The sequence below is a fragment of the Trichosurus vulpecula genome, chromosome 1 (genome assembly GCF_011100635.1).
Source record: "Trichosurus vulpecula isolate mTriVul1 chromosome 1, mTriVul1.pri, whole genome shotgun sequence".
Lineage (NCBI taxonomy): Eukaryota > Metazoa > Chordata > Mammalia > Diprotodontia > Phalangeridae > Trichosurus > Trichosurus vulpecula.
This window is the reverse complement of record NC_050573.1, coordinates 38088938-38377295: the sequence shown is the minus strand read 5'-3', so window position 1 is coordinate 38377295 and position 288358 is coordinate 38088938. Positions and strand designations below refer to the sequence as shown.

Genomic DNA, 288358 nt, shown 5'->3' with positions numbered 1-288358 from the left:
AGACATCATGCCTTTGGCCGTCTTCCAGTTGAGCTCCTTGTACCCCTTCATAATCAGAATACACTCACAGACAGTTTGCACTTGTTTAGGAGGCTTAGCAAAAGACCTAGAGGAGAAAAAGACCAAGGAAATCAAAATCACAAAATATAAATCAAGATGGGCTTGAGTGGGATAGGGGTGGGAAGTAGCATGTTGAGTTCAGTGGCAGTGGAGCTTTGAAGTTGGAGGGGGCGGTCAAGAGACTGATAGGTTTGAGTTATAGCTTTGGTGCTTTCCAGATGTGTGACCATGACCTAATTATGTAACCTGTCTGAGCCTCACTGGACTGAAAACGGAGATAGTAATGCTGTAGGAACTCTGCCAGGCCTGCCCTACCCCATAGAGTTCAACCTCCTCATTTTCAGGTGAGCAGAGTGAGGCCCAAGGCACTTAACTGAGAGTAAGTGACTTGCCCAAGGTCACTGTGGGTTGTAAAGTATCAGAGGCAAGATTTGAACTTGAGCCCCCCAATTCAGGAGTCATTGCTTTTTTTTACTTTTCCATAGACCATGTAAGGCCATGTAAGGAGGCTCCCTTTCATGTGCTCTGTGTATGAGAAATGTGTAAGGTTTGCTCTCTCATCCAAATATGACTCCCAAAGACCCCAAAGCATAAATCCAGAAATGAAGACAAGAAAGAGCACTCTTTTCTCCTTCCCAGAAAGTCCAGAGATGGAGAGGCAGGAATCAGAGATAGTGACCCCAAAAAGCAATTCCCTCAAAATATGAAGGCACAAAGACTGAGCCATTGTATTGGCTGCTCCATGCACTGGCATCCAAGTCTTTGCATGGACAGACAACACAGGGCCACCAAAAGAACTCCAAGGGACACTGGACATAAACCTGAACTGGAGAGTGGAAATCAGGACCATTCCAGAACCAACGGCTGTGAGAAAGGACATCTGGCATACTACTGAATTAAACCAAGGACATGGAAATGAGATAAAGGGGACAGCGTGGTTTGTTTTAGGGTTTTTTTTTTTCACTTAGGCACAGAATTTGGAGATGGGAAGGGACTTAACTCGGCAAAGGTGGAGGACAGTATGTGCACATTTCTGTGGAGCGTCCCAGCCTCTTACCAACCCCCAAACCCATGTACCTGGGCTTATCCAAAAGCAAAGCAAATCTTTTCTACCAAGAAACAACACAGACAGGCTGCATTCCTAACTTTGACTTCTCAGCCCAGGAAAGAGGACAACTTCATTTGGCACAGGTAATTAGCAAAGGGATAGTTAATCCTTATTCCTGGAAAAAGACAACTTCTTGCTACCAACAGCAACATCTCCAGATTAAGTGCTTTGGTTTCTGGACACAGAAACTGTGCAATCCTAAATCAAATACTTCATTAATAAAAAAAGGTTATTTGTCTTCAAAGAAATGAGCACACAGAAAGGAAAAATGACAGTGGTGGGTACAGCACGAGCTTTAGAATCAGGCTGGACAAAGCCAGCTTGGGTAATGAGTACATGAAGGGAGGCAGTGAGGTTCAGTGGAAAGAACATGGTCCTGGATTCAAAGGACCTGGGTTCAAATCCTACCCGTGATGCTCACTACCTGGGTGATACTGGTTGAGTCACTTACATAGATCTCAGCTTTCTCATCTGAAAGATGCAGGGATTGAATGAGAAGGCCCTTCCAGCTCTGTGATTGTATGACACATTTATACTACCTTTGCCCAGGCCGCCCCCATTGCAACATGCCTGAAATGCCCCCCTTCCTCACTGCCACCTCTTTGACTCCCAGCTTCCTTTGAGGCGCTGCTCGGGCACCATCTTGAATTGGAGGCTTTTCCTGACCTCACTCCCGCCTGAAATTACTTTGTACTATTTCACCTGTGCTCTGTATTTCTTTATCTGTGTACCTGTTCTATACCACCCTCACCCTCTACCAGTAGAAGAACACAAGCTTCTTGAGGTCAGGGACCGTTTTGCTTTTGGCATTGTATACCTAGCACTTTCTACAGTGCCTCAGATTATGCGTTCAGTCATTTCAGTCACATCTGACTCTCTCTGACCCCATTTGGGGTTTTCTTGGCAGAGATAGTGGAGTGGTTTGCCATTCCCTTCTCCAGATCATTTGACAGATGAGGAAACTGAGGCAAACAGGGTGAAGTCGCTTGCCCAGGGTCACACAGCTAGTAAGTATCTGAGGCTAGATTTGAACTCAGGAAGATGATTCTTCCTGACTTCAGGCCCAGGGCTCTATCCACTGCACCACTCAGCTGCCCCAAATGCCTGTTGAACTTAATTGAATTGCTACGATTAAAGATGCAAAGTCATACAATGGATAACACCTTGGAAAGACTCCTGGGCGGATGAGTCAAAAGGGAGAAAGGCTTCGGCAATAAGTAAGAGCAGAGGGAACTTCTTCAAAGACACCAGGGCAATATTCTTTGTTTGAATTTCATTAATGGTGTGAGATGCAGCTTCCAGAGTCCACTAAAGAACAATCTAGGGGTGGTGCAGACAATGCAGAGAAAGGCTCTTTAGGCCACCCTTCTGCCAAGGGGACGAACTGCCTGGATGAACTCCTTTTACCCACTGATTTTTGAAAGGCTAGCCACGAGCTTTGTCTGATAACTACAACTGGGAATTACGAACAGGGCAGCCACTGGTTTAATCTTTCACATGTTGGTCTGTTCAAAGAGGAAGAAAAGCATATGTGGATCCCATTCAACCTAATAGTGTATAATGTTTATTATTGTTGTTCTGGACCTAGGTGTAGAATCCATTAACCAATCAATCAACAGCCTTTATTAGGCACCCAGTGTTTGCCCTGCAACTACACCTGCTGTTCTCTATTTGTATCCCCAGCACTTGGCACATGATAAGCCTTTCTGGGGTGCTGGGCCTAGAGTCAGGGAGACCCAAGTTGAAATCCGGCCTCAGAGATTTACCAGTTGAGTGACCCTGAGAAAGCCACTTAACCAATGATTGCCTCAGTTTCCTCAACTGTAAAAGAGGGATAATGATGGCACCTACCTCTCAGGATTGTTGTGGGATCAAATGAGATACTCGTAAAGCACTTAGCACGCAGGGCTTGGTATGTAGATGGTACCTAATAAATGCCTGTTTCCTTTTCATCAAGGGGAGACAATACATGTATACAAGATGGGAACAAGATGATTTGAAGAGGAGGACACGAGCAGCCGGGGAGGGGATCAGGAAAGGCCCCATGGAGAAGTCAGGGATTCTCACAACAGGAAACCTCCCTCTACCAACCCAGACCAGCACCTTCTCTGTAAGCGGGGGAGTCTCTGGGAAGTCCCCTGGAGGGCTCAGTGTCTAGGGTCTACACAGCCAGCGGGGCCAGAGACAGCTCTCGCACCTCGGCCTCCCCGAGGCAGCGCCTCCATGTCCCTGGGCATGAGGAAGTTACCTGATCTCTGTGACGTCAGACTTGTCCAGCTTCTGCAGCTCCAGCTTGGCCGCCTCCAAGATGGGCATGGCTTCCTCCAGGGCCGTCTCGGCCTCCGCTTTCTCTACGGCAATGATCTTGTTCTGTTCCTCTATCTCCATGGCCTTCTCTTCAGCGAGCTTCTTCTTCTCCTCCGCTGCAGGACAAGGTGGGGAAGTATAATGTCTCAACTGATGCGAACACACAGGAATGACTCGGCTGTATTGGACTAATGCCCTTCTTTGGACATGCTCTCTGGGCTCACCGTGGACAGCCTCGCCAGGAGGAGCGCTGAGCTCTCGGACCCCGGCGTCCGCAGGCCTCCCCGGCTTCTCTCCTCTTTTCTCCCTTCTGGCCCCCTGCCCTCTCTACACCTCTCTCTCATTTGGATGCTTGGCTCTCTGGAGCAGCTCCTTCCATGCTGAGGCTATCCCAGGGAAACAGTCCCTTCTACTCGCCAGTTTATTTACATTCCCCGCTCTCTCACTGGCCTCCTTTTCCTATGCCCATCTTTTTTCCTACTACTACTTTCCCAACAGATTTAGGTTTATCGTCATTATCAAGTATCTAGTACTGGACTTGGAGTCGGGAAGATCTGAATTCGAATCCCACCTCAGACACCTCCCAGCTCTGTGATCCTGGGCAAGTCTGGGCCTCAGTCTCTTCATGTGTAAAATAAGAGGGGAGGGCTTGTGGCCTGCCCCTATGACCGTAAGGGACAAGGCTGGCTGAGAACACGAGGGTAGAGATCAGAGGAGGAAACAAAGCATGTTGTCCTTTGGGCAGGTGAACCACGCGCTGTTGGGGCATAAAGAGGAAAGGGACACGGACTTCAGTGTTTCATGGCACGGGGCCGTGACACGGCTGTGAGGGGGACTTCCGTTGTCCGGACACCTGCCAGGAGAGCAGCTCATCATCTCTCCACTGGGAGAGGGAAGGGCCTTGTGTTCGTGCCATCTGGGGAACGTCTGAAGGAACTGGAGAACAGAACAATGGGGGGTGTGAAGGGACATCATGGGGAAGGTGGATGAGACACTTCCTCGGAGGACAGCATCAGGAACAATGGGTGAAAGCAGCAAAAAGGCACATTTTTGGCTCCATGTCATCTAGCAATGAGAGCCTTTCAGAAGCAGGACGGAGCCTTGGGTGGAGGAGGTGCTGAGGGTGCATTACCACTCATCACGACAAGCTACAGAAGGATTATTTTCCAGGAGTGGGGGAAGTAGATGGCCTATGAAGCCCCTCCAGCCCTGAAATCCTGTTACCCCATGAGGTGGGTAGTACCAGTGTGGTTACAGATAGAGAAACCAAGGCTCAGAAAGGTGATTTGCCTAAATCTGCTGACCAAAAGGTCAGCAACAAAACAACAAAACTCTCAACAGCAAAACTGGCCTTCTTTCCACTACACCACATGCCCTAACAAGCAAAGGAAGGAAGAAGGTAATAAATGTCTGAGGCATGTTCAGGAGACAGTGTGTTGACCAGTTTGGTGAAGGCTGAACAACTGTAAAAAGATCTGGTAAGAAAGAAGGATGAGAGATTGGCTCCAGAGAGGCCAAGGAGGGATTGGGCAGCCAGAGAAAGGGCTGCTACAGTTAATGTTGTCGTTAACACTGAGGGGGTTCACAAGGGGAGTGGGGATGATGAGCACAAGCTACAGCTTTAGGAGGATCAGTCTGGAATCCAGGAGCCAGTGATGAGTTCAAGTATGAAGCTAAGTGACCAGAATCCAGAAGGTGTTGTCCATGGGGGCTAAAAAGAAGGGATGGAACTCAAAAGCATCTCAGAGGAAGAGTTGGTCAAAAAGCATTGATTAAGCACCTACTATGTGTCCACCTGGCTGCTCACCTGGACTTCATCATGGTCTCTGGAGACTTCTCATCCCATGAGATCACATCGACTCTGAAACTCACAACCTCCTCAGTACTTGCTGGCCCTGGGGACCCTCCCTGCCTCTGATTGGAGAGGATAGGGGATGAACACGAGACCTCTGATGTCCTCCACTTAAGGAAGGCGCCCAGGGTAGTCACCTCATCATTCTTCAGCCAACTTTAGGACTTCTTCATGTCCCTTAACCAGAGCCCTTCTCTCTCCTCTCCTCCCCACCTTTTCTGCTTCTTTTAATGTGTTATCTCCCCCATTAGACTAGGAGCTCCTTGAAAACAGGGACTGTCTTTTGCCTTTCTTTGTATCCCCAGCAAATAGCACAGTGAATGGAACATAGGATATGCTTCATAAATATTTATTAAACAAGCTACATGTGGGAAGAGGAAAAGCACTGGGATTAAGAAGGATCAGGAAAGGAAGAAGGTGGGATTTTAGCTGGGGCTCGAAGGAAGCCAGGGAAGTCCAGAGATGAGGATGAGGAAGGACAGAATTCCAAGCATGGAGGACAGTCAATGAAAATGCCTGGGAGTTGGGAGCTATCTTATGTGAGGGACATTAAGGAAGTCAGTGTCACTAGATCACAGAACACAGAGATGAGTAAGACACAAGAAGACTGGGAAGTTGGCAAGAGACAAGCGTAAGAACGGCTTTGAAAGACAAACAGAATTTTTTATTTGATCCTGGAAGTAACAGGGAGCTGCCAGAATTTATTTAATAGTGGAGTGACAGAGTCAGACCTGTGCTTTTTGTTGTTGTTCAATCATGTCTGACTTTTTGTGACTCCATGGACCATGGTATTCCAGGCCCTTCTATCCTCTACTCTCTGTCCAAGTCTGTCCAAGCTCATGTTCGTTGCTTCCATGACACCATTCATCCATCTCATCCTCTCCCATTCCCTTTTCCTTTTGCCTCCAATCTTTCCCAACATCAGTGCCTTTTCCGATGGGTCCCATCTTCTCATTACGTGACCAAAGTACTTAAGCTTCAGTTTCAGTATTTAACCTTCCAAGTGAATAGTCTGAGTTAATTTCTCTAACCATTGACCGGTCTGATCTCCTTGCTGAACAAAGGACTCTTCTTCAGTACAATTTGAAAATGTCAGTTCTGCAGTGCTCAGCTTTCCTTATAGTCCAACTCTCAGAACCACACTTTGCTACTGAAAAAAAAAACTATAACTTTGACTATACAGACTCTTGTCAGCAAGGTGGTATCTCTGCTTTTTAGTATGCTGTCCAGATTTACCACAGCTTTCCTTCTAAGGAGCAAGCATCTTTTAATTTCATGGCTGCAGTCACCATCTGCAGTGATCTTTGAGCCCAAGAATATGAAATCCAACACTGCTTCCATTTTTTCTGCCTCTATTTGCCAGCAAGTGATGGGCCCAGTTGCCAAGATCTTAGCATTTTTGATGTTAAGCTGCAAGCCAGCTTTTACTCTCTCCTCCTTCACCCTCATCAAGAGGTTTCTTCACTCTTCTTCATTTTCTGCCATCAGAGTGGTATCATCTGCATCTCTGAGACTTTATTTTTCTTCCAGCAACCTCAATTCCAGCTTTTGACTCATCCAGCCTGGCATTTTGCATGAAGTACTCCACATAATAAGTTAAATAAGGTGACAATATACAGACCTACCATACTCCTTTTGCAAACTTAAACCAATCAATTTTTCCATATTCACTTCTTGCTGTTGTTTCTTGGCCTACATACAAGTTCCTCCAGAGACAAGTAAGATGATCTACTACTCCCATCTCTTTCAGGACTTACCACATCTGGTTGTGATCCACAAAGTTCAAGGCTTTACTGCAGTCAATGAAGCAGAATCAGACGTTTTTCTGGAACTCCCTTGCTTTCTCCATAATTCAGTGAATGTTGGCGATTTGGTCTCTAGTTCTGTTCTTTTGGTAATTCTCAGTTCACATATTGCTGAAGAATGAAGAACTGCTTGTAGAGTGGGCAGCTAGATGGCCCAGTGGATAGAGTGCCAAGCCCAGAGTAAAGAGGACCTGAATGCAAATCTGGCCTCAGACACTTACTAGCTATGTGACCCTGGGTAAGTCACTTCACCCTACTTGCCTCAGTTTTCTCATCTTTAAAATGAGCTGGAGAAGGAAATGGCAAGCCACTCCAGTATCTTTGCCAAGAAAACCCCAAATGGGGTCATGAAGAGTCAGACACGACTGAAAAGGACTCAGCAACAACAGGTTGCAGAATCTCAAGTATATCCTTGCTGGCATGTGAAATGAGCGCAATTGTTCCATAATTTGAACATTCCTTGGCATTGCCCTTCTTTGGGATTGGGATGTAAACTGAGCTTTTCCAGTCCAGGGCCCACTGTTGTGTTTCCCAAATTTGCTGGTATATTGAGCACCTTAACAGCATCTTTTAGAATTTTAAACAGCTCAGCCAGAATTCCATCACCTCCACTAACTTTATTGTTAGCAATGCTTCCTAAGGCCCACTTGACTTCATCCTTCAGGACGTCTGGCTAACCATCGTGTGGTTAATATGCTGATGATGTAAAGATCTTTCTTGTATAGTTCTTCTGTGTCTTCTTGCCACCTCTTCTTAATCTCTTCTGCTTCTGTTAAGTCCCTACCCTTTTTGTCTTTTATCATGCTCGTTTTTGCATGACACATTTCCTTGATATCTCTTAACTTTCTTGAAGAGATCTCTTGTCTTGCCAATTTTATTGTTTTCTTCTATTTCTCTGCATTGCTCATTTAAGAAAATCTTCTTGCTATTCTCCGGAATTCTGCATTCAGTTGGATCTGCCATTCCCTTTCTCATTTTCCTTTTGCCTTCCTTCTTTTTTGTAAAGTTCCATCAGACAGCCATTTTGCTTCCTCGTTCTTCTTTTCTTTTGTAATGTTTTTGTTGCTGCCTCCTGCACAATATTGCAAACCTCTGTCCATAGTTCTTCAGGCACACGATCTATCAGATTTAATCCCTTAAATCTGTTCATCACCTCCACTTCATATTCATAAGGGATGTTGTTTAGTTCATACATGATGGTCTCCCCTAGTTTCTTCAGTTTAAGTATGAATTTTTCAATAAGAAGCTCATGACCTGAGCCACAGTCAATTCAAGTCTTGTTTTAAATGACTGTATAGAGCTTCTCAACCTCTGGCTGCAAAGTATATAATCAATTTTATTTAGATATTGAGCATCTGGTGATGTCCATATATACAGTTGCCTTTTCAGTTGTCGAAAAAGAGTGTTTGCTATGACCAGAAAATTATCTTGACAAAACTATTAGGCTCTGCCCTGCTTCATTATGCATTCCAGGGCCAAATTTGTCTGTTATTCCAATTATCTTTTGAATTCCTACTGAATGTGACATCTTTTTTGGTGTTCTTTCTCAAAGATGTTGTAGGTCTTCATACGACTGATCAACTTTGGCACCTTTGGCATCAGTGTTTGGAACACAGACTTGTATTACTGTGATGTTGAGTGGTTTACCTTGGATTCAAACAGATCTCACCCTGTCATTTTTAAGATTATACCCTAGTACTGCTTTTTGCACCCTTTTATTGAATATAGGCCTACTCCATTTCTTCTAAGGGATTCTTGCCCACAGTAGTCTATGTGATATAGTGACCCCCTGAATTAAATTCACCTATTCCCACCCATTTAAGTTCAGACACCCAAGATGTCAATGCAAGCCTTTCCACCTCCTGTTTGACCACGTCCAGCTTGCCTTGGTTCAAAGATCTTCCATTCCAGGTTCCTATGCAATATGGATCTTTACAGCATCTGACTTTCCTCTTGTCACCACATCTGGGCTTCCTTTCAGCCCTGGCCCAGACGCTTCATTCTTTATGGAGACACTTGCAGTGGTTGTCCTCCACTCTTCCCCACTAGCATGTTGGATACCTTCAGATCTGAGGGGCTCATTTTCCAGTGTCATCTTTTATCATTTTAATATTATTTGTGTAATTTTCTTGATAAAGATGCAGGAGTGGTTTGCAATTCCTTCTCCAGCATATCACCCTTTGTCAGAGCTCTCCACTGTAACTGGTCCATCTTGGAGAACCCTGCACAGTATAGCTCATGTTACTTTAGGAAGATCAATTTTACAGCTGATGGGAGGATGGGCTCAAGTGCCTTGGTGACTTGACTTGACTATCAGAGGAAGGGTACTGAAAGACACATGCAAAGACAAAAAGGAAAAGGATAGTTGCCAATGTGCCCAAGCTGATAAACAGATTCCTCTGACTAGAGAGAGGAAACACTAACCAGAAATCAAGCTGGTAAGATCACGGAATGGGTGGGAGTGGGAGGGGGAGGTAGCCAATAACGGCAGAATCTGAAGTTAATATGTTGATCAACGAGGAGCTTCTATGAGATAGTAACATCATAAGAGCAGCATCTGAGAACAATAATTTCAGAAAGAGTATAGTCTATAAAAGACAGGAGAGAGGAGAAATTGAGGTCAGGAAGAGCATTGGGTGAGGTCACTGTTACAATAAGCAAAGCCAGAGGAGGCCGTGATGATCTGGACTGAAGCTGTGAACAAGAAATTTGCGGGTGATAGAAAGACCAGGTAGGAGGTCAGGACCAAAGACAGAGATCTGGAGGTCAATGGCATATAGATGCAAACCAAGAGTTGACAGCTGGTCAACCTATGACTCCCTGCAAAGGAGGAGGGTGAGGGGAGAGTGTAGAGAAGATTTAGTGAAGGAGACAGACTAAGTGCTTAAACAAGAAAGAAGGAACAGTAATCCCAGAATCAATAGGTGAAAAGAGTTCTTCGGGAACAGGTCCACTGAGGGCAGGAACTTGAGCTGAGGTCAAATCCTCATGGCTTGTTCTGCTCCTAGTAGAGTCTCCAATATTGACTTCTCCAACCGTGGCCCAAGGGAAATACTCATTCAAGTTCTGCCTCTTTTTATTAAGCTATGTAACCTCTTGAGCAAGACTCAAGGGCCTTGGACCAGATGGCCTCTCTGATCTCATTTTTCCCTAGATTAATGATTTCATTTGACAACAGTGACCCAACATTCATTCATTCACTCAGAAAGACAGCAGAGGACCCACCAAAGATATCCTTGCATGACGGTGCCATGGATGGCTACCCATTTGCTCTGCCTGCCTGCCTGGGACACCTTGGCCTGTTACTTGCCTATTGCCGTGTTCGTTGAGATCTCCTCCAGCAAAGCCTCACAGGCAGCTGACTTCTCAGCAAGGACGATCTTCTGCTCTGCAAGCTTCACATTCAGCTCATCTAGCTGAATGGTGGCTTCTTTCAGCTTATCTAGTCCTCCTTCCAGACGTTTGCACTGTGCTGAGTGGAAAACAATTCAAATGTTCACTGAGAGGAAAACTGAAAACAAAGTTCAAAGGACTTCATTTAAATAACCTCACTCTGATTTTCCTAATCACAGCAGGGGAGTCGTTGTCTACCAGTGGATGATTCTAGGCTTTGTGGAAGCGTGAAATATGCTATGCCACTCACATCAGCATCCTGGGATCCCAATGCTATCGGCCAATCTAACTGTTCTGATTCTGGACTTTAAAAAGTCAAGGTCCAACATGAACTATTTACAAAGCAAAATACCAGCTGTGACTGGCAATATTTTTAACACCATAATTTCTAAGGCATAATATAAACATGAAGCTACAGAGTACCCCAACAGCTCTATCCAGGAACCAAAAATGAAAATAAAAGGCTGAAAGTATTCTTGCCTAGCAGAAGAGGAGAAATTCTTCTGAAAACAGACCTTTGGTGGAGTCTGTCTGCTCTGGAAAGCTGTACCATTTTTTAAAAAACCTCTATTTAAAGTAGAACAAGCTTTTCAGTAACTTTTTCAAAAAGTTGATTGGTTACCGTTTTGCTCATCATGGGCATGGGGCAAGGGGTGAAGTGATTATGCCGCCAAGACAAAGGAAGGACATCAGTAAAGTGTCTTTCTTAAGTACGTTCAGCCTCAGATAGAACCTCCTTCCCAGTGATGGGATTCAGCCCCTTCCCACCAGTGTGGTGGAACCTAATTTTAGGTTGAGTTCAGCAAACCAGTTGTTAGTGGAGGTGGGGCCTGCACCCACCATGTCAGCAGCCGCGGCGGCACTTGTTAATTTATTTGAATCCCACCACTGCTCCTTCCGTATATAAATCTTACCTATGTTGAATTGAGTTTTTTCATCTAGTAACTTGGAATAGGTATTGATAAAATCAAGGTAGTTCTTAGGAGTAACATAGTTGCTTCGCCTCAGTTTTTGGAGGAATTTTTGGCTGTACTCATTAACAGACTCATGGACCATAACGATGTGTCCCACCACGTCTTCTGTGTAATCAGATGGGATCATTGAGTTCTCCCCTAAAGCAAAAGAGCAGAAATGTGAGAGGAATCTCCTGTGAGAAGCTATGGACGGTGTTCTCTTTCTGGTGAAGCGAGGCTACAATGTTGAGAGAAGCTGAGTGGCGCAGTGGATAGAGTGCCTGGAGTCAGGAAGACCTAAGTTCAAATCTGGCCTCAGACACTTAACTAGTTGTGTGACCCTGGGCAAGTCACTTAACCCTCTTGGTCTCAGTTTCCTCCTCTGTCAAATGAGCTGGAGAAGGACTCCACTCCAGTACCTTTGACAAGAAAACCCAAATGGGGTCACAAACAGTCAGACACAACTGAAAACAAGGATTCTTAGGCTAGAGTGTAGAGAGTGGCAATTGTGTCTCCCTACAGTGAAGGAGATCTGTCTTCCCAGAGGCAAAACTTTCTTTGACACTATACAGTTTGAATACTATTAAGTACAATTCAGACTTTATGTATAAAGGCACTGGAGACCTAAAATGTCACTCCCTAATTAAATAAGTAAAACATTAAAGGGCCTCTGGTGGTTTCCTGACATAAGGATGGTTCTTCCTTCAGTGTTAAGCCTTAGACCTAAAAAGAAACTTTCTAATAGTGAAGGTTCTCCCAACACGTAACAGGATGCCTAAGAAGATACAGCAGGTCCACTCTCACAGGGATAAAAAAGATATCAATAAAATTATTTTTAAAAATAATACATTTGCCTAGTATCTCATAAACCTAATTGGCTTTAAAATAAAAAGATGCCTATTATTTATTAAACTCATCAATAAAAATATAGAGAGACAAACACAAACATTAATAAATAAACGTACTCGAAAATGTACACCTGTCATTTGCAGTTTGTGTAATATACATCAGTAGATTTGGGCACTCTTGAAATGGCCACTCCCCTCCAGTGATGCCAATCGCCACCCAACCATGCCCACTCATGTGACGCCATTCTTTTGTCATGACTTCTCACGAGTCCTCCCTACAGGGTCTAGCCCATGTGCAAGGTTCAGGCAGCCCCCTTTCCTGTTCATTTCCAATTTCAATGTCTCAAAGACCGTGTTGTTCCACAGCTGTAAATAACAGGAGTACAATCTGAAGTATAAGCCTCCATCAAAGTTCTGTGTGTTTTTATTGATAATCAGTTTAACAAATAAAATGAATTTACAAAAAATAAACTGAAATAAAGTTAGACTACATGATCTTTCAAGGTATCTCAGCTCTAAGCCCCATGATTTCCTTACCAATGAAGAGTTATTGCCAAACGCAAAGTCCAACTTGGGTCTGGTGGCACTGAGTCCCCCTGTAATTCCTTTGGGCGACATCGAAGCACTTGGTATCCCTGATTTTTGTCCTATTCTGCAGTATGTTTTACTTATGAATTAAACTGTTTCAAATCACTCTGGAAGAGGGCTGGAGGCAGCACAGCAGAGAAGGCAAAGGACTGGACATGGGGCCAGAAAGCCTTGGGCTCAGATGCCAGTGTTGACTCTACTCAACCATGTGACCATGGACAAGTCACGTAACCACTATGATCTTCCTGATATGTCTAATACAGATGACAGTAACAAAAGGGTAGCTATTGGTTGTAAGACACTTTGTGAAGTTTAAACATCTGTCAGCCAATAAACATTTATTAAGCTCCTATTTTGTGCCAGGCACTGGGCTAAGTACTATATAAAATACTATATAAATGTTAGTTATAATTATTATCATCATTAAATAAATCTTCATTGTCATTCAGTCATTTTCAGTCGTGTCTGACTCTTCGTGACTCCATTTTGGGGTTTTTTTGTCAGAGATACAGCAGTGGTTTGTCATTTCCCTTTCCAGTTCATTTTACAGATGAGGAAACTGAGACAAACAGGGTGAAGTGACTTGCCCAGGGTGATACAGCTAGTAAATGTCTGAGGCCAGATTTGATCTCAGGAAGTTGAGTCTTCCTGGCTACAGGCCCAGCACTCTATGCACTGTGCCACTACCTGCTATAAATTAATAAATCTTAGCTCCTTATTATATTAAAAAAATCACTGGCTAGGAATTCAAAATCAGGAAGAATAAATAACACATTATCTTACACTATGCTAAAACTTTAATTTCATTATAACACTTACCTAAAAATGACTGGGCAACAGCAAATAAGGCTTGAGGTGGCCATGGCAAGTACCAGTCAATACCTGTATTATTTACCAGACCTGAAATAAAAAGTAGATATTGTAAAGACCATTATGCTTTGATAGCATTACTATCTCCTCCACCTTTAGTGACCAGTGAGTTAGTAATCAACTGAAACGCACCAGGGGAAAATTCCATTATTCAAAGGAGTTGTAGTTTCCACCACACTGTTAGAAGAAGCATAAGCAAGCCAACCAAACTACTGGCATCATCTCCTCCTCAGAATCTGGTGGAACAGAGAACTGGAGGCCAATAGCTCCAGGAAGAGCAGGACTAGCCACTGACCCTGCTTCCAGCCAATCCACCCACCCCCACCCCAACCCGTGCCCAGCTACCAACCAAAGAAGCAATTGTGGGCATGCAACCAGGCAACTGACTCTGTGGGCACCTCCTCAACAACCATAGCTACTTAGGACTCAGAAAAGAATGTTCTCACCACCCAAGTCCTCAGTGCCATACAACAACTCGATATCAAAAATGAATATAGTTTTATCAACTGAAATGACACTGAAGATGTGTTTGTATGTCAGCCTTCTCTCTCCTCTACACCAGCCTTACCATCTGCCCTGTAGCTGAGCCTGCAGATAAATATATGCACATACATACATACATATATTAGTACTCATGTATGCATGTATGTATGTATGTATATACATGTATGTATATGCATAAAATATATGCATATGTGTGTATAGATGGATAGATAGATAGATAGATAGTCTCCCCCTACTAGAATGTGTAGGTGGCCCAAATCTGGCCTCAGACACTCACTAGCTGTGTGACCCTAGGCCAATCCCTTAGCCTCTGTTTGCTTTAATCCACTAGAGAAGAAGATGGCAAAGCACTCCAGTATCTCTGCCAAGAAAACCTCAAGGACAGTATAGTCCCCAGGGTCATGAAGAGTCAGACACGACTGAGTGACTGAACAACAACAAATCAGAATATGAGCTCCTTGAGGTCAGTGACTATATGGTCATTCTGGTTGTATTCCCAGCACATAGTGCATTACTTTGCACTAAGAATTAATGCTCAATCAAGGTTTTTTCATTCATCCAATCAATTAATCTACTCAAACAGAACAGCGAAATTAGGATCCATTAACTAATTTTTTACTTTGAACAGGAGCATACAAGGTAGTAATATACATTCTCACAAGTCAAAGCAGCAGCAAATAAGCATGAATAAAACCAAACTTCAATCTGCAGAAAAAAAAACAGAATTCTGGGATAGTCCTATTATTCAGGAGAAAAGTTGGTATTGAGGGCTTACATTATGTGAATGATTTCCTGAATTTTTCTGATTTGCTTTGCAAATGGTAATCTGGCATCAGACCAAGAAAGTAGGAACCATGCTCATGCCCTGGCAACAAGGAAACTTAATTTGTTCGACCAAGTGAATTGTACCTGGAAAATTTCGACACCGTGTCCTCAGTGTATCACCAACTGGAGACATGCCAAGGACAATGTGAAGGTTATTTGCACTCTTGTTGACAAAATATTGCCAGACACTTTCTTTAGCCAATCCTGCGCCAGCTTTAGCAGCTTCTTGTCCAATCTGACTTAAAATAGAGTCTTTTTCATCATCTGGAAAAAGTGCTGGTACGATCCCTAGAGAACAATGAAACACACATTATTTTTGGGAAAAGTCTATAGTATAAAGTTGTATAAAATATACTGTAGTCCTTTAAAATTTTAAATAAAAGATTAAATACAGAGTAGATAGAAGGTAAACTTTCAAGGGATATACCAACAACACTGTTAAAATTAAAATGGATTAGTATTTGGAAAAATATAGAATACCTAGATTAGCAGAATAAGAAAAAAACAATTTAAATAATTCAATTTCAGAAAGAGAGATTTAACAAGAAATAAAGGAATTCCCAAGTAAGGGTGGTTCATTGAACTCCTATGGGCTTCAGTATACCTATCTCTAATACAAGGAGGTTGGGCCAGAGAGTTTTTAAGGACCTTTCTAGATCTATGATACTGTGATCCTAGCATGGACCATACAAAAAATGCTACCTTTTATAAAAAGGGAATCACAGAATCGATCTTCTGTTTGCTAAAACTTATGATGCTTCCTGCCTCTGTGGCCACCAGCAATTCACCTCGTTGCCCTGGGACTCAGACTTCTCCTCTGCAAAATGAGGGATTTGTACTTAATGGTCTCCCAAGCCCTATCCAGGTCTACAGCCATGATCTTAGAGTCACCAGGATGCCACACCCACCAGAGGCTGAGAAGGTGAAACAGTGAAATCTCACTCCACAGAGACCTGCCTCAAGGGGGTTTTATCCAGAGACTGTTGGGGCCTCAGAGGACAGAATCCATTCTTGACCTTTCCATGACCCACATCCCAAAAGGCTTCTCTCAATCATTGTAGAAATGATACCACAAAGATAGGTCAAATTTGCTTCTGCACATCCACAAGCGTCCTTCCCTCAGCAGGGAAAGTTTCACAGTCAGGATGTTTCAATCAATGCAATCCAACAAACACTTGTGTGAAGTGGCTAGTGCAGTGAAATGCACAGAAGGACAAGAAAAAAACTGTCCCTGCCCTCGAGGAGGGATGGAGGAGACAGGCCAAATGTATATAAGTAAGAAAATAGGAACTGAACAGAAGAGAAACATAAGAGTTGTGTGTCACTGGAACTTCACAGGTAAACTTACAAACTAGACCACCGAGATTAATTTCTTCTCTAATAATATTAATTCATACTTGTGTGGCACAGATAGATTGGTCTGGGGAGTCCTTAGAGAATGCATAAATATTCCCCCTTGGTTCCAGTCCAAGCAACCGCTTGGACTTCCACAAGGAGAAGCTTTGGGGATCCAGTTTCTGACCATCCAAGACAGAGAGGATTATAGTGTGATGATGTCTTCTAATTGGGTGTCAAACCAGAAGTCAGGACTCTTCAACTGGTGAACCAGAACTCAGTGCGTAAAAAAGGGGGGCTTCTTGTCTCTCTCTGTCTCTCCTTCTCTCTCTGTCTCTCTCTGACTGTTGTAATAGTAATTAAGTTGGGAATTTTTTACTTTAGAATGCTAAATTAATTAAGTGTCTTCGATTAAGCCTTACTAGGTGCAAAGCCCCAGGCCCAAACCCCTGTCTACTAGCTGCTAAGCAGATGTGGGCATGAAACCTTTGGAGCCCTAAGGGGAGTTGCTAAGACCAGAGCCAATAGTGTGCCCCTAAGTTCTGGCTGGATGACATTCGATGACACCCAAAGACTGTATAAAAAGAGAGAACAGAGCTATTTGCTTGAGGCTCTCACTCCTATAGGAGTGTTGGCATGGGACTCTGGGCAGCTGCTCTAAGAGCCTTCCGGCTCACCCAGATGTTGGTTTCTTGGTAACTATGAATTGTATTTGGTCTGTTTATAATAATTTGTATTTGCTCTGAAGTTCAGGGTGCTGGCTTTTTCTGCTGAACTAAGTGAATGATATTTGTATGTTGGATTGAAATAAGATTGTTAGGGGGGCGGAGCCAAGATGGCGGCTGGTAAGCACGGACTAGAGTGAGCTCCATACCCGAGTCCCTCCAAAAACCTATAAAAATGGCTCTGAACCAATTCTAGAACGGCAGAACCCACAGAACAGCAGAGGGAAGCAGAGCTCCAGCCCAGGACAGCCTGGATGGTCTCTGGGTGAGGTCTATTCCACACGGAGCTGGGAGCTGGGAACGGAGTGGAGCAGAGCCCAGCCTGAGCGGCGTGGACGATCCAGACCAGAAGCCGGGCGGAGGGGGCCCTAGCGCCCTAAATATGTGAGCTGCGGCAGTTACCAGACCCCTCGACCCACAAACACCAAAGACTGCGGAGAAGGTTAGTGGGAAAAGCTGCGGGAGTGGAAGGAGTTCGCAGTTCGGCTTCCAGCCCCGGGGGCAGCAGAGGTGGGGCAGCTACAGCTGTTGTTACTTCCGGCCCCAGGCCCACCTGGTGGGAGGAATTAAGTGGCGGATCAGAGCAGGAGTGCAACAGCCTGCTGAAGATCTAAGCCCAGCCCGGGCTGGGGGTCCTTGGGGAAGAAGGAGTGCGGCTCTGACAGAGCTGGCACCTCCCCCCCAAACGTAGAACATAGAACTCGTTAGTCTACAAGCAGTCATACCCCACTGAAAAACTCAAGGGTCAAGTTAGTTGGTTGGGAATATGGCCAGGCAGCGAAAATGCGCCCAGATTCAGTCTCAGACTTTGGATTCTTTCTTTGGTGACAAAGAAGACCAAAACATACAGCCTAAAGAAGACAACAAAGTCATAGAGCCTACAACCAAAGCCTCCAAGAAAAACATGAACTGGTCCCAGGCCATAGAAGAACTCAAAAAGGATTTGGAAAAGCAAGTTAGAGAAGTAGAGGAAAAATTGGGAAGAGAAATGAGAAGGATGCGAGAAAACCATGAAAAACAAGTCAATGACTGGCTAAAGGAGACCCAAAAAAATACTGAAAAATACACTGAAGAAAACAACACCTTAAAAAACAGACTAACTCAAATGCTAAAAGAGCTCCAAAAAGCCAATGAGGAGAAGAATGCCTTGAAAGGCAGAATTAGCCAAATGGAAAAGGAGGTCCAAAAGACCACTGAAGAAAATACTACTTTAAAAATTAGATTGGAGCAAGTGGAAGCTAGTGACTTTATGAGAAATCAGGATATTATAAAACAGAACCAGAGGAATGAAAAAACGGAAGACAATGTGAAATATCTCATTGGAAAAACCACTGACCTGGAAAATAGATCCAGGAGAGATAATTTAAAAATTATTGGACTACCTGAAAGCCATGATCAAAAAAAGAGCCTAGATACCATCTTTCAGGAAATTATCAAGGAGAACTGCCCTGATATTCTAGAGCCACAGGGCAAAATAGAAATTGAAAGAATCCATCGATCGCCTCCTCAAATAGATCCCAAAAAGAAATCTCCTAGGAATATTGTTGCCAAATTCCAGAGCTCCCAGATCAAGGAGAAAATACTGGAAGCAGCCAGAAAGAAACAATTTGAGTACTGTGGAAACCCAATCAGAATAACCCAAGATCTGGCAGCTTCTACATTAAGTGATCGAAGGGCTTGGAATGCGATATTCCGGAGGTCAATGGAGCTAGGATTAAAACCTAGAATCACCTACCCAGCAAAACTGAGTATCATGTTCCAAGGCAAAATATGGAGTTTCAATAAAATAGAGGACTTTCAAACTTTCTCAGTGAAAAGACCAGAACTGAATAGAAAATTTGACTTTCAAACACAAGAATCAAGAGAAGCATGAAAAGGTAATCAAGAAACAGAAATTGCAAGGGACTTACTAAAGTTGAACTGTTTTGTTTACATTCCTACATGGAAAGATGATGAGTATGATTCATGAGACCACAGTATTAGGGTAGTTGAAGGGAATATGCATATATATATATATATATATATATATATATATATATATACACATATATATATATATACACATATATATGTGTGTGTGTGTGTGTATATATATGTTTATGTATATATATATAAGTGAATGGGTATGTATGTATATATCTATGTGTATATGTATGTATGTGTATGTATATGTATATATATATGTGTTTATATATATATATGTAAAAGAGAGAGAGCAGACACAGGGTGAGTTGAGGATGAAGGGAAGATAGCTAAAAGAAATAAAATGAAATTAAGGGATGAGAGAGTAACATACTGAGAGAGGGAGATAAGGAGAGATAGAATGGGGTGGATTATCTCGCATAAAGGTGGCAAGAGGAAGCAGTTCTATGGGAGGAGGGGAGAGGGCAGGTGAGGGGGGAATGAGTGAACCTTGCTCTCATCAGATTTGGCCTGAGGGGGAATACCATACATACTCAGTTGGGTATGTTACCCCACAGGAAAGAAGAGGGAGGAAGATAAAAAAAATAAAAGGGGGGGGGATGATGGAGGGGAAGGCAGATGGGGGTGGAGGTAATCAAAACAAACACTTTGGAAAGGGGACAGGGTCAAGGGAGAAAATTCAATAAAGCGGGATGGTTGGGAAGGAGCAAAATGTAGTTAGCCTTTCACAACATGAGTATTGTGGAAGGGTTATACATAATAATACATGTGTGGCCTAGGTTGAATTGCTCAACTTCTTAGGGAGGGTGGGTGGGAAGGGAAGAGGGAAGGGAATTTGGAACTCAAAGTTTTAAAATTAGATGTTCAAAAACAAAAAAAAGTTTTTGTATGCAACTAAAAACTAAGATACACAGGCAATGGGGCATAGAAATTTATCTTGCCCTACAAGAAAGGAAGGGAAAAGGGGATGAGAGGGGAGGGGGGTGATAGAGGGGAGGGCTGACTGGGGAACAGGGTAACCAGAATATAAGCCATCTTGGAGTGGGGGGGAGGGTAGAAATGGGGAGAAAATTTGCAACTCAAAATCTTGTGGAAATCAATGCTGAAAACCAAATATGTTAAATAAATAAATTGCATTAAAAAAAAAAGAAATAAGATTGTTAACCCTTTAATGTCACTTTCCTTAGTAAAGCAGATCAAAAGAACCTGTGCTGGCAGCATCCTTGTTGTTGGGCTTGTCTTTCACCCCCACAACAGCTGCTAGCCAAATTGTTGAAACACCTGTCTGTCTCTCTCTCCACACACACACCCACACACACACACACACACACACACACACACGATCATAGGATTTTATGTGCCTGATAGAGTTGTAGATATGGGGGGAGGTAGGGAAGAGAAGCCAGAATGCCACTAGGGACTCCAGCCTGTGCATACAAGGGCTACTAGAGGGAGTGAGACCAGAGCAAGTGCTAGAACTTGCACAGAGCTCCACAGTTTACAAAGTCCTTTCCTCAGAAAAAGTTATGCAGGCAGAGCAAGCATTAATGGTTCTCATTTTCAGATGAAGAAACCAAGGCTATGAGACATGAAGAGACTTGTTCACAGCCACGTAGTTAGGTAACAGTAGAGTTGGGATTCTAACTCATGTCTTCTGACTCCAACATCAAACTCCAAAGATTCCTTAATTGAAAGCTCTACATAGGCAACCACAGAAATGTTTGCCATTAGAAAAAAAAGGCTTCTCAGAGTCTAATTCATATCGAAGGAACCACGGACTGCTAGCATGGTTGCTAGATGGGGCAGTAAATCAATGCGTCCCTCAGAAAGCTGCCTAACAGCACAAGTGGGTCAGGATTTGGGATCAATCATCCAATCAGCTAACAAGCATTTAATAAAAACTCACTATGTGCTAGGCACCATATCTGGTGCTGGGGAAACGAAAACAGAAGTGAAAATTGTATTTGAATGGGGAAGAGATAACATCTCTCTGCATCACCTGATGTTAACATGTTGTTTATGAGCTCCAAGAAACCTTCCTCTGCCACGTGGGCATCTGTGAATAAGAAAATCATCAGCTTGTTCTCAATTCCAAGTTTTATATAGAGGCTCTTGAGATCTTCTCGGAAATTACTTTCGGAATAACCTCGACTCAAAACAATTTCAAACACCTGATAACATAAAAACACAATGCATTAAACACTAGAAAAATTGAGGTTAATGTGACAATTGCCTATGAAATATGTCCGAATATAAACATGTAAATAAAGGTAAAATGCATTGCTTATGTTCATTATTTCCTTTGGTTCTTTGGGGCAGAGCAAACCATAACTCATTTGATTCAGTTAAATTCAACAAGCAGACATTGCAGGTACAAAAACACACATGAAAATAGTCCCTGCCCTCCAGGGACCCACTTGAACATCTCATATGCTGAGAAAGGATGAAAAAATAAAAAGCAGCTTGTGTCAATGACTATTAAAGTTTCCAAAGAATCAAAGTAAGAGGCCTATAATTCTCCATTCCGAATAAAAGACAAGATCTTAAGATATTCACATAGATGCTGTTAAAGTGTCAGTTGTCAAATTTTTAAAAGAAGCACAAATTCAGTTTCACAATCCATGGAAACCTCGGCTCCAACGCTGGAAACCATTGAAGTGAACCCATCAGTGCCAGACGAACCTCACAGCCTGCGGTGAATGCGGCCAACCTCGCCAGGGACTGCTTTCCAGAGCCCCCCACCCCAACCAGCAGCGCATGGCCCCCGTCCATTCGAATGATTCGATGGACTCGAATCAGATGTTCCAGAGCATCATCAAAGAGAACCAAGTTCATCCTGGTGTTGCTTTCATTATACTCTTCAAGAATCTCCTGGAAAAAAAAAGAAGACAAGTATGAACAGCACAGATGCTTTTACTTAATGGAGGTAATAAAGACAACTCAAAGAATTTAGCCATTTATATGACAAATATGCAAAATCACTTCATTATCCTGGACTGTAAACCTAATATTTGTGGGACAAAAAATTTTCCATACCTGCAATTTCATCATTTTAGGGAATTTCCAAGTGAGAAAACTCTTGCTACCACTGCAGATCAGTACCTGATCTGCAAGTTATAGTCTTAAAGCAGGGATTCTTCACTCGTTTTGAGCCACCATGGAACCCTTTGGCAGTCTGGAAAAGTCTAAGGACTCTCATCTCAGCATAATGTTTTTAAATGCGTAAAATAAAATGCATAGGATTATGAAATAAATAAATTATATTGAGATATATGTCAGAATGTAAAAAACAAAAACAAAACTATTCATGACCCCACATGTCTTAGAGAGTTGCCTGGGGTAAGTGGCTTGCCCAGGGTAACACATCAGAGTTAAAGACTTGAACCCAGGCCTTCTGATTTGAAGGCCAGTCTTATATCTACCACACTTCATTTGGTTTTATTGAATCAAATTATTGGTGCAGAATGAGAAATAAGCCACATTTCACGTCAGAACAGGACCTTTGGAAGCAATGCCCCATTTGGCGTGTAGAGGGCCCCAGCTGGAAGTTTTCTATGGTAACTCTCTTTCTCACATACTATTAGTACAAAATTCCCCTCTAAAGCCCCTTTCCCTGGAGCTGAGCTCATGAAAGGAAAATGATGACAAGATGGTGGAAGGGCCAGGACCCAAACTCGTACACCACTGTCCACCATCTTCAGACTGTCAGTTCGGTGCCATGGAGAAAAGGCCACCTTAAAGATGACCAATTGTGCCATACCTGGAAAAGAGCTTTTGCAGCTTCATAGTCCTGGATGTCTTCATAAATCCGAGGCTCTCCTTCTTGCAAGGCCATCCTAAAATCTCCAAAGAGTATAGGATCTCTCATGACAAATTCCAAGTGGTCAGCGAAATGTTCCTGAACCAAGGTCTGGATATGGTCTTGTACCTTACAAAAGAAGACGGAGTAAGAAACAAAGCAACACCGGTTCAAAAAGGAATGTTTGCTAGTAGATTAACTAAAATGATTCAAGTGGTATCTCCATGTAATTAACAGTAACCACAACTAGAATTTCTATAGTGCTTACTTTAAGGTTTGCAAAGCAATTCGCATATGCTCATTCATTTGGTCCTCATGACAACTCTGGAAGGGGAAGTGCTATTACTATCTCCACTTTACAGATGAGGAAACTGAGGCTGAGAGAGATTAAGTGACTTGCCAAGGGTTATACAGCTATTAAGTGTCTTCAGACAAGATTGAAGATCAGACCTTGACTCCAACTCCTGCGCTCTCAACACTATGGCCATCTGGTTATCACTTCAAGCAGAATTTGGATGAATGTTTTGCCTGAGGCTTCAAATTTTTTTCCACTAGAAAAAGGTAATGTAGCCTTCCTGTACAGGCTTGTTTATCTTTATCACATGATTCTGAGTTGGTTGGTTGGTTTTTCAGTAATCCACATAATATCAAAAAAAAATCTTTCTTAAGTCCAGGTTTTTTGGCCTTTTACACTAATGCCTCAATACTGTGAATAAACTAGCACAGCTACAGTCTTATATTCATAACTGCATTTAGAGATACTAACCAAAATCTTGTCGTATTCGTTAATTAATCTGTCATGGAAAACTCTCAAACATTCATTTCTCCAGACTCTCACCATCTGTGCTACTGTCTGAAACCTGAATGATTAAAAGAACAGAAACAGCTTGGATATAGACTTGAGGAACAGAGCTCAAAAACATTCACTTTTACTAAAATGAGAAAATTTGAAATTTCAAAAAAACAGTTGGGAAGGGAGTTAATGATGAATTTCCTGTCTTTCATCTAGTTTAGCCTTTTCTGCACCATAGATCTTTTTGACAGTCCAGCAAAGCCTACAGACACCTCAGAAATACGGTTTTAAATGCATAAAATAAAATATGTAGGATTCCAAAGGTAACCAATTACATTGGAATATAGCTATCACAAAATTAAAAAGTTCCCAGACCCCAGATTAAGAATCTCTGCTCTAAGATTTAACATAAAGAGAACAATACTCAGAAACACTTTAATATTTTTCTGGGACAAAGAGTGATAAAATTCTTCCATTTCCCTTTATGGTCTAACAAATGAAATCTAACTCAACACATTTAGAAAATCTAGAATATTAACAATGAAACCCAAGCCTCAAGACCCATTGGTATGGGGCTCTCTCCTCACTGGTAGATACTGATTAATCAATGTCCCCACTCCTGTGTTATAGGCAGGCCAGAGTTGGCAAGAGCAAGAGAGAAGCATTCTTCTCCCTTCCCACTTCTTGACCTTCAAGATTCTTCTGGCTTCCAGCTATAAGAAAGAAAATCTGTGATGCCAACCTCTCTTTAGGTTGCTAAAGGGAGAGAAAGACTCTGGAAGAAGTTGACATAAGAGCAGCCGGAAATCATCATGTCGCTAACTACAGCTTGCTACACTAGAGGCTTTGGAGAATTTCCCCTTTGGGTAAGATCTAGGACTATCTCTCTCTTGGTTGAGCTGAGTTACCTCATTCCCAATGGGAGAGCTCTTTCAATCTTTATTTTTACTTTGGTATCAACCTAGATAAATTTCTTTGATATTTGTTATGTGTATTCATTGTGAAACTGGTACTTAGTTGGGACGGCTGTCAAGCCCTAGATTCCTTTCCTCCATTTATGAATAGAGATCAGGAGTTTAGTGTGAACCTTAAAAATTATATCCTCTAGATCAACAATATTTAATAAAACAAATATCATTCTAACCTGGTAACTGCTCCCTCTGAGGAGAGCAGGATGGTTGGCCTCTGACCCTGCCCCTAATGACAGAAATCAAAGTCTCCCTTGAATAAGGGTCAGAGAAGAAGACACTAGAGACCTATCTATCTATTCCAACCTGCCTGAGACACATCAAGATAGCCCTTCATAGAACACAAAAATCATAATAAAAATTATCTGCCATAAACCACCCTGCTTTAATTTAAAACATGTCCAAGTTTCCCCCGCCATGGTGTGAAAGTGACCCTGGATTCTTAGAAGACATGCCAGTAGAATGCAATATGCCCCACCAGTAGACAAGGACTGGCCTAGAATAGCCTACAATTTGAGGATCAGCCTATCTACCTCAAGTGAAAACAGTTCATTATCTGCCTAATGGCTGCAATGAAATGAGTTATTAGGTTACAAAGACCATACATTCACCAAGATGCAGTGACTCAGGTTGATGGAGGAGTCACACTGATGAAATCACAGTCCTTGAGGTGTTGAAATGGATTAAGAAGCATCATAGAGCTAGTCAAGCTAATCAACATCTCCATTTTCCAGGAATGGTGCTTTCCCATCTGCACCTTCGTTCTGATGCCTTCTCCTTCTCCCTCCCTCCCCCCCCCACCTCTCTCTCTCTCTCTCTCTCTCTCTCTCTCTCTCTCTCTCTCTCTCTCTCTCTCTGTCTCTCTCTCTCTCTATCTCTCTCTCTCTCTTTCTCTCTCTCTCTCTCTCTGTCTCTGTCTCCTCAAAAAGGACCATGACATTGAGGATATGCTGACATGAATTGCAGTTGACTGATTTGAGTGAGGGAGGGCTGCGCAGGGTCACTAGCCTCACTTTCTCCTCCAGAGCCATCTGGGTCTAGTGGCCAGATATTCACCAGGACGACTGAAGAGGGCCCAGGATGCAATGGGAGACCCTGGCCCTTTTAGGCCAAGGTCTTTTCAGGTTCTCCCTATGAGCTCCAGAGTGAAATGAGTTTAAGGTCTGGAAAGAGGAGGCTGGGGGGAGTGGTTTCAGCGAAGGCCTGAGTCAATAGCTTGGCGGTGAAGGATGAACAACAGCAGCAAGTGATGAGCTTAACCTGGGGTGGGGGGCAGGTCTTGTGGTGTGGGGTTGAAGCTAGGCATGGTAGCAGATGCAAAGCGTCTTCCAGAATACACGGAATATAGGTTAATAAGAATTTATTCACCTGGGGTCTTGCAAATCTAATAACCAAAGGGGCATGAGAGAGAGAGAAAATTGCCAACATACATCCACCAAGCTAGATACCATAGAAAATAATGACAATTTAGAAAGAATGGCAGTTAAGACACCGAGAAGTTCATAGGAGACAAAATCCAAGAAAAGAGCTAGCAGCAAAAGCTATGGTCCCAAGTGTCTATATTCAAATGGCCAAAGTTTAGGCAACCAGCAAGGAAAACTAGAGCTCCGAATATAAGGAGGCAAATTTCCTGGTCTGAATGATATGCATTATTCAAAAGAAACAGAGTAAGTGAAAAAGGAGAAGAGGGGTTATTAGAAAGGTACATCACGCAAGAACATCTAGGAGCCAGAGGTAAGAAGTATTCGGATGAAGCTCAGTGGAGGTCAAAACAGTAGTGATATTGTCATCGGGACACATTACAGAGCACCTGGACAGAAGGAGGAAATGGATGACTTCAGGAAACAGATTACAAGCCCATCACAGAGGCAGGATGATGGAGATTTTGATTATGTGAACACCTGATAGAGCACTTTTTCTCTGGAAGGTGTGTTCTCTGTCTCCCTCTCCCTATCTGTCTCTCCTTTTTCTCTTCTCTCTCTCTCTCTCTCTCTTTCTCTCTCGATCTCTCAATCTCTCTCTCTCTCTCTCTCTCTCTCCTCTCACTCCTTTCTCTCTTCTCTCTTCTTTTTTTTTTGCAGGGGGGAAGGCAGGGCAATTGGGGTTAAGTGACTTGCCCAAGGTCACACAACTAGTAAGTGTGTAAAGTGTATGAGGTCACATTTGAACTCAGGTCCTCCTGACTCCAGGGCCGATGCTCTACTCACTGTGCCATCTAACTGCCCCTCTTCTTTCTTCTCTATCTCTTCTCTCCCTCTCATCATTCTCTCTCTTCTCTCTCCTTTCTCTCTTCTCTTCCTATCCTTTCTCTTTCCTTTGTCTCCTCTTATTCTTCTCTCTTCTCTCTTCTCTCTTCTCTCTCTCTCTCTCTCTCTCTCTCTCTCTCTCTCTCTCTCTCTCTCTCTCTCCCTCTCTCTCTCTCTCTCCTCAATTCTTAGGTTGCCTCTTTCTCTGCCAAAAAGAATGGCCTTTGGACTAAAAGAGAAAACAAAAATGCTAATAGGGAGTCACTTGGTTAACTAGCATTTATTAGGCACCTACTGTGTGCCATAAGACACTGTGCTAAGAGCTGGGGATACACAGAAACATTTTTAAAAACTCCAAAAACCCAACCCCTATTCTCATAGTCATATAAGGATGAGAATATGCTAAAAATTATGCACAGACAAGATGTGGACTGGATAAAAAAGGTGATCAACAGAGGGCCTGCATTAAGATAAATGAGAACTGGGAAAGACTTCTTAGCTGGGACTTGAAGGAAGCCAGGGAAGCTAGGAGGAAGAGGAAGAGGAGGAAGAGGAGGAGGAGGAGGAGGAGGAGGAAGAGGAGGAAGAAGGGGAGGAAGGGGAGGAAGTGGTGTGGTGGTGGTGGTGAGGAAGGAGAGAATTTCAAGCACAGGAAACAACAGCCAGTAAAAATGATCAGAGTCAGGAGATGGAATACAGAGGAAGAACAAGGAGGCCACTGTCGCTGTATGGAAGGGTGTGTGGAGAGGAGCAAGGCATAAGAAGATTGGAAAGGTAGGAAGGGGTCAGGTTAAGAAAGGCTTTAAACACCAAATAGAAGATGGAATACATTTGATCCTGGAGGTAATAGGAAGCCACTGGAGTTTGTTGAATGCAGGGAGGGGAAGGGATATGGTGACTCCCCTCCTCAAGGGGAGCTGGTCAAACCACAAAAGAGCCCCAGGTGCAAGTGACACCACATAAGCTTACCGTTCTGGGTTGGTGAGGACGAGGCCATTGAATACTCGAGAGAGATCTCGGAGGTTAAAGATGTAATGAAACTTGGAGGGTGTGGGAGGAAGGTCCTGGACAATCATTTGGTAAAGCTGTAGCGTGCAGGAGGTCATCAAGTCACTTACAGCTGGGATGCCCTCTGCAAACACCTACAAAGTGAAACCACCAGAAGTAACTGGACAAGGAGGAGGATACAGTGAAAAAGGAAAGGGTGCCAGGCATTTGGGTTGTAGGAGAGGGACTCTCATCAAAGAGCCCTTTGAAGGTTATAATTTAACTCATCGCAAGTTACTGTCAAATAACACTTTAGCTTGAGTTTCTAATTTACATTCAAATTACCTGGGTATGGCCTTTCAAGATGGAGGCATAAATTAAACTCAAAGACTCTTCCGAAGGAAATGGCACGTTGAAAACATTGAAGAGAGAAATAAATCTTGGGTCAACTTCATTCCGACCTCCTCCAGCCTTTCCCATTGCAGCAATGAATCCGAGGTCTCGAAGGACTTTACAATTCATCTCCTTCCCACGGTCATACAGGAAACCCTTCTCCAAAAGGAGCTTCAGCAAAGCAATAGGCTGCTGTGTGCCATACTCATCAACCTTGTTTTTTAGAAGAAAATAATCCATCACCTGATCGATCAATAAGCATTTATTAAGTGCTTACTGTGCGCCAGACACTGCGCTGGCCCTTGGGGACGGAAACTCAAAAATGAAACAGTCCCTGCCCTCAAGAAGCTTACATTCTATCTTGGAAAATATATTGTCATAGATCTCGGCTGTGTGCTTACCCTATCAGGGAAATAGAATTTTTCCAAAGTGGGTTCCCAGCATCTGTGTAATTTTAAATGCTAGACAGGGCAGGGATGTACCGATAACAGATCTCTCAGAAAAAAAATAACGTACACACAACATATTTTTAAGTTTAATTTGTATTATTAATATTTTCTCAATAATTTTCTTAAGTCTATGAAGTCAACAAAGCAAGCCCTGATTTGAAGCATCTGCTGATTTCCAAGATGTAAATGATCACTTCAAAAATGTAACAATTAGCATTCCTGAGTTGGTTTGAGCTGGCTCCAGCACACTCCTACACAAACTTTGCCAAAGAGCCCAAAACCAGTAATATCCTTATTGTGTATAGTAAAGGTCCCCCTCCCTAGACAGGGCAATTAGGACCTTGTAGGTCTAAGTGGGTAGGAACTGTGCCTATATTCAGGAAGCAAGCAAGGATGGAAGGAAAGGCAATGAATTATTATTTCAAGTTGCAGAAGAGTTTGAATTCACTTATTGACACATCGTTATTCAATTTGACCACTATTCTTCTTTAAGAAAGTAAACAGAGTATGCAGAGAAATTAAAAAAATAAAAACAACCCAGTAACCATCCTGGAACTTCCAAATAAGAGTATACACTTCATGAAGGCTATTGGCATGTTCTCAATGAAATCCTTAAGTTACCTTGGGCATATTCATATCATCCATGAACACCAGGAGACGTTTCCCCATGGGTGGTCCATAAGTGTCTTTAGTTCTCTTCTCAACATTTGCCTCCAAATTCCTTTGAATATCCATGGATGTGGTACGGGAAGAGAAATTAACGATGAGCACAATCTGAATTGGAGATAGTGTCAGAGATAGGAAGCTATTGTGATTAGTGTAATGAGTCAACCACAAAAATGCAAATAAGTTTCAATCTATTTTATTAATTTAACAATTTTCAAACTTAAACCTTTTTCAACTCACTGAAAATGTTTATTGAATCAACTTCACTGTGCTTTAAGGCGTGAGTCATGCCTTTTCCCTGAAAGGCAGGTCTTGTCTGCCAATCTTCAAAGTCAGCCGGTTTCTACATATGGGCCTTGGAAGCAGCACAGTCAATTCAATACAATTCAAAAAAAATCATTTATTAAGTACCTACCATGCAAAATGTACAGTGGTAGCCACTAAGGAGACAAAGATAAAAACAAAACAGTCCCTTCCCTCAAGGAGCTTACATTCTACTTTAATGAAAAGAGAATTGAAAGAGTCAAGATAACTTCTCAGCCTATGCATATTTTTACAAGATTACCGCTATCCATGAAAACTAAACATGGCAGACTCTGCCATTCCTGCATATGGCCATAACCTCCTCGCATTCTACCTCTCTCTATGCTTCACTCTGGCTAAACCTATTTTTGTCCTCTTCATGACCTCCAATCCCTCCAACTCTAAGTACTTTCTCAGGTCCTGCCCATTCTCCACCTTTTCTGCTCCTATTCACATGATGCTGAACGGAACTGAAAGAAGTCTTACAACCATGCTTACTGGGTACACTAAATTTTGTTGCTGTCGGGAAGAAGTGAGTAGAAACTGCCAAATGGGAAGAAAAAAGATGTGGCTGAACCTGGGCAGCAACCCCTGCATTCCAAAGGTAGGAGCCTGGGAGAAAGGAATACTTTTTCCCCTTTTAGGCTTTACTTCCTACCTTAGACCTACTCCCAGAAAAGGCTGCATCAATAAAGAATGAGGTGAAGTCCTCTGCTAAGAGGCAAGGGGGAGAAGGCATGGGTGTCTTGAGAAGGAAAGAGAAGGCTTGGAACAATTTCTGTGGGGAGTGTGACATACAGTCAGTCAGAGAGGAGTAAGTGAAAAATCAAACAGCAGTGACATTTAGATAATATAAATTTGTATTTGATTTAGTCAGCACAGTTCTGTGACTTCTCCCAGGGAATTCAGTAGTATGCAAAAAAGCAGCAGAGAAGACACATATAGAAGGGTGGAGAGGCAAAGACTTACAAAAGGGTTAGTCTGAGTACTTTATAAGGAAGGAAAAGGCAAAATGTATAAAAGAATTAGAAATAACAGATTAACGAGCTAATATGTGATCAAATGAGTTAAATAAGTTAAAAAGCCTTTTCTATAAATATTTAAGAGCTAGAGAAATATTGACTGTTATTAATTAAACACAAGGACTTACATTGAGGTCTTGGTTCAGATTCTTTAGGAAGTTCAGAGTAGTGGCTGTCTTAGAGGTACCAGATTCACCCACAAAAATAACAGGGTGCTTAATTTTAACCATCTGTTCCAGCAACCAGGTTGTACGGGTGGTATCCACTGTGTGAACTATGAAACATTTAAGAATTCATTTAAAATGCAATGGATTGAACATATAGCAACCTAGAGTTGATTTACTGGGGAACAAAAGACCTTGACAACCTCCTCTAATTCAGATACATAACTCAGGCTCTGGGCTCCACTAAGTTCTAGAAATGTTTGTTTTCAATTGCATTGGTCACTCAGATTTTAACCCTGGTTGATCACTGAGAATACAGATGTACTTTCAAAATACACAACATGCTGAAATCCAAATGTATAAAACAGAACAATTTGAGGAATGATTATTTACCCCATAGAAGTATTCATCACCTACTTTTCCTCCAAATAAATAGCAATAGTGCCCTGATCCTGCAGTCCAAATTCCCAAATGGATATGGCCTCATCGACATTAGTATTCTCCTCCAATGATGCAGATCACAGCCAATCCACACCTGCCCATTTTGTTGAACTCCTGTCCATGTTCTCCTATTCGTTCAAACCCAACATGCTGGAGGACTTTTTCAACTTCTCCAGACATCCTGAAGATGCCAGCATGGCATTCTGGCTGTCCACAAGCCATTCTTCACCCTTGTTGTGTGGCCAACCCGTTTCCTCTTCCTCTTCTCCATCTCCCTGTCCCATCCTTTCTTCTCGTTCTTCCACAGCCTGCCCTCACAGCCTCCGTGGTGTGCTTCTCCATTGCTCTCAGGGTCACATTTCATTTTAGTGCTTTGAAGACCCTGGTATTCCATACCTTGCTGCCACCTGTTTAATGCTGGCTAGTTCAATTTTAAAATTTGAGTTGCACAATTCTTAGGGAAACAATTATTCCATAAAGAAAGTTACACTGGGCATCATTAAAGAAACCAATTCTAGAGGCTTCTGGTCTGTAGTTCCAACTTACTTCATTTGTTTCCATTAGCACTGGACAGCACAGTGGAACCACAGCTCCTACACTTGTCAAAGATGGCAGGAACCAAGGGATATACATGAGGCTGGCCAGGGAGGTTCACTGGGAACCCCACCACCATCATCTTTGTCTGTTCTGTGCCCCCTCCTATGATACTGAGAATGATGGTACCTGGCTGATAAATATAGGGCAAGAAGACACCACTGCCTCAAAGAGTTTGTCCTTTATTAAAACATAATAACCAGGGGCAGCTGGGTAGCACCAAGGATATAGCACTGTCCCTGGCAGGAGGACCTGAGTTCAAATCCAGTCTCAGATACTTACTAGCTGTGTGGCCCAGGACAAGTCACTTAACCCCAATTGCCTCCAAAACAAAATGATAACCATTTGGGAGTCAATACTAAACCATGCTCACCACAATTTCTGTTGGCCAAACCTCTGAAAGGAATTCAAAAGGATGCCTTTCTCTCCCATATTAAACAGGATAATCAAATATTCTCATGCTTATTCTATTCTCACTTACCCAGGATGTCAATAAATTTCTGCGCTGGGTTATGAATGTACTCTGGAACTAATTTATTCCATGGGATCCACATCTTCCGTTTGCCATCAAAATGAAAGTCATACAGTGTTGGAAGCTGACCTAAAACAAACGGCATATGGTTCAGCTACAGAACACTGAAATTCAAGTGAGTTCCAGCATTTGTTGGAGATGGAGTCAAGTACAGTTGGCCAAAATTATCCATTGTCATGAACCACCTTAAGATCATCTTAAAATCACTTTAGATTTCAAAAGTGTCAGACAAGTGGCGAATCTTCATCAGTCAAAGGAGTTTCTACCACAAGAGATCCCGAACAAGGAAATCATAGGTGTTTGAATGAAGACCGAGAGGTGCCAAGACCCCATTCTAAGTAGATATGCAAGCTCAAATCTTTCAGAAAAACAATTACACCTCAATGAATAGCAGCCCTCACATGAGACATCTGCTTTCACGGGTGGAATGAAAAGTCTTGACACAATGGTTACAATGGTTTCCTGCAGGTTTTTCCATCAAAGCTCTACTTTGCATTTTTCCATGAAAATTCTATGCAAAGAGGAAATCTTGGTGGTGTAAAAACAAAAGATTATGAATAAAAATTGACTTATAAAAAAGAAGAAAAACCAAGCCTAGCTATGTAGTTGGGCAAAAGGAAGTTACCATGGAACTCAAAGACACAGCTAGGAAAGGATGAAGGAGAAACGATCCAAAGTCGGCAGGAATATGAAAAGTTCAAATAGCTGCTGAAGACTAAAGTACCACCTTAGCTAAATCAACGGATCGATCAATCTACAAGCACTTATTAAGCAGCCTGCTGTGAGTTAGACACTGTGCAAGACAAAAGGGGATGTTCTCTGCCCAAGTCTTCAGGTTGGGGAAAGGGAGAAAGAGAGGAGGACAACATGAAGCTTGGAATCTCCAAGACCCGTAAAATGAAGGGATTTGATTTCACCAGGAACGTACTACAATTACACAGTCCACAACCAAACTCCTTTTTCTTTTGGTCCAGATCTGTGATTTCATCAGTGCGAGGAACTTACATACTCCCTGACTCAGATCGCCAACCGTTCTGTGACTCACAGTCTTTGAGCAGAGCCTCAGGCACTGAAAGGTTAAGTGATAAGTGCCCTGGGTCCCCCAGCTAATGTGTGTTAGTAGCCAGGGTCCCCGGACTCCAAGGCTGCCGATCTCTATCCACCATGCCACAAATAATATCAAGGCCACATATAGGAGAATGGGTCAAACCGGCCAACACCAACCTGGCAGTTCACCAGGTCTGGCCCAGACGTTCTCATCGGTTACTGTTGACATGGAGGAAACCCGTTTAACGCATTCATCAAATTTCAGTCTGCCATCATCCAGGAGAGAGGCCCCCAAGGAGCAGTAGAGAGCCTCCAAGAAGTAGCATTCCAAGAGTTCTGATTCTTCTATTTCTGTCTCAAGCAAGGCATCCAACATCTTGGTTAACTGAGTCACCTAGTGCGCAGAATAAGGGAAAGCCCATGTTTATCATTATCATCATCCTCCTTGACTTCTATTTACTCGTATGTGACCCACATATCCAATCTGTTGTCAAATGCCATAATTTTTACTTTGACACCATCCTATACATGTCCCCTTCTCTCCACTCATGCAGCCACGAGTGTCTTATATGTGCCCTTATCACCTCTTGCCTAAACTACTACAATAGCCTCAAACCTAGTTTCCCTGCCTCAGGTTTCCTCCCACTCTAGTTCATCCTCCATTCAGCTATCAAAGTGATTTTCCTGAAATGCAAATGTGATCATGTCACCTTCCCTACTCAATAAACTTCAATTATCACCAGGATCAAATAAAGTCCCCATTTGGACCCTTCCTACCCTTCCAGTCTTCTTGTACTCTACCTCCCTTGATGTACTCTATGGTCCAGCCACACTAGTCTACTCGCTATTCCTCATTTAGGACAACCCATAACATCTATCCCCATGGATTAGCACTGGCTGTTCCTCATGCCCAGAATGCTCTCCCTCTTCACCTCCACATTCCTTCAAGTCTCCCATCAAACTTCACCTTCTGCAGAAGACTTTTGCAGTTCCTCCCCAATCCCAGCTACTAGAGCCTTCTCTCTGAGATTTGTAGTTGAGTCATTTTTAGTACATGTCTGATGCTTCATGAACCCATTTAGAGTTTTCTTGGCAAAGACATTGGAGTGGTTTGCCATTTCTGTCTTCAGCTTATTTTATAGATGAGAAAATCAAGGCAAAAAAGGTGAAGTGACTTGCCCAGGGTCACACAGCTAGTATGTATCTGAGGCTGGATTTGAACTCAGGAAGATTCTCCTGACTTCAGACCTGGCACTCTATCCACTGCACCACCTAGCTGCCCATTTGGCTCCTCCCCATCCTTTAAAGACCAAGAAAAAGTCTAAATCCCCTAGGGAAACTTCCCTGATCCCTCTGGTTGGTGATGAGCTCACTAATTGCATGGATCCTTTCATAGTTAGTGTCTTCTCCCCCTCCTAGACTGTAAGCCCCTAGAGGGTGTTCATTGTACCTTAGCCCCATTCCTTATTTCTACCAGGACCTAGGACAGATCCCTCCCTACACACAGGAGGCTGACACTAGGTGTTGATGGGGAGGATAAGGAATAGCATGACACTCTCCTACCATATTTAGGTCTGTCTGAGGCACTATGGTCTTGAGTTTCTCTCCTTGCCTGCCATCGAGCATTCCCTCCACAATCATGTCAATGAGGTAGGGGACGTACTTCTTGAAGAACTGCTGCAGATCTTTCTGCTCTTGCTGGAAGAAAACACCATTCCCATATGTCATCAAGGGCTGCTGCCTCACCAGACCACCAGGTAATAGAGATTTTATTATAATTTTTTAAATGATCAAAAGACAGGTAGAAGCTGCTTCTCCTGGATCTGGTGAAATCTGAGCAGTGGGTAAATTGTAAGGCTTTGGGGAAAGGGCAGGGCCACTGCAGAAAGGACCTTCTTCTCACAAGGGCACTATTACACACCACTGAGGCATGTATTCAAAGGCACTCCTATTCTGGGTAAGCCAGTTACGGTAGGAATCAAATCCTGATTCCAACTGATGATTGCAAATATTTGAAAATATTTTCTTTGGCAATGCTTTTGTATATAAAAAAGCCTGTCAACCAAGAGCTTTTAGCCTCAGATCCATGAGCTTTTTTAAATATGATAACTCTATCTCAATATAATTGGTTGCCTTTGTAAGTCTATGTATTTTATGTTATGCATTTAAATCCATTGTTCTGGGGAGCATGGGCCTCACCAGACTGCCCAAGGGGTCTAAGACACAAAAAAGGCTAAGAACTCATGCTCTATTATAACAAGGAAGCAAGATAATTTCATTGAAGAGAATACAAAATGTGGGACAGAACACTCCATTCAAGCCCTACTTTTGAGATCCAGGACCATTCTCATTGTCAGCTTCTTCATCAATAAAACGGGGATAAGAAGACCTGCCCTACTTACCAAACGAGTTGTAAGAATTTAATGAGACATCAGAGATGAAACTAACTTATTAAAATGTAAATCACTACATAAACATAAGATGTCATTATCATACATCAAATAATGGCCCTATATTATGCCTAATAAATATAGAAATATGTTTACTTAATAGGGAATAGGGATGGGTTCTGGACCCATGATTTTACTGGTATAGTCAGTCAGTCAACACACGTTTATTTAAGGCCTCCCATTGTATCTGGCGCCATCTCCAGTCATCCTGATCTGGACCCAGATGGCTCCAGAAGAGAAAGTGAGGCTGGTAACTTTGCACAGCCCTCCCTCACTTAAATCCGGTTCACTTGCATGTCATGGCATCACCTCCCTGATGTCATGGTCCTCTTTGAGAACAAGGGACAAAGAACAACTACATGCCAAGCACAGGGAATTTAAAGAAAGGCCAAAGATAGTCCCTGCCCTCCATGGGCTCATACTCTGATAAGGGGAGTCAACATGTAAATAAATAGATATGGACAAGATACACATAGTCAATGGAAGGTCATCTGAAAGGGGAAGACATTAGTAGCTAGAAGAGCCAAGAAATGCCTCCTGAAGAACATGGCATTTGAACTGAATCTCAAAAGAGGCCAGGAAAACTAAGAAGCAGAAATAAGGGGGCAGCCAGTTCAAAGGCATGGAAGTGGGAGAGTTTCATGTATATGAGTTTCCCAGGTGAGGAAACTCCCTCTCCCAGTGTGGATCTGTGTCTCCTCTGAAATGTATCTTAGGCAGAGAGATGACCAAAAAACTGAGAGATTAAGGGACTTATCTAAGGTCACACAACTAGGATGGGTCAGAGGTAGGACTCAAATCCAGGTCTTATTGGCTTCAAGGCCAACTTTCTGTCTATTATGATGCCTCTACGTCTGCCTGCTTAATAATCACAGTGGTAAACTGTCCTCACCCAAGTCATTGGTAAAACCATCAGATAATATGGGGTCTAAGACACAGTCCTGAGGCATTCCACAAAATGTCCACCCTTTACCAGCACTTTTGGAATACCAAAGCTCAACACAGTTGTGAGTTCGGCTCAGTTGTTTGGCTCTCATTTAGCAATAATGTTTACCTTGTTGTGGATCTGGTTAACCCACATCATCCAGAAAGGTTCGTATTTCAGGTTTTTAGGATCAACATAAACCATCCCACATCGGGAGACAGTGGCAGGGGAAGCATACTGTAAGTCCCCAACCTGAAGAAAAAGAAAGAGAGAGAGAGAGAGAGAGAGAGAGAGGAAGGAAGAAAAAAAAAGCTGTTACACAGTGTTCATGCAACAATTGAGGTTAGTGCCTGTGGAATGTCTAGCAACCCAGAAATCTGACTACTGTCACCTCATGTGCAAACACTTTTCAGTTTCAAATGAACTCATTTACTACTCAATGCAATTCAATAGACATTGATTCAGCATGGATGCCAAGCCATAGGATGGACCTTCCCTCTATGATCTGATACCGGCTAACTCCCAGGACCGGGGGACTTTCTTTGACGGCCACATGACTTTCATTTCAGCAGGCCTCAAAGACAGGCAAAGGGTCATGACCCAGTATTGAAGACTCCAAACCAATGGAGCCCAGACCAGCAAGCACCAATGGAGCAAGCGTTTACTGTGGCTGGGGCCTCATGGTGAAGGTACAAAGATAAAGTGAAAAAACACCCCGGCCTTCAACAATCTTGCATTCTCTTGGACTGACATATCCTTGAAGAAGGTAAACAAATGATTATTTCTCTCATGTTAATAATGAATTACTATTGGGGAGATCCAGAATTTTTATGCTTCCTATTTCCTCATTTGGATGTTAAGTCAAAGCTTAGTTCTCCGAAGAGCAGGGCTGATGAGATGAAATCTTGGGCAAGACTCACCCAACTGGGAAAGTTTAGGTCTGTTAAAAAGGTAGAGAGATTTTAGTTTAGTCTAGGTTCTAGTCAAACAGGTCAGAGTGGAGGCAGATCTACTTTGTCTAGATTGCTCTAGGCAGGGATGGTCTGGGTAGAGATAAATATCTTTGTCTAAGACTGAATGATCAAAGTCATGGTCCCCCTCCCTGCCTCTCATTAGAATAAGCCCAACTCTTATAATAATATTCATTCTCTCATTAGTTGTTAACCAATCAGAGTTTACAACTGCTGATCAGGAACACTCACCCTTCCAAGGGCATGTAAGCATCAAGAAGCCCCCATGAGGGGTCTTTGGTTTATAAGAAACAACCAAATAACTATCCTTTTATTAATTATTCATTAGCCATAATTAATAAAATGATTCATTACCCAGAAATTATGTCTCTCAAACATTTCATGCATCACAAAGGCCTTAGATTTGTGGTCAAAGGGCCAAGAGCTTTTGACTTTGATAGGAAAATATTCCTAAAAATTGAACTGCATCAATAAAATTAACATACAAGCTTCTGGTGTGAGAGGCAGTATGGTGTAGTGGATAGAGAACTGGCCTTGGAGTCAGAGGACTTGGGTTCCAGTGCTGCCTCTATCACATACTGACTTTATGGCAAGTCACTTTAAACTCTTAAGTTGCAAAGAAGGCTGACCTGCCTTGGTGGAGGGAGCTTTCTCACCTGGGAGTTCCCTATACTAGGGGTTCTTACCCTGAACTTGGGTTTTTTAACTCATTTTGGGTAAAATGCAGATTCCTCTGTATTTTATTTTAGGAATTTAATAATATCATTCCAAGATGAGTCAGGCTTCACCACACTGCCAAAGGGATTCATGACACAAAAAAAGGGTTAAGAATTCCTGTCCTAGAGCAATAAAACCACACAGTCCCCCAAAAAAAAATTATTTATAGCATGCAAGCATCAAAAAGTACCTTTGACAAACCCTTAATGTGAACAAAGGATGGATGTCCCAATTAGCCACATCATTAAAATTTAGCTCGGAATGACTTCGCTGCCACTTACCTCAAACAGCAGGGAACAATGAGCCTGAAGGCGGATGCGCTCTCCATTGGCCAAGGTCAATAGCTTGTTGTCGTCCATCACTGAATTCATGTTTTCGACCCAGAGTGCATCCACATCACCATCGAATAAAATGTATCTGTACAAAGGTGGTAAAGGAGGAATAGCTGGCCATAACAGAGTGGCTCGCTTTCCCAGCTAGTGAATTAGAGTCACCTGCCTCTAGATGGCAAGCCCCAATGAGGAGCTCGAACCCTGGTCTTGGAAGTGGCTGGAGAGACAAGAGAAAGGAGCACCCAAGCTTCCTAAGGATGAGAGCTATCCCAAAGTGGAATGGACCCCCTCAGAAGGGACAGAGAATCAGGTGGTGATGGGTTCCCCCTCAATGGGGGAAGGGGGACCCTTCAAGCAGACACTGGATGACCATTTGTCAAATATGTCGTAGAGAAGGATTTGTGTTAAGTTCCAGATTGAAGCAGACCTCTGAGGTCTCTTCCAACCCTGAAATTCTAGGATCCTGTCCTGACTCCATGTCACAGGATCATAGGATTTGGAGGTGTATCTCTCATTAGGGTCCATCTTGTCCAATCCTCTCATTGCACAGAGAGGACCTGAGGCCCAGAGGGGATTGGTGCCTTGCCAAGGTCACACAACAAATAAGTCGGAAGGGCAGGATTCAAACCAAGCTCCTGGATTCTAAAGCCAGCACTCTCTCTTAGTACATTAAGTAACTTTGGGCATTATCTTGTAATGCCATTTCAACAAATAAGGCAGAGTCACATCCAGGTTATATCCTACGGAGAGCAAGCCACAGAGGCTGTCCCAATTACTCTGTTGTACTGGAACTTTGGTCTATCAACTATCACTTGAAATAATAATGAAATAGCCAGCCTTTGGAGTGAGGGACCTGACACGCCTTTTGTGATGCAGCTTTGGGATTATTCGGGTGATTTGTCATAACAGATTTTGAGCTAAAATATCGGAATCTTTCGTGGCCTCGTTTTGCCGCAAAGTAATTCTTAATCATATTTTTGCCCTGTAGATCCTGATAGGATTTTCAATAGCTTCCTGTTAACTGACTAAACAATTCATGATTTCTGAAAACACTTACTTTCTCTCTTTCTTGTCAGTTGGCTTATTGGTCTCCCTGAAGATGTTTGACAACACGCCATCTGTCCAGTCTCGGGTAGTAGGATCCAAAATGCCATATAATTCTATCACACTCATTGCCTTGGGGTTTAATATGTAGATCTTCGTCACTAAGCCAAGCCTAATTTAAAAACACCTGATGTGTTAAGCCATCTAAAGCAAAGAGGAAAACCAGAGAGCTGTACCTGAACAGGGTGTTCAGATTGAGATCAGCAGCCCAAGGTTGAAAACGCGACACCAACTAAGGAGAAACTAACTTCAGAATTCTATATTCCTGACCCTTCATGAGGCTCTCACATCATAAACAAATTAGGGAATCAAGGCAGAAATTATCTGTCAGATTTATGGACAGGGAATGAGTTCATGACCAAGAGAAAGGACCAAAGAAGGTAAAATGTACAGTTTTGATTACATAAAATTAAAAATGTTTTGCACAAAACCAATGCAGGTAAAATTAAGAGAGAAACAAGAACATATTGGAAAAATCTTTGCAGCAGGCTTCTCCGATAAAGATCGCATTCTAAAATATATAGAGAACAGATTCAGATTTACACAAAAAGAGCCATTCTCTCAGTTAATAAATGGTCAAAATATACGAATAGTCAATTTCATAGGGAAGAAATCTAAGCTATCAATAGCCACGAGGGGAAAAATGCTCTAAATCACTAATATTCAGAAAAATTGTACATTAAAACCACTCTGAGTTTTCATCTCATACCCAGAAGATTGGAAAGTTGACAGAAAGGAGAATTACAAATGCTTGGAGGGGCTGTGGTAAAATAAGTACATTAACACATTACTGGTGCTCATTTGAGACATTTTTGGGGGGACGTGGCCAGTGTGGGAATTTATTTTGCTTGACTACATTTGAGTTTTATTTTTCTTGATTTTTCAGCGAGTTGGGGAAAGTGGTAAAGAAAGAATGCAAATCTAAAACAATTGGATTTAAAAATAAAAATTTTAAAATAAATGATTATCTACCTTGATTGCTATGCATGCTGAGGACTACTTGTTAGGGATGGTAACCACAAAGAATAGGATTACAGGATATTAAAGAGTTTAAAAGGACCTTAGAGACCACTGAGTCTAACCCCATCATTTTACAGATAAGAAAACAGAGGTGCAGAGAAGCCTGAGGCAGAATTTGAACTCAGGTTTGCCTGACTCCAAGCCTAGTTCTCTGTCTACTCTCCTTTTGTGATATTTATTTGTTCTACCATAAATACTAGTATTAGTGTATACATGCACCCACATACACTATATATGTATGTATATATTAATACTAACATTTATGGCAGGACAAATACACATATATATATACATGTATATGCAAATCAGATTAGCAATCCACTTATGAGTGAAATAAGATATCAAAAAATAAAACTCCCTTCCCTAATAGAAATAATAATAATAGTAACTTGGATTTATGATTTCCTGAAAATCTCAAAGCATTAGAGTTTTTGTCCTTCCTTAACCTAAATTAAGTCACTGGGAGTAAAAGGGCCTTTGGAAAGTGTATTTGTTCTTCTGGTCATTATCCCACCACATAACTGGGCATAAATACATTCCCAACTCCACCCCCAACCCATCTCAACGTGCCTAACTGATTCTAAGAATAATCTACCCAACGGGCGAATCTGAATTTCATTATTTATCCTCAAAATACCCACATGAGTTTAGCAGGGGGTGTTACCATTCCCATTTTACAGGTAGAAATTGAACATCAGTCAAGGGTTCAAGACCATCGCTATTTTACATCCTAAAATGTGCTGATGAAATCATTCCACAAAAAAAAAAAATCTGCATATTAAAAAGTGATTCATTTTATAATTCCAGGAAAATAAAAACTGAGGCAAAGCATGACAATCTTGCTAATTACTACATGTGATACCATACTCACTTTGTCTGGGCCTGGCATAAAGTGTTGATGACAACTGACTTGCCGCCTCCGGTAGGTCCAACCACCATAGTGGTATGGCGGGTTAACATGGTCTCATACATTTGAACCACTTTATCCACCTGTCAGATATATGTTGACAGCCAGTTAAAACACATCTCTCAAGCTTACAATAATAAAATTAATTTTAAATAAATGAGGATCTCCATCATAAATCAACCTCTAAAAAAGAGAATACTCTATCTACTATTTTCCAGAAGAAGAGCTACGAGAAAGAGATGAAGGACTTCAGAAGTTCAAAAGAACTGTCCATCTGTTTCCCACCTGATTTTTACCTGAATCGGTAAGACAATATAACCGTTCTCCTCTAGCACTTGTTCTACTGCATCGTTGAAACTGGGGTAGCGAACTCGAGGACAATCGAGACCGGGGAACAAGTCGGAAATCAAGCCAAGGAAAAGAGGAACGTCTTCAAACACAAACTTGGGCAGGTTCATGTCCCTGAGAGCCCTCATCAGGACCACATCCTGGTCAACATGAAATCACAAGATGTCTTTTCAGAAAATGTTACTTAGATATAAAGGGGGACATCCTAAACAAATTGGGGGAGGAAGGAAGCATTCACTTTCAGTTCTATGGATAGGGGAATCATCGATGACAAAACAGACAATTTTGATTATATAAAATGAAAAAGTATTTGATAAAAAGAAAGGCACATGTTCACCAAAATTTGTAGGAATGCTTTATGTGATAGCAAAGAACTAAAACCAAAGTAGATGTCTATCGATTGGGGAACAGCTAAACAAATTATGGTATATAAATAAAATAGAATATTGTTGCACTGCCTGAAATTACAAATGTGATAAATACAAAGAAGCATAGCAAGACTTCCATGAACTGATGCAAAGTGAAGTAAGCAGAACCAAGAAAACAGTGTACATAATGAGTACAATATAAATGAAAAAAACACAAAACAATTAAAAATGAATATAACAAAATGAACACACTTCATTCCAAAATGAAGATAGGAGAAGACAACTCCTCCCCAACTGATAGATGGTCAAAGAATACGAATGAGCAGTTTTCTGAAAAGAAATCCAAGCTATCAATAAAAAATTTCAATAAACATAATCTGAACATAATAATTAAAGAAACACAAATTAAAGCAATTCTGAGATTCTGCCTCACACCCATCAGATTGACGTTTATAAAAAAGAAAAATGACAAATATTAGAAAGGTTGAGTTGTGAATTGGTCCAGCCATTATGGAAAGCAGTCTGGTGCTATAATTCAAAAATCTATCAAACTGGGCACACGCTTTGACCTAGTGATACTACTACTACTAGGTCTATACTCCAAAGAAATCAAAGAAAGAGGAAATAGACTCACTTGTGCAAAAATATTTCTAGTAGCTCTTTTTGTAGTTGCAAAGAACTAGAAATTAAGTGGAGTGCCCATCAGCTGAGGAATGGCTGAAAAATGGCTGAAAATGGCATATGAATGTAATGGAATACTATTACACTGTAAGAAATAATGAAAGGGATGGTTTCAGAGAAACCTGAGAAGGTTTTTATCAAGTGATGTGAATTGAACCAAGAAAACAATTTATACAATAATACCAACATTGTAAAAATAAATAAATTTGAAAGGCTTAAGAACTCTGATCAACACATGAGCAGAGAATTCCAAAGGACTGACATGTAATATAGCATGCTACCTACCTCCTCTACAAGAGATAATGGCCTCAGGGCACATAGACACACATTTTTGGACTTGGCCATTGAGGAAATTTATTTTGTTTGACTAAGCATATTTGTTATAAGGGTTTTTGTTTTTCTTTTTTTTCATGGGGGCAGCAGCAATTGGGAAGCAAAAGAAAAATAGATTTCTGTTCATTGAAAATATTAATTTTTTTAAAACCTCTCCCCTCATTCTATTGTAGAGGTGAGGGTCCTCGGGTGTGGAAAATTATTTATATTTTCAGATTTTTCTCAAATTTTTTTCTCTTTTTATTTTTAAAAAATAAATATTTTATATGAGATGGCTTTCTGGGAAGAGGAAAGAGGATGGATACAGGGAGAAATTGAGGTGATATAAAACAAGAATGGTGTGGTTACTGATCTAGAGCCAGACATTCTAGGAAATGAAGTCAAGTGGGCCTTAGAAAGCATTGCTAACAATAAGGCTAGCGGAGGTGACAAAATTCTAGCTGAGCTATTTAAAATCCTCACAGATGGCACTGTTAAAGTGCTGCACTCAACAGTGGCCACTGGATTGGAAAAGATCAGTTTCCTAAAGAAAAGCAATGCCAAGAAATGTTCAAATTACTGAACAATTGTGCTCATCTCACATGCCGGCAAGGTTATGCTTCAGATTCTGCAAGCTAGGCTTCAGCAATATGTGAACCAAGAAATACCAGGGTGGTTTTCAAAGAGGCAGAGGAACTAAGGACCAAATTGCCAACATTCACTGGATTATGGAAAAAAAAAACAAGGGAGTTCCAGAAAAACATCTATTTCTGCTTCATTGACTACATTAAAGCCTTTGACTATGTGAGTCACAACGAAACGTGGCAAGTCCTCAAAGAGATGGAAGTACCATATCATCTTATTTGTCTCCTGAGGAACCTGTAATCAGGTCAAGAAGCAACAGTCAGAACTGAACATGGAACAACTGGTTGGTTTAAGATTGGAAAAGGAGTACAGTAAGTCTGTATATCGTCAACTTATTTAACTTACATGCAGAGTATATTCTGTGAAGTGATAGGCTGGACAAATCAAAAGCCAGAATTAAGGTTGCCAGGAGAAATATCAACAATCTCAGACATGCAGATGGTACCACTCTGATGGCAGAAAATGAAGAATTAAGAAGCCTCCTGATGAGGGTGAAAAAGAAGAGAATAAAAGCTGGCTTGAAGTTTAACCTAAAAAAAAAACTAAGATCTTGGCAACTTGTCCCATCACCTCCTGGAAAATAGAAGGAGGAGAAATGGAAGCGGTGCCAGATTTCATAGTCTTGGGCTCACAGATCACTGCAGATGGAGACCACTGCCATGAAATTAAAAGGCACTCACTCCTTAGGAGGAGAGCTATGGAAAATCTGGACAATAGACTAAAAGGCAGAGACATAACCTTGCCAGCAAAGGTCCATATGGTCTATGATTTTTCCAGCAACAATACATGGCTATGATAGTTCTATAAGGAAAGCCGAGCACTACAGAATTGATGCTTTCGAAATGTAGTGCTGGAGAAGACTTTGGAGAGTCTCTTGGAGAGCAAAGAGATCAGATTAGTCAATGCTTAAAAAAATTAACTTAGGTTATTCACTGGAAGGTCAAATACTGAAGCTCAAATACTTTGGTCACATAATGAGAAGATAGGACTCACCGGGAAAGACTGATGTTGGGAAAGATTGAAGGCAAAAGGAGAAGGGGAGGGCAGAGGATGAGACAGATGGATAGTGTGATGGAAACAACAAACATGAGCTTGGACAGACTTTGGGAGACAGTGGAGGAGAGAGGGGCCTGGGAGGCTGTGGTCCATGGGGTTATGAAGAGATGGACACAACCGAATGACTGAACAGCAATAACAAAAATCAATTAAAAATCATTTTTAAAAAAGGAAGGAGAATCAGGTGTGCACTTGAGAGGAAAATGCTAAAGCGCTTCACTGGCACGTCCATAACTATGGCTATCATCCAGCCTCACATCTTCCCAGGTGTGCAAGGAAGCTAGTTTCCAACATCGACCTTGACATCACGGGTCTGCCATTAATGATATTAACAATGCATGAATGATCTGTGTCTTGTTGCACGTGTCCAGCATTTTCATTTTCTTTGACTTCTTAGAGTCATCTAGATAACCAGGGATTTTCCACATCCTCCTTCCTCAAAGGTTCTCTCTCATCTCTGGTTTCTTTATGCTGGAGCCTTGACAGAAGTTTTTGATTGATTGATCTCAAATCGTTTACTTTGTTCTTTGTACTACCTCGACTCCTTGTGTCACCTTAATCTTTTGACTTGTTTAACTTTTTGTTTTTTGTCATTATTGTGAACAATAATCCCTCTCTTTGGTGTTGGGCTTTAAGGCTCACGGAACATTTTACAATTATTATCTCACTCTATTTCACAACATGCCTAGGAGGTAGGTGCTATTATTATCCCCATTTTACAGAAGAAGAAATTGAGGCAGACAGAGGTCAAGGGTCTTGCCCAGGGCCACATGACTAGGACCTGTCTGGGGCTGAATTTGAACTCAGGTCTTTCCTGCCTCCTGGTCCAGTGCTCCCTCCATGGAGCCACCTAGTTACCTTTCTATTATTATTCTCCTTAGTTACTAAATGCAGATGTGGTGAATGGTCTTGGATGTGACATTTACCTCTTTTAGTTCAGAAGACCCTCTCTTCAGTTCACCAGCCATCACTAACACTGACTTAAGGGCCCTCAGTCCAAAGTCATAATGGTGTTGTTTGGACAGCTGCTCCCGGGACAGTTTGTACAGCACAGTCATCTTTTTGGCCAGTGTCTGTTTGGCAAAAGAAATCATCAATGAAAGATGAAAACCAAGCAGAAAGTCAGCGCCCGTACGTGACATAAAATACAAAACAAAGCTCAACACTTCTCTTTGGGTACACAAACATGATTGTCTTTGGAATTTTTATCTATTTCAAAGTTAAAAGGAAATGGGGGGAGAAACCAAACACCTCACAAAAATTTTGATGAATATGCCAAAAATCAAACGGAAGGAAGGGGAATTTCCTGAAAACCTTGCTGTATATAATTATATAACTCCTATGTCTTGAAGAATAAGTTTGAAGTACGTCAAAAATAATGCTTTGGTTCACTTTGTCTTAAAACAAACAATCACTGAATTCTGTTCAAAGAAGTCTCAATCTACCACATCCAACGTCTGAATGGCGGATGTGAAGGGCAGCTGAGAAGTAGAAGATCCAGGATCCCAAAAAGACAACTGGATGAATTCTGCTTGGTCATGATGATCTTAAAGGGACCCAAGGCATAACGATAAGAATTATAATAAGAGCGAATATTTGCCTAGCACTTCCTACGGGCCGGGGGCCGTGCCAAGCATTTCATCAATACTGTCTCATTTGATTCTCCCAACAGCCCTGGGGGGCACGTGCTATTCTTATCCACATTTTGCAGATGAGACAGATGGCAGTTAAATGATTCGCTCAGTCATATGGATAGTGTCTGCAGCTGAATTTGAACTCAGGTCTTCCTGACTCCAGGCCCAGCCCTCTAGCCACTGTGATACATATCTGCTACCATTTCCTCTGATCTAACTACAGGATTCCTGAACAGCACACTACAAAAACCTGGTGCTTCACTCACATGCACAAAGGAGACAGGGAGACATGAGGTGTGGTGGAAAGAGCCCTAGATATGAATTCAGAGGACCTGGGTTTGAATCTAACCTCTGCCATTTATTTCTTCTCTGACCTTAGGTAATTCACTCCCTCTCTGGGCCTCAGTTTCCTCTTGGATTAAAAGAGGAGCATGAACCCGAGGAGGTCTGTTCCTGTTCTCAGTTCCTGCACATACTCTATGCTTCCCTGAGTCTGTGGGGAGAAATGAAGCCAGACTCCTACCCAGGATGCCCAGAGCACAGACTGAGTCTGAATGGCCTGAAAAGTGATCAGCCAACGCTGTTTGATACTAAAGACAAAGGGAGACAGAATCTTTGACAAAAAGGTTCATCTGGGATAAGCAGATCCTCACCCCTGGGAATACCCCAATTCCAAGGAGGCCACATGAGGATGACCTAGGGGACTGCAGAATTCTACTGGCATCAGGGGCTGAGCTTAGAGACTGTCAGTCATCCTACCTGCCCCGCCCCGCCTGAGGCCAAGGACCTCATCTGGCCAGCCTGCATCACCCCATTACACTGAAAATGTTCATTATTCAACACCTTCAGTCATTTTACTGGTGAAGGGCCAGCAAGATGTGGCTTCTTGTCCCGCCCCTGAGCCATGCTAGGGGTTTAACCTTGGATGAGTCACCTGGACCTCTCCATGGCCCAAGTGCATAGAAGGTGCCAACCTGCATTGGTAGAGGGAGTTCTTTATACCAATGAAATCACAGGGCCAGGACCTGTCCCCTACTGTCATCATGAAGCAGTATTTGTCTTGTGGTTGTGTGAGTGGAATCCTTGGGTATGCATTGGGATCTCCTTGTTCAGAGTCATCAACTATCAGAGAAAAAGGTCCAACCAAAGGCAGGGGGTGTGAGGTTGGGGGTGGGGGATGGGACAAAGGGGTTTCAAGAGCTAAAAATATTTAAAACTGTAACTATATGAGATGGTAGTAAGAGAAGCAGAGACATTACAGAAAGCTAGCAGGAGAAGTGTAAGGGCTCCGGGGCACGACCCGTCGTCTTTGGAGGGCGAAGCGTCCTGAAGCCGGGTCCCGAGATGCCGGGAAGATGGGCCGCGAGTTCGGGAACCTGATCCGGGTGAGGCCATCATCTCCTACAGCCTGTCCCCCTTCGAGCAGAGAGCCTTCCCCAACTACATCACGAAGGGCATCCCGAATGTGTTCCGCAGGACGCAGGACTCCATTCTGCGGGTCGCCCCCCCCCCTTCATAGCCTTTTACCTCCTCTATACCTGGGGAACCCAGGAGTTTGAAAAATCAAAGAGGAAGAAGCCAACTGACTTTGAAGAAAACAAATAAGCCATACGGAGGGAAGTGCAACCGTCTTGGTTCCCTGTGACTTGGGGCACCAATAGAAGAAGAGTGTATAAAGATAGTTCAGAGATGTAATAAACTTCACATTTTACAAACTGTAAAAAAAAAAAAAAGAAAGAAAGAAAGAAAGCTAGCAGGAAGGCTAAGGATCCAAGGCTCGTTCACTTTGCATTAATTACATTTCTCCTACCTTTGCCAAAAGAAATCCCTCGGAGAAGAGCATAATCTCGCAGATCTGTTGGAGGTCCGGCACAATTACAACCACAGGCCTGAACAAAGCCTTCACAGACTCCGGGAGTTCTGTCCGGCCAGCATACCCGGGATTCATAGTAATGAAGATGCCCATGCGAGAATCCAGGGAAATTTCTTGGCCTTCAAACTAGAGCACAAAAAGGTGAGGACAAGTCAGCCCTCCTCACAACAAAGAATTCAGTTCAGTTCAGCCAAGAATATACCACCCCCTCATTTGTGCAGGTTACTGGGCTAGGGGCTAGGAGACAAGACAAAAATAACCCAGGTCCTGCCCTCCAAGTGCTTGGAAAGAAAAACCCGAGCTCAGGAGAGAGAGACCCTAGACTGTCTGGTTTGTTTCTTCTTGTTGCCTACATGAGGCCACAGCATTGAGGAATGGAGGTTCATTTCCCCCTCCTCTTCCAGTCAGGTATGAAATGTGATGCCCTGAGGTCTGAGGCTCACCTGCCTCCCAGGGTAGTTCTTAGTAATATTTTTTTGGGGAAAATGTACACCAGGGTTGGCAACAGTTCTGCCAAAACTGAAAGTTCATCTCTAGAAAATCTGGATTGGGAATACAGTGTCCCCATGGGCACATCATCTGGCTGAATCAAAGTGAGGAAGCCAAGAAAGGTGGTTACTTCTTGAAAGAATACGCCACTTCTTCCTTCTACCCATGGAAGCTCCAAGTGTCCCCTGCCACGCTCACCTGAAATGTTGTCAGATGATGGATCAGAGCGTTTCGAATGGTCTGAATCTGGGAAGAGATGACTGAGAGCACAGAGGCATCAATACGATTGAACTCATCAAAACAGCCCCAAGCTCCGCACTGAGCCAGGCCAGAGAAAATCTTCCCAACAGCCTGAAGTAAAAGGAACATTGGACCACATCAATGCTTTACTTATGCTGGGGCAGAGAATCAAAGATGTGGAGGGAGAAGGAGTCTCAGAGGTCATCTGGTCCATTCTCCTGATTTTACAGATGTGGAAACCAAGGCCACCAAGACAAACGGAACTGCAGCTTGTAAGCGACTGAGGCAGGATTTGAAACTAGGTCTTCCTGACTCCAAGCCCAGAGCTTTATTACTTTTCTGACTCAGCTCAGCAATCTTCTCCTTTTTTCCCACAGGGCTCCTACCTATGAACCTAGGGATCTTGTGACTCCCTAGGAGAACCAAGGCTATATTTCCTCCTTGCCCCCTTCCCCATCATTCACCCTGCCAATGAGTCCAACAGACTTTAAAAGCCAGGAAATGCCCAGGAACCAGCAACTGAGGCCCTGACTTTGTTTCTGGCTGCAGCTCGGCTGCTTCTGCCCCAGGAGGGACTCACAGACCCTGCAGGAAGAATCCCATCCAGCAAGATAAAAACAAAAACCACCCTCTACCACATTTTCTTTAATTTAATCAATCAACAAACATTTAAGCATCTACATGGCGTAAGAAAGGCCAAGTGATAGGGAATTACACCCATACTGGGAAGAAACTTCAGAGATCATTGGGCCCAAACTTGATAGAAAATCTTTCCCAAAACATCCCATTTCCTTTCACAAGAGCAGGGTATGCAGGGCAATGCATTGTCTTGGAAGTCACTGTTTTGTTCTTTCTGCCCATTCCAATAAAAGAGAAAGGACTGTAAAAAATTCCTTACCTTGTAATCCATGCCCTCTCCGCAGTTGGTGACAACACAAAGCAAGCCCAAGGCTTTGGCAAGGTCTTTGGTGGTCTCTGTTTTGCCTGTCCCTGCTGGACCTGCTGGTGCCCCACCCAAGTACATGGACAATGCCTGTCAGAGCCAAGCACAAACGGAAAACGTTTTTATTCGTGCAAAATATAGATGGATGTTGGCTGACAACAAAAATTTATTCTAGAAGTCCAATAACATAACAAAAATCGTGCTACAGGTATATATAAAAGGAAACTAATATAAATCTAGTCTTATAACTGTGATTCTCTGATAGACCTTCTAGGAACCAAAACCTCTCTCTTATCCTGTCCTTCCATTGCCAGAAAGAGACAAACATTTATTAAGTGCCTACTATGTGCCAGGCACTGTGCTAAGTACTTTATAAATATATCTTATTTGATCTTCACAATAACCCTGAGAGGTAGGTGCTATAATTATCCCTATTTTATAGGTAAGGAAACTGAGGCACAGAGCATTAAGTGACCTACCCAGGGTCACACAACTAGTGAGTGTCTAAGGCTGGACTTGAACTCAGGTCTTCCTGACTCCAAGTCTAGTATTCTATCCACTGCCTCAACCAGCTGCCTAGAAATAAATGTTAAGTCATACTCTCAAGTTCAAGGAATTAATTTCACAAGTACAGGATAGGGAAAGCATAGTTTGTCAGAAAAAAAATCCGGTTATTTTAAAAGACAGAAAACTCATTATGAGTCACCATTGTAACATGCCACCCCCCAAAAGACAGCACGTTCTTGGGCTGCATTAAGAAAGAGATAGGTTCCCAGAGTAAGGAAGGCTAGCATCCTGTATCCCTCCTTGCTCATACCATGTTGGGGTATTGTGTTCAGTCCTGGCTACCATCAATTAGGCGAAAGAGGGCAACCACAGAGGTAGAAAGCCTTAAATCCACACCATAGAAGACAGGTGGAAGAACTGACCCATGTTTAGCCTGGGGAAGAGAAGGCTTATGGGAACCATCAAAGTTGTCTCAAGCACCTGTGCGAGAGGAAATCACCTTCTTTTCCCTTTGCTCCACAGGGCAGAACTAGGAGAGGCTGGACTAGATGTGAGGAAAAGTTTCCCAACACAGAGGAACGTGAAGGAGGAGGCTTCCCCTCGCTGGAGGCCTCCACACAAAAGACGATAAGTGCCTGCCAGGTCTGCTTTGGTGGGGATCCTCTGGGGTAAGCGCTGGCCTCTGTGGCCACTGCAGCCCCTTCCAGCTCTGAAGTTCTGTGCTCCTCTGATTCTGAGGTGTTCTGTTTATTCTGAGCTTGTTATTTTAGCCAGTGGTACTGGTGATGACTGAGTCTCCCAGGTTGGAAACTTTTGTCATTCTTTGACTCTTCTTTCTCATGTCCAGTTGATTACCGAGTCTTGTTCACTCTACCTGTGAACCATCTCTTGCACCCACAGTGGAAATTCTCCTCCCACTGCCAACCACCATAGTATAGCCTCTTTTTTTGGAGGGGGGAAGGCAGGGTAATTGGGGTTAAGTGACTTGCCAAGGTCACACAGCTACTAAGTGTGCCAAGTGTCTGAGGCCGGATTTGAACTCAGGTCCTCCTGACTTCAGGGCCGAGGCCCTACTCTCTGTGCCACCTAGCTGCCCCCATAGGATAGTCCCTTTATTGCCCGTAGAAGCAGCCTCCCAACAGCTCTCCCTGCCTCCATTCTCTCATTCCTCAAACCCATTTTCCATATGGGTCGAATGTAAGCTCCAAGAAGGGGCAGCTAGGTGGCACAGTGGATAGACCATAGGACCTGGATTCAGGAAGACTTGAGTTCAAATGCAGTCTCAGACACTTACTGGCTGTGTGACCCTGGACAAATCACTTAACCCAGTTTGCCTCAGTTTCCTTATCTATAAAATAAGCTGGAGAAGGAAATGGCAAACCACTCCGGTGTCTTTGCCAAGAAAACCCCAAATGGGGTCATAAGAGTTGGACATGACGGAGAGGACTGAACAACGAGCAAAAGCTCTGAAAGGCCAGGAAAGCCTGTGTTGTGTTTGCATCTCCAGATTCTAGCAAACTGCATATGGTAGGCACTTAATAAATATCTGTTAAATTAATTAAATACCTCTGCCAGAATAATCTTCCTTATGAAAAGTTCTATTAAAACCTTATTCTGCATCTTGTAACAAAAGTTCGGCCCAGGGGCAGAGAAAGGAAGGCAGGGAGAAGAGATATTTTCCATTTTTCATCAGTAATTCTGCTGGCTTGGTTCCAAGGAATACCGTGTGGCCCAGGATAAGCTGATCATCTGGAATCCCATCACCACGAAGAATGCCTCAGGGTTTGATGCTGGGACTCTCTCACACTCCGCTGCCTCTGACTGGAGGGCAAAATATTCCATTCCTTCCAACACCTCCCTTTATAGAGGGCTCACAACCTTCCAGGTGACTTCATTTTCTACTCCAAGGAACACTGACCCCCAGGCCCCCCCATCACCAAGCCACACCCCCCTCTCCCATTAGATTGTAAGCTCCTCCAGGGGGCAGGGACTGTCTCTTTTTCTTATTTGTATCCCAGCACTTAGCACAGTGCCTTGCACATAGTAATCACTCAACAAATGTTTATTGAATTGAAACGAAAGATAATAAATGAGCGTTAAAAAATTTCCATTTAATTTTTAAAATCCTATTCTGATAACTTGGTATAGTGTGGAGATGACTCTGAGTTCTCAAAGACTATTTGCCAGGAGAGTATAAGCCCTAGCCCCAGAAAAGGTTTTCCATGTGGCCCTAGTCATTCTAGGAACTGCCTTGCTAAATTCAGCCCAGGTGGCCCAAGAAGGAATGACTTTTTCAGCCACAGCAACCTCCAAAGACTGAATACTCGATGGTACAAGGGCCTGTGAGCATCCACAAGAATCACAAATCCTTAGCATTCTGAAGAATGTATCATTCTGATCAGACTGGATCACAAAAATGTTCAGAGGCTCCCTCACCAGAGCCGTCTCCTTTAACCTGTACCTGAACAAGGATTCTTTCTACAATATCTTCTGCCTAGAAGATAGATAAAAGCACTGGACCTTGAGTCAGGAGGACCTGGGTTCCAATCCCGCCTCAGACACTTACTAGTTTGTGACCCTGAGAAAGTCACTTAACCTTTGCCTGCCTCAGTTTCCTCATGTGTAAAATGAGAGGATTGTGCTTGATGGCCTCTAAGGTCCTTTTCAGCTCTAGACTTACGACTATAGTGCATACAGTTCGAACTCCTCTCCTGGGCATTTAAGACCCTTCACAATCTGCTGCCACCCTCCTTTTCCAGCTTTATGCATATAGTTTTTTCCAACCAAACTAGAAATCACCCTCTGCCTCACCTCCCAGACCCATTGATCCCTTCCCCTCATGTGTGCTGTGCTCACTCACCCCGTTTAGTATACCTGGAATATTGTCTCACCCCATTTGCCTGCCCACTCACTGATGGTCAATTAATTCTAAAGCCACCTGCTCCCCATAGCCTTCCATCATCTTCTCTGTGCATAATAGCGTTTTCTTCCTCGGTCTAGTATTTTGTATCTCCCCAAAGCACTTAATACGTGTTGCTTTTTATTAGAGTTATCTGGGCGTCTTATCACCCTACACGGTGTCACTGTTGTTGCTGAGTTGTTCCAGTTGTGCCTTTCCCAAGGTCACCCAGCAAGTGAGTGTCTGAGGCTGAATTGGAGCTCACGTCTTCCTGATTCCAGGCCAAGAGCTCTATCTACTGCACTGCCAACTTCCCTCACCTCTCCTAGCTAGTAAGCTCCATCAGGGCACGTGACTTAGATGAATTGAGCTCTGCATGTCTCCTAGAGCAAAGAACAGTGTTTTCTATACAGTGTCAAAATCAGGCATTGATCACGTATTTAAATTTGATTTTACTCTGTAAGTGATTTTATTCTGTAACCATATTCTGTATTCTCAATAACGAACCTAAGCTTCTTCTTTGTCTCTAAGTGAAGAAGCATGAGTTCAAAAGTTCAGCCTCCTCCTCTGAAATTAGATACAAAAATCTGAGCTTTTCCACAACCTCTGTCAGTTAAAGGAAAAATTCTTAAGTTTAGAGGTTCAATTCTGTCATAAAATTCTCTCTCTCTCTCTGGGAATTATCTCAGCACTACCTATAAATTAATCCTGACAAGGGACATCCACACAACCTCAGTCTAAGAAACTCCAAAGTATGTTACCCTTGAGACGCAGACTGGTTAACCCTGTCCCATCTTTGGCCTCATCCTTGCCAAATAAAAGGCTAGTCTTATCTAATTACCAGGCACCACTGAGTCTACATCCCTGGTTCCCTATCAATAACCTCAGGATGCACCTGGGACCCATAAATTCACAAAAATATTTCTTAGAAACAGGGGGAGGTGGTCTTCATCCCAAATGTGTGCTATGCCCATTTTCTTTAATGTAACCAATCATGATCCCTCAGCCCTATTATGTTGCCAATTCCATAACCAATGGTACGATTTCTGTTCTGTCCTTTATTCTATACTTATAAAAATGAGCTGCATCTTCAATTCTGGGACTTTGGCTGGAAACTGAAGCAGTCTATTGACCTGCTTTATTGGCTGGTTTTGCCTCTGCTAATAAACCATAAACTTGCTCGGAGAAACATGCTTCAGTTTACTTTTTTGTTAAATTTCACTAGCAACAACAGAAAGTGCTTAATAAATGTTTGTTGAAGTGAATCATATTGGTGGCTATAAATACAGTCCTTTTCCAATCACTGGCATAAGGCCATTTTTTTCATATTGAACTTTATAAGTGTTAAAACAACTACATTCTTACTATTTCACTTCTCATAGACCTACAAAGGAAAGTTGAATCAACCGATATTTGTTTATTAAGCACTTATTATGTGTCAGGCCCTGGGCTGAGCACTGAGGACACAAAGAAAAAGTAAAAACAGTCCCTGCCCTTAAGGAGTTTATATTCTAATGGGGGTAGATAACGTGTACATAAATAAGCACAAAGATACATATAGAGTAGAGATACAAGGTAACCTTAGAGGCGAAGGTTAGAGTCAGAGCACTAGCTCTGACTAGGAGCAAGATGGGAAGATGTAACCCTCTGATTCTACAAACTGTTTAATAATGGCGACTCATGATTATAAATTATATATACAGAAAGGCGACTTATAATACATATATATCATATTATATATTTATATATATATATATATATACACATATATATATCATGAGTTGCCATTATTATATATTCAATTAGATAGTTAAAAATAGCTAAAGTCAAGGGTGTGTGTGTGTGTGTATGTATCTATGTATCTCCCACCTTTACCTGGGTAAGTGTCAAATAGATGCGGTCTGTAGTTGGCGTGATGACCAATCGTCCATTCAGACCCATATACTCATAACCATAGCCAAAAGTTCCAGTACATTGACGGACGTTCAATTCATCTGGTTCTCGATCCCAATAAAAACGCAACTGACTTTCCCATTCAAATTCTCGAGCTTCAAGAATACTGGAGAAGACAGAGTCCATAAAGGAGGTGAAGAAGGAAGCGGAAAAGGAAGAGGGGGATGGGAAAGAATAGACCAAAGAACTGTGAGGAGGAAATAAGAATACATTTTTTCTGGAGGTCCTTACCTGCCTCTTATAAATGAATCAACTATGTCTCTGGCATGCACGTCAATGATGAGAACTGTATTGTATTTTTTTCTGTCATTTTTGGATAACGGTTTGGTGATCTGAGTTACAAGTTCATCGATCTGCTGGTGCATTTTCTGGCCATAATTTTTCATTGCCTGTTTTTCTCCTTGCTTTACTTTTCGAAAGACATCTTCCACCTCCCAAGTCCACCACACTTGGCTGGCAACCAACACCACCATGCCTTGGTACAGCAACATCCACTGGACTCTATATAAAAGGCAAACCTTAGGGATCAATACTGTAGCCAGTCTTATTTAACATGCTTATATTTCATCTTGAATAAGTCTTCCCCATCTCCTTCCCCTCCAAAATTATCTTTTAGTTACTTCGTATGTATTTTGTATATAAATATAAATGAACATGCTATCTCCTCCAGTAGAGAACAAGCTGATCCATTTTGGGGTTTTTGTCCCCAGTCCTAGTACAATGCCAGCATGTAGTAGGTGCTTAATAAATGCTTGCTGTTGATTGCTTACTGAAGCACACAGATGCCTCTGAGCTGCCCTAACAGGAACATAGATCAAGAAATGGAAAGAAACTTAGAGACCATTTAGTCCAACACCCCCATTTTAAAGATGAAGAAATTGAAGCCCAGAAGCAAAGTGATTTGTGGCCAAACCAAGACCTAAATCAGGGGTGGGGAACCTTGAAGCCATATATTGGACTCCAAATCCAGAATTCTTTCCCCCACAGTGAGCTGCTTTACGGAAGGCAGTAAAATCAATGGGAATTCTTAGGTGCTTATGTGTATGTTTGGAAAAGCAGCAGATGAGTATCAACATTGGCAAGTGTGAGGGAATGAATTTAAGGGAAAATTCTTTAAGCCATATTTAAAACATCATGGGCTATGAGAGCTTATCATGCCATGGTCCCTGTATATCAGGGATTCCTAACCTTTTTGGTATCATGGACCCCTGTGGCCATCTGGTGAAGCCCAAGGAACCCTAGTCAGAATGATGCCTTTAAATGCATAAAATAAAATTTGTAGGATTACAAAGGAAGACAACTATGTTGAAATACAGTGACCATGATATGGGGAAAATAAAAAATAAAACAAATTCATGGACCTCAGGTTAAAAACCCATGCTATAAATGTCCTTTGATGACATAAGATCAATGTGTTATATAATGCACGTAACAAATGATGAGCATCTTCAGAAAGGTGCAAAGAAAGTAAAAAAGTGAGAATTCTCCCATAATACAAGACTGTGTGGTGTGGACAAGCCTTTGAATGGTATATGTGGCTCTTGCCCTTGACCATCAAGAGGGTCGAACCAACTGGAAAAAGTCCAGAAAAGGCACTAAAATAGGCACTTAAAAAGTGTGCGTGTGAAGGAGCTTTCATAAGGAAGGAAAAGGAGAAAATAACAACTCTCTCATCTAGAAAGATAAAGGCTCAGACAAGTTGCCTGGAGATAGCTTGATGACTTTGCGTGATCTAAAATATAACTGACCTAACAAGGACTTCTTTGAAAAGTGCCAAGAGACTCACATGCAGAGGCGGAAGGCTCTCTGGGTTCAGTGATCTAGAGAGAAATCACTTCTATCTCTAGTAGCATCAAAAGCAAATTAGACCCAAATACCTCGATAAGGGCTGTTACAATCAAAGGAGACCATGCATCCCCACCATGTTTAATTTGTCCCTCTAGCTCCACATCTCGCTGAATGCAATGAAATTATAATGACCCAAGAAGAGAAATATCAAGATGCACCTCCTTTCCTACTTTGCAAAGGTAGGAGAATTCTGAATGTGGGATATAGTATATCATGTCAGACTTGGTTGGTGTGTTGGTTTTGCTGAATTGTTTTTTTAATCTGTTTTTATTTTTTGTTATAAGCAGGGGTTCCCTGGGAAGGATAGAGGGAGGCACATATTAGTAAATGTAAGTAATGGAAAAACAAAAGACATCAATAACTTTTTTTAAAAGAAAAAATTTTCAGTGGTTCCCGTTCGCCTACTAAGTAACATTCAGACCCCTTACTCTCTGGCATTCAGGCCCTCCCTAATCTGGCACCATCCTGTTTTTCTGGCTATCTTATATTATTTCTTTTTATACACTTTATGCTACAGAAAAACTGGATTACCCCGAATATGACCTGTGCTTTCCATCTCTGTGCCTCTGGCTTTACAAAACCTGGAAATCTCCTTCTCCTCCTCCTCCTTCTCCCTTATTCCCATCTATCTTTAAAAGCCTAACTCAAATACCACTTTCTCCATGAACCTTTCCCTGATCCCCCAAGGTTAATAACTTAACCCCTAAACCTCTACCAGTATTTTGTTTGGCAACTCTCACGCATTATGAATCACAGTTATTTCTGTCAATGTCTTATTGCCATGCTAACCTGTGGGCTTCATGATGGCAGGGACCCTGCCATAGCTAAATATTGTATGCCCTGCCTCCCCAGCACCTACCTGTACTCTGCTCAAAGAGGACACCTAATCAATGTGTTCGACTGAACTGAATGTGCTACCACTCACCTTCATATATAAAAATTAGCTTCATTGTAAGTTTGATTTCTGTAAATTATGTGTATATATGTATATGTGATATAACCTATACTGAACTATTCCAATCTGCTTCTTATGGTCTGTCTATAAATTAAGTCTAAACCATTAATAGTTATTTGTGACAGTTATTACTAAATTAGTATATGTTTTAAGATTATCACATCACCTGCTTCTGTCTTCACAGTATCTAAAAATAGCTTCCTTGGTAATTAATCTATTTGTTCGTCTCATTTCATGTAAGACTGACGTCATCCAGTCCTCCACGCGCCCTTCAGCCCGCAATATCTTTCGGAAATCCATTATCTCTTTTTCTGCCGAAATCATTGCAGTCACCAGTTTTTCACCACTATCACCGTCCTGAAATCTCAGCGCCGCTATATTATCATACATCTGAGAAATCCCAGGGAAAGAAAGCACAGCTGTATTTGTATTATGTTATAGAATCACAGGACATCGTGTGGGATTCCAATATGTTCTTGGACTATCAAAGATTCCCTTGGCAGGGGAACGGGGGGCGGGGGGAGGAGGGCAGCAATAAATAGAAAGTAGCAATCAATCATAAATAGATATTCAGATATTCAGTTATGTGAATATAACCAAGGGGCTATCATTAAAAAGAAAGACACTTTGCACATCTGTCACACAAAAACACATAAAACCCAGGGTTTTTTGTTTGCTTGCTTGCTTCTGAGACCGGGTCTCCCTATCTTGCCCAGGCTGGAACAGGCCCAATACCACTGCTGACTGATTGACACAGAAGCTTTGCCTGGCTCCATTTCAAATGGGGGCTGGTTTGCTTCTGTTTAGGTGACCCAGTGACCTTCTGCTCCCAGGGGCTCAGCATACTGGTGCCAGGCTTAGGAAGATGACTGATCAGCTAGAACTCTGCACCAAAGCTCTTGAGGCAGAGGCATCTAGGTAGTGCAGAGCATAAAACTCTGGTCCTGCATTCAAATCCAGCCTCACACATGTACTACCTGTGTAATCCTAGGTAAGTCACTGCCTCAGTTTCCTTCTCTGTAAAATGGGGACAATACTTCCCAGGGTTGTTGTAAGGATCAATTGAGATAATATTTGTAAAGCACTTGGTGCTTGGTAAGCTGTAGGTGCTATACAAAAGCTTACTCTCTCCTTCCCCTTCTGAGCTCAAACAATCCATTAGCTTTAGAGTAGGGATTACAGGCACACACCCCGCCCTCGCACCCGCCCAGCACAAAACAGGTTTTAAAGAATGTTCATGTATCAGAATAAAATGAAAGTTCTTCAAAAGAGGCTAACCTAATTATACTCCCTCCTGTGAAAGGGAAATGTCGGCTTAGACACTACATCCAAATTATTTCGAAATAGGCCTTTTTCCCCCTAGAAAACATCTTTAGGCAATGAATGGTGATGACAGACTCAAAGCAAAATGTTAATGAGAAGAAAAGCCAAATAGAATTTTGAGAAAGAAGAGAGTGCTAATTTGACGCAGCGCTATGAGGTTAATTGAAAGACGTCTGATCAAGACAACTCCAGGAATGACTTCAAATATTTTCACAGGTGCTGATTTGGTCAGCCTTTCAATAACTCCAAAAAGAGCTACGAAGATACTACACTAGAGGTGTTATTTTAAAAACTGCCGCCCCAAAAAAAACAGGGCTAAGGAGAACAGGAAGAAGTTCGGAGGGAAGTACAAATAGGACAATTTTGAAAGTAACATATCTATTATATGCTTTTTTAAAAGCAAGTGGTATAATTGGAGATTCATGGTTTCATATAAAAACCACTTTTTGCATTCTGCTATGTGATGTATAGAAATGCTCTCTTTTTTGGTGTTTAGGTACAAACTTTTTTTTAACCTTTAATTAAATGACACCATACTTGACAATATAAGAATAATTATGAATAAGGACACCAGGGACAGCAAATAATCTCTCTGGCTCCAACCAGACATTATCACTTCGGTCTCACTGCATTTTTGCCACCATGGAAAAATAGAAAGAACCAAGCAATCTTTCTATTATGTATGCTTCCAAATCAACAAATCCAATCCATTTCCACTCGAAAGCTTCGCATTTCTCAGGAAAACCGAGCTGATTGGTTACATAGTGCAGATGGCAGCCTCTCTGACACTGCCCAGGGAGGGTTCCTGGCTTTTGACCCCAAGAGGCAGGGAACCTGACCTTTATCATGTGCTCCTGGACACAGAGCGGATCACTGCTGCCAAGGATGCTGAGTAGCTCGTCATCGGAGATGAAGAAGAACCTTGGGAAGGCATTTCTCTTTGAATCCAGATAGTCATTCAAGCTTTTCTGGCATTTCTCAAGCCCGTCATTTATATTCTGCAGGTCGGTGAGCCTATTTGGAGCTTCACAGCATCTCTTGATCACGGGGTCTTTTGAGGTCTCAGACATGATCTACCAAAGGTCGAAAATAGAGATTTCAGAAAAGACTGACTGTGAAGGAGCTCATTCTATGTAATTAATGATTTTAAAATACTGTCCTTTTCCTAATATGGCCTCAGACACTCACTAGCTGTGTGACCTTGGGCAAGTCACTTCACATGTTTGCCTTAACCTGCTAGAGAAGGAAATGACAAACCACTCCAGTATCTTTGCCAAGAAAACCCCATGGACAGCACGGTCCACAAGGTCACGAAGAGATGGACACAACTGAGCAACCTTCTATTGACTAGGTGCCCCCTTATGGCCAAAGTAAGCATCTACAAGACCCCCCTCATCCAGGTCTGGAGTCAGTGTCCAGGGGATAAAGCAGGGAAAAACTTAGTTACCCCCACCAGTGCCAAACCCACCAGTACTATACAATGACCAGTTGAGCTGCAGACTTTGTGCTTGTAACCAGATTAAAATACAAAGAAGTTGGGATGCACAAATGCAATTCATTCAAAATCCTTCAAGTTTCAGATCAGTAGCTGAATCTCAAATTCCATTTTACTAAATACCAAACAAACTACAAGAGGCAGCAGCCTGGTGAGTGAACAGAGAACCAGTTCAGAGCTAGGAAAACCCGACTCCCAGTCCCACTTCCGACACCTCCTGCCTGCAGAGCCCTGGGGATGCTCCTTACTCTCTTTCAGGTAAAGCAGTGGGTGCATCTGCTCTCTCAAGGGGGGCTTCCTTCACCCATGAACTCACAAATATGAGCTCCCCCGCCAAAAAAAAAACAGGACAAAGAAAAAAATCCAAACAAATGTAGAGCCAAACACACAAAAAAGGAGAAAATGTCTCTCAGTTGTCTTTCTACCCTGATCATGACTAAAAGAGATGCTCTCTAGTTCTTGCCCCTTTTCTATATTATTAATTCATTTATTAGAAATTTAACATTGAACATAAATACAAAAAGCGAACTTTGATTCAGAATGATTTACACTTAATTAATGTCAACACATAAAGTATCATATTACTATTTCAATCCTCGCTTTATGTTTCCATGACTATTCTTTAACTATTATCATTTCTGTCCTCTTATTATGCACTCTTCCAACTCTGCTTTTTTTACTTTACATTATTTCATTATGGTCTTTCTAGATGTTTTTATATTCCTCACATTTGTAAATCTTAACGTCATTATAATGTTCAATCACATTAACGTTCCATAATTTATTTAACCATCCTTCTAACACTGGCCATTTGGGTTACATTTTTTTTTAATTACATATAATGCTGCTATGAAAAAAATCTTTGCACAGATAGGTTTTTTTTTACTTTTGATTTTGATAATACCTTTAGGATATACCCCCACCAATGGGATCACTGGGTTAAAAGGTATGACTATATTAGTAAATCTTAACACATACTGCCAGATGGCTCTCCACTAAGTTGCTATGACTTTGCAATTCCACCAGCAATATATAAGTGCATCTTTTTCTATACACTCTTAGCAATGAGTTTGGCTGCTTTTAATTCTTTTTTGCCAATTTGATTGGTATTAGGAGGTACATAAAAGTTGCTTGAATGTGCATATCTTTAATTATTAGTGACATAATAATTAACTATTAACCATTATTAGATTACTTGCCCTTTTAAAGACTCTGTCAATGTTGTCAAATTTCTTTGCCTCATCTGGTAACTGTGATCGTATATCTCCACCAATAAAGATACTTTCAAGATACATCCACTTCCTCTGAACCACCATCCATATCTAGAAATGTACAATATTATTATCAGCACAGGACTGTGAATTCTATATCTTCACAAAATCTATCTAATAAAGTATATATCACAATTATTACTAATACAATATAATATAATTAATATAATAGATATAAATTAATATGATAAATAATGAATAATGTCATAATAATGATAGCAGGCATTTATATAGTACTTTAAGATTTACAATGCACTTTACGTAAATAATCTCATACATACATAGCAGAGATTTACATAGATAATCTTTCAGCCTCTCAACAACCCTGTGAGATGTTATAAAACAATGAGTTAATGTATTGGTACATCACGACCATAATCCCCCCCCCAGTTTATTATTTAATTCAATAAATATTTATTCAACATCTATGAGGGACAAGGTATTGCTGGGTCATAGGCACAAAAAGATGAAGTCAAATCCTGTCCTCAAGGGTCTTCAAATAATAATAATTAATGAAAGCTAACATTTATAGAGTGCTTACTGTGTTCCAGGGACTATGCTAAGTGTTTTATAATTATCACCTCATCTGATCCTTACCATAGCCCTGGGAGGAGGGCTCTATGATTATTCCCATCTTACAGATGAGAAAACTAAGGCAAGAAGAAGTTAGGTGACTTGCCCAGGTCACACAGCTAGTAAGTGTCTGAGGCTAGATTTGAACTAAATCTTCCTGATTCTAGGCCTGCACCACCTACCTGCCTCAAATAAAAGAGGAAGGCATGTAAACAAATAACTATGACACAAAGCAGAATGTATGAAGAATGATAAATGAGTTCAAAGTGTGATGAGAAATGTGAGGTGGAAGAAATCACTTTCAGCTGGGGGAAGAGGTGATCGAGGAAGGCTCCAGAGAGGAGGTGACACAAGTTGGGTCTTGAAGGAAAGAAGGATTTCCAGAGTCTGAGATCAAGGAGCGCACGCTCCAAAAGTGGGGAGCAGTAGGAACTAAAGTAAAGACTAAAGAGAGGGCAGGACAAGAACAGGGGTAGTAATGGGCCCATTTTGGAGTATATGAGAGAGGGTCTTGTGAAACAAAGCAATAGAGATAGGTTGTGGAGTATCTTAAATTGTGTATCCAGATTGCGGAGTATCTTGAAAATCTCCCCTTGAAAATCTGCAGCAGTTCTACACTGGCTACCAAATAAGGTACTAACTCTTGGGCTCTAGGCCTTCTATAATCTATCTCCAACCTATCTTTCCAGCCTTAATCTCAAACTACTTCCCTTTGAGGACTCTGAATGTTTGACTGACTGACTACAAGATGGGAGAGGCATAGATAAAAAGCAATTCTTCTGAAAAGGATCTGGGAGTCTTAGTGGACCACAAAAAGTCATTATGAGTCAGCACATAACAGGGAGGGGGAGGGGGCGTGTTGCAACAATTCGACTAGCAACTGTTGTGGGGGTGAAAAACCAGCACAAGCCCAACAACAAGAACACTGCCAGCACAGATTCTTTTGATCTGCTTTACTAAGGAAAGTAGCGTTAAGGAGTTAACAATCTTACTTTAATCCAACATACAAATATCATTCACTTAGTTCGGGGGAAAAAGCCAGCACCCTGAACTTCAGAGCAAATACGTATAAATTACAAACATACATTATAAACAAACAAAATACAATTCATAGTTAACAAGAAACAAGGATCTGAGTTCAGGAGCCTGTGAGCTCATAATAACAGCTGGCCCAGAGTCACGCACCACTACTCCTGTGGCTCAGAGCCCCAAGGGAGAACGCCAACCTCTGGGTTTATATATCTTCTTCAGGGTCAAAGGTGAGTCACACATGCGACTCACATGACCTAAAAGTGTCACAAAAATGCGACTTAAACCCACGTGGTCTAAAAGCCTCTGATGTCACAAACATGTCACTCAAACCCTTGTAAATTAGGCTTTCCCTTGAGGCAAGGAGGTCATCAAGGACTCCTAATTTAATCAAGGAAACAAAGGCCAAACTCTTCAAGGGCATTTGATTGAGTAAGTGCTAAAAGCCCATCTTAATTACCAATGCAGGGTGTCAGTAAAGGCTGCATGTAGATTTCAGGTCACAAGTTTTTTTAAAGGAAACAAAGGATTCTAAGAGACCAAGGTGAGATGGGAGTGCATTCCAGGCATGAGTAACAGCCAGTACAAAGGCAGAGGACCTTAATGTGAACTGCAAGAAGGCAAACTTTGGCTGAACCATGGAATGGAGGGAAGAGAATTATAGCACAAAGTTTTAGATAGATAGATAGACAGATAGATTTAATTTTGTGCTATTATATATATATGTGTGTGTGTGTGTATGTGTGTATGTATATATGTACTGTGTGTGAGCATATATATACTGTGTGTGAAAGGCTTTAAATGGGCCACATTAGAGTTTGTGATGTTTCATATGGGGGGTGGGGGATCCTAGGGAGCCATGGAAGTTTACAGAGTAGAGGAGTGACATGGGAGGGTTGCAGAAGCTAATGAAAAGGCTGCTGTAGTAGCTCAGGCAAGAGGCCATGAGAGCCTGACCTAATGATGCCAGCTCTTACATCTGGGTCCAAAAAATCGCCTTCAAAAGGACAAAATGGGGCAATGGGGGAGGGGAGGGGGTAGTCAGTAGTCTGTCTTAGAACTACCTGGGGGTACAGTACACTGTCAGTTCAAGAAGAGCCAACACTCCACATAGTAACCAACAAAGCCGATGCTCTCTTAGGCAGTTTTATCAGAGGCATAGCTTCCAGGAGCAGGGAGGGAGCCATCCCTGTGGTCCTACCCTGGTCAGACCACATCTGGTTATGGAGGCTACATTTTTAGGACAACGGTAAACTAGAGAACATCCAGAGGAAGACAACCAGGTTGACAAAGGCACTTGAGGTCATGCCTTTTGAGAACACCAGATGGCCATGGTGGTACTTTCTGGGAGTCAAGAAAACACTCAAGAGGAACGAGAGATGGGATGGTTGGCACAAAGGCTTTAAAGGAGGATGGAAGAGGGGCAGCAAGCATGCTGTTTGGAGGCATGTCTAGGTCTGATAGAGGGCTTTCAGCCATCCACTCGGTCACTGACCCAGGAGGACATCCGGGGCTTTCCATCAGCCCCACAACTGAACTTTTCTATAGGTCATCCCTTCCTGAAGAGCGAGCTCCTTGAGGTGAGGACTGCCTTGTGTTCTCTGCTCCTAATTCTACTACCCCAACATTTAGCCCAATTCTTGAAACACAGTAATTACCTACTAAATGTTTTTTATTCATTCATTCATTAAGATGAAAGAGAAGGAAGGAAGGAAAGATGGATGAAGACATTGGCAAGTTTAGAGAAGGGGAGGAGAGGAGCTGTGAAAAATCATCTCATGCAGCCTAGCTGTTCTCAGGAAAACAAGTGAAGTCAAGTTCAAATTTAATCATAACAACCATACACAGAAAAAACCTAACAGAATGCAATTAGCTTATGAGGAGAACACCACCCCCACCCCCAGACTCCCACAATACCACCACCGTAAAGAGATTCTTCCAAGTTCAAATCTGGCCTCAGACATTTATTAGTTTGTGCGAGCCTGGACAAGTCCTCTTAACCTGTTTACCTCAGTTTCCTCATCTGTAAAATGGAGATCATAATAGCACCTACTTCCCAGGTTGTTGTGAGGCTAAAATGAGATAGTATTTGTAAAGTGCTCAGAACAGTGCTTGGCACATGGTAGACATTATATAAAGTTAGCTATGATGATGATGGTGGTGGTGATGATGATGATGGTGGTGATGGTGGTGATGGTGATGATGATGATGATGATGGTGATGATGGTGATGGTGGTGATGGTGGTGATGATGATGGTGGTGATGGTGATGATGATGATGGTGATGATGGTGATGATGGTGATGGTGATGGTGATGATGCCCTTTACTGGCCCTATCAAACCTTGCTACATGAGCCACTCCTGGATTTTTTTCCTTACCTCAATAACTTCGCCAATTAAGGAGAGAGTTTTTTCCCATTTGTGCACAGTTGTCAGAAAGGGCCCAACAAATCTGCTTCCTGAAATGCTCTGGAGGTTGACAGTGTTGTCGTCAAGGCACTGAATGATGTCATCTACTGATCCCAAAATGTATCCTCGCTCTTGAGTTCCTTTAATGTACTTTATGACAGAAAATTTCATATTTTCCCATGTGTCTAATATCTCCTTGACACCCTGTTGGTGGATATAAAAAGAATGGTTCAATTAATCAATCGGATCCATGAAGTACCTACTGTGTGCTAATTACTATAGATACAAACAAGTCTCAACCCCCCCCCCCAGAACCTCAGGTATCTAACAGGGGGCCAACACACACATAGATAACATTATAAGCAAAATGAATACAAAACAGATTTAAAATAAGTAACATGGGACAGGAGAGGGAAAGAGGGGCCGACGGCCTGCAGGAGATGGCCACAATGGAGTTTAGTCTGAAGGAGCCTGAGAAGGGCCCTCTAAGCAGAATGGACAAACAGGTTATGGAAAGATCAGGGGATGGCAGAAGGAAAGTCCCACGTGAAGAGCAACAAGAAAGGCCAGTTTTTCTGGATTGTTTAGTGGCTCGGCGGAATCTCCCCGAATGTGGCTGGGAAGGTAGGACCAGGTTGTGAAGAGCCTGAGACTCTCTCTCTTGCCTTTAGCAATACTCTTCAATTCTGCTCTAAATTTCAGTTGTTATTTGGGGCAATCAAAAGTAGAATTCAATGCAATTCGATTCCCTAAGGATTTCTTGAGCCTCTACTCTGTGAAAATCACTACGGTAGGCACTAGGGGGGAAAGTCAAACAAAAATCCTTGCCTTCCAGGGAGCTTACATTCTATTGGGGAAAGAGAACTTGTACAAAAGTAAATGTTCAGATGGAGAAATCATCTTCTGAATGAGTATCACGAATAATGACAACTAGGTGGCGCCATAGTGCACAGAGCACGGTCCTGGAGTCAGAAAGACTCTTCTTCTGAGTTCAAATGTGACCTCAGACATTTAATAGCTGTGTGACCCTGGGCAAGTCACTTCACCCTGTTTGCTTCAGTTTCCTCATATGTAAAATGAACTGGAGGAGGAAATGGCAAAACTACTCTAGTATCTCTGCCGAGAAAAATCCAAAAGGGTCACAAAGAGCTGGATGTGAATGAAACAACCGAACAACAACAAAAAAAAATCAGGAATAATAGGAATCCAATGGCCTCTTTTGGAGCAGAAATACATTTTTCTGGGTTTTTTATATCTGAAGATCAGCACTCTTACCTTCTCAATGGTGATTTCCTTGACAGCAGCAACCACAATCTCTTGGATAACATCTGTATGCTTGTGAAGTTCCATGGCAAACATGTTTTCCAGAGTAAATGTATCTGTCATCTCAAAAAATATGCCAGTTTTTTCCATGAGTTCTTTCCAGTGTCTGAAAATGAACCATTAGATGCACAGCTAAGTCTTTTTTAAAATAATTAAGACTTTTTTATTTTTAGTTTACAACACTCAGTTCCACATGATTTTGAGTTCCAGACTTTCTTCCCCGCCCCCTCTCCCCAAGACAGCATGGAATCCGATATATCTTCTAAGTATAACTTCGCATTGAACTTATTTACACAATAGTCAAGTTGTAAAGAAGAGCTAAGTCTTAATAAAGTGTCACTCATTTACACAAATACTGAGTGCCCAGTATGTATACGGCACTGCTTGGGCAGGGATTGGGAGCAGAGGGAAATGAAGATATTTTAAATTTTAAAAATTTTTAAATTTTAAATTTAAATTTTTTAATTTTTTAAAAATGAAACAAATGAAAAATGAAACAAAAAATGAAACAAAATCCCTGAGAGGTTTTCTATAGTCTAGCAGGTAGGAGAGAATGCCCAAGCATACAAAATAATTTACAATTCAATCTAAGAAGCATTTCTTAAGCACGTACTGTGTGCTAATACATACAGTAGGCACTTAATAAATGCTTGCTGCCTAACCCCTAGGCACTGGAAATACAAGCACATTAAAACAACATGAATGGGGGTGGGGGGGGAGGAAGGAAGGAAGAGAATTTAGAATTCAAAGTTTAAAAACAAATGTTAAAAATTGTTTTTACATGTAACTAGGGAAAAATACTAAATATCCAAAAACAACATGAATTAAGACACATTTATATATAACATACACACATATATACATATATGTATGTGTGTGTGTGTATCCATGATAACTAAAGGAGGGAAGAAACACTAAGAGCTAGGGAAATCAGGAAAGGCTTCCCCAAGGAGGTGATACAGCAGCAGAGCCCTGAAGGAATCCAGGGACTCTAAGAAGTGGAAGTCTAGGCATGAGGCACAGCCTGGGATAAGGCAGGGAGGTAGGAGAGGAGATACTGAGTTTGGAGAACAGCAAGCAAATAGTTGGGCTGGAACATTGACCACATGAAAGGGAATCATGCAAAACAAACCTCCAAAAGGGAGGCTGGAGGCAGCTGGGAAGGGCTTTAAAGGCAAATCCATGGAAGGAGTTTTGTATTTTATCGTAGCAGCAGTAGGGAGCCACTGAAGGTTCCTGCCCAGGGGAGTGAGTGGAAGACTGTGTGGAAGAGGCTGGAGGCCAGAATAGAAGGATCACAATACTGAAACTCTTCAGGCAAGGGAGCTGCGATGACTCAAGGGAGTCATACCCAGGGGACCTGTAGGGTGGTGTTCTTGTTTACCATGAGCAATTTCCCTGCTACCTCCTGCCCCCCAATGCCCCAGCTCCCTGAACCATTACCAGCAGGCTAGGACCACAGCCAAGTCTCTGATGCTGGACTGAACCCAGTCCAGAAGCAGAACTCCTCCACCTAGGCTTTTCACCACCAGGACTCAGCCAAGAGCAAACTGCTGTCCGAACCCTATCTACAACAAAAGCTGCTGACACTAGACCCAGTCGTTCTTCTTCCCTTGTGCTTATATAAGGGTGGACTCAAAGCCTAAGAAGGTTTTGCTGGCCAAAGAAACTTAATAAAGTCAGGGATATCACTAGGTTGGGAAGAGCAATACCCACCCCGGGCTTAGTTTGGTTCCAGCGCTATTCTGCCTTCCATTTATGCACTTGGAAGAGAAAAACTGTTTTGAAATCAAAAAGCCGGGGAATTCCAAATCACAGAGGCTTGGCAGGTTGCTGAGAGGGTAATCTCCAAGTGGATGACAGCTAGATAAAGTTTAGCAGCTAGAAATTAAACAGGCAGCCACACAGATTTTTCTAGACCTAAGCTAGATAGAGGTGGAAGCTCTAGTAACCAAGAAATGTAATTCAAAAAACAGAAAATAGAATTAAGCCCGTAGGCACTAAGTTAGAAGCAGCATCTCTGCTATGGGTTCTGAAGAGGTCAGCGGCTGAGACAAAGCCTCTCCTTCTGGAAAGGGAAGCCCCTTCCAGCTAAGGATCTGAAAGAAACAGAGAGACCACTCCAATGGAAGGAGAATGTGGGTGCTTTGGTTGTTTTTTGCCTAGTCCTAGGGAGCCATTTCCAGTCATCCTGATCTATATCTGGCCACTGGACCCAGATGGCTCCAGAGGAGAAAGTCCTCCCTTACTTAAATCCAATTCACTTGCAAGTCACACCATCATTTCCTGATGTCACGGTCCTCTTCAAGAACCGAAGACCAACAACAGCCTACTCCTATGAACGTGTTAGAGGGTCTGCCTTTTCTTTTAAAGAGCATCACAAAGAAAGCCTCCAAGCTGTCCACTAAAAGAGCCTGGCAGAGCCCACTCACCCTGCTATGAAGAGCAGATAGGCCCCTAGCCAAGGACTCTAGCTGAAGCCAGAAGCAGGGAGGAGCCCCCTCACCACATGTCCAGTGAAGCCCAGCAGGACCCTTGGGACCCGCAGATCATGTCCAGTTTAGACTGTTAGACACTCAAGACCAACTTGGAGTAAGCCAGAATCGTCTCTCCACAAGACTGAAGTGGGCTTGCCACATCAGAGGCATGAGCTCCACCCGCCATATATGTGTCCTAACTGTCCTGCGCACTAGTGGTGCATGTGTCTGCGGAAGAGCATCCCAGCTGTATTAGAAAGAAACGTTTCGCGGCTACTTTTCTTACTATCTCATTACATGCTTTTGATTTGAATTAATTTCATCCTCGGGCGGATTAGTAAAGATGAGCCTAACGATGAGGGCTCTTGAGCTATGGCTTTAAGTGGAGGTAAACCCACAGAATATGCTGAACCTGAGACAGGCAGCGGCATCCAGGGGACTCACCGTCTGATTTGAAGAGTGTTCCCCACCCCAAACGCGCGCGCGCGCGCACACACACACACACACACACACACACACACACACACACATACATACACACACACATACACACACACACATACATACACACACACTAAAAACATGAAAGAAAATGGCACAGAGTGATACACTGAGAAGAAGAATCCCAACTCAGCTGCCAAGGTAACCTTCCCAAAGTGAAGGTATGACGATGTCGCTCTGCCATTCCATTAACTCCAGTGGCCAATGTAAGATCCTCTCTTTGGAATTTAAAGCCCTTCATAACCTCCCTCCCGCAGTTTTCCAGTCTTTTTGGACATTACATTCCCCTACAGTAGCACCGGCCTCCTTGCTGATCTTCCAACAATACTTCATCTACCGACTCTGGGCATCTTCTCTAGCTGGGCCTCATGCCTGGAATGCTCTCTCTCCTCATCTCCACTGCCCCGCTTTCCTAGCTTCCTTCAAATCCCAGCCAAAATTCTACCTTCTACAGGAAGCCTTTCCTGATCCCTCTTAATTCTAGTGTCTTCCACCCTGTTGATTATTTCCAATTTAGTCTACGTACAGCATGTTTGTACGGTTATCTGCACATCGTCTCCCTTGTTAGACTGTGGGCTCCTTGAGGGCAGGGACTGTCTTTGTATTCCCAGCACTTAGCACAGTCCCTGCTTCATAAACGATGATTGACTGATTGACACAGGTAGCCCCCTCCACTGCCACATCACCCCCGAGAATTCTGGTCACTCTCATGCCCAAGCACTCTTGAAGACCTTTCGATCCTAACCACCTACACCTTTCCTAAAATTACTCCCAGTCTTCACCACAACGACCTGCCCTTCCATCCCTCAGAGTTCTCCCAGACCATTACTTCTGCTCCTCCTTCATTTTCTTCCCTTCCCAGTATTTATACTGTAGTTAATGAGTTCAACTATACTCTCTCCTCTACTCTCAAATCCCTTGAGTCTTTGTGCTACTGCAATTCATGGCTTTTAACACGACAACCCTGAACTAACCCCTGCCCCAAGACAACCCTGGACTAACCCTCCACCCATGACAACCCTGGACTAACCCCCCACCTATGACAACCCTGGACTAACCCCCCACCTATGACAACCCTGGACTAACCCCACCATCCACCCCACTTGCTCCCACTACTGAATTCTACTGAAGGTCACTGGAAGAAGTCACAAATCCACCAGGCCAAGAGCCATTCCACCACGGATCAGTCATCAAAGGGTTAAAAGAAGGAACATAAACTATTAACGATCATTTGAAAGACCATTCCAAATCACTTTTAATAAGAGATACGCACGTCAAAACAACTGATGTTTCACCTCACACCCAGCAAATTGGCGACAATGACAAAAGATTTTAATAGTTGATCTTAGAGGAGCTGCAGAAATACAGGCAAAGCTATGAACTGATTTAACCATTCTGAAAAGTAATCTGGAATTAGGCCTTTAAAAAGCAACTAAAATCCTGTAATCCAAAGATTCCACTCCCAGGTATATACCCCAAGGAGGTCAAAGACAGAAACAAAATACCCACATAAACACAATGTTTTATAGTGTCTTTTTTTTTCATTTTTATTCCCCTAAAACTGATAACAAAGTGAATGCCCATGAGTTCAGGAGTGGTTGAACAAATTGGCATGTAAAATGGGATGAAATATTATTACAGTGGAAAGAACACTGAATTTAGAGTCAGAGGACCTGAATTCAAATCCTGCTTTTGCCATTTGCTATCCATAAGACCTTGGGCAAGTCCTAGAAACTCTCAGGGCCTCAGTTTCCTTCTCTAAAATCAAGCGGTTGGACTAGATGACACCTAATGTCCCATTCAGCTTCTAATCTATGATTCCCATAATCCTTATGACCCCTATTGAGCTGTAAGGAATGAAGAAAAAAATTGAGAAACCAAGAGAAACATGGGAAGACCAGTACGAATAAATGAAGGGTAAAGAAAACGGAACTAGGGGTGCAATATACATAAATACTGTGAAAATGTAAACAAGGACACTATTGATGGCAACATCCGATTTCGATCTCGGCAGAAAGGTGGGGGACAACAGGACCTGAATGGTACATGCGCAGTCAGACGTGGCTGCTTTATCAGTAAGTTTTGATTAACCATTTTTCTTGGCTATGTGGGAGGGTTTGGTGGAAAGAAGAGAAACATTGAGAACTTACTGCATGTGAAAATCAAAAGTCAACTACCAGACATTTTTCCCCTAGCAGTCTGAGGGCAGAATTTAGCCAACAGGTGAGGCAGCAGAGAAAGCATCATGCTGGTCTCTGGGCATTTGGCTTCTTTGGCCAACAGGTGACACTGTGGTGCCTTAGTGCCAGGATAAGCACAGTACCCACATTGAAGACCTGGGTTCAAATCCAGTGTCAGACACTTACTAGTCATGTGACCCTGAGCGCCTCTCTGTGCCTCAGTTTCTCCATCTGTAAATTAGGGAGAGGGGGAATTGAAGGCCTACCACCCAATAGAACAGACCTCTCTCTCAGAGCTTCATTCTTCAAGTCCAGCAGCAAAGGAATGGAATCTTTAAACGCCTTCATTCTGGATTCCAAATAAAAGGCGACTGTCAGGCTCCGCACCTGCCTGGGGAGTTTTCTGAGGGCTCTGAGGAAGCTTTCAATGCCTTCCTGGAGAAACTGAACGTTCAGGTTAGACCACAGTGTCTGAGACCATTCCTCTTTGGCAGCCTGTAAAAAGACAGCCGGTCTGATCAACATGACGTCCCTTGGACAACTGACCCAAATTTAATAGAAACGTCTAATTTTCACTTTTTTTCACTTTTAAAAAATCTTTTTAAAAAGTTTCTTTCTTTGGGCTTCACAAGCACATGCCCACTGTATGGAAGAACAAGCAACAGGTCTAAAAACAGGTCTAAAAAAATTTGGGGGGCTTCCAAAGAGGCAAAAAGTCTTGTTTTTTAAAGCAGCCACTGTAATCTATTCATGTAAAGTGTTCGGCAAACCTTAAAGCACTATGTTAATGTCAGTTGTTATCTAACTAGTAAATCTTAGCACCAACAGGCTGACAAAAATGAGACTCTGAGATCCGTTCCCTAAGAAACTAGTGCTTATTTAAGCTGAGGCCTCCCCTGGAACCCTGCACCCAGAGCTCTGCACCCAGCAGCCACTCAGATTATGTGCCAATTTGAACTGACAGTAATTGAGGCTAATGGTCATCTCCCAGGAGTGACAGGCTGTCGTGGGGAAGAAGGAATAGCATTGTGCTGCTTGTCCTCAGAAAGTGGAACTCAGTAGAGGTTACAAAGAGCTGGGTTTAGGCTGGATGTCAGAAAGAACTTCCTGACAATCAGACCTGACCAAGACCGAGATGGAGCTGCCCAGGGAGACTGCAGTTCAGCCTTACCTGAGGTCTACAAGAAAAGACTTGGGGACCAACTAACCCTGTCCAAGGTCCTGCTTGGGCTGCGTGGCCATTTGGGTCCCTTCTCAATCCTCAACTTCTTGGCTCTATACTATGGGCTAAACTCACACTGATATGACTGAATTCAGTTAAAATATATGACTTATTACATGCATTTCTAATCCACATGATACCAGAAAAAATAGCTGACTATATTTTTCACATTTCAATTTTTTGGGGAATCGTGTAGATAAGTGGAGTCAAATTCAAATAGACAAAGGTTCCTGACAGGTGGAGAGAGGGGGCACATATTGACTTGGGAAACCCCAGATTAACATGATCTATGTTGTATTGTATTTTTATTCATTTTATTAAATGTTTCTCAATCACATTTTAAGCTGGTTGAGACAGCACTCAGAGTTGCTGTGAGCTTAATACCTCTGATATAGACAATAGCCTGAATCTACATGAAGCATCGAGATGACCACTTACTTTCTGAGATCTTGGCCTACACACCAAAGACTGGTTTGCTCACACAACCCTCCATCCCACCTCCTGGTCCCCCAACATAACAAAGGGTGGAGAGTCTTAGAAAACAAAAATTGGGAAGCCCTATCCTGGTCTTGGGATAAGCCTAATTTCTGCTGAGCCCAGGTTTTTCTGGCATTTCTCCACCTGCCTGCCTGCCTCCAGGTCACTTACCTTCTGTGCTTTATAAATGTCATAGATTTGCCTCAATCCGGCTATTTCCCTCTGTACTTGCAGCAATTCTGGGTACATTGTAATTGGAAGATCAAAGAGCTTTTCGGCGTTAGCCAGCTCCTGGCGGTTTCTTTCATGCTTCACCACCTCCTTCTCAAAGACAGCTAAGAGTTCCATTCCTGGGAAAAGGTTCATAAAGTTCCCAGTCACAAATAGGGCTACTCCTTGCATAGGATACTCCATCTACCAACTCTGGGAATTTTCCTGGCTATTCCCCATCCCTAGAGTTCTCTCCCTCCTCATCTCAGCCTCATGGCTTTCTTGGCTCTCCTCAAGTCCCAGTGAAAACTTCACCTTCTATAAGAAGGTGAACCCAATCTCCCTCAACACTAGGGATTATCTCCAATGCTGATGATTATCTCCAGTGTATCCTATATAAATCTTGTTTGTAGACAGTTATTTGCATGTTGAATCTCCCAGTGGACTGTGAGTGAGAACGCTGCATGGCACACAGTAGGCATTTAATAAATGCTCATCGACAGCTTGACTTGACTCTTGGGTTCTATATTTACATGTATTATAAATATCTCAGAAAATGATATCAGGGAAACACTTCTATGCCTGGGAAACTATATTGTGACTTCATGAATGGTCAGTGACTGTTTCTCACGTGAAATTCTTACCCATAATCCACCTGAGTATCTCAAGTATGTCCTCACCTTTATCAAGATCCTCACCAACAGAACCAGGGCCTTCCCTATAAAAACGTCTCGCAAAGCTTTGTATCTCATGACTATAGTCGGCAATTTCAGCACGAGTGATCTGAGAAAAGCAATTTAGATCATCAGTCATTCTAATAATGAGAATAGCCCACTTTTGTATAACATCTTAGAGTTTTTTTAAGCTGCTTTTTTGTTTTTTTAAAGATTTAAGCACTTTCCTTACATAAAAGGCACGCGTTATCATTCCCATTTTACCAATGTGGAGACTAAGGCCTAGAAGGATTAAAAGGTAATGTTTATAGCTTAAAGATCTGAGAAGCACTTACATGGTGTCGCTTAACCCTCACAACAATCGCATTTTATATTCTATCTCCATTTTAAGGATGAAGAAATTGAAACCCAGAAAGGTTAGGTGTTTTTCCTAAGGTCAAGCAGCTAGTGCCTGAGGTGGGATTTGAATCCACATCTTACTGACTCCAAGTCCAGTAGACCATCCCACACATGCTGCTCCAGGCCTGTTCCGCTGTTCCACACCCCATCCTTTCGTTTCCCCTTAATCTATCTTTGTACTTATAATGTAAAACCAAGAAAGTACCTCTGTAAATGTCTTCTTTATGCCCCCAAGAGAGTGTTCGACTTCCACCGATTCTGCAAACAGATTTTTCCATATGTCTTCAATTTGTGAAGCTAGTTCCCTCTCAGCTTCGCTAGGCTGATGAGAAACAAGGCACAGAGTAAATGGGGAGGTCTTGGAGGACCAGTCTGCAGTGGGAGTTCACTTCCTGTCCCTTTCACTCTTCCATCAGGACTTATTTTCTGGCTCTAGCTGCACCATATCCCAGGAAATGCCTGTTCTAACGAAGGCTCGAGTTCCAACTACCTGAATGGTGTCAGGCTCGCCGCTTACTTTATTTCTGCTACGCTCTGGCCAGTGATGGGAAGCTATGCCTCCAAAGCCCCGTAAAAGAGCAGAGAGTTCAGTCAAAACATCAAAGTTCTGTGCGTGTACTCTCTCCTACCCTATAAAAAAGTACAAACTCCTTTGTCTGGCATTTCAGCCCTTCCACAATCTGGGTCCAGACTCCCGTCTTTACAGCCTCAGTGCACATGAATGTCCTTTATTCACTCTACATTCTGGCCCAACCGGCCTGACATACCACCATTTCCTCACATACCACCTTCCATCTCCCGCTGCTGGGCCTTTGCAATGACTGTCCCCCATGCCTGGAATGCCTTCCCTCCTCACTTCTGCCTCTTGAGATCCTTCAAGACTCAGATCAAACACTACATGAAGCCTTTCCTCATCACCCTCCCCAAAGGGAAATTACTCTGCATAAATTTGTATTCATTTAGATACATAAGATTGTTGTGCCACCCCTCAGCCCCAGGAAAATGGAAATTCTTTGAGAGCAAACATTTTTTCTCTTTGTATCCCCATTACCCAGCACATAATAGGCATTTAATCAATATCTGTCCATTGAGAAAAAGTGAAAAACTATTAAAGGACTGTGTTGAATGTCCACATTCACTTAAAGAATAAAATTTGCACTTTACCCTAAATGGGACTTGAACTCTTCAAATGAAGAAAAACTTGTAGCCTACTAACACTTAAAAAAAAAAACAGGTGCCCAACATTTTGTAGCAAAATTCTAAGTTAAAGCAGCCCCTCCTCTAAGGGGCATTTACCCCCAAATCTGGTGCTGCCTGATCAGAACATAACTCGTCCATCTCTTCAGTTTCCTTATGTACCCTCCAAAGCAGAGTTTTCAGCCTTAACTTTGTCCAGCCCCCATCACTATGGATGAGAACAGTTCATCACACCCCTACGGAGCTTCAGGGTCTGGACAGTGCTTTCCACATGAGAACCCTGGAAGATGGGCACTAGGAGAATTATTACCTCCATTTTACAGCACAGGAGATGGTGTCTCCAAAAACCTAAGAAGACTGTATCTGTACCAAAGGCGCTCATTTGGCGGGGTCGGGGGTACTCAAACCAGGGACCCCTAACTACTCTAAGGTACCATTATGTTGGTAGTAAGGCCAACAGATCAACATAATCAATTAACAGGTTATTGATCACCCGGTGGTGGTGGTATTCAGTCATGTCTGACTCTGTGACCCAATTTGGGCTTTTCTTGGCAAAGGTACTGGAGTGGTTTGCCATTTCCTTCTCCAGCTCATTTTATAGATAAGGAAACTGAGGCAAACAGAGCTAAGCACCCACAATTAGTAAGTGTCTGAGGCCAGATTTGAACTCAGGCAGATGAGTATTCCTGACTCCAGGCCCAGCACTCTGTCCGCTACACCGTTTAGCTGAGCCTTTCTATCACCTACTATATCCAGCCCAATGTAGCTACCGAGACGAACACAAAAGAAGTAAAGGCATGTTCTCTGCCCTTTTTGGGGGGAGGGGACCAAAATTGTCATTTCATGAGTGTAGGAAACACCCTTTGCAATCTGCCTTCCATACTTTATTTTGTATCTCCCTCCCTTCTTCTATATCTCTGCCCTCCCTCTCCCTTTCTCTGTCTTTTCCTCTCTCCTTCCTCTCCTCCTTCTCTTCTCCTCTCTCTCCTCCATGCTTTCTCTTTCTCTCCTCTTTCTCACTGTCTCTCCTCTTCTTTCTCCTCTCTCTTATCCTCCCTCCCTCTTCTTCTTCCTTCTCTCTCTCTCTCTCTCTCTCTCTCTCTTCTATACTTTCTCTCTCTCTGGTTCTTAACCTAGTCTATGAATAGATTTGGGGGAGGGAGAGGGTCTATGAACTCAGATGGACAAAAAAATCATATCTTTATTTCCTCTAAACTCTAACTGAAATTCAGCATTTTCTTCCATTACAAATTAGAAAACAAAAACATGATTCTGAGAATGGGAACACAGGCTTCACCAGACTGCCAAAGAGGTCACTGACAGTCAGTCAATAAGCATTTATTAATCTCCCACTGTGTGCCAGGCATTATGCTAAGCATCGGGGATACAAAGAAAGGCAAAAGACAGTCCCTGCCCTCAAGGAGCTGACAGTCTAATGGGGAAGACAACATACCAACAACTATGTGCAAATAAGCCATAGACAGTACAAACAGGAAGTATCCAATAAAGACACTAAAAAGCTGAAGAGCCCCTCCCTTAAATGGGACCCCACAGAGCAGGAGAACTGCATGCCATCCACCATCTTTCTAAAAACAATCTTTGTTATGCAGCCGAGTCACAAAATGTTTAGGAAATGCAGAATCACTTACATAGAGGTCATATATCGCCATGGTCCTGTATCTCTCCTGAATATCCCTATATCTCAGTTCCACTATAAACGATTTGCTTCTAATTTCAGCAATTGTTGCGAGGACAAATTTGAGATCTTCGAGACTAGTGGGAGGCCTCTTGAGATTTTTTGACAACGTCTATAAAAAAAAAGTTGTGAGACCTTATGGGCATCTCGAGCAAGAAAAGAAACAGTTCAAAAAGAACACTAGAAGTTATGAAATGATTTTTTTTCCATTGGCGGGAACAGAGAAACCACATACCTCTAGCTCCTCATTGAGAAGGAGCAGCTCTTCCTTGGCTGACTCGCTAAGAAGTCTCCCCAGAGAAACCACCCAGGACTTGGCGCTCTCCTGCACCGTGTAAGCCAATGGCCCCAGCTGGAGGCGGATACACTGTTCATCCTTGATCAGGGACTGCCGCGTCACATCATTGGCTATCTTAGAGTAGAATTGGAGCTTGTCATCATACGCCACGCAGGGGGGCTTCTTGGCGGCAAACTTCTCCATGACGATGGCCTTGTCCAGCTTCCAAAGGGGACGGTAGCGCTTCCATTTGTGCAGGTATTTCATGAGGCTGACCAGGACCCTGTGCACGTTCTGGGGGATCATGATGGCCTGCTCCATGATCTGGGGGTTCAGGAACACATCGTCATAAAAACTCATTATGACGAGCTCCTCCTCCTCACCTTTTTGGGGGGCACACTCAATGCAGGTGCCATTCATCCATCGGACAAAATGCTAGAGAGTCAAGAAAAAAAGAAGAAAAAATGTTTTGGGCACAGGCTTTGAAGTTTTCATTGCTTTAAATTCTGGCAAATGACTTTTATTAATTCTTCCTTGCTAAAGATAGATAAGAACAGGGGTTCTTAAGGTGGAAGGGGGAGGGTAGTCCATGAACGTGAATGTGGAAAAAGATAACATTTTTATTTTCACTAACCTCTAACAGAAATTCAGCAAATTCTTCCAAATATTTAAAAATACAATTCTGAGAAGCATTCCACAGGCTTCATCAGACTAACTTGACCAAGGGATTGAAGACACAAAAAAAGCTAAGAACTCCTGAACATGAATGATGTTGTCTAGGGTACAACACTGGTCTGATTACAGGCTGCACCCCTCCCCAAATGAGATTGCTTTGAAAGGATACAAACAAATATACAAATATATTCCAAAACAGGGTGGTGTGATGGTAAAGAGCAGCTTCTAAGTCAGGATGGCCTGGGTTCAAGGCTCACTTCTGACCCATACTGGCTTCCTGACCTTCAATAAGTAACAATTTCTCAATGTCCACAAGCAGCTGTCTAGGACTGCTCATTCGCCTACTTTGCTAGAGGGTGTTTCCGTATTGGGAGTTCCCGAGAACTGCCTATAATGAAATCACCATACCAAACACAGAAGGAGAAAGAGAGCTCATCACCACTGTCTCTGTTTGACTTAGGAGGTCAGGAGGATGCACTCGGGCTGAGTAACTCGGCCGAGGCGCCCAACCAGAGGCGAGGCTGGCCTCTAGCTCACACACTGACTACCTTTTGGTTGTCAGCCATCTCCGCAGTATAGGTCAGCGGGGGTCAATAATAATTTGCTTTTTTAAAAAAATAAAAGAACTAGTCCTTGAGATTTAATATAAATTACAGCCTGGATTTAAAAAAAAAAAAGTTGTAGTATTTTAAGACAAATTAAAATGAAGATAGAGCACCTCCTCCCTCCCTCCCTCCCCGGGGTGTTGTGAGGGTCCAATGAGGTAGCGGGTTAAATCCTCTGCAAATTCTTCGATGCAGGGAACTCCCGGTAGGAAAAACTCTCACCACTAATGCAGATGGGCAGCCACTCCGCAGCCGATTCCCTTACAGAGTATAAAAGGCAAGTTAGAGGCCGCTAGGTGGCGTCATCGTGCACAGAACTCTGGGCCTGGAGTCAGGAAGCCCCGAGTTCCAATGAGGCTTCAGAGGCTTGCTAGCTGTACGTCGCGGGGCGAGTTACTTTAACTTCTCTGTGCCTCAAGTTTCCCATCTGTAAAATGGGGACCATAATGGCCCCGACCTTGCAGGTTTGCGAGGATCAACCCAGTTAACGTTGACAAAGGCTCAAACGCTACATACACGCCTGAGATTGCTATCATTCCTCCCTTCAAACCGGCTCTCTATCCACAGCGCAATGTCAAATAAGTACCAAGCGTAGTGCGGGCTTGCTGGTGAAGGGCCAGCCCCGGCAGCGCGCTCAGGAGACCCGCGCGGATCTTTGCTGAGCCTGCTGCTGGGCGTGTGTGTGCGCGCCGATGGGAAGGGAAGGGCAGGCGCAGAGGACTGTAATTGGCGACCACACCAGAATCGAGCCACTGCCCAAAGGGCATTGAGGGGCCCAATCGCCGCGTAAGACCCCTGGGCTGGTAAGCGCCCCCACCAACCCACCCCACCTGGTCACCATGCCGCTTGGAGTGCCTAGGTCGCTGCTGTCCCTCTTAGGGCCATTAGATAATAGGAACTCTCAGGTAAAGGAGGACTGGGAGAAAGAAAGACCTTGTGAGGAAACAGAAGACCAGAGACCCCAGTGACGGCATCTCATGGCCACGGCTCGGCCAGAGGAGGCTCCATCCAGGCAGGAGGTGAGCTTGGCAGCTGGGACCATGGCAGCCGCTTGGCCACTGGCTATGCCACATCGAGCAGTGCACTTGGTAGGGACCGAGGTAGTAGAAGGGAGAGGGTGCCCCACTTTGGGGCTGTACTTTCGTGCCACTATACCATCTCAGTAAATTGACTTTTATAAAAGCTAACTGATGTTAATTGCTTATCAATGATGCTTGGAGAGGAAAGCAGTCTTGTGATGATCCAGATGGAGGCTGACACAGGTGATAAAGATGTCGGAGAGAAGACGGGTATAAGAGATGCGGAGCAGGCAGAATCAGCCCGACTTGAGACTGATAGGATTTGGGGGAGGGGAGGCTGCAAACAGGTTCTGTTTGTGAGGTTTTTTCCCCAATCTTTTAGGATGTGTTTTCCCTTTTCAAATATTTTGATACCTTATATCTCAATGGGTCTGTGAGCTCACTGGCACTATTTTATTCAGTTCAACTCAAAAACACTCATTTTTGTTTTTTCTTTATTTAAAGAGTTGTCAGCATGGCTTATACTCTAAGTTATCTTTCTAGCACTCTCCAGCCGAGTCCCCACTGTGACTAGTTGCAGACATTTGCCAAATCACTAGCCAGGTTCATGCTTACAGGCCTCCGGAAACGGATCGGAGCAAAGGGAACTAGACACAGGAGACTTAAGCTATGGCCTTGGCTAAGCAGCAGCACCCAGCTATGGGGTTTATAGGGGAAAGCAGAGAAATCATCTGGTCCATAGGAGTCCATTTTTACACACGAGAAAACGGAGGCCCAAAGTTACCTGCCCAAAGTAGCACAAAAAAGACCCAGAAGAGGCAGGATCTGAACCCAGGGAGTGTAACTCCCAATTCAGTGCTCCTCCCAATACAGATGTCTGCCAAGTGCTTAGGGCAGTGCTAACTATACAAGAGGCACTTAATAAATGCTTGTTCCATCCCTTTGCTTTGCACTCACTGGCTGTCCCCACAGCCTGGAATGCTCTGCCCCATCACTTGGGCCTCTTAATTTCCCTACCAAAGCTCAGTTCAATCCCAACTTCTGCAGGAAACCTTTCCTGCATCCCTCCCCCCACCAGCTGCTAATAAGGCTCCCTTTCAGATTTCCTTCATCTATTCTGTGTACAGAGAGAAACAGAGACAGAAAGAGAGACTGAGACAGAGACAAAGAGACAGAGAGAGACTGAGACAGAGACAGAAAAAGAGAGACATAGAAAGAGAGATACTGAGAGAGACTGAGAGAGAGACAGAGACAGAGTATTTATCTAGTTATTTATGGATTGTCTCCTCCATGGTATCTACCACATAATAAGCGATACACCTTGATGGATTACACCTTTCATGGGTGTACTGGTAATTTAAATTTGAAGATCTTTCCCACTCATTAATAGGCCCATGTGACCTGCTTATGTCACAGGAGGCCTAAGTCACATGTGGTAGGAGGAGCTTGCTGAAGGAGAAGAACAGGAAGGGTGGAGCAGGAAATGCTCAGAGTGTTAGAGCTGAAGGAGAAAGCAGATGTGTGCTGGCTGTGCTGTGAGTGATTGTTGGTGACAAGGCCCCAGCAGGGGGCAGGAATGGTTTTGAGACAGCTTGGCTCCCTGCTGTTGTGTTTTAGGTTCTTTGCTGTTATCATAAAGTGGACTTACTGGTTCTGGAATCTGCATGCTGCTTGGATGGGTTGGACTTACTGGTTTTGGGATGTGGTTCTTTGGTGTCTGAATAAATGGTTTGCTTCTTCTACCTTCTATACAGAGAGTCTCTTATACTTTGCAATACAGAACTACATAGGCATATTTACAATTATCACATATATTGTGATTATTGCCTTGCTAATACAATGGGTTAAATAATAGAACCCACTGGGCCAAAGAGAGAAGTTAGATATACATGAAGAACATACTTGGTCAATCTCAGAACATACATGGGATTCAGGGCTAGAAGGGCGCTCCGAAGTCATCGCAGTACTCACCTTTGTAATTTCTACACAGTCTCTGACACAGTGGACACATAATTTGTCTATCTCATTTGCACTGGGATGAAGAATTATCTCAGGAGCACTTAAAATCGTTTCTGTTTGGAATAAAGGGACATTCCCAAGAACCAAAGCATTGAATGACTGCAAATTCCTGGTGGGGGGAAAGAAAGAGTCTTAGTTGTGCTACTAACACTCGTTTTTATAGTTTATTTTTCACTGAGCATGTATGTGTGTGTGTGTGTGTGTAAGTGCGTGCGCGCGCATATGTGTGGTTTCTCCTTTGTTCTTGAAGAGGACCATGACACCAGGAAGATGATGCCATGACTTGCAAGTGGTACCATTGAGCAAAGTGAGTGTGGGTAAGTAAACCTAAGAGCTGAGTACATCAAGCACAGCCATGGAAGTCTAACACTCAGAGGAGGTGTGAAGTTGCTATCCAATGAACATCCTGTGGCTTGTGTTTACTGGCAGGGTTCATGTTTGTGATGTGCAGGGGGTCTGGACCCACAGTTTCAAGGTAGGAAGACAGTTCTTGCCTGTCAAGCTCCATGTAAGCAGGGTGGCTGGCAGGACCCAACTTAGAAGCAATGGTTTACAAATAAAATAAATAACCTAGATGGAGGTTTTTAGAAGATTAACTTACTTTAGGACTAATCTTGTCAAGGCTTCGTAAATTTTATTTTCCCAATACAAATAGTAGGGAGCCAGTCTGGGGGCCCTGCCTGTGTTTGTGTGGATCACGAGGCCCTCTACTTTGGTGAGCAGGGGCCCTATAGCAAGGTATTTTCTGACCATGTGTTCTATATCTTTGGCTCTTTCACGTTCGATACATTCAAAGAATTCCTTCACACCTGCAAAAAAAGTCACAAGTTTACTGTTATATATTAATAACAGAAAACTTTAATGTCCACTTAGTTATATTTGTTATAAAATTGTTTACATTCATTGATAATTTTTCAAATAAAATACTATGATCATTTAAAAATAAAATACTCCTCCATTCAGTGAAACAATTCCATAAAACAGTCTCACATCTTTACAACCAAAAGATAATTTGTGTGAAAGCAATTCTTTTGTGAGCCATGGGAGAAAACAATATCTTTTTTTTAATTTATTTATTTGTTTAATATATTTAGTTTTCAGCATTGATTTTCACAAGAGTTTGAATTACAAATTTCTTCCCATTTCTACCCTCCCCCTACTCCAAGATGGCATATATTCTGGTTGCCCTATTCCCCAGTCAGCCCTCCCCTCTATCACCCCACTCTCCTCCCATCCCCTTTTCCCTTCCTTTCTTGTAGGGCAAGATAAATTTCTATGCCCCATTGCCTGTGTATCTTATTTTCTAGTTGCATGCAAAAATTTTGTTTTTGTTTTTGAACATTTGTTTTTAAAACTTTGAGTTCCAAATTCTCTCCCCTCTTCCCTTCCCACCCACCCTCCCTAAGAAGTCAAGCAATTCAACATAGGCCACATGTGTATCATTATGGATAACCCTTCCACAATACTCATGTTGTGAAAGATTAACTATATTTTGCTCCTTCCCAACCCATCCCCCTTTATTGAATTTTCTCCCTTGACCTTGTCCCCTTTCGAAAGTGTTTGTTTTTGATTACCTCCACCCCCATCTGCCCTCCCCTCCATCATCCCCCCCCTTTTTTTTAATCTCCTTCCCTCTTCTTTCCTGTGGGGTAAGATACCCAATTAAGTATGTATGGTATTCCCTCCTCAGGCCAAATCTGATGAGAGCAAGATTCACTCATTCCCCCCTCACCTGCCCTCTCCCCTCCTCCCACAGAACTGCTTCCTCTTGCCACCTTTATGTGAGATAATCCACCCCTTCTATCTCTCCCTATCTCCCTCTCTCAATATATTCCTCTCTCATCCCTTAATTTGATTTTATTTCTTTTAGATATCTTCCCTTCATCTTCAACTCACCCTGGGCCTGCTCTCTCTCTCTCTCTCTCTCTCTCTCTCTCTCTCTCTCTCTCTCTCTCTCTCTCTGTATATATATATATATACACACACATATATACACACACACATACATATATACATATATACACATTCACTTATATATATACATAAACATATATATACATATATATATGCATATTCCCTTCAGCTACCCTAATACTCAGGTCTCACGAACCATACATGTCATCTTTCCATGTAGGAATGTAAACAAAACAATTCAACTTTAGTAAGTCCTTTGCAATTTCTTTTTCTTGTTCTTTTTCTTGATTACCTTTTCATGCTTCTCTTGATTCTTGTGTTTGAAAGTCAAATTTTCTATTCAGCTCTGGTCTTTTCAGTGAGAAAGCTTGAAAGTTCTCTATTTTATTGAAAGTTCATATTTTGCCTTGGAGCATGATACTCAGTTTTGCTGGGTAGGTGATTCTTGGTTTCAATCCTAGCTCCATTGACCTCCAGAATATCATATTCCAAGCCCTTCGATCTCTTAATGTAGAAGCTGCCAGATCTTAGATTACTCTGATTATGTTTCCACAATACTCAAATTGTTTCTTTCTGGCTGCTTGCAGTATTTTCTCCTTGATCTAGGAACTCTGGAATTTGGCGACAATATTCCTAGGAGATTTCTTTTTGGGATCTATTTGAAGAGGCGATCGATGGATTCTTTCAATTTCTATTTTGCCCTGTGGCTCTAGAATATCAGGACAGTTCTCCTTGATAATTTCTTGAAAGATGATATCTAGGCTCTTTTTTTGATCATGGATTTCAGGTAGTCCAATAATTTTTAAATTATCTCTCCTGGATCTATTTTCCAGGTCAGTGGTTTTTCCAAGGAGATATTTCACATTGTCTTCCATTTTTTCATTCCTTTGGTTCTGTTTTATAATATCTTGATTTCTCATAAAGTCACTGACTTCCACTTGCTCCAATCTAATTTTTAAGGTACTGTTTTCTTCAGTGGTCTTTTGGACCTCCTTTTCCATTTGGCTAATTCTGCCTTTCAAGGCATTCTTCTCCTCATTGGCTTTTTGGAGCTCTTTTGCCATTTGAGTTAGTCTATTTTTTAAAGTGTTGTTTTCTTCAGTATATTTTTCAGTATTTTTTTGGGTCTCCTTTAGCAAGTGATTGACTTGTTTTTCATGGTTTTCTCGCATCCTTCTCATTTCTCTTCCCAATTTTTCCTCTACTTCTCTAACTTGCTTTTCCAAATCCTTTTTGAGCTCTTCCATGGCCTGAGACCAGTTCATATTTTTCTTGGAGGCTTTTATTGTAGGCTCTTTGACTTTGTTGACTTCTTCTGTCTGTATGTTTTGGTCTTCTTTGTCACCAAAGAAAGAATCCAAAGTCTGAGACTGAATCTGGGTGCATTTTTGCTGCCTGGCCATATTCCCAACCAACTAACTTGACCCTTGAGTTTTTCAGTGGGGTATGACTGCTTGTAGAGTTTAGAGAACTATGTTCCATGCCTGGGGGGATGCGCCAGCTCTGCCACACCAGCACTCCTCCTTTCCCAAGAACCCCCAACCTGGACTGGACTTAGATCTTCAGCAGGCTCTTCATTCCTGCTCTGATCTGCCACTTAATTCCTCCCACCAGGTGGGCCTGGGGCCGGAAGCAACTGCAGCTGAACTTCTGTAGCTGCCCCACCTCCGCTGCCCCCGGGGGCGGTGGCCGAACCGTGAACTCATTCCACTCCTGCAGCTTTTTCCACTAACCTTCTCCGCTGTCTTTGGTGTTTGTGGGTTGAGAAGTCTGGTAACTGCTGCACCTCACTGATTCAGGGCACTAGGGCACACTCCGCCCAGCTCCTGGTCTAGTTGGTCCACGCCCGCTCACGCTGGGCTCTGCTCCACTCCGTTCCCGGCTCCAAGCTCCATGCGGGATAGACCTCACCCAGAGACCATCCAGGCTGTCCTGGGCTGGAGCCCTGCTTCCCTCTGCTGTTTTGTGGGTTCTGAAGTTCTAGAATTGGTTCAGAGTCATTTTTTATAGGTTTTTGGAGGGACTCAGCAGGGAGCTCACACTAGTCCCTGCTTTCCAGCCGCCATCTTGGCTCCACCCCCCCCCCCCGAGAAAACAATATCTTTTTCTCTGAAAAGCAACTTAAACTGTTTTCTCTGTGTTGTCAAGTTCGTTTTGGCCAAGTTAAGATTCCTGGGATTCAATGCTCCACTGGAGAACCACTGACAGTCACTTCTCTTTCTGTTTGGTCATCCAATCAGTTCTGAAGCCATCTAATTGGATTATTATCCAACACAGGGTGGTACCTGTGGCCTGGACCCACCCCTGGTCCAACCTATACTATACTTCTCCATCTTCTCCACAATAATAGTATAAGATTCTTTATCAAAAGTTTTGAATGTGGGGTCCCTCAAATTTAAGAAATGTTTTAAAATGACATTTATGACACAAACAGAAATTACTTGAGTAAATTATTGAATGTCTGGGACAGTTTTTTGGATTAAAAGGGCATAATTATAGCAAGAGAATTTTTTTCAGAAAATAGAGAAATAAAATGTCAAACTTACCAGGAAGTTCATCATTTTTAGGAGCTGGGAATTTAAAGAGATTTGCTGCTTCTATTATTCCAAGCCTAGATGTGATGTCTTCAGAATTTTTATGAATCTGGTGTACAAGAGATTCAAATTTCCCCATAGCTTCCTTACACCGACCAAGGTAGTCAGCGATACCTATTTTTTTAAAGAAAGGCATTATTTTTTCTACTCTCATTTCATACACTTCTCACCAACTTAGATATGACCCAATTTGGGACTGTTACCATTCCTTAATGGAGAAACACACAGGATTATTAATTTCAGACAAAATGGTCTCCCACCCATTAACAAAATCATTACTATATGAAGACATGAAGGTAGAGGGTCTGTAGGGAAGCAGAGATAAGCATGGCTCTGTTCAACATTCTTGGAGAATGAGGATAAGGTCAGAGTCAGAGTATCATAGTATAGGGATGGAAAATACTTCAGAAGCCATCAACTCCAACTCCCTCACTTTACTGATGAGGAAACTGAGGCCCAGAGAGGTTCACTGACAAGCCCAAGGTCAGACATCTAGTAAGTCCCTGAGGCAGGATTTGGATAAATTAGCAGTTAGTTTAGACTTTTCTTTCCTGTCTGTATCACATTTTTTCTCTGTATTTTTCTGTTTGTATTAAAACCCTGGGTGAGGTATAGGCCAACATCTCAATGGGAAATATTGGTCTATACCTCAGCTAGGGTTTTAATACAAACAGGAAATATGTGTGTGCGTGTGTGTGTGTGTGTGTGTGTGTGTGTGTGTGTGTACCAAGAAAAGCTCCAGATGGGTACATGATTTAGACATAAAGGGTGATATCATAAGCAAATTATGAAGAAGAAATTACCTATCAAATCTATGGATAGGGAAGAGTTCCTGACCAAACAGGAGTTAGAAAGGTTCACAGGAGGTAAAATGGACAATTCTGATTATATGTTTTTTTTTTAATTTGCACAAACAAAACAAAAATGACTAAAATTATTAGATAAGTGGGAAATTAGGATGGGGTGAGAATCATAGTGTTTCTCTAATAAATATCTCATTACTAGGACATATAGGGAACTGAGTGAAATTTGTAAGAATAAGAGCCATTTCCCCAACTGATAGATGGTCAAAGGATATAAACAGGCAAATTTCAGAGGAAGAAATCTAAGCAATCAATAACTATATAAAATGGTCTAAATAATTAATAAATAAATACATATTAAAACAACTCTGAGGTATCACCTCACATCCCTCAGATTCTCAAGGTTGACAAAAACGGAAAATGAGAAATGCTGGGGTGTAGGAAAATGAGAAATGCTGGGGTGTAGGAGGGGAACAAGTATATCAACGCACTGCTGGCAAAGCTGTGAACTGGTCTGTCCATTCTGGAAAGCAACTTGGAGCTATGCCCAAAAAGCTTTGACCTAAGAATGACACCACTAGGTCTATACTCCAAAGAGATCAAAAAAAGATGAAAAGGACCAATAAGTACAAAAATAATTATAGCAGCTCTTTTCATAGTGGCAAAGAACTGGAAGATGAGGGATATCTATTCAGGGAATGGCTAAACAAGTTATAATACATGATGGAATGCCATTTGTGGTTTTTAGAAAAATTTAAGAAAACTTATATTAACTGATGCAAAGTAAAGTAAGTAGAACCAGAAGAGAAATTTATACAATAATAACAATATTGTAAAGACAAACAACTTTAAAAGATTTGCGAATTCTGAACAAAATGAAACCAACCACAGTTCCAAAGGATTTATGATGAAATATGCTATCCATCATAAAGAACTGATGTGCTCAGAGTACAGTTAGAAGCATATCTTTTTGGACAAAGCTAATGCAAGAACTCATTTCACTTCTCTATAAAAAAATTTTAATAGATTTTGCTTTTCTTGCTTTCTTAATGGGTGGGAAAGGGGAAACAGCGGGGAGAGAATTTGGAACTGAAAATAAAATTGAATTAAAAGAAGACTGTAGCTGTCTTATCCTTTGTCCCTTTAAAACAAGCACGCTGGGGACAGGGGTGGGCAGAGGATGGAAAGCACCAAATGAGAAAAACTGAGATTCATTATTCTGAATTGCTAGCGACTGACAAGTGATACCACCTATAGTTGTCGGAATTAAACAAATACGTCCCCTGCAAAACATTGTGACAATGAACTCTGGCACGTCTTATTCTGTATGTGCCATTCTCAGTATGATTTTGGTTAGCAAAAGCATATACTGTCCTCTGTTTCTGTTACACTGCCCCAAAGGTCTTTTGTTCATTATGGCTTTACATTCTTAGATGTTCAGGGATGACCACCTATGAGGGATGCTATAATGGGGATTCTTCAAGGATAGGTTCAACACTGGAATAAACTTCTATGTCATTGTCCGCATAAAGAGCTGATTTTTTCCTGTACGTAAGGAAGTGCCAGGACCTTCAGACTCTGGATTACTGCTTTCTTCATGAACCTACATCCCACATGTTGGCACTTATACTTGTGGAAACAATAGCAGACCTCAAAGCCACCACACCTTCAGCTGGCAGTGCCCAGGGGCTCATTTCGATTGCTATGTTTATTTATCTTGCCATGAGAACAAAAGCCTGGTGAGTGCACCCTAGAATTAAATCCCAACAATTCTGGTTTCAAATAAACATGTTTTGTATGTCTTTTGTTTTTTGTGGTGTGACCATTGACTTACAAAAAAAAGTCACTCATTTAGATAGCATTTCCTGCTAAAGGTTGAGGAAAATGGGGGAACAAAGATCATCTCTCTCATCTCCAATAAAGCCCCTGAATCTGCTTTGTGGGCTCTAAAAAACAAAACATCATAAATCGAGTTTTATTTATAATTCTATGTTCAATGGAACCTATTTTATTAATACTCAAAAATTCTTAAACAACAGCAGTTATGCTGCCTTGCCAAAAATAACTAATTCTATTAAAACGTCACAGGTGATTAGTTATTGTAAAATTCTATCTAACGGTAAATAAGTACACGAATTACATTACCCAGTGAATTCCAATTCAATCTCTTATATCCAGCCTTGAACACTCTGCTTAATTCCTGGCATTGATCTTCAAGAAGATTCGACTCTGACTCATTTAATGTCCCCAAAAGTGTGTAATAATGATCCAACATACGCCTTATCCCTTCTGTGTACCTAGGGAGTGACAGACATTGGAGGCTGTAATTAAAGTTCACGTCACAGATGGGTTCCCAAAAACTCTGTAAGCTAGCTAAATATTGAACCCCAGGAAAAATGTTCATTCCTTCTTCCATCCTTTCAATAATGGTCCCATGCTGATCTCCTCAAGTGATTTGGGAACTGAAGGAAAATCCTGTCCTTTACAAAGTCTTCTCTGACAGTTGTAGTCCGGAATACTCTCTTCCTTCTATGACCCCCTTTTCATACAATTATCTGCTTCATAAGATCAGAGGCCATCTGTTCTCATGCCCTTGGAAGCTGACATTGAGGTCTAGAGACCCTAGTGATTTGCCCAATGTGACAGGTAATTAGTAACAGAAACCAAGTCCGGTGACCCCAAATCTAGGGTTCTTCCCACTGCACTATATTGCCCCTCCTCCATGCACCCTAGACTTTGGCCCTCATCACATACTACCCTGAAGTGTTCTTTAATAATTTCATTTGCTACAAAGTCGTCATTTCTCCAAAGTAGTTTTAAGTTTATCTAAAGCAAGAACAGTTTGCTATGTAGCCTTCTTATGTGCTGCTGCTCTTGGGCCAGACACAAAAGCAGTACCTTTGAAAATTAACTGAAGCCAGAAGTGTGGTATATATACATCCTTCAACTTAGTTAACAAGTCAGCTAGACAAGGCTAGCGTTGTTAAGGGGAAAAAAATTCCCCTGTGGAAAAAATAAGGCTGCCCCGTTGTATATTTTAAACATGACCAGGTTTTCTTTCCCAAGAAATATTCTTACCTAAGAAACTTGTCCTCCTGAAGTGCGACATTCCTTGCTAATTCGGGCATAATAAACCCCAGCTGTTCCATGTATTTTGTTTCATTAATAATCTCTTTAAGAGCAGGAGAAAAATTGATAACAAAGTAAATCCCCTTGTCTGTGGTAGTGTCAGCATCATCACTGACCAAATTTAACTATGGAAGAGACAATTCATAATTGAATGAATAGAATCAAAAAGACAGTAAGACACATATATAATGTTAAAAGCAAATTTGACAAGGACAAATGCACACTGATGACTTCATTGTCTGACACCCTAAAAACTCGGTACATTGTAAGATGTCAAAGCCTGAAGGGGGAATGCATTCCATGTTGTCACATATGGCTGCCTTCCTCCGCTTCATTCTCTTCTCCTTACTCTGACTTCCTCATCTCCTGGCTTCACTCTTTACTTTTTAAAATACATATAAGTTTCATTAAGAGAAGCAACCAAAAACCCTATAGCCATGGTACATGAACAACGGAAAGGAGATTCCTACCGGTCCTCCGTAATCTGGTGTTGAGTATCCAGTCATACGGGCTTTGGCCAGCAGGCTTTTCTTCAAAAGGGATGGTAGGCTCTGTTCTGTCCATTCCTTCCACTGTTCATATTTCCTGTCTTCATATTCCTTCATCCTCCTACCCACTTCCAGATATTTTTGTTTTACCTATTAAAGGATTTCAGCTGGAGTTAGTGGGACAGAATTGTCCCGGTACTGGTAATCCATTGGAAATGGAAACTACATTGTATCTGGAATAATGCTGTAAAAGACAGAAATGGATGCACAAGCCACCTACTTCGCGTCCTCGCTCACTGTCCAACATCTCCTCCACTTCCTGAAATCGAAGGATAGTGTGCTTAATCCGGAAGAAGAGAGATCGCTCCCAATATATGGCACCGGCCACTGGGGGGTGATTCTTGTATAGGGGTGGGTTTTCAAGATTCAGAACAAATAAACGATTAATTATGTCAACCTGAAAATACAAAATCAAAAAGTATTTGGTGACTGATAATCATCAGTGACCCTGCATTTAATATATCAAAGACCTTTTCTCTGTTAACTGTAAACTTTAAGCAAATTACAGATAAAAAATTGGAATCTTAAAGAAATATTTAAGGCATAAAGTAGCCTTTTATTTTTTTCTAATAGCTTCATCTCTGCTGATAGGGGCTTTTCATTCTGTTCTATCTCCTCGGGGTCCCTATTTGACTGATAAACCCCCTACACCCCCATGCATGTGTGTAGATGAGCTTCAGTTGGACATGTACTATACAAAGGCTTATAATATTTTTTGTCATAGTGTGACCTAAGAGCCAAGGCCACAGTCCTAATTCTATTCCTGTCACTACCAATGGCCAAGTCTCTCCATGGTCAAAAAAGAGCATGTTTTACAATTATCCAGATAATTAAGACAAAGTTCGATTTGTTTAGTCTATATTCTAGACTACACAGGATGATTCTTATGTCATATCAATGGGTATGTGTAGGACACTTATCCATTGGGATAAGGCCCCAGAATCTTGTATTGACGTTTTCCTATCCCAGTCCATTCCATTGCCAGGACTGGGATATTTTTGGTTGGCTTCAGTACCAACATGGTTCTGATAACATTGGCACTCAAGCCATCAGAAATGTCCCAATACTGGCAATGCCTTGGGAAACACCAATCTGGGGCTCTGGATTGGCATCCCAAAAGGCATAGCCTTTAAATATATTAATTAATCTTTTCTTCTAAGCAAGATTGAAAGCTCCTTGACACTAACCACCTCTATTGTGGCCAAAGAGATAAACTGATGACCAAGACTGATCTGGCTGAGGATCAGCTCAGGTCCAGGGACAAAAACTAGCAAAACACCAGCCAGCTTAGGAGAAACTGAGGGCTCCCCTACTATCCCTTCCCTAACCCTTGCTTCTGGAATCACAGCACCATAAGTGCAGGACTAGAAGGGAGCTATGAGGTCATCTAGTCTAACCCTTTCATTTTACAGCTGAGGAAACTGAGGCCCGGGGGAATGTGGCCAAAAGTAATTAAGAGGCAGAGCCAGGATTTAGATGCAGACTCAGACAACTTTGGCTAAAAAGGTCTCAGATGTCAAAGGACCCCATTACATCTTCCTTTTAGATCCAACAGCATTTCTAGTACACAGCTCAGATCATGGCAGGTAGCCAATACACAATCGTACAGTTCCTTACCTATATTAACAAATCCATTTTGTTTTGACTACGTAATTTGAGTCACTAAATAAAATAGTTATCAGGGGAAATTCTGTAGGTTCCCTGAATTTGGATTTCCCATCATAAAAAAAACAACTCTCAAGCTATGCACCCAGCCTCCCTTTGCCTCTGCACACTTTTGGTTGATTGCGATGCTTAAGTGCCACGGTGCGCTGGCTCACATGCTGCTTAAAATTACCTCTTTACAGTACTGTGCCAAAATATCATTGAACTTCATCATCATCTGCTTATTTATAGCCTCCCGGGAGCGAATGTGCTTGAACTTTAAGAGCATGTCAAAAGCAGCCTCTGCAGAGCGAAGTGTCTTAAAGGATTCATCAATAAAGCTCTTTGCTTCTTTCTCAATAACCTGCCAAAAAGACATGCCAGATAAGTCATCTGCCTGTGCAGAACAGGGGAGACTAGGTAAGAACACTTGAGCTGGTGGAAGGCTTATCAGGGATGCTTTTACTGAGATGCCCCACTGGGTCCTCATCATGGTACCCAGGAGACGCCAACTTCTTGAACACTGCCAGCCAACCAAACTCAAGTTCTGATAGAAAGGTAGGTCTGCCAAGCTAGAAGCATCTGAGGCAAAGGCCCAGCAATGGACAATGTGTTTGTTATCTAGGAACAGCCTTGCTATATAGATAATAGGCTCATCACCACAAGACTAGACACCAGGACATGGTTTTGGGGGGCCACAGAAACTCATGAAGATATGCCTTCTCTGCTAAGGCATGCAGTAGTAGCAGGCTCACAGGATTTACAGCATGAAAAGACCAGACCACAGAGAGTATCCAGTGCCAACCCCTCATTTTACAGATGAGCAAACTGAAAGCCGAAGGAGTTCAAGACTTCTCCGGGTCACACAGCCAGGAAGCCAGAGAGGTTCAAGACTTCTCTGGGTCACACAGCCAGGAAGCCAGAGAGGTTCGAGACTTCTCCAGGGCACACAGTCAGGAAGCCAGAGAGGTTCGAGACTTCTCCAGGGCACACAGCCAGGAAGCCAGAGAGGTTCGAGACTTCTCCAGGTCACACAGCCAGGAAGCCAGAGAGGTTCGAGACTTCTCCAGGTCACACAGCCAGGAAGCTAGAGAGGTTCAAGATTTCTCCAGGTCACACAGCCAAGAAGCACTAGAACCAGAATTTCATGTGTTCTTTTCATCCTACCATGATATAGTCACAGATCTTTTGAAATACTAAAAACAAATCTCATAGCTAGTGGGAAGTGGAAGCTGAGACTGAAGGAGGCAAAAATCAAACCTACTTCTACTCTGTAATACTGGGCCTGACTTAACACGCTCCCTGTCTTTGACCATCCCCTTAAGAATGCTAATGCTCATGGTGTTAAGTACAAAGCACAGACCCCACATGTCCACAGCATACTGCACCCAGAGGCTCTAGCCTGAAACGCCAAATGTCTACTGGACAGTGGCACCTGGATATCCTGAAGGCATCTCACACAGAACAGCTCCAAAACTTAACTCGCTTTCTTTTCCCCAGAAACTTCCCCTCCTCTGAACTTCCGTGTTTTGGGAACTAGGGGGAAAAAATCTTTGCAGCAAGTTTCTCTGATAAAGTTCTTAGATATATCAAGAACTGAATCAAATCTTTAGGAATAAGAACCATTTGCCAATTCATAAAAGATCAAAGGACATAAAAGGTCAAACAGTTTTCTAAGGAAGAAATCCAAGCTATCAATAACCATATGAAAAAAGTCCCAATTAGGGAAACACGAATCAGTCAATAAACACTTGTTAAAGTGCCCACTATGTACCAGACACTGCGCTAAGCACCAGAGTACAAAAAAGGCAAAAAACAGTCTCTGTTCCTAAGGGAGCATCTAACGGGAGAGATTCAAGTCTCTCAAGTCTGGTAGGGGAGACAATATGCAAGTGACCATGTACAAACAAACTATAGACAGGATAAATTGGAAATAATCAACAGAGGGAAGGTAGGGAGGAAACAAGAGGGATCCAGAAAGGCTCCTGGAAGAAGAGAGGAGAGTATAAGGTGTAAAAAGACTGAAAAAGTAAGAGGGTGGGGGCTAAGTTATGAAGGGCTTCGAAAATACCCAGTGGAGGATTTTGTTTTTGCCCCTTAAGGTGATAGGGAGCTGCTGGAGTTTATTAAGGAGTGGGGAGGGGTGACATTCTCAAACCTGTGCTTTGACAGCTAAGTGGAAGATGGACCAGAGTGGGGACTTGGGCCGGCAGACCTACCAGAGGTGGGTTATTTTTGCAATAATCCGGGTGTAAGATGTCTAGGGTCTGCATTAGAGGGGTGGTGGTGTCAGAGGAGAGGAGGGAGCATCGACAAAAGATATTATAAAAGTCAAATCAATCAGCCTTGCCAAGAGCTTGGACACAGAGAGGGAGTGAGGGAGCATGAGGAGCTGGGAGGACACAGGTTGGGAGCCTCGGTGACTGGGAGGAGGACAGTCAGCTCTCCCAGTAACAGGGTAAGTCCAAGAGTAATCACTCTTCCCTGAAGACAAATGGGGAAGTATGGAAGGGACAGAGGTTTGGGGAAAAGAGAATGAGTTCAATTTTGAAGATGTGAGTTTAAGATGTCTAACAGGACATCTGGTTCAAGATATTCAATAGGCAGGTGAAGATGCAAGAATGGAAGTCAGCAGAGAGGTTAGGTCTGGATAAGTGGACTTCCAGTCATCAGCAGAATTCTGACTGGGTGATAGATACGGATTGAGTGAACCTCCAAGGAGGAGAGGTTACTGAATGGCGGTGGTAATAGAAGGACCCAGAAGGGGCAGTGGGGAGCAAGAAACATTCCAATTCCCCCACCTAGACCAGTGGATCAGCAGTAATGACAGAAAGTGCAGCTGGGGCTGGAAAGGGTGGCCGGGGAAGCTGTCATCAGGAAGGAGCCGGGCCTAAGTGAGAGGCCGATGATGGAAAGAATTGGGAAAGGAAAAGATCTGAGATGACAGTGAGTTTGTTGTCTCTCGAGCAGTCCTTCCAGAGAGCAGAGGGGAAGGGGTAGGTAGCTTTAGAATAGGGCACTGAGAGGGAAGAGGTGGTCAGTGGGGGTCAGGGGATGGGGTTTGAATGGTGATAGCCAGCGGTTCCGAATGAAACTAAATCTGAAGTTCTACTGCATCAGAATGGCAAAGCTGGGAAGGAAGGAAGGAAGGAAGGAAGGAAGGAAGGAAGGAAGGAAGGAAGGAAGGAAGGAAGGAAGGAAGGAAGGAAGGAAGGAAGGAAGGAAGGAAGGAAAGGAAGAAAATGTCAAATGTCAGAGGGGCCGTGGGAAAACTTTTACATTCATGCCTGTGGTGGACCTGTGCATAAGTCATAGGAAAGCAATTTGAAACTATTATTCAGTAAGTCAATAAGCATTTATTAAGCACCAACTATGTGCCAAGCATTGTGCCAAGGACTAGGGATACAAAGAAGGGCTAAAGACTGTTCCTGCCATTGAAAAGCTTACAATATACAAACAAATACGTACAAAGAAGCTACATACAGGATAAATAGGAAATAATCAATGAAGGGAAGGCAGTAGGATTAAGAGGGATTAGGAAAAGCTTCCTGTAGAAAGTGGGATTTTAAGCTGGGACTTGAAGGAAGTCAAGAAGTAGAGATTTTGTGGGATAATATTCCAGGTATGGGAGACAGCCAGAGAAAATGTCTGGAGCCAAGAGATGGAGTATCTTTTTTCAGAGAACAATAGGAAGGTGGGTGTCACTGGATTGAAAAGCACATGGTAGAGGAGTAAGGTGTAAGAAGACTAGAAAGATCAGGGTAGAGTCTAGGCTTTGAATACCAAAGAAACTAAACTCTGAATAAACTCTATATATCCTTTGGCCCTAGGATATCAATACTAGGCAGATATGCCTAAAGAGATCAAAGAAAGAAGAAACAGATTCACATGTACAAAGACATTGAAAGCAGCTCATTTTGTAGTGGAAAGGAACTGGAAACTAATGAAGTGCCTATCAGTTGAGGAATGATTGAACAAATTATGGTATAAGAATTGTAATGGAATACCATAAGTGCTATAACAATTGACAAAAGAGATGGTTTTTAGAGAAACCTAAGAAGATTTGCATGAACTGATGCAGAGCAAAGTGAGCAAAACCAGGGGAACAATTTCTACAATAACAAACAACTTAAACAACTTTACACTTCTAGGGCTGTTTCCCAAAGAGATCATAAAAGTGGAAAAAGGATCCATAAGTACAAAAATATTTATAGCAGCTCTTTTGGTGGTGGGAAAGAATGGGAAATCAAGGAGATGCTCATCAATTGGGGAATGGCTAAACAAGTTGTGGTATATGAATGTAATGGAATACTTTTGTTCTGTAAGAAATGAGGAGCAGGCGAACTTCTTAATCACCTGGAAAGACTTAAATGATCTGATGCTGAATGAGGGGAGCAGAACCAGGAGAACATTAAACACAATTACAGACACACAGTATCTGTGATGACTGACTTTGATAGACTTGGCTCTTCTCAGCAATACAAGGTTCTAAGACAGCCCCAAAAGACTCATGATGGAAAAGGCTATGCACATCCAGAGAAAGAATTATGGAGTCTGAATATAGATTGAGGCAAACTATTTGCTCTCTTTTTTTATTTTAGTTTTGTTTCTTGTTTCTCATGGTTCATTCCATTGATTACAATTCTTCTTTGTAACTTGACTATTGTGAAAATAAGTTTAATGTGAAGATAAGTGTAGAACCTATATCAGATTACATGTTATCTTGGGGGAGAGGAGGGAGGAGAAGGAGGGGGAGAAAATTAGAACTCAAAAACTTGTAGAACTGAGTGTTGTAAACTAAAAATAAAAAATAAATTTAAAAAAGGACAACTTTGAAAGCCTTAAGAACTCTGGTCAACACAGTGAGCAACCCCAGTTCCCAGAGGACTATGATGAAACGTGCTACCCACCTATTGACAATGAGGTGGGGAACTCAGGATGAGGACTGGGAATAATTTTTTGGACATAGTGACTGGGGAATTTGTTTTGTTTGACTCTCCATGTTTTTTACATGGCTTTTCCTTTTCTTTTCTTTTCCTCTTTTTACCAGGAGGAAAGAATGGGTGGGAGAAATAATCTATTTTTGTTAATTAAAACAAATTATTTCTGCTTCTTAGTTGTATCTCCTAGGAGAGCCAAGTGCTAGATTATGACTATATCTTTGCCTCAGGCAACAGGAAGGATGATGGTAAGCATCCCTTTGTGCTATCCATTACATCACATTGCTACGAATTTCTCTTACAGAAATAAAAAAGTGAAAAGCCCAAATTTAAACCCACCACCACCACCACTACTATATTCTGGCTGTAAGGCTGTATGAGTATTTCCATTCATGTAAAATCAAATTTTAAACTGAACATAAGAATAGGCTTTTTAAGCTAAGATACATTCTAGTAAAACAAAATCCTTAGGTTGGCTACTTACCAGGACTTCAATCTTGAAATCTTCCATAACATACTTCCAGAACTGGGAACACTTGATGCTAAAGGGGTCAAAGGTTAGTACCTCCATGGGACTGACAAGACCATCCACCCTACAAAGGACATCATCGATACGCTTTGGATCACCGGTCACAGCTTTCAGTTCTGGACCAAATATGTTGTAAAATTCGTCAATAACCTGTTAAATCCAACGGCATAAGAAAGTCACACTGTAGTAATCCTGCTGTTTCACAAACGTACCATCTCTAGATCGTGTGCCCTAGTTCTTATATGCTGACCCCAAAGTGGTCTCACCCGCTCACTGAAGCAGGCCACGGAGGACTTTGACTTGTGACACTTTATTAGCAGGTGGCTCAGCCTACTATTGAAAAGTGCATTAAAAATTTCCTAGCTCAACTTTATAAGCAAATTAGTTTTTCTTCTCTCAAATGCTGAATTCCTGAGATTTTTTGCTGCTACAGCAGAATCTAACGAATGCGCCAATTTTCCCTTTTCCTTCCCAGACACAATAACCAACATCTTACATGCACACTTCATGGGACCATAGATTTAGAACCAGAGAGGGATCTTAGAGGCTGAGTCTAACTCATTTAACGTATGAGGAAACCGAGGCTCAATGAGGTTAAGTAATTTGCTCAGGGTCAGTAAGCATCTCAGGCAAGATTCAAACTCAGGTCTTCCTGACTCCACATCCAGCATTGTATCCTGCTACCTCAGTCTAATACTCATCTCTAATTAAGAATGGCTTGTAGACCAACCTGTTTCTCAAGCATTCTGTACTGACCTTTTTTCAAAAGTCCTTCCTTACCCCAGCATTGTCTCCCCAATTGATCCCAATTGTAAGAGGTTGGAATGGGTTCATAGGGTGTAAGATGTAGGGTTGGAAAGGATCGTAATGGCTATCAGATCCAAACTGTTCATTTTACAAAGGTACGCAGAGGCTCACACAGCCAATAAGTGTCTAAGGTGGGATCTGAACCCGGGTCTTCTTAAGTCTAAGTCCAGTTCTCTGTCCACTACTAAGAAAACCAATCTTCCACACTCACAAACCATCTCCTTTTTTTCTTTCAAGGACATCTGGGAAAGAACTAAGCAGAAAATAATTTGACAATGACAGAATCCAATCCAATCCAATCCAATCCAATCCAGAACAAGGCACTATGCCAGGCTCTGAGGATACAAAGGCAAAATGTAAAGCAGACCCTGCCCTCAAGGAGTGTATACTCTACTGGGAAGATGCAACATGTCAACAAGTAAGTATGGAGATGGCAACTTGAGGAAGGAGTAAGAAAGCTCCCATGGCTGAGGGAACCAAAAGAGATTCCCACAGGAGGGGGAATTTACATAGAGCATCTTGTCCCGTGCTTGGCCCATCCTCACTCTAAATCTAGAGGTAAAGAGAACAGTCAGGGGCCATTAGGGCCATACTAAGTATTTATGCAATGTCCCTTCTGATCTCAGGGACTGGGTCATCCTGGGCTTCACAATCTCCTCAGGATTATCATCTTTGACTGTGATGGAAACCATCCATATCTACGTGGCATTTTTGAAAAGGGAAGAAAGTTACCAGAAATTAGGTAAATATTAATTATGGAAAATGTAAGGATATTGTCCACTCTCTTACATTCAGAGCCATGTCATCCCATAGTAGCAACCTGATAAACTATTTCTGACTCCTAACATCCATTTGGGAAGACCCTAAGACTCAATTATTCTAAGAGCATTGTAAAACGTAAACTATCTTTTGCAGAGCCAGGAACTGCATTCAGATCCCACCTGTGACGTTTACTAGCTGGGTGTTCAAGTCACTTAACTACCCTGGCCTCAAATCTCCTCACCTGTGAAAGGAGGAGGCTGGACAGAACGGTCACGGAGGTCATTTCCAGCATGAAATCCATGATATTATGAGTCTGTCATATAGACAATGACCAGAATCCCATAAACAAAAAAAGAGCACCAAAAGGACCCTGAACTCTGAGTCACAGTGATGATTAATCTTGGCCCTGGAGAAGAAATAGTGAAATGTACCTCCCTCCACTCAGGATGCATGGGGAGGACCACAGGTGCAGAATGGAGCATACGCTATCAGGAAACATCACTGGGTCAACCAGTTTTTCTTAACAGTTTTTCTTTGATATAAAAAGAGAAGGGTTGGTGTGTATATTCAAAAATAACTGTCATATAAGAAATGAAAAGTGCCAACCAATAAAATATTTTCCTTTTAAAAAGATGTGAAAGTAATCTTAAGAATTTGATCGATCTTTCTCACTTTTTAGCAATACGCACACACACACACATATGTATGTATGTATATATATGTGTGTGTGTGTGTGTACACACACACACACACACATATTAATGAAATTAAACCCAGGCTTCTTTACCTGTAAAACATCATACAGATCCTGACAGATTGTAGCCATGTAATCTGTTCTTTCAAATAAACGTTTCCTATCAAATTCCCAACGTGGTTCTCTTCCAGAGGCTTCGATTTTGGCTCGGACATCAAAATAAGATTTTTTCCACAACAGAAGAGTGCTCTTAGCCTCAGCCACCTTGGTTTGTGCAGATGCTCGACTCTCTCTGTTAATTAAAAAAAATCAAGTTACTATTAGCCGTATTTTCCAATGACTCGAGATAAGGATGATGATAGTAAAATCTGTTAGTTTATTTAATTCAGAGCAATATGGCAGAGAAGGATCCTGGAGGACAACTAGTCCAAACCCCCTTTTTATAGAAGAACCTGAGTCCTGAATTCAGATCCTACTTCTGACAATTACTAATTATTTGACAGTGAGCAAGTCACTTAACCTCTATGAGGCTTGTTTTCCTCATCCATAAAATACAGAAAATAATATTCATATCCTAGCTCACACCTTACCTCACACGGTTATTGAGGGGAAAGTGCTTTGCAAATCTTAAAGCTAGGGCAGCTAGATAGTTCAATGGATACAGCGCAGGGTCTGGAATCAAGGACACCTGAGTTCAAATCCAGTCTCAAACATTTCCCAGCTGTGTGACCCTGGCTAAGTCACTTAAACTCAGTTTGCCTCTGGAGAAGGAAATGGCAAACCACTCCAGTATCTTTGCCGAGAAAACCCGATGGACAGCTTTGGTCCAGGGGGTCACAAAGAGTCAAACATGACTGCACAACAACAACAAACCTTAAAGCACCATAAGACAATGTTATCAGGATGTTTAGTTACATTTCCTGGGTGTTGGTGGTAGGGTTGCCTACATTATGAAATCTGCAGAGCACCACAAGGTGGAGGAAGGAGGTCCTATGAAAGGTTGGCACTCATATAGTTTCCCCCTCCTAGGAGTAAGTAACGGGGATTATTGATAGAAGCATGTGGAGAGTTTCATGTACATGTCCTGGTGGCTCACAAAGGGAAATTTACTGTGCAGTCACAGAGAATCCCAAACTGGAATGTTTGGGGCCAGGCCATTCTAGAGAGTAGAGGATTTCCTGATGCAGTGTGCTTCCTAGAGAAAGAATAATCCATCTAGTTCCAGCACAGAGTCCTCTTTGGAGAGCAAAGCCGATGGGAAGTGGACTGCTTCTTCAGAAGCCTGGAAAGTGTGTTAACATGCTGGGGTGATTCCAAACCATTGGTGGCACAATAAGTCTGGGAGGGACCACGTATTTATTCAGATGAAAGAGAAAGACTTTACTTGAACATCAGGGTGTTACATCACTGGCAACCCCAATTTCATTTCACTCCTAGGGGGAGCTGATGTGTTATTTGAATGACTTACATGTTTCTGCACCTGTTTATAGTACCTGTGAATCTTTTGCATCTTTTTCCTTTTCTGTGGGGTACAATGAAATATATCCTGTACCTGATATGCACTAGATACCTTGAGTGTTTGTACAGAAGCTTGGGATCCTATTTATCAACATTTGGGGAACTTAGACACATGGTATAGCTACGTTGGAAGATTTCCTGAAGTAATTCCAGGTAGGGGCAATTAGCCAAAGAAGGAAACTGACCCCTTTTGGTCTGAGCCCCCAAGATTAGACCCGATCCATTTGAGCCTAGGACTTTTAGGGAGCTTTGGGCCCCAGGTAACAACTGAGATAAAGCGCCAAGAAGCTAACATACAGAAGACATCAATTAGAGGGAAGGAGAGGTTGAATGAAGAGAGAAATGTCACATTCTTTGTGGCACATTCTTGTTTCTACTGGGACAAAATGAATCGTCTTAGGCTGTTTTTTAAACAGAAAGGAATATTTTTGCAAAAATGCTATTCTGGGGTATTCTTTGCTATACATGGAGCACATATTTTAGAAATAGTCATTAAAAAAAGATAAATCTTCAAGTGTTTTTCCTATTGCAAAATACTACAGTTAGCTGCCCACCTTCTTAAGTGAGCTTTCCCTTTTTAGTGATCTATTATTCAGATTATAGTATAGAGAAAACTATACCTGCTAATTAAGTGTCTGTCTGTCTTTAATCTCTTCTAACGTCATTTTTAAAAGAGAGGGTGCAGTCTTGGCTCAGAGTTCTCTGCAGACAGCACTACTGCTCTCCGGTTTGAAGATACTAACGGAGCTGGAGTAAGGTCAGGGGACAGGAAGCAAATGCCCCCTTGTCAGGGCACCCGTAAACTAACGGGAACCACCAATCCTGAATTCTTCAAACCCAGGAGCCCTCCTGTACTTGACTATGTGGCTGCACAGAACCCACTACTGAGTGGAGGAAAGAGAGTGTCATTTCTTGCTTCTTCATATACTAGGCTGCACTTTGCCTGTCCTCAGCACGGTAGGGACTTGCTTTTCTTTGCATTTCCAGAACCTAGCACCGTGCTTTGGAGATAGAAAGGGCTTCATAAATTCTTGTGGAAACTAATTAAAGTTAGGCTTAATTAAGCCAAGGCACAATTTATCGTGAATATAGTAAGAGACTCACAGAAATCCTGATGAATTTTAATTCCTAGTCATGCAGCATTTAATGTGCTTAGCAAGTGTTATCAGAATGCCAGAAGTGATGTCACTTTCATATTTATTAAAGAGGCAGAATAACACCATGGGTAGGAGGCCAGCCTCTGAGTCAGGAAGGCTGGGGCTACGAGTCCCACTTTGGACACACAGCTGGTTGTGTGACCCTGGGCAAGTCACCTTACCTCACATATAATAACGGTAGAAAGAGTTCTCTAAGCAGGGAGCTCCTTCCATAGATGGATTAACAGGTCCAAACCCCAGCCCATATCCTAAAAAAGTCAACAGACTCTAAAATTTAGAGAGAGTTTGCGTAGACGAGGCAATAGAGGGCCTCCTTTACACTCAGGAAGATCTAGGTTCAAGTCCTCTGACACATACTAGCTGTGTGACCTTAGACAAGTCACTTAATCTCTCAGTGCACCAGGAGTTCATAATCTACATCAAAGAAAGGGATTTCCTCACTGGCAAATGGCTGCTCTGGTAAAATTAATTACATGTGGATTTTTTTTAAATGTATCTTTACAAGTAAGTAAAAATGGGAGAAAACAGCATTCAAAAGAGAGACCAAAAAGATAAGTCCAAATACTTCAAAAGAGAGAGGCCGGGGTATTTGGGCTTCTCTCCTGCTGACTTCTGAAATCTAATTTTAAAACAGCTTGCAGGGGGCAGCTAGGTGGTGCAGTGAGTAGAGCACTGGCCCTGGAGTCAGGAGGACCTGAGTTCAAATCCAACCTTGGACACTTGACACACTAGCTGTATGACCTTGGGCAAGTCACTTAACCCCAATTGCCCTGCCTTCCCCCCTCCAAAAATAAAAAAATTTAAAAAAAGAAAACAGTTCGCACCAAAATTCCATCCTTTCATCATTTTGAAGTCAAACAAAAGGGCATCAGCGATCTCCCTCCCACGCCCTCGGAGTCCCACTGAGGTCGCTGCTCACTTGAACAACGTTCTCAAGTTCACGACTCGGCACACCCTCTCTGCAATCTCCCAGGCAATCCGCTCCATGAGGGGGATCATCCGCTCGTCTTTATTATAGTGCCTGGAGATGATCCACACCATCCTCAGTGCGCTCATCATGGAAGGCAGCGTTTCCAGAATGATGCCGAATCCAACTCCGTGGGTTAAATTCTACACAGATAAACATTTGTGAAAGATTAAAGCGGCTGTGGGAATCTAGAGACTAAATCTTCCCGTTTTAGAATTTGAAAAGTTCAAATGGGACAGTGAAGAGTCAAGTTCTGTTGTTCTTTCTTAGGAACAAAAAGTGTACTCCCAGATCATCCGTGACCCCGGGCCTTACTGATCTTTGAATCCCCCTCAACACCTAACGTGGGTCTTTGCCCATCTTAGATACCTCATAAATGTGCTGCACATTGAAATCAGTGAGTCCAAAACTCTCCTTTTACAGATTGGGAAATTGAGGCCAAAGGAGTGTAACCGGGGGTTAAACTGTATTTCTGAATGAACCCCCAAATCCAACAATAGCAACTCCTGCTAAGGCCGGGAGCTTGGACGTTGAACCTGCCCTTTTTCAAGGTCTACCGAGGCCCACAGAGGGCTTGCTTCATTATCTCAAGCAGCCGCCCTTTAAGGTAGAGTCACATGTTGGGGCTCATAGTCCCCAAATACTCAAGCTAAGAGCTAGCACCCATGGTCAGCCAGAATGAAGAAGGACAGTTAAGCACATGCCCTGTTTATGATCACCAGAGGATAGAGTGACGTGCCCACTCTGAGACCTCGAGTGGCCCGGGGGGATCTCCTGGGGCTCCTGACCCATTTTTCTGTTCCCCTTGTTCTATTACACTGACCCTCTGATGCCACACGGTGACACTGCTACATGCTCCTTGGGCCTCTGGGCCTCAGTTTCTTTATCTGTAAAATGAGGGGATTGGCTTAGATGACCTCTGAGGTTTCTTCCAGCTCTGGGCCTGCGGTGCAGGCTTTAAAAGCACCTTGGAGGAGGAAGGCAAGATATAGTCATAAACCAAGGTGATGTGGTAACAACAGGGGTCATGAATGATTTTTTAAGCACCTAGTGTTAGCGCGTCCTTCCAAGTCCTTTAGTGGTCCCGCTTGCTCTATGTACTGTCATCCACACCCTCAGAAACACTCACCAACTTCATGGCATTGCTTGTGCCCAAAATAAACAGTGACCCCTATCCCTGTGACAAGGCACCACAGGCATGAAGGGGGAAATCTCCAAAGAGGGAATCCAGTCCCTGTAAAAGACTCTGACAGAAGGGGCGTCAGAAGGATTCTCAGAGGCTGCAGAGCACAGGACCCAGAGAATCTGGCTGGGATGCTCAGAAACACCAGGACTCATCTTCTGCCTGGGACAGCGACCGGCAGCATAACCCTGCACAGATCGCTATATCCATGGAGCAGGAAAGTGGTCAAAATAATTGATAGCTGCAGTTCCTGCCTTAGAAGGTGGTTATGAGGCTCCCATGGCCAACATATATTTATGTATTAATATGTAATGTATTGATATGCATTATATATTAATATATAATATAATTTATATTTAATAGCATCTATAGATAATGTTAAGGTTTACAGTTGACATGTACTGTGCCATCTGATCCTCACAACGAACCTGTGAGGTAGGTCCCCATTTTACATATGAGGAAATGGAGTGGTTAGGTGACCTGCCCAGGGTCATACATGCAGAAAGTACATCTTCCTGACTCCAGGATCAGCAATGATCTACGCACTGCCCTACCCAGCTGCCCTAATGGAGATAATGTTCTTTACTGTTGCTAATTGGCGGCGGTGGTAACCTCAAAGCTGTTTGACCCTGGTGACGGTGGTTGCGGTGGGAGCTTCGGGAAGTACCTTGAAGTGGCGCTCGACGGTGGCGAGGAACCGAACGTTGTCCGAAGCCTCCACGTGGTACTTGTACAGCTCATTCAAGACGGGCTGCAGGTTGGCCACAAGCATGGAGTCGGCCTCCCTGATGACCTCCAGGACTTTTTTCACCAGGGGCAGCTTGGTCTGCTCATGAAGAGCGCTGAACGTCGCTGTCCTTTCTCTCCAGAATTCTATTTCCGCCAATGGGCCATTACCCTAAGGACAAGAGCGGAGGTGACATCAAAAAACAACCTTCTTCGGCCCATCAGAAGGGGAAGCTCTGGGGAGGGTGTGGAAAGGGTAAGCTCTCAGGAACAAATTCCTAAAAAATGACAACGGAAATAAATTGCTAAGGGCTGAAAAGGAGGAGCCATCTGGTCTGGGGTTTCTGCCCTGGTTATTCCTCTACAGGGTCCGGTCTGGAGCAGAAGCTGGACTTGAGACCTCACTCTGTACCTGGAGTCTGAACCGCGCTTCTGCTGCTTCCTTCTGACCCTCCTCCTCTCCTAGACACTACCGAGGGCCTGTGGCCAAACCCTTCCCTTCTTCAGTCTGCCCCCAGACCACAAGGAAGCTTCACAATCCTGTCACTCTGAAACAAGAGAGCTCCCCAGCTGGCTGATAAGGGCTGAGCCCAGCAGTCCTGTCGACCCGACCCAGACCCAGGGTAGGAACTTGTGGAGCTCAGAGCTGTCCCTGAGATCCTGAAACAACACGACCCGAAATAGCACAAGAAGGCGGCAAGATCTTCCCCCCCCAGAAGTGCGGCAGAGGCTAGCCCTAATGTCAAGGCTGATGTGACAAAGTAAGCTGAAAGAATGAGCAAACAAAAAAAGAATCCCACCATACAGAGTTATTATGGTGACTGCCCCCCTTCCCCCTCAACGTGCTAACGCCAGATAGAAAATCTCAAAGGACAGCATTCGGATGGCTGGAGGGATCCGCTCTCTCGGGGAAGGAAATAAGCTATATTTATACAGCACCTAGGATGTGCCAGGCCTTGCATTAAATATATTACTATCTCATTTGATCCTTACAACCACCACCCTGGGAAATACAGTTATTATTTCTGTTACAGAAAAAGAAACTGAGGCAGACAAAGGTTAAGTGACTTGCCCAGGGTCACAGAGCTAGAAAGTGTCTGACGCAGGATTTGTACTTGGCTCTCTATCGACCAGCGCCACCAGCTGCCCCTCTTAGTCCCATAACAGCAACAAAGGCAGATTTCATCTGAGTTCAAGAGGCAGTATGATATAGGGAAATGAAGACCAGGATGCGAGTCCCACTTTGGACACTGACGAGTCTGAGAGCGGCTTCGCAGAAAACACTGGGCCGTTTACCTGAGGCACCTTTTTCAACTGTCCCTCTATGGCGGAGGAGATCTGATTCAACCAGTTGATTACACAATTTTCCAGGTAATCCACCGCGTCTTGGTCAGCCGCGATCTCCCACACTTCCCTGTCCAGACTAATCACTGGCATCTCCAACTTGATTTCTCCTGTTGGGGAAAAAAAAAATCAGGGCGAGCCAAGGCATTAGGGGAAAAGCGAACAGTAACTGAGGATTAAACAGATTAAGTTGTTAACCTCAGAATCGTGAATACCTGGGTTCCCAACCTCCCCCCTCCTTAGATATTTATTAGCTATGTGACCCTGGGAAAGTCACTTAATGCTCTGTGCCTCAGTTTCTCCATCTGTAAAATGAAAGGATTACACTAGATGGTCCCTTGGGCTCTTTCCAGCTCTAAATCTAGGACCCTTCTTCCAGAGGCTGGAGCCAGCTGGAAGGGGCACTGGAGCCAATCGTTAAATTTTCAGCGTGAGCATTTGAACATCAGAAAATACAAATCGGGGCTTGATCTATCGTTTTGTTAATTGTCTAGACTTAAGGAAGAGATGGGGAAAATGCCAATGATGTGGATTAAAAGTGTGTCCCGAGTGCAGTTTGTTTTTAGGAGAGCCGGTCGTTAAATATCTACCGGGGCACTCCTGCTACAACCCCTACACACGCATCACAAGGACAGACTGAGAAAGAAGAAAAGTCCTTCTGTATATTTGTGTTTTCTTTCAGGATGAAAAATGGTTTTGTTATTTAAAGTGTTTCTGAGTCAGCCACAAAATGAATCGGAGTTAAAACCTCTCCTGTGAGTTAAATCAACTGGTCATTTCAATTCCATCCAACAAGCATTAATTAAGCATTATGCTGAGAGCTGGGGCAGGGATCGAAGACAAAAATTAAGGTGCCCGCCCTCCAGTAGGTTACATTCTGCTGGGAGGGGCAGAACAGGTACACAAATAAATATGATACAGTGTAGAGACTGGATGTGGCAAAGAGGAGGAAAGTTTAGAAAATCTGAGCAAGCCTATTGACAGGCAGGGAGAAAAAAGGGAGGGCTTGTTAACAGCTGAGATCTAGAAACCAAGTAGAAACCCATCTTTTAGGGAATGGCTAAAGAGGTTGCGATTATATAAATATAATGATATATTACTGCACTGTAAGACAAGATGAGAGGCATGGAAAGACATATAAACTAAGAAAACTAAAGTTAAGTAGAACCTAGAAAATAATATATACAATGACTTTATTGTTGTTCGGTTGTGTCTGACTCTTCATGACTCCATTTGGGGTTTTCTTGGCAAAGCTACTAGAGTAGTTTGTCTTTTCCTTCTCCATCTCATTTGACAGATGAGGAAACTGAGGCAACAGGGTGAAGTGACTTGCCCAGGGTCACACAGCTAGTCAGCGTCTGAGACCAGATTTGAATTCAGAGAGATGAGTCTTCCTGTGCTCTACGCACTATGGCTAGGTGGTGCCATAGCGGATAGTGTTAGGCCTGAAGAAGAGAATGAGATGAGGTCTTGTTCACATATACAGGTAGGAGAAGACCAAACAAAGGATAGTCAGTGTTCAGAGGGCTCTCAGAACACAGACACATTAATACATTGTAGGTGGGGCTATGAAGTGCTCCAGTCATTCTGGAAAGCAATTTAAAATTGTGCCCTCCAAAAAAATGACTTAAATGTCCACACCTTTTGATCCAGCGATCTCATTACTAGGTATACACACCAAGGACAACAAAGAGAGAAAGAAAAGGTCCCACACATTCCAAAATATTCCTAGCAGCACTTTTTTGGGGGTAGCAAAGATCTTCAAAGAAAGTAGATGTCTGTCAATTGGGAAGTGAACCAGAGCCAAATGTGGTATGTGAATGGAATTCCATGGAATATTACCATGCCAGAAGAAAGGATGAATATGGGGAATTCATCCCAATAGGGGAAGATCTATATGAGCTGACGCAAAGGTAAAGAAGGGAGACCAAGGGGGAAAAAGACACACTATGACTAGAGCGATGTAAATGGAAAGGAAAAAAAGGAAAAGAAAAAATAAACTCTACAATGTGTAGTTATAATGACCTCATCTAGCCCTGGAGAAGAACCAAGAAAAGATGCCTCCTTCCCTTTGCAGCTGAAATGGAGGACTTTTGGAGTGTTGTATACATTTCTAGATATGGTCAGTATGTTTTTTAGTTTTGCTCAACTGCTTTATTCTTTTCTCTTTTAATCTTTGTTACAAAGGAAGGGTGGCTGGCCAAGGGAATGGGGAGGAATATATTCTGAAATGAATGTAATGTAAAAACAAGAGAGAGCCATAAAAATGCAACCAAAAAATGTTTTAAAGAATTGATTCCCATAAACCTAACTGTGAGTACTCCTGAGATAATTTGCCACAGATAATTCATTCTTTTTTTATTATTATATGTGTCATCCACTTCTTATGGTTAAGAACTAAATTTCCAATCTAGATTTACATATAAAATGTTAATAGATAGAAAAAATAGTTTCAAGTAGAAAGCCCTCATTCTATGCAGATTGGCTATATGTGCAACGAGCCCCAAGGAAGAAAAAAAGGGAAGGTAATAGACTCATAAAATAGGTATTGAAAAAATATAAATTTCTCATCTCTTACCTACAAACTCTTTCTTTTTTTCTTCATTGCTTTTATTAACACCTGGTTTCATCAATGTTGGAAACTCCTGGTGTGGAAATTCCCTCCATTTGATGCAGATAGGAAACTCACTGATTAATTTATAGTCTCAGGAACCTGGGTCTTCCTGTTTCTAAGGCCAGATGGCACGTGTGTGTGTGTGTGTGTGTGTGTGTGTGTGTGTACACATACATGTATTTTAAATACAAAATTATAAGCTGGCTTGTCTTGCCTATCACAGTTTTCTTTCCCCCTTACCCTCCAAATATAGTTCTGCTGATAAAAATACAGAAAAACACTAATACAGCATAAAACTGCTGAATGTTCAACTTTTGAGTTTGAATTTAGCTTTAAGTACATGAGGACAATGGAAGAATGTCCTGTGCCACCAAGTCCTTGCATTAGAAAAATGCAAACATTTGAAAATGCTACAGTAGTGCATTCATTTTTAACCAGTGAGGACACACACACACACACACACACACACACACACACACACACGCCCTTCACCTTCAAGTTGCTGTATAGTCCTCTGAATGTTGTTGGTGAATTTCTGCATGTTCATTAGGAACTCATCCCGTATCAGCTGGACACTGTGGTATTCCACGGCCTCCCCTGGCAGTTTATCAGTGTTCAAGCTCTCAGGAGGTGTCACATCTCCCGGAAGGATGGGGAGTGTTGAAGATTCCCCCTTGTGTTGATTGAAGGAAAGAGCTGGCATGAACACCTGAAATGTCAAATGGTTAAGCAAATTACACAGTGTTGTTAATCAACTATTTCAGATCTTAAATTTTAAGATTGAGTTTTAAGTCCTTCCCCAAGGTTGGAAGCTTTTGTGGCATAGGGAATAAAGATCAAGCTTCAAGACAGAGAGACCTGAGTTCAAGTCCCACTGCCCCTGTGGGGCTGCGGCAGGTCCCTTCACCTCTGAGCCTCAGTTCCCTCATCTGTAAAAGGAGAGTGCGAGACCAGATTTCTCTATGATCCTTACCAAGTTTAAATCTATGATCTTGTGAATATTAAATGAAAACACAACTATAAATTAACTACCCCAAATTAGCACCAGGCAGGAAGGAAAGAATATAGTGTAGATTTGAAAGAAAGTAGGAGGTGATTAAGAATTTTAACAAAAGTGATTCATACCACCCTCAGAACTACAGTTCTCCCACAGGCTACAGGGACCTCAGAGGTTATTGAATCCAACCCTTTCATTTTACAGTGGAAGAAACTGAGGCATAGAGCAGTAAAGTGACTCACATAGGTAGTAAGTGAGATTTGAACTGAGTTCCTATGACTCCGACATTCTTTAGGCATGGAGCGCACACCTCCCAAGTATGCAAAACACTATACTCGGGGCTGTAGTCTTCTAGCTCATCTTTCTGCCTCAATTCTCCCTTCACTTCAATCCATCCTCCAGACAGCTGCCAAAATGTCACCCTCTACTACTCAACAAACCTCTGTGACTCCTATTGACTTTCCTATCAAGTATAACTCCCCTTTGGGGGCATTTAAAGTTCTTCCTCACCTGGGGTCTTCCTGACTTCCCACCCTTCCTATACATAATTCCCCATCTCCAGGCACTTTATGGACTACTCGCTGGTCCTCTCAGAGGACACTTCATCTCCTACCTCTCGGCCTTTGCACAGCCCTTTCTCCCATGCCAGCCATTCTATCCCCTCTCCTCAGCTGCTTGGCACCCCGGGCTCACCTCGCACCTTCTGCAGCAGACTTTTCCCCATTTCCTCAGATGCTAGCACCTCCACCTCTGTGGTTGCTTCCCTCTAATCTGGATACATAGACTCTAAAAAGTACATTGTCACTCCATTAGGATGGGAGCTCCTGGGGAGTCCTGGATGTGCCAGGCACTGTGCTAAGTTCTGGGGAATGCGCCTAATCTGTTTTAAAAAGGTATTAAAAGGCTGGAACTAGCTAGGGATGGGATGGCAGCCAATAAGTTGCAAGTCAATGATCCCGAAAGGATCTTGCAGACAGTCTTTCTTCCCTGTGCGTGGTCTTGCGACAGACATAGCTGAAGGCATTTCCAGAAGGATGAGTGGGAAAGAAAATGACCAACCTTAGCTAAGGTCTCAGACTGTAGCAATGCCTGGAGTATGGCAGAAGATTCAATAGTGATGGGTCCTTCTAAAAAAATTTGTAAAAAAAAAAATGTATATGGTGACAGCTAGGTGATGCAGAGGACAGAGGCGTCAGGAGGACCTGAGTTCAAACATAACTTTGGACACATACTAGCTGTGTGACCCTGGGCAAGTAACTTAACTCTAATTGTCTAAAAAAAATTCATATACCGTTACAATATCACACCATTAAAAAATGAATAAAAACTTGAAAAGTGGCAGTGGGAGAATCTCCATCCATACTTACATGAAGCAAAATATCCTTAAGCAAGTGTAGAATGTGCCCATTAAGGACCCCATACTCCAGTCTTTGTGGCATGAGTTCCATGGCTTCATTCATATCATTAGCTTCACTAATGGTCTCTGAATGGGACAGATCAAAAAAAATGAGCTAGCCAAAAAGAATGGCAAATAACCAACATTTCCACAAGAGTGGTTCTCTTTCTCCTTTTAAAACAGCTGCGTGATAACCTTCAAGGGTAAAACTAACCAAGAAAAATACAGGGCCAGTATTTTCTCAGTACATGAACATTAGGGTTTGGGATGAATGTAAATGAACTGAAAAACAGGGACAGAAATCCTCTGGGAGTGCCAAGAACAGTTTGACAAATGCCTATCTTTGGGGCCAAATTCATCATTGGAGTAACATCTGTGGTTCCATTTTTTTTTCTCAGTAAGTATATTAAGTAATTGGTGTCTATGGACTAGAAGTCTGTAAATTGACTTTGACTACTGGAGAAATTCTGGAGCATGTTATTAAAGGGATGACTGATGAACTTATAACAACCACAACAACAATTGTCTAGAGAGGCATCATGGTGTCATAGATAGAGGGCTGGTCTCATAATTAGAAAAACCTGAGTTCAAATGTTGCCTCCAAACCCACTGCTACATGACCCTGCGCAGGCCACTCAGGGTGCCCCTAGGCATCTCTAATATTTTAGGTTGCAGAGTGGAGCTAATAGGCATTGGGAGAGGACATTTCCTTACTGGGAGCCCAAAGTCTGCTAAAAAAAATGCCAACAATTCACTTTTAGATGATGCTTAAGGATTACAAAGTGTTATACCCACATTATGTCATTTGATTAAGAAAAGGAAGCAGTTGGGGCAGAGCCAAGATGGCAGCTGGAAAACAGGGACTTGCTTAAGCTCTCCCCCAAATCCCTCCAAACTCATGTAAAAAATGGCTCTGCACAAATTCTAGAGCTACAGAACCCACAAAATAACAGAGGGAAGCAGGTCTCCAGCCCAGGATGGCCTGGATGGTCACTGGGAAGGGTCTATTGCACTGTGCTGGGAGCAGAGCGCAGCCCAGCGTGGGCCGTGCCAGGACAGACCAGAACTGAGGATATCAGGTGAGCAGGCCTCACGGCCGGGAATCACTGAGCTGTAGCAGTTACCAGACTTCTCAAACCACAAACGTCAAAGACCACAGAGCAAGTCAGTGGGAAAACTGCTAGATCAGGGTGAGAGAAGTGCATGGTCTGGCCCCAGCCCCAGGGCATTGGAGGTGGCGCAGCAGCAACAACAGGAAGCTCCTGCAGCTGCTTCCAGAGCTCCAGCTGCTGTTGCTTCCAGCCCCAGGCCCACCCCATGGGAGGAATCAAGTGGCAGATCAGAGTGGGAGTGCAGGGAACACTTTGCTGGCCCAAAGGTAGGGTTCCCTTATTCTGCCCTGCTTGGATCTGGGTCATGGTCCTGGTTGGCAGTTCTTGGGGGAGGAGGAGCACTAGTGTGGCAGAACTTGTGGTGGCTTAGAAGTAACTCTGAAAACAGCAGTGCAAGGCTCCTGAAGCTTGGGACAAAGGACTCTCCACTCTGAGGGCAGTCATAACCTGACCGAAAGCTCAAGGTTCAAGTAGTTGGCTGGGAACATGAGCAGCAGGCAGCAGAAAAGGACTCAGACTTATATGCAGACTATAGAATCTTTTTTGGGGGACAAAGAAGATCAAAACATACAGCCAGAAGAAGTCAACAAAGTCAAAGAGCCTATATCAAAAGCCTCCAAGAAAAATATTAATTGGACTCAGGCCATGGAAGAGCTCAAAAAAGATTTGGAAAAGCAAGTAAGAGAAGTAGAGGAAAAATTGGGAAGAGAAATGAGAGTGATGCAAGAAAATCATGAAAAACAAGTCAACAACCTGCTAATGGAGATCCAAAAAAATACTGAAGAAAATAACACCTTAAAAAATAGACTAACCCAAATGGCAAAAGAGTTCCAAAGAGACAATGGGGAGAAGAATGCCTTAAAAGGTAAAACTAGCCAAATGGAAAAGGAGGTTCAAAAGACCACTGAAGAAAATACTACCTTAAAAATTAGAATGGAGCAAGTGGAAGCTAGTGACTTTATGAGAAATCAAGAAATTATAAGACAGAACCAAAAGAATGAAAAAATGGAAGACAATGTGAAATATCTCATTGGAAAAACCAATGACCTGGAGAATAGATCCAGGAGAGATGATTTAAAAATTATTGGACTACCTGAAAGCCATGATGAAAAAAAGAGCCTAGACATCATCTTTCAAGAAATTATCAAGGAAAACTGCCCTGATATTCTAGAACCAGAGGGGAAAATAGAAATTGAAAAAATCAACCAATTGCCTCTAGAAAAATAGCCCAAAAAGAAAACTTCTAGGAATATTGCAGCTAAATTCCAGAATTTCCAGGTCAAAGAGAAAAATATTGCAAGGAGCCAGAAAGAAACAATTTGAGTATTGTGGAAACACAATCAGGATAACACAATATCTAGCAGCTTCTACATCAAGGGATCAAAAGGATGGGAATATGATATTCTGGAAGTCAGAGGAGCTAGGATTAAAACCAAGAATCACCTACCCAGCAAAAGTGAGTATAATACTCCAGGGCAAAATATGGATTTTCAATAAAATAGAGGACTTTCAAGCTTTCTCAATGAAAAGACCAGAGCTGAATAGAAAATTTGATTTTCAAATACAAGAATCAAGAGAACCATGAAAAGGTGAACAGGAAAGAGAAATCATAAGGGACTTACTAAAGTTGAATTGTTTTGTTTACATTCCCACACGGAAAGATGATATTTGTAACTCATGAAACCTTTCTCAGTATTAAGGTAGTTGAAGGGAATATACATATATATAGACAGAGGGCACAGGGTGAGTTGAATATGAAGGGATGATATCTAAAAAAAATAAAATTAAGGGGTGAGAGAGGAATATATTGGAAGGAGAAAGGAAGAGATAGAATGGGATAAATTATCTCACATAAAAATGGCAAGAAAAAGTAGTTCTATTGGAAGGGAAGAAGGGGCAGTTGAAAGAGAATGAGTGAATCTTGCTCTCATCGGATTTGACTTCAGGAGGGAATAACATAAACTCAACTTGGTATCTTACCCTTCAGGAAAGTAGGGGGGAAGAGGATAAGAGAGGGGAAATGATAGAAGGGAGGGCAGATTCGGGGAGGAGGTAATCAAAAGCAAACACTTTTGAAAAGGGACAGTGTCAAGGGATAAAACTGAATAAAAGGGGACTGGAATAGGATGGAGGGAAATATAGTTAGTCTTTCACAACATGACTGTCATGGAAGTGTTTTGCATAAGGATACATGTGTGGCCTATGTTGAATTGCTTGCCTTCTCAAGGAGGGTGGGTGAGGAGGGAAGAAGGGAAAAAATTTGAAACCCAAAGTTCTAAAAATAAATGCTCAAAAAAAGTTGTTTTTATAAGCAACTGGGAAATAAGATATACAGGCAACGGGGTATAGAAATCTATCTTGCCCTACAAGAAAGTAAGGGGATGGGGGGGAAGTGGGGTGACAGAAGGGAAAGCAGATTGGGGAAAGGGGCAAACAGAATATATGCCACCTTGGGGTGGGGGGAGGGTAGAAATGGGGAGAAAATTTGTGACTCAAAATCTCATGGAAATCAATGTTGAAAACTAGAAATATTAATGAAAGAAAGAATAAAAGGGGGAAAAAAGGAAGCAGTTGTTCCCAAAACCCCAGCATAGCTTCATCGTCAGCAGGCCTTGTCAGACTAAGGGTGTTTCCTTTTATTCCTTTTCTTTTTTTTTTTTTGACAGGGCAATTGAAGGGCCAGATGTGGGGAACGCAGTAGACACGATATACTTAGATTTCAGCAAAGTGCTTAAGGCAAAGTCTCTTAGGTTATTCTTCTGGAAAAGGTAGAGAGATGTAGGCTAGATAATAAGTGGATTCAAACAAGGTTGAATGGCCAGACCCAAAGAGGCATCACTGATGGTTGGATGTTGATGTAAAAGCCTCCAGTCAAATTTGTATATGACACAAAGCTAGCTGGACAGCTAACACTATGAGTGGGTGTCAAGATCTGAAAAAAAAATTTTAATAGGTCAGAATATTGGGCTGAATTAAATAAGGTGGAATTTAATAGAGATTTTTTTAACTTGGGTTCCAAAAATTAACTTTACAAATAAAAGATGAGGGAGGCATGGCTAGATTGCAGTTTCTCTGAAATAGATGTGAGGGTTGTAATGTGCCTGAGAGCACAAAGTGAGTCCACACAGTGATAGGGCAGCCAGAAACTGTAATGGGATCTTGGGGGGCCATGCTAATGAAGAAGGGGATACTCCTCTGGACTCTGGTGTGATCAGGTCACAGCTGAAGGGTTGAGCTCTGGGCTCCATAGTTTAAGGGCGCTGATAAGCTGGAACAGGACTGGAAGAAGACAACCAAGATGAGAATCAGTTGAAGTTGTATACCCAAAGGAAGAGACCACCTGAGGGGGAAGCTGGGTGAGGGAATATGAACTTTGACCTTAAGACTGTTATATGGAAAGTGGGTTGGACTTGTTCTGTTCGACCTCAAAAGGCAGAACCAGAAACAATGGAGGGAAGTTAACAAAGGCAGATCTAAAATCAGACCTGCATGGGTCTACTACCTTTACCTCTCAGGAGGTAGTGAGCTCTCCCTCCTCAGAGGTATTCAAGCAAAGGTTGGATAATCATAAGGTGTGCTAGGGAGGGGTTTAGGATTGGACTAGATGGTTATTGAGGTCTCTTTGAACTTTGAAAGTCTGTGAACACAAAATTCTGGGATTTAGGTCCTTCATCTCTCTTCCCTTTACATCTGAAGTCCTACCTTCACTCCCTCTGCTTCCTATCCTCTCTTCTCATTCTGATCCTCAACCCCTTGAAATCTGGCTGCTCTCAAGCTTCTCTTAACTGTCAAATTGAAGACCTCATCCTTCTTGACCTCTGTGTAGCATCTGACACCATTAACTGACATCATTATCCTCCTGGACACCCTCTCCATTCTGGGTTTTCTTAACCCCAGAGTCTCCTGGTCCTCCTACCTACCCATCTGACCCTTCCTTCTCAGTCTCCTTTCTTCTCGCTCCCTAACCATGGGTACTGTCCTAGGGCTGCTTTTCTTCTCTATGAACTCACTCTCTTGGTGATCTCATAAGTTTCAAGGGCTCAATGATTATTTCTTTTTTTTCAATGATTACTTCTATACAGATGACTCATATATATGTGTGTGTATACATACATGTATGTATATATATGCATATATGCATATATACACGTGTGTATATATACACATACACACATGTACACACATATACATACATGTACGCATACATACACACACATACACATATCCCCTTAGCCTCTTAAGCTCCAGGCCCCTATCACCAAACATCTATCAGACATTTTCAATTAGACGTTCCATTGGCATCTCTAACTCACCACAGCTAAAACAGAACCAAGTATCTCTCCCCCAAAGCTTCCCCTTTTTGCTAATTTCCCTATCTGTGTTGAGGGCACTCCCCTGCCTCCAAAGTTCACTACCTCAAAGTCATCCTCAGTCCCTCTCTTTCTCCCACCCTCGGACCCAATCAATTACCCAGTCTTGTCTGTTACGCCTCCATCCCATCTCTCTCGTCCATACCCTTCTCTCCACACGCAAGACCACAGCCATGATTCAGACCCTCAGCATCTCTCCCCTGGACCACTGTGACAGCCTAGCCCCTCTTCAGTACATCCTCCACAGAGCCAAACTGATATTCCAAAAGGGCAGATCCAGCCACGTCAGGCCCCATTCAAGAAATTATTAACTCCAGGTTAAAATGCAAACTCCGGTTTGGCATTTAAAGCCCTTCACCATCTGGTTCTAGCCTACTTTCCCAGGCTTACTGAATAATACTTTCTTTTTCTTGAAATACATGCCCTCACACTTGCCCACAAAGAAGCTCACTGCTACTTTTCTAAATGTTCCCATAATCTCTTATAACTTTATATCCTAAATAACTTAATCTGTATAGTGGGTATCATATTGTTTGCCTTCTCAATGGGTGAGGGAAAGAGAGAATTCAGAACTGAAAATAAATTTCTTTAAACTAAATTGAATTTTATTTTTAAAAAGTAAAGAGTTTCCATTTATCCTCAATAGAAGGTATATGTAAACTCCTGGAGGGAAAAACTGCCTGCTTTTATATTTGTATCCCCAGTGCCAGGAAGAGCCCAAGGCACATAGCAGGTATTCAATAAATATTTGTTCATTTGCTTCATAAAATATTAAAGCTTGAAGAAACTTTAGGTTATCTGGTTCTGCATGTTTATTTTACCAATGAAGAACTGAGGCCCAGGAGGTCATACAGGTCACAGGGCCAGGACTTGAAGCCAGATCCTTTGCTTCCAAAGTCTTTACTCTTACTACTGAGCCTACCAGGCCCCTTTCTGATAAACAGATTCTATGCTGAAGCCACAATGGACTTCTTGTCGTGACTCGCCAGTGCCCTGTCATCTCTGGGATCTAGGCGTTTGCCCTTTCAAGGAATGGAGGGCCCACTCAATGGCCATACCTGAAATGAACTCTTCCCCTCTGCCCAGCAGATGCCCAAAGCTTTCTCAGAGGCCCAGGTCAAGCGGCAGGCAACCTCCTGTGCGAGGTTTACTTTGGTTCTCCCACTTGCTAGTGGTCCCACCCCAAAATTTGTTTTATATTTCCTTTGTATGTATTTTAATCTATTTATAATTATGCATATATGTGGTTTCTTACCAACAAAACATAAGCTGCTTGAGGGTAGGAGCTATTTCGTTTTTGATTTTGTATTCTCAGCCCCCTAGCATCATGCCTAGCACATAGTAGGCACTTAATGGTCATGTGACCTTAGGCTGGAGCATGGCAGAAGGGGGGGTCCCTACATCAATTAAATCACAGAACTAGTAAAAAAAATCAGACAATGATAAGAGAGACCCAGGAGCAGGGAGGTGATGGTCCTGCCAGACTCTCCCGGGTCAAACCACATCTGGAAGGTTGCACGTATTTCTGAGAGCCACACTTTAGGAAGGATGGAAAGAGTCCACAAGAGGATAACCAGGATAAAGGGAAGGGGAAAGGAACAAGTATTTATCAAACACCTACTGTGTGCCAGGCGCTGGGCTAAGCACTGATTTCAAATATTATCTCATTTGATCCTCACCAGCACCCTGGGAGGTAAGTACTACATTTCGCAGATGAGGAAACCGAGGGAGACAAAGGTTAGGCAACTTGCCCAGGGACACAAAGCTAATGTCTAGGCAAGGATTTGAACTCAGGTCTTCCTGACTCTAGGTCCAGGGCCCTACCCACCCAGCTGCCTCGGATTCATGTCCTATGAGGGGCCTAGAGGAAGCACCTGAGGATGCCTATCCTAGAGAAGGAAACATTTTGGGAATATGATAGAGCTGGCTCCAAGTGCAGTCTTCCCCTAAAAGAGTGAATGGACTTGTTTTGTGCACTCTCTTCCAAAGGCAAAGAAAAATGGGTAGATGTGCAAAGAGTGAAATTTAGCTTTTCCATAGGGAAAAAATTTCTGACAATGACAGCTATCCCCAAGTGGCCTGGGCAGCCTTTGGAGGTGGTGGGCACCTCCTCTCCAGAGGTCCTCAAGCCAAAGCTGGACAACCCCCTGTCAGGGCCTATGTAAAGGGGGTAGGTTCTTTTGTAGGCTCAGGTTGGAACCTTCTAAGATCCTGGATGTCTGTGAACGAATTCTGCGAACTCATGCATTTATTGAACTTTATCAGCGTGTTAACTCAGCAACTACCATGAGCCTGTACCATCCTATATATTGTAAAAGATACAGAAATAGACACAGCCAACACCCCACCTTCTACAGAAAGCCTTTCCCAATTCCCCTCAATACTAGTGTTTTCCCTCTGTTGATTATCTCCAAATTATCCTGTATGTAGCTTCTTTATTATACATAGTTGCTTGCAGGTTGTCTTTTCCATTAGGCTGTGAGGTCCTTGAGATCGAGGATTGCAAAAATTAATCAAACACACCAAATGAGTTTTGGAAAACTTAAAGATTGGTATTGGAAAGCATGGATCTCAAGCTGAAGATTAAATTAAGTCAGCTAAGTTTAAAGACACTCCATTTTATAAAAAATAATGAATTTAATGTTCTTCCTAGCGTGGAGTTCCGATTGGGAAAAAGTCATAAAATACAGTAATAAGTGAAAAGCCATAAAAACTTAAACTCTGTGAAAGGTGGAAGCCCACACATGGTGACCTGCTTACAATCATAACTTAGACACTATATTTTAGACACTGAGTCATAACTTAAGATACTATGACCTATGAAAACCAAAACAAGAATATCGTGATATGTATGTCACTGGGACATGATCGATACGTGAACATATGTTTGGGCGTAACATTGGCTTACCTCCCAAGCTCATTACTAAGCAGAAAACCAAAAATATCCACCAATCAGTAGTGATGCACTCTCTAGCTCCTCCTGCCTTTGTCTGTTTTCTACAGTTACCATGGGGATTTTGGGGGTTCTTTAGCGGGGATTCACTGACTAGTCTGGTTGCCACCCCAGACCAAGGATGGGATCTTGGCAGGGGTCCATCATACTGCCCCAAATGTAAGTAACCCAAATTCACTGAACTATTACCTATAATCAATCTGGAGCTCTTTGGCCTCTTCCTTTGGTATAAAAAGAACACCCCATGGTTATGGAGGAGGCACAGGGTTTCCTAGGTGGGGGAATGCCAGACATTATACCTGGTAATGCTACTAGAAAATATAATTTGACCCAAAAATATTTTTTTCTTGGGCAGAAACAACAATGAAAGCATTTTTAATTATTTTGATTTATTAGAACAATCTACTTGGCCTAATTAAGAACTAACTTCACCATAGATAGCTATTAGGGGCAAAAAAGAGTATCTTTTAAGTGAAAATTTAAATTGCAAAATTGATTTGAATGTTTTGGGGGATTTGTATATAATATGTAGAATCAGAGAAGGCTCACTCCAACTATACGAAAGCTAACAACACTGTTAACACTATTATAATCAGCTGAGGCTGAAAGAGGTTTCAGTTTAATTAATATAATTTGCATAAGAGTGAGAAATACTTTAACAGTCAATCAAATATCAGATTTAATGACAATAAAGTTTTTGGGAAAAGAATTTGGAGTTTGGGAGGCAACTCCATTTGTCAAATCATGATTGAATCCCAACCACAGGTTGGCTATGGATACAAGAGTTTGGTAAAAATCAATGAAAGCATCCTTCGGGAATCAATTGGTTATATGGAATTTACAACAAAGAATGCCAAATGTTTTGTTGTTATTTGTAAATTGTGCGCTACATATCCTTTATGTCAGTGAAATGCATAATAAAGTTATACACGTGTGTGTATAATTGTACTTTTTTTTGAGAATTTTTTGTTAGAGATTTCCCAACACGCCACTGTAAAAGGACTAAGAGAGGAGGATAAAGGCTAACAAAATATTGCTGAATTTGGGGTGGGGCAGAAACCTAGGAAACAGCAGCTTCAGGGAGGTGGCAGGAATGGAAACCAGACCACAAGGGATTAAGAAGGGACATGACAGGACATAGGGGTAATGGGAAAGAACTGCGAACCTAAGGAGACAGAATAAAATTAATTAAAGAATCCACGATCGCCACCACACTTGCACGAAGGCGGAGAGGTAAAATTAACCCAAGAATGTTCCTAATGAACTTATTTTCAATTTTGTAAGCATGTACCATGTTGTAGCTGTGTAGGAAACAAACTGAAATGTGCATACCTTTTGTATTTCTGAGAAAGTAAACAATACTTTGATTCAGAAATTCTTCGGGAACAGAATCATAACACACCTGAAGGTACATTCGGTCAACTATCTGCTTGATGGTTTTCTGAAACACAGAAAACAAATGGCTCTGACCTAGAAATCTGTATATTTCTTGTACCCTTCATCTGAAGAAGGGGAAAAAAGTGAGACAACTTTGAAGAGACTGGCGTTATTTTCTAGTGCCCAAGCCCCAGCGCCGTAACAAAATTCCTTAGAGGAGGAAGCCATAAATTTGGTTGTGAATTCTAACCGTGATCTTCCTGTTGGTTTGCTGATAACCATCCATATTTCAGCTTTGATATAAACATGTTCTGGTTGCCTTCTAAGAGAGAAAACTTTCCTGGCCTCTGGGACAGGGTACCAATATGCCAACTCTGCGCTCTTGGATGGAGCAGATGCCCACCCATCCTAGGCCAATATTGCCTATGTCCTGGAACCACATATTACTAGATCTTAAAGGGATTTCAGACGCCATCTGGTCCAACCCCCTCCTTTTACAAGATGAGAGAAGTGAAGCTCTGTTGGGCATAAATAAGTTTTTCTAAATGAATGGATTCTATTTTTCCCACCATGGATTTACAAACCAGACCCTAAGGGCCAAAGGCAGCATTTGAACCTAGGTCTTCTGACTCCAAGATCAGCCCTCAATCACCTTTCACTGCATTGACTCCCACACATTCACCACAGAGGGCCCCCCCTCAAAATGCTGGGGGCCTTCCTCAAGTCCTCCTGCCTAGAGGAAGCCTATGGAAGCAGAGCATGCTTAGATTCTGGTTTGGTGAGATCAGATGTCACATTCGCTGTGATAAAGGGATCCCACTCTAGAGCGAAGATGTTGTTTAACAACTTTTATGACCAAATGAGCAAATTTAAAGCTCTATAGAAATGCCATGATAAAACTATTATTAGCTATGGGGATGTATTAATAACTGAACTACTCTAAAAAGCTAAATAGCATATATAAAGTGCTTTAGAGATCTTTAGGTACTATTTAAATATCCCCTATTATTATTAGAGAGACAGTGCATGAGACAAGATAAAGGCTCATCCTTGGAGCGAGGAAGACCTGAGCTCAAGTTCCACCACTGGCCCCTGACCTGACCCATCCTGGCTGTGTGACATTGGGCAATTTACATAACCTCTCCATGCCACAGAGAGCTATGACCCTAAGTTGCAGGGAGGTTGAAATGGTGGGGGGATTTTTTTCTTCAGGAGCTCCCCTATGCCAATGAAATCACAAGTCTAGTAAACAAAAGCAAAATAGTATTATTATCTTATTCTTATGTTAGATGGTAAGCTACTTGAGGGCAAGCACTGTCTTTTGCCTTTCTTTATATATCCAGTGCTTAGACCAGGGCTTCGCACATTGTTTTTGTTTAGTCATGTCCGGCTCTTTGCAACCCCATGGACCATAGTGTTTTCTTGGCAAAGATCCTGAACTGGTTTGCTATTTTCCTATTTCCTATTTAATCCAGTGGATTAAAGCAAACAGAGGTTAAGTGACATGCCCAGGGCGACACAACTAGTAAGGGTTTGAGGCTGGAGTTGAACTCAGGTCTTCCTAACTCCATGCTCTATGGACTGAGCCATCTAGCTGCCTCTGTGCCATCTGGCATATAGTAGGTGCTAAATAAATGTTTAATGACTGTTTATTGACTATTCTTTCTATCTTTATTAGTATAATTATTTCATTTTCATGAAGCTTCATACAGAGGGAACATAGGCTATCATGAATTTCTATTCTACTCCCCACCCTTCTCCACTGAAGTCCTCCTCCCATGCAGCATTATGGAAGGTTCTTACAGGTTATTCTTGAACAGGCAAGTTCCAGCAGGCCCTACCAGGGGATCAAGCACACACCCACAGGTAAACTGCTCATCTGTGTGGGGCACAGCTAACCTCAGAGTTACCACTAAATTGTCTATAAGGCAGCAGATGGTTCCTCCATAGCAACCCTCCAAGGCCAAGTTTCAGAGGAGACAGAGACTCTGACCAAGGAAGAGAACCCCCTGCCCCCAGGGATTTCTCGCTCCTCCTACAGAAGCAACATTGGACCTCCAGAGGCTTCCCACCCATGGGCGGACACACAGGCACTGAAGCAGGAAAAGAGGGAAGGGGGGACCCACCTTGACTGGAGTCTTCTCCCCTGCTTCTTGTTCTGTGTTTGTAGTGGTCTGAAGTGTTGATTCACTCTTGAGGACTGACTGCCGGGCTGGAAAAACATCATTGAAGAGACCTGGTCATGAGAAGGCTGTTTTTCCACAACAATTACAGGGATATTTTATCTGGTAAAAGTTGGCATAAATCAATTTTAAAAAGGAAATGAATCCTAGTTTTCTCATCGATCTACATCATAATTGAAGACTGCTTTTCTTTCATTTCTGAGAAAGAGCTGGTCCCTCCCACTTGGGCTTTGTGTTCTCTCTGGTTTACTATCATCCCCACCATTACAATCATTGTCACCATCAACTGTTAATGACATTATTCAGATTATCAACATTAGATTACTTTGTAGTATTGATTGTGAATAGGACATGGGGTCTGGACTTGTGATTTCATAGGTATAAGGAACTCTCAGGTGAGGAAACCCCCTGTGCTGATGCAGGTCTGCACCTCTCTTCAGTTTGTGGTCTTAGTTGCTTACAGTATAGGGCAGCGAGGGGGTGCCACAGTGCACAGAGCATGGGGCCTAGAGTCAGGTAGATGCCTCTCCCTGAGTTCAAATCCAGCCTCATACACTTAAAAGCTGTGTGACCCTGGACAAGTCACTTAACCCAGTTTACCTCAGTTGCCTCATCTGTAAAATGAGCTGGAGAAAGAAATGGCAAAAAAAACTCCAATATCTTTGCCAAGAAAACCCTAAAGGGGGTTGCAAAAAGTCGGATACAACTGAAATGACTGAACCGCCACAACAAATGCTTACCGCAGAAGCAGGCTAAGTGACTTGCCCAGGGTCACACAGCCAGTAGCTTTCAGAAGGAGAACTTGCACCCTGGTCTTCCTGCTCCAAGTCCAGCTGGCCATTACCAATAATGGACCGTAGATAGCTCTTTAAATCTTTTTTTTTTATTTTTTCCACTTAACAGTATTTTATTTTTTCCAACTAGATATAAAGATAGTTTTCAACATTCATTTTTATAAGATTTCGAGTTTCAAATTTTTCTTTCTCCCTCCCCTACTCCCTCCCCAAGACAGCAAGTAATCCAATATAGGGCATACATTTACAATCATATTAAATATATTTCCACATTAGTCATGTTGTGAAAGAACAAAAGGGAAAAACCATGAGAAAGGGGGAAAAAAGGTGAAAATAGTCTGCTTTGATCGGCATTCAGACTCCATAGTTCTTTCTCTGGGTGTGGATGGCATGTTCCATCCTGAGTCTTTTGGAATCGTCATAGATCATTGTGTTGCTAAGAGCTAAATTATTCATAGCTGGTCATCACACAATGTTGCTGTTACTGTGTACAATGTTTTCCTGGTTCTGCTCACTTCACTCAGCATCAGTTCATGTAAGTCTTTTCAGGTTTTTCTGAAATCTGCCCGCTTAGCATTTCTCATAGCACAATAGTATTCCATTACATTCATATCCCACAGCTTGTTCAACCATTCCCCAATTGATGGGCATCCCCTCAATTTCCAATACTTGGCCCCCACAGAAAGAGTCTGATTGCTACTTGATAATATAGTTTTAGATCTGGCACAGCTAGGCCACCTTCTTCTGCATTTTTTTCATTAGTTCCCTTGATATTCTTGACCTTTTGTTCTTCCAGATGAATTTCATTATTTTTTTCTAGCTCTATAAGATAATTTTTGGTAGTTTGATTGGTATGGCACTGAATAAGTCAATTAATTTAGGTAGAATTGTCATTTTTATTATATTAGCTCTGCCTACCCATGAGCAATGGATATTTTTCCAATTATTGAGATCAGACTTTATTTGTGTGAAAAGTGTTTTGTGGTTGTGTTCATATAATTCTTGGGTTTGTATTGTCTACAGTTATTTTAAATGGAATTTCTCTTTCTATCTCTGGATGCTGGGTGGCTCTTCGAGTCTTACAAAGTACTTCATACATATTTGGACCTCAGAAAAGAGACTGAGTGGTACTGTGAACACAATATTGGCTTTGTAATCATTGGACTTGGGTTTGATTTTCCCTTACTACTTGTACGGTCATAGAGATATTCGCTAACTTCACTTAACCTCTATAGACCAAATATTCCTCATCTATAAAAAGAGGGGGTTGGACTAAGATGGTCTTTAAAGTCCCTTGCAACTCGAAATCTGTGATCGTAGCTTTGCTTCTATAACCATGTGAGGTAGGCACTATAGATATTACTGCACCCATTTTAAAGATAAGAAAACTGAGGCAGGGTCACATGACTAGTATCTGAAGCTGGATTCACTTAGCTCTCCTTAGGTATCTCCTACAAGATACTTACTGTACAATCAGAGATTCTATCAAAGAAACTTTGGGCGAATTATCTTACAAAGAAATGAATCCTTTTATATTATAAATTGAGAGTTCAGTTATTTCAGTCTGACTCTTCGTGACCCAATTGGGGATTTTCTTGGCAAAGATACTAGAGTAGTTTGCCATTTCCTTCTCCAGCTGATTTGACAGATGAGGAAACTGAGGCAAGCAAGGTTAAGTGACTTGCCCCGGGTAACCCAGCTAGTATGTGTTTGAGGCTGGATTTGAATTTGGGTCTCCCTGATTCCAGACCTGGTGCTCTACCCACTGCACCACCTAGCAGCCCCTCAAATCACCCTCAAATCAATCTGCTTCAAACGCGTGGTGGGTTTCCTTATAACAGGCTTTCCTAACATAGGACAATCAGGCAATGGGAAACAGGCTTCCCTTTTAAAGGCTTTTCCCTCTGGCTCCATCCTGGACACCCCTCTTTTCACTCCATGTTCTCTTCCCCCCACATCCAGTCTCCCTTCCTCCTCTGGCTTCGGCTCTCCCGTGACTTGCCCCTTTCTGTTCTAGACGCCGTCCTCTTCCCAGTTATCCGGCTTCACGACCTCAGAGCCGCCCTTGACTCTTTCCTCAGTCTTGCTTCCCCTAATTAGTTGCCAAAGTCATCCATATAGTGTTGCTATTCATTATATAATGCTTTAGCAATAAGACAAAAGTTTCCTTCGGTTTCTCACCTTCTCAATCACCGATCAGGCACAGAACTAAGACATTTTTCTTCTTTGCTGTATTTATTTTCTAATCTCATGTTAACTTTCACTCCTAAATCGTCCTTTTACTGTTGCTTTAGACTCCTGACTGATTATGACCTTGTTTCTTTCAATGACACTCATGTAGCACTTTAAGATTTGCAAAGTGCTTTACAAATATTACTTCGTCTGATCCTTACAATAATCCTGGGAGGTTACTATCTCCATTTTACAGGTGAAGAAACTGAGGCAGGTGGAAGTTACATGACTTGTCCAGGGTCACACAACTAAGTGTCTAAAGACAAATTTGAATTCTTCCAAGCCCAGCACTCTATCCACCTGTTTTTTAAAGAACTTAGGAGCAACTAGGTGGTGCATTGAATAGAGCACCAGTCCTGGAGTCAGGAGGACCTGAGTTCAAGTCTAGCCTCAGACACCTGACACTTACTAGCTATGTGACCTTAACCCCAATTGCCTCGACTCCCCCCTCCAAAAAGAACTTAAAACATTTTTGAGAGGACTTACAAGTTCCAAAGTTGGACATTAGGGCCCCCTCTAGTTAATGTGTCCTGTCTCCTCAAATTAAGCCTATATGTCCTAATTTGTTTGCCTGTTGTGGTTCCCCCTCCCCCAGGAGAATTCAGGCTCCCTGAGGGTGAGGACTGTTTTTTCCTTTCTGTCTTGGTATCCCCAATACCTTGTACATCCCTTTGCACACAGAAAGCACAATCCAACCTGCCATGTTGGATTGGCCTTCAGGAAAGCTATTCTTCTAGCTCCATACTCCTGCCACTCAGTTTGGGAGGGGCAAGCTTACTTAGCAAAGCATGCCTCCAATAGTCAGGGATTTGCAGAAGGCTATTTAAACTAGTTCTTATGGGGAGGAGGGCATAGCTTCTACTCTAGGGAGCAGGAGAAAGTGACAGCCATTCTTTTCTTGCTCATTTCTTCATCTGTGGGACCTGATAAAAGAACCCTGATATCTTTGGGGCTTGGAATGCTGATGCTGACAAAAGAAACCAGATTTCTCCTCCGAAACCTGCTTAGAAAAGTAGGCATTTTTTTATTCATATGCCTGGGTCCTGTCATCAGAGCCAGTGAGGTGCATGTGGCATTTTGGAAACAGATATGCTTCTTTAAAAACATAAAGGTGAGAAAAATCATGGCCCTAAGTCCCTGTTCTTTTTATGACTGGCATATAATCTGTAACTTCTGCCTCTGAAATGGTCACTAGAATCCTAGAGTACCCAGGGACCTCTACGGCCAATGGGCTCAGCTGGTTAGGTACCAGAATCTAATGAGACTGAGGACGTTCTTTCTCTCCCTCTCTGGAGCAGTAACATGGGCTGGGAAAGGGTAAATGAAGGAATAAGAGCTACAAAGCTAATCCAACCCATTGGGGCTACATCCAGTACTATTCTGATCCCAACTAGCCACCCCCAGTAGAGAGAAACTGGACAAAAGAACAGAAATGGACAAATCCAAACACATGGCATTCATCTGATGGCTCCACCACCACGTCTAGAGAAACAACTCAGCCCCATCACCCACCGTCTCTTGTTCCTACTCTTGTATCAAAGGAAGAGTTATTCCCTCTTCCCGGCTATGGCTAATCTCTCCCTCCCTCTGCCCTTGACACGCTGCGATTTACAAGCTGCTTAGGCCTCTCTGAGCCTTTGTTTCCTCATCTGTAAAATGAGGCTAACCCTGCTTGCACTAACATGAGATGATTATTGATCGCATCCTTTTCTGCTTCCTCGGTGACTCTGAGCTTTAGTTTTTGCCTTCCCATCTGACCACAACATGCCAAGGACTCCAACAACCCCCCCCCAGAAAAAACCTCTTCCCATGACCATCCCCAACCGGTCTGGCTATTTTCCCATCTCTCCCACCATTCGCTGCCAAACTTTTGGGAAGAGATGTCTACACCTGATGCCTCTACTTCATCTGTCTTCAACTTACTCTCTCAACAGCTTGTAATCTGGCAGGATCTATAGAAATTCTCCCTCACAGGTCATCAGCATCCTCTTAATCACCTAATTTGATGACTTTTCCAGTCCTCAATGTCCTGTACCTCTCTCTGGGGCGGGGTAAAGCAGAAAGAGGTTTTGGAATTCGCTCCTCAAAACCTACCCCTGACACTTCTTGGACTACGACTTGAATGACCTTGGGCAATCTTTCTGGGCTTGGGCTGAATAAGGACGCTGGACTAGACACAAGCTCCGGAGCTGAGACCCTGTGATGCTATGGCCTCGCCCCCCTCCCCCAGCTGCTGCACACTTCCCTGTGCATATTCTGCTTTGCCCCTAGTAGAATGTAAGCTTCTCAAGGACAGGGAAGGGACTGTTTTATTTCTGCCTTCGAATCTCCACTGCCCAGCACAACGCTTGCCACATTGAAGCAAGCAATCTCTGAAAACGCTACCGCACCTGTGTTGGGGATCAAGAGGGGCTCTTAGCACTTATTCAACCCTTGAAGAGTTTGGCCTTTGTTTCCTTTGATTAATTCAGTGTCTTTGATTGGGTCTTACTAGGTGCTAAACCCCAGGCCCCAAACCCCTATCTATTAGGTGCTAAGCCTATGTGGGTGTGAATTGGTAATTAAGGTGGGGCTCCAGGTGGGGCCAATGAAGGGAGGTGCTAACTCCAGAGCCAACAGTAAGAGCCTAAGTTCTGGTCGCTCAGGTGACATTTGATGATGTCTGAAACTGTATAAAAAGAGAGCACAAAGTTATTTGCTTAGGGCTCTCACTCTTGGTGGTGCGCTGGTGTGGAGACTCTGGGCAGCTGTAGTTAGCCCCCAGCTTGTAAACCCGGATGTTCGGACTTTGTTACACTCTGGTAACTATGAATTGGGATTTGAATCAGACAAGGTCTGTCTGTTGATGTTTGTAATTTGTTTGTATTTGCTCTGAAGTTCAGGGTGCTGGCTTTTTCCCCTGAACTAAGCAAATGATATTTGTATGCTGGATTAAAGTAAGCTTGTTAACCCCTTAATGTTGCTTTCCTTAGTAAAGCAGATCAAAAGAACCTGGGCTTGCAGCCTTCTGTGAGCTGGTTGTTGTTGGTTTTACACCCCAACAGCAGCTGCTAGCTGGATTGTTACAACAGTACCCAAACCCCAAGTCTTCTTTGAATGATCCCCAAATCTTGATCTAAATCTACACCTCCAGCCCTTACCTCTCTACCAGGATCCATGGCTTCAATTACCAATAAAACATCCCCGTACTCTACCAGCACTAAAAATTCAATGTGTCTAAAAATGAGCTTATTATACAGTATTTCCCCCAAAATCTGTTCCTCCTCCTGGCTTCATATCAACAGAACTACCATTAAATATCTGGCTGGAGCCTTGGTGTTATATATGACTGTGCACAGAATCACCAAACTGGCAGGGGTCCTGGAGGTCATTTGGTCCAAGCCATACCTAACAAAGAATCCCCCTCTCCTCTATCCCTGACAGGTGATCACAGAGCCTCTATTTAAGATTCTCCGGGGTGGGGTAGAGAACTTGCCACCTTCTGAGGCCTCTCCTTGTTAGGAAGGTCTCCCTTCCACAGAGCCAAAAATCTGCTTCCTTGCCTCTTCTGCCTTCCTTGCTCCTAATTCTGAGATATGGGACCAAGGCAGTCACTCCATCAACTCTCATCACTTCCCATTCTGTGTCCCAGTGTCCTCATGTGGAAATGGGAGGAGATGATGACTAGGGCCCCTTCCAGCTTGGACATTCTCTGCTGTAGACTAAAGCATCCTATGATTGCACCCCCCATGAAGCAGAGTGTTGGAACAGAAAGATGACCAGATCTGGGTGCAGATCTTGGTTCTGCTACCTTTCATCAGTGTGACTTAGCAGAAAATCACCCCATCTGTCTGGGCCTGAATTTTTTCCTCTATAGAATGAGAATGGTCTCTAGTTCCCCTCAAAATCCTCTACATCTCATTGCTTACTGCATGCCTACGTGAGCACAGAACCATTGCAGAATCTGAAAAGCAGTCATCAAAACCAACCCAAAGCAAAAAAGGAATCCCTCCAATAACATCTCTCTGTGCTTCAGTTTACTCCTCTGGCCCTGAGGGCCTTGAAGGTCTCTTCCAGTTCTATGACCTTCTGAAGACCTCCACCTCTACTTGGGACATCTCTCATCACTGGTCATGATGTCTACCCAACACCAAGCTCCATTATGCCTCTTTACAACTTCTACCCACTGCTCCAGGGGCCAGACGAAACAAGCTCCCCCTCCCCATGACAAGCCATCCCACATCTGAACATAACTGCCACGTCTCCTCCAACACTCCTGGATCTTCTTTTCTCCAGCTAAGCATCTCCATTGCACAGCATATACAAAAAGACGTACACAGAGCTAACCCCTGCCTTCCAAGCCCCTTCACCTCCCATGTTCATCCGGTTACCAAGTCCTACTTATTCTATTTCTGCAGTGACTCTCGCATCCGGGCCCTCTGCAACCCCACCTCACCACCCACCTGGGATAGACTCCTGACAGCTCCTTTTGCCTCTGCTAGCTACCTCTCTGGCCCACCCTTCCTACTGCTGCCAGGCTAGGCTCATTCCACGGCACAGATCTATCCCTGTCTCTTTTCTTCTCAAAATCCTCCAGGTTATTGAATGATGATCTGATGTCTCAGTACCCAAGACCACTCTCTAAGGCTGTGTGTTATATCAAATTGCTCACCCTTTAAGGAAGACAGGGAGAAAAACTGGGAACCCAAAATTCTGTACAAACGAATGCTAACAATTGGCTTTATATGTAAATGGGGGAAATACTATTTAAAAAGATGGAATCAGAAAAGAAAGGAAAGGAGAGGGGAGGAGAGGGGAAGAGAGGGGAGGGGAGGGGAGTGGAGGGGAGGGGAGGGGAGGAGAGGGAGGAGAGGGAGGAGAGGGAGGGGAGGGAAGGGAGGGAGGGGAGGGGGGGAGGGGAAGGGAGGGAAAGACAAGGCTCCATGTTGTAGAGAAGATGCTGGCCTGACTAGGGAGAGGGAGCTTCCTCTTTCCCAAGGTTTGCAGAACACTTTGCATGTGTTATCTCATTTGATCTTCATAACCACCCTGGGAAGCGGGTGCTGCTATTATCCCCATTTTACAGATGAGGCGACTGAGACTCAGAGAGGTTAAGTAATTTGCCCAGGGTCACATAGCTAGTACATGTCTGGGGCAGGATTTGAACTCAGGTCTTCTGGACTACAAATTTAGCACGACATCCCGACCTCTAGATGGAATGTCCCCTTTGCTGTGTCAGAATGCCTTTTCACCACATCTGAAATTTCCACGGCAGAGTGATTTAGAGCAAGGTCACCAGGTGTAACGATGCTTTAGGTTTAAATGCTTCTAAGTCAGAAGCCGAGTCTGAGCAGGATTCCCAGAGAACGGTCCTGCTCTGGGCCCACACATGCACACGCTGCTATTTATTGATTGATTCCTAGGGTACTACACCTGTGCTCCTGTCCGCTGATGTCACTCTGGAGGTCTGGCTGGCTAAATCTTCCTCCTCTTCTTCCTCTTCTGATGATGCAATTCCTGGAACATCTTCACAGCCCAAACGAAAGGAAGAGAAATACTTTAAAACAACATCACAGGGCATGGAATGCCTAAAATTGGGCAAGAGTTTTTTCTTACCCCTCTTGTGTTCTGGACCCTTTGTGGCTGTCTACTGAGGCCTAGAGACAGCTGCTCAGACATTCAGTCAGTCAGAAAGCACTTGTGAAGTACTCACAATGCACCAGGCACTGTGCTAAGCACTGAGGACACAAAGAGACTTCACAACAGTCCCTGCCCTCAGAAAGCTCACAGTCTAATGGGAAAGACATCGCACAAACAACTATGTACAAACAAGATATAGATGGGGTAAATTAGTGACTGGGGCAAACAGGGTTAAGTGAGTTGCTCAGAGTTACACAGCTAGTAAGTGTCTGAGGCTAGATTTGAACTCAGGTCTTCCTGACTCCAAGCTGGACTGTCTACTCATCACCTAACTGCCTGCTAGCTCAGTCGGTAGGGCCAGGACTCTTAATCCCAGGGTCGTGGATTCATGCCCTACGTTGGGTGATGTGTAAATTAGCAGCAATCTCCAAGGAAAGGCTCTGGAATTAAGGGGGACCGGGAAAGGCTTCTTGCAGAAGGTGGGATTTGAGCTGAGCCTTGAGGGAAGCCAGGAAGGAGAGGTGAGAAGAGAGAGCATTCCAGGCATGTAAAAATGTATGAAGTCTGGGAATACGGAGTGTCTTGTGCAAGCAAAGGTGAGGAGGCTAGTGTTATTAGAACACAGAGTACTTGGAGGGGAGTAAGGTATAAGAAGACTGGAAAGGGACAGGTTCTAAAGAGCTTTAAAAGCCAAAGGATTTTATGTTTGATCCCGGAGGTAGTACCAGGGAGCCAATGGAGTTTATCAAGGCAGGGAGGGTACAGGTTAGACCTGAACTTTAGGAAGAATAACTTTGATTGATGGTGAGTGGACCAGAATGGGGAGAGATCTGAGACAGGAAGACAGGAGGCTATTACAATAGTCCAGACACGAGGTCATAAGGTGCCTGTACTAGGGTAGTAGCAGCATCAGAGGAGAGATGTTGTAAAGGTGGGATGCACAAGACTTGGCAACAAATTGGATATGGGGGTGAGAGACAATGTGGAGCTGAGCATGGCACGTAGGTGTCAAGCCTGAGGGACTGGGAGGATGGTGTTACCCTGGATAGAGACAGGGAAGTTGGGAATAGGGGAGGTTTGGGAGACAAGATAATGGGGACAGTTTGGGACGTGTTGAGTTCAAGATGTCTCTAGGATATCCAGTTTGAGATACTAAATAGGCAGTTGGAGATGTAAGGCTAGAGATTTGGATAAATAATTGGAGAACCATCTGCATACAGATGAAAAATGAATCCATGGGAGCTGATGAGATCACTACGTGAAAAAGTCTCGAGGGAGAAGAGAAAGGGGCCCTGGGAGCCACTCCCAGTTAGTAGGCATGATCTGGGTGGAGATCCAGCAAAGGAGACTGAGACAGATAGGTAGGAGGAGAACCAGGAGAGAGTGGTGTCCCCAAAACCTAAAGAGTATCAGGGAGAAGACAACATCTGAAAGCCTCAAAAGTTGCAGAGAGGTAAAGAAGAATGAGAATTGAGAAAAAGCCATTAGATGTGACAATTAAGAGATCCTTGGTAACAGTGGAAAGAGATTTCTATTGAAAATGTTAGCAGCCAGATTGCAGAAAGGTAAAAAAAGAGTGAGAGGAAAGGAAGTAGAAGACAACTTTCTCAAGTTTGGACAAGAAGAAGAGGAGAGATGTGGGAAGATAGCTAGTGGGGATGGTTAAGGAACATTAAGCAATTTTTTTAAAGGATGGAGAAGATGTGGGCATGCTTAGAAAGCAGTCAGGAGAAGGAAAACATTGAAGATTAGTGAGAGAGTGGGGATGATGGAGGGAGCTATCTGCTGGAGAAGATGGGATAGAATAGGCTCACTTGTGTAAGTAGAGGTGCTTACTTTGGCAAGAACAATGGTCCTCTCTTTGCGTGAGACAGGAGTGAAGGAGGAAATAGTGGGGGAAGGCATGCAAGTGATGAAAATGAAAATGAAAGGGAGCTCTTGGTGAATGGCCTCAGCTTCTCCAGTAAAATATGAGAAAAGGTTCTCAGCTGAGCATAGGGTCAGAGGGAAGCCATGAGACGTTTGAGGGAGGATTAGGGATTATTCTTAGGATAATGTACATAAAATAAAATATGTAGGATTACAAAGGAAACCAATTATCTTGAAATACAATTATAAAAAAAAAAAGATTTAAAAACAAGTTGTTCACAGACCCTAGGTTAAGAAGCCAGGCTTTGGAGTCATGGAATTATGCTTATATTTCTCTCTCTCTCTCTCTCTCTCTCTCTCTCTCTCTCTCTCTCTCTCTCTCTCTCTCTCCCTTCAAGATTCTGCTCAAGTATTACTTTCTACTTGATGCCTTTCCTTATAATCCCCAGTTGCTAGTGCCTTCCCTCCTCAAACTCCCTTGTATTCATTCTGAATATATTATTTGTTATTATTCAGTCATGTCTCACTCTTCATGAGTTCATCTTAGGCTTTTCTTGGCACATATATTGGAGTGGTTTGCCATTTCCTTCTCCAGCTCATTTTACAGATGAGGACACTGAGGCACAGGGTTAAGTGACCTGCTCAGGGTCACATAGATAGTTATGTCTGAGGCCAGTTTTGAACTCAGGAAGATGAGTCTTCCTGACTCCAGGGCTGGCAGTTTTTCCACTGTGCCACCTAGCTGTTATGCATAATATATCCAGGACAGCTAGGTCGCACAGGTTTTTCTCACCCTGAGCAGATTTTGCACGTGTAAATCCCGCACAGGGAACCTTCTATCCAAGGTGCTGAGGGTGTCTTCCTCTGGATGACACAACATGGATAATAAGAAGAGCCAACCATTTATGCATTCAGTTTGCAAAGCACCTTACTTATGCTATTTTGATGAATAAAGGAATGACACAATGATGGACTATGAGCTCTAGGACCCAACACAAGCTCCTGGCCCCAATCCACCTTTCCTGCCTCATTACCCACCTAGCCCCTTCTTGCTTTCTACATCGGACTCTCTTCTTGGTCTTTATGCATGACAAGCCATCTCTCACACTTGAATGAGCTATCTCAGCACACTCCCTTTTCATCTAGAATCTCTAGTTTTAGTCAAGATCCAGCCCAAACACCACCTTCCACATGAAGGCTTTCTGGAGCCCGCAGCCACTGGTCTCTCCACCCCACCCCCACCCCCACCCAAGCCATAATGTACCCATTTTGCCTGTATAGACACAAAGACTTTTACTGTCGCCTTTGTAAACCCAACAGCTAGCACAGTGTGAGGCACAAAATAAGCATTTAATGTATGTTTGATTAAGTGATTGACACCATTGGCCACAAGAGATACAGGTGATATAGGAAACACCTGGGGCCCACAAAATTGGCGAGTGGGCAGACATGATGCATGATCACAGGAGACACAAAGGAGGCATAAACACGGGCACAGGGCTCATACATGTGCATGGAGACTCAGAAGGGCATACATAAAGGATGAGGGCATCATGTACTTCTGAGGACCAATTTCTTCTGTGATAAAATCCTAAATCCTCAGCATGGCACTTAGAGGCCCCAGCAATCTGGCTCCTACCTACATATACGCCACTCCCCTGCATGCATACACTTGTCTATTCTACGTAAGTGTCCTGTCTCCTAGCATCCCCAGCTCCCTACAAAGCACGCCCAGGCCCAGGAGGCCTTTCCAGATACCCTTAGAACTCCCTTCTTCTTAAATTGCTTTGTATCACTTGGCAGACACTTTGTATTTTCCTATCTGGACACATAGAAGGTTCTTGAGGGCAGGGACGGGGACAACTCGTTTTGCTTCTTTGTAGCCTGAGCGCCTAGTTCAGTGCCTGGAAATGCCCATTGATTCGCACGCGTGGAATCGCCGTGCAGAAGGAGGGCAGGGGGCAGGGAGCAGGCGAGGGTGCGGCCCTCACCTATCTCCATCTCCACCTCCTCGGGCACCACGAGGCGGTAGAAGAAGATCGCCGCGGCGCCCTCCTCCTCCGTGCTCTGGTTCAAGAAGTGCAGAATCTGCTCCTCGGCCTCGCCGTCGTTCCGGTTCATCAGCTCGAGGAAATACTCCGGTTCGGCGAGATTAAAAGCGAGGTACACCCGGTCCCGCATCCATTCCACCCGCAGGTCGTCCATGTCGCTGCCAGCCTAGCCTCCACACCTTTCCGAAGAGTCTCGGCCGCAGCGCCAGACCGGCCGCGGCGTCCCTGGCAACCGCCGCCTCCGCGCCAGGAGACGCTGAGGCGGCCGGACCTACTTCCCCAAGTGGGTCTCTATCCACAGCGGAAGGAGATCTACAAAATCTCAACCTGAAAGGAAGAGTCCCTCCTCTGGGACCGGGCTGTGGAGGGAGGCGTCATTGCCTGGTTATGTTTTGAGGCCTCTCAAAAGTTGTCCGGGTCCAGGCTTGCCATCCTGGACCATGAGAGACAGTTTATACCACCTGCGTGTCCCTCCAGCCTGCAGTGGTGCTGGTACCCCAGTACATGAGCACTTTAACGCATAGTGCCCCTCACCAAGACAGTAAGTAATTAAGCGCATGCTATGTGCCAGGAATTGTGCTAAACACTGGGGACCAAAAAAAAAAAACAAAACAAAAACGGGTCAAAAACAGTTCCTGCTCTCAGAAGAGCTCACAATCTAACGTAGACAAGGAAACAAATATGCACAAGCCAGCTACAGACAGGAAAACTGGGAAATCGTTAACAGAGAAGGCACTAGAATTAAGAGGGTTTGGGGAAAGCTTCCTGTAGGAGCGGGGATTTTAGCTGGGACTTCCTCATTGGAAGCCAGGGAAGTCAGAGGGGCAGATGACGAGGGAGAACACTCCAGGATTGGCGGGGAGGGGGTCGGGGGAGGGGCGGAACCGGTGCAGACACCTGGAGTGGAGAGACAGTGGAACAGGGAGGCCAGAGTACTTGGAGAGGAGGCAGGTCTAAGATTGGAAAGGGGGGGTGGGGCGGGGTTATGAAAGGCTTTGAAGACCAGGGGATTTTGTAATTGGATCCCTGGAGGTGAGAGGGAGCCACTGGAGTTTACTGAGTAGGAGGATTTCCTGCACCGTAGGAAGATCATTTTAAGTGGCTGAATGCTGGATTGGGAATGGGGAGAGGCTTGAGGCAGGTAGACCCACCCCCCCAGCAGCTATTGCAACATCCAAGCGTGAGGGATGAGGGCCAGCATCTGGGGGTGGCCGTCAGAAGAGAGGAGGAGGTGAATTTGGGAGGTGTTATAATGTTAAATCACCTAGGACAGTAGTAGGGGAGTTAGGAGGAGGGGAGAATTTAGGGGGAAAATTAAACTTCAGTTGTGTGAAGTTTAAGATGTCTACAGGTCATCCAGCTCCAGCTAATAGGCAGTTGGAAATGTGACCATGATTAAATCTCCAGGAGATCATGAGCTCACCAAGGGAAATAGTCTAGAGGGGGAAGAGGGGCCAGGACAGAGTCCTATGGGACACCTGTGGTTAGAGGGAATGTCCTGGATTCAGATCCAGCAAAGGAGGCTGAGATAGGGAGGAGGAGAACTGAGAGCGGTGTCCCAGAAACCTAGAGCAAAGAGTATCCGGAAGGTGATGAGCAGTGTCCAAGGCAGCAGAGAGGTGGAGGAGAATGGGGACTGAGAAAAAGTCACTGGATTTGGCAATTAAGAGATCACTGGCTACTTAGCCAAATATATAGGAATAAAAGCCATTCCCCAATTGAGAAATGGTCAAAGGATATGAACAGGCAGTTTTCAGAGGAAGAAATTAAAGCTATCTATAGGCATATGAAAAAATGCTCTAAATCACTACTGATTAGAGAAATGCAAATCAAAACAACTCTTAGATACCACATCTCTCCTGTCAGATTGGCTAAAATAACAAAACAGGAAAACGATAAATGCTGGAGAGGACGTGGGAAAATTGGAACATTGTTACATTGCTGGTGGAGTTGTGAGATGATCCAGCCATTTTGGAGAGTAATTTGGAACTATGCCCAAAGGGCCACAGGAATGTTCATACCCTTTGACCCAGCAATACCACTTCTAGGGTTGTATCCCAAAGAAATCACACAAGCGGGAAAAGGACCCATACGTACAAGGATGTTTATAGTGGCTCTTTTTGTGGTGGCCAAGAATTGGAAATCAAAGGGATGCCCATCAATTGGGGAATGGCTGAACAAATTGGGGTATATGAAGGTAATGGAATACTATTGTGCCATAAGAAATGGGGATGATACAGACTTCATAACAACCTGGAAAAGCCTACACGACATAATGCTGAGTGAGCGGAGCAGAGCCAGAACACTGTACACAACCACAGATACATGGATTCTGTGAGGACCAACCCTGACAGACTTCGCTCTTCTCAGCAACACAAGGTGCAAGGACAACTCCAAAGGACTCACGATGGAGAATGCTATCTACATCCAGAGAAAGAACTATGAAGTTTAAATGCAGATTGAGGCACACTTCATGCTCGCCTTTTTTTCTGCCTTTTTTCCTTCTCTTTTGTTTTTGTTTTTGGGTTTGTTTGGTTTTTTTTGGTTCTGTTTCTTCTTTCTCATGATTCATTCCATTGGTTGTAATTCTCCCCCACAACTTGACTAGTGTATAAATTAATTCAGTGCGAAGTTATACATGGTAGTTATATGAGATTCCATGCCGTCTTGGGGAGGGAGGGGAGAAAATCTGGAACTCAAAATTATGTAGAACCGTGTGTGGGAAATTTAAAATAAAAAAATTTTAAAAAAAGAGAGTGAGAGGAGAGAAAGTGGAGTCCACTACCTGTAGATGGCCTTCTCAAGTTGTTTAGCCACAGTAACAGGTGCTTAATGATGTTTACTGGTCTATACATATGGGCCGGTAAGATTCGAGGATGGGGCCCTGGGGCGGGGGGTCATCTGGTCCCACCCGCTCATTTAACAGAGAAGGAAACACAGACCTGGAGGGGTGGGGTCACTTAGCCAAAAGGTCACACAGGTAGCTGAGAACCAGAATTCAAACCTATGTCTTCTGGCTACAAAACTATCATTCTTCCCACTATACCTGGCAAACTGCCTTCTACCCTATGCTACAAAGGGAATTAAATGTCCAGATTTGCTCTGTGGATAGATTTGGAGGGTGTGAGTGCCTCAGTGTAATGCTGAACTAAGCCATCCTGGAAAGAGAAAATGAGATTTTAATATATCCTCCGAAGTGAACAGTTCTTTCTCAAACTGCCAAATCTAATGTCCTCTTTTCAGTCTTCTTCCTTTGATACTATTAATCACCTTCCTCTTCCTCTCCTTGGAATTTTCTTCTGAGTTTTAGTGACCCTGCTCTGTCTTGGTTTCCCTCCTACTTCTCTCACTATTCCTCAGTCTTCCTTTAATGGATCTTCATCCAATTAGGTCTTGCCTGATAACTGTGGCTCTGTCCAAGGCCCTCTTCTCTTCTCCCTCTATACAAGCTTGATGACCTCATCAGCTCCTATGGATTCCATGATCATTCTCAGATCTATTTATCCAGCCCTAACCTCTCTCCTGACCCCACATCTCACATCTGTTCAGAGTACAACCATCCTCCCAGTCACTGAAGCTTTGAGCTAAGGAGTCATCCTCGATTCTCCTCTCCATGCCTTCCACCCCAATATCCAGTTGCCCAGTCCGGTCGATTCTGCCTTTGCAGCTGCTCCCAACGTTCCCTTCTCTTCTCTAGCCCCTCCACCACCACGGCAGAAGGTGGAGCCCTCATGCCCTGCTATCTGGGCTATTGCAATGACCTCCTCTACTGGCTGGTCTCCCTGCCTCAGGCCTCTCCCTATTACAGTCTACACACCAGCTGTCTTTGTAAGTCACAGGCCTGACCGCGTTATTCTCTATTCAATAAATAGCAGCGGCTTCCCTATTGCCTCCAGGGTCAAATACAAAATCTGTCTTTTAAAAGTCCTTCACCATCCCTTCCCATCTTTCTAGTCTTCTTACACTTTACTCCCCTGGCCACCTTATTCTTCCCCCGACAAGGCACTACATCAGACTCTATGCCTTTTTACTATCTGCCCTCCCCCAAATACTTGGCATTTATTTCATGTTTTGCATAGAGAGCATGTACATGTTGTCTCCCCCATAGAATGTAAGCTCTTTGATAGCAGTAATGTTTTCATTGTCTTTATAGTCTCATCACAGAGCAGTGCCTGGCACATAGTAGGGGTTTAATAAACTTTTTAATGACGCATGACCTATGCTTCTGTAATAGCAAATTACCATTCACCCACTTTAGGCTAGAAATCTCTTTTTCTTTTCTTTCCTTGCTCCTAAACTCACGTTAATAACCAAAGAGGGGCTACATCAACGAGGGAAGAAGTAGCAGGACTAAGATCTGGCTTCTCAGTCTACCTCTCTGAACCCCAAATTGCTTCCGGGGCCCAAATGAGCTCCTCTCAATCCTACCAAACCCAACTCAACACTCCTTCCCATGATTCCCTGTAGGAAGCAATCTTCCCTCCTAGGATCCTGTGTAGCACCAAGTAACCCCAACGTGCTATCTATCTAGTGCTATCTGTAGTATCGATAGTAGTAGCAGTATCTGTAGTATCTATCTGTGCTATCTAGCTATATATCGAGGAGGACTTAATGTAATGTTTTCTGGATTGGTTTCTTATCCCTGTCAAACAGGGAACTTTTTGAGACGGTGCCTTTGTCATTCCCGGCATCGCCCCTCTCTTACCCCCAGAGCCTCGCTCGGAACCTCACACACAAGAGAGAATTCAGCTTTGCTACTGCAGCTTCAGACCGCCCCCTCCATGCACTTCCAGAGAAACAGGGAATCTAGAGAGGACTGCTCAGGGCCTTCTTGTCTTCTCACAAATTCTCTTCAGTAAATTTTTAGTTACTTTTTTCTTTCAGGGAGAGGGCCAAGATTTTTGGCTTTCCACATAGGTCAGGATACAACAAAGCAATACACCCACATTTTTAAAAAATATTTATTTTTGTTGAATAAAATCATGTTCAACATCCAAATACTGACAGGAAGATGCAAGTTTTCAATGACTGCACATGTCAAGGAGTACTCTGGCCTTGTAAGCACACAGCAACCTCCAATGGCCTGACCGCAGTATGTGTCTCCTGAATACGCCTCATTCCTAGCATTAACCTCAATGCTGACATATGGGCATGCAAACTAGAAAACTGCCTTATTTTAAAATAGACTAGAATCTGAGAAATTAGTATTTGTTTAATGCATACTTCGGTTTTAGATCCAAAATTAGTCAGGCATGATGAATAATTAAATAGTTAAACTTCGTATTATAATACATAAGAGGCAGCATGGTGTAGTGGCTAGAAAGCTGGCCTTAAAGCCAGGAAGACCTGGATTCAAGTCCTACCTCCAATTCACACTGGCTCTAGGCAAGTCACTTGACCAGTGTTTCAGGCACCTTGCTAAGACTAAAAGGTGCCAACCTGTATTGGTGGAGGGAGTTTCCCCACCTGGAAGCTCCCTGTCCCTATGTTGCATACATACATGTGTGTAGATACATATGTATATATGTGCATGTGTGTTTATACATGTGTATACACACATATGCTAATTTTATAATGTTTTATTTTGGCCTTTGCAGCTTATTGTATTTAAAAGGAGACACCGGAGTAATATTCCAAATACTCCTAGAAATTAAGACCAAGCAGAATTCATCAAAACTTGAAGCAATCATAAATACAAAATGGAGGTCCAACAACTCAGTCTATAACACCCACCTCTTTAGCACTGTTTAGCCCTCTGAATGAACCACCCAATTTTGCCAACGCAGGTGTCTAAGTCTGGCTTTCTGGCTGACCTCAGTAAATTTCTGTTTTCTGATTACTTTCTCTGAAGAAATGCCTTGGCATTGGAAGGTTTTCATTCCTCAAAAATTGAGATGTTTTGTCTACAACTGAGATGTCAAACTGCAAAGTCATTCAGTGCTGTACAAACCAGACTAAGATTAAATGAGAAATGATTAACAAAATAAAAATACAACAGAGATAATGTTAAGGTGTGATTTTCTAAGTCAGTCTGCATTTGGCAGGGATCCGTTTCTATTTGAGTTAGACACCACTGGTCTACGCAATGCCAAACATCCGTATTTAGAAGCATCTAGCTGGCTCACCCTTTTTCCCATTTCTCATCATGCAGACAAAGTTTACATTTTACAACTAAAATGCATACAAGACTATCAAACAGCTTAAATAACAGAGAGAGCCACTTTTCTGGCCACGTGGCAAGAACGTGTCAAGTCATAAAAGTGATCTCCTGGAATCTTAAGACCCTGAAACAATTAGATTTCCAGGGAAGATACATTCGCCAAAGTGGAGATTCAAAAATCACTGTCTGTATAATTAAATTCTGCAAACCTTGATATTGTCTTTGATTCTAATTTGACAAGGTATCCTTCACTTCTTGTTCTAGAGCTGTTTAAGAGACCACGAGGTGGAGTTAGAAAGTCACTGAATAGATTCCAGTAGAAAGTGTAGTTTACTTAGCGCTCTGAAAAGTTCACTGGAATTTTTCATTCAGCCACTAAAATCCCACCCACACTGAATGGTACCGGTTTCACTGCGATTTCCTAGGGATGAATTAGTAAGGATAATTTTAGAAATTCAATATTAAAGCATCAGAAATGGTAACTTTCTAGGGGAAATTTGGCTATAATAAGATCTGGAATGTCAACTGTACCACCGTTCTGTAATTGTTGTGTTAGCAAGTCAGACAAGAGATGATAAGGAAATCCTAATTTAAGTAGGACCATTTTCCATCAAATGTAAGAATTATTTCTTACAATCCTAAAGGGTCAGATTCAGGATAATGACTCCATCTTCCAGTGTCCACCTCTCTCAGCCCACTACTATGGAATGCTCTTTCCTCACAACCTTTTGAGTGCAGTGATACCATACTCTTTTTGAACACATGAGACTGTTCAAGCAGGATCACAAATCTAGAGCTTTAAGCAGCATCAATGATAAAGGTGCCAACTTCACTGTTAACTCCAATTGTATCAACAATCTGGCACTTGGATAATTTCAAGGTTCTCCTGTTTCATCCAGGCCATTATTCCCCCTGCTGAGACAGATCACAACTAAGCTGAGTGGCCAAAACATACATCAGCAGGGGCCAGGCCAGCCCCTTGCTCCAGCCCACTGTACTCTGCAAGTGACAAGCCTGGTGTGTGGAACCTGGGCTTTGAAATCTGGACTCTACTTAACACTACCTTCAAAAGCCTAGGGCCACCTACATGCCACAAGGAGGCACTGCAGTAGGACTTTAGGAATTTAGTACAAAAATCTAAACTTCCTAAACTTTAAGAAAGTGTGCATATTCCAGATGGCTAATTTTAAAAGTTATGATCCACAACATTAAAGCAGCATGACAGTGAATATAATTCAAACAAAAACTCCATATAGAAGAGGATCACAATTTTCAGTGGAAAGGGGAGAAATGTTCATTCAAAGCCAAAAGATGAATGGATGAATTAGCCGAATTTACATTAAGGATCACCAATCAACAGCTTAATAAAGGTTAGTTCTAAATAAATATAAACAGAATGACTGAAAATCAATTTAAAATACTAAATCTAAGTGGGAATTAGATCTTTATTCAGAATTAATCTGAAAAGAAAAAATATAATTATGATGCTTCCATGGCACAGATGTATATCTATCAGTGGTAAAATATTTTAATATACATTTCATTATAAAAATATACAAAAGATTACTTTGTACCTTTCCTTCACTCAATATAAACAACTTTGGTTGGGTAACCTCAGACAAAAGCTGGTCATTACAGTCCAATCATATCCATAATAGCTTCTAACTCCACACTTGGCAAGAAGGCTTAGCCCCACAATGCAACTTTCACAGCGTGCAGTCACCATTAAGAGTGTATGAAAGAAGAAAAGGACAAAATCCTTTACCAGTTTTTCAGCAATGGAACAAACTATTTGTTGGATGCAATTTTATCCCTTTTTTCCTCAATTAAAACATTGAAGAAGAAGTAGGGAAAAGGTTGGTTTCTCTCACAGCTATTGTGAGATCAAATATTTTGTCACACTCAAAATTGGCCAAAACTGAACACTACTGATGCTAATCATTTTAGAATTGCTCATTAGTTATAGTTGGGTTTTTTTAAAAAAAAAGGTTTAATTTTAACTGTTCCAAAATTACATAAACTAGTTAACTTTAGTGAGGGAGTGCTGTATATTTGTCAGATGAACAGAAATAAAGACTATTAAGACAACTTCAATCAGAAGAAGTAAATCTCCCTCCACCCCTGCCTAAAAAGCAACATCTATTTTTTTAGAATAAACATTAACATAAAACACAACCGACTTACATTTGATCATGAAAATAGTCAAAAGAAATTTAAACTTCTAAAGACTGATAAGCTTTACAAAATATCTAGTATGAGGCAACAGTCTAAATGACAGAATTATTTGGCTGTATTATATAAGGCAATGGGGAGGACAGGAACAACATGTTTCTATTATAAATTCTACTTCAGTGAAATTTAATAACATGATAATTCACCATCATGCTGAGAGCACATGGTTACAGCAGCTGAATTACGCCATGTCATCTCTATTACACTGTGACGAGAGTAGTTTAAATGAGAAAGGAGCAAATTTGGTGCCTGCACCAACATAGAACTTGTTCTGAAATTCCACCCTGCAGAGAAAAAAGGAATGAGACATTAATTCAAGAAGACAAGCTCTAATGGGGTGGCAGGAAAGGATGTGGGGGGAAAAAACCTCTATGTAGCAAAGTCACAACTTTTAAAACAGGGCATATCAGAATATAAAGGAAAAAACCCTTAAAGCATCAGAATTCAGAATGATTCAAGGACTAGCCTTTACTCCCAAAGGCTGGGGGTGATGAGTCAATCCTGCCCTCATCAGCACCGGACTGGTGGTACCCAAAGACACTACTCACTGCTTTGGGGGAAGGAGTATTTGGAAAACAATAGCAACATTTAAAAAAAATCTATAAAATGTTTTTTTTTTAAAACATAATAGCTCTTATGTGGAAAGAGTTCATTCTACGTGTGTGTGTGTGTGTGTGTGTACATAGGTATGTACATGCAGATGCGTGTCTGTATAGGTGTATAAAATTATTACTACTAGTCTGCCTAAAATGCAATAGGAACTACTAGTGTTTTTGTAGAAGAACATACTTTTGTTTACATACTTACAGTACCCACCACGTTGCTGCGTGCTAATGGGACACTGGGTATAAATACCCCCTAAATGTACACAGTGTCATTTCATTAATACTCTTAAAAAAGCACTGTACACATGACTTTAAAGCAAATCTACCTCCTAGCCACAATCCATCTCATGATTGTTTCATCTCTGTCTTGTATCCCCAGTACCTAACCTATGTGCTTAGGGACCCTTAAAAATGCTTGCTGAATGAAGGGCTACAGGATCAAGCAGGGGCGAAAGCATTCAAACAATTTTTACATCTATACTATGTAATTTTTCAAAAGAGAAAAACTAGTTTCCCTCTTAGTTTAATTCCAAGTTGTGAACCTTGGGTTTAACCATAAAAACCAACTTAAGTCATCTGACTTAGGTCTGAATAAAAATATATATTATGAAAAAAACACTAAAAGGTGACTAGCATATTTTTTTGATTCTTTGATCAGATATGCCTAAAAATTCTAATGACAAAAAACAACCAAACCTAATAGGAAACCTTACCAATGCAGCCGTATAGCATGAAGAAATGCAGAAAGGCCTTCCATGACCAAGAGAATGAAGATTGTTAAAACAGCAAAGAATGCTACGACTGGAACCAGCAGCAAGACTCCGTAAGTTTTGTCCACACGGAGGCCCACACGCATTATCATTGCCCACAGGACCTCAGATAACTCTAAAAAAAAATTATTTGGATTTTGTTCATTGAGCTAGTTTATAGACTTGAGTTTCTTGTAAAAATCAACCAGTTATGGAGATAAATGCACCAATATGAAATTCCCAAGTTCCCAAGCAATTAAGAAATGTATTCAGCCTGCTTTACATTTTGATTGATTGGGACAAATCACCTTTGATGAGCAGTTGTTTCTCAAGATCCAATAAAAGTTAAACAAAGGTTAAGATTACTGCAGAAAACTTACGTGCATGAGCTAAACTAAGTGCCCAAAGCCTCAGGTATGATGCAGTGTTAGAGATGCAGCCAAGACAATATTCAATCGCATGGATTGCTTGAGCCATAAAGAGCTCTCCAAAATTAAACTAGAAGAGATGATATATGTAAAGACATAACATTATACACATCAAAGCCTACCGAAGTACTACTCACTCATTTCACATAGCAAATGCTTCTCAACATGGGGTTCCTGAACTTTTTTTCCTTAATATTTTGATAACACTATTTCAATGTAATTGGTTTCCTCTGTCATCCTATATATTTACTTTATGCATTTAAAAACATTATTCTGAGAAGGTGCCCACGGGCTTCTCCAAGCTGCCAAAGTTGTATATAACACAAAAAGATTGAAAACCTCTAGATTTATACTATTTTCAAAATTAAAGTGAAAATAAATAGTGAAAGAGAATCTCACTCAATGAATTAGCAAATTTAAAAATAAATTTCATGGGGCAGCTAGGTGGTGCAATGAGTAGAACACCAGCACTGGAGTCAGGGGGACCTGAGTTCAAATCCGACCTCAGACACTTGACATGTACTAGCTATGTGACCTTGGGCGAGTCACTTAACCCCAATGCCCTACCAAGAAACAAAAAAAAATTTCAGAATAATTGTTAAATGAATTTTTTAAAATGACTTTACCAATTATTAAATAACCATCACATTTCTGAGAAAATCAGAGGCCAATACATCTTCTGAAAGTAGTGTTCATGGATTGATTGATCAAGTAGCCCGTTTAATACTAAAACCTTTACTATTCAAGAACACATAAAATTCCAACCCCTCTACACCCTAATAGGTGATCTACATTAGCTACCAGAGTTGAAAAAAATCCATCACCTACTGGCCCAGCCTTTCATGCTGAGCCGCCACTCTTAGTCCTTAGGTGACATAACAGTCCATTGCCAAGGCCATAATTAAAGCTTTTCCAGGTCTATAGTACCCAGTGAGACAGGTTTGACAGAACATAAGATCCACATACCATGCTTCCTCCCCTTCCCCCCCACCCCCACCCCATAGAACTTAACTAGAGGTTCATTATCATAAACAGAAAAGAAACTTTAAAATAACAAAAATTCTAAAATTCTTAGGAAATAGGATTATCATACATTACTAAAAAAGTATTAAAAAATACATTTTCTTCTACAGAGTACCAAATAATTACTTTTGTCAACATCACCATTGCGAATCTTACATAGTTAGAAAAGCAAAGTATGCATACTAGCTAAAAAAGATTACCTCCTCTTCATCTTTACGTCCTTCACCTTCCAAGTGGCTAATTCCCTCTTCCACATTTTGAGACCCCAGCAAACAAACATCTTCTTCACTGTCTTTACGAACCAGTGTATAACCACTCTAACAAAGGAAGAAAAAGGTCCAGTTTTAGTATCATTATGATCCTAAGAATAGGAAAAGTTACATTCCCTTTGAAGGAGCAATTCAGCATTTGGAAAATTAAAAAGAGTCATTTAAAAAATTATAAAAAGAAAATGGAGAGACAGGAATAAAAATAAACATCACAAAACCTTGGAGTCAGAAGATCCCCCAGAGGTTCTTCCAGTCCAACCCCTTCTATAACCAACAATTAGTCATCTAGTCTTTTCTGAAGAAGACTTCCACTACCACCCAAGGCAGCCCATCCCATAGTGAATAGAGCACTGGGCTTGGAGTCAGGAAGATCTGAGTTCAAATCCAGCCTCAGACAGTTTATTATCCTTGTGACCCCAAGTAAATCATTTAACCTCTGTTGTCTCAGTTTCATCACAACTGCAAAACCTACCTCACAGAATTATTGTGAGGATCATAGCACAGTGCCTGGCACATAGTAGGTGCTTAATAAATCATCCCTTTCTTCCACTATACATTATTCATTAATTAGCCCCTTTCTCAAACCTTCTCACCATTACCTTCCACCCTTTCTCTCTCCTTCTCCCTGGTCACAAAAGAAGAACGATCCCCTACTATTTACTCACTGAAATGAAGAGATATCCCACTCACTCCATCTACCTGTCATTTACCTGATTCCTTACCATTTCCCTCAGGGCCTCACTCCAGCATCCCCGCCTTACAGATCTTCGGTCTCTCTCTTGCCACTGTCACCATCTCAAATCTCATACAAATACGTCCCAATCTAAAAAATCCTAAAGAGCCAATCCAGTCATCTCTTTCTTTCCCCTTCCACTACACAACGACCTGAAAAGTTGTCCACATCTAGTCCTTTGATTTCTCCCACTTCCATCACCTCCTACTTTCACAAGACTCCACTCTACAACATCGTCAATGACCTTATCACCTCATACTACTGCTTAGGGGAGGTCAGTCTGAGTCGGGTCTTGAAGCTGTATCACTGACTCACTCACTCACTCATTCATTCATTTATTCACTCATTCCTCCATCTAATCATTCATTCAAAAAGCACTTCAGTGGTACTGGAGATTCCATCTTTGTAGGCAAAAGTGAGAATCCCAAACACCTTCAAGGATTTTACATTCTATAGAGGTGAAACCACATACACTTAATGAAGTAAATAGAAAATCTGTTCAAAGTAATTTCAGAAATGAGGGCACTAGCAACTAGGTGAAGAGGCCTTTTAGAGACTGTGGCTATGGAGCTGAGCCTTGAAGGCCTCTAAGAGGTGACAGTCCAGGCACAGGGTACAACCTGGGCAAAGGAGCCAATCTGGCTGGAATGAGAGTGGTATGTCTAGAAAGGTAGGTAGGAGCAAAAAAGAATTTTAAAGGCAAGAGGAACTTGTATTTTATCCTAGAGAGATTAGGAAACCACTGGAGCTTCCTGAGCAGGACCTGTACTGTAAGATAACAAGCTAGCAGCTTGTGTGGAGGGTGGCCTGAAGGGGAGAGGGGAGACTGGAACCAGGGAGACAACTTGTCATGGAAATGGTCCAAATGAGAAGCGATAAGAGCCCAGAGTTTGGGTGGAAGCCAAGCGAATGGAGAGAAGCGATGCGTGTGAGAGATATTATGTAAGCAAAACTGATAAGATTTGGTAAGGGGGAAGAGGAGGAGGTCTGTGAAAGAGAAGGAAGAGTCAAGGATCACTCTGAGGTTTTTGACCTTGGAAGGATGGTAATGCCCTCAAGAAAAATAGAGAGGTTAAGAAGAAGAGAAAATTTGGGGGGTTGAGGAAAAAGTTAATCAATTTTGTTTTAAGATGTCTATAGAACATATTAATTAAAATGTTCAATAGGCAGTTAATTAGTGATGTGGAACTGGGGCTCAGGAAAAAGAGCTATGAATGGCTATCTATCAATCTGGGAATAACCTGAATAGAGACGATAGCTGAATTCATGGGAAGTGATGAGACCATCAAGAGAAAGAGTATAGCGAGAAGAAAAGACTGGAGCTCTGGGGACATTTACAAGACAGGACACGGACAGTAACTCGGCAAAGGAGGCTGAGACGGAGTGACCAAACAGATACCACAGACCGGAGGCCAATTTCATGAAAACCTGGGGAGGAGAGAGTTCCCAAGAGGAGGGGGTGATCAAGAGCCTTAAACACCACAGAAATGTCAACAAGAATAACGATTATTTTAAAAAAGGTTAATAGATGTGGCCGTACTCTTTTGGTGTAGAAAGAAATATAAAACTGCTGATACAGTGAGAGGGAATACCCTTTAGTACTGATTAATTTACTTTTAGTTTGATTGTAGATTAAACTCCTTTCTTTAGGAAAAGCTAGACCGAAGCCAAACTAACAGAGACATTCTCTTAAGTCTAGGCTACCTACAGATTTAGGGTACAGATGGATTGATAAGACTTTATCATTTAGTAACAGGAATTTAGAGTAAAACCTCTATCTTTCTAGGATTATAGAGCTCTTTTTAAAGGCTCAGTTTCCCTTTCCAGCAGCTGGACCAAGGTGGGCTGACTAAAGGGTAAGTTCTTGTTTCTAGTCTCAGCAGACAAACTCCCATTCTTCTTGAGCTAGAGGCTAAATCTAAATTAAGTAGTGTTATCTTCTAAAGTTGGGTTTCTCTTTCAGGCAGCTGGAGGATGCGGGAGGGGGAGGGTGACTGCTAATACAAACCACAAGTTCCTCTTTCAACTCCTTTAAAGTAAGACTTCTGGTAACAAAATGTTACAGGTGCAGGGCAGAAATTCCTAAGGCAATCTCACTTTTGTAGACACAGGATGAATTTTGCTTAAGAAAGCCTGGGAGAAGTGAACTAGTCAGATGGACCCGCCTTGTCTAACTGAATTATGTTGAAAACAGGTTTCCTAAGGTTGCTGAAATTTTTTTTTTATTTCTCTTCTCTGTTATAAAAATAAGTGCTGTAAATCACTCCTTTGTCACTAATTACTGAGGGATTAGCTGACCTGACTTAATGGTAACATGGTGACTGTTACCATTAAATCATTACTTATTCAGAAACTTTATATTTCGTATTTGTTTTCTATTTTTGATAATTAATTTTAACAGAGAAGACTCAGGATGAGAATTAAGGGAAACCGTGTAGTTAAAATGTGAGAAAAGGTGGTAAAGACTTCAGTAGACTGAACCCTTTGTGCAGTGAATAGTTCCACCATGACAACCATGAAAACCCTTGAACACGGTAACAGGAAACAAAAGCTCTAACTCCCAGGAGTTAGCTCTGGAGGGCAAGAAGAACTGAACAGTGACAGTAACACTATACTTGTAGTTCTTTCAGCACCAAGTAATAAAATAAGCACATAGTCACAAAATCAGGCTGGTCTCTCTAGTAAGGGAAGGAGAAGGGTAAAAATGATGAAATGATGCCTCCCTAATCTCCAAGTCATCTGGAATTAATTATACCCTGAAAGAACAGAAAAGCTTCAAAGGGAAAAGAACATGAGCCATGGAAAAAGGACCACTGCATCCTCAGGGTGGAGCTGGACCCTGAAGGGCTGCTCAGTCTGAAGAGGACCAGGAGTCCCAAATCACAAAACTATGCCGACTGGGTTAGTTATAAAATGTGTGTCTCACAATCTCCACTGATTAGTATCCTCAAGGATTTTAGCCATAAAAGGAGAAGAGATAAGAGACAACAGCTAGGGATTTTTGCAGATGGGACATGTCCGTAGGCAGGAGGGAAGCAGCCAGTAGATAGGGAAAAACTGGAGATAAGGGAAAGAGTGGGATGACAGAGGTGGCAAATCTGCGAAAGGATCATCACTTGTGCATGTAGAAAGTTTTGCCTTAGCAAGAAGGGCCACTTCTTCCTGCAGAAGGCATCTGAGTGATAGGAGAAAAGGGGGATAGAGTGGAACGGCCTACACAAGCTTCTCAGCTGAGAGGGTTGGGAAGAGGGTGCCATGGGGAGTTTGAGGACAGATGGAATGATTTGGAGTCATTACATAGTGAGCTGCACAGTGAATCAATTGGAGGCAACACTGGCAAGCCTACTAACAACTGCTCGATTCTGATGGTGTGATTGATTGACATGGGGACAAATGATACTGCTAGAGCTCGTCTAGAAAGCATTTGTCGGGACTGTGAAATCTTTGTCCAGAAACTGAAAACCTCAGGGGCACAAGAGGCATTTCTTCACTACTACACATCGATCCCCACCCCGCTACTCATTACCTTTATAAACATGCACAAATTACCTTAGCTCTCTGGACCTCCATTCCCTCATCTGGACCAGCTGGTTGATAAGACCACTGTATGACTCTACAGCTATAACATTAGGGCCTCCTAATTGAGAAGACCAATGTAGCTTTATTGGGATTTTTTCCCCTACCCTCATACCTCACCTTTCCTAACTCCTCTGGAGTTCTTGGCCCTGCTGACCAGCCCACCCCTCCTGGATGCTGTCTTCATCCCTTCAAAGTGATGCTCCCCAGGACTCTGTCTTTTGCTTCATTCTCCCTAAGACACCATGATCATGCTAATCTTCCACTACTGCCTCTATGCAGATGGCTTCCAAGCCTATCTCACAGGCAGAGCCCTAAGTGCCTTCTGAGCTCTGGACCCATATCACCAAACTTCTTCAGGACATCTCCACCTGGATAGTCCATCAGAACCCTAAGCAATAAAACTAAATGGAAGCCGGCAGGCACCATATGCCGTGATAAAATCTAATAGCCACATACCTTGTGTATTCCAAATAATCGACCTCCATTGTGTAACCAAAGCAGATAAAGAGGTTTTCCCAAGAACAGTACAGGAACAGAAACTGCTGCCACAACTAATAAAAATTTCTGGACATGACTCTATCAAGGCAAGAGGTAAAGTAAAGAAAAAAAATCAAAGCAAGGCTAGAATGGGCTTAAAAAAATTAATGTTTTGCAAACTGTAAGTAAAATAGCCACTTTCCTCCTTTAATCTGTTCACTTAACGTAGTTACTTATAGTGTATTAACTTATTCAACCAGAACATTCAAGAAAATCACTATATTGCAAAATATATTCAAATGAGCTAGTTTTTTTCTTTTCCAAAATTCACAATATTTATTACATATATACAACAATGTAGTCTAATAAACTATCTCTCTTTCTGTTTTGTTACAGAGACTTGGAATTTAAGACTCAATGTACATCTCAAGCCTCTTCCTCTTTAAGATGGAATCAGAGCAGTCCAAGGAAAACACAACCAAGATGAAATATCATGCTGCAATGAGCTTGAGAAAAATGAAATTCTAATTAAAACTAGACCTTGAAACAGCAATTTCTGGCAAAGAGGTAGGGTAAAGAGGAAGAATTACATCATTGATACATTTTTAAAAAAAATAATTTCTTAAGAATGGTTTGGTGGGAAAAGGTTTAGTGGGAAAATCTGTTCAGACCTTTAAAAATATAATCATTACGTTTGGAAGATGTCAAATGATGACATATTAAATGAATTTTACTTCTATACATTTAGGAAAATGAAAGTTGCTTGGTTTACAGATGATAAGCACACAATTTGTATCCAGGCTCAGGCTTGAAGCCTTCCCATCCCAAAGTGAGATAAACTGGCAGAGCTTACATTGTGCTGGCAAAGCCTTAGAGAATCTAGGGCCACTCCCGATGCAGATTAAGAGGCGTTAGGGTATGATACGGGTAAAAAACTTAAAAAAAAACCTCAAGAAAAACACTCGTGTTTATTAATGTTAATGATCAGTTTCCTTTTTAGTAACTCAAAAAATTAAAGCTAGTGGTTCTGCTCAACAGCGTCTTATGGTGACTGACGTTTTTAAAGCTCTCCAATGCTTCTCATTGTCTGGGTTCCACAAGTGCACAGTATTTCTGAAATGACACACTGCAGCTTTTAACAACCCCCAATATTCCTGTCTTCTCAGACCTTGCATAGATAGCATTTTGTTCCTCTCTTATGCTCTTACCACATCCTACTCTGAATTAAGTTTATATACTTGTGTATGCAGCTTATCTACTGCTGCACTGTACCGTTTCCCCCCCTCTTCCACATAAATAATAAACTGTATGAAGAGAAGGGCCATGTCTTAATTATCTTCATCTGTCTCCCTTGGTACCTAAAATGGCACTTTATACAAAAGAAAGGTTTTCTCTTTTTCTTGAACCATGTCTGAGAGTGAAACCTCTGTTGGTTCCACTTTCAGCATGTGCAGTTTGTGGTTGTACCTACAACATTGGCAAAACTGTCTGAGGAGAAGAGCAATTTCTGTGACGGCCAAAAGTATTCAAAAGTATTTCCCACCTGTCCTTGATAAAGTCCAGTTGCTGCCCCACCAGCTGGGAATAAAAACATGTTGATTAATTCAATTAAAATGCTGGGTGCGAACTTAGAATTTGCTGCTGAATAAGTAAGCCACTTGTAGACAATCATGAATATCAGGTATCCGAAGATGCAGAGCATGAACAGGAGTTCTGGGAGGCATACCAAGTAAATGTTGAACTTCTTCTTGAAATGCCTAAAAAAAAAGGAGCTACCAATTATCAATATGAACAAGATGAAACTAAAAGACAACAGAGAGAAAATCAAGTCCATGTCTTTTAAATTCTTTGTAGGTGGAGAGAAAAAAAAAACAACTCAAGACAACTGGTTAATGTCACATGCCTCAGACAGTTGTGCCCATGTTTTAGGTACAACCACGAACTGAACTAACAAATCATTCACACTGAGAGTGGAATCAGCAGAAGTTTCACTATCAGACACAATTCAAGAAAAAGATAAACCCTCTCACATTAAGTCAGAATGATGGACCAGAGGATATAGAACAAAGATATCAAACTCTCAGGTAGCAAGCAGCTGGCAACTGCCAACCAGATCAAAATGTAATTGGGAAATACTTAACAAAATAACTAAAGTTCAATACGACACAGACAAGGTCATTTTGTAGCTTTACAACATGCCGCCCACAGGGTTCCATTTCTATTTGAGTTTGATACCAATGACATAGAACTATTTCATCAAGTTGCCTTGCTTGGCAGGTGAATTTCTTGAAAACAACAAAACTATTTTAAAAATCACCTTCTTTAAAAAGAATGAACAAACTATAAAACAATCATTTTATCTTTGAAGTCATACCTAAGGGAACCACAGAATGCTTACAATACAGTACACCTGGCTGCCTTTGTTCAATACGCACCATTTGGGGGCAAAGCCAAGTCACAGACACCTGACTTCCAAATACATCCTTTATATTTTATACTTACAAGTGGTTAAAGATTCCAAGAATAACACCAAAAGTCATGTGGGTAACTCCAAAAATCACAGACATTTTCATTTTGAAAGAGTTTAAAAAACTGAGACGATTTGTGGCCAAGTTCCAAATCTAAAGCCAAGATAAAAACAAACATTCAATTTCTTTTCCTTGCCAAGAGCAAACAGGTGAAACCAAAGTGGGAAAATGGGTAGTTTGGCTTAAGACAACAACAAAAAAACCTCCACATAACTTTCTGGCTGAAAGTTTAGGGCTTACACCTTAATTCCTACATTATTTTCCTTGAAAATGGTTACAGATTATTAATCGTGCTATCTTCAGGAGCATGCTAATATCTTAGTAGGAGGAAGGGAAAAGTATTTTCAAGCTTCATTATCATAGTGACAATTTTTGCTAAAACACGGTATTATATACAGAATGTGTAAAAGGTGAGACTGAGGTGATGTGAGTGATGAGCTTAGAAACTGGAATTGGGTATTTTCTCCCCCAGTTAATCTACATGCACCCATATCCTTCCTAACCATTTTGATTTGTTTTCCTCTTTTTAAAGTGTAAATTCCCTCCTCAGGTGCTGAAAATGTTAAATCTCTACAAAAAGACTGAATGATAAAATAATGAGCCTTTACACACAGTAGGTACCGAACAAATGCTTAAATAAATGATTATAATTTCTACTAGGAAGTCATACCATTAAAAGATTCCGTTCTCCATAAGGAAAAACCCTAAACTTGGAGGCCTTTTGTACCTACCCATTAAAATAACATTTTGAAAGCTCTCCTTCCCAAAATGACTAAATAAGCATCATGATGGCCTCTAATGTCCCTACCAGCTCCAAAATTCTAGGATTTCTTTCAAGATCAGGGGATAGAAGGTAACTCACATCTACAGAAGAACAGATGGTAAAAACAACATAAACTTTGCTGCTGCCAATCTGAAAGTATGTTATTTTCTGACCAATAAATGAGAAAAAAGCCTGATCTCATGGAACTAGCTTTCTCTTCTAGACCACCCCCTAGGCTCAAAAATTTCATATTCTACAGCAGGGCTGGCTGTCCAACCTTAGGTTTTTATTGAAACAATAGACAATATATTTTGATTTGCCATTTTAGTGAGAGCTCTGTGGTAGCTCGGCTTCTAAAGCATTTTGGTAAATTTCTATGCTTGTAGGTGAACTGCATAAATCGCACTGCAGGCCGTAAGCGCAGGCCACATTTTGGACAGCCCTGTTCTAGAGTATTCCGTGGCACTGAAAATAGAAAAGTTTAGTGACTCACAGCTTCATTCACAAATCCACTTAACTCAGTGGGTATAAGAAGAACCAAAGTTCAGTAAAATGAGGCAGACAGAACAGTTTTTTTTTTCAAAAAAATAATTATTTTCCCCATCTTGTAAGCAATTCTTAAAGTCTAGCAGAAAACAGTTCTGACATTGCAAGCTGGTGGCCATTCCACGGGATAAATACAAGCAAAGAAGGGGAAAGGCACTAACCGGATCTATGCCAAAAGGATAAGCACCTTGGAACACACCAGCAGTATCTGGATCCAACTGAAGAAATGCATTGGCCTTTATATCATTGTCACTGCAGCAAAACAAACACGGTAATAAAGCTTAAAATAAAAACAAAAAACCCAAAGGCACAAGGCCTTATCATCTTCCTCCCCTGTAAAGAAGACAGTTATTTTCAGACCAGAAGGAAGTTGGAAGGGGAAGACAGATAAATCTAGGCAAAGGGATCTGACTTTGGAAGTGGGTGGGGTCAAAACAGACTAAGGAGATAAGGGTGAAGAAAGCAGGGAGGGGACTCCCTTAGTATACCTGAGGATGGTATTTAACAAGTCCCTGTAAGGAGGATCAAAATTTGATCTAGGCCTGGTACACTCCCTTCTGTGAACCACACATCAGGCGGTGAATAAAAGCCTGCCAAAAGCTTGTATTATGAAATATCTAAATTATGCTGCAGCCCCAGGGAAAGGGAGAAGAGCAGAGCAAACAAGGATGCTTTGAGGGAGGTAACTGAAATAGGTAGCCTGAATATTTCTCAAAATTTAAGAGCCATTTGGTAGTAAAATGGAAGCACTTACTCCCAGAGACGCGAAGTATTAGCATCATCCAGAGTAGATCTAAACATCGCTGAAACATTCCATCCAGAGCCAAACAGGTTAACTGATTTTGAAAAACAATCATTATAGATGAGGCCTGTGTATACTGAGAACAAACCCATCAGCAAGATGACATAGCGACCATCAAAGAACATTTTCATGATCTGTAAAAAGCAAAAGGTAAAAATGAGTTGTAAACTGTATAAAGGTAAAATTATTATTATTGGGACTCTTATGAATCCTACTTTTATTGTCTTTTTGAATCTGAACAGCACTCAGACAGAAATGGCCCGGTACCAGGCACCATGCTGTTCTTAATCCTTTCTACTGAGGGCTGTGCAGATTACTGCCCCGTGGATAAAAGGCCTGCCTTTTCTAGGTGAATCCATGGCAGCTCATTGTCTATGGGCCCACGAAAAGTGCACCCAGTACAACTCCAGGTGCTTGTTTTTATTTGCCTCTTAGGTTCCTAAACTTTGAAAGCTTTTCAATCCACAAAGCTTGGTGATGATGAGCATCTGTCTGACCATATGGCCAAAATGTTGCTCTTAAATTTTTATGGATCAATGTTATGTCCAGGTGACGGCACTGATCAATTTCTCCGGGACATTTTGAGGTCTATCTTTGTAGCATGAAGATTTGTCATCTGTTTGTTTATGTGAGACAGTGAGCCAGGCACAATTCTAGCCACCAGGTACTTCGCAGCTGCAAAATGTCTATAGCCTAGAGTAATGTGTTATACAATTTCTACTGCTTCCTTGCATAATCTGAAGTTATTTGAGACAAATTCCTCATGAAGACAGCTAGGTGGTACAGTAGATAGAGCACCAAGCAAGGAATCAGAAAGACCTGAGTTCAAATCCTGCCTCAGACACTTATGTGACCCTGGGCAAGTCAACTAGAGCTGTTTGCCTCAGTTCCTCATCTACAAAATGAGCTGGAGAGGGAAATGGCAAAACCACACCAGTATCTTTACCAAGAAAATACCAAATGGGGTCATGAAGAGTCAGACATGACTGAACAACACCACCAAAAATCCCCATGCATGGCAACAGCACTTATGCAAGAAGAATAAATATTCTACGAGTGGTTAAATTTCCAAGTTCCGCTTAGAAATAAGTTTATCTTTGTGAGATAGTGCAAAGAACACCAGGCCTGTTGTCAGAAAGTCCAGTTAGGAGTCTGGGCTTCATACTTCCTGACAGTCCCAAGTCCTTGGTCAAATCACCTAATCTATGACTTAATTTCCTGTTCTACAAAATGAGAATAATACCTGCACTATAAAATAAGATAAAGAATAAAAGTCATTTTAGAAACTTAAAGTACTATATAAATGTCAGTTATTATTATGACCTTTTATCAGTTCAGCAGGTTGCTGGTGCGTTGAAATCCCTATTGTGCCATACAAATGTAAGCTACTGTAATTGAGCAATCAGTACCCAACCAATGGATATCTATTCCAGTTACCTCCTTCCATCATGACAGTGTGCTGGGTTTTTTAACTGCTGTCAGCATTGCCATACCATGGTGTGGAGGGGAACCTTGGGTTCTCAAAGGCTATGCCTGAAAAGCACAAGCTCTGCTGGGTTCTACCAAACCAGAAGGCACTGGAGTAGGAGCCTGGCCACAGGACTTTGTCTACGAACCAAACTAAAGGATAGAGCTCATCACCAAAAGGTTGGCCAACAAGTGACGAACTCTGAGACCATCTCGTGAAACAATCTACCAAGATGTCCAAGAGTTGCAATCTCCATGGAGGGAGTGCTCACACTGCTGAAAATACAGAAACTCTGAAGCACTCAAGTCAGAAACACTACCAGCTTTTAGCAGAGGGTAAGCACTCTATGCTCCAGGATCTAGAGAACAGCAAAGAGCCCACGACGGGGTTCAGCTTGTGATCCTGACGGCAGGGATCATACTCTGCCTCTAACTCAGGCCTAAGTTACGCCCTAAAAAAAGACATAAACTTTGGAACCAGGGAGAAAGAGCTGACGGATCTAAATCAGAGTGGAGCACTAAGTCAAAGCTGCGGTCCCTAGTGGGCCAGCCTCGCCAGCTCTGGGAAAGACACAAGCAATCTGATCTGGAACGACAGAGAACACTCCACACACTTTAAAGCCTGCGAAGCGCTTGCCTGGACCTTACAACGACACTGTGGTGTTAAGTGCTGCTATGATCCCCATTCTGCAGATGAGGAAAATAAGACAGGCCAAGTGACCTGCCCTCAATTGCAGAGCCAATAAGTATGTGAAACAGGATGAAAACCCAGGGAGGTCTTCCAGCCTCCTGGTGCAGCCACGATGCTGACTCCCTGTCTTAATGCCCCACGTTCAGTCAGTAAGTGACTGCACAGAGCAAAGCACATTTTAGATGTCTAAGGCAATTGTGGGCAAGAAACAGCCTGGCAGAGACCAACACCTCCTATCACAGACCAAGATAAGTTCAAAATGGGCATTAGATTTAGCCCTAATGAGTTGGACCATCAGCAAATTAGGAGAGCATGGAAGAGATTACCTGTCCGATCTACAGATGGGGAAGAGTTTATGACCAAGCATGTGATAGAGATAGTCACAGATGGTAAGATGGATAATTTTGATTACATAAAATTTAAAAGTTCTTGTACAAGTGAAAGCAATGCAGTTAAAATTAGAAGAAAAGTAGAAAGGGGGGGTGAGAATCTTTGTACTAAGTTTCTCTGATAAAGGTCTCATTATTAAAACATATAGAAAAAAAACATATAGGAATTAGTCAAATTTAATGTTTAAATGAACGGGCAGTTTTCAGAGAAAGATAGCTACCAATAGCTATATGAAAAAATGCTCTAAATCATTAAGAATTAGAGAAATGCAAATTAAAATAACTGTGAGGTACACCTCACACCCATTAGACTGAGAAAAGATGATTAAAAAAAAACATGTTAGAGGGCATGTGCGGAAACAGGCACACTAATGCTGTGTTGGTGGAGATGTGGACGAATTCAATCACTCTAGAATTCTATTTGGAACTATTCCCCAAAAGTGATTAAACTGCACACACTCTGATGGAAAGCTGATGGACTTAAGAATGCAGACTGAACCACACTTTCTTCTCCTCCCCCCGTCCCCCCATTCCTCCCTCACTCTGTGGTTCCCTTCCTCTTCCTCTCTCTTTGACATAGCTAATGTGGAAATTTGTTTTGCATGACTACGTATATTTGTGATGGGTCTGGGGGCTTGCCTTCTCAATGGGTGGGGGAAAGGAGGGGGAGGGAGAGAATTTGGAACTAAAAATAAAATGAAATTGAATAAAAAAAGATATGTCCCTTTGTATTTGTAATAAGCAGAATGCAATAACCCCCTTGTGCGTCCTGATGGTCTTCTTTCCGTTCTTTTTACCTCATCTTGTGAATGCTTCAGTCTGGGATGGTTTTCATACACCACCAACACAAGGGCAAATAAGAACATGAGAAAGCCGTGCCCAAAGTCTCCAAACATCACAGCAAATAAAAAGGGAAAGGTGATGATGGTGTAGAGAGCTACAAAAGAAAGGAAACACACTTATTTGACAACACCTATTGCTTTAGGGTCAAATTAACTAAAACTTTCCTTCTAATGTTATACCATGACCTCAACATTCTCCAAAACACTTAAAGAATTATTAAAAGCTGAAAGTCCAAAAAGCTACCAAAAAGTAACAGCCTTTTTAATTTTTCAAAACATGTCATACTCTCATGTTAGAGAAGAGCCATCATACATGGATAACTGACCTGGATTTACTTCTCTGTAGCTCCCAACTCCATAGGCATCTACAATGTTCTGGAATCCCTCCGTGAATTTGTTGGTTCGTATTAGAGTTGGGGGTGTTTCAGTTGTCGGGATGGTGTTCATAAATGAAGGGATTGTCACTCCACTTTCTCTCTTTTCACATTAAGAGAAAAGACAATTTTTAAAAAGTGATTCTCTAAGAATCATGTGAACACTCATTTTTCATAGACTCACAAACACAAAACATCAATACAATTCTTTTTCCTGGTCAAAAGCAATGGCAAAACCCACAGCAGGATGCCATTACAAGACAAAAGCTTCTTGTAGCACAGAATTTGGATATTCCACAGGTCAAAACCAAACAAGCAACTAAAATAAAACAGGTGAGTTGGAAGTCAGCTCTGTGCCTGAACAAGTGTCATAAAACACAGAGTACAGAACAGAGTCCGAAACCCGGTCTTGTCCTAGAAGTCCTAGAAGCATTACCATGAAACCGTTACTTCACTCCGAGTCAGTTTCTCCATCAGCAAACTGGGGATGCATTGTTCATGCTCTCTACTTCCCCGAGTCACTGCAGAGTGAGCGCTCTGTAAACATTACCACACCCTGCAAATGCGGGCTATTAGGACTAAATTATCTCAAGAGCCAATGTAAAAGTTGGTAAGGATCATTCTATGTCTTTCCACACTGGCCATTTTTATCATTGTGTCTTAAGAGTCGTGCAAAATGACACAGCAGCTAAATGAAACCCCTTTTATCAAAATTTCCCTTTATCATCTTCTGTCCTGGGGTAAGTCACTGAACCCCTCTGGGCCTCAGTTTCCTCATCGATTAAATGACAGTTGGACTAGAACACTGCTGATCCTGAAACCCCCCGGGCTCCCAGGGGAACGGGCCCAGAGGAAAAGACTTGGGAGTCATTGGGGGATCTGACACGTGCAGCTAGACGGAACCTCAGACACCATCTGGTCCACCCCTGTCATCTTGTAGACAAGCAAAGAGAAGCTCAGAAGGGCACAGATCCTCTAACGACAAATGCAGAGTTCCTCCTAGAGCACACCACCTCCACCTGACACTTCCCAGCTACTCCCTCTGAGCCTCAGCAGTCTCACCTGAAAAACAGGGACATGTATATAGTATCTGACCCACAGAGGCTCTCGTGAGACAAGGTTTATGAAGTGCTTTCCAAACTTTAAAGTGCTTTTATGGGTTAATTTTTATTATTATCACTTAGTGTTGCTGCCTTCCCATTCTAGGTTGACTATCCATAGGAGGCCCTGAACAGATGGTGGTGGTGATGGGCTGCTCCTTCTTAAAGTGGGAAGCAGACCCAGGGCTCTCATTTTGCCTTGAGATATTTTGTCTCTCTTCTCATTTTTTCTTTCCACCTTAATGATGAGGCAGCTTTCTATATTTTAGTTGGGAGGTGACTCACAGATCCCTCCACCAGAGCCTGACGCAAGTTGTGCAGATCTGCCTCTGGACACCAGACCTCGGCAATGAGACACTTGTTTGTGACGTCAAAGCTGCACATGTTCAGCGTGTGATAAATGGCCTTCATCTTCTGCACTTGGACAACTCGAGTACAGACCGATTCAGCAGCTTTGCTTAACACCTGCCTTAAATAGTCTTCAGTTTTGTGCAGCACCTTGGTAAAAAGAAAGAGTTTTTAAATGAAGCCTTAAATTAAATTAGACCCAGTAACCTGGAACTTCCCTCCCACCACCAGCCATTAAGAAAAACAACCACATAATGGCAATGGCTCATCTTTTATTGATAAAAACTGCAATCAAACTGACCAAAGATCAAGACTGAAACAAGGTATTTCCATGCCCTGCTGAGGTCTGAAAATGACCCACATGCCCTCCGTAAAACAAATGTGCTCCCTGAATTTTTTACTGTCCACCAAAAACTTTGAGTTTTACTTCAATACACACAAACTGGCTTATCACAAAATACATACCAATATACCAAGAAAAGTAGAATTGCCTAGCACTGAAATTATGCTTTGGTTAAACATTATGTTACTTGAAAAGGTAACATTGAAAACACTCCTTGTTACACATGTGACTGCCTATCTTTCTCACCAATCTGAGCTCTGCTGGAAGAATCCATTTTTTAAGCCCACATCACTCACTATTCCCTGGGTTTTCAATAAGATCCCATAGTCATGTGAGAACGAAAGGGAAAGAAAAACAGTAGGTACTTCTCCCCACATCATAAACATCTTGGTGTCTATCTTGTCACCAACCTTTTCAGTATCAACAAAAGAATCTAGCTATCTGAAATGCAAAGCAAAACAACTCTGAAATTTCACCTGACATTCAGCAAGCACGCAAAGAAAAGACAGTCCATTTGGAGGGGTTGTATGGAAAACCAGGCACACTATGCATTAATGGTTGGTGGAGCTATGAAATGATTCACCCATTCTGGAAATCAATTTGAAATTATGGGAAGAAAAGTAATGGCATTGTCTGTATCTTCTATTTCAGAGATTCCACCGAGTGGAATATACCCCAAGGAGTTCAATAATAAAAATAAAAGCCCTATATACTACAGAATATTTCAAGCAGCACTTTTTGTGATAGCAAAGACACGGAAGCAAAGCAGATGCCTATCAACTAGGGAAAAGTTAAATTGCTGCATGTGAATATAATGGAATATTACAAAAATTATTGATTTTTAATATGATGACTACAGAAAAACATGGAACAATTTACATAAACTAATGCAAAGTGAAGTAAAAGGACACATAACGACCACAACAAAGTATATGGAAAGAACCACCAGAAAACTGAATGCTGTGGAAGAAGTGACATAAAATAGCTCCCTTAGCTGCAATGCAACAGGGGAGACCATAGGCCACTATCCTATAAGCTCCTCTAGGGCAGGGGCTGTCCTTTGCCTTTCTTTATATCGCCAGTGCTTAACACAGAGCCTGACACACAGTAGGTGCTTAATAAATGCTTACTGACTTGATGCCTTGACCATAGATATGGAACATGAATATCAGATTTTTCTGATACGTAGACAATATGTCTGCTAGTTTTCCTAAACTTTTTTTTCTTCCGCTTTTACAAAATTCTAGTGAAGAGAAGGAAAGATACAATAGCAAAACACAGATAATGTTAAAACCAAAGATAACCAAAAAAATTAATTTTTTTTAAAAACAAGAAATGAATTCTGTTATGACCTAGAGCCCATAGAAGAGAATGCAACCACTTCTGTCTTACTCACAGTATAAAGATCCTGTATTCGTGTATTTAGCCCCTCATGAACTTCCTTTCGTTCTTCAACAGTACTGGGATATGGGTAAACGTGGCAGTGATAACTAGGAAACACAATTAAAACACATTTTATACTTGCTAAAAGAAGCAACATCTAAAACTATGAGTGAATATCCCTTTACCACACAGACACAGGTCTTGTAAAATATGTGAGGTGGCACCTCTTAGATGGATGGATAAATATGTAGAGCAATTCATAAGCACTATGTACAAGGCACTGTCCTAAATGCTGGCAATACCAATACAAACGAAAAGGAAGCCAGCCCTGACCCTCCCTGTCCTCTCAGTCCAAATTCCCATAATAGATCTCAATGGCTTCAAATTGTGTCAACTTTGCCAAGGTGTCACAGATCGAGAACTACAGGAGATGTCCACTACTAGATATACGTTCCAAGGAGGGCAAAGGCAGAAAGAAATGTCTCACATATACAAAAACATTTAAAACAGCACTTTTTGTTAGAACAAAGAGCTAGACACAAAGCAGATGCTCAGCCTTAGAGTAAGACTGAACCAATCTGTAGCCTGTAAAGATAACAAGAATATAGTGCATTGTAAAAAACACACACAATTACTAAGTTCAAAGAAACTTGGGAAGATTTTATGAACTGATAGAGTGCTCAGAGTAAGCAAGACCAGGCCAGCAATGTACACAATGACCACAATACCGTAGAAGAGAACAACACTGGAAGACTTCAGAACTCTGATCGACGCATGACCAAGGGTGGTGACTTTGGAAGACTGAGAGTGAATGAAGTGTGCCTACCACCTCTTGGGAGAGCCCCTACGGGGGCACAGCCAAGTGCTGATTTATTTTGCTGAACTGTATTCATTTGTTACTAGAGAGGGAGGAAGGAGGAAGGGAGACATTATTGAAAAGTAACGATGATCTTACAAAAAGAACATCGATTAAAAAAAACATTTTTTTTAACCATAGGAGGTACCAACAACAGAAACAAGACTGCTACCATAAGAAACAAGATCATCAAAGTATACCGCCACTGAATACTATGTAATGCCCTCCCTCTCTTCATTGCAGAAGTGGGGGACTACAGACATGGAAAGCTGCATATACTGCTCTAAATGTATGATGTGTTTGGTTTTATTCAATTGCTTTTTCTCCTTTTTAAAAATCTATGTAACAAGGGAGAGCTCAGAATGGGAGTCAGGGAAGGAAATATATTTGGAAACGAATGAGATAAGATAAATAGAGACACTACATTGAGGGGAAAAGAAGGCAGTTAAAGTACTTGACTCAGGAAGCTTTTAGTTCCAGGGTACTACACTGAAGTTCCTCCTCCCTCCTATTGATCTTCAGCCTCTTTCTGAGGACACCACACTTCACTACCTGCCAGAGCCACACATCTAAAAGGAACCTAGGGGCGGCTAGGTGGCTAGAGCACAAGCCTGGGAGTCAGGAGGACCTGAGTCCAAATCTGGCCTCAGACACTTACTAGCTGTGTGAACCTGGGCTAGTCACTTAACCCTGACTGCCTCTAAAAAATAGAATAAAAATAAAAAGAACCCAGGCTTATTATACTGAAGCTTTAGAAGGTACCATTATTAATTTTCTAGATTTTTACTACAAACAATATAACTGCCAATATGATTCTCTCACTGAGAATCATAGAATTGAATTTCAAAGTTGGAACAAGGTTTGGAGATCTACAGTAACCCCTTTAATTTAGAAAAGAACCCAAGAAGTTCAAGTCTTTTTTGTAGGCACCTGGATATTAAACACCAGAAACAGCATTCTAATGGAGACTCTTCAGCTCCAATGAGGATCGAGGCCCAAGGAGGACAGCGCCAGGACCAGAACCTAGAGCTTTCCGGCCCATGCTCTAACTCGAGCCGTTCTCCAGTCAGGCTATCCAGACTCTGCCCAGACCGGTCACCCGGGGACTCCTGTGAAACAGCCAGGTGCTCACTGCACTAGGAGAACTGAAGACTTCCACAATTATAAAGAACGCTGCTGGAAACTGAGGGTGTAGTTACTGATTCTACACAAAGACCCAGTGATAGTACTCTTTCAAAGAAAAGAACACTTTATAAAGAATACTGTGGATGTTACTGAATGTAGAATAAGCAATGTGAAAAATTTATTTTTCTTACCAATCACATATCTTCTTAACTTTCTGGCCAATCTGATCGCCCCAAAAGGATATCAGAAACACATACCATTTTGTGACATCTCCCTAAAAGGAGAAAAGTAACAATTATTCCTACTTTTACTGTAGCTTCTCAAAGTATCTCAGTTGAAACATGACAACATTCTCACAGCTATACAGAAATACGTTTTGGAAGAAAAGGCCTTTGACCAACAGAAGACATTCAGGAGTTTCATACAGCCTTTAACTGTTTGCACTCTATGTGAGGTTCTTCTCAGAATGCTACAGTATTTAACACATGAAAATAAAAAAGAATTTGCTTTTCTGATGACATCACCTCATCATTTCCTAAGCAGATCTCCCAAAGGGTTCAAGGACCTACCAAAATAGGAACTCCAAGATGCCTAGCATTCTGTCTTAAGATGCCATAGAGACTCTGAAGATCCAGTGATTTGAACCTCTAAGAGCAGGGATATGGAAAGGGAGGATTAATCTAGAGAGGCACAGGTCTGTGTAGAAACTTAGTTGATTCCAATGGAAACTAAGCAAGCTAAGCATTCTATCCAAAAACTAAAGCAGGTGATGGAGACTGGCCCTGACACAGAGCCCTAGCTGAGGAACTAAAACTTGGAAATATGAGTAAATCGAAGAAAACATCCACCAGCACAAAAAATTATCATAGACTTTATAGACTCCTCCAAAAGAGGAAATGAGAAATTCTGTAACTACAGGCAAAAACTCGGTGGATTTTTTTTTTTACAAAGATGACCTGAATGCCTACATGAAATGAGAGACAGAAAGAAAAGAGTTAGAAGCACAAAAGCATAGAAAAGAAGATGGTAACCTTAACCAAGTAATGAGCTCCCTGAAAATTAAAACAGACCAAACAGAAATCAACGACTCCAAATATTAGAACAAAATCAAAAGAGTGAAACGATAAAAGAAAATTTAAGATATCTAATATCAAAAACAGCTGACTTGGAAAACAGATCATACAAGCAATAAACAAATGAAATGCATGAGAGAAAGAAAAGCCTGGCATTCTATTTCAAGAAATCATGAATGAAAACTCCCTGGATCTATTACAGTGAGAGGGCAAACTGAAGAAGGTAACTCCAAAAGGAAAACCCCCAGGAATTCTACAGCCAAATCCAGAGCTAACCTGTTAAAAAAAATACTTTAAGCATCCAGAAGGAAGCATTTAAAGTGCCAAGGATAGTGAGTGGAGCACCAGCCCTGGAGTCGGGGGGACCTAAGTTCAAATCCAGCCTCAGACACTTGACACACTTACTAGCTATGTGACCTTGGGCAAGTCACTTAACCCCAATTGCCCTGCCTTCCCCACTCAAAAAAAAAAAATTTTAAAAGTACCAAGGAAACATAGTCAAGATCACACAAGGCCTGCCAACTTCTGGTAAAAATGAGATCTTGACATATTCCAAAAGTAAAAAAAAAAAGACTGGTTTACAATCAAGAATGAGTATCATCCCTCAGGGAAAAAATAAAGGACTTTCAAAGGATAGAATTTTTAAGCATTTCTAATGAAGAGACAAGAGCTGAGTAGGAACTCTGAAATACAAATACAAGAGTTCACAGAAACCTAGAAGGGGAAATTCATATAAGCAACCAGTAGGAGCAATAAGACGATGACATGCTAACATTCTAATACTGGGAGAAGAAACAAGTGTCCCTGTAGAACCCTAATGTCCTCAAAGGGCACTGAAGGGGTTAAATAAGAAAAATGGGGAAAGTGGAGAAAATGGTTCTGTTCTGAGGGGTTTTAAAGGGGAAGAGGAAGAGTAAAAGGATTATATTAGTGTAGAAAGAAGGAAGAGAGTGGAATCTGATGTTTTCCATAATTAGGGCACATGAAAAGAGTAAATACATATGGATGAAGGGGAAGGGGAAGTGGAAGTGGAAGTAGGCATCAAATTAGCCTCATTCTTACATGAAACAGACAAAAGAGAGTTGAACACACACAAACAATTTGGTACAGAAATACACCAAATTCAATAGAGAACCAAGCACAGTTAGAGAAAGAGAAGGAGGTTAAGAAGGAAGATAATACAAGAACGGAACAGTCACAATAAAAGCAAATTTCCTGATACTGAAAAATTTAATAAAAGGGTAAAAAAAAAAAGAGCTGGGATTTAAGAGGATGTCCACCAATTACAGAATGGCTGAACAAACTGTGCTATGAACTTAATGAAATGTTACTGCACTATAAGAAAGATAAAAACAAAAACTTTTTCAGAGAATCCTGAATATTATGAACTGATGCAGAGTAAAATCAACACCACAAGAACAATTTATACAAAGACAACAACACGAAAAGCAACTTTGAAAGATTTAAGAACTAAGAACTCTGATCAGTGTAATAACCAGCCATATCCTCAGAGGACTGATGATGAAGCATTACCCATCCTCTGACTGAGAACTGATAGACTCAGGGTGCAAAAACGAGGCAGTGGTCTGTGCGTGTGCGTGTGTGAAATGTAAAATCCTGTTTGGCTCTGAAATCTTATTACACACATTCCCTTCCACACCCTCTGTGACCTCCTTGCTCCACCAACTCCATCCCCTGCCTCCAGGCAGTTTTGCCGGCTGTGCCACATGTCTAGAATTTTCTCCCTTCTCATTTCTGTATCCTGAATTTCCTGTTTCCTTCAAGTCCCAGATATTATCCCACCTACTACAAGAAGTCTTTCCCAATCTCCCTTGATGCTAATGCCTCCTTTCTGTTGATTTCTTCTTGTTGTTCCAATTCACTCTGTATATACCTTATTTGTACATAGTTGTTTGCACGCTCTTGCTCCCATCAGACTGTCAGCTCCTTGCCAGCAAGGATTATTTTTTGCCTTTCTTTGTATTCCCAGCATTTCGCACAGTACCTGACACAGAGCAGGCACTTAATATATGCTTGTTAATTTGACTATGGATTTGTTTTGCTTAACTATGTTTATTTGTAACAGGGATGGTTTTTCTCTTCTCTTCCTTTCTCTAAGTTTCAAACTGGGGATAGAGGGAGACCAAGGTAGAGAGAGGGTGGTGGCAACATTTTTCTAAATGCACAGAACAGAAGGAAACACAGACAGGCAGGTCAGTTTTCAAAGAAATATGTAGAATTATATACTTTTCTTTTAAAAAGCAAGTAGTATAAAGTGGAAATTCAAGTTTTCATATGCAAACCTCTTAATGTTCTGCTGTGTATAGGGAAATGCTATTTTTTTGGTGTCTAAGTTTAGAATAAAAAAATTTTTAAATCATAATAAAATAAGGTTGGACTAAATGGCCTCTAAGGACCCTTCTAGTTCTAGATCTCTGATCCTATGGACTCTTGTGCTGTAACTTTGAAAGGAAAAGATCAATAAACCAATAAGGGAGAGGAAGAAGAGGCAGGTAGGTAGAAACAAATCTTCCATTTATATACAGTTCTGAGAATCTCACCTCAAGAAATATGGCCATTCACATACTTACATCTGAAAAATACAGACATGAGAAATGACAGCTACAATATTCACTCACTGTCTCCGGATCCTCAAGGCACTCATCCAGCTCTGCATGGGTCACAATGGTGTATCCTTTACACACCCTCCACAACATTTTTTCAAATGCTTCAACTTTTGCTTGGTGAATTAAACCGGACACAAATCTAGGAAACAAAACTTATTATTACTTAAAACTTATTATTACTTAAAAGAACAGTTAAATTCCTTAACAGCTGAAATACCAGGCATTATCAAATGGTCACAGAATAATTAATGACGACATCCCTGAGCTATATAACTTTGGCTCTGGTTGAGTGTTGTATGCCTGTGGAACACTGATGAAAAAGGCCCTGGGGCCATCTTGCTAGCATAAAGAATCAATCACACAGGCTCATTTCTTCAATAGAACTTTGAGGCTCATCCTTTACTAACATTCTACTTCAGAACTTTGTCACAGCTTGGTCAAGACCTAGCAGTTAAGTTCAGGTGCAGTAATATCTGTAATACTAAATAAAATATTAATGAGATTTCACTGAATAAGAAATCAGTAAAGAAAAATTTACAGAAAAGAACAAAGATTATAAGAATTGTGAGACATTTAATTATGGGGGAAGAGTGAAGGGGAATTTGTATTTCTAGATTCAAATTGCTAAAACTTAGGTAAAAAGTAGGTAAAAAGTTCAGAGAAATAGATTCTATCACCCAGAATTAGAACCAAAGGCCTCTAAGAAATCAAGAAAGGAAGCTGTTATTCAATAAATAATGGTAGGAAAACTGGATGACAGTATGGCCAAAAATGGTATCAGGGCTGCAGTTCCTAACATAGACCAAAATAAATTTCACACAGGTCAATGATTTAAACAAAACAAAATACATCTAAAAATAAGAAAATATTGGAATCTGATCTGTTATAACTGTGGGGAAGACAACAATTCTAAGCAACTGAACAAACAGAAGAAAATACGAGAGACAAAACAGAGTCTAGATATAAATATGTAAGGAAACTGATACCATCTAATTTACTTTATTAAATGATAAAAAACAACAAAGGTTGTTCAATTCAACACATGAAATAAATGCATAAAATACTGCAATGTTTTCTTAAATATATTCACTTCATTTAATTAATCATAGCTTTTAAATGAGATTTAATATTATATGGCACCCATTTTAGCTTTACAAGAAACTTGATCCCAAGTGCTACCTACCCCAATTTTGCGCCCAGCCTCTGCATACAGTTGTAGTCCAACAAAGAATCCCTTTCTAAAGAAGGAAATTCTTCATAACTGGGTTCAAACTACAAAGAGACAGATAAAAATACCATTTGCAGCCATTTTACTCACAATTTTGGTAAATAATAATAATGAAGGGGTGGGGACGAGATTTTTTTATTTCATTGCTATAGAGAACTCCCAGTACAAAAATTCCTTTCACGGATGCAGATCAGCAATTCATCAGCTAACTCAATCTTAGGGAACTACCACTTCTGCCCCAATTTGTCTTGCATGGATTTTGTGTATGTCTTGTACTTTTACAAGTGCAAATGTTGTTTCCTCTGATAGAAAGTAAACTCCTTGAGGGCAAGAATTGTTTTATCTGTGTCTCTGTATCTCCAACACCTGGTCCAGGGCCTGGTACGCAGCAGGCATCTAAAATGCTTGCCAATTGACCCTGAGAGGTGATGTGACTTGCCCATATGCACACAGCCAGTAAGGCATGGGCAGGACCTGAACCCACTTTAAGAGTCATACTTACATTAGCTCATTTGAGGGAGGTGCTATGGGTATTATAACCCCTATTTTACAGATGAAGGAATTGAGACTTGGAACACTTGAAAGGTATGTCCCCAGTGGCCATATCTGAGGTTTATTTGGGCTCAGAGCCCAGCATTCTATCCATTATTACTCTGCCACCTCACCATGAAAACTGTCTCATGTCAGGCTATCAAACAAGTTTCCCAGCTGCAAGTATCACAACCCATTTTTGAGGAACAACTCAGCAGGTTATCTGCTGAAAAGGCAAACATTAACCAATCTCTTACTTGTCAGTTCCACTAGGTCAACTGTAATAGGAGTCAGATTTCAGTTTGTCCTAACAATCTATGCTGGAATTATTTTACCATAAGTGACCAAACTATTCTTCAATGAAAACTAAGTTAGTCTAGAATACATGAATCCCTCAATCGATAAGGTCTTTTTATTTGCTACAAAGGACGTGCAATAAGTGTACGAACATGAACAAGATAAACTTTTTGGCATGAAATGGGATTCGGTGTGGTGTTCATCTTAGCAGAATTGAAAAGAAAGGATGAAATAACCACCATGTACCACTTTTTCCTCAAATGATATTTTGTTCCTCCTTGATATCTGGTAAACACATACTGGAAAACTGAATAAATCCAAACAGGAAAAAGAAAGTTCATTTCAAATTTCAACTTCCACGTTTACTATGATCTCAATAACTGTCTCAGCTAGTGACTACCCAGCTCTTGCAAAATCTTGTTAACAGTTTTCATATTCTGAATTTGTTTTCTAAAAAGACATATGCTATATTCAGTAGACCCTCTGCCTGGTGTTGAAGGTATGCTCCTTGAGGACAGGCAGGAACTTCTTTATTCTCTGTCTTTGAAACCCCATCACCTGGCCCAGTGCCTGGCACATAGCGGGCACTTAATATTTGCTGAATTGAACTGAATTCAGTACCTCGATGTTCCTTTTAACAAAGGTTTTGGTCACTCTTAACATGTGTGTATACTCAATCAGCTCAAGCAAATTTTTCCTCAGCTTTTCTTTGTTCTTGGTGACTTCTCTCAATTCAACCTCCAGTTTCTGTAACTGTTCCTAGAAATAAAGATGAAAATTAAATTATTTAGTTTTTTTTAATAGCACAGGTCTGGCCATGTCGCTCCATCCCACCCCTACTTAACCTGACCCCTTCCTACCTTTCCAGTCTTCTTATACCTTAACTCCCCTCCACTCTGTGCTTAGCACAGTGCCTGGTGCATAGTAGGTGTCTGACAAATACTTGTTGACTGACTGTCTGATTGTCTATGGAAATATTTCAAAGAGTCAATACTCATTTTGTATTCACTTAGTTAATGAAACTACTTTTTGCTCTCATGAAGTCAGTTCAGCTGACTGCTATTCGTTAATACCAGGATGACTAGCTATGCCCTGATCTCAAGCTACCTAATCATTTATGGGTTTTTTCTTTCTACTGCTTCAAGTTATCAAACTTAGAACAAGCTAGTTTCCTCTTTCAATTCTTCATGTTTCCATTCATTTCAACTACACAAAAAATAAAGACAATCCTATTTATGTTTCTCAGCCTATAGCTTAACAATGTTTCCATACTTTTGAATCCACTCAAAACTTCACCAGAGAGTTTACAAATTCTGAAAAACAAGCTTATTTCTGTCAGCAATCAGAAACATAGTAAAAAAAATCCTTTGAAAATTTTTAAGCCTTAAATTCTGGAAGAACACTGCAAAACAAATTCCTGAATTTGTTTTTGAATTTTTATTGAAATGACTGTTCCCAGGAAGTCTCCATAAACAATTATTATTAACATCCTGGCCAGCCTATCTGTAAATTGGGTCAAGACACTGACACTCTTCCACATAATTATATAATCCCTAAGTCACAGGACCACAGATCTAGAGCCTGAAGGGAGGTAGGAGGCCAGCTAGTCCCACCCTCTCACTTTAAAGACTTGGAAACCGCGATCCTGGGAGAGAAAGTGACTTGCCCCAAGTCAAACAGGCAGTCAGTATCAGAGGCAGGTGTTCAGCCTCAGAATCAGGCTGCTCACAGATCCTGGCCATTATCCTACAGGAGTGGGGAACTTGCAGCCTTGAGGCCACAGGTGGCCTTTTATGTCCTTGGGTGTGGCCTTCTAGGTCCTAGGGTGTAACCTTTTGACTGAGTCCCAAGTTTTACAGAACAAATCCTTTTATTAAGGATTGTTCTTTGTAACAATGACCGACACTCCTCATGCATTCATACTCTTAGGGCTCTAGTGATTTTCTGTTGCCATGATAAAATACAGCTTTAATGGTAACTGCTTTCCAAGCAAATAAAGAACTGAAATCCAATTCCCAATCTAATGAATTCTAAAGTAATTAGAGCACAAACAAGGCAGCTAACAACGTGATGCTGAATAAAGAACCACATAAGCCTTCCCTCCAAGTTTAACACTAAATCCCCAAGGCAGCCTAAACTGAACTAAAAGGACACTGAATTCTCTTGAATTCCTACCTACAATCATTCATCATCCTCACCCTGGACTCTAGAAAACCACTGTGATTTCTAAACCACTTGAGAAAAGAAGAAAGAACACCTGAGGATGTTATCTGGTCCTCATACCCAGAGGAGAAGCTCCTCCCCCTCACTGCCTCGGGAGTTTCCAGGTTCCAACTCAGCTCAAAATGCAAACTTCCTCTGCCAGAGGCCTTTCCCAGGCCCTCCAGCTGCTCATGTCTCCCCTGTGAGGCCACCTGCCTTGTACTCGATACTTAAAATGTATGTACCTATTTCTGTCCAAGTTCCTCCAGGCTCCCCAAGGGCAGATAATGTTTTTGTTCTTTCTTTAAAATCTCTGCACTTAGTGCAGTAGCTGGCACAGTGCAGTAGCTGGCACATAGTAAGTGCTTAATAAATGCTTGTGGGTTCACTGATGAATCTGCCTCAGTTATCTAAACTAATGGAGGAATGCTGTGGTGTGGACCACCCAAGATGAACTTTAGAATGTAATGACCTATTTCTCTTTGGATCACGTCAATATTTAAGTCTGTAGGCACAACTTGAGTATATACCAGACGGTAAATGGGAAAAGCAGTACAAAGAACTAGCAAGGAGAGCAGCGAGATACAACAAAGATCATACAGTATAACCAGGTGGGATTTATACCAGGAATGCAGGGCTGGTTCAATACTGGGAAAACTATCAGCATAATTGACCATATCAGTAACAAAACCAACAGAAATCGTACGGTTATGTCAATAGATGCGGAAAAAGCTTCTGACAAAAGACAACACCCATTCCTATTAAAAACACGAGGAAGAATAAGAATAAATGGAGCTTTCCTGAAAAGCTATTTGAAATAATGAACAATTTTAGCAAAGTTGCAGAATATGAAATAGACCAACATATATCATCAGCATTTCTATATATTACCAACAAAATCCAACAGCGAGACATAGAAAGAGAAATTCCATTTAAAATTACTGCAGATGCTATAAAATACCTGGAAATCTAGCTGCCAAGACAAACACAGGAACTATATGAACACAATCACAAAACATTTTTCACACAAATAAAGTCAGATGTAAACTGGAAAAATATTAATCGCTTATGGGTAGGCTGAGCCAATATATTAAAGGTGACAATTCTACCTAAATTTATTTATTCAGTGCCATACCAATCAAACTCTCAAAAAATTATTTTATAGAGCTAAAAAAAATAATAAAATTCACCTGAGAACAAAAGGTCAAGAACATCAAGGGAATTATGAAAAGAAAGTGAAAAAAGGTGGCCTAGACATACCAGATCTCAACTGTATTATAAAGTGGTAATCATCAAAGCAATCTGGTACTGGCTAAGAAATAGAATGGCAGATCAGCAGAGGAGATTAGGTATACAACACACAGCAGCAAGTGACCACGGTAATCTAGTGTTTGATAAACCCAAAGATCTAAGCTTTTGAAAGACAAGAACTCACTATATGACAAAAACAGCTGGGAGAACTAGAAAACAATTTGGCAGAAACTAGGTATAGATCAACATCTCACACCCTATACCAAGATAAGGTCAAACGGGGTACATGATTTATAAATAAAGGGTGATATCATAAACAAATTGGTAGAGCATGGAAAAGTTTACCTGTCAGATCTATGGATAAGGGAAGAATATAGGACCAAAAAGAGACAGAGAGTATTACAAGATGTAAAATGGATGATTCTGATTATATTAAATTAAAAAGGGTTTGTACAAACAAAATGAATGCAGCCAAGATTAAAAGGAAAGCAGAAGCTAGGGAAAAAATGTACAGCAAGTGTCTCTGATAAAGACTTCATTTCTCAAATACATAGAGAACTGACTCAAATTCATAAGAATGCAAGTCATTCCCCAATTGATGAGTGGTCAAAAGACATGAATAAGCAGTTTTCAGATGAAGAAATAAAGCTATCCACAGTCATTTGAAAAAATATTCTAAATCACTACTGATTAGAGAAATGCAATTAAAACAACTCTAAGCTATCCCCCTTCACATCTATCAAGTTGGCTAACATGGCAGAAAAGGAAAATGATAAATGTTGGGAGGGATATGAGAAAATTGGGACACTAATTCACTGTTGGTAGAGTTGTGAACTAGTTCAGACGTTTTGGCAAGCAATTTGGAACTATGCTCAAAAGGCTATAAAACCTCTGATGCAGCAATACCACTACTAGGTCTGTATTCCAAGGACATTTTTTTTTTAAAAAGGAAAAAGGACCTACATGTACAAAAATATTTATAGCAACACTTTTTGCAGTGGCAAAGAACTGGAAATTGAGGGGATGCCCACCAATTGGGGAATGGTCAAACAAGCTGTGGTACATAATAAATAAGTAAATAAAAGCAATGGAATACTACTGTGCTGTAAGAAATGATGAGCAGGATGCAGAGTGAAGTGAACAGAATCAAAAAAACAATGTACACAGTAACAGCAATATTGTTCAATGATCAACTGCGAATGATTTAGCTATTCTAAGCAATACAATGATCCAAGATAATTCCAAAGGACTCATGACGAAAAATGCTATCCACCTCCAAAGAAAGATTGATGAAGTGTAAGTGCAGACCAAGCATGTTATTTTTCACTTTTTTTTTCTTTTGGTCAGTATCGTTTTAACAACATAACCAATACAGAAATATGTTTTGCATGATTGCACATGTATAACCTATAACAAATTGCTTGCACCTCAGGGAGGAAGGAGGGGAGAAGGAAAGGAGAAAATTTGGAACTCAAAATTTAAAAAACAAATGTTAATTATTTTTACAAGTAATTGGAAATAAAAGAAAATATTCAAGAACCTATAAAAAAAAACAAAAAAGATAATACTTTGATAACAAAAAAAAAAAAAAGCAGTTGAAATGTGCTTGGTGGAAGAGGGAAAACTGACCTGTAATTAACATTTATCTTGGTTGGTGTACTAAACAGATAAATACATGCAAATGAGTAAGAATTGACTGTAATGTAGTTTTCTAATTTATTATGAGACATGAAAGACTTAGAGAGCTAAAGTCAATAATCTAATTGGGAAAAATTACCTGCATTTCCAAAACTTGTTTAAAAGGTGGGGCAGGAGGACTGGTATCTCCATCAGGAAGGGGAATATCAGCTCTTTTAATTTCTTGCACTAAATATGCTGGAGGAATCAAAGGAATGGTATCAGACAAAATCACTGTTTAAATTCACAAAATACACTATTCACATATTTAAGTGGTAAATCAGGACATTTTTATACCCAAGCCTTCTTTGTTGAGCCAAAAAAATCTAAATCCCCAAAGGATGAATATCTCTCTGAGTCCTGTCAGACAGCTTGGTCCTATTTTTAAGTCCAAAAAAATAAGCATTTAACAGGCATACCAGCATGTACTCAGTCACAGCATGAGTCTGATTCAAGTTAAATATCACTTTCTCCAAGGAAGGTTCCCTATCTCTCCCCTTCTCCTTCTCCCTCTCCCTGACCCACAACAACAATGACCTCTCCCACCTCAGACTTGGTTTTGTATACTGTCTTCCATCAGACTTCTGTCTGTGCCTTGTCACAGTCTTCTACAAGACTAAGTTTCATGAAGGCAGGCCACACTAAATCCCACGTGTCTCATCTGCCCGGTTCCTAGCACATCAGATACTGAACTTCTCAGCTCATCAGTACCTCCCACATTCCACGAGAGCTCATCATACCCATCTAACATCATGGACAATGTTGGTACCGAGCTACTATAGTTAAAACACATATCCTAGTTTCTGTTCACAGACCCTAAACACCACAAGTGGAAGGGACGTGCCACCAGCTGCAACAACTTTCTAAGTGATTTAGCATTTTCTGGGGAAACTACTTTGGAGGAGAGGCCAGGTCTTTGTGATTGCTGGAATGTGTCAAAACAAAAAGTGTTTAAGTGATCACTGTAGATATGTGGGTTCTTTAGCTCCACTGCTGAGGAGCTTCTTCCAGCAAAACTGCCAGGAATTTCTCTGAACAAAGAATCAAAAGGCAAAGAATACTCATGCCTGACCAGAATAATTTCAATGATATCAGGATGGTGATGTTTTAAAATTACAAATAAATGCACATGACAGCAGACTCTCCAACTCACCATTCCCTCTGCCTCCCTCTCACCTCAGCCTTCATAATATTCTGAAGTTAAATGAGACAAAAACTTACCCAGTATTCTTTCTAGTTCTTCACACCGCTTCACCTCCCCAACAAATTTTCTCTGAAAGGCGCTTACATTTTGATTGAGCTGTGGAGAAGAAGGAAAAAAAAGGTCATTAAAACACCCAATTCAATCCCTGGACGGAAAGAAAGCTCTCCCATCCCCTCCAGCACTATACCATCAAAGCCAATTAAGAAAATCAACAGCAGCAACTCACATTAATATGGTACCTTGGGGCTTGTGAAACAGTTCCTTACAACCATCTTGTAAAAAAAGGAGTGGAAATGTTTAGACAGGGCCAGTGTGGAAATCTGTCTGACTTGCCTGTGCATATCTGTTAAGAGGTTCCCCTCCTCCCACCAATAAGGAGAGGGTAGGGGTAAGGATGCAGATGGGAATGGGAGGAAGAATGGAATAAATGCCTATTGTTTGAAAAAAGAATCATTAAAAAAAAGTAAGAGGTAATATGGGGTGAAATGATCAGTGGGCTTAGAGTCAAGAGAAATCTGACTGTAGGGAGTTAGTGCCGACCCCGGGGCTGCTCGGACCCTAGCACTTGGCCTGTTTCCTGGGTGATACCAGACAGGCTTAGTAGGAGTTGGAACAGTAGGCGCCCGGAGGAAAGACTTCCGTCCCTAACAGCCCCCCTCAACAGCACCCCCCTCTTGCTCTGATAGCCATCCTTTCTCATGCAGGCAGAGTCCATCCACCAAGGACTCACAAGCCCAGTAGGAGGAACACAGCTGGCCACTACCTAATGCTCTTGAACCAGTGCCTAACACAAACATGCTTTAATTAATGGGAACTTCTTTGATACTTTACAAGGGCATCCTGCCCCGTGCCTACCTCATACAGTTCTGATAATCAGTTTGTATCCTGCCTGAGCCTTCCCATGCCTCCTTAGATACTGTAGAACAGCACTCCCCTTCTGTTCCCAGCCTTCCCTGTCACTGTAGAATAGCACTCCCCTCCTGTTCCCATACTCCTATGAAAACCACCTTACCACAGCCCTAGTTTTCCCATACGCTTGTAGGCAGCATAGTTTACTATAATCCAGATTCTTCCCACCAGATATCGCTACTAATCTAAGTGCAATACATTACTGAAGCACATCTCTTTTCCCATGCCTTCATCCTCTTGAACACCTGCTTCTGCTTATGTAGTGCAAAAACCTATAAATATGGATAATGGCTTCCAATAAATCGGAGTTATAACCATCATTGCTCCCGCCCCATCATTGCGTACTGAGATAGGGCAACTTGCTGGTCAAGACCCTAGCACCTGACCACTAAGCCTGGCCTCACATTCCATAGCTTTGCTGAGTCACAACTTCTGAGCCTCAGTTTTCTCACCCATAAGATGAAGATAATAATATACACAGAACCTGCCTCACAGGGTCACTGTAAGAAATGAATGAAAAGAGATCATGCAAAATGCTTGCAAGGCTTATAGAGCTAGAAACATTTTTTTGGTGATTCTATCAGTGTGGGGAGGTACAAGTATGGAAAAATCCATCAGCTGAATCAGTTACACCTCATGTGTAACTTCCCTGAGGCCCTGAGAAGGTAAGTGACTTACCCAGGGTCACACCATTAACACGGGTTAGATCCATCAGACAGCCCTCTACCCACTAAACCAGGTACAATGTTGCCTATTATTTTCATTTCCATTTACAAATCAGGATGCTGGAGTTCAGGGACAAGTTACTTATTCCTTTCTAAGCCTCGTCTAGAACGTCAACATTAATAATAATAGTGATAATAGCTAGCATTTATATAGCGGGTTTGCAAAATACTTTACAAATGCCAGCTTATTTGATCTTCACAACCCTGGGGGGCAGAAGCTATCATTACGCCCATTTTGCAGAAACGGAGGCTTTTAAACTGAGTGACTTTGTGCAGGGCTACCCAGCTAGTAAACATCCAGGGTCGCATTTGAACTCAGGTCTTTCCAACTCCAAATCCAGCTCTCTGTCCACTTCGACAATGAGCTGCCTCTAAAATGAACAGGCTGAACTAGATGGTCTTTACAGAACCTTCTACCTCTAAATCTGTGATCATATAATTCTAAGCGATTTTCCCAGGATCATATCAAAATTAAAGTTAGGACTCAGGACTTCAATGGGAGCCTTCTAACTCCAAAACCAGTGCTCTTCCCATCCTTTCAATCACCCTGCCCTCTAACTAGCAATGACCACTCCCAGTAGAGATGTTGTCTTTAGATTAATAAAGAAAATGCTTCCAGAAACCAAAGTCCAAACAGAAAATTATCTTACTTCAAGGTCTTCTGCTTTATCACTTTTAAAAGTAACTGCTTCAATTCCACTTCCGCTATGATTCCTGGCTTCACATTTGTTTCTTAAAATTACACGTTTAGGCAACTATTTCAAATCTCTGAATTCCTGAGACAATTTATTCTTCTAAAAGCAAAAGAGTAAGAGGTAGAAGAAACACAGTCAACGTTGGCTATCCAGAACGCTGCTTTTCACTGAGACAAACCTATACATCTTCAAATCCTATCCTGATGTCAGCAGACTTTAACAAGAAAGTATCATTCCTATTTTATGGAAAATCATAAAAGGAATAGTTGGTAAAAATACTCCAACACACTGGAGCTCAGCTCTAGGGCTGGAAGAAACCTCAGAGATCACAAAGGACTTTTATCACCTCATCTCTGTCAAATGACATTTTTAATTCTCAAAGTCTGATATCTTGCATGAAAGGCAAGCAGGCTGTAGAAAGAGTTTTGTATAGAACTACGAGCTAATATTCTTATCATTAACCACAACTACTTTCATATTGATACTGCTATGTTTGTTTTCTGAGATAACACTTAATCACATAGTCCTTTTTGTAGCATTTATCAATTTCCATTCAGCCTTTGAGTTCATAGGTAGAAATGATGTATGACCCAAATTATATAATCTTGGGTTTGACTCTCAAGCAATTAATGCTTTTTCAAAAGCTATATCATTTTACTCTAAAATTGGAGTGAGCAGGAACAGTCTTATCACAAATAAAATTCTAGTTCTAAAGAATATAAAACAGCTGTCTCCTAGCCTCTACCTCTTATTAACTCATATTTAAATAATTTGGTAAAACAATGACATGAATTGGATATAAGCCCTCCAGGATTTATAAAATTCTACCTAATTTTATAAAATCTTATAAATTCTATAAACATTTACAAAATTAAAAAATATTCAAGTGTGGGTGCCATTTTATTACCAAGAACTTGTGAGCAGATATAAGCAGCAGCTTTTAAAACAAAACATTCTCCAACATTTAAATGCACAATATGACAAAGCTTTATGCCACTGATAATTCATTCAATTACCTAGGGATACATTTTGCAGGCTACTCATCCTGGCAGGTCCACCAGGACACAGTCCTATGAATACATCTTTTGTTTCCAAAGCCACTTCCGTTGACTGATGACACTTGTCCCTAAAGTGGTCTAACATGGTCCCTGACTACTTGACATCAGGAAAACCCTTGTCCTAATTAACAAAGGTTGTGAGATAATTCAAGTTTTTAGAAGGCATTAGGGGGAACTGGCACAAAGTAGTAGGCCACGAGCTCTCAGAGATCATTTAGTCCAACTTGCTGATGTTAGAGCTAGGAGACACAATGAAAACAGTGGGAAGGCCTGTGTTCCAGTGTTGGTGCTGTCACTTACTGGCCATGTGGCCTCGAGGAGGAGGAAACAGAGGCTCAGAGAAAACTCACTTATCATCCCTTAGACAGGCATCCTTCCTGAGCCTCCCGTTCCTCTCTTGAAAAATGCAGATAACTCTATTTATACTACTATCCCGGGGCTGCTGTGCCTCTCTGCAGAGCACAATCTGAACACCGGCTGCTATGATTACAGACGAAGAAACCCTCTGAAGACCCGGAGAATTTGGACGGATTGCTAAGTACCTAGTACAGGGCCCCGTACACAGGAGACTCCTATAAATATCGGGACAGAAAAAATGTGGGCATCCGCACCGCAGCGACAATGTTGCCAAACGAGACATAAGGAATGGCTGGTGAGACCGGCCCACAAGACCCAGCACCAATGGAAAAGGCACCGGACGCGGCCTCAGAACACGTATGGTCGGAGTCACTTCCTTTTGAGCCCCAAATGAGGGGAGTGGCCTGTGGACGATCCGGGGGCTCCAGTGACACCCCCATCAAAGTGTCGGAATTTTATCCCATGGCCTCCACCGGGCTGCAGGTCAGAGGGAGGGTCCTGCCTCCGGAGCTGTCCAGCAGCGAGAGGGCTACCCCGGGAGGTAGGAAGCTCCCCCTCGCTGGAGGGCTCCCGGCAGCGGCCGGACCTCGGATGCTGGGATGTGGGGCGGGGACCTCGGAGGCCAGGCGAACCCCCTCGCTCTACTGAGGAAGATACTGAGACCCAGAAAGACCACAGATCTTACAAAAAAAGGAAACCGAGGCTCAGGGAGGTCATAATCTCCCAGACACAGATCTGATCTGACCAACCCCACGCCCACTCCCACTCCCCACTTTAAAAAAGCAGACACAGAAGCGCAGGGGGGGGGGGGGGGGAGCGCAGGATCGCGGCCCCGGCTGTGTCCAGCTACCTCTCTCCACTCCACGGAGGAGGGGCCGGAGACTCCGAAGACTCAGCCTCCCCCGGCCGGAGGCCGAGAGCGGGACGCTGGCCGGAACACCTCTCCCCGCCCCGCACCCCGGCCAGGGGTACTCACATCCCGAAACTGGGCCAGGCCCTTCTCTCCCAGGGCGCTCAGACACTCGTAGGCCGTGCCGGACTGCAGGAAGAGCTGCGCCAGGCACATGACCTCGCTGCGGAACAGGGAGCCCATGGCCCGGCCGGCCCGGCGGCGCTCGCTCTCAGCCCGGCGCTTCTCCCGCGGCAGCCTCCCCGCGGCGGCCTCGCACCATGAGCCCGCGGCTCGCTCTCCGTGCCCGCCCGGACGCTCGGCTGTCGGGCCTCCCCAGCTGTGGCTGCCGCCGCCTCCTCAGTTGGCAGCCTGGCCCCGCCTCCCGCGGCTACCGCCGGTTCCGCTTCCGGGTCCCCTCGGGGCTGGGCCGGTGACGTCATGCCCGGAGCCGGCGTGCCCTCCCCCTTCCCCGCGGCGGGGCGGGGCGGGGCGGGTGGGAGGAGGGTCCAGAGGCCACCAACCCTGGGAAGGAACGAGCGGGAGAGGGGGGGCCTGCGGGTGGGGGCTGGGCAGCCAGGCCCGGGCCCCTCCCCCTCCCGGCGGCCGGTGGGCGGAGCCGGCCCAGGGGCGGGCCCTGAAGTCCCTGGACTGAAACGCGGAGGTGGCTGCTCCAGGGTCCGTCGGCGCTCCAGTTCAGGGGCACGAACCTGGGCGTCCGGGACGGAGTTACCCCGGACTCGTCCGGTCCGTCTCGTCAGCTGCCGTAGGTTCGAGTGCAAGGCAACGTGCATTTATTAAGCGCCACTTGTGCTCTCCTGCCTTCGGGGAGCTCTCCCCTAAGTTATGGGGGAGGGGGAGGGGCGCCGCCAGTGGTTCCCAGACCCCTCTCTAGAAGAATCTATTAATTAGACTTATTAATTCGGTGCCTAATATAGTTTTGTTGGACCCATGACGGGGACGAGATACCGGGACACAGAAATGACACGATGCCTGCCCTCAGGGAGCTTACGTTCCTCCGTGGGCCTGAAAGCCACCCGAGAGTGCCGCCCCCACCCCCGCTGTGAGAGGATTCCGGACCTCCGGGGCCTTACGGTGTTTGGGGAGAAAATAGCATTCCTACAACCCGCACTTAGTAAGCGCTTACTTTATGCCGAGCCCTATGTCACGTGCAGGGAATGTTTGTTTCTTTAAAGACCCTCCCTTCAAAGGGAGTTTACCATCACCTGGGGGGGAGGGGCATGGGGAGGGAGAGGTAGGACATTCATTCATCTAGCCTTTATTAAGTGACTACTGCCTACTGGATAATGGGGATACAAGGGCCAAAAAAAAAAAAAGAGCTCCTTCACTCAAGAAACTTAATTTCTACCAAGGAGATGCTACAGGCTTTCACCGATTCACCGGCACAGGCATGTATTAAGCGCCTACGGTGTGCGAAGTGAGGTGGCAAAGGCGGGAAGGCGCCAGTGCCAAGCCCTCGCAGAGCGAACCTTCTCTTCTGCCCGCTAAGTTTGGAAGAAACTTTAAAAGTTTTTTTTTTTAAACAAACACCGAAGTGATCACAAAGGGGAATCGCGGAAGCCCGAGAGCCGCGGGACCCCCTCCCCCGGAGAGCGAGCCCTGGAAGCGAGGCTGGCTCTGGCCCAGCCCAGCCCGGGCCCCCAGCCCAGCCCAGCCCCCGAGCGCGCGGCGCCCAATGGGCTGCGGGCTTGTCCCCGCCCGGATTCCAGACGATCGACAGCTCTAAAGGACTTTTGCAAGCCGAGTCCCTCAGGGCCGGTTAGCTCAGTTGGTTAGAGCGTGGTGCTAATAACGCCAAGGTCGCGGGTTCGATCCCCGTACGGGCCACGATCGTTTTAGCGAAGTTCCTTCTAAATCGGGAAATGGGAGTTTTCTGTACTTGGTCTCAGATCTCTGGTCTCTTCCGCTAAACGGTGTAGAAAGGAAAAAAAGTTTGAGTCCGACGGTGCGAGTCCAAGCAGGGGCTTCCAGAGCTGTTGCCTCACGCTGGGGGAGATGTTTTTCTTTAGAAAGTGGAGGAAACTAAGTGAACTGAAGTTCATAACATGTTAAACTAATTCTGTTACCTAGCAACTGGAACAACCATTACTTCATGGGTAAGATTGGTGTGGGATGGGATGGATGGGGATGGGATGGGATTCGCTGAGAGGCGGTGGGGTGGGATGGAGTGCTGTAAAGTGTACTAATTTAGGGGTCAGGAGGACTGAATTTGAATCCTTGCTGTGCTATTTCTACCTTCTACCTTGGCCAAGTAACTTCCCTTCTCAGGGTTCCTTATCTGTAGGACATATAGAGGGTTGCAGGTGGCAAACTGGCAACAAGAGGTGGGAAGGTTCAGTGTTGGAGGAGCTTTGGAAAGGCGGGCACACTAATACCCTGTTGGTGGAGCTGTGAATTGGCCCAAACCATTCTAGGTAGACATTTGGAATTATGGTAAGAAAGTGACTAAAAATGTTAGAATTGACCCAGACGTCCCTGTACTACAAATATACCCCCAAGGAGGTCAAACAGAAAAACCAGGTCCCGCGGACACCAAAATCATCATAGCAGTGGCTTGGGGGATAGCAAAGAACTGAAATAAAGTAGAATGGCTAAATAAATTTTCAAATGTGAATGTAATAGAACACTATTACGTGCCTAGCATTGGTGAAAATTAATTGTTAATTGAGAGTTGGTATTTGGCAGAGTGAAGTAAGCAGAAAAACAATATACACAATGACCACAACAGTGTAAAAAGAAAGTACAAAAAAATGAAGTTTGTGTCATTATAATAACCAGGCTTTGTCCTAGAGAAGACCTAACCAACAATGAATGAATGAATGAATGAAAAAAGTACTTATTAAGAACTTACTATGTTCCAGGCACTGTGCCGAGAATAGAGATTCGAACACAAGCAGGTGGGATAGTCCCTGACCTTAATGATCTTACATTTTAATAGCGGAAGACAATATATGTGGGGAAGTGGTGGTCGGAGAGAAGTGTCGATTCAGGGACTGGTAATGATGACCTCAATGTGTTTTCCCCTCTTTGCATAGGGCTATGGATATAGCAGGTTCCCCACCCCTGGATCATAGAACATTGCATACACTGTTAGACCCAGCTGTGTTCGTTTTGCTATTTTTTTGTTACAAGAAATCTGTGAGTAATTGAAGAAATATATTTGAAAATGAAAGTAATGTTAATTTGCCCAAAGAGGGGTGGGGAATAATAGGGCTGGAATCTACAATCTCTATGGTCCCTTACAGTTTTAAATCTTATAGTCCTACTATTTTGCCAGGAATAATATAAATATGACTCTCTCTGCAGACGTAACAACACAGACTACCCAAGTAGAACTGGGCATTGATAAACCTTATTCTTATCAGACCTCTGTGCAGAATTCAAAAGAAATCTCCACTATTTGATGCCACTGTCTCACAAAAACTTTCTATGAAAAGTATTTTCCCTTGCTCACTTAATGTACCACAATCAATGTAACTCTCCATCCTCCAGATGATGAAGGAGATGTAGATGGTGATTTTTAAATGCACCCTCTACAGAGTTCACGGACTCATAGACCCTCACTCCCACTGCCTACCATGCTCTGACCTTCTAATTCAACCAGGCCACAAAAGAGCCGAGAGAGGCTCTACCCTAGCCCTAAAACCTCCAACGTTAATGTTGCTGGAAATGACAAACTGGAAAGCAGTGATTTTAAAGTTAATCTCCTATAAATTTCTCTGTGATTAGAATGGTGGTCTAGTCAACAAGCATTTATTAAGTGCCTTTTATATGTCAGGCATTGTGCTAAGTAAGCACTGGGGAATACGAAGAAAGGTACAAAGCAAAACCTGTCCCTGCTAGGAGGGAGGGAAGGAAGGGAGGGAGAAAAGAAATAAGCAAAGAAAGAAAGAAGGGAGGAGGAAGAAAAGATGGAAGGTAGGGAAGAAGAGAGGAAAGGAAAAAAGGAGGGAGGAAGAAAGGAAGAATGGAAGAAAGGAGGGGAGGGAGGGAGAAAGGTAGCAAGTAAAAAAGAAAGGAAAAGCAGGAGGGCTAAAGGGAAGGAGGGAAAAAGAAAGGAGTGAGAAAGGAAAGAAGGGAGGGAGGCAGGAAGGAAGAGGAGGGAGGATGAAAAGGTGGAAGAAAGGAGAAATTAAGGAAAGGCAGGAGGAAGAAGGGAGAGAGGAAGAAATGGAGGGAAGCAGGAAAGAAGAAAGGGAAGGAGGGAGAAGGAAGGAAAGAAAGGGAAGAAGGAAAGAAATGAAGGAAAGGAGGGAAAAAGGAAGACAGGGAGGATGGAAAAAGATGGGAAGGGAGAAGGGAAAGGAGGGAGGCAGGAAGAAATAGAGGGAAGGAGAGAGGAAGAGAGAGAGAAGGAAGGAAGGAAAGAAAGAAGGGAAGGAGAAAGGAAGAAAAGAAATGAAAGAAAAGAAGAACAAAGGAATACAGGGAAAGAGGAAAGGAGGGAGGGAGAAAAGAAGAAAGGTAGTGAGAAAGATAAGAAGGGAGAGAAGACATCAAGCATTTGCCAGTCTGCATCTCCATAGCACCTGATGTAAGCACCTACTGTGTGCTTCCCAGGATGCTGACTGGGAGCCCTGGGCTGGAAGCATCGTTGTTTCCAAGGCTGTCTCCACCAGAGTCTGAAGGGAGATAGTAGTCATGGTGGTGGTTTGGCCTGCCAGGCCCATGATGCTTCCTGCCCCTCCCTAAGGGGGTCTTGCTGCTTTGGCAAGGCTGGCTTGCCTGCTCTGTAAGCTGTCTAGCGGCAGGCACTTGTTCAGTATACGACCCTTATTTTAAGGCAGGAGACACATGGCACTATAGAGATGGTCACTTCAAGCAACAAGCATTTATTAAGCCCTTACTGTATGCCAGGCACAGGGCTAGATGCTGGGGACACCAATACAAAGAAAGAAACAATCCCTATTGCCAAAGAGTTGATACCTGCGTAGGAGAGACAAGATGTGTATAGACAGAATAACAGAAAGAGAATGGATGTAAATAACTACCAGGTACAGAACAAGGTGGCCAGGAAGGGAGGACACAGAGCAGGAAGAGGATGAGGCTCTCAGAGGAGGCTCAGGGGAAGCCAGAGCAAAGGCCAGGGGGAAGATGGAGCAGAAAGCCCATTCAGCTAGATGGTAGAGGGAAAGGAGATCGAAGGTTGGGGGCAGGTGGGAAGGGCTTTAAAGGCTCAACGGAGTTGCTGTTTTATCTGTGGTGCTGGAGGGAGCCCCCAGAGCTCATTAAGGCTGTGACTCGGTTAGGTGTGTGCCTTAAGAACAGGACTTAGGCAGTGGCAGGGGTGGGTCCAGGTGAGAAATGAGGAGCACCTGGACTGAGGATTCTGTGTGAGTGAAGAGAAGGTGTCAGGTAGGAAAGATGTGGAAACAGGAAAGGCAAGATTTGGCACCAGATTAGATGGTCGTGTAGGGGGAAGGAGAGCCAGGAATCAAGGGGAAAGACAACATGACAAACGTGAGAGGCTGAAAGAATAGGGCTGTCTTCGACAGAATGGGGGAAGTTTGGGACATTCGGAGCTTGACAGGTCTCATACATCCACTTTGAAATATTGCATAGGTAATGGGTGATTCGGCCTCCAACTCAGGGGAAAGACTAAGCCTAGATATATGGGTCAGGAATGATCTCCATATCACTGAACCAATAACCAAGAGACATAGTATGGACTTGTAGGAAGGTGACATTTGGAGCCAGGAGAACTGGGATCCAATCCTACAACAAATACGACCTCTATGACCTACAATATGATATGATAAATGATATAAAATAATATGTGATATAAAATATAATAAAATAACATTTGTACTGCCTACCTCATAGGATCAATAAAAAGAAAGCATTTGGCAAACCTTAAAACACTGAATAAATGTCAGCTATTTTTGCAGGATAAACAGAACATCAAATAAGAAGAAAAGAATAATTTCTTAAAAGAAAAAATTTTCTTCATAGTATGCAAAATCTATTTAAACCAAAGGTCATCTAGTAAAGTGATACAAATCTAAGAATATTTTTGAAAAAAAAAATCCATTCTTATTGACTGAAAAAAGGTCCTTTAAGGAGATTGGTCGTAAGCATAAGTTTACAGTTTATGAATACATATTTAACTCTTTAAAAAAAATGATTTTTTTTATATTTTATGTTAGGGGTTCTAGTCTCAACCCTGCTAATGACTAACTGTGTGGCCTTAGATAAATCACTTTGAGAATGCTAAGGTTTCCACCAATGACAGCTCTACCGACTTCGGCCCTTCCAGGATCTGATTTTCCTGGTGTGAGTATCACCACCACTGGGGCAGATCGAGGCCCCTCTCAAAGATGGGGCCCCTTTTAGAACACAGTCTCCAGGAGCTGCTGCAGCTGAAAATAAAATCAATTAACTGGCTGGTTGCTGACCTTTTGAGCAAGTGGCATTTAGAAACAAACTGACTGATCACTGAATACCACCTTTTTACAGAAATAAATAGAAAAAGTGTGACTAAGCGGAAGTTTTCCATCACAGCCCCAGGTCCTGAGCACAGTGCTGCCACTGCTCTCTGAAGACTCCCAGAAGTTAGACGAAGAATAAGTTCCAAACCCTGATGATCTTCATCCATAAGCTGTTGAATAACATGACCACTGTGAGGATGAAGGCCAGCATCAAGCTTTTGGCAAGGGAGGAGCTATAAGACTCTCCTGGAAGAAAACAAACATTAGCAACACTCAGAACCTTGAACTCTTGGGGCTCTTGACCTGTAGCTAATTTGAAAAGAAGAAAAAGAAGCACTCAATAATAAGAAAAAAAGAAAAAGAAACACTCAATAATAAGAAAAAAGAAAAGAAAAATACTCAAGAAAAAAGAAAAAGATAAAAAAAGAAAAAGAAAAAAGCTCAATGATAAACACAAATGTAAATAACTGAAGGTAATAAGGCAAAGGAATAAACACTCAACCAAGCCCTTGCAGTCTGGCATTACCCAGCAGAGATGGAGCTCAGGTTCCCCCACGGGCTCTCTCTCTTTATTGAAGGTAATGCACATCTTGATCTGGGCAGCATGATGTGAGTACAAGCACGAAAGGACACGCTCAAATTTAAGTCAACCCTTTTCATTCCAGGTGAGTGCTATAGTAAGATTTTTGTTAGCCCTGGAATCTGAGTATATATGTATATGTATGTATATATGTAGGTAGGTATGTGTATATATACATGTATATGTGTGTATATATTTACATGTGTGTGTGTGCGCGCGTGTATATAAAACTATAGTTATGTAACCCTGGGCAAGTCACTTCACCCTGTTTGCCTCAGTTTCCTCATCTGTAAAATGAGCTGGAGAAGGAAATGGCAAACCCCTCCAGGATCTTTGCCAAGAGAACCCCAGATGTGGTCATGAAGAGTCAGACACAATTGAAATGACTGAACACCACCACCACTATTTTTGGAGCACTCATCTCCCCCTCCCAGTCCCAGCCCCAGGTGTGTTATACCCCTCCTCTTAGCAGCAGGTTGGGTCTCCAAGGGGATTCACATTTCTAAAACTATTGTTAATGAGCCCCTGTAATGATCTCTTGACTGATAAATCCAATGGCTTCTTTTTAGTCCTCGTCCTTCTAGTTTTGCTGTTTAGTCGTTTTTCAGTCATATCTGACTCCTTGTGACCCCATTTTTTTAGCGTTTTCATGGCAAAGATACTGGAGGGGTTTGCCATTTCCTTCTCCAGCTTATTTTACAGATGAGGAAACTGAGGCAACCAGGATTAAGTGACTTGCCCAGAGTCACCCAGCTAGGAAGTGTCAGAGGACAGATTTGGACTCAGGAAGATGAGTCTTCCCTCATTCCACGCTCATTGCTCTATGCACTGTGGAGCCACCTAGCCCCACCCTTCTTGACTTGGCATCTGACATTGCTGCCTGTCTCCCTCCTCCTAGACTCTCTCTTCTCTCTGGATTTTGGTGACAGCGTTCTCTCCTGGCTGTCCTTCTACCTGATAGGCCACTGCCACTCAGTCTCCTCTCTGGATCATTAGTCACATTCTGCCCCATATTTAAGGGTACGCCAATGGGCTCTATCCTGGGCCTTCTACTCTCCATCTATGCTCAGTCTCATCTCTGTGCAGACAATTTCCACATCTGTCAATCTGGCCCTCGCCCCTTCTAAGCACTCAAAATGCCCCCAACATAAGTCATCGTGCCCCTTCCCCTGAGGCTCAGCCCTCTTTCCTGTGGAGGCTCCTCAAGCACCCTCCCAGGCATCCCTGGCTCTGTCCTCTCATTCATCCCACAGAGGCAACTGCTGGTCAGGCCTACCTCTATTCTATGCCTTCTCTCTGTCCCTGGACTACCTGCCTTGTTTGGGGTCTCAGCACCTCTCCTTATCTGGTCAATTCGTCCTCTACACAGCTGCCCAAGACAGCTTCCCAAAGTATGATCATGTCACTCCCTTGCTCAAGACACTCTTGTGGCTCCCTGTGCCTCCTAGATTAAAATACCAACCCCTCCATTTGGCTTCTGAATCCCTATGCACTCTGGCTTCAGTTCACTTTGCCAAGCTTCCTACACAACATTCATTCATCCCTTAAAATTTCTAGTCAAACATTCCATCTCCCATCTTTCTGCCTTTCCCCAGGCCTCCCTGCAGGCCTGGGATGCTCTCCTTCTTCACCCTTACGACTGGACTCACATGTCCTTCCGATCGGCCACCTGTCCACCACTTCTCCCATATAGACACACACACACACCAAATTTAATTTCTGTGGGCAGGTCATTTTCCCCCATAGAATGTCAGCTCCATGAAGTTTTTCCCTTGTGTCTTCAGAGCCTCACCTACCACCTGGCCCACCACAGGTACTAAGTGCCCAGACTGCAAGGGGATGTTTGTGTGTTTGTTTACTCCTTTCCCTTATTATCTAGTGTTAAATGAGAAAACTTCAAATGCAAATGTAAATGAAATCCTCATCCTTTTATTTTAACCAAATATCTGCCTTTGCCATCTCCTAAAAAAAGTGCCCTGTGGATCCCAAACCATTGTGGTCTTCTGAATATCCTGAGAATCTTGATGGCCCCCCTCTCCAATATGGCAAAGTGACTTATTCATCCAGTTAAAGACAAAAGGGCCACATGGTGACCTAGTGCTCTCTTCCCTACCTTGGTAATTCTCGGTCAAGGGGAAAATGAGCTCTGGCCAGCAGACTTCATTGTTGATACAGTCATGGCTCGAGTACCTGATCTGGAAACTACAAGACACCTTGGTAAGTGGCAAAGCCAGGACAATGCCAAGACAGAGAGCTGGCCATCACCAGATTAAAGGGCACCAAAAGGTCAAAGGATCCCAGAACCAGAGGGTGTAGATAAGGTGACAGGCTCAGAGTTCCTAGTCCACTGCCAGCCCCCCCTTTCCTGGAGGCAGAGGAGAAAATGAGGTCAGAAGGGACAGATGACTCATGCCCAGGGTCCTAGAGCCAGGAAGTATCAGAAGCAGGATTGGCATCTGGATGCCAACATCTATCCACTATCCAGCACTTCCTCAACTGTAGGGCACAACTCCATATGGGGGCGAGAAAATTTTGTCAACACAAAAGGTTTCTGAATGCGCAATGACCAAAAACTAATTACAAATCAAACACATAATGAACCCGAGGAGTTCCTGGCAGCACTTTCCCATATTGTATTAGCAACTTCACTGCAGCCTTGGCACTGAACACAAAGCATGCCTACTTTGCACTATGCATGCCCTCAGGCCACTCAATACCAATGAAATACTGCCCAAACTGGAAAAGAGGTCAAGAGTGGAAAAAGTCTAATAACCCGGCTTATACCACCAAATCTATCTTCTTTTTAAAAGTGTGTATGATCTCACTTCCCAATATTGTCAAACACTAAAGTGGCACTTAAGTGGTTACCTTGTCAGTGGCTGGGGTGGTTGAGGAGGTATTTCAATAAACTGGACTGAGACACTGATGGGGAAAAGACTAGGCTTATCTTCACAGTTTATCCCACACTGAAATTGCCAAGTGACAGAAGAAAAGCTGAAGAAAAGAGATTCCAGTCATTAGGCTACAATCCACTCCTGATGAAACAGCAGGTAAACGTTCACAACAGGCAAACAAACACTGGTGATGGCTGGGGGCCTTTTCATTCAATTTCTTACTCATCTATCTCAAACCAAGATGGGCCCCGATCAGAATGGACATTCAGTTCATCTGGATCTAGGAATCTCATGTGGATCACACACCTACACCAGCCTGGAGTTAAATACAAACCGAATGGACTGAGTCCACTCAGGACAACCCATCATTGCAATAGGGGGGGTCCATCCATCACACTGCTAAGGAACAGCCTTCGCCACTATCACTGGGAAGAGAGTGGAGGTTTCAGGGCCCTTGCTGTCCGTGCTTCTCTTGCTCTCATTTAGCACTGAACCAAGTAGCTCACCTGATCTCTGCGCCAAGTATCATATGCTGGGGAATCCCTTCCAAATTACCACTACTAGAAATAAGTAAGCGAATAGTCATCACGGCAGGCACATCAGGGCACATGCCTTTTATGTGGCTAAGATGAAGACTGTCCCCAGGAGAAGGCACATCTCTCCCTGTAAGAACAATGACAAGTTAGCCTTTGGGAAAGAATTACGCAAACCTTCTACAATGCAATTTGAACCTGATAATACTGCAGATTCCCAATCATGAGGCAGCAAAATTCCCATGTACAAAGAGCTAATGAAACCAAGACTAATCTATTACAAAAAAGATAACAGTAACTAACCAGCCCCAGGGCTGTCAATAGTCTCTGATACACATCTCACAGAAAAGAGCAGACAACCATAGGGTCACATTTTTCTATTTTTTGAAAGGTTTGAAAAGTATTTTATGTACATTATTACATGTGATCCTTTCAACAGCCCTGTGAGCTATGAGCTATTTTTAAAAAATATTTTATAAGTTTTCATCAGTCAAGATCTATTTTCTTATCATCACATCCCAACTACTCCCCACGCTCCTCCCCTGAGAACACAAGAAAAACAAAACCCATTACGAATGTGTATAGTTAATCAAAACAAATTTCCACACTGGCCAAAACCAAAAAAATTTGTCTCATTCTGTGTCCTTCATTTTTCTTATCAGAAGGAGGGTGCTACATGTCATCACCAGTCCTCTGGTATCCCGGTTGGTCACTACATTAAGGGGGAAGAGGAAAGGATTAAGCATTTATATGATGCCCACCATGTGCTGGGCACTATGCTAAGCACTTTGTACAAATATTATCTCATCTTATTCTCACAACAACCCTGGAATGTGGGTGCTACTAGTATCCCATTTTGTAGTTGAGGAAACTGAGACAGAGGTAAAGTGACTTTCCCAGGGTCACAGAGCTAGGAAGTGTCTGAGGCTGGATTGGAACTCAGGTCTTCCTGACTCCATGCTCAGCACTCTCTCCACTGTGCCACCTCGCATAATGATATCCTATCATATTTATAAACTATAACCTATTCATTCATTCCCTAATTTATGGGTGCCTCTTCAGATTCCCATTCTTTGCCACCTCAAAAAGAGTTATAAATATTTTTGTACATCCTTAGAATTGATTTTGCTTAGGACCAGATGAATCATTCTCTTAATCCGTTCTCCCTCTAATTCTCCTTCCTCCTTTTCCCCTTTCCTTCCTATATCACTGTTCAGTGAAATATATTTCTGTGCCCAGCTCTCTGTGTGTATATTCTCCCTTCTTTTGACCAGTGCAGATGAGACAGAGGTCCAAGCTATCGCCTGCTCCTTCCCACCCCCTCCTCATTTGTACAGATGCCTACTTGTGCACCCTCACTATGGGAGGTAATTTTCCCTAATCTTCCTTTCCTCCCCACCCCCACTCCCCATTGTGTTCCTCTTCCCCTTTCTTTCCATTCTTAAGATCAACAGAACCATTCCCAGGCCTTGTTGAATAGGACTCCCTGAGGATAACAGGGACCAGAAAGGATGCATGTATCATTTCCCCAAATCTGAATGTAAGCAGTTTGATTAGTCCTTTTCCTTGTTCATTTGTGTTTACCTTTCTATGTTTCTTTTCACTCCTGTGTTTCTCTATAGCTCTGGTCTTTTCATCTGGAATGCTTGAAAGTCCTCTACTTCATTAAAGATCTTTTTCCTTTTTTGTTTTTGGGGTTTTTGTTTGCTTTTTTGTTTTGCCCTGTAAGATATACTCAGTTTTGATGAGAAAGTTATTCTTGGTTGTAAGCCCATATCTTTGACCTTGTAACTTGCAGAATAACATATTCCAAGATCTCTGCTCCTTTAAGAAGGTAGCTGCTAAATCTTGTGCGTCAAGCTGTTGATTCCCTTTCTAAATCTTTCTTCCATAAGCTCTCATTTCTTTTCCATTTTTTTTTCCTTAAGTGCTCTCATTCCATCTACTAGAAAAAAAATTTTTTTGAAATCTCTTCTGGGAATTCTAGTCAAGTTTATGCCTAACCTATGTTTTTTCTGAGGTTTCACTTATATGTTTTAGAGTCATTCTCTTCTGTATTTATGCCTTGAGCATCTCTGCCACCATAATAGCTCACTATGGTAGAATTCTTTTCTTGTTTGCTCATTCTTCCAGCCTATTTCCTGACTGCAGACTTGATGTTAGGCCTGGGTTCTGTGTACTTCTGGAGGGAAGGTCTAGGGTAGTTCTGTTGCTGCTTTCTTGAGGTATTGTGCTATTCCAGGATCTCAGGGATATCTCAGGTTGGAGAGCTGCAAGCTTTCAGTGCTCTCCAAGTGGTTGACCCAAAACAAAATCTGACTGCTACCCTGTGGTGTGAGCTCCACAAGCTGCTGACCTGGGTTTGGATCTGAGTAATAGTAGATGCTGCCAGATTCCACCCCTATCAGCCATTTGGAAAGCTCTGCTAGCTCTGAGCAGCAAAACCATAAGCTTCCCTTTGGTCTAGGATTCCTGCCTCGGTTATTCCTCTATATGCCTGACTAGACGCTGGAAGCTCTGACCTTAGGGGCTGAACTGCAGCCCTGATTCTGGTAGTTTCTGAATCTCCTCCTTTCTTTGTACATCATCCAGGACCCCCCTATCTAGGATCACCCCTAAAAGCAGGTTCCCTTTTCACTCTGCCCTAGATCTATGACCCCAGAGTGGGGCACCACCATGTCAAGGTGAATGTACAGTGTGTCCAACTGTGGCTGATCAGACCAATATAAGCTCGGAAGGTTCTACCACGGGTCAGGCACAGAGAGTCCACATAAACATCTGGAGTGGAGATGGCTCCAAACATGCGCATCTCACATTTCTTTTGAACTACTTCAATTTTGCTTTGCTCATAAAGCACAGGGCTTTCTTTGATGAGGTCACACCATGCTAAACAGTCCTTTAACAGTGTCTCCCATGTCATGCAATCAAAACTAAAATTCTTCAGAGAGAGACCTGGAGAGTGTCCTTATATCGCTTCTTCTGACCTCCATGTGGGTGCTTACCTTGTGCGAGTTCTCTGTAAAATGGTCTTTTAGGCAAACCTGTATTTGGCATTTGAGCTACATAGCCAGCCCATTGGAGCTGTATTCTCTGCAGTAGAGTTTGAATGCTTGGCAGTTTAGTTCAAGTAAGGACCTCAGTGTCTGGTGCCTTATCCTGCCAGATGATCTTCAGACTCTTCCTAAGACAATTCAAATGGAAGCGATTCAGTTTCCTGGTATGGCGCTGGTAAAGTGTCCAGGTTTCACAGACATACAACAATGAGGTCAGCACCAGAGCTCTGTAGACCTTCAGTCTGGTAATCAGTCTAATACCTCTTCTCTCCCATACTTTCCTTCAGAGCCTCCCAAATACTGAGCTAGCTCCGGCAATGCATGTGTCAATCTTATCATTTATGTGGACATCCCTGGGAAGTAAGTGTACTTATCCATAGCATTCAAAATTTCTCCATTTGCTGCAACCAATGGTTCCATGTATGGATGGTGGAGAACCTCTTGTTTTCTTGGTGTTAATTATCAGGCCAAAATTAGCACGAGAATCGATCCATACTCTGCTGCATCTTAGCCTCAGATTGCGCACAATCATCTATGAACAAAATCTCACACCAACTCTTCCTTTGCATTAGTCTTGGCTTGCAGCCATTTTGTCCATCTGAACCAATTGGCTACACAAAGTATAAAGGAAGCGTGATTCAAAAGTTACAAATGGCAGTTCACATATATATGCTATTTCACATACAGCTTTAGTCAGTCTGACGTGTATCTATTAAGCACCTGCTATGTGCCAGGCACTATGCTAAGTGCTGAGGATACAAAAAAAGGTAAAAACTAGTCCCTGCTTTCAGAGAGAAAAAACTGGAAACAACCAAGTATTATAGACAGGATAAATTGGAGGTGAGTAGCAGAGGGATAGCACTAGGCAGATTGGGAAAGGCTTCTTGCAGAAGGTGGGATTTTAGCTGAGACTTGAAGGAGGCCAGGGAAACCAGGAGGCAGAGATGAGAGGAAGAACATTCCAGGTACAGGAGACAGCCAGGGAAAATATATGGTCTGCAGATGTTGTGTCTTATCCTAGAAACAACCAGGAGAGCTTTAACTTACGTATTATTTCCAGCCAGCCATCATGAAGGTTGTGATAATCTGAGTTGCCTTTTTTGGCCACGTGAGTAGCTTGTACTAATGAATTAAGTCTGTTAGTAACCTCTGCCCTGCAAAAGAGATTAAAGCATTTATTATCTTGGAGCCAAGGGACCCTGGCCTGCAGTCTTACTGGATCCATTTAAGTAATGGATTTAATCACTACTTGCATAAGAAATATCTTTAGTGTTTTTCCTGGGGAGCAGCAACTTGGGGTTCCCAGGAAGTCCACACACCCTGAGACTTTCAGCAAGCCTCCCACATACCCTTTAGTCAATGGGAAATGGAAATGCATTTTAGAGCTTACCTTGTATGTACACATAAGGAGTAAAACACATTAATTAATTTCAATAAGATAATGCTATTTACCAAATATTTCCTAAACCTCCTTGACAAGCTTCTCATATGTAAGTTAGGAAGCTCTGGTACAGTGGATAGAGTCATAAAGACACGGGTTCAGATTTTGCCTCTCATACTCACTGGCCTCACTGTCCATATGTATCAAAAGGATACAGTAAAACCTGAAGCACTTTATCTCAAGAGGTTATTTTGAGGTTCGAATGAAACAATGCATGTAAAGTGATTTGCAAAATTGAAAGCATCATATCAATGTCAGTTACTATGATAACGATGATGGGGATGACGACGGCATCAGGAGTTTGCTGGGTTTCCCTACTGATGGACCTACAGAAAATGTGTATTCATGTTAACCACTCACATTTCTCAAGTGCTTTGTAAAGTACTTTCTTTAAAACAACTTGGTGAAGTAGGTATTATTATCTCCACTGTAGAGAAGAAAACTGATGTAGGGAGCCCAGAGTCATGACAGGCAGGATTCGAACTCAGGGCTTTGTGATCCCGGGCCTTGGGCTCTTTCCACCACACCAAGTGACCTTTCTGAGCAGCAGCTGTGTGGAGGTTCCCCACTAGGCACGAGGGGTATCAATAGCTTCTCTGCCCTTCCTTAATTTATAATACAAAGAACTGCAATCTAGGTTAGAATGTGATGGTGACATCTATAAAATATGTACTTTTTCACATATATAAAAAGATGTTTTATATCATTAAGTAGGAAGTAAAAGTCAATGAAAGTTATGGAGGGAGGGGTCACTTTGAGCAGAGAAAGTGCAGGGCAGCGTGAGCAGGCCACACTGGGAGCTGGGACTGGGGGACAGTGGCTTTAACACAGGCTCATGGAATGAGGCAAGGAGAATAATTAGGAATCAGACTGTGGAGCACCTTAAATGACAGGCAGACAAGTTGGCATTTTATTATAGAGACAATAGGGAGCCACTGACAGAGTCTGAGCTAAAAAGTAGCATGATGAGACTCAGGCATCCGGAAGATAGCTTAGGCATCAGAGAGCAGAGAGCTGGAAGACAGGGGACTGATTTTTAAGAGGCTGTTTCTAACTCTTGGAAACAGTCCAAGCGAGAGAGTATAAGAGATAGAAACGAGGTGGCAGCATTATGAGTAGAAAGGAAGGGATAGGTATAATGGTCAAGTTAGGCCCCTTTCTGAAGGCATTGGGCACCAACAGACTCAGCTGGTATGTCAGGTCAGTTTTGTTCAACTGCTTTTGGAGGCTCTTTTGTTGCCCCTTTTATTACAAGGGATTGTCCACTGAGGAGAGGACGGGAGAGACATTTGTAGTACAGTATGCTCGGATGTGGGGAGTGAGGGTAAGGGAGGAGTCAAAGGTAAGCTTGGATTTTAAGACCGAGTGACTGCAAATGTAGAATGTTCGAGCACTGACCTAGGGCAGGAGGGCAGATACTTATGACACAGGATGCTAGAACTGGAAAAAACCTCTGAATATAAAATGGTAGAAAATCGAGCATTGAATGTTAGCACCTAAAGGGAGCTCAGAGGTTTCCTAATCTACTCTCCCATTTTACAGAGAGGGAAACTGAAGCTATCACCAGGAATGGAGAAGCTGGGAAGAGGGGCAGATGTGGCGAGAAGGAGGATGAATAGTTTTGGACAAAATTACTTTAGAAGTCTCTTTATAAGACATGTCATAGTAAGTGAGCCAGAATGAGCCAACAGGAAGAGGAGATGGGCCATTCCAGCTACAGCTTTGAGCTCCAAAAGTAAATTGTTGTTCAGTTATTTCCAACTCTTTGTGACCCCATTTGGGGCTTTCTTGGCAAGATGCTGGAGTGGTTTGCACCTTCTCCAGCTCACTTTACAGATGAGGAAACTGAGGGAAACAGGGTTAAGCGACTTGCCCAGGGTCACACAGCTAGAAAGTGTCTAAAACCAAATTTGACCTCAGCTCAGGTCCTCCTGACTCCAGGCCTGGAGCTCCATGCACTCTGGCGCCACCTAGCTGCCCCAAGTGGTGATAGAGACCTCTTAACGTGGCGCTTCTCCCCTACTTCAATACACCCTGGGTAGTGGGGGGGGGGGGGGGGCGGGCGGTGTGAGGGGTGAGGTAGAAGTCTGCATTATTCACAGAGTCTCCTGGACTCTGAACTCTGACACAGCATACAGCTGGATACGGTTGCTGTTAATTGTTTTACTCCATCTTTCCTTCCATTCAAAGCCTATCTCCTCTTTCCTCACCCACTCTGGGCAACTCCCTGTAGTGTCAGTGCCAGCCTTTGGGAAAGGTACTCACGGATAAAAGACACGTGGACAGTCTCCATTAGACATGGCACATGGCTAGTGATTCTCTGCACAGATCCCTGGATGCTTCTGGGCAGGGCATCAGCCACGCCCCAAGGAGTGCCCTGGAAAGCCCAGAGGGAAGGTCAGCGCCACAGACATGACCAACACCAAAAGGGGGCTTTGTCTCAGGATGGCTACAATAGCTGGCTTGATTCCCAGCAAACAGATCTGTCTTAGAAACCTGATTTATCTGAAGCCAGAAACACTAAAACAAACTGCTCTACAAATGCATGTCTGCCTTGGAGGCTTGGCTACATTTCAGCCGGACTTTGGTTTTGTGACAGAGGCTCACAGACTTGGAGCTGGAGGAGAACTTGGAGGTCATCTGATACAATCTCTTCACTTTACAGATGAGGAAACTGAGACCCAGAGAGGCTCCCCAAGCAGAAGTAGGACAGAACTAGAACTGAGCTCCTCGGACTCCAAATCCAGCCTTGTTTCTACCCTACCATGGCCTGTCTTCTGTTATGAATTGTGTTTCACATCAATACCTCGAATGACTCTTCAGCGACGCAATCCAATGGATCCAATGAGGGATTTCAGCAAGCCACCCAAAATGCACCAACTTCCCTCCTCACCTGAGCTGGGTACAGTTTTGATCAATGCCAAGCTCCAAGAGGCATCCAGATACAGCATCTTCTCCAAATAAAACTGGGGTGGTTTCTGTTCCCGTGCACAGGCCCCTGCCAACTACAAAACAAAGTTAAGTCAAAGAGACTTGATTCTGCACAAGCTTTTATTGGCATTTCTCTTAAGGAGAGACAAGGGTCTAGATTTTTCCAAACACGGCATCTCAGAAGGCCCCATGGATCCAATGAACTTTCCAAAACCGATTCCGGGCCAAGGAAGTCCTCATGCCTGGGCATATTAGCTGGGACACCATGGAGGGCCTGCTCCAAGGACAAGATGTGGGCTCTGCCAGGAGAGGGCAGTGGCCAGGACAGACAGGGCTGGGCCCCTCCTACCAACGAGGGATGGCACCAGTGCAGGCTGCACCCACCAAGGACAGACATGCTGTCAGAACCCAGGATTCCCCCTTCTGCCCCCTTTTGAACCAAATCTTGATAATCAATCAATCAATAAGCCTCTATTAAGTGCCTACCACTATGTGCCAAGCACTGTGTTTGGTGCTAGGGATATAAAGACAAAATTCAAATAACTCCTGCCCTAAGGAGTTTGCATTCCACCGAAGGATGAAAACATGTATACAGATAATCAGTCAATCAATTAACAAGCATTTATTAAACACCTACTATATGCTAAGCATGGAAGATACAAATACAAAAAACAAAACAATTCCTACTCTAAAGGAATGTCCATATGTTGCTTTTATTATCTGCTTATATATTTGTGTCTTTCATTAGAATGCAAGCTCCCTGAGGACAGGAACTATCTCAATTTTGTCTCTGTACATCCCCAGCACCAACACTGTGCCTGGCACATAGTAGGTGTTTAATAAACGCTTAAGAGTTAATTTATTCATTGATCAATCCTCTCCTTCAACTAACCAACATACAAATGGAGTCTGGGAATATATGTGATGGTCCACACCCATAGGCCCCTCCTCTGCAAAGAAGGCAGGGAGCTAGATTTTCTCCTCTCTTCTTTGGGATCAAGGTCAACCATTTATAATTATATTTCAAATATTCAAAATGGACACTCACATCCCCCTATCTTGTATTCACAGAAGAGTAAATTCAGGATGTATACAAAATCAATACACTGAGCCTAGGGGAGAAGGACCTAACAGCTGGAGAAATGAAGGAAGTGGTACATGAGCTTAACATTAAGAAGAGACAGGAGTTCTACAAGGTGTTGGTGGCAAAAGCATGGAGGTAGGAAATGAAATCCGGGGACCACTGAGCAGGCCAGATCGGCAGGAGGAACTGTCACAATGGCTCCAAATATCATCAAAGGTCCTAGGGAATAAGCTGCAGAAGCAAAAGTGAAAGGAGGATGGGTCTTATTGCTCTGTCTGAATCAGAGAACAAGGCTGCCTCTAATTATAACCTAGAATTGAACTAATGATAACAAATGGTGCTTACCTGGCCGCCAAAGGTTTAAAGTGGTGATATTATTAACACTTCCGATATTTAGGGCTCTCACAGGCCTGCCAAAGTAGTAACCTAGACACAGGCACACAGACAATGCAGGAAGTTTAACAGGCTTTTCTCTTAATAAGATTATTCTAGACCCGTGGAGTTAGAAGGGGAACAGACCAGTGGGATAGGTATTCCTGCCACTTTGAAAAATGGGACCAGCCATGAATGGGCTGGATACCTGCTGGATGGACAAAAAGTGATGCTCATCACCAGGAGGCTGGCCAACCTTTTCAACCTCAGCGACTCACGGATTTCCCTTCTAAGGCTTTGAAGGGGACAGCTTGCATCGGAGGCAGCCATGTGATAGACAAGGTGGAGAGACCGCTGGGTCTGGAGTCAGGAAGACCTGAGACGCAGACCCTTACTAGCTGTGTGACCCTGGGCAAGTCACTTAACCATTGTGTGCCTCAGTTCCACCATCTGTAAAATGGAAACCATAATAGCCCCTACCCTCCAGGGATGCTGTGAGGAAAGGGCTGTTATCATTATACTTGGGACAGCTAGGTGGAGCCATAGTGCAGAGAGTGCCAGGCCTGGAGTCAGGAAAACTTACCTTCCTGAATTCAAATCCAGCCTCAGACCCTTCCTAGCATGTGACCCTGCACAAGTCACTTCACGTCTGCCTGCCTCAGTTTCCTCATCTGTAAAACGGAGATAATAGCACTTTCCTGCCAGGGCTGTGAGGATCCAGTGAGATAATGAGTGGAATGGATGAAAGTCTCTCATTTAAGGAAAAGGATACTTAATATTTTAGCTTCCATAACGCCTGAACTATATCTTTGAGTTTAAAAATTAACTCCCCCTCCCCGGCTTAAACCTGCATATACACCACATATATCCACATCCTGCATACACATAGGGTGCGCATGCCTGTAACTGCTGTCTGTTAGTTTGAGGTTAAGGTGTTAAGAACCTTTCCTTGTTTCAAGAATGTGAGGCCAACTACCCCCACGGATGGGAATAGAAGTCCAGGGGGTTTTGGAGGCTTCTTAGAATTGTTTTGTAAGGGGGTTTTGGCGGGGGGGATTTAAGGGGTATATAAACTGACTGTCTGCCTTCTGAAACTTGCCTCCCCACCCCAGACCATTCCGGAGTGGGCGATGCCCAATTCTCGCGCGAGACTTGCAAATAAAGCCTCTGTCTTTACCTTGAGAAATCTTTAATTATTATTTCATTTTGGGGGATTATTGTCCCACACAATAAAATGTTTGTGAAGCGCTCTAGAGATGTGATTAGGACTCACGGATCTCTCATTTCACAAGGGCTGGGACTTGCACCCCCACTGCAAAGCACAATCCCTCCAGAGCTGGAAGGTACCTCAGAGGCCACTGAGACCAAGACAGATGAAGTGTGCTGCCCAGGGTCACCCGACAAGGAAGGGTCTGGGTAGTGTGTGGAGGGATCTGAACCCAGGCCTCTTTCCCTACAGCACTCTTCACACGTGGCTCAGATAAGGAGAGTCTGTGATCTTGGCGTATCCAGCACCTGCCCTCCCTGGCCTGACGCTCATGAAGGTGGCCACAGGGCTCTCACATCGTTGTCATCACAGGCTCAGGGAGGTCGATCCTTGGATCGCAGAGACACAATCCCTCCCTGGGTCACTTTCAGGCTTTCCAGCCTGGTGGCATCTGCCCCAGCTTGGGATTACTATTCTCTGCAATGCAAAATAAACCTCTTAGTGAACTGGCTAGAGGGCCGTAGATAGGGTCAAAGGTCAGGGCTAGAAAGGGTGTGAGAGGCCACCAAGTCTAACCCCTCAATTTCAATACAGACAAGAACCTGAGACCCACAAGGGACAAGTAACTAGCTCAAGGTCACACAGGTGACATGTGGCAGAACCAAGGGACCCCCCGACTATACATCCAATGGTCTTCCCATGACTTTCAGAGTTAACATTAAACCCTACTCTCAGCTCTCAAAAAACCTTGCCATTCTGAAGACTGTGGAATTGGATTTTAAAATAGTCAAGCAATAGACCATGTGTAATTTTATTAGCACATAAAAAAATCCATCTACAGCTTGCTCCACTTCTTGAAAAGCTTGTATTTCCTAACAGGTAAGAACCCCATTGTCTTTCTGTTGAAACATCGATCATTAAATAAAGAAAAACTCTAATCCATCGAGAACACTACAGGAAAGCAGATATGAGAAAAAGCACACATTGACAGTATTTGCTCTCTGGACTGGAGGGCCCTGTGGCTTCTGCAGGAAACCATTCATCTCCCTGGGCAGGTTGGGCCTTTTCTGCCCCCTCTACTCCAGGAGAATCCCCTGGGGCCCTGAGCCCTCATGTGACTTGCCGAGGGTCACCGAGCCAGAATGCCACTATGCGCTGCCAAGCTGCCCCTCTCAGGCCGACTTTACAGAGTAGTCACATTTAACTTCTGGATTTCGATACTACGTAGAAACAAAAGGGCTGGCTGATCTGCAAGCTTGAGGGGGAAAGGGATAGGAATTGTTTTAAAACATCAATTCTTGATTTTTTTTCACCAGATGAATTAAAGTATAAGCATCTTACCTGGGTTTCCAGATCGTTTGGGGCTGTCTGTAGCATTAAAGCTTAAAAATGTTACTTTAAATCTCTGTGTCAATATTCCTAGAAATAAAATAGCAACAATACCAAATATAACGAGTACTGTTAATTCCCCTGTGGTAAACAATGCATCTGTCCCATTTCTCACACTTCTTAGAAATGTATTTTATCCTAAACATTTTTGTTGATAGCGTCTGCTTTTCTACCACCTTAATTTCCAAATATATCTTTCCCCTTCCCCTAAATCCATCCTGCCCCTCCCCAGAGGCATCCCTTGATAAAAGAGTAAAAAAGAAAGAGAAGGAGAAAAAGCAGTCTGCAAAATTAACCAACAGACAAACCAAATCTAGGAGTATATGTGACATTCCACACCCATAGGTTCCCACTTCTGCAAAGAAGGCTGGGAGATGTAGATTTTCTCCTCTCTTCTTTGAGACCAAGGTCAACCACTTATAGTTAATTTTTAAATATCCAAAATAGATGCTCACACCTCTCTATCTCTAATGAAGTCATAAGTACATGCATGAAACATGTCTGGCCTGTTTTAATCACAGGTATCCCTAAGACAAGGGAAAAAAGACTACAAATAAAAAATCAAACTCTCTGCCTCTCCATGTATTACCTTGCTGGTCTGCATGAATTTTTGCCCGAATGACTTTGACATTGAGTTCAGTGATTGTTTTCCCTTTCCATCTGAAAGTATAATGCTCTTCCAAGTTCACATATTTGAATGATGGCTCGGGATGAAGAAATATTTCTGTTAAACAAACCCACAGTCAGTCCTCTGAGCGGCAGACTCTCCTCTGAACACAGTCAGATCCAAGAGACACAGAAAGAGCCTCTCTCATCAAATCCAATAATATCACTGAAAATCTAAGCAAGTTAGCTGTCACCACTTTATGTCACTATTTTAAATGGTGAAAATAAAAAGCGAAAAGGGTCAGTAAAAAGAACTGCAGCCAGCCCTAAGGGATCATTATCTTCTCTGAAGAGTGTTGTGGCTGATTTCAAAGGACCATGTTACAGATACGGGAACAAGGCCCACGGAGGTCAGAGAGCCCTTGGAGGTCTCAGGTCCAGCCTCTCATTGTACAGATGAGGAAACAAAGAAGGGAAGGGATTGGCCGCAAGTCAGACAAGTAGCCATTCCCTGCCAGTTTTGTACCCAGGCCTTCTAACCCTAAATCTGCACCCTTCTGTTTATTTCATGTGTACCTGACACCTTCTGTTTTTCTCACAAGTCACTCCCCAGGAAAGCCCTCCTAGTAAATCTTTCCTTATGATGGAGAAAACTAGTTAAGCCAAACCCACATCAGAAGGCGTAGGCCACATTCTACCCTTATATTCCCACATTTCTTCCACGGGGCAAGAGTAGTTTTTAGCTTCTCCCCAAACCAATCTATTCAAGGAAGTTCTAAAAAGTCGTATTTTTATCAATCAGTCCATTGACAAGCATTTACTACACACCTACTGTGTGCCAGACGCTAGAAAGACAGACAACGTGAAATTTCCTGCCTTCAAGGAGCTTATATTCTATCTGGAAAAAGAGACATTCCCAAAAGTTTCCTATCCAGAATCACTTTCTTTTCGACTTCCAGCAGAACCTTCCGGTAGGTAGGACCCATGTGTTTCTATGAGCATACAGAAATCATCACAATATGGTACCTGTGCCATAGATGAACTTGTCTAAGGCAGTTGACTCCTCATAGATCACTTGGGGTACAAGAAAGCCTAGGAAGACAAAAAGAGTCATCTTGGGTGGTCTGCACTGCATGTCAGAATCGTGTTTTCTTTCTTCAAAGAAAAAGCCCATCTCTATTTTACTAACTATGGCACATGAGACGGCTCTCCATACCAGCCTCTCCCTCTCTGCCCACCTGAACCCACCAGATATGAGCACCTGGGTGTTCTAGGAGACTGGCGCTCATCCACACCCAGGACAAAGAAGACACACCAGAGTCAGGAGCAGCACAGGTCAGTGGTGTTTCCAGGGGAGAACTGGAGCTGATGCTGCTGGGTTGTGAAAAAGAATCTATCTCCTCACACTGACTAATTTATTCTATGCTTATTACGTTTATTTGCTTTTCATTTATACTGGTAGAACCCTTGGCAGTTGGCAATCCTCTCCTTTGACCCTCTTCTCAGCCCTCTGAAGTCACCGTGGCAGCTGCTGTTCTTAGGCCGAACTAGGAGGAGGAGGCAGAGGATGAGGACAACTTACATTTACATGTTATCTCATTTGACTGAGTGTGTGGGAGTCAGGAAGAGCAGGATTCAAATCCAGCTTCAGGCTCTTCCTAGCTGTGTGACCCTGAGCAAGTCACTTAACCTCTGTCTGCCTTTGTTGCCTCACTTGTAAAATGGGGCTAATAGTAGCACCTATCTCAGAGAGCTGTCATTAAGGTCAAATCAGATAATATTTGGAAAGCACTTTGCAAGTCTCAAGCACTACAGAAATGCTAATAAAAATTAAATTAATTAAAATTATTAAATAGCAAAGAACCTTTGAAGTATTTCTAAAAATAAAAATGGCTTCCCCAACAGATAACTGAATGTGGTCTGACCGAAGTGGTCCAGTGATAATATTGTCTAATATCATAGGTCACATGACCCTCCCCCTACAAGGGCAACATACCTCCAATAGCACCACTTTTGATCCTCGTTTTACTTATATTTCCCCGTTCTTGATGCGTTGTCAAGTCAGTAACACAGCTCACATCGAAATTCTGAAGGAAGGCCACGGGGGCCGCTTGCATACACTGCCCCACTATGGACATCTAGGGACAAGATGAACACAAGATTAACAATCGCTCTTCCTGCCACCACAAAATCAAGGGCCGCCAGCCTCCTGGGCGTCCTTCTGTGGCCGGCTTCCTTTGTTATTAAAGGTTCACCAAAGGCCAGCTGGTAGACCTGGGCAGTGACTTTTCCCCATCATTTATTCACTAATCAAAGTGGAGAAGTGGCTTAGGAAGAGACTCATTTTCAAGCCCATGGTGCTCCACATACCAACAGCAAACATTCCCACAGCTCTGTCAGGTCTACAAAGCACTTCTCCCACACCACTTCATTCAGGGCCATGCAAAGGCAGTTGCCACTCTCACCAATTTAAAAATGAGCCAACTGAGACTCCGAGAGACTTAGTGACTTGCCCAAGATAACCCAGAAAACAAATGCCCAAGGTGGAGTTCACACAGGGGTCTTCCTTCTGCTTCCCACTACACCACACTGCCCCCTCTAATCTAGGCATCTCACTAAGACCCACATGCTGACTGCATTCACCCTCAATGACTTTTCCTACCACAGGAGAAGTCTTAAAATTAACACAGGAAAGGTGTCAGAAAGCAGTTTGAGGATTGGCTTGGGTAAAAAAACCCAATGCATAATTTGAGCTGTTTAAGAATCTGGATCACATGGGACTCAGAAACATTCTACCAAATTGACTTTGTTTCTCTAACTTCTCAGAGTACCGGGCCAGCAGAGCGACAAGCCACTCAACGGTGAGTCAGTAAAGGATTTCAGTCCGACAGCTCTTTACCAAACCAAGACCAAGCAGGAGCTGTAAGATTGTTGCTCAGAGCCTTCAGACACGTGGAGAGATGTCTAGAGAAGCTTAGTGTAGGGACAGCCTGATGAGGGCAGCTCAGCAGATCGAGCACTTAGACTTACAATCAAGAAGACCTGGGTTCAGGTCCTGCCTCATATACTCAGCAGCAGTCACACTTGACAAATTCTTTGACTTTTCTATGCCTCAGTTTTCTCATCAGTAAATGAGGCAAATGGACTCATGAAGAGTCAAACATAACTGAATGACCAAACAACAAAAAAGGTGAAATAAACTCACTTGATCCTCATAGTAACCCTGAGAAGTAGATGCTCCATTTTACAGAGGAGGAAAGTGAGATTCTGTCATAAGATGAAATGTCCTGCCCAGGGTCACACAGTGAGTGTCTGAGGCTAGATCTGAACTCAAGTCTTCCTGACTCCTGGGGCAGCTAGGTGGTACGGTGGATACAGCATCAGGTCTGGAGTCAGAAAAATCTGAATTCAAATCTGGCCCAGACGCTTCTCAGCCAGATGACCCTGGGTAAGTCACTTAATCCCTATTTGCCTCAGTTCCTCATATGTAAAATGGGGACACACTGGAGTAGGACATGGCCAACTACTCCAATATCTCTGCCAAGAAAAACCCATGGATGAGTGCATGGAGTCACAAAGAGTCAGACACGACTGAACAACAGCAACAAATTCCTGACTCTAGGCCACAGGCTCTGTCTACTGCACGTTGTCTCTAAGTGTGGTTGTTGTGACGAGTCTCACTCAAGAAAAGGAAATAAATGGAGGAAAAAAAGAAAAAGGACAACATCTGTGTAACACAGATTAAGCAGAAAGTAAGGAAGGCTTCCAGCACACCTGGAGGACCCCTTACGGAAACCATTAAGGGAAGGCATGGCCAAAAGTCCTCCAGGCTGGGCTGTCACCGACATCCCACATCCATTCACTGGAGTGTTTGAGGTAAGATAAAAACAAGAAGGAGATATGATGGCTACTCATGGCTGGAGACTGTCCTGTGCTTGTTGGCCCCTTAGGGCCTAGCCCAGCATCTCATACAGAATAAGTGGAATGAACAAGACTGATTACAGATGCCACATTTGGAAACTGAAGTCCTAACCTGGGGTATGGTGAAAAGCTCTTTTTCCACTGTCATAAGTGGCTTGTTTTGCACGTAGCCAAAATCCGACCAGTCTTTCACTTCGATGTACATAGGTAAGCCGAAGCTGTACTCTTCTCTAAAAGAACTACAAGTTAAAGAAAGAGAATTATGGTTCACATTTTTACCTATTAGCTATTCAGCCAAATGTCATTAGTTTGACATCATTCTTTCAAACACACAGCACAAGATAAACTCACAAAAACGAAAACATGGAATGAAACATTTTTAAGTCAGTGAATTTCAGAAAGGAATTGTGCCTCGTAGAAATCCTACATAGTCTGTAACCACTCGGAAAAGTAACTTCAGTGGCATTCAGACACAAGAATCACTCATGGTCCACTGTGTTTCTACTTACATTAAGCCATGGAAGAAATAACCAAGGAAAGGAGTGTTGTCCAGGGAGGACTGAACACACAGGAAGGGAAACCAATCCGACGACTGTTCTGTTACTGGGTTAGAGCACAAGTGTTCAAAAGGTGGATTTACATTTCCGCCAAAAACTCCCGTAAAACAGTGTCCTTTGAACAGGTCTAGTAAAGGGGGCGTGCATTCCTAGAAAGAAGACACAAAAGAGCAATCAGTCCACGCGCCAGGGCCTCCACTGTTCCCATCTGCCGAGGTCTTCCCAGAAGAAGGGATGTTTTTACAATCCCTGGCACCAGGGCCAGATACTACTGCTAAAACCACAGAATGGGAGAAAGGTTTGACCCTGCAAGCCAGATGGTGCCTGTGCCTAGACAGAGAGAGAGCAGAAACGAGTGTGATCCATACTGAACACATTATGAAGGCCAGCAAGGGTAAAGGTGCTTGTGAAGACCTGGGGCTATTAAGGGGACCCTTGCGGGCGAACGATATGTGTCAAGTCAATCGGACACAGACATAGTCCCCGTCACACAGCCTTGATTCAAAGAACACAAGGGCAAAGCACCACAAATATTGCAGGAACCCTGAAACACAGCACTATCTTATAGCCAAAGACACTAACTGATATTCATTCTGATGACCCCGAGAAATCAAGGAAAATTCAATTACATTTCAGAGACTCTTTTTACCAAGGTAAAGAAATGTTCTGATCAAGAGTGGCTGTTGTTTTTTTTTAAGTTAATAAAAGTGTTAAAAAGTTAAAAAAGTTTTAAAGTCTCCATACTCCAAGGATCTGTAATTTTTGATTTTGCTGACCTGGGACCCAAGGGGAACTCCCTGTGTGGGAATTTTCTCTGCTAGTCAGTCAGCCAACAAGCATTTATTAAGTAGTTACGGTGTGCAAAGCAGTGTGCTAAGTGCTGGGGATAAATGGCAAAAGCCAGTCTCTGTTCTCAAGAGTTCCTATTCTAATCGAAGATCATTACGTACAAACATGATCTCAGGGAGGAAGGGAGGGAGAATAGGTGATGGAGGGCAGGCCCGGGAGGGGGCTAGGAGGGGGGAAGGCTTCTTCCTGCAGAAAGGAGGGTCTGAGCTGAGTCCTGAAGGGGTCTAGGGAAGCTAGAAGGCCAAAGGGAGGAGGAGAAGCAGTCCAGGCATCAGGCCTATGTGTAAGAAACTACAAGTGGACCAGTGTGGCTAGAGAGTAGAGGGAGGGGAAGAATGGAGAATGCAAAAAGACAAGAAAGTTCTCGGGGGACTGAGAGCACTCTGTATTTGCTCCTGGGGGTCACTTGGAAAGCTTTAGGAAAATCCCACTGGCAGCTGAGTGAGGAGAGCTTTGAGGCAGAAGGCAAGAGTTCAGGGAGAGGGGATGAGGACCTGAACCCAGCCTGTGTGAGCAGAGGAGAGGGGGTGTACAGGAAGAGTGGAATATGTGCAGGTGTGTTGGTAAGAAAAATGGGCTCCTTAGCACTTAGTTCAACAAGTGCCCTTGAAGAGTTTGGCTTTTGTTTGCTTTAATTCAGTGTATTTCATTGAGTCTTACTAAGTGCTAAGCCCCAGGGCCCAAACCCCTATTAGGTATAAAACCTTAGTGAGTGTGGATTGGCAACTAACCCCAAGGTAGGGCTAATTTCACGGAGGGCCTAGTTTACATGTCTGGGAGAGCAGAGGCTCTTAGACCACGTGGGTTTAAGTCTGCCTCTTTGTGAGGTCACATGGGTGAGTCGCATGTATGACTCACCCCTGACGCTGAAAAAGATATAAAAACCAGGGGTTGGCTGTCTGTTCCTTGGAGCTCCTCCTTACAGCAGTGGTGGTGCACGACGCTGGGCCAGCCCTTGTTCTGAGCTCCTGGGCTGAACCTAGATGTTGGTAACTATGAATGTGTACTGGGTCTGTCTGTTGATGTTTATAATTTGTTTGTATTTTGTTCTGAACTTTAGGGTGCTGGATTTCTCCCCTGAACTAAGTGAATGCTGTCTGTATGCTGGATTAAAGTAAACTTGTCAACCCCTTCACCTTGCTTTCCTTAGTTAAGCAGATCAGAAGAACCTGTGCTGTTGGCAGCTTTCCAGGTGCTGGCTGTGGGTGGATCTTACACCCCCATAGAAGCTGCTAGCCAGATTGTTGAAACAGCAGGGCATGCCAGTGGGAGCTGGGCACGACCCTTGGGTATCAAGCTAAGGTGACTGGGAAGGTGGGGGTACTTTGGACAGCAACAGGACAGTTGGGAAGAGGTGAGAGTTTGGGCTGGTGAAGGTCAGATCCGATATGAGATGCCCAATGGGCAGTGTAGATAGGGGTGCATGACTGACTCAGCACAGCCATCCAGGGCTGTGGAATCATCTGCATGGAGATGACCCAGAAGCCCATGGGAACTGAGGAGGTCCCCAAGTGAGGCCATAGAAGAGAAGAAGGCCCAGGCCTGGGCCTCAGGAGACACTACAGTTAGTGTGCACAGTCTGGGTAAAGACCCAGCAGGAGACTGGGCAGGAGTGGTCAGACAGGCAGAAGAGGGAGTCACCAGGAGAGAAGGGCGTCACGGAAACCTGGAAAGGAGAGGATCCCGGAGGAGAAGGCGATTCACATGGACCAAAAGGAAGAAGGCTGAGGGAAGCCCATTTCATCTGGCAAGGAGGAAGTCACTGGTCACTCTGGAGAGAGCAGTTACATTGCAGCAGTGAGCTCAGAAGGACATGAAAGGAGAGGGGGCTCCTCCTGGGCTGTGACCAGGACACATCGGGGGAACCGCCCTCCCTCCAGCCCTCCCACAGTGCCTTGTAGTTAAATCACTTGTGTGTGTACATACATACACACATGACTTATATGCACGTGCATTTATGCACGTAGATAATCACATGTGCACATGTGTACAGATGTGTGTGCTTAGACTGTATATGTTTTTACACATCCTTGTTATCTGCCCTACTAAAAGATAGGTTTATCTGTTCTTTTGTCCTCAGGACTGGGCCCAGTGCTCGGCACACAGTAAGCCCTTAATAAATACCTGCTGTCTGATGGATTGGTGGTGAAGGGAATTCCCGTTATCCACCCAGGGTCACACAGCCACCTCCAAGCTCAGTACTCTCTACCTATGGTGCCTTGGCTTAAAGACATAAGCTTCAGCCCCCTAACAAAGTCATTTATCCAAAATGCTTCCTTTGCCAAGAATGTCATGTATCAGCGGTATTTGCAGAAGCATTTTAGTAAGAAAGTACATTGTATGGCCCACAGTGGGGAACCTGCAGCCTTGAGGCCACATATGGCCACTCAAGTCCTCAAGCGTGGCCCTTTGACTGAATCCAAACTTCACTGAATAAATCTCCTTAATAAAAAGATTTGTTCTATAAAACTTGGGCTCAGTCAAAGAGCCGCTCCCAAGGACCTAGAAGGCCACATGTGGCCTCGAGGCAGCAGGTTCCCTACCCCTGGCCCACACGGTCAGTCCCTTAGGTGTTGAGAGAGGGGATGGATCAGCAGGGACTGTGGGGGCCCCAGGAGGCCTCCTCACACTCTGATTCTAGGCTACTTCTTCAACCAGAGACCCAACTCTAAAAAGGAAATACCAATATGCTTCTTTTAACCTTACAACAAAACCACATGCCCAAACCTTACATCTCACACTGTGGGAGCCTACCAGGGGCACAATTCACTCTCCTGAGAATGGGCCAGTACAAAGGACAGAGAAGTCATCTGTTGTAGCTGTGAAATTTAATAGTAAGAAACAGACACAGCAGCGGCAATCAACAAGACGGGCCCGGGCCTAAGGGGACACCGGTCAGCCGGCCTCTTTGGATCACCCCGTTCTTTTTCAAATAAATTCTGGATTGGACGGTATCAACTTTAGTTCACTGCGCTCATTCTACCTTTGTTGGGATGACTTCAAAAATCTTGAAGGCTTTCAGGCCTGCTATGCATGGGACTTACCTTTTTACTAAAATGCATCTCATTGTCACTGAGGCTGGTCGCCCTCCTCCTCCTCTGGCCTCCCGGCCTCCTCCCCTACACCTAAAGTACATGAAGAAGAATTCCTCCTCTTCCTCACCATTCGAGATCCTGCCAACAGAGAGCAGGGCCTGCCTTCTTTTCAGCTCCTAGCTCAGGGCCCTGAAATTCAATTCAATTTACAAACATCTGGACAGCGCAGTGATGCAGTGGAGTCAGGAGGACCCGAGTTCAAATCTGGCCTGAGACACTTCCTAGCTGGGCGACCCTGGGGAAGTCATTTTACCCTGTTTGCCTCAGTTTCCTCATCTCTAAAAATGAGCTGGAGAAGGAAATGGCAAACCAAGTCCAGTATCTTCCCCAGGAAAACCCCAAATAGGGTCACAAAAAGTCAGATATGATTCATAACATTATGCGCTAGGTTGGGTGGACTAGTAAATTGACAGCTGGCCTAAGAGTCCTAAGACTTGGGTTCAAGTCTAGCTGTCTGACCCTGGGCAAGTCTCGCAGAGCCCAGGGCAACTCTCGAAGACTGAAAGGAACCTTAGTTTAATAAAGAATTTCCTCCTGGGGAGCGTTCTCTACCAGTTAAATCACAGGTCCCATCCCAATGAGGTGCTGGCAAGGTGCAAGGGCAACACTGAAAAGCCCCCTGCCCTCCAGGCGCCTCCATTCTCTGGGGAGGGATGGCCATAACCACCAACATTCACGGTGACCTTCTCCTTCTCTCCTCTGCCACACCATCTCACTTTTGCTGAGCTCATCAGCTCCCACGGGTTCAAGTATCATAGGGGATCTCACAGGGGCCTCCCTACACCCAGGGGAGGTAAGGACTACGGAAACTGAGGCTCTGAAGGGGTAGATGATGTGCCCAGGGTCACACAGCTGGTCAGTGGCAGAGGCAGAATTTGAATCCAGGTCTTCTGGCTCCAAGGCCAGAACTCTTTCTACTCAAACAAAGTTTCTCTTTGCCCATACTAAGTGCTTAATAAATCTTTGCTGGATCAAATTCAATCAAAAGATTCCAGAAAAACAGTAAAAACCACGGCCACAGGACATGAATGGAAGGTCCTTCTCAGGGCTTCTCATGGGTCTGAGGCTACACGCTGACCTAGAACCATCCGGCCCAGCCCGTTTCTCTCCTTTGGTAAAACTAACCTGAGAGCTCCAGAAAGTAAGAGATTTTCCTTTGAGATAATACACGCCAGTTTTGACCAAGGAATTCCCAGAAGGCTGGTTGTTGGCAAAGGGCCTCTTGACTCCAGTGACTAAGAGGACCTGCCACACTGGCTGCTACAGCAGCTTCTCACCCACACCTGATGAGTGGAGTCTATACCTTGTCACAGCAGCACTGGACATCACAGGCCCCGGCGACCAAGTTACAGGGACAGGGGCCAAAGGGCTGATATATCTGGTTAATGAAGATGGTGTTGTTCTCTGAAAAGGCACAGAGAAAGAGAAGTGAGGCTTTTAAATGACAGAGAAACAGAAGTTGTCACATCTTTGACAGCCCAAAGGCCTGATGAGTTATCATTCCCAAAGGTTGCCTATGAATGAATCCCCAAGCAATCTGACACCCACCCACGTACGCTCCAAACATGCCGTGGATCCCAGGAGCATAGGTGATATAAGCCCAGGCTAGCAAGGCCCATCTGGCCACCAAGAAGATACAATTCACTTTTGAGAGATAAACATTTGGCTCCACCTTCCAAGGGAGGAAATTCTAAAATATGCACAGCCAACATTTTTCCAGCAAATTAGACGCTAGCCTGAGCTAGTGTGGCCCCGTTGCACATAGAAAGAAAGGGACAGATTCAAGAGGTTTTAGAAAGGTACAGTCAACCAGACTTGGTAAGCGATGGTATACGAGGTGTGGATGAGAACAAGAAGCGAAGAATGATGCCAAGTTGGCAGAGCTGGGTGAGTGGAGGAATCTCCAGTAGAAAGAAAAGAGGGTTTCGGGGGAAAGATCACGCATTCTGTTTGAGACATGTTGAGTGTGAGATGTCTATGGGACAAGAAGGTAGAGCTGTCCTGAAGACAGAGGTAGAAATGTGAGAGTGGAGCTCAGGAGAGGGGAGAGGGCTGGTAAGCCATCTGCTTAGGCAAACTCCTGGGAGCTGAGGAGATGCCTACACTTGAGGGCAAATTCTTTTAAGGGGATTTGTTTTGTGAAGCTTGGATTCAGTCAAAGGGCCACACTTTGAATCCAAACTTCACAGAGAAGAGAAAAGAAGGCCTGAGACAACAGGATTCCAAGCAGACGTATTCAGGGTCTTTTTCTCCTTTTGAGAGAGCTATGAAATCTCCCTAACAAGTGTCCTTTTCCCTGCTCCACCTCCCATAACTTGCCAGGGATCAGTTTTTGAATTCTTGAATTTTGAAAGCTCTTTCTTCTTAAGGAATTCAGACAGCTTGTCCCACATAGTGAAGAATTTGAATCTGACAGCGAGCACTCTGTAGTCACCCTCGTGTAGGCCCTGGTGACAAAACTAGGTCTAGAGAGCGTACGAGGTGTGCCCAGGGCACAATATACCCAAGCTGAAGAGGGGCCAGGCAACAAGAGATGCTTTTAACGTGATTGTTTAATGCACATTTTTCTGATGCCAGAAAATCTCATTCTCTGTACTTGTAGGAAGAGTCAAAGCCTCCTGTGGACAACGACCTCCCAGACGGCACCACTTTCCAGCCCGAGGGAATGGGACTTTTAATCCTAGGACATGTAGCCACGTGATCTTACCTTGGACCACTGATGTCCAAAACCCAGAGGTACACGCTGTTCAAGGCTTAGTCATGTTCATGGTTCTGGTTCCAAAGGTTCTACTTTCAGGGCAGAACCAGAAAATAACTATTTCCCACTGGGCAAGGGGCTGCCACCTACTATGCACAAGCCACCAAGCTTGGTGTCAAGGAGACAAAAGGATGTCTCAAGGAATTTCTAATTTCCTAACAAGCTTTAAAATGGGGAAGATAGCAGGCTGAAAATGGCAGGGCCTATGGACTAACTTAATCATGGGACCGACCACATTTGTGGTCCCTCTAGGGAGTGACTAAGGCAGTTTTCCTGAGGATGCGCTTCCCCGAGTCCTCAGGGCCACACTTCTGATTTGATGGATGGTCGGGGGGACAGCCCAACCTAAGAAAGCAGGGGGTTCTCTAAGGTTCTGCAGCCTGTTTCAGAAGGCTCTTACCAGTTTTCAAACTTCCAGGACTTAATGCCCCCAAAGCAGAAATTATCAGTACCACAGAGCAGAGGATTTGGCACTTGAGGGCCTGGGTTCAAATCCTGCTTCTATCCTTTATTGTAAATGGGATCCTAGGCAGGTCAATACTGCTTGTTAGGTCTCAGCTTCCTCCAGTATTAAATGAGGAGGTTAAGACTCAATGGCCTGGGAGGTCTCTGCCAGCTCTTGACTAGTAGGATACTGTGAGCTAAATGTTTGCATTCCATGAACTACTTCTAATACCGCAATATTTAAAAGATACCATAAAAACAGTAGCTAATTTCAGTCTCTAATACACATGACAAGATATAGTAGAACCTGATCATGCTGATGCCACGGTGCGGACAGTGGGTTAACACCCTCAGTACCAACCATGGGACAGTGGGACAGAGACGGGGAGGTCAGACTTTGGCCCGACACACGGCTCATTTCAGCCTAAGCCAACTGTGGCTGAGCAGGGTCCTTGGGAACGGAGACTACCAAACGCCTGCCTTCCTACACATCTCATATACTAACTTACTTCTCATCAGCTACGATGCCCTAGGCACACTACATACCTCCTCTCTTTCTTTCCATCACTTTCTTTGTTCTGCTCCCTGTCTTACTGGTTGCAAAACTGTCCACACCTTCATGGGGCCAGAGTGGACAGCTCACAATTATTAATATGGACACATTAAGGCACTGTTCTTGTTTGGGGTGGGGGCACTCTGCATGGTGTCCCCTATTGCTGACTTCAGCTGGAGGTGGGGAACTCAATGAAAGCTGGCAGGGTGGGGGGCGTGGGGAGGGGATGCGGGTACGAAGAACATTCTGGAGCTCTAGAAGCCTGGTGCTTGTCTCCTGAGACAGCAAGAGCAGCTGCACTCGGCCTTCATGGCCTGCCAGGCTTAGCCTCATTGGGATATGTCTGAGCACTGGAGATGCTTAGAAACAAACAGGGGTTTACAATTCTGTATCGCAATTCCATTCCATAAACATTTGTTATGGGCCCACTACATGCCAGGCACCGTGCCAAGGAGTGGAATATTTGGTAATAATGTATTTGGAACACCTTAAGCCCATCAGCTCCAGATAGCCATACAGTTCAGAACCAATTAAAAAAGGATTGTTTTCTTATCCAAACAACAAACATTTATTAAGCACCAACTATGTACCAGACACTGTACTAAATTCTGAGGAAACAAAATCAAAAAACAAAACCAGGCCTGTTATTCAACCAGGGCTGTGCTGGTAAATGTTTAACAACTAGCTTGGAGAAGCAGGGGGGGCAGGAGGGTAGCAGGGGCCAGAGTGGGGTTTGCCCAGCCTGTTTAAATTTACTCTATTACTATTAACATATTCTACATCATCTTCTTAAGTCTAGTCGATCAATAAAACAATACATCAAACCCAGATTTGTAGCATTTACTGACTTCCAAGGTATAAACGTTCACATTGACAATTTAACAATCGGCCCTCTGGTATGAGCTGGCTCCAGCACGTCACTGGCTACAACTAACCTCTTAGCCAAATTAAAATATTTATAAATCAATCGATAAGCATTTATTAAGAGCCTGAATGTGTCGGGCACATTCATGTTAGGAAATGACAAAACAGGAAGAAGGACATCAGAGTAATAGAGACTTCTGGTCCAGACCAGCATTCTTTCATCCATCTATGGACCACCTGGTAAGAAACAATGCAGACTGATAGGTGCGAGGCAGCTCAGAGGGTTAGACAGCTGTCCAGGCCACTGAGGGTGGCCCATGGAGGAAATGATACAGCTGGGGGTCAGATGGCGAAGACAGCATTGGAACCTAGGTCTTCCTGACATCTCAAATGTCACGCTGCTTTTTTCCTACATCCTTCATCTAAGGAATAAGGTAATGATGGTGTCTCTAAAACTGCCCCACTGCTTTTTTAAAAGGGGTTTTAGATTACTACTAATTCTGACTGGTGCCACTGGCCCTTATTTATGAGCTCCAAGCCTGGGTTCTGTCCTCGGGCGCACATGAAAAATTGGCTGGTTTTCTAATGGGATCTTGTGTGAACCTTGCAAACTTGGCTTTTTTTTTAATTCACAAAGCAAATAACCAATAAAATATGACACTGGGAAAGCTTTCCCTGCTGCTTTGGGCACATGGTTGCAATGCTTACCTGATACATTCTGGGCAAAGGAAGCATTAGGGTAGATTTCGACCTGAATGAGTAGGTGCGCCAAACAGGATGAGTTTCGAGATGCAGAAACCAGAAGAGTTTCAATAACACAGGGATAGTCAGAAAAGAAATCTGTCTCCGAGACACAGGCCTGTAAATCGCCATTCAATCTTACGGTCACTTCTGAGCCCATCTGGGGAAAAAATCCTTGCTTTAGTTCCCATCTGACTGTGAAGATACATTTACAATCACAAGCACCACAAGCACTAAGAGACAAGGAAACCTCCAGACGCCCAGCTGATTGTACGGGCGTGTCTGTTTCATCCCTCCACCAATACAGACGACAACCTGGATTTAATCGCTAAGGCCTAGGAAGCTGCTCAATGCTCAGAGACCTAAACGACTTACCCAGGGCAAGACTGGCCTCCAACGCTCTGGCCAGTGACTTGCCCAAGGTCACATAGGTAATCCTGGCAAGGATGGGGAGCACCAGGATTATCCCCATTTTCAAAGGGAGGAAAGAGGTTCCGAATCACAAATCACCCAGTAAGTCCTAGATTTGAGACCTGTGCCTGATGCCATGTCTACACTCTCCCCACTGTGCCAAGATGGCATATGCCATGTCTGGCTCCACTTTTAGCCCTCCTTCAATGATGCCTGGATCTTCACAGCAAACCTCACTGTCCCAGGACCACAGATCTAGGTCTGGAAGGACCCTCAGAGGTCATCGATGGAGGTCAACTCCCTCACTTTACAGAAGACACTGAGTTCCAGGAGGGAGAAAGGGGTTTGTTGAAGGTCACACAGGGAGTGATTCAAACTCAGGTCTTGTGAGTCTAAGTTCCCCATTCTTCCTCTTGTACCCCTGTTTCCCACCCACTGCCAGATCCTAGAAGAAGCTCCCAGAAGCTGCCTAGAAGAACGAAACTGAGATCTCCATGAAGAATGAACAAGCAACAGTTTGTCGCAACAGCCTGGTGTCCTGGGGGGGGCCTGGGCTCAAATCCTACCTCAGATACTTACTGGCTATGACTAAAAGCCAACCCCTGAATTTTTTTGAGCATCAGCTGCTTTGTCCGCAAAACGGGCATAATAGTCCCTGTAGAACACGCGTCACAGGCCCATCTGAAGAAGATGCTCTGTGAATTACAGTGAGCTCCACAGACCTGACTTTTAACACCCCTTTTAATCGGACTAGTAAGTCTTCTCATTCAACAAGCAGTTAACAACTGACAACAAAGCACCAGGCACAGAGACTGCAAAATACTTCTTGCCCTTACAGAGGCTACAATCTACTGGGGGAGGGGGGAAGTGGGAGAGTTAGAAAGTAAATGCCAAGCACAAAGTCAATGCAGAGTAATTTAGGGGGAGGGGGGCGGAGCAGGCAGGGCCCCATGGAGGGGCTGGTACTTGGGCTCAGCCTTAAGGGAAGCTAAGGATCCTGGGAAAGGGAGGGCAGGTAGGAGCGCTTTTCACGGCAAGCGCTCACGTCATAGGTTGGGAACAGCAAGGATGCCAGGCTGGCTGGAACGCAGAATGTGTAAAGAGAAGTCATGGCAATAAACTTGGAAAGTTAGGCTGGAACCAAAGCGTGAAAGGCTGTGAATGGCAAACGGAGGAGTCTGGAGTTTATCCTAGAGGCGACAGGGAGCCTCGCGAGCTTCTTGAGCAGGGGGTAACAGATGCTTTAGCAACAGCAATATGACACTAAAGGGAAAATGAAGGGCGGCTGAGTGGTACAGTGGGTAGAGCACCGGGCCCAGAATCGGGAAGATGAGTTCAAATCCAGCCTGAAATACCTCCAAGCTGTGTGACCCTGGGCCAGTCATTTAACCCTGTTTGCCTCAGTTTCCTCCTCTGTCAAATGAGCTGGAGAAGGAAATGGCAAAACTGCTGCAGTATCTCTGCCAAGAAAACCCCCAGCGGGGTCATGAAGAGTCTGAAAGGACTGACACAATCGAACAAGTGGAAGATGAAGAGATCTGGGGCTGAACGTACCACGTCAGGAGTCACCGTCAGACTCCAATTGCTGGTTCCATTATTCTGCAGTCCACAATCAGGAACGGGCAAAATCCCTAAAGGAGAGGAGGTAAAAACAGAGAATGTTTTCAAGGGCTTTTTTCCCTACCTTTATGCCCACAGAAGGTTTAAGGACATTCTCCTTTTCAAAGGGCATAATCTTACCTTGCAACTGTCTCTGAAGCAGAAAGCAGCCTCCCTTCCCCTTCTGGGAGTCATAGGATCCGAGATTTGAGAGCCAAAGGCTGAGGGAGTATCCCCCCCACCCCCCATGGGCAGATCAGGCCTCCAGCCCTCTGTGTTTTCAGCTGCTTAACCTCCTTACCCAGCTCACCATCCCACACGGCGAGGCTCACGCTGACGTCCTTTGTATCTCCAACCAAGGCTGCAGTAACCGAAGTGTCAAACATTCGAATGAAAGGGGGGAGAAAAACTGGCAAAGAGAAGAGGCAGGCATCAATACCATACATAGTAGGCACCACGAGGAGCCCCAGAAGGTGAGATCTGGAGCATCACAATCAAGCAACCCCCTCACAAGTGTGTGCACGGAGGGGTGCAGGGTGAGAGTCAATGACAACAAACATTTATTAAGCGCCTGCTGTGTGCCAGGTACTGGACTAAGGGGAGGGAGGGGATACAAAGGAAGGCAAAAGACAGTGCCTGCCCTCAAGGAGCTCACGGTCTAATGGGGAAACAACATGTAAGACACAGAGTGAACAGACGGGAAGGACTCTCAGAGGGGTCACAGGAGGCAGGCCCTGGGGGATGTTGCTTGCTGTTTTCCTTTGCTCCAATGCTGGCAGGAGAGGTGGGGGTCTGTCTATCGGTGATAACACTGCCCCATGCTGGGAACAGCCTGGCCCTGGGATTTTACTGACATGTCTAGTCTCTGCAAGCTAGAAGGATCTCCTCAGGGTCCCAGGGGCAGGATTTGAACACAGATCTTCAGAGAATTCTTGATTTGAAGCTGGAATGGACCTTAGGAGCCATCTAATCCAGCCTCCTCAATGCAGAGCAGAGGAAACCGAGGCCCGGACTCACAGAGGGAACAAAATGACAGATGGATGTGAACCTGGGTCCTTGAGACTCTAGGGCAGGGCTCTTTACCTGGGCTCTGTGAAGCGGCCTTTTTAATAGGTCGGTAACTACTTCAACATAATTAGCTTCCTTTGCAATCTTACGTATCTCATTCCGTGCATTTAAAAAACATGATTTTGCCAAAGGAGTCTCGGGCAGAGAGGAGGTTAAAACACCAGCTCTGAGCCGCTGTTCTTCCAGACTGCGGAGGGCCCACTCTCAAGACATGAGGCCGCCCATGGGCCCAGTACGGCCCGGCCACCTCACACCTGGCGACTGGCACGGGCGCCCAGGTGACAGACCTGGGAGCTAAACTAAGGCGCTCTTATTCCAAAACTAGAAAAGACTTCAACAGGTGCTACGAAGGCCTGGGAGCCCTCAGCCCTGCCACCTGGCGGAGACGGTAACAGCACGGGGAGCTAAGGTTTACAAAGTGCATCGTGGGTATTATCTCTCTGGAAGTAGCATTTACATAGTGCTATAAGGCTTAAAAGCGCTTCACAGATAACAACTCGTTCCATCTCATCTGGACAGCTAGGTGACATGGTGCATACAGCGCCAGGCTTTTTCTGAGATCAAATGTGGACTCAGACCCTTCCTAACAGTGTGACCCTGGGCGAGTCGCTTCACCCTGCTTGCCTCAATGTCCTCCTCTGTAAAATGAGCCGGAGAAGAAAATGTCAAACCGCTCCCGTATCTCTGCCAAGAAAACCCCAAATGGGGTCAGGGAGAGTCGGACGCGACTGAAAACATCTGAGCAGCAACGCAAATAGCATCTCATTTCTCGGGGTTAATAATAATCACCATTAATTCCGACGTTAGCCGTTATGTAGCACTTTATGTTATCTTCATTTTAAGGACGGCAAGCACGCGTGTGGCGCTTTAAGGTTTGCAAAGCACTTTACAAATAACCCCTCAAGGTTAGTAACAGTAATTATCTTTAATAAGAGCTAGCAACATGCAGCGAGCGGGTATACCGGTTTGCAAAACGCTCTACAAGTAGCATCCCTTCTAAATTATGATAGCTAGCAACTATGTATCGCCTTAGGGTTTGTAAGTTTTACACTGTCTCATTTGAATAATAGCTAACATTTATATAGACCCTTAGCGTATGCGATCAAAATAATTGTTGTCCGGTCATTTTCAGGCGCATCTGACTCTTTGTGGCAAAGATACTGGCCGTTGCCTTCTCCGGCTCATTTTACAGATTTGGAAACTGAGGCAAACAGGGTGAAGTGACTCGCCCAAGATCACTCAGCTAGGAAGTATCTGAGGTTGAATTTGAACTCAGGTCTTCCTGACTCTTGGTCAGGTGCTCTGCTGCAATTAGCTGTCCCTAATGATAATAATTATAATAATAGCTAGCATTTCTGCAGCGCTTTACAAATAGTGTCATCCATACAAGAACTCTTAAGAGGCAGGTGCATCTATTATCTTCATTTTACAAGTAAGGAAATTGAGGCATAAAGGTTAAGTAATTTGCCCAGGGTCACACAACTAATAGATATCTGGGGCAGGATTTGAACCCAAGTCCTCCTCCCATCCCTATAGGGTACATAACGACAGGTGTTTTTGATAACGTGAGGCTCAGAGGAGGAGCAACACCCCCCCAGGATCACAAAGCACAGAGCTTGTCAGAGGCGGGATTCGAGGGCCCCTCCCCCGCCCACGGCCCCGCCCACAGCGCCAGGCCCCGCCCCTATCCGAAGCCCCGCCCCTACCCACCAACGTCTCCCCACAGGGCCCTCGGGAAGGAGAGCGGGAACAGGAGCAGCAGCAGAAGCTGCGGGGCTGGCGGCGGGCGGGGCCCGGCCGGGCCCATGGCTCCGGATTCGCCTCCCCGCGCTGCCCCACCGCGGCCGGGCCCCGCCTCTGCGATCCCCGGCAAGGCGGAACGAGCTAGGGGCAGAAAGGAAAACGCGTCAGCAGCGTCCGCACAGCCGCCGTCGCCATCTTGTCAACCGAATGCCCAGGACTATGGCAACCGCCAATCAGCTGCAAGCGAAGCGAGGGCGCGCCACAAGATTGGTCTAAAGAGACAGAGAGGACCCGCCTTCGTGCCCCGCCTATTAGCGTCCCTTCGTGGCCCCGCCCACCTCCCCTGGGACGCCCTGAGTGGTTGCGTGGCCTGATGGGCAGAGTCCTGGGCTTGCCTCTGGTTTCCGCTAATATTTGTAAAAATGGGATAAAGATGAGATATTCATAAAAATAAGACTAAGATGAGAGAACATTTGCAAAAAGCGCATAGCGTTTGAAAAAAAATTGTAAAAAAAAAGCTGTATGAGATGCTTGTATCCATAGTCAGCAATTTCCGTTAACTTTTTATTATAATAAAGGATAGTGGACCCGTGATTTTATTGATATAGGGAAGTCCCAGGTGAGGGGATTCCTCTCTACTTCACCATAACGTATAGTGTTACAGAATTGCCTAGAATGCAGAGAAGTTAAAGGACTTGGCCAGGTCATACAGCCTGTATGTGTCATTGGCAGGTCTTAGCTCTAAGACCAGTTCTCTTCCCTCTATGCCACTTATTACAATACAGAGCCTAATAATGCCTTGGATTTGGGCAAGTCAACACGCATTTGTTAAGCACCTACTATGTGCTTAATTGCACGAAGTACTGTGGATATAACAATTTATCAATAAACCCTTTTGAGCTGTAAATCGTGACTCTACAAGGCCTTAGGTTGGGAGTTAGCTGCACATTTCTTTCAATATTAGGCAAAGGTGTGGCATGTCTTGGTCATGACGTCAGAATGCGTCTCCTCCCTGCCCACTTAGGTGGGTAACTGGCGAGTCGCTTCATATGGTTAGAGGAGGCATAAGGAAATACAGTCTTTAAGACAAGTTATGGGCAGTCATGCTTGGCTCCACCCATTCCCACCACTCTCTTTTCTCTTTCATAAAGAGCCCATCATTCTTGGGCATGGCCAAAACCAGAGAGCTTAGTTACACTAAAAACCCAACAAAAAAATATGTTCCTCCAAATCGGTGGCTTCCTCCCAGAGTACATTTTTCCCTCTAAACACATTGATCGGTAAGGGGAATTTTGCCTGTGATCAATCTAGAACTGAGTGACTGGCTTGACCAACTCTTTTGATTGAGGCAATGTTAAGTTCCAATGGGGAGCATTCTCCAACTGAAGTCAACCAAGCAGGGACTAAGTACTCTCTGAATGCTCATGGTTTGCTCAGCTGGCTGCAACGGCCTGACCCCTTGTGAAGTGGGAGAGCTATAGTGACATCAAGAAAGATGAGCATCCTAGAAATACACCTAGAATCAACAACGGGGATCCCTACCTCATCTTTATATGGAAAGGACCTTTTTTACTCCCTTTGTCTCTCTGACCTGATGGAAGCATCAAAGGCAGTAGCTAACATTTTTCTCAAGGAACAGAAAACTCTTCACCAGGTCATATGGAATCTTGGGTGCAGCTTGATACAGACGCTGGGGTACTGAGTGACAGAATGACCCACGAGGACCAATATAGTCTATGGTCAAAGTTTCGGAAATCCAGAGGAGGAGACAAAGTCTTAGAAAACTTTTTTAGAGGGAGGACTGAAGCTGTGATGTCATTGATATTGGAACTCCCAGTGAGGAAATTCCCTCTCCCCTATAGTCTCGGAGAGTGGCCTAGAGCACTGAGAAAATTAAATGACTTGGCCAGGGTCATACAGCCTGTATGTGTCACTCACAGTCTAAGACTACAGTGCCTATGGCACCAAAGTGACTTGCCTAGAGTCATGGAGCCAGTAAGGTCTTCCTGCCTCCAAGGCTGACTCTACCATATTTATGCTGCCCCTCAAAACTCCCTTAGCAATCGATCAATCAATAAACACCTACTATGTGCCAGGGACTGTGCTAATCACTGAGGATACGTAGAGGCAAAAGAAAATCCTTGCCCTCAAGCTTACAATATAATGCAGTTTTTTAAAATAGATTTTTAATGATGTCTTTTACTCATACCTCTATCCAGGAATCCTCCTGTATTCCTCCCCCTTGTCTTTCCCTGAGAGCCATCCCTTAGAGAATTTTTAAAGCAAGAAAAGGAGAAAAAGAAAAATCAGCAAAACTGATACATTGAAAAAAACAATATTCCACACCCATGGACCCCCACCTCTGCTGGGGTGGAGGGAAAGATCGTCGTCTCTTCTCTCCTCTTGAGAGTCAAGAATTACAAAATTCTTTGTAATTTCCCAATATTCAGTTTCAATTGTTTTCTGGATAGTATCCTTTCCATTCACAATGTCGTTGTTTTCTGGGTCTGTCTATAGCATTTCATGTTGTTTATTTCATCACAGGTACATGCTTTCATGTCTTTCTATGCTTCTCCATACTCATCTTGTCATTTCTTACAGCATAATAATTATCTTGTTATATTCGTATACCGGGTACCAGTCACCACCAATGGATGTCTACTTTGTTTCCAGTCTATGCTACCACAAAAAAGGATGCTAGAAATATTTTGCTGTGTATGGACCCTTTCCTTTCATCAATGACTTTCTTGGGTCTGTGACTAGCAGTGGAATCTTTGGGTCAAAGAATACGGATGTTTTTGTCCACTTTACTTGCATAATTCTAAGTGGTTTTCCAAGATGTTTATTCCAATTGACAGTTCCACCAACAATGTTAGTGTGCCTGCCTTCCATAACACCAGTGATGTTGTCTAACCACATCTTTTGTCATCTTTGAGTGGAAGATGAAACTTCAGGGTTGTTTTGATTTTCAGCGATTTGGGGTATTCTTTCATCTGCTTTTTAGTCGTTTGTAATTCTTCTTTTGAGAACAGCTTTATTTGAAGGATATGTTTCCATATCCTTTGACCATTTTTCTATTGGGGAATCCTTTAACAATTTAAATTTGTCTCTGAGAGACAGTATGCTTTATGACTAGAGTCCTGAACCTGGAGTCACGAAAATCTACGTTCTAATCTTGTTGGTTTTATGACTACAGGCACACCACCTTGTTCTCTCAGAAACCTGGTTCCCCAACTGTCAAATGGGAATAAAAATCCCTACCTCACAGCTTTATAATGAGGCTCAAATGAGTGCCCAATAATCTCAGCATTTGTCAGATATGTGCTGGGTTTGGGAGATATGACAAAAATGAAAGTCTCTGCCCTCAAGTAGCTTACATTCTTTTGAGGGGAGGAAAAAAAACTGTGTAAATACAAATGTCAGCTGTTATTAAACAAGAAGCCAACAGGAAAAATTAATAAGAGCATGATAAAATTAATTTCATTTTCTTCTTAAGTTTAATAAGTTTTGCTGTGATCTCAAAGCTTAAGTCTAAGATATATTGGCCAAAGCATTTATATTCATTTAGCAAGCTTTCATCATGTTGGTGGGACAATGCACATAAGCACATAGAGACAAAAAAATGGACTCCCATTTGGGCTGTTATAAATCCTTCTTTTCTTTATGTTCTAACTTGGAACTTTCTGTTGGCGCTAAGATTCTAAGAGTATGCAATTGCCACCTTTTAAATAAAAATGAGCAATTAAAGGTCCTTTTTGGGGCAGGGGGTAGAACCTGTGATTTGATAGTTATGAGGAAAGGCCTCCACGAATAGAGAGGCAACTAGTCTTTTTCTCTTATAGTAGGAGTTCTTAACCTGGAGTCTGCTCATTTTTAAAAAGATTTTGTTAACTATTTCAATATAATTGGCTTCCATTGTCATAGTATATATTTTATTTTAGGTACTTAAAAACACTATCATGAACAGTCCATAGGCTTCACCAGACTACCAAAGGGGTCTATTGAGAACCCTTATAAGACTTAAGAGTCACTGGGGATATTGAGAGATAAAGTCACTTAACCCCAGGTCACGTAGTACACACACAGGGGTGTGTGTGTGTGTGAGAGAGAGACAGACAGACAGACAGAGAGGGAGGGAGAGAGAAGGATACAGAGACAGAGAGACGGGACATGGGGCAGGGGGAGAGAGAGAGTGAGAGAGAGATACAGAGAGAGAGAGAGAGAGAGAGAGAGAGGAGAGGAAGAAAGAGAGAGATGAAGAAGGGAGAGAGGGAGAGGGAGAGAAAGAGAGGGAGAGAGAGAGAGAAAGGAGAGGAGAAATCAAACTTGAACCCACTCTCTTCTTGACTCCAAGGCACACCTCTATCCACTATGGCAGCACCCGAGCCTTTCCAGAATTCTCTATACTGCCAACTTTCACTTGCCAGTCCCCTAAAAGGTAAAGTCTTTCAATGATCAAGGGAATCTCTAGTTTCCTAGTTTATGTAATGGATCTGAGTACCTTAAACACTCTTCCTTCATCAGCTATACATTTATATAGATCATTTGTAAAACAAGGTCATAACACTCATCTATCAGGGTTGTTATGAGGATAAAATTTTATATATCTATGTATGTATGTGCATATATACATATATATATATATATATATGTATATATACACAGAGAGAGAGAGAGCACTTTGCAAACCTTAAAGCTATATAAATACTTTTATTATTATTGTTGTTGTTGTTGGAATGCATTCTAGGCCTGGGGGACAAGCCTATGCAAAGGCACAAAAACAGGAGATGAAATGTGGTCTCTTCTCAAAGCAATATTAACACTTTTGGAGTTCATGGATGAAGATTTAAGCCGCTGGTTGGGGAATTTCCTGATCAGTAAATTTAGTGAAATAGGTTTTTGTCTTGATGTTACACCTCCACACGCCTGCAAACTGGTACACAAGTGTGTGCTTAGACAGTCTAGACGAGGGATACTTCCAGCCTCGATGGAATGCGGTCTAATAGGAAGGAAGCAAGCTAGAGGCATCGAGGCGGTAAGCCTGGAGTTAGGAAGACCTAAGTTCAAATCTAGCCTCATATACTTGCTAGCTGTGTGACCCTGAGCAAGTCACTTAACCTGTTTGCCTGTTTCCTCATCTCTAAAAGGGAGATCATAATAGCACCTGCCTCCCGAGGTGGTTGTGATGATCAAATGAGATAATATCGTAAAGCACTTAGTACGGTGCCCTATGCAAAGTGGGGATTTAATGTCTATTTCTTTTCTTCCTAGTAGAGAGTCTATATGGATAGATGATTATACTGTATGACAAGTACATTATCAAAGTAGAAAACAAGGTGCTTTGTGAGATCTTAGGATGTTGAGGGCACAGGTGAAGAATGGGGAAAGATGCTGACTGAAGAGATATGGAAAGTTTCATGGAAGAAATGCTCTAAGTTAGGCTGTAAAGGATGGGTATAAATTGACCAGGCAAAAAAGCATTCCTGGCAAAGGTAATTGTGTAAAGGGGGAGAAAGCTTTCCTCGCTCTGTGCGCAGGGTGGGTTCAGGGTCTACCCTGGCTGATGTGTAGAGGACGGGGAAGAAATAGTAGGAGAGGAGGCTAGAAGGGGAGGGTGGCACCGTGTAAAAGTCCTTCAATGTCAAGCAAAGGAGTTTGAAATGTACACGGGAGCCAATGGAGAACCATTAAGGATTTCAGAGCAGAGAGTGAGGACGATTAGGAAGGTTAATCTGGCAATACTGTGAAGGATGAATCATGGAGAGGACAGAATGAAGGCAGGAAGACACGTTAGAAGGCTATACTATAAGTGGCCCTTAATAACACGGCAAAGTGGATAGACTGCTGACCCTGGAGTCAGGAGGACCTGAGTTTAAATCATTCAGCCTCAGACACTGGGTGACCATGGGCAAGGTACTTAACCCTGTTTGCCTCAGTTTCCTCATCTGTAAAATAAGCTGAAGGAAATGGCAAAGCACTCCAGCTTTGCCAAGAAAACCCCAAAATGGGGTCATGGAAGAGTTAGACATGGCTGATCAACAAAAGAGTAGCAGCAGTGAAAAGAGGGAAGAGGGTGGATGCAGTGGAATTAACAGGACTTGATGACCAAATGATATGTGAGATGAGGAAAAAAGAAGTCAAAGATGTTACCAGGGCTTTGAACCTGGAAGTCCAGGGGGTTGTAATGCCACTTGCAGAAACAAAATCAAGAGGAGCAATGTATTTAGGGGAAAGGAGAGCAGTTCCATTTTGTTCAGTTTAAGTTGCTGAAGGGACATCCAAGTGAGGATACCCTCTAGGCAGCTGGAGATGCATGTCTGGATTCCTTAAGACAACAGGACTGGAGGTACAGATTAGTATCATCTATGCTGTGGTGATGGGTGAGGTGATAAGAGAGTGCAGAGAGGAGAAAATCAGCACAATAGCACGAACCATCAGGATGGTGGCCCTGAAGCCAAGAAGAGAGAATCCAGAAAGATGAGGGTGGTCAGCAGTACCAGACGGTACAGAAAACTCCAAGAGAATGAGGGACTCTAAATATGCCAATGGATTTTGTGACTAGGTCATTGGTGAGAGCATTTTCAGTAGCAGAAGGCACGAAAGCTAAATTTCAAGATGCCGAAGAAAGGGGCTGATCATTGTTCCAAAGCTAAGAGAGCTTTGTAAACATCTGGGCAATGGCAGCATAGAAGCCCAGTGAACAGTTCTTCCCAAAGAGACTTAAGTTTCTGTCTTAGCATTATTTGCTATCACTACATTTTCCAGAGTACAATTATCCCTTCCTTATGGTGAGGGTTAGGGGAGCGGCATCCTGCAATCTGGAAAATTCATGTAAAATTCTTTGGCCCTCCCTCTGCACCAGAGAAGAAATTATTTTTTTCTTTTCCTCTTGCAGCTTACTGTAAAATTTGGGTGGATAATATACAGAATACAATACATATTGTACATATATTTTTATAGCATATAGCATACGTGTATTTTAGGCACTTCTGAATTGCAAAACTTTTTCTGCATCATCTGCTGGCCTTTGAGTGTTGTCTACAGCTTCCACAAAATTCCCCAAAACTGATGGGATAAGTCTCAATGTAAAGGGATAACTGTAAATCTTGCTTAGGTGATCTGATGATGGAGAACCAAGACTTCTGTGTTTCAGTCTAGAGCAGGAGTGGGAAACCTGCGGCCTTGAGGCCACATGTGACCTTCTAGGTCCTCAAGTGCAGCCCTTTGATTGAATCCGAACTTCACAGTACAAATTTCCCTAATAAAAGGATTTGTTCTGTAAAACTTAAGACTCAGTCAAAAGGCTGCCCCAGAGGACCTATAGGACTACATGTGACCTTGAGGCCTCAGGTTCCCCACCCCTGGCCTAGAGGCTCCTACAAGCAATTGTTTTCTTTTTAAATGTTTCTAGACATTGAAGAGACTAGAGCATCAAAGATTGACTAGACTACTGACGAATGAGGAGAAAAGGCAATTTGCTTTCCTAATGAAAAGAAAGTTAGTTCTGCAAATCAACAGTGAGGTTCACGTCTTTCTGGAGCTGAGATAAACCAGAAATCTTTCTCCAGTACAAGAACTCTCACTTTTGGAAAGAATAGCCTAAAAAGCTCAAATATAGGCTCTGATGCCAAGGTGACCACTAGCACTCCATTGAGCCTGAAAGATTCTCTGGGAATCAAACCTGTTGAGATTTTGAAAGTAAGTTAAAATGCTTAATTTGATGAGGTAGACATTCTGTAGTGTTTCTGACATAGCAAGGGTTCAACAAATATTTGCTGAAGGAAGTCAGTCAACAAGCTTTTATTTTATGGGCCAGGCACTGTGCTCACATATACAATCCTTGCATTTTGAGACTAAATTTCTTGAAACAGAAGCACATCACATTAAAACTTTTATAGTTTTGTTTTTAAGTTTCTAAAATAAACAGAAATGAACTCAAGAAAATATGAGGAAGTAATTTGACCACATTGAAAAAATACAAATTATTTTATTGAAAAAATTTCATATATGAAAATTAACTATAAATACAATGAAAATAAAATGTAACTGAATTGAACAAATTAGTAAGTTTTTAAATGGGCAGGAGAAAAAATCCTGATTCAAGAGTCCTGAAATTTCTCTGATTCCTTGAACGTCTGAAGCTCTTGGAGGCACCGACTGTTTTGCTAGACTTGAGACAACAATCCCCATTCCACCCAAATGTGCAGTATGAGAATAACAGCAGCTCACAATTACATAGCACTTCATAGTTTGTACAGAAAATCTTCCTCACAACAGCTCCATGAAATCGACTGATTTATAATTCCCATTTTACAGATGAGAACACTAAGGCTCAGGGAAATGAAATGATTTGTTCATGGTCACAAAGTTAATATATGTCAGAAAATTCAAGTTACAGGATCAGAGATTTAAAGCTGGAAGGAGCCTAAGAGGTGACGGCTAACTCTCTCATTGTAAGAGGAAACTCAAGGTCCAGTGGCAGTCAGGATTTGAACCCAGGCCCTTAGACTCTTTCCACTGCACTGGAGTCCTGTTCAGTGCCTCTTCCCACAAGGTTTAACAACAATTTTAAAACAACGCCATTCTGACACGCCGGAAAGATCAAAGGCTTTGAAAAGAATAAACGCTCACAAAAGTTAGCACAAACATTTTTACTACGGTCTTTAACAAAACCAGAAAAGTCGGTTTGAATTCCCTCAGCAAACAGAACTTAATTAATAGTCTGATTTCTCTGGGAAACAAGAAAAGTCTTATGCTAAGAAAACTTCCTTATTGGTTCCATAATTTTCCTTTTTCCTAATCCATTTTCGCTAAGTTGGAAGACAAAAGGACTTTGAATAACTTCAGGTATTTTTGGAAAAGTCCATTTCTCTACAACAGAATTTAAAAATCACTTTCCTTTGGAATTTAAGAAAGATTACAATAGAACCATGAAGGTTTTTGGAGATTTTCTAGTAAATCATTAAAATGAGGAAAGAGTCACGGCAAGGGAAAACTCCTAGGACTGGGACAGCGTTCCCATGACCTTGGAAACCTCCTTTAATGCCTCCACGCTGGCTTCTGCCAACGCCCTTCTCAGGCAACCGCATCTGAAGAGAGCATTTATGCATCTGATACACACAATGTTCACTTTCCTAATTTGTTAAAAAAAAATAAAGGCTCTGTAATCACTCAGTGATAATTATTTGGGTTAAAATAGCTATACTTAGTAAAGACTTTTTCAAGGTTAATGTCTGAGAGAGAGAATGAACACTAAATTAATGAATGGAGAATTTTGTTTACATTTCTACTGCAAGAGCTAATAGCTGGCTACTTAAGGAAGAAGTGATGTCTTGATTAAAACCACAAGAGACGGGGATGAGTAAAAGTGTGTTTAAATTGTCATAATTATGTGAAAATTTCACATAAGCTGCATTTCACAAAAGAGAACCAGACTTAGATAAAACATTCATGTGATAACACCAGTAATCAACACAGCAGCTACTTTAATAAACGATTACCCATAGCACCCAGGTACGGTGCAAACAGCTTAATACTTACTGAACTCAATTGAAAATTACAGTGTTTTAAAAATTCAGAGGTGAGCTAAGTGTTCCCCCCTCATATTACCCAGAAACACTTCCTCCCCAACCAGTCTCTCCTCCCACACAGGAGGAATTTGTTCTTGAAAAAAGTGCTCTTAAGGGACTAGCCACATAAAATATAGCTCTGTGTATAAAGTTACCATTTCTTTTAACGACATATTCAGCACAGATTTCTCAGTTAAAATCTCTACTGTAGGAAAAAGGCTGGAGAAAAAAGGGTTAAGTGTTTAGGGGTTTTTTTGGTCCCTAGGAAGATGCTTTTAATTTCTTCTTCTTGGCTTTCAGAACAGGAGGCAGTGAAATCTTGAAAGCTGTCCTGAAATGACAGAATAAGGAAAATATTTTTAATAAGTTATATCTCTCTTTCGTGTGCCACCCACACATGTCACAGATACTTACTCGCATGTGGTACAAATAGGGCTGAAATTGCAGAATACTGCAAATGAAAAGAACAGAAGGATTTCAGAGGAGGAGAATTAAAATTCCCCCCCCACACACACCAAATTGTTTTTAAAAATTATCTAATTTTTATATAAACTTACATGCATATATAAACTTACTTGACAAGCATACAGAGCAGACATAACCAATTTCAATGAGATTTCTATGGCAGAAACAGGCAGCTCTGTAGTCAACATGAATGGGAGGTGGGAGGTTTAACTGAGACCTTTGGTCTTGATCAGGAAGAAATACCCACTGTGTACAAAAATAAAAGAATTCTTATGAATACCAGGGAGGAGTTTACTAGGGATGAACTGTAAATAGCAAACACTTGCCACAGAAATAAATTTTAACTTAAAGACACAATTCTTCATTTCCTTTGAGATAGAGCTACGTTATAAATTTGGTCCTGCATTTAATTTGGTACTAAACTGTCGGTGTTTATGGTAGGTTTTATTAGTAGGAAGGTTCCACTCCTTCACTCAAATCCTGGTCTTATGCCTTGTATGGTGCAGAGCTAACACCCAGTTGTTGAAGGTAAGATCCCACAGATCCTACGCCAAACTGGAAAGGCTTCAAGGACAGGCGGGGCCTACATGTGGACTCTCATCCAAGCAGCTGAGCTAACTTTGAAGCAGTTCTGCCCCAGAAGGCTGACCAAGAATAGACGAAGTTTGGTCTCAGTCACAGGGACCACCTGCTAAGGGGTGGACGGGCCATGACCTGAGACACTGAGGGAGGGTCCACGCTAACAAAACCAAAAGATCCCATGGATTGAAGTTATTTTGGGCCTTCTAGTACAGCAGTCATTCTTCTAGTTAATTTATTGGGCTCGTACAATATTCAGTTCCTGAGCATTTGTAACAATGTCAGTAGGGTCTTGGAAAAATGTTTCAAAAGAGGTATGAAGGTGCACAGCTCATTGAAAAGATTCCTTACCAATAAATACTGAAGAAGAGACGGCATCTGGGGCACCTTCAAGTATATACCCCCTGTAATGTCACAGGCCTGTAAGTAAACACACACCGTGGGCACAAATGATCATTCCTGTACTTTTTCACAACGGTGCAAATCTGAATAGTAACTTTTACAATGAACATGAGGGTGGATGTGAGTCTGCAAATGAAATGGGAATTACTTTTGATCACAGTGAGTCTCAGATACTTTTAGTCACCAGCTCTGCTAAACGAGGTAACCGACAATTTAGAAAACCAACTGAAGGAGCCTTCCCACAAAATGGCCCTCAGATTTCCAGGACTAGAATGGAATGTTTTGGTACAAACTAAAGAACAGCAGCTAGATGGCTCAGTGGATAGAGCGCTGGGCCTGGAATAAGGAAGTTCAAATCTGGCCTCAGATAACTGGGTCACCCTGGGTAAGTCACTTAACCCCGTTTGCCTCAGTTCCTCATCTGTAAAACGAGCTGGAGAAGGAAATGGCAAACCACTCCAGTACCTCTGCCAAGAAAACCTCAAATGGGGCCACAAAGAGTCAGATGTGACTGAAATGACTGAACAACAACGAACTAACAGAGCCCTTTTCTGTGACTTTCAGAAAAAAGAGTTGATGACAGATTTGAGGCACTGCCAGCTAATCAAGAAGGGTTTGGAAAGGAAAATAAATAAAAAACACTGAAAAAGTAGAAAGGAAGAAAAAAGGAGGCTATTGTAATAATCAAGGCTCGGTGATGAAGGGATAAAGAGATAAGACTCACATTATGAGAGAAGCTGTGGAAAAAACAGCAAGATTTGGCAACTGGCTGGATATGTGGGGTGAGGGAAGATAAAGCCAAGGTTATGCACCTGGGACATTTGGAAGTGGGGTAGGTCTGTTTTGGACATACCAAGTATGAGATGCTTCCAGATGATCCAGCCTGGAATGTCTAATGGGCAAATGGTGATGTGACATCACCTTAACCTAAAAGTCTCAGAGAGCTGCCTGGGGTACTGAGAGGGCCACACAGGTGAAATGTATCAGAGGGGAGACTTGAACCCATAACTTCCTCCCTCCAACACTGCCTCTCTCTCCAGTATATCACAGAACCTCTACAGAAAGTCTTATATCCCCAAAAATCATTCCCGGCATCCTGAGAACCCACATAAAATATTGAACGCTATAGCTGTAGTCTATCCTTTCATAAGCACCAAACTCTAGTTACTGAACCTCCTGCAGGCCCACACTGACATCTAACAATCTTTTCCTTCATTTTCAATGAATTTCTCCAGTAGATAGCTTCCAAAACTTTTCTATTCTCCTGAAGCCCCCAACTCCAACCTCATCCACAGATGGCTGTGCCTTCCACCTTACTATGTTCAGTTGTGGGTCCTTTTTAAACGTTGTTAGTGAGAATCAAGACCATCCAAACATTAACTGAACCAATTTCCCTCCTTTCCACCTCATGACCGCTCTGCCTTTGCTCAAACCATCTGCCTTTCCAGCCTTATTTCATAGGACTCCCCACTAAACCTCCCCAAACTGAAGTACTACTCATCATCTTATAAGCAAATCTTACATTCCCTAGCCTTTGAGGCTCTGATCACTGATCACATACTCCCCTGGCATACCCCACTCCCTCTCTCCATCTGCTGACAGAAGGACTTATTTTCAATTCCACCTCCTTTGGTACTTCTTTCCTCTTCCGAATTTTCATAATTTATGCTGTAACTCGTGCATTTTTCATCTTATAATTTCTATTAGTTATTTGTTTACGAGTTTTCTCTATTCTTTGACAGCCATATATATATATGTATATGTTTTATTTTTGTCTCTCACCATCTGCAAGGTGTTTTGTATATATTATGTGTTCAATAAAGATTCAATGATTTTAAAAAAAAAGAAACATACCTGTTGGAGGAGCCCTGAATCAGTATCTAAGACACAAGCGTCAATCACAATATTCTGAAACCAAAATTTCAAAATTATATAAGATTGGAAGCAAAAACTATCAAAGCATCTATAATACCATTACAAGCAAAAATATGCAGTAAAAAGGAAATTCATATAAACTAAGCAAATATAGTTTTAGACACTGAAAAGAAAAAGAAAAATGTTGTTTAAATAATTTGTGGGAGGGCAGACTAGCTTTGAAACTCCTTCCACCATTTTAATGATCTATGAGGGGAATGTAACAATTATTTTCCAAATAAAAGGCTGAGTCTTCAAATGATCTCTATTGAACTAAGAAGACAATGAGCAATCCTGATCTAGAACTGGAGAAAATGGGATAAATAAATAAAGTGACTTGCCCAGCAAAGGCCTAGAACCGCAGCCTCTTGAATTCCTAAGTTTCTCTCTCCAAGGAGGTAACCTAATTAGAGTTAGACGCTCATTCTTTCATTACGATACTAGACACTCTCTAATTAAAAATACAAACCTGTTTCTGTGCTGCAAAGATGACATTCATGAAGTTCATATATTGCAATGCACTGTCTTCTGCAGCCTTAATGACCTAAAAAATTAAGAGTCAATCCACATTAAAATTTCATCTACTCAAAAATTGCATATAAGCACAATTACCTATGAAAATTCTTACCAATATTCTCGACTTCATTTCTTGGTTATCTACAAAAGATGAGCAACAAAACCAAATTTAACTCCAGTTCAGTCTTATAAAAATGCCTCATTTCTCAGCACACACTAGTTTCTAATTAGCCCATCTTCCCCACACAGAAATGAGATGAAACTGGCAGTGATATAAATGATATTAGTATTCACTACTGGAAAAATAAAGGCTCATACCTTTGACTTCCTTGCTCATTCTGTGAATATCTTAATTTTTTAGAATGAAGGAATAAAAAAGCCCATTTAATTCCACAATACTTCACAGTACACAGTTCCAGAAACCTCCAAAATGCATTTAAACAAGCCTACCACACATCCCTGGCTAAAAGGCTCTAATTTCCTGTCCAACACACAAAGATCCCGAGTACTTAGTAGCCTCGAAAGTCAAACTAACAACTTCTGTGTGGTCACCCAGCATTTGTAACACTATCAAATATTCCCTCTCTCTCTCTGAAAAGGAAGGTCCTAGATTTCTGAAGTCTGGATCCTCAGAGGAAAAACTTCAGAAGGGACTCAGAGCCTTAGCAGAGCAGTGGTCATCATAATAAGCATCAAATACAAGCTTGCTGATTAAAACGCAAAATAAACCAATTTTCAATAGGTGCCTATGTATGTCTCCTAATGCCCAACAGAGAACCTTTTAAGTTAAAACACAGTCAGAACCCAAGAAGGCTGACCTAGAAATACAGCCAAGTTTAACTAACAGACTAAGAAATAAGGAAGAACTGTGAAGAGAAATGAGTTCTGAACAATATGGAAACTCAGTTAAGATGGAAACTTTCACACTTTTCATAACCCAAATCTTTAGTTTTCTTTATTATTGTCTTAGAATTTTTGAGAAATCTGAGACTATCACATGCACATATACTTCAACATGAACATGAAAACATTCCAAAGCCAAAATATAATGTTTGACTTATCCATGATATTTAGGGATCATGCCACTATTATTATGGATACCCAAGGTCCTCTAAAGATTACAATTTAAAATACTTTTAATCACAGGAAAGATTCAAGAATTCTAATAATAAAGGATACAACAAAGTGCTTTTGCGAGAGATCCTGCCAACAGTGTTTCTGTACGCTGCCCTTCCATGTCACCTGCAAAGAAACATTGTTATAAAAAGCCATTTTTTTCTGTCCTTTCCTGAGTTTAAACATGTAATCCATATTATCCATTTAATTTTGAAACCAAGCAGCCTTTGCCATAGACAAAATCTAATAATTAAAATTTGGATCTTTTTTTAAGAGACAAAATACAATTGTATGGAAAGAGAAAATAAAAATATTTTTAAATTTAAAAATTTACTTTTAAAACTTAATGCAACAGGACAAAAAACAATTCCTTCTGCATTCCAATGTATTCAGTTCCCTCTGAAATAAAACATCCCTGTAAGGTATTCTGCCTGAACCACTTCCATGTGTATCTTGCTTGTTCATAGTCATTTGCACATTTCCACCCATGAGACCATGAGTTCCTTTAAAGAAGGCATTGGTTTTGCCTCATTTTGTATCTCCAGCACTAATGTGTCTCACATAGCAGGTGCATGATAAATTGCTTGCTGACTTCCCTCCCAACTGGAAGAGAAAAAGCTCAAAAAAGGATGGAATTAGTTACAAATACGCATTTCCCAATAATTTTTGGATGGTCTCAAAGAAACTCATTGGTATATTTTTAAATGTTCATCTTTTTCCTTTTTCTTTTTAAATTGGTGCCTTCTGTTTTTCCATCATGATCTCTTCTGTACATACCTTTGGCATCCTACATCTCAGTCTAGTGAGCTGGTCCTTTGGACAAAGATTTTAAAATACAAAGGAGTCTGATCAAACACAAGGATATTTCTTCTTCAGATCACACAGCACTGGCTGTGGCTGCGGCTTTTTTTTTTTTTTAAGCTTGATCATAGACTGGCAAAATCCTATAAGGAATCAGAGAGAGAGCTGGCAAACATCTACTGAAGTGGCACTCCCAGCAAGCCAGCCTGACTTGTTATGGGCTCCCGAAGCCTCGTAACTATGCTCGGGGTTCCCCCCAAGCCCCAGGCCTTTGCCTAAGCAAAGGACCTGATCTCAAGGACAATGTATGGGGCGGGAGCCAAGAAAGATGGTGAAAGACTCTGTTTATCCTTTCAGCAAGCAGCACATTTATATCTTTAGTGACGTAGGTACATTCTTTGGTTACGTGGGTGCAGGACAGGTAAAATTCAATACACCTGGGTCCTAGAACCGCCCCAACTCCGCCTACTCTCCTCCCCTTCTCTTCCCTCGCTAACCCGAAGCTCCCTGCGGTCAGGCAGTCCAGGCAAAGAACCGTAAGTTCCACGTGCTCTGGCAAGCCCAGACAGAGAGCCGGAAGTTCCATGTGGTCAGGCAGGTCCGGGCAAAGACCTGGAATTGCTAGGGAGGCAACAAAGGCGAGACCCCTCCTCCTGGCTCCACCCACATCCCAAAGCCCCGAGTCTATCTCAGCAGGCCCCTGGGCCTGGAGGTCCGAGGAGGGCAGGGCTCAGCTCTAACGCAGCCGCAACACTGACCTCTGCAAGATCAGGCCATTAAGCCCATTTCCTGTAGACAGGGTTCATACATCGGTAGATCAAGGAAGGCTGCAGCTATAGTTTACCTCCATTTTACCAATACTTGTGACAAAATCGCTATTTTTGTGGAAAAGAGGTAGAGATGTGAAATAGAGAATGGTTGGACCCCAAAAGTTGTCATTAATAATTTGATGTCAACTTGGAAGGTCTCCAGCGAAGTGCCCGAGGAATCTGTGTACGGCCCTGTGGTGTTTAGCATTTTTTTACAACTCAGGTGAAAGTCTGAATGGCATTATTATCATACTTGCAAATGACACAAAGCTGGGAGGGATAAGTGACATATTAGATTAGACAATTAGGATTCAAAAAGCTCTTGACAGCCTGAAACCTTGGGATGAATCTAAAAAAGGTAAAATTTGAGAGGTAAATGTAAAAATCTTACACATGTTCAAAACAAATCAATTTCACAGGTCCAAACTGAAGGAGGCACGGCTACACATAAGTTCATCTGCAGAGGATCTGAGGGTCCTAGGCAATCATTAGCCTCAGATTCCGTTTGGTCTAGATAACCCCAGAGATAGCCAACCTTGTGATTCTGCAAGGACTGCTCTGGGTTTGTTTTTTTTTCCACTTTTCTGAGTCCCATCTTATCCTTATGACTAGACTGGGAGCTCCTGGAAGCTGCAGACCGCAACATTCATCTCTGTGTTTCTCAGAGCGAACTACCCTGTACCGGGAGTCATTTAGTATAGAGCTGACAAATTCAAGTAAACATGTCTCTGAAAATAGCTTTAATCTAACAAGAATTTAGGCAGAAACTAAAGTGTGAATGTTAGGATGCTTGTACTTTTTCAAGGTCTTATTACATGTCTTTCCTTTGAGTTACTTAATCGGTTTAAACCCCAAAGCACCAAGCAACACAAAGGGGCTTAACAAAAAATTTTAGTAACAGCAATTTTAAAAAGATTAACAAAATAGAAAGTACTAAGAAGTTCAAGAGGTAACCAACTCCCTCAAGGTTTCTAGCTCTCTAACTCCTCTAACTAATACTCTCTTCCTGTCAAAAAAAAAAAAAAAAGCCCCTGAACTCCACTTACTGTTGGTCATGAGATCTTTAATCTCTTCGGTAATCGCTTCGTTCGCTGCAGTTAATAACTCATATTTTCCATCCTTACTACCTGAAGGATTATACTCAGCAGAGCTGTTGCCAGGATCACCAAATAAGTCTCCAAATTTCCAGTTCTTTCCAGGATACAAGAATCGACTTTAAAAAAAGAAAAGAAAAACAAACGAACAAACAATTAAATGTATTAAATAAAGCCTTTTCATTTTAAATTCTGCGGTAAAAGTCAAGACTGAATAAAAAAGAATTCAAATTAAAAAATACCATTTCATTAAAGAAAATGAACTTTAAAAATAGAATTCTCCTAGAGGAACAATGGTAAGATTATTTGGGGTATAGGCAACCTTCCTCTGAAGCACAGCTGAGGGGTAAGTATCATCTCGTCTGGTAGAAAGTGGGGTTCTGACCTGTGACCCCATTGGCTTAGGGGACTTCCAGTGAGGCAATTCCCTCTACCAAATCCAATCGCCAATCATCCTGCACCTTAGGGTCTTAGAGAGCCACCCGGGGCATGGAGTCATTACACAACTTGCCCAAGGTCCCACAGGTAGGATGGGGCAAGAGGTGGTATTAGAACTTGGAGGCTGGCTCTTTCTCCATACTGCCTCATGCATTCCCATTCTTTCATTTTCCCAGCTTACAAAGAGAGGGCTTCATGCTTTACCTTACAGCAAAGCACACAAGAACTAACTCTTCCTCTGCAGTATGTGCTTGATACCAGTGGCAGCCAAAGCTGCAGAGGGCCACAGCTGGGCTCTTCATGACGACAATGACGATGTCTGTCATTTACTTAGCTCGGGAGGATTTGCAAGGCATCTTCCTTACAATGGCCTGACCACAAAAATGGAATGGCAAAAACAAACAACAGGCTGAGAAACAAGAGTTGCTTTATTTGGGTGCTATTTTAATTAGCTGATATCACCTAATGAGACTTTACTATACCACGATATAAGAAATATTGTGGATATTACTCATTGCTGGACGGTATCTTTTTATGCATGCCATAAGGGCAAAAGAATATTTGTTTAGAAAGCACACAAGCCACAAAAATGTTCAGAAACATTTCAATCATACCTCTCTTGAATATGACTTGCTATCACAGCAAGTTTGTTGGACCGATTCATAAATAAGTGAGAATTTCCCATCACCATGACAGCATCTAGGCATTTTGATAATGTGAACTGTTGAAAAGAAAATTAGGAAAGATGATGGGTTCAAATCCTGACAGTGGAATTTAAACAAATTCTATCTAAAATCCATAATTAAAATTAACAAAATCTATAATTAAATAATTGAGGAACATATTTAGTATTTAAACTTGGAAATATGGGCCTTTTGTACATAAGTTTTTACAAGAGTGCTCAAGTAAAAATATTTGAAAATTTCTGAAACTTAAATTTTTCTTCTTTCTCTTGTATGTGACTATTTCTGCCCATTACACTGAATAAACAGTAGAGTCCAGACAAGTGTACACACAGCACCACATTTAGAAAACAAATACAGTATATCTTGGGTGTTCGTAGTGTAAGTTACTGGTAAGTGTGCACTAAATGCTTGCTTATTAACTGATTTTTAAATATTATAACATTCACAATTCGAATTCTGCATCTCTTTTCCCATAAACAAATTTAAAAGAGCAAATATCCACTTGATATTAAGTTAAATGACATTTCAAGACATTTCAAATTCCCTCTCTTATTACAAAATAGCAACTCAGGTATTCAATTAAATTAGTATTAAAATTTTAAAAAGGAATTCTCGGCCTGATGAACTTTACCTGAGATTCTTTCAAAGCTTGTTTTCCCCACCAAATTGGGTTTGTATCAACTACGATAACTAGAAGGTTTAATTCATCATCTGAAATCACAAGAAACATGAGAAAGATCAGTAACATCCTAGTTCAAAAAACAGTTAACATTTCTTATTTCACAAATTTAACCCACAGCTCAATTACAACCAACCTGCTTTTAAATATGTATTGTTCTGCAGAAAAGAGGATTAAGAGGGGTCTACACAGAGGAGACGGAAGAGACCTTCCAAAGACCAGGATGAGGTCAGCCTACAGAGACGCCGTGTCCTCTCTCTTTGTACACCTAATCTGCCAATGCACTCTGACTTCTGGAATTGTTTTTATCACGAAGGTGAAAAGCTAGGAAAACTCATTCACCCTAAAGCGTTAGCAACTTACTGGGTTATCCAAGCCACCTTCAGAGCTGAAGAGGAGAGCAGCAGAGGCCAATGCGTTGGGGCATCTCAAAAACAAATCACTTCCCCAATTGCCCTGCCTTCCCCGCTCCAAAAAATAAAATAAAAATAAATCACTCAACGTGGAAATCCTGCTATCAGTGAGAAAGAGATTTAGGGAGCAGAGCTAGATATTAGGTAACAGCTAGCCTTGGTCAGGAGTCAATCAAAGGCCTTAACTTCAAACCACACACACACACACACACACACATGCATGCAATCCTTATTTACACTTTGTATCTACTGGTACTAGTACCAAAACACCAGACATGCTTAATAAGTGTTCGCCAAATGAAGAAATCAAGGCAGAGACATAACAGAACCTTTGCTGTTCTCTGCATATCCCTGCATCCCCTGTGTCTGGGCTTCTGTACGCCCATGCATGCCTGGAATGCCCTTCCTCCTTACTTCTACCTTGTAGAATCCCTCACTTCCTCCAAAGCATCTCCTCCAGAAAGGGCTTTCCTGACTCCTCCAGCTGTTCGCGTTCTTATACCACTGAAATGATTTTATGTTTGTTCAGTATTCTAGATACACATTTACCCAACAATGCAGGGTTAAAAATCAAAGGAGACAAAACTTATTCCCATGTTCTACTATAAAAAGCAATTAGGCCAATCACTCAAAATAAAGGATAGTAAGGGATAATTTCATATGCAGTTTTTTTTTTCCCTCCCAGAATTAAAAAATGTCAGAACTGGAAGGGGTCTTGGTGACTGTCTGAGGCAGATACAACATATAGATAGATGAGCCAGGAATCACTAGGAAAACCTGCTGCTGAGTTCTGGCTCTGACACTTAGTGGTGGGAGGGGGGGGACTCCCACTGTTTAACCCCCCAGGCTCTCAAACTTCTCTTCAGTAAAATACAGTTGTTGTACAAAATTGAACAAGTATTCAGTGGGCTCTGGCGACGACATGCCAGGTACCTGTGCAAGGTATTGGGGAGACAAGGACAAAAGGAAATGATAGCTACTCTCAAGCTACTTACAACCTACTGGGAGAAAGCAACCGATGTACAAAACAGAGAACGAAAAATAATTTGGGGAGGGAGGGAAAAGGAGGCAAGGGTACTAATAAGTAGGGAGATGGGAAAAGACCTCCTATTGATGTCCAGGTTGGCCCTTGAATAAATCAGGGATTATGCAAGGTAGAGATTTGGAGCAAAAGCATTCAGGGGCCTGCAGAGGCAGTAGGTGGAAGGTCATGCACAGGGACCCAGCAGGTAATCTAGCGGGTGATGATGCAGAAATGCCTGAGAGGGATTATATTCCACGACTTTGTAAAGAGAGGTTGGAGCCAGATCATGAAGGCCTTTAAGTGCCAGAGAGGACTAAATGATGTCTAGGGTCTCCTACGGATCCCTGCACTTAATCTAAGCACTTCATTTTACAGATGGGGAAACTGAGGATAAGAGAGGAAAAGGCCATTCTTGCTATACTCAATATCCTCACTATTCCTAGAGCTCTGTCCACGCTCACTGGACACCAAACACCCTAACTGACCCATAGTATCTTACTTTTTAACACTCATTTTTTATAATTTTGATCCAAATTTTAATTTTGATCTAAATTCTCCCTCCAGCCTTTCCCCCACCTGTTAAGAAGGCAAGCAATATAACACCCATGATACATATGAAATCATGCAAAACATTACATATCACATTCTTCACAGTAGAACTTAAATTTCTTCAGGGCAGACTATGGATCTTTCTAATTTTTAAAAAAATGTCTTTCCAATTCCAATTTTTAACATTCTTTTTTTTAAATTTTGAGTTCCAAATTCTCTCTTTCCTTCCTTCCCCTTCCCACTCCCTAAGATGACAAGCAATTTAATATGGGTTCTACATGGGCAGAGAGACCATTGGCCTTTGCATCGCTGGCACCCAGGACAATGTATCTCACGTAGTAGCCAAGGTGGTATGATGGAGGGAGTGCTGGCCTGGGAGCCAAGAAGGCCTGAGTTTGAATCCTGCTTTGCTACCTATAAGGTCACTTTAACAGGGGAATGATGCCCAAAGAAGCTGCCTCACAGGCTATCGTGAGTCTCACTGGAGTTAATATCAAGCGCTCTGAATGCCTGAAAGCAGTTGCCACTTGAATGATTTCACAGAATCCCAGAGCTGGAAGGGGCCAACTGGAGCTTCCAAGGTTCTTCCTCAAGTGTGGTGCTTGATGCTCCAGATGTCCTCTGGGAGCATCACTCTGGCAGGCCTAAACATCTGGGGCCCCTAAGCTGTGTCTCGGCCTCCACATAACACCAGCAGTCACCTCCATTCAAGGCACAATTGCCTAGATCAGGGCTGTCCAACCTTAGGTTTTTATTGAAACAATAGACAATGTGTTTTGATTTGCCATTTTAATGAGAGCTCTGCGGTAGCTCAGCTTCCTTTACTAAAGCATTTATGTCAATTTCTATGCTCATAGGCCGGCCTCATAAATCCCACTGTGGGGCCGGAGGGCCTCATTCTGGACAGCCCTGGCCTAGATCCTTCAAAAGTAACAAGCATCAACTGTACAGAGACCCTCAGCTCTTTCTCCAATGAGCTGCATTCTAGCCAAGCACCGCCTCCCCTCACCCATCGATACATAAAAGATCTAGAGCTGAAAGGGACGCTAGAAGTTTAGTCCAATCCCTTCCTCTTCGTTTTATCGATGAAGAAACGGAGGCCTAGGGAATGGGTCCTGCCTACTTGTGAAGTGACTTGCCCAAGGTCACCCAACTAATGGTAAGTTTCAGAGGTGGGATTTGAACCCAGGTCCTGTGACTCCAGAACTGAGACAGATGGGAGTAAGTAAGCTAGGAAATATCTGAGAAGGTGTTCAAACTCAGGTCTTCCTGACTTCAGGTCCAGCACTACCGACTATACATACTTATCTTTTTATCCCTAGTGCTTGGCACAATGCCTGGCAACACAGCAAAAGTTTGATAAATGCTTGTTCATTCATTCATTCATCATCCTAGATGGAAAGGACCTTGGAAGTCATTATTACAATTCATAGTCAATAAACATTTATTAAACTGCTGGGCACCACACACTGTACAAAGCACTGAGGATCCAAAATTTTAACAAAGGGAAAACAAAAGGCTGGTGCCTGCCCTCAAGCTGCTGCCAGTCTAATGGAGAGACAGCCCCCAAACAGGGTATACACAGGGGGGGTGGAGGTGGAAGACGCCCAGAGAGGTGGCAGGGCTGGAAGGGACCTCTGAGGTCATCTCGTACTGAGGGCCCTTGGGGTCAATGGTTTCTGACCTCGCTTGACCTCGGTTTAATTGGGTTTCCTTCGTCATCCTGGGTATTTTATTTTATGCATTTAGAGAGGGGGTCCCTGGGCTTCCTCAGATTGGCTGACCAAGGGGTCCCGTACACAGGAAACGTGGCGGGGGGGCCCTCTGGTCTATTTCGGACCCTCTTTTTACGAAGAAGGAAACTGAGGCTCCGAGAGGGAAAGGGTCCAGGAGGCGTCAGATGGAGGGGTTGAATCCAGGGCCGGGGTTCTCTCTCTTACCTTATAGTACGGGAAACTGAGGCCCAGGAGGAAGGCCAAAGGCTTTGCCCAAGGCTCCCTAGGTAGCTAAGCATCAAGAGGCGGGATTTGCACCCAGGTCTCGACCCCGGGGTGACACTCGCTCTTTCCCCTCCACGGCTCTGAGGCCCGGCAGGCGCCTCTCGCAGCCGCCTGGGCCCAGGTCTGGGGCCACTCTCCCCGCCGCAGCCCCTAGTCCGTCCCCAGCCCGGGGCTTCCCAGCCCGGGAGGTCGATGACCCTGTTTGCCCCAAGGCGCGCTCACCTTCGGAGATCATGGCGAACCGCGGGCGATTCAGCTGAGAGCGACAGGACCCCGGCGGCCACCGTACTTGCCTTGGGCTTCTGCGCAGGCGCGAGCTGACGCAGGAGGTTTGGCCTCAGCCGGCCGCCGTACGCGCGGGGCTGCTGGGAAATTGGTCCCTGCCCGGCAGTGGGCCGGCCGCGCGTGCCGCGGTCTGGGCTGTCAGTCACGGCGGCCGCTCGCCCTAGGAGAGGTTGGTGGAGGCGCGGTCGGCTCCGCGGTTGTGTCGTGCTTCTTGCTGTCGCCGAGGCGCCATGGACGACACGGGTAATGTGGGGCGCGCTCGCGGGACCCGGGACTCCCCAGAACAAGGGAGGGTTGGCGGGGGGGCGGCTGGACCTAGAGTCCGGAGGACCTGGGTGCGAATTCCGCCTCGGACCCTTACCAGCTCATAGAAAGGAGAAAACGCTGGATTTGGAGTCAGAGGACCTGGGCTCAAACGCATCTCTCAGTTTCTTTTTTTGTAAAATGAGGAGGTTGGACCAGACGGCGTTTAAGCTCGCGCCTGTCTCTAGATCTACCTTCTGGGCCCTGGGCCTTGGAGTCGGAGGATCTGGGTTCAAACGTAACCACCGTGGGCCTCAGTTTACTCATCTGTAAAATGGAGGGGTGGCCCAAGGGGTCCCTTCCCGCTTTAAAGCTACGATCCCACGAGATTCCCTTCCACCTACTTTGTGTATGTGTATATATATATGTGTGCCTGTTTGTATGCGTGTACATTTCCATCTCTGCATCTTCCACAAGAAACCTTTCCGGAACGCCTGTGCCTTCCCTGTGTGGATTATCTCCAGTTTATCTTGTTTGTACACAACTGTTTGCACGTCGGTCCGTGATCTCCTTGACTTCCTTTTGCCGTCTCTGCATACCCAGCTCAGCACACTGCCCCGCACTTAAGCACTTAATAGGCGCCTACTAAGTACTTCTTTATTCGACACGTATACACTTATTTGCATTCTGTCTCCCCATCACACTGGGAAGCTTCTGGAGGGCAAATACCGTTTTTGGCTTTTCTCTGTATCAGCAGTGTCCCGCACATAGTAGGCATTTGATTAAATGCTTGCTGACCGACTCACTGGCCCCAGACTCTCTGAGTCTGTCTTGTTATGTGGAACGAAGGGAATACCAGCACCTGTAGTACATTATAGATTTATTTTGTTGTGTGTATGTTGTCTTTCCACAGAGTGTAAGCTCCTTGAGGGCTGAAACTGCTTAGTTTTTGTCCTTTCTGCCTATCACCTTGCCAAGTCCCTGGCTTATAATGTGAATCAGTCAATCAACAAGGATTTATTAAGTACCTGCTATATACCGGGCACTGCCCTGGGTGCTAGAGATATGACCAAAGTGAAACCACTCTGTTCTCGGAACCCTGCAAGGAAGACAATAGGCAGAGGGTCGTTTGGGAGGGCAGGGAACAAGAAGGCTTTGTAATTCAGCAAGTTTAATGAGATTCCAAGAGACTGAGGAGGGTGACTAGATTTGGAGTCTAAGCACCTAGGTTCAAATTTGACTTCATGAGTGCCTTAGTCTTGTACTTTGCTTTTCTGGGTGTCAGTTTCCTTATCTGTGAGATAAAAGGATTAGGCTAGGCGGTCTCTAAGGACCCTTCTCAGTCTAGATGTGTGATCCTGTGGTTGCTCCCCCCAGTCCTGGGCCATGTCAGACACCCTCGTAATGCATGGTGTTATAGTAAGAGCGCTGGATTTGGACTCCGAGGACCTGAATTCATATCCTCTCCTGGCCCTGACACTATTCTTCCTCTAAGCTTCCATCTATAAAATGAGGAGTTTGTATTTCTCATCTCTAACCCTATGACTCACCCTAGGGGATGACGGTCCCCAGGCATCACAACTTCCCCTATGATATTCTGTAGATAGTACCGCCTGCGTAATGAAACCTGACATACTTCTTCCCATGTGCATCTCCTTCCCAGATTTGATAGAGTACTTTAATTCCCAAATGAAAGAAGATCCCGATGTAGCTTCTGCTGTGGCTGCCATCCGCACCTTACTTGAATTCTTAAAGAGAGACAAAGGTAAGAAGATCTCAGTCAGCAGTCCCTCAAACTCTTTTCTCCAGAAAAAAATCTAGGAAAGCCTTTATGTGTCTGTGTGTCTGCATAGCCACATGTCCTTTCACTCCTGACTGTTCTTAATTTAATTTTGACCCAATTTCTGGTTATAATCAACCAACATTCATTGATTAAACACCTACTCTGCACCAAGCATTATGCTAGGCTCTTAATAAGAGAAGAGAACTTGACTTTGTATTTATTTTCTTAGGTAAAATGCATAACCTTTTCCACAGAATAGTGCTCTGAGAGCCCATTTGCAGAATGGAGATATACTGTAAATTTGTTTGAGCATTTCAGATTCTTGTGCTAGCAGAACAGATTTTTATTCTCAGAGAAATAAATTGGGTCCACGTTTTTAGTAACCCCTCCAACTTAATTCTCTTTGATGTGCTAATAACACAGACTTGAATGATTTCATAGAATCCCAGATTACTTTTGCAAGGTAAGAGTAACAGGAGATAGTGAAAGAACATTGGGAATTGGGAATGTCGCTTCCTCTCTGGCTGTCTTCCTCCTTTGTACAGTAAGAGACTAGATGCCTTCTAAGATCCCTTCTAACCCTAAATCCTGGGTTTTGGAGGAAGCCATGAACTAAGAAATCCCTCTCTATTCCAAAGAGCTTTGTTTGTAACATAGACATAATTGTCCTGTAAGACAGAAGGCTGGGCCAGTTCCCAAACCCAAGTTATATTCTACTATTGAACTTTGCAGGGGAGACAATTCAGGGTTTGAGAGCAAACCTCAAAAATGCCATTAAAATCCTGTGCAGCGTCGATTCTTCCGTGGCAGTCTCCTCCGGTGGAGAGCTCTTCCTTCGATTCATCAGTCTCACCTCCCTGGAGTACTCAGTGAGTCCATGTCCTGTCCAGACCGATTTTGTGCCTCTCCCTGTGGCCATGTACAGTCTCTACCTAGATTTCTCTTTCACTTTTCCCAGGATTACTTGAAGTGTAAAACGATCATGATTGAGCGAGGAGAGCTTTTTCTCAGGAGGATCTCACTTTCCAGAAGTAAAATTGCCGACCTGTGCCATACTTTCATCAAAGATGGAGCTGTAAGTGGAATCGCGAGTCATCACTACTACATGGGAGAGAATGACATAAAACTCATGTAATGAGGTGTTGAGAAGGGCTTTGCTTCTCTAGGACTCATGACTAACCATTTAAGCTGGTCTTTCGCTAGGATAATCAAACTTTGATGGGGCCTCTCTCAGCCAGTGTACGTCCATGTCATCACATGTACACATACCAGTCGTCTAATTGTTCCTTACCTTTCGTCTCTTAAATACTGCCCTCTGAGCTTATCCCCTTTGAAGTACATTAGTTATTACTGAAACAATTTAAGGGCTGTGGGTCGACTTGTATGTCATTTCTGCCTGACCAGAAACAAGATCATTGACTCCCTCACATCTGTCTGTTCCATCAAACAAACACGGCCATGTTAAGTTATGTAAGCCTTTCATTTATTAAATTCATTTTAGTATATGTCTATATGTCTATCAGCTCCTGTGCTGTAGGTTAATAATGCCTCCCAGTAAAATTCCTGTCCCTTCCTCCCCCAAAGTAGGGAGCGTTTCATTTTGGTCCTTATGTCCCTGGCTCCTGACACAATATTTTCCTCATAGTTGGTGCCTAATAAATAGTTGTTAAATTCAACAACCATTTATAAGTTACAGTAACGTACGCAGCATGGCGCCAGATCCTAGGGGTTTGGAGGTCTGGGGCCCTGTCGGCCTGACCAGCTTTGTGTGGCCTCGTTCATTTAGCTCATTAAATTAAAATATGAAAACTCAACACACGTTGCTGTTCATGCTTTGTTTTCTAAGAGGCCCATTGACACCTAGCAGAGGGGGACCAAAGGGAGCCTTTCAAAGGGTGAGTCAGTGAACAGTGGCGGCTCTAGCTAGGGTCACAGGGTCAGGGTTAGAATTAGAAGGACCCCACATTTTACAGCTGAGGAGAGTGATATGCAGAGAAGAAAAGTATCTTAGCCAAGGTCACACAGAGTAAGATGCAGATCTGGGATTCAATCCCAGGCTCTCTCCAGGTCCAGATTCTTAGGCTCGTAGGTCTAGAAGATGTGTATTTAGAGAAGAGTGTCATGGACAGAGTCAGAAAGGACATCAGTAGTCCTCTAGACCAGTGATATCAAATGCAAATAGAAAGCATATTGACATAGAAAACCACAAATTAACATTATCTGTGTTACGCTGTAGTCTAGGTTTTGTTAAACATTTCCCAATTACGTTTTGAACTGGTTCCTTCCAAGTGACACCTCTGATCCAGATCAACCCCTTCATTTTAGAGGAAACTGAGTCAAGTGACTTGCCCATGGTCACACGGGTGGCAGAGCTTTGAAACCAGAATTTGAACTACAAATCCACTGTCCTTTTCACTGCACCCACTGCCCCCTTCTGAAGGGGTTGGGGGGGGGGGAACAGCGCAGGAGGAGACCCATAAAATATTTCTGTGGATTGTAGGATCTTTTCCAACCCCTTCCCTTTTTTTTCCCCAAGCCTGGGATGTCACCTTCATGCTTTACACACAAGGCAGATTTGGGAAAAGGAACATTTATTGGGAAGCATTGTACTATTGTGGCAAATGGAATATAGTTTAATTCATTTGACTCCTTAAATTAAAAGGTAAAACTCATTAGGCATTAAAAATCTCTCCATTTGATAGAGGATATTAACTCATGCCTACTCACGAGTGGTGCTCAGAGTCCTGGAGAGAGCAGCTGCAGCCAAGAAACGCTTCAGTGTGTACATCACGGAGTCCCAACCTGACTTGTCCGGGCAAGTATCTTCCTAGTCTGTCATTTTCTTTTTTTGGTTAGGGCAGCTGGGGTTAAGTGACTTGCCCAAGGTCACACAGCTAGTACATGTGTCAAGTGTCTAAGGCCAGATTTAAACTCAGGTCCTCCTGACTCCAAGGCTGGTGCTCTACTCACTGCGCCACCTAGCTGCCCCATAGTCTGTCAGTTTAATGGCCATCACCTTCAGGTGTGAACCAGATGTTGTCACCCATGTCATTACTGGCCATACAGGGCCCCTCAGTAACCAGCATGCCCTGGGAGGAAAGGGCTGGGGCCTTGGGGTGTGGCCTGAAGGATTACCCCAATATTGCTTTGCAGGTGGCCAAGAGACAGTCAGCTGTGGGTGAGAAAGTAAAGCCGTCCTTTTTGGGAGGGAAAACCATCTGTCTTTTATGAATACATTTTCTTTTGACATGAATCAAATATTTGACAAATATCAACCCCCAGCCTCTCCCATTAAAAGATGAGGCAGCACCAGCTGCTTAATGGAGTAGTTGCAAATGACGGTCCGTGTCACTTTCACCTGTCTGGCTTACTGCCTGTTAGCCAAAAGGACATCCATTTTGACCGCAGTAATTGGAGCCAACATGTCTGTTGTATTTGACCTGAGTCTTGCTGCCCCGTGGTGCTGTCTTTATATTGTTGCAGCCACTGTGCCAGGTTTGTTCCTTTGGGCCTGCTTTCTCACTCTGCATCGGTTCGTACAAGTCTTCCCATGTTTGTCTGAATTGTTTGCATCCCTCATTCCTCACAGGGCAGTAATGGTCGGCCATGTTTATGTACCACAGTTTGTTCTGTTGCGGTTATTCTTACTGAAACTCACCGTGAACAGTGATGTAAATAATTCGGTAACAGAAAATTTAGTTTATGTATGCTGATCTTAAACCCTGTGGGTGATCTCGTAGTACCCTGACGTTTTAAAATTTTAAACATCATTTCATTAAAGACAAAAATCTAATGATCTGCCCTGTACCTACACATCAGTGTTAACTGAGTCCCACGCTAAAGATGCCAATCATTGTTCAAAATCTGAATTTATCACACATATTACTTTTCAAAGACATCTCCTAACACTTCTGTGATTTTTTTTTTTTGCAGGAAGAAAATGGCCAAAGCTCTCAGCAGTTTGAATGTGCCAGTCACTGTGATTTTAGATGCTGCTGTTGGGTGAGTTCACTCATTTCCTGGGTTATACCCATGCTTTTCTGTTCTCCTTTAGGAGGCTGGCTTGAAGCACTGTTGGAAAACTTGTAAACTTCCAATAAGTAGCTTGCCGTTTCTTGACTAATAGCTACATGAGATTAGCAAGCCCAGCGTCAGCTTGGACCTGGTGATTTACTCTGTCTAGGACTATGAGATACTGAGGAAAGCAGGAGTCATTTGCTAACAGGATCATTAAAGGGCTAGGGTATTTTAAGGGTGAGAAACAAAGGTCACGTACACAGATGAGGGGTGGAGGGGGGAGAGCTAGAGGAGAATACCCTGGGGATTAAGATTTCAGCAGTGACTGGTGGCCTCTTGTATACTAGAACACAGCATCACTGGTCCCTGGATCTGTCATTTCTACGATGTTGTGTGGTTTATTCCCTTTAGGTGTGGTGCCAAATAGTGGGTTTGTCAGCAGATTCCTTGCTAAGTGTGGTTGCTAATTTCTTGAAAGACAGATTTTCAGATGAGTAAGGAAATTAGAAATATTTCCAGAAGCATCCGTTATGAAGAGCACAGGTTATTTCTTACAGAAAGTATGAGTCTGAAAAAAATTAATGGAAGTGTTTTACGTGACTCTCTGTGTATAATTGATATCATATTGCTTGCCTTCTAAAAGGTGGGAAAGAGGTAGGAAGGAGAGAATTTAGGATTAAAAAAAAATTTTTTTAAAGAATATTTAAAAAAAGAAAGCATGAGACTGCCATATCACAAGTTTTCATAATTAGGTTGCTGTATCAGCAAGTCAGCATAGCATCGTGGATAGAGATCTGGCTTTGGAGCCAGGAAGACCTGGGTTGAGTTCTGCTTCTGACCCATCCTGGCTAGGTGACCCCAGGCAAGTCAGTTGACCTCTCGGGGCTCTAGGCTACTCTTTAAGACTAAGTTGCTGAGGAGTGCCAATGTGCTTTGGTGGAGGGAATTTCCACACCTGGTAGCTCCCTATATGAATGAAATCCCAGTTTCTCATGAAGCTCTGTACCCACAGAGCTCAGATGGAAGGATTAATCTTGTTGCTTGCTCTGAATTCTCAAGGAAGTCAGATTCAGAGAAAGGAAAAGGTGGCTGTTGTCACAAAAAGCCAGAATTCCCATTTATCTATGTTGGAATTTCTTAAGAGGGGCTAGGGAATTGGTGATCACTGTGTCATGGGGACCTTTCTTTATCTTCTTAGCTACATCATGGAGAAAGTGGATCTCGTGATAGTAGGTGCAGAAGGAGTTGTTGAAAATGGCGGCATCATTAACAAGGTATTTGTAGATTATGTGCAGCTGGGTGGTACCATACAGCACAGAACGATGGGTTTGGAGTCAGGAATTCTCAGCTTCCTGGGTTCAAATCTAGCCTCAGACACTTACTAGTGGGGTGACCCTGGGCAAGTCACTTCACCCTGTTTGCTTCAGTTTCCTCATCTGTAAAATGAGCTGGAGAAGGAAATGGCAAACCAGTATCCCTGCCGAGAAAACTCCAGAAGGGGTCAGGAAGAGTCAGGCATGACTGAAAATGACTGAACAAAAACAAACTTGTAGATTTTCTTGGGCACTTCTTTGGCTGCTAGGTGCCCATTTGGGGCCTTCCTGACTCAATGTTAGTAAGCTATAACTCCACCCAAACCTCAGGTCATCCTGGACCTTACCATCTCTTTCCACAAGCCATTAGTACACAATCTGGAGAAACTTTATTTTGTCCAGATTTCTTTTTGTTTCTGGGAATATACTTCATGGATTAGAGAAAAGAACAAGTTTCTACTTGTTCTCAACATAATTAAGACAAAATTGAGGCGAGGTGATTGTTTAATTTAGTACAAGAAGTATTCCTGGATTCATTTAAGGGCATCGTTCGTATTTATTTATACTGATGCTTATTTATGGAGCAGTTAATCCCAGTAGTACCATTAAAATAAAAAGCGGGTGACATGGACTTATGTTGTACTTGCTTCATTGGACCGCTTTGATCTGTTAATAGAGGATGGACAGAATATCTTACAGGTTTTCTTTTTTCTATCACTTGATCCAAGGGAGAGCATTTCACTTTGAAATTTGGATTCAGTCAAAGGGCCACACTCAGGGACCTAGAGGGCCACATGTGGCCTCGAGGCTGCAGGTTCCCCACCCTTGGTTTAGGGAGACAGTTTTTGTTTTTTGACAAAATCCCTTTGAGTCACCTCTGGTCCAGCCCTCCTATTCTGTTGGCACCCACATCGTATGGGAACTGTAAGTCTCAGCTAAAAGGTCTCTTCCTCTCTCACCTGTGACTCCACAGATTGGAACCAATCAGGCAGCTGTGTGCGCCAAGGCGCAGAACAAGCCCTTCTATGTAGTCGCAGAAAGTTTCAAGTTTGTCCGACTCTTTCCACTGAATCAGCAAGATGTGCCGGATAAGTTTAAGGTACGAGATTCATTTACATGTTAGAAAGGCCGTATCTGGAATTCACCAACTTTAATTAACCCCACACATAGAAAGTGGAGCTTTTCCACAATTTTTTATTGAAAATCACCATAAAATTTTACCTCTGTGTGATATTTTAAATCACCACCAAGCACATCAACTCAATTCAGGGAGCATTTAAAAACCTGAATGGCCCCTCTCAAAAGGAGCTACTGTCTGCTGGGGGAAACAGCACCAAGTGTGTGTAGAGAGACAGGATGCAGTGTTGGGAGGAGACAGACAGCTGAGGCTGCTGTGAAGGAAGTGAGGGCTGGATGGGAGGAGGGGGACGTTAAGAGATAAAGAGCTCTGGGCACAGGGGGCCAGTTGGAGAAAGGTGTGGTGGTGGGAGATGGAGCATCCTGTGAGTGGAGAGTGGCCACAGGCCTTGCTGACTGTGACAGACTGTGAAGGGGCCTAACTCGAAATGCAACTGGGAAGGTGGGCTGGAGGCCTTTATATGCCAGGCTGAATAGTTTGTATTATATGCTAGAGGCAGGAGGAGTGACCTCTGAGCTTTGTCTTAAGAACATCCATTCAGCAGCTGAGTGAGTGGGTTGGAGGGAAGAGGCCAGAGGCAGGAAAACAGAAGGCCATGCATGCATCCAGTGGCAGTAAGATCCTGAACTAGGGAAGGACAAATGTGAGAGATGTCATGGAGAAAGGTGTGCCTGCCCAGGCTTGGAAGTGGTCAGATCCTTCACGCAGCTGATAGATTTAGAGAGGGTAACACACACACCAGCATCTCCTCACTATGGACCCCATAGCAGGAATCCTGTCATCAGTCGACCGTCCCTGCCACTGGGTAGCTCCAAGAGAGCCACTCATTTCTTCCAACACCAAGTTTTTGGCTTAGTGTTTGTTGAATGAAGACTCACTGAATTAATCTGTAGCAATACGTGTACCAGCAGCACAATGGAGAGAACCTTGGTTTCCATTCCCTTCATTCCAGTTAATGTATTTTTCCTTCCGCAGTACAAAGCAGCTACACTAAAGTCTATTGGAACTGGACAAGATCTCAAAGAAGAACACCCCTGGATTGACTACACCCCGCCTTCCTTGATCACACTGCTGTTCACGGACCTTGGGGTGCTGACGCCCTCGGCAGTCAGCGATGAACTCATCAAGCTTTACCTCTAGCTCCCAGTCCTCTGACCATCAGATTTACCAAAAGCACAGGGCGATGACCCAAGACAAAGTGGAGTAAATAAAACTTCCAGGCTTCACGGACTATTTCAATCCAACAAGCATTACGTGTACTATATGCTTTCCTGCGTAAGACCTCGTGTACAGTTATCCCTTCCACCTCACAACTTTCCCCATCAAAGTTGCAATATGTAGCAGGTTGGTATAGGTAATTAAATGGGAAGTTTGGGGGAGTTTTGTGGAAGCTGCAGACAACACTCAAAAGCCAGCAGAGGACCCAGATTTTACAGTAAGGTACCGTAGACACCCCATAAAAGAAAAAGACGAAATTCAGACTTCTCTGGTATGAAGGGAAGTTTACTCTGATTTTCTAGATCGCCGGAGTGCCACACCCCTAACCCCTGAAATGTGGAAGAGATAGCTTCTGAAGGCATGTGATCTTGTCTAAATCAAGACCATCATTATAAATTTCAATATTCTTTAGAGTATGTAAATGAAGAAATTCAGGAAATACATTTTTTAATAAAAGTTTAAGTATATAGAGGCAAATCCTCAAGTCCTATTTTTGCTTATTCAAGGCCTATCTAAATTAAACTTGTACTTTCCCTTCACTCTCGAAGCAAATTGCACTTTAAGAATTAATAATAGCTAGTACTTAAACAGTGCTGTTTTACAAAATGCTTTATATGTGTCTTTCAATCTCATTTGATTAATTCTAGTACTGTACTCTGAGGTAGACAGGTTAAGTGACTTGCCATGGGTCTACCAAAACTATCTGAGGCTGCATTTGAACTCTTGTCTTTTGATTCTGGTCCAACACTCTACCCACTGTGCCTTCTAGTTTGATTCCTACATACAAGTTCCTGAAATTGTGTTGGGGCAGAGAGTCATGTTGGAAGGCATGGAGGATGAAGCCAGTTCGGCCATCTCCGAGCTAGAAAGTGGTTTGGCTATAGATTAATGTTATATTAAACTTTCTGGTAGACTGGTGCCTAATTACAGTTTCCTAAACTGTAAAATAGATATGAGAAATTCCCAAAGGAAGTAAAATTCCTCATTAAAGATGACTAGATAAGCTATATATGATAATACCTACCTCCCGGGGGTGTTGTGAAGCTCAAATGAGACAATGTTTGTGAACAGTTTGCAAACCTGAAAGCCCCACATAAATGCTATTATTATAATATTTAATAATTCCTCAAGATATAAACAAAACTCAAGTGGAACTTAAGATGGGATGGCCCTATATCCTTTAATCTCCCCATACATGTGCCCATGACTGATGAAGGCCCACCTCAACGGACAGGACAAAATCCAGTTCCCAAGTTTTACTTCAGGTGGCAGACACAAAGCACAGCTGTCAGGGTCAGTGCTGATTCTGCACTTTACAAAGAGCCCAGGCACAAATGCTGTAAACTCCATGCAGAAGGATCCATTTTCACTGAACCACTAGGATTCATGTCTTATTTTTTACCTCCAGATAAAGAGGTCTTCAGGAATAAAAACTTGAGTTCTGTAGCTAAGAAAGTCATAAATTTCCTCTAAATCAAGGGTCCTGAAGGCATTTTGTGTCAGGTTCCGCCTTTCAGAATGTTTTGAAATGCATAAAATACAGAAAATTACAAAGGAAATCAATCGTGAAATGGCTATCAAAATACTAAGTTCACAGACCCCTGGTTAAGAACCCTGCACTAAGCAAAATTTAAAGCACTAAACTTACTTTTAGGAAAGTTACTTTGGATAAAACTGGCAACTTTTTAAACAGCACCGAAAAATTTTAGTGTTACAAGTAAATAAACTGCAAAAGGAAGCCATAAAGCCCTCTGTGCAGTACTTTGCTTTGTTAATGTACAATCTTGCCACGTTGAGTAATAGCACATGAAACCATTCAGGTCAAGATAAATGATTTCCCTAAATGAAAGTACTCCAGAAGAACTGTCCCTGGGAAAAGTGGTTTACCTTTTTGATTCTTCAAATATTCACCTTCAAAACAAAATTACCCCATGTAGAACCCACCTATAGCATATGAACCCAGCAGCAATGTCCACAAAGGAAGCCAAATTCCTGGCTAAAGGTTATAGGAAAACTATATGACTTAATAGCTGACGATCAAGTGTTATCACCTTTATTTCTTAAACTAGCTCCAAGAAAGCTGTAGAAAAATGGTCTTTTTAAAATAAATAAATCAGCGCTTATTTACACACAAAAATGTTGGTGCCCCTTGGTCAGACTGAGAAGGTGGAGGCAGAAATGAGATCCCTTGGGGATGTGATTCATGGCCTCTTCTAGGCAAACATAGCAGCTTCTGCAGAAAGGATATCGACCAAGATTTCCACTTGGGGCAGGAACAGAACAGTTGTGTCCCGTTCCTTCTCACCATCACCCCCAGTACAGGGTCACTTCACCAGGCCCTTCCCTGAATCTGATAGAGATTGGACCCTCCACTGATGCTGCACCCACCACATGGCCCAAGATGAGTCAGCCGTCATCACCTTCCAGATCTGAGGACCCCAGATCCTTGCCTCTGCCACCTGCCAGCAACCTCTTCTCAAACTCCTCTTCACTCATTTTGCCCTTTTTTAGCTTTTTCAGCAGCCTTGTATCATTGAGCAGCTCTTGCATGTCTTCATCTTCAATATCAAAATCCTGGAAGCAGAAAGAGCCAACGATGGTTAGTTAAATTCCTGGCAACATAAATGCATGGTAGAAGCAAGTGGCTTAGACATTTTTAAAGGTTTATGGATGCCCCCTGCTTGGCATGGCATGGCCTCTTTCCATGCTATCCCACTACCAATCATACCGCCCCCACCCCCAACACACACCTAAAACTCTTCCTTTTAACAAAAACAGACCAAAGTGGATGCAATGTTCCACAACACCCCAGAGTTCCCCCCTTTTCTCTACTGAGATGAAGGAAGTATGTTTCCTCCCCCATCTTCCAAAACTAATATTGGTCCCAAAGACTCATTTTTAAAAATTATACGTGCATGCCCCTCAAAAACTGTAATTACTTGCTCATCAAATTATATTTAATTTGCTCACCACAAAAATAATTACTAGAAACCAGTCACCAAAATGTAAAAAGTGGCAAAAGTTTTAAGCCCTTACCTCCATCTGTCCAAATGACTTCTGTTTTTAAGACCACTTAGAAGCATACTTTGTATTTACTCAGGGATTCAAAGGTGAATTTACACGTGACTTAACCAAAAGAAAGTTGTATACTTTACCTCTTCTCTTTTCCTCTTTTCAATCATTTTTTTCTTCTTTTCCTTCTTGGCTTTCTGCTTTGACCAGGCTTTGTTCTTGATAAATTTCTTTCTCCCTTCATTCTCTTTTTTTTCTTTTCTTTGTTGCTCTAGAAATTTCTGTCTCTGTTTCTCTCTGTTTTTATCTTTAAATGCAATCGTGTCTGTATCAATAGTAACAGGCACAAAATCCGGAAACTGTTTTCCCCTTAGCTCTGGCATCTTGGGCATCCGTAATAGGGCAAAACCTCGGGCAAGACTGGCAAAATCTAGATCTAAATGATTTAAAAATCAGCGTTAGTCACAATCAGAAAAAAAAACAACTTGTACCTTGATAGAATTAGTTAGCTGGGGGTTTTTTTTATGAAAATAAAGATTTTAATGTTTTTGGAGAAAGTAAAATACTTTATACTTTTTTACAAACTACTAAAATCTGAGTATCAGTATGTCTGCAAAATTCAGTGGCCAGTAACTTCTATTTCACGAGGAAGCCGGTGTAGCAGTGGCTAGTTTTGGGCCTAGGGTCGACTTTAACTCCAGCCTCAGACACTAACCAGCTGTGTGACCTCCGCCTCAGCTTCCTCACCTGTAGCATGGGGATAATGACAGCACTCACGTCACAGGACTGTTGTGAGGGTCAAATGAGATAATCTTTGTAAAGCCCCAAGCCCAGCGCCTGCACACAGTAGGTGCTGAATAAATGTTGCTGTTGCTGTTATTGGTGTGGCCTATTGAAACTCAAGACCCAAGGATACGTTTTCTTAACAATGCCAAAAGTATCAATACCAACATGCAGGGTACTAACTTAACACAACAGCAATATTTTGGAAAATAGTGGATATGTGAGGTGGGAGCAAAAATTAGCCAATGGCAAAAGTTCACCTTTTAATCGGAAGATGAGATTACATTCGTGCTTTGCATAGGCCTGGACACAAGATACAAAAGCTTTCATCCCCTTCTCAAACACTGCTCGGTCTGCCAGAGCCATTGACTTTAGCTGGGGGAGAAGGTCAGCAGGGTTCTTCTGTGACTTCATCTCCTGCAGGGGACACTGCAAAAATCACGGCCTTCAATACTGGGCCTGAATCCCATAAACTGTCTCTAGCGCCCGCAGTAACCCCCCCCCACCCCCCGCAGCTGTCATTAGTGAACTTGGAGCATTCACCCAGACAACACCATCACAGAATTTAGAGCTGAAAGGGACACAGGCCATCTAGTCCAAACCCCTCATTTATTTTTTTTTTAAATACACAGAACCATTCCTTTTATTTAATTAAATTTTTTTTAATTAGCAAGCATTTTTTCATTCTCCCTCTCACTACCCTCTCCAAAAAAAACCTCCAAACCCAAAGGCCTATAAAATATGCATAATCAAGCAAAACAAATCCACTGGCTATGCCCAACTGGTCAATGTGCCTTATGCTGCCCCTGGTTCCTTGTCTTTCTGTTGGGAGGTGCGTTCCCCCCACGCCCACGTCATACATGAGAGGAGCAGAAGGGGCCTGCCCCAACAGAATTCATGTTCATGTTCCCTATGTGATGGTCCCCCAGCTCTGACATTCCATGTTCTAATGGCCTTCCCCACACTATGGACATTCTCTTCTCTCCACTTCCTCCCTTTCCTCTTTGCTCCTGATCCTCCTACATTTGGAATGTCCCCCTGCGCCCACTCTCTTCCTCCCTTAGTGAATCCCTGCCCAGCCTTTGAAGCCCAATCCAAAGTGGCCTGTCACCCTCCCACTCCAGGAAGCCTGTCTTGAACCCTGAGGCCATCGTGACCTTCACGCCCCACGCCCCAGACCTCATCTGGGCTCTGCTGTTTTGTAACGGAAGCTACATTATTCCGTACTGGGCCAGTCATCTGTGTAAGTGCCCTATTCCCCAAAGGACTGTAAGCTCAGTGGAGGCCAGGCTGTCCCAGAATGACAGGACTAGAGATGTAGAGCTGGAGGGACCTCAGAGTCCACCAAGCCCAACTCTCCCTCATTTTACAAATGAGGAAACTAAGGCTGAGGTGATGGAACTTGCCTTGGTCACACAGCTAGGAAGGGTCAGAGCAGAATTTGAACCCAGGTCTTCTAAATCCAAGTTCAGCACTGGATCCTGTATGCTGCACATTTCAATAAGATGAAAGGGACTAACTACAACCTTAAATCTCAAAAACCAGCTGAATGTTTCATTTTCTCTGTAAGTTCAGAGCAGAACGGGGCTTTAGACATATTCAGCTCACTCATTCCACAGAAATGAAGGCGTTGAGAGGCTAACGCAGGGACTTGGCCAAAGTCCCAGCCACTCAGGGCAGAGCCCTCTCCCACCCCCAATCCCGAACTCCTCCCTTACCGGTCTCTTCCCCATCATGTCACTGAGTGTTGGAGGAAAAGAGAAGACAACTTACTTTTTGGTTGATGGAGAGGAAGTTGACATAGGACTCTTCCATGGGAAGCAGGAACACAAGTGCGCTGCCAGCATGGCCGATCCGTGCTGTGCGCCCACAGCGATGCACAAATGCACTGTGAGCGAAGAACAGGGGAGAAGATGCAGTGAGCAGCCCCAGAAAAACAAGAGCAATGTGAGGGAAAGCCGTCTGAGTGTGGAGGCCAGTCTCGGTCCCAAAGACAAGACTGAGGAATGGGGGGGGGAGAGGGGAGGGAGGGAGGCTCTGCCCCTACAGACTCCAGAACAGGCTGCATCCCTCCAAGGCTTTTTTGCTTAAACTCCTCCCACAGCAGTAACATGCCTTCTGTGAGCTGCAGTGCAGAAGAAGCCAAAGCTGAGGGATGAGGACACACAACGAGGTGAAATCAATGCTAAATTCTGTGCTGTGAGCACCAATCTGAGAAAGTTACTGATAACAATAAGGAAAACTGGTAAGAGGACATTTTCCTATTAATCAAAAGAGAAGCTCCATAGATCAGGCCACATTGAGCCCTCATATGTAAGTAACCCTCTGGCCACACAGCACTGGGAAGAGGGGCAGGGTCCTGGAGGCAGGAGGACCTAGGTTCAAATACCTTACACTTACTAGCTGTGGGACCCTGGGCTGACTTAATCACTGTAAAACACCTCTCGAAGTTAGAGATAGGTGGCAATCAGCATCAGCGTTGGGAATTCTGACAGTAACAATTGTCTAGACCACCACAGGTCTTGGACACATGTGGGACAGGGCTCAGTGGTGAAGAGAACACTCCCCAATGACCAAACTTCCTTGACCCACACAAGTGTGGGCCACTTACGAGTCTCTGAGCTGCCCGGAGGCCCCAAGAAGTGTGGCCGGCATGTGCAGGTGGCAGGCTCTGAACTCAGGGCTTCCTAAGTCTGAGGTCAACCCTCTAACCACTGCACCACTCATGACATCAATACCAATTCTTTTTAAAGCAACATTATTGCCAAATAGTATGCTTACAAACTGCTTTCACAGCCATTATCAGAAAGAACATGTTGTACCTTGCATTGCTAGGTGGGTCATACTGCAAAACCCAATTTACTTCGGGAATGTCTATTCCCCGGGCCATCACATCAGTGCACACTAAAATACCACTGTGAAATTGAAAAAAGAAAGTATTTATTACAATTAAAAGTTAACTAGCTTCATTATCACCAAATAGTACTTAGTGAGTATTTTATTCTACAAGAATCTGTGTTAAGAACATGTAGTGATAGAAACATCTGTCAGAATTAACTGTGTGTAAGATGGGACCAAAAGCAAGGTGAATAGAAAAACTGTATTTTCTAATCCCAAGAGAAGCCTGACTGCATATATAGTATCTTCAAAGCCTGGCATACAAACAGGATGTATGATTCTCTACATTTGGGGGGGGCCTTTCCTCTGAAAATCTCAAGTATCTGACAAAATTTATTGCTCCAACGGCACAAAATCTGATTAAAATATCCAACTCCCATTGAAAATGTGGATCAAAGGCAAAATGTAGTATTCATTCCTCTACAGTGTGGACACACGACATGCATGCTGAAGGGCCAAATACAGCATACGTAAAGTTTTTAGCAAAAACCTTTTCTCACCTAATTAGGGAGCTTAACTGCTTACCTACGACTTGGCACATAACTAACTACAACCAGGCGTCAAGCCTCAATTAAATAATAATTGTAAAAAGTCGTCATGGAGCCTACACACATGGTAACTGATCATGCAACTTAATATCTGGAAAAAACACAGATGCCTCTGCTCTTCCAGTCATTCAAAGACAAGAGTGACGTTTTTCTTCCTCAAATTAAACAGTGCTATCCAGTGTGTGGCAGTACCCTCAAGCCCAGAAAGTCAACTATTTTTCAATGTCCAAGCTGCCAAGGTGTAAGACCTACCCCGTGGGCAGCCACAGCAAGAGCACATTCGGCTGGAAGGAGCCTGCCATGCAGCGGAAATGAGCAGGACCTTGTAACACAATGTTCTCGTTCCACCACAACTGACTTCAATGTTCTGTGTCTTTTCTGCCCCCAAGACCAAGTGAAATCTGGCAAGAAGCAAACGTACCTTTGCAGCTTGCGAAACTCCATAAATATCTTATTGCGTTTATATTTCATCTTCCCATGAATGCACATTATTTTTACATTCTTAACCAGGGCCTCCAGAGCCTTCCCATAATATTCCACACAGGCACAGGTACTGTGGGGACCAAAAAAAAAAAACAAACACCTAAAATCTCAGCACAATCTGTGCTCCCAGAGTCTTTGAAATAAAACTGGCAGGGGAGGGAAGCTACCAAGAGATAAGATAAACCTACTCTCAATTGTCATTTTTCAAACTTAAAAATTTTCAAAATAAATAACAGAGGAATGACAGAAGTATTAAAAGACTCTTCCTAATGATGAGAGAGTGGCAAATACAACACAGTCCCCAACACCAATCTGCAGAACTTGGCCTCTTGGGTCAAGGGGTTAAAGTCCTTTGATGACAAATATGTTTTGTATGAGTTAAAACACTAAGCTTTTGGTCTCCACAGCCAAGATCTATAGGTAGGGAAGTCGTAATGTCTTCTAGTCAAAGTTCCTGACTTCCAAATAGGAGGCTGCCTAAACTAAAATGCTAACTTACCACCACCAAAATAATACCTTATATATGCACGTTTTAGTTTTCAAAGCACTTTCTCACACATTATATTATCTGATTTTCTCGCTAACATATTAACATTCTCATTTTACTAATGAGGAAACTGAGGCCCAGAGATATTAAGTGATTCTTCTCTTAAGATAGGGGTGAGGAACCTGTGGCTTCTGTGAAGTTTGGATTCAGTCAAAGGGCCACACTTGAGGTCCCGGGGGCAACATGTGGCCTGAAAGCCGAAGGTTCCCCATTCCTGCCTTATGTGGCCAATATGATGGCAAAGCCAGGACTAAAATCAAATGCCTCCCAATCAGGTGCCTTTCTTACTCTGCCATAAGGCCCGATTCCAGGTCTGGCTTTTTTCTTTTTATTTCCTCCACCTAAACAGCTCCTTCACCTTGTTGTTTAGTCACTTTTAGTCATGTCGAACTTTTCCTGACCCCATTTAGGGTTTTCTTGGCAGAGATACTGGAGCAGTTTCCCATTTCTTTCACCAGCTCATTTTGCAGATGAGGAAACTGAGACAAACAAAGTTAAGTGACTCATCCAAGGTCAAACATCTAGTAAGTGTCTGAAGCCACACTGAACTCAAGAAGATGAGTCTTCTTGACTCCAGGCCTAGTCCCCCATCCACTGCACCACCTAGCTGCCCTTACCCTACTAAAAGAAGATTAACTTGAGATTCTCCAAAAATAGCTACTGCTGCTGACCTCCAGAAAACAATGCACTCTGGTGATGGGATGACAAGTGATGAAGAAGTGCATGTACCACACTTTCATAACCACAGCTGGGTTTGAGCCAAGAGAATAAAGGCAAAGCCTGGACAAACTTGTTCCTGGTTTCCATTTTGAAACCAGGGCCAATACTATTGTGGAGAGAATCCAAAGAGACTGGAAGCCTGGGAACACTTATGCATGCACCTTGTACCAAGAACAATATTTTGCTGGATCACTCCAAGCACTTTCCCCAGTCCCAAGGGAGCCCAAGAACTATACCTGAAGAACACCAGGTGTTTCTCCTGCTTATGATTTCGGAGAAAATGCACAAGTTGATTAAACTTCTCATCTGCTCTGCATACCTGCACAGTAACAAAGGAGTGAAAGCTAAAAGGTATGAAAAATTTTCAAAAGACAACTTTGAACATGGTACAGTAAAAAGAGTCCCAACTGAGGAGTCAGCCTATCAAAGGACAAACAGCACCTGCCACCGAGAGGTGGGCCCTTTCTCATCCCTGAGCCTCAACGTCCTCATCTGTAAAATGGGATCACAATCCCCGCACTGTCTGCTTCACAGGGCCATTGTGGGAAAAGGCTTTGAACACCTTGAGAGGCTACAAAAATGCAAGTTAATTTTTACAACATGCTCTACATCGTATTTTTCAGTCCCAGAACACAGATTTGAAGGAAACTGATTCACTCATTCACTGGATATTTTGGCTGGAATGATAATCAGCCATTTCCTTAGAGGCACAGACTCCAGGCTACCACTGTTGATCAAAGTGAAATTAAAGCACAGGATCACAGCGTGGAAAGGGGCATCATGGACTTCAAATACATCCTCCAGGGTCCATGTGTAACTGCACCAAAATTTTAATAAGTGCTCAAAAAAAACAAGTGTGAAGTTTCTGTTCGTAGTACATAACAGAATCACAGGATCTCAGCACAGCAAGGGACCGCAGAGACCACATCAGCTACCTCATCCCTGACCAAGAATCACCTTCCTCAAAACTCTGATGCACCCACCCAACCCTTCCAAGGTGGCCCATCCTACTTTTAGATAGCTCTGATTCGGAGAAAGTTTTTCCTGAAAACGAGCTTCCATTTGCCTCAAAGAAATGTCACTCCTGACTGGGGTCAAGGAAAACTAGTGTTACCTGTTTGTACAACAGGCCTTCAAATACTGGAAGAGAGATGGGAATAGGGAACACTTTGATGTTGAGGGGATGGGGGAAGAATCTGAAATGCTACATCTCACTTATATCACATCCCCTCTTCCGCCTCCCCCATCTCCACTAAAATGGTAACTCAGGATATTTGGTGAACAAATGAATAAATGAACGAGTGAGAAGGATTGAAAAGCAGAGGTGTTGGCACGCATCTCCAAAGAAAGCCAACAGGGGGAGCTGCAGGATCTAAATCAAACATTTGCCAAGAAGAATATCATCTTTCTGACCTAGAGATCTAATTTCCCAAAAACCTTTCCACTGTCTAGCCAGGAAAACAAAAACTTATGGGAAAGCAAACTGTAAATCCTACCTATCCCCAGAGGCCAGACCCATATTCAAAATAATATTTATCCTGCCATGCAGAATCATCTGAAATGTCACTCAAAGTTTCCTTGTGACAGACTACAGATGAGAAGTCAGGTCTTTCCCTGCCAGAACGTGTGGAGGCTTCTAGTCTTCCTTTAAGCAAGCACTTAAATATACGGGGGCAAAGACTTCATCTGGAAATAGCGCCCAGGCACGGATGGTTAATTACTGCCTGCACCCAGTAGGCAGACAATAAAGAAATACTGGCTGAATGAGTCAAAGAAAACATCCTGTGCTACAAAGAGTCATTAGGTTCTCAGTTCTTTAACAAAGTAACATTCTAAACAATGGCTACAGGTCCCAGACTGCAGGTCTCGTTTCCAGGGCACAATAAGCCAATTCTACAATAGCTCTCATCTATCAATGGTGAGTCCCTAGAACCTTTCTAAGAGAAATCAAGGGGTCCCTTGACAAAGCCTGGCAACTCCTCACCATGTAGTAGTTCTGCAGGCGGCTGGGAGTCTTCTGGGTGCTGGTGGCTGCCACCCCTTTCTCTTTCACTGAAATGCGGACGGGATTCCGAAGCCCGGCCCTTACCAGGTTCTCAACCTCTTGAGTTTGAGTGGCAGAGAAGAGGCCTGTTCTCCTCTGCTTTGGCAAAAATTCCAGAATGGTATTTATACTGGTAATAGAGACAAAAAAGTAAGTACCCAGGACAACACGATGAAGCAGTAATACTTCTGACAGGGTGAAAGATGCTTTAAGAAAGATTAAAAAAATTCAATCCCAGGAGACAAAGAAAGAGTTGAGACCAAAATTTCACAGGAGGATACAAAGCATCAGGCAATCCGAAGAAACCGTGTCCTGATATTGTTTTAAAATGACCAGAGGACTTAGCCAAAAATCAAGTGAGAAAAAAAGAAGGCTCATCCAGAGTGGTTCTGCCCAAAGTACCTTGCTTCAAACCCCATATCCAGAAGGCGGTCTGCTTCATCCAACACCAGCACGTCAAGGGACTTCACACAATTTGCCAAATCCAACCCTTCTGCCTTTCTCCTGAACATGTCCTCCAAGCGGCCTGGAGTGGCAACTACGATGTTCCCACTTGGGAAAGAAAAATAAAGGGGGCCCTTTCTTGACTTCTCTAGCATTCATCAGTATGACCAAAGATTCAAAGAATTTCATATGCCCAAATATGCATCTAAGCCCCAGTTAAAAAGAATGATCAGTCTAAGATTCATTATCAAACAAAGCATGCCAAAAGGGTAAATCTGGACTACAAAAGTGGTGGGACAGTGAAGGGGGAGAAAGTGGGAAGAGGACTGATGGGAAAAGGAATTCAAGTCCTCCCTTTTTGTCTCAATGATCCTGAGAGGGGACTCATCTTCAGGGCATTAAAGAAAGGTGGCAAAATAAAAACTCAAAAGGGAAACTGGTCTGGGGATCAAATCCCTGAGACAAAAAGAGACCAGGGAAGAGGCAAGCTGGCCACAGCAAAGGGAGTGCTCAGGTCTCCTTCATCATATGAGGCAGCAGCCCCTCCTACGTGCAGAGCTACGAAGTGAAATTAAAGGAGAAAGCAAGCCAACTCACCCCTGTTCTTTGAACCTCTCAACATCTTCTCCTGGGTTCCTACCACCAATTAAAAGAATCTGGCTAAAATAAGAAACAAGACTCAGCAAATCAGGCACAATAAGAGTCTGTGCTTAACTAAAAGTGTAAACATGATGTACCTAAATTGTGGGAAGTGCTTAGAAAAATGTAGCAGCACTTCATTGATCTGGATGGCAAGCTCTCTTGTGGGTGTGATGATGATGGCTCCGACCTACACAGCAGGAAAAATTTCAATGACTTCACACACAACACAGAATTAATAACTGACAGGTCTGTGGCATTTTGAAGTTGTAAAGCACTTGAAGCATGTTACCCCCATCTGACCTTCATGACAACCCAGTGGGATGAGGCCACAGCTTGGATCATGCCCATTTTATAGATGAGCAAATGAAGGTTAAGTGACCCACCCAGGATCACACAGCCAGTGAGAATCCCGGCCGTGTCTTCCTACATCGTTCTCAACTACCTCACCAATTCTCAGCATCGACTCTTCTCACAAATCAGTCAAAATTCATGCTAAAGGAAACTATCATAATGGGGGAACTCACAAGGACCGCGCATATCACTGCTCCGAGCGGCTGCTGTGACTCATAGCGTTCCATTTATTATTATGTTTAGGCTTCCTACATTCAGTACAATTTAATTCAACGTGATTTACTAAGCTTCAGTGTGTAGAACGTAATGCTGGCTGCACACGTGGAATTCACAGTCCAGTAGAGGGACCCAGGACACACACACAAAATAATACAAAGAGAGCACTGGAGCAGAACCAAACTGAGGGTTATGTGAGGACACAACACACCTGCAGCAGCACTGACAGCATCTAAGCTAAGGACTGATGGTGACCAATGACACAAGCATCATTTTACCTGCATTTTTTTTAACTTCTCTTCCCTCCTCAGCAGAACCTGCAGGATGGGAATGACAAAGGCCAGTGTTTTGCCGCTACCTGTGACCTATATATAGAACAAAGAGGTTTTAGTCAAAGGTCTTTTCCCTATTGTAAAAAACCTGAGTAAAGATGGACAGTGATTTCAAAGCATACTCACAGCTTCTGCAGCTACATCTTTGTTTTTCATAAAGAGAGGGATGGTCGCAGACTAGAGAAAAAGAAGAAAGAGACCATTTAAACACTGAACAACCTTAGAGGTGAAAAGGCAGTTTTAGAGATCACCTCATCAAGTGCCCCACCAAGGTCAAAGAGAGGCCAAAGGTGATCAGATCACCTCCCTTCCAATCAAGAGTCACTGTCACTCTGTGAGGAAAGACCCATCCTATGGTCTACCAGGCTGTTTCTCCAAAGGAAACCTGGTCATGAGGGACCTGGGAATGCCCCAGTGCCCCATCTTCTCTGAAGGAGCTGGCTGGCTTCAGCTCCCACCCCTGCTCACCTGGTTAACTAACTAGACAAGCAAAAGAGGGCAGGAGGAGGAGGGGGGCAGGTGAGGGTCTGCCACTAAGTCACCTATCACTTTGATTTTCTGGGCCTCAGTTTGTAAAATCTAAAATCTGTAAAATGAGGGGACTGGATTAAATGTTCTTTAAGGACTCTACTAGCTCAAGAATCCTATGACACCACAGTAGTTAACTAGCTGTGTAACCTCCCTTCTGGGACCTCAGTTTCCTTATGGCAAAATGAGGAGGGAGAGAGACACAGAACATGAGAGCTGAAGGAAATTAGGGGTTATCAAAATTACAGACTGTCCATCACTCTCTTCTGCTTGATACTCTCTCCGCTCTGGTTTTCTGTGACACTGTTCCCTCTAGATTCTCCTCAAAGGATCCAATGAGGTATGCGTATGATGGGGTGCTTGTGCTTGGACCCCAATTCCAAGATCACATTTCTCCCTAACTTCAAAACACTACCCCTGAGAGTTTTCTCCCCCGCCGGAGGACACGATGCCTAATCATAACTCATGAATGGGCCCTAGGAAGACAAACTACCTTTCCTTGTCACAAAAACAAGCTGACCTCTCTTGTCAAAACAGGACTATCTTGTAACCACAGAATTATCATGTATTTTTTTTGAATTTTTTTTTTAATTACCATGTATTGATTCCCAAAGTTATCATGTTCAATCCAGAAGTCAAGCTATGATATGGTCATCAACTCTCAAAACTATCTTGCTACAGATGTAACAGACCAAAAACACACCAAAAACACACCCCTGAGAAACCCCTTCCCCGGTTTGCAGAAGTGAACGACGCCTGTGACCAAGGCTGTTAGTTTTCCCCTAATTAGCATGTTTGCTTTTCCTATAGAAGCTTTAGCATCATTCCCGTTAGGCTTCGACTTCCTTGAGGAGTCTGCCCGCTCCAACAGTATAACAATAAATCTCGGCCACCTTGACTTAAAGAACGCTTGAGTCCGTGAATTCATTCCAGACGACCCCGTCCAGTGCTCCGGTCCTCCAGGGGTCCCTGGACCTCTCAAACCCCCCTCATGACATACACCGGTTACCCTGGCGCCTGGCACACAGTAAGTACTAAATAGGTGTCTGCTCCTCACCACCTCCCCTCCCCAGGTCCTTGGGCTTCATGGGCGATGCCTCCCAGCTCTTCCCACCTTCGGGTGCCAGGACTTTATCTAGGTCACTGAGGAGCCGCGTTAAACGAGTCCCAATGCCGGATTCGACAGATGAGAAAACTCAGGCCCAGAGTAGGAAGAGGACTTTGTGCTCCATCACGCATCTGACCCACGAAGCCACACCAAACGCGCTTTACGGGCGAAGGCTGCACGGCATGGGGCACGGACACTGACCGGGGCCAAGGTCCCGGACCTCTGGGCGTCCCCGGCATCGGCGAGCGGTCCGCCTTTCCGCGAGGGGATCACCCCGGGGCGGGGGACAGGGATCCCCGGAAAAGCAGCCTGCTCGGGCCTCTCCTTCCCCCATCAGTCCTCCCCGGGACGGGCTTCCCTTCTCTTCCCCGCCCTCACCGACCTGCACCGGTGTCATGCGGGGGAAGCCGAGCTCGCGCAGAGCTGCCAGCACCCGCGGGTGCAGCGGCACCGGCAGCGTCTCCCAGGCGCCTTCCGTCACCTGCTCCATCCCGCCCCACCGCAGCCGCAGCTCCGTGAACTCCGCAATAGACCACTCTTCCCCACAGTCGGCCGCGACCCACATCCGCTTCCGGAGAGTGCGCCTTCGGACGACTCCGCGAAGCGCGGCGCACCCAGAACCAAGGTTCCGGGCCGGAGGCCGGGGGACCAGGCGGCCGGGGTCGGGGGTGGGGGGGAGGGGGTTGACGTTGCGCGCCTGCGCAGAGCCTCCCAGTGCCGGCTGCGGCTTAACGAGCTGGCTGGGGCGGAGGCACGAGGTCTGAAGTGTACCCCGCCCCCAGCCTCTGCTGCCACCGGGGGCTGCTCGGTTCCGGACCTCCTGGGGTCGTGCAGTGGCAGAAGCCAACCAAAATAAGACGTCCCCCTAGTTACTAAGGGACTTCATGCTGTCCCCGGAATTCAGCCCGGGCCGGGTATGCAGGGGCTATAAAACCGCGCTCAGGGAGAGTTCAAGTCCAGCTTCTGATATGGATTTGCTGTGTGCGCTTTGGAAGGTCGTTTAACGTCAGCCTCATTTAACCTTGATCCCCGGTAAAACGGAGTCAGTAGCAGCCCTGCCTCCCCGACGTGGGAGGATCCTAAGAGTTAACACCGAAAGCACTTAGCAACGCTTAAAGCGCGGTATTCAAGTCTGCCGTTACAATTAACGTCTTGGTGCCTCAGGCTTATTGTGCGAAACTAAGCTTACCAACAGCAGAAGAGCGTTTTCTCTGCTACTATAAACCACAGGTTGGGATCAAAATTCAATTCCACGAACATTTATTAAGCTGAGACAAAATAGAAACATTCTGGGGAGGGAGTAGGACAAAAAGGCAGAGCACCTGGGTCTGGACAAGGCTCAGCTCTCTTGCTTCCAACCTGTGAGACTTTCAGCAAGACAGCGCTTTGCAGATTCTCTGCGTTGCAATGAATCCGAGTTCAGCCAGACCAACCCGTTCCCAGCTTGGCTTGAAGACCTCCAGTGAGGGGGGAAACCCTCTGCCTCCCAAGCAGCCCATTTCCCCTCCAAAGAAGTTGGACAGAAGTTTTTCCTTTGCTCCAATGGTATCCGTGATCTCGTAGGCTGCAGATGCAAATCGCAGCCAACACACAAGCTGGTCCTGGGCGACTCTACTCAACCTCTTCTCTAAATCCACCCAAGTGTAAGGGTTGGAGTGGGGCTCCCTGGATCCTTTGGGGTTCCTTCCAATGGAACACAGGCACAGGATTCAACCCTCCCTCTTACCCTGAGACCAGCCTATCCATTTGTTCCATACACCTCCAATTCCCTTATTATCACTCCTGGTTTACCAGGGGGTGCAGCCTGCTCACACGTTCACCACTGACCTTTCGACTCTCTATCTTCAGTCTCAGTCTATTGGCTGCTTCCCCGCTGCCAACAAACATGCCCACATCTCCCCCATCATCAAAAAACCCTCCTTGAACTATCGATTCCCACTATTGTCCTATACCTCTGCTGCCTTTGCAAGTCTACAGTGGGTGCCTCCACTTTCTCTTCCCACTCTTAACTCCTTGCAGTCCGGCTTCTGACCTGCTCTCCAAAGTTACTAATGATCTCTTAGTTGCCAAATCCAACGGCAGACGTTTTCTCAACCCTTATACTTCATGACCTCTCAGGCACCCTCTGACACTCTCAGTAAGCCTCTTCTAAGTATTTGACACCACTCTTTGCTGATTCTCCTACCTACCAGACCACTCCATCCCGATCCTAATTCAGGCCTCGCCCACTGACCATGGGTGCCCTACTACTCGGCACTTGATCTCATTAACTCCCATGATTCAATGATCTTTTTTATACTGATGATTCTCCAACTATTAAACTCACTGTCCCAAAACAGAATTTATCATCTTTCCCCAAAACTCTCCCCTTCCAAACTTCCCATTACTACCAAGGGCACCGCCATCCTCCCGGATTTCCAGGATCAAAACCTGGGTGTAATCCTTGTCCCCTCACTCTCACCCCCAAATCCAATGTGCTGCTGAGGCCCATCAATCTTGCCCTTGTGACATCTCTCAAAAACACCCCTCTCTCTCCTCTGATACCTTACACCCTCAGTGCAGGCCCTCATCTCATGCCCGGACCACAGCTGCTGCTGGACCTCTGCTTGCCTCCAGGCTCTCCCCACACACCCATCCTACTCAGCTGTCAGTGATTTTCCCAAATGCAGGTCGGACCAAGTCACCGCCTCCCCACACCTCCCCCCAACTACTCCCCTGGTCCCTATCCCTCCTGCCTAAACTTTCACCCCTTCTGCCGGCTCACACGTGCAGTTCAGACGGAGCTGGCAATCCACTTCATCTTTTTTCTCCCTCTGGGGCTGTGCCCCTCAATCGGTAAAGGAAAGATGTGGACTACATGACCTTGTCTGCTTCTAAAAACAGGTGTGGGTGATCCTGAGCAAGTGACAACCTGTCCAAACCTGCTTCCTCATGTATGAAATGGGAGCGCTAACTCTGGCACTGCTTACCTCACAGGGAAGGCTGCTCTATAGAAAGCACTTTGATAGCTGTCAAAGGGGACACAGAGGAGTCAGCAGCCCTTGGCCTCTATAATCTAGGACCCTAGGATCCATTTCCCCTACTACTTCTGCAGCTGTCTCACTGGCACATCTAGGCAGGTGACAAGAGATCTTCCATCACAGCTCTTCTTCCACCATCAAGAACATGTGATAACAGGCGGGATCAGCCCCAAGTGAGCAAAGCACAGAGGGAAGGCCACTGGCCATAGGTCACAGCTGCCTGGCCAAGGAAGTGTCCTTCCTTGGGCCCCAGGTCTGCCCAGTGACCCGTGCCACCCCCGGGAGTACCCAATCCAGACAGTAAGACGTAAAGCAAATCAGCAGTTGTACAAAGAACACAGTGAGGGGACCTTCAAGTCTGAATCCCTCATCTTTCTTGTCATAGGTACATCTAAACTCTCTGGGTCTTTTGTCATTTGTAAGCTGGAGCTGGACCAGACAACTTCTGAGGAACCTTCAAGTTCAAAATCTATTACTTCTTTGGTGATTCTTTGATCCGAAAAAGACTAATATAATAATAACGTAGAAAACAGTGTATTATACAAAGCTAATTAGTGAAGATTCTGGACCTCCAGACTGCCCTGGGGTTGAATCTTTGCTGTGCCACTTATATAACCAATAGGACCTTAAGCTAAAGCTATGCACACTGGGTCTCAATGTCTGCCCTCACGTGTAAAGTGAAGAAGTTGGAGCAAACTTGAAGATCTATTGCAGTCCTAAGCTTATCATTCTGATTTCCACCCAGGATAATCAATCCAGGATTTCCTTGCACACTTAATATGGATTCTGGTAGTTCCTAATATCTAGGTGACACACGGTGCAGTGGATAGAGCACTAGGCCAGGAGTCAGAAGACCCGAGTTCAAATCTGGCCTCAGACACTTACTAGCTGTGACCCCGGGCAAGTCACAGCTCCCTTAATTGTAAAATGAAGAAAACAACACTTACCTCCCAGGATTGTTGTGAGACCAGATTAGGTATCTGTAAAGTGTTCAAAACAGCTCACACACTGTAGGTGCTTAATAAATGCAATTATCCCCTCCCTTATAGATCAATGTCCCAAATAGGTCTGTTTATTCTGTAAAATAGCCTTCCAAGCCAATTTTTACAGGACAAGGGTTCCAAAGGCAAGCTTCAAAAGGGCGAAGGAAGATGGCTACCTAGAAGGATGAACAAATAGAAAGGGAGGCACACGTACTGCATCCTCTACTCGACTAGTAGCTGGAATGGTTACAGTTCCATATTCTCAAGCCATTAATTTACAGGCATAACTTCTAAGACAAACTATATCCAGCTTATAAACACTCTGCAAAAATTCCAACTTTTACAGCAGCTACCCTGACTCAAAGACCACTAAAATTTGAAGTTCGGTAATGGTCAAATGACGGCATTTGTCAAGTCCACCATCTCTAAATATGCCCTTTGAGGATCCAATTTCATCAGTTGAGTAAATTGCTGAGCTACTGGAGACCATGACCCTGCTATGACATGGACCTTCATGAAAAGTGGCTGTGATCACTCTATAACAACTGAGGCCCTCTCTCAAGTGAAGCTGGTCCTTGGAGAACATAGTTCCTATGGCTCAACCCTGAAGTCGTTCCAGCCTGATGGATCTGCCAGAACTGGAACTCCACTGCTATCACCTGCAGAACCCAGGGCCACAACCAGAGCCCCAAGGAGACACTAGAGGCGGGTGGGATTAACAGCATCAATAAATAACAACCTCAGATACTAAGGATTCTTTTTTTTTTTTAAAGAACTGTTTATTTACTGGACCTGGGTCAAATTAGATACACATCCAATTTTTAATTTACATTGGTGAATTTAAATTTTGAAGTGTTTTTACACGCAATAAAATTGGCATTCAACAGTTACACTAAGGTGAAAAAATTCTCACCTTATTAATAAACTGCTGCAAGTATTTTGCCCAAAGTCAAAAAACTTTTTACTCTGAACATGAAAACCTGTAACAAATTTTAAATTAATAGTACAAAACTCGTTACTTGTAGTTTTCCCCCTTGCAAAGATCAAAAAAAGTACAAGTAACTAATATACATCAGTCACAACATAATCCTTGATCAGCCCCACACCATAAACAGATGCTTCAATTTTCAACCCATCATCAGAGACCAAGAAAAAGTCATTTTTCATACAAAACAAAATTCACATGTGCCTAAAATGAAAGACAAGGAGAAGAAAAAAACAATAACTCTAGTACTGAGAATTATGCTCAGTCCTCTTTAGCTAGACAGTGGCCCCAAATGCCACTGTTTCTGACCAAATAAATGGTGGCTCTGTAATTGCAGTAACATCCAAGAGCGAACTTTAACCCTTTGGCATCAGGAATCCAGATTTTCCCAACTTAGATTGACATATACCTTTTAAATGCCAACACAGAGGTGAGGGAAAGAGCTGGACATGCCAGCTAAAAAAGACTAATTCACTACCAATTGCTGAAAACAGCCTCCAACCTTGGTTTGACACGTCACAAGTGTCAGGCAGAAACCAAAACTGCTTGTTAAGCCACTTGTTCTATACTTTAATACAGATGGCTGGGTCCTGGGGTCTAACCTCAAGAACATTCCCATTTTCTTCAGGGGAGAATAAAGTTTGTGGGTTTATCAAATAAAAACTACTCTAAGTGAAATACAAGTATCCAGTTATGATGGCGTGTGCCCCAAAGTCAATGGTTCTGTCCATTACTAGCAGGACAGTTTTTGATGATTTAATCTGTGGTTCCTTAGAACTTCACAGAACTGAATTTTTTTTTGCTGCAGGTTTACAGATCCAAAGACATGTACAATCATTTTTAATAAAAGACTGTATTTGCCTCAGTGCTGTGTTATGAACAAACTGTATTTCATTGTGAAAACCAAAGAAAAACAGGACAAACAAATGTGACTAGATCACACTTCATTTATGGTGTTGGAGCTCTGGAATGCCCTGTGTGTTGGAGGCAGATTTCAAATGAGAAGTTAAACCAATTATGTGTCAAAGTTGTCAGGACAGCCTTGCTAAGAAGGTATGTTTTCAAAACCTAGTCGTGAGGAAGAAAGAGAAGCAATGAGTGTATAGTTCAGAAAACAAAAGCTTAGAAACTATGTGACATCGTTGTGACCAAGATGTTTGGTAAACAGTGAACTGGGAGTTTGGGACCATCAGGAAAAGCCTTCTCAGACAACCCTTCGGACTTCAAAAAATCTCTTCAGGTAGTAGATCTGTCCCAATGTCATGGCAACTAATACGAGAGCTTCAAAGAAGGACCAGAGGACCACTCTGCTGTTTGTGTTGTCATTGACTGTTTGGGAGCAAAAAAGAACAAGAAATCATTGAATTTTTAAAAAGAGGCATCATCAACGGTCCAGATTTTTATAGTCAACAATAATATACTAGAAAAGGACTGAGAAAAACACGGGCTTTTGTGTTTTTCCTCCAGCCACTCAACAAACTTGATTTGGTAGATCCTTAGACTGTTAAGAGGGATCATCTTCATTTTACAGAAAGGGAAACTGAGACTCAGAGGGAGAGGATTAGGCAAGAAAAAGCCTATTCTAAAGCCAAGAACCCTGGAAGCCAAAGAGATGCTGGAGGCAGAGACAGACAGATGTGTCCACATGCCTGCTGCACTGGAGAGAAAGGATTAATAATCTCCAGAGTTCCTACATCCTTGGAGAACAGCCTCCAGCGAGTGACCAAGGAGGTTACAGAAACCACTGCAAATGACCCTCCCCACAACACCGTGAAACAGGTAGAACACGTTTCTTTTCTCAGATCGAATCCTCATCAATCTCATTTCTTAGAGGATGCTTGGCTGGAGAGCAGGATAGGGGTGACAGTCCTCACCAACAGGGAACACACTATATTTTCCAGGTTTTGCCAACTCCAGTCTCAGGTCTGTGAGAGAACAGGGAAAACTCTACAGGGGAGAAAGGTACCTCTGCCCAGCCAGTGCTCTGTAGCCACAGGCACAAAAGTGTTACCCAGATGACCTTAACTTTTCATGGGAGGTGAAGATGACACAGTTGAAAAGATATTCAAGCTGTTGAAATCCAAGGAACTACTAGACATCCGTCCCTTACTCCAGCCCCCACAAATGAGGGGAGGCTTGCCAGAGTTACAGCTTCCACTTACTTGCTCTGTGTATTCTCTCCCGGACTTCCATGTATTCCTGTTCATGTTTTACCGCGGTCATCGCCACAGCGAGCTCATTAATCATCTCTTCCAGCTTGTTTTGATGAGCTAGTGCGAGAAGGGTGGAAAGAACAGTAAGGACAGACTTCTTTCTGATAGCGAGAAAGAACGGGGGCTTACAAAATTAGAAAATACTTTTCCTGAAAAGGTCAGGAGAGCCACACAACTTCAAGAACACTTTGAACCTTTCTACATCTCATCTTGGAAAAGGGCTAAACTTTCCCAAGGATGACTTAATCTTCACAGTCTGTCCTAAAGTAGACATTCAGATGAAAGAAATCTCTTTGAACCAGTAAAGGAGGGAATCACATTACAAAATGCTTACCAATAGAAGGCTCTCACAACTGATTTCTTCCTTTGATTTTGTGGATTTGTTTTTAAGTGGATGTTAGAGGGCCAACAAAAGAAGGCAAAGAAAAGGAAAAGGATTCAATGGGGAGTGTAACAACCCTAATATTACAGAATCCAAGTAAATCTTAACTTTTTTGGCAACTGCTTTTCAATGAAAGGCAAAAAAAAAAATACTTAAGATTCCAGAATATATTATCAGTATGTTTTTGCAACAAAGTTAAATACCCTCCACACCTTAAAAGTTTCAGTATCAACTTGTAAGCAACAGAAACAGAACATTTAAAGTTAAGAGCTATCTCTAATCAGAGCAAAAAACTATGCTATGGACCATCTGGGGAAGACTAATGATGCCCCTCACATTCCTCTGTAATATTCAAAGTAGCCATTTTAATACAGTGGATAATAACCAATACTTAAACACAGAGATAGGTTCTTAGGGGTATAAAGATTTAAAGCCAGGTACACCTTTGATCAAGAATGAACACAGAGTATATGTATTAACATCAGTTCTGAAAGGAAAAAACTACTCGCTTCCAGGTAGTGCGATTATATGACAACAACCAGTGAAGTAAAAAAAACCACTACTTTAAAAAATGAGCATTTTGGGGGAGTCTCTGGATAGAAATGTAAGATCCAACAGGATAGAGCTTGGATGCCCAATCACCCTAACAGGATAGGAAAGACAATAGATAATAAATGTGTTGTTAGAGGGGCAGATGCCAGCCACTTAATAATGGTGGAGCTGGACTATAAATCAGATCCTTCTCGAAGGCTTTGCTCAAAGAGTCCAGTGCACTACATGGAACCTTTAAGGGCAAGGCTTGATTTGGCAGCTACCATTCATTGCCATTAACAAGCAAAAGCAAGGGTTTTAGCTCTTATGTTAAAGGATTATTTGAGAACAATTCACTGTTCACATTCATCAGCCAACATATCCAAACTATTCACACAGGGCCATCTTCCAGAAGATGGAGAGGAAAGATAAAGACCTTCAAACCCATACCTCTCACTGGAGATTAGACAGTCCTGAACCATGAAAATAAAAAATAAGGTTCTGAAGAGCGACAGTCTGCTACTATATGACAAATACAATCACTCAACTAATACTGACCTTCAAGAGATCCAAACGAGACATTTCACCCTTGTCATGACCTCTTGCTACTTCTACTGATTACTCCATAACAGAGCAAAGGCTACCATGCTAATATTTTGAGACATGCTGAAAAAACACCAGCTTATGCCTAAGATTGTATCACATGCAAAGTAATTTTCCATCAGAATGAAAGCCTTAGTTGCCAACAGATTGGTTTCTGCCCCCCATCTAATGGCACCAGGTCCACTCTGGGCTTCATCGCTGGGTGGCTCATGGTTAAGAGTAGATTTTTGCCACCGCACCAAAACACAGCTGTAGAAGGGGCTCTATAAGATGTATAAAGACATATCAAACACCTGGGCTTATATTTCTTATTCACCCAGGCCTAACCCAGGTTAAGAGGAAACAAATTTTAATTATGTTAGAGCAAGCCCATAAAACTTCACACGCATCTTATCTTCATTAAAGCGGCAAGTCAAACTTCAATCAGGTTGTAAACTAACTGGTTTGTATCTACTTACACCTCTCTTATTAATCTCAAAGAAACAAAATAAAACACTAATAAATAATAAATGATTTATGTTCCAAATAATATAATTTAAAACAAATTCAAAGATGTGTGACTATGTCTGTTAATAAAAAAAAAAATCTCCCTACAAAATCACTTAGATCTAATTATGTATAGGGTTTTCTTTTTTTAATTTAAAGGAAAAAAAGAGAGGGAAAAACATTCTCATGCCAACAAACTGAGGTTAGAAAAAAAGAGAAGCACAAATTAGACATTAGTCAATGAATGTATGCAAAAGACAGGAGGCTAATGAGCTGTCAAAAAGCAATCCACGTACCATCCCAGGTATCTCCTCCACCTAAAGAAAAGCGGAAGAGATAAACACAGGCGCCCAAAAAAGAGCTGCAGATAAACTAGGCATTTATACAATGGCAAACAAAAAGGTCAGACCAGTATTAGCACAGTAATGGAAGAACAAATAATCCAAAAGTATCCTACATGGTGATAACAACGACAAAAACTGATTACATGGAACTGACCAGAAAAAAAAACTGGCTTTCAAAATGCAAATTCCCTGCTGAGGGGGAATAAGATTTAATAACTAAGCTATTAATATAATTTCTGCTACTTCACAAAATACCCATTCCAATTAGGGGTGTTGAAAAGAACATCAAAGAAGACTTAACCAAGAGTTCTATTTAGATGGGCAAAAAAGGTTTGCTAAGCAAGTCCGGCTGTCCCCCAAACAAAGGAGCATCATGTCAACATTCTCTTTCAAGGGTTCTCCGCACCTTCTGTTTCCATGTCTTGGCCCTTTGGAGCTTCTCCAATATCAATAGTGAACATCACTATCTTGGGAGTCATGGTGGACATTCTGTTGCTAAAACAAAACTTGTAAGTTCCATCCATGTGAGCTGCAAAAGTATATTTCCCACTGGACTCTCTGTCTCCTTTATAGATTCCTTTATTATCAGGTCCTGTAATCTGGAGTGGGAAAGAAACAAAGCAATATGCCCTGAAACAAGTTTCAAATTCATAAATCATCAAAGTAATAATAGTCTGACTGGTGGGAAATCTACTAAGAAAACAGAACGCACAAGACAACATTTGCTTTGCTATCATCTCCCAAAGTAAATCGTAGGATCAGAGAGAGTTGAAAGGGACTTGGGATAAAATCTAATCCAACCCCTTAATTTTACAAAGGAGCAAACTGAGGCCGGGAGACCAAGTGTACTGCCCAAGGTCACAACTTCAGTAAGTTAGCAGAGCAGAATGTGACCTAAGGTTTCCTGACTCTAAATCCCAATATTCTTTCTCCTCTACCACACTTTGAAGTAGTACCACAGGCTAACAAGATCATGCCCTGGAGCCCAAATGACTTGCTCCTCTCTGGGATGCAGATTCATTACCTGTAAAATGAAGCATTTATAAATAAATATGCAAATAAATAAATAAATAATTCTAAGGTCTCTTCCACTTCTAAATCTGGGATTTCACAACTGTTTCCCCAACTAGATTGTCTGCCCAACTGAGACCCATTTCTCATACCTTCTTGCATCAACACTTCAACCTGCATTTATTAAGGATGTAGGGGCACTGGATAGGAAAACAAAACAGAAAAGATTCACAGCTTTCAAGAAGCTGACATTCTACTGGAAAGATAAAATGTAGAGCAGACAAGTACATACAAGATAACATGAGGAGGGAGAGAAAACTAACAACTGGAAAATCAAAAAAAGATTTCCATAAGATGCAGCAACTGGGATGTAACTTGAAGCTAAGGACCCCAAGCACCAGAAGTGGTATGGGCAGCAAACCAGTACAAACCATCTGAGGTGGGAGATGAAATGGATCAGGGAAGGCTAGTCTGGTTGCAACAGGGGCAAAAGGGTAGAGATGCAAATTAAGCCTGAAAAGGCAAGGTGAAGCCAGACTGTGAAGAACCTGAAAGTGTACATTTTATCCTTGAGGCAAAAGGGAGCCATGAAAGATTCTTGAGCAGGAGTGATGCAGTCAAACCTGACTTTTAGGAAGATAATTTCTGCAGCTGTATGGAGAAGTAAAGGGAGCTAGGTGACACGGTGCACAGAGAGCTGGGCCTGGAGTCAGGAAGACCTGAGTTCAAATCCAGTCCCAGACATTCCCTAGCTGTGTGACCCTGGGTGAGTCACTTCACCTCTGTCTGCATCAGTTTCCCCATCTAATAGGAATAATACTGGCCCCTACCTCCCAGGCTTGTTTCAAGGATCAAATGAGATAATATTTGTAAAGCAAAGGGCCTGGCACATACAAGGTGCTATAGAAATGCTTGAAGCTATTATTATTAAAACAGATGGACCAGAAGAGAGACTGGAAGCAAGGTAAAGAGTCAAGAGGTCTTGAACAAGGATAGCAGTGGTGTGACCAGATAGAAGGGGACAAATGCAAGGTGCCTAACAAACAGAACAGGCACTTAATGTCTGCTACTAACAGCAATGAGAAAGCCCAAGGAAACTTTTTAAAAAAGAAGGTAAAGAAAGATTATAGCCAGTTATATATTGCTGACAGTTTTCTTAATGCAGCAGTCACTATGATCATTAATGCTAAAGAGTAAGTAAATCGTTATTTTTCAATTGCTTTAAGGCACCTAAGTTTAAAGACAGTTTAAACTGCCAAAACAGAGTGCCCCGGGCATTAACAATTTCTAGATTTTTGTGGACTTGTGAGGTTAGTCTCACTGTCTGATGTTCCTGTTCTGGTGACTATAGAAGGTATAACCTTCAATTCTCACTACCTGTGATCATTTATGACCCTTTGGTGCTAAATTAAAACCCCTAACCACACTTTTAAGGGGAGAAATTAGTCCTTTACTTTAAAAGCGCAAGTTTTTTGGAAACCATTTCTTAGTTCCTTCAGCAGCTTCCCCAGAACACTCTCAAGGTAGCTTATCTGCTACAGGAGGAGAGAACAAACCCGGGGCCTCCGGCTGTTAAAGCTACCCAGCAAGGGCCAGAGCCCAGTGGCCAGACCGCATCAGGTCCCTACGCGGTGATGGTGGCCGGCAGCCCCGGTCTCCTGCCCCTCCAGCCTCTCCCACAAAGCAGCAGCTGTCCCCCGGCTCCCCTCCAGTCTGGCCCGGGACGCCGTCCTGGCACGAGCTCCTCGCACATGGCTTCTGCACAAAGCTCGGCGTCGGGTTACAGTGTCGGGGGTCACTGGGCAGGGACCCTACAGAATCCCAGCGGGCAGGGCCTGGGCATCGAGGCCAGCCCCCGGACTGTATAAAGAAGGAAACTGAGGCTGGAAAAGTGCAGTGACTTCCACAAGGTCACAAAGACGATCGGGGCTGCGCTCGGTCTTTCCAAGAATCCTGGCCTTAGTCTGGAAAGGAGCCCAGGGAGGGAAACAATGTGGGCCTGGGCATGGGGAGCGGGGGGCAAGCCTCTGCCACACACACCCCCCCAAACTTTAAGCGGGACCTCACCCTTGAGAGGGGAGGACAGTGTGGAGGAGGTGAGAAGGAAAGAAGGGAAGAGAGGAGAGATTGGGGAAGGAAATGGAGAAAAAAGAGAAGAGGGAAAGGAGGGGACGGGGGGAGGGGAAAAGAGGAGGAAGGAGAGAAGGGACGGGGCAGAGGGAAGAGGAGGTAAAGTGGTCGGAAAGGGACCGACACGACCGGCCACACCTGGGCATCCCCGGGCCGCCCGAGCTGGGGCCTAACCCACCCCACGCTCCGGCGAGGTCGGACCTGACAGGTAGGGAAACTGAGAACCCAAGAGGCGACTTCCGGGAGGGGGGTCACCCAGTCCCAAGCTGGACCTCGCCCCCCCCCCCCCAAGCCCCCGGCCCCTTCCTCGGCGCGCTCCTGCCCTCGGGCGCGCGCACCGCCCCTGCCCCTCCCCCGCCCCGCCCCGCGCGCGCGCACCTCCACGTCGATGTCCAGGAAGCCGCCCTCGGCCACCTCGAAGATGAGGCCCATCTTGGTGCCCGAGGTGACCCGCTCGAAGAAGCACTCCTCCGCGTGCGCGTCGATGCTAACGAAGTAGCCCGAGGCCGTGGCCAGAAGCGCGGCCAGCAGCGTCAGCACCTCCGGGAGCGTCACCATGGCGTGCGAGCGGGCACGGGGCCTGGCGGGGGACGGGGACTAGGGCCGGGACTGCGGCCTCCTCAGCCGCCGTCGCCGCCGCCTCCTCCTCAGCCTCCGCCTCTTCCGGTTGCTACCACCCCGGGCGGGAGGGGGCACTGATGCGGGAGTCGCCGATTGGCCGGCCGGCGCCACTGCCACGTAACGGCCGCACGGTGGCCGCCGAGGGCCATCCGGGCCCCGCCCTCCCCGCGCTGCAGACGGCGGCACCGAGGGGACAAAACGCGCTCTCCGGCCTTCGTGGAAGCCCGTGTCTGGTTCCTGGAGGGCGCGCGCGGGCGGGAAGGCGGGGTCTAACTGAGCGGGCTCGAGGCTCCTCCTCTACTTGTTGGGACAGTGGGGCCATTCCCGGCTCCTACCCTAAAGCTGCGAAAGACAATGACCCCAGTCTTGGGCGCAGGAAGATCTGGGTTCCGATGTCCCCGCGACCTCACTAGCTGGCTCACCCCGGGCAAGTCCCTTAACCTCTCTGAGCCAGCTTCCTCATCTGTAAAATGGGGTAACAGCGCTCGAAGCACCTGCTTCCTTGTTCTCAGCAGCTGCCAACTTGGTGACCTCATACAAGTCAATTAACCCGAGTGTCATTTTCCACATCTGCTTGCTCTGTGGAAAGCCAATGGAAACGTTACACGTTCTGAATCTGGGGAGCAACACAACTCAGAAGCATTTATTAAGCACCTTCTGTGTGCCAGGCTCGGAACCAGATGCTGGGTGTATATACAAAGAAAAGAGAGGAAACTGTCCGTGCTCTTTGGGAGCATAAAGCACGTCTGCCTAGAAGTACCGTGCACGATACAGATCAGATACAAAGTAACTTCAAGCAATGTGAGAGAAATGTTAGCTGGAGCCCTGAGCAAAGGCTTCGTTAGGAGGAGGTGTCTAGAAGTTAGTGGTCCTATGAGGGGGAGCTGAGCAGAGCACATTCCAGGCACCAGCCAGAAAGGCATGTAGGCAGAAGGTGGAAGGTCCTGTGTCCTGGGGACTGGACTGGAGCCTGCACATCCCCTGAAGCGTTTCCAGCGCTCTTTGGTAACCTGGAGAGAAGCATGGCCCAATGATCAATGAATTTATCCTTTGGTCAGGTCAAGTCAACAAACGCTTATGAAGGACCTACCCTGTGCCGGGCACTGTGCTTA

General features: G+C 43.1%; 7 protein-coding genes, 1 non-coding gene and 1 pseudogene across 10 annotated transcripts in view; 3 read left to right on the top strand and 6 right to left on the bottom strand.

The window, feature by feature from the left end:
• DNAH10 (dynein axonemal heavy chain 10) overlaps positions 1-138707 on the bottom strand; it is a 164758-nt gene extending 26051 nt beyond the window's left edge. The window contains exons 1-57 of the mRNA XM_036765131.1: positions 138431-138707; positions 125932-126017; positions 123761-123869; positions 113965-114080; positions 112093-112309; positions 108939-109096; positions 107584-107814; positions 105686-105876; positions 102185-102383; positions 99784-99978; positions 94553-94723; positions 92936-93112; positions 92680-92805; positions 92117-92292; positions 91184-91335; positions 88188-88349; positions 84329-84536; positions 83680-83836; positions 79368-79844; positions 79086-79244; positions 76445-76561; positions 75847-75949; positions 75128-75306; positions 73541-73752; positions 68052-68205; positions 66747-66980; positions 62695-62817; positions 60840-61073; positions 58844-59067; positions 56106-56375; positions 55797-55980; positions 50471-50605; positions 49531-49683; positions 48781-48969; positions 46263-46409; positions 42223-42414; positions 41891-42009; positions 39953-40111; positions 38845-38980; positions 37005-37127; positions 35064-35198; positions 33678-33894; positions 32403-32522; positions 30851-30996; positions 29353-29505; positions 28235-28495; positions 27872-28044; positions 23662-23755; positions 22857-23024; positions 21779-21967; positions 21096-21267; positions 15198-15401; positions 13734-13814; positions 11440-11637; positions 10443-10604; positions 3417-3591; positions 1-106 (exon numbers count right to left, since the gene is read on the bottom strand). The exon at positions 1-106 is cut by the window's left edge and continues 76 nt beyond it. Of these exons, the coding sequence (XP_036621026.1) occupies positions 1-106; positions 3417-3591; positions 10443-10604; positions 11440-11637; positions 13734-13814; positions 15198-15401; positions 21096-21267; positions 21779-21967; positions 22857-23024; positions 23662-23755; positions 27872-28044; positions 28235-28495; positions 29353-29505; positions 30851-30996; positions 32403-32522; positions 33678-33894; positions 35064-35198; positions 37005-37127; positions 38845-38980; positions 39953-40111; positions 41891-42009; positions 42223-42414; positions 46263-46409; positions 48781-48969; positions 49531-49683; positions 50471-50605; positions 55797-55980; positions 56106-56375; positions 58844-59067; positions 60840-61073; positions 62695-62817; positions 66747-66980; positions 68052-68205; positions 73541-73752; positions 75128-75306; positions 75847-75949; positions 76445-76561; positions 79086-79244; positions 79368-79844; positions 83680-83836; positions 84329-84536; positions 88188-88349; positions 91184-91335; positions 92117-92292; positions 92680-92805; positions 92936-93112; positions 94553-94723; positions 99784-99978; positions 102185-102383; positions 105686-105876; positions 107584-107814; positions 108939-109096; positions 112093-112309; positions 113965-114080; positions 123761-123869; positions 125932-126017; positions 138431-138707 (9885 nt within the window). The remainder of the gene's footprint in view (positions 107-3416; positions 3592-10442; positions 10605-11439; positions 11638-13733; positions 13815-15197; positions 15402-21095; positions 21268-21778; positions 21968-22856; positions 23025-23661; positions 23756-27871; positions 28045-28234; positions 28496-29352; positions 29506-30850; positions 30997-32402; positions 32523-33677; positions 33895-35063; positions 35199-37004; positions 37128-38844; positions 38981-39952; positions 40112-41890; positions 42010-42222; positions 42415-46262; positions 46410-48780; positions 48970-49530; positions 49684-50470; positions 50606-55796; positions 55981-56105; positions 56376-58843; positions 59068-60839; positions 61074-62694; positions 62818-66746; positions 66981-68051; positions 68206-73540; positions 73753-75127; positions 75307-75846; positions 75950-76444; positions 76562-79085; positions 79245-79367; positions 79845-83679; positions 83837-84328; positions 84537-88187; positions 88350-91183; positions 91336-92116; positions 92293-92679; positions 92806-92935; positions 93113-94552; positions 94724-99783; positions 99979-102184; positions 102384-105685; positions 105877-107583; positions 107815-108938; positions 109097-112092; positions 112310-113964; positions 114081-123760; positions 123870-125931; positions 126018-138430) is intronic.
• On the top strand, positions 48251-48686 carry LOC118858311 (annotated as a pseudogene).
• Positions 138708-145921: 7214 nt separating the features above from the next.
• Positions 145922-185484, bottom strand: ATP6V0A2 (ATPase H+ transporting V0 subunit a2). Its single transcript, XM_036753534.1, has 20 exons — positions 185176-185484; positions 180473-180551; positions 179352-179449; positions 174743-174880; positions 173249-173337; positions 172078-172204; positions 168557-168639; positions 166398-166491; positions 164596-164808; positions 163163-163313; positions 162792-162931; positions 159400-159581; positions 158807-158897; positions 157311-157429; positions 156352-156565; positions 154788-154907; positions 149951-150067; positions 148680-148797; positions 148264-148435; positions 145922-147229 (listed from the first exon to the last, which is right to left on the bottom strand). The coding sequence occupies exons 1-20, from the start codon at positions 185290-185292 to the stop codon at positions 147127-147129; spliced, it is 2565 nt and encodes an 854-aa protein (XP_036609429.1). The 5' UTR covers positions 185293-185484; the 3' UTR covers positions 145922-147126.
• A 1378-nt stretch (positions 185485-186862) lies between these two features.
• Positions 186863-186936, top strand: TRNAI-AAU. The gene has a single exon. It is a non-coding gene; the product is annotated as a tRNA-Ile (tRNA).
• Positions 186937-189619: 2683 nt separating this feature from the next.
• Positions 189620-226448, bottom strand: TCTN2 (tectonic family member 2). The gene is made up of 18 exons (XM_036741783.1): positions 226198-226448; positions 223721-223828; positions 223375-223451; positions 221377-221569; positions 217353-217453; positions 212058-212254; positions 211661-211787; positions 209624-209765; positions 208654-208719; positions 207611-207745; positions 206974-207051; positions 204399-204479; positions 202932-203043; positions 199645-199751; positions 195518-195674; positions 194986-195111; positions 194231-194319; positions 189620-191783 (listed from the first exon to the last, which is right to left on the bottom strand). The coding sequence occupies exons 1-18, from the start codon at positions 226292-226294 to the stop codon at positions 191662-191664; spliced, it is 2115 nt and encodes a 704-aa protein (XP_036597678.1). The 5' UTR covers positions 226295-226448; the 3' UTR covers positions 189620-191661.
• An 8418-nt stretch (positions 226449-234866) lies between these two features.
• Positions 234867-249597, bottom strand: GTF2H3 (general transcription factor IIH subunit 3). Of its 2 annotated transcripts, none has more exons than XM_036741149.1 (13): positions 249507-249597; positions 245251-245330; positions 244548-244654; positions 243448-243614; positions 240855-240917; positions 239994-240023; positions 239788-239816; positions 239629-239703; positions 239100-239153; positions 237195-237263; positions 236375-236510; positions 236214-236250; positions 234867-236130 (listed from the first exon to the last, which is right to left on the bottom strand). In XM_036741149.1, the coding sequence occupies exons 1-13, from the start codon at positions 249517-249519 to the stop codon at positions 236061-236063; spliced, it is 930 nt and encodes a 309-aa protein (XP_036597044.1). In that variant the 5' UTR covers positions 249520-249597; the 3' UTR covers positions 234867-236060. The 2 variants fall into 2 exon arrangements, with proteins under 2 accessions (XP_036597044.1, XP_036597045.1); XM_036741150.1 differs by lacking the exon at positions 249507-249597 and adding an exon at positions 249225-249307.
• A 51-nt stretch (positions 249598-249648) lies between these two features.
• Positions 249649-259302, top strand: EIF2B1 (eukaryotic translation initiation factor 2B subunit alpha). The gene is made up of 9 exons (XM_036762824.1): positions 249649-249812; positions 251476-251577; positions 252328-252464; positions 252554-252670; positions 254298-254410; positions 255529-255597; positions 256811-256886; positions 257899-258024; positions 259039-259302. The coding sequence occupies exons 1-9, from the start codon at positions 249800-249802 to the stop codon at positions 259201-259203; spliced, it is 918 nt and encodes a 305-aa protein (XP_036618719.1). The 5' UTR covers positions 249649-249799; the 3' UTR covers positions 259204-259302.
• A 1661-nt stretch (positions 259303-260963) lies between these two features.
• Positions 260964-274485, bottom strand: DDX55 (DEAD-box helicase 55). Its single transcript, XM_036762811.1, has 14 exons — positions 274320-274485; positions 272428-272478; positions 272248-272334; positions 271498-271589; positions 271358-271420; positions 270719-270868; positions 270257-270446; positions 268509-268591; positions 266944-267075; positions 265899-265991; positions 264850-264964; positions 263337-263505; positions 262437-262729; positions 260964-261855 (listed from the first exon to the last, which is right to left on the bottom strand). The coding sequence occupies exons 1-14, from the start codon at positions 274425-274427 to the stop codon at positions 261688-261690; spliced, it is 1794 nt and encodes a 597-aa protein (XP_036618706.1). The 5' UTR covers positions 274428-274485; the 3' UTR covers positions 260964-261687.
• A 4209-nt stretch (positions 274486-278694) lies between these two features.
• TMED2 (transmembrane p24 trafficking protein 2) lies at positions 278695-287347 on the bottom strand. 2 transcript variants are annotated; one of them, XM_036762506.1, is made up of 5 exons: positions 287004-287290; positions 283891-284083; positions 283437-283457; positions 281088-281195; positions 278695-280254 (listed from the first exon to the last, which is right to left on the bottom strand). In XM_036762506.1, the coding sequence occupies exons 1-5, from the start codon at positions 287181-287183 to the stop codon at positions 280130-280132; spliced, it is 627 nt and encodes a 208-aa protein (XP_036618401.1). In that variant the 5' UTR covers positions 287184-287290; the 3' UTR covers positions 278695-280129. The 2 variants fall into 2 exon arrangements, with proteins under 2 accessions (XP_036618401.1, XP_036618409.1); XM_036762514.1 differs by lacking the exon at positions 283437-283457 and having other exon boundaries at positions 278708-280254; positions 287004-287347.
• Positions 287348-288358: the final 1011 nt, after the last annotated feature.

Coding starts and splice junctions, on each gene's coding strand:
- GTF2H3 (XM_036741149.1), bottom strand. Junction 244,655..245,250: donor AAGCTTTGAAAGAATCTCAG/GTAAAGTTCATC, acceptor TCTTTTCAACAG/TTCACATTATCAAAATGCCT. Junction 240,024..240,854: donor TCTCGCAAAAGCACTTTGTT/GTATCCTTTATT, acceptor TAAAAAATTAAG/ATATTCACAGAATGAGCAAG.
- DDX55 (XM_036762811.1), bottom strand. CDS start 274,427: ATGGAGCAGGTGACGGAAGGCGCCTGGGAGACGCTGCCGGTGCCGCTG. Junction 268,592..270,256: donor GCCTGCAGAACTACTACATG/GTGAGGAGTTGC, acceptor GTTACTGTGCAG/GTATGCAGAGCAGATGAGAA. Junction 262,730..263,336: donor TCTCATCTTCCGATTAAAAG/GTGAACTTTTGC, acceptor TAAATCATTTAG/ATCTAGATTTTGCCAGTCTT.
- TCTN2 (XM_036741783.1), bottom strand. CDS start 226,294: ATGGGCCCGGCCGGGCCCCGCCCGCCGCCAGCCCCGCAGCTTCTGCTG. Junction 209,766..211,660: donor AGCTTTTCACCATACCCCAG/GTTAGGACTTCA, acceptor TCTTGTCCCTAG/ATGTCCATAGTGGGGCAGTG. Junction 195,112..195,517: donor ATACTTGGCGCAGAGATCAG/GTGAGCTACTTG, acceptor TCTTTTCTTCAG/CTTTTCTTCTGTCACTTGGC.
- TMED2 (XM_036762506.1), bottom strand. CDS start 287,183: ATGGTGACGCTCCCGGAGGTGCTGACGCTGCTGGCCGCGCTTCTGGCC. Junction 283,458..283,890: donor CCAAGACATGGAAACAGAAG/GTGCGGAGAACC, acceptor GCTTTTCTTTAG/GTGGAGGAGATACCTGGGAT. Junction 281,196..283,436: donor TGGAGGAGATACCTGGGATG/GTACGTGGATTG, acceptor TTCTCGCACTAG/CTCATCAAAACAAGCTGGAA.
- EIF2B1 (XM_036762824.1), top strand. Junction 254,411..255,528: donor TCCCAACCTGACTTGTCCGG/GCAAGTATCTTC, acceptor TTTTTTTTGCAG/GAAGAAAATGGCCAAAGCTC. Junction 258,025..259,038: donor ATGTGCCGGATAAGTTTAAG/GTACGAGATTCA, acceptor TTCCTTCCGCAG/TACAAAGCAGCTACACTAAA.
- ATP6V0A2 (XM_036753534.1), bottom strand. CDS start 185,292: ATGGGCTCCCTGTTCCGCAGCGAGGTCATGTGCCTGGCGCAGCTCTTC. Junction 157,430..158,806: donor ATCCTTTTGGCATAGATCCG/GTTAGTGCCTTT, acceptor TCTTGGCTTTAG/ATTTGGAACTTGGCCACAAA. Junction 156,566..157,310: donor CTTGGAATCTTTAACCACTT/GTAAGTATAAAA, acceptor CTTTTTTTTTAG/GCATTTCAAGAAGAAGTTCA.